Below are 288,358 nucleotides of genomic sequence, written 5' to 3' on the forward strand. Positions count from 1 at the left end.
ATCACCTCCCAGTGACATGTAAAATGCCTCCATGATTTACCATGAGTGCTGGCCTCTGTGGCAACTCAAAATTTCCGTATTATGAAAACAAGCTTTACAAGCACTTTGACAGTGGATGGTCAAATGCGAACCTGTGCCTTTCGTGACATTACGCGCATGCAACGGGATTCTTATGTTTACGCACCGACCAGTTTGCCCAATGTAAAACTTGTTGCAAAAACATGAAATCTTTTATGTATACCACATCAGTTCGACAACCTGCTTACCTGTTGCTGTGTTTCTTTACACAGTGTTGCCGTTGTCATAATTTTCTTCGCCTAATTTCTTATGTACAGCAGAAAATACCTGCCGGAACTTGTGGCCAACATTGAATACAACCTCAACTTGGTACCTACTACCCCCATTTTTAATGCATTGTGACAGATTATGCACATAAGTAAGCACAGTTAGATTCCTTCGAGTTGAAGTCTGATCTCCTTGTTACCTTCTGCCCAGCTTTTACCTTCTTTGCCCCTTTGTCACGGGACCTCATCAGAAGGCACTAAGGATAGCCTGCTTCTTTAGCTCTTTAATTTTGTTTTGCGTAGCTTTGTTGCATTTTATATTGACAGGTTTTGAAAAATGAACACTGAGTGCATGCAGAACTTGTGTCACTTTTTCAACGTTCGATTGATCTGATGAAAATGCAAGTAATAGCTTATTTGCTTCAGGGGAACACTTCCCACCGAAAAATCATTTCTCATCAAAAAAAAATATTTGTAAGTCTAGAATTTGTCTTTTCACTGATTGTACTGACTTGGTACATAAAAGTAAGGCTACCGAATATTCTAAAAGTGTTTAGGGAATGTAGTAGGGGCTCGATTCCACGTGCCCATCGCCGGCTGAAAATAATTTGCAATTTCTAGATTTAGGATTGCTTTTATTGCTTCTTCTTTCGGTTTGATTTACATTTGAAAGTTATTATTCTCGCGCCAAATTTGGGTCACGTAGCAGCTTTGTTTGCTTTAACTGGCAAAATTAAGAAGCTCAGTTTGCTATATCAACTTACCCTTATTTTTTTCACATCATGTAACTTTGTAGTTTGTCGCAGCACTTTCACCACTTTGAAATGACGTTTGCTGTTGCATTAAGGAAGATAGCTTATATGCCTCTTGAGAAGGCTCTCATGGCAAAAAACGGATGCTTAGAAAAAAAAGCACAAAAATCTCAAAGCACCCACCACCTGCACCATCGCTCCGGGAACGCGATTTTTTCAGCCACCTAGTTTTTTCGGTGTTCACACGACTCTGACTTCATTATTGCTAAAGTGTTGTCAATAAAAATAAATCATTAGACAATTTCTTTAGTAGTCGTTACAAAAAAGTGGAAACATTGACTGGTATTCAGGCTGTTTAGAATTAGAGTGGTTGGCACACTTCTTGCAGTGCCCCACTTCATGAAATTCTTCCAGGAAGTAGTCTCGGATGCATGCTTGAAGAGCACAACAACGTTGCCTTCGTGTGACCTGCGTAACATACAACTTGTGTAGGTACTCTTAAAAAACAATCATCTAATTCCTTCAACTGACTATAACAATTATGTATTAGTGTCGAAATGACACTGAGAGTCGGTGCACGCTTGCCAAGTTTGCCCTATACTGACTGCTCAGGGACAATTTACATTGCACTTTTGGTTATCGCCTAGGATGGTGCGCACGAAATAAATATTCACAGAACAAGTTACATAACATGTTCAGCTTAGTTGTTGGGAACACGCATGGTCTGTGCTGTCTCTTTTTAATAAGAGGAAGCAACGTTTTACATCCACTTGCGGAAAACATTTTCCCCGGAATAAGACGTTAATGAAAATTTTTGCTATTTAGCGTACCAAGACTCTCATATGATTGAGATCAACGCCCCATAGTGGAAGACTCAGAAAATTTGGACAACTCGAGATTCTCGACGACACAGGCCACAATGTTGTCTGACTGCATCAAAATTACAACCGGTATTCATTTCCGCTACCTTCGTATCAGCAATTGGGCATCGTAACACCCCACCTCACATGTAGTGACGCAGTTCCGGCAAAGCGTAGAGGGAAGGACACAGACTCGCTTCAGTGAATCCTCTTGGTGAAGTGGCGGCAACCTTTTTCGCGTAGCCCCGTAGTCAGCCAAAGGTTTAGAAATGCTTTTAGTGATGTTTAGTTATTATTTCTGATTACTTCTCACCTATGTTTGGTAATGATATCATTAACACTTTGTGTTTAAGTGGGGCATTGGTAGCCTTGCTATAACCTGTATAGAGCGCTTTACTGCAATCATGATTACTCAACATGAGATGCATAAACGGACGATAAGCCATTTCTCTCAAGCATTCCGTTCTAACAAAAAAAAAGTGAGTTTGGCTCCGAGTCCTCTTGGGCGGATGTATAACAAGCGACATGAGTTTTAGTTTTTTTTGCGTTTTCGCTATCGGGCTAAATGCACCGCTGCAGCTAACGAGAAGCTCAAAACACCACGAATTTCCACGGGACAGTAATACAGGTATTCTTAATTGCAGATCTGGGCATTTATAAGCACCGTTGCATATGGAAGAAATAGGAAGAGCTGAAAGGAGCAGCTCATGTTTCGAAAGGTCTCGAGTGAAAGGCCTCTCGCAAGAGTGTCTTCATGAACAGCCGCCCTTATTAAGGCGTCAACGCAAGCTGTCTTTGCCTGAAACCTATTTTCTACTTTCCTGTCCACTATACCGCTTTCACAATCTTATGCCTCCACGACACGCCATGTTTTTTTTCTTTCTTGGAGGTGTTACAAAGATGCGCCACACAGCACTAACCAAGCGTACGCGATAGTGTCCGTACACGAAAAACACTAGGCAGTCTTCCAACGGTTTTATGATCGGTACGTGTGTCACCTAGCATATTGTGTTTTTTTTGCTTTCTATTTTGTATTTTGTTGCTTGTAGAGAGCTTGCAACTCAGCCGTTGGGTGTTGTTAATTCTGCAGTGTTCTGTTAACATACTTAATCTTTGTTTATGTGAGTGCTTAGTTTGTCGCTTTAGCTTCTTTGATAAGTTTCCAGCAGAATGACGGGGATTGCATTGGACGAAATAGATCAATGCTGATAGCACCTCTGACAAGCTCAAAAGTTTTGTTCGAAGGACAAAGTATGAGAGAAACAGAGTCGTAAATACGATTGCTCGGGACAAAAGAAATGAAGTTGGCGTGATTTTTGTTTTTAGATGAAACCATGATTTCCTCGCGTGAGGCGTAAACAGTAGAAGAGCGGTAAATAAGAAGTGTGAATAAAGTTTCTTGAGATGGTGGTCCGCGTTTGCATACCAAGACAAAAGCATTGGGGCAACTTCTGGAGGCAATCACGTGCGGCCAAGTCACGTGATCTAAAAAAAGCTGGAACGTACGAAGTCACTGGTGTAGAAGCACATCACTGTAGATTTGGTTACTGTGGACCGGGTTACTGTTTGGGAAAATACCGAGAGTCATGATTCGGCGCGGCCTGTTGTTGCTTGATGTTCATGAAACGTGCCAAACTGACACTGGCGAAATGACACCTTTGCAATGTGACTAAAAATCACTTGTTTTCATTGAAATTGCGGGTGTGGGGTGACGTAAAAAGCAAAGTTTCTGGGCAGTTTTTGTCACACTCCTGCTTATGATGGTGACTGACAGTGGGGTGTTGTAAAACTTAAACTACGAAAACGCGAGCCGTCGAATGTTGTCTACGAGTCATTTATGCATAAGCTACCAAATGACTATGAAAGATGGCGAGAGTTCATGTACTGGCAAAGATCTCACTTATGACTTTTGTTTCCTTTTATTTGTTTGTATGTTTGTTTGTTGTAAGAGCGACAACGCTTATGTCGTCATGATGTCCAATCGTTGTCATCGAGACGCGCCGTCATTCCTAGTGAAAACATTGGTGAGAAACATCTTTGAGCGATGCGGTCTACAAAGTGTACAGAGCATATGAATTAAAAAGAGACCATAAATAAACATTCTGAAAATCATTCTTTATATTGTTTATGATTTCGTCAATAAAGCTTTCCTTCGTCTTAGCATTCATTCTGTAGTGATAAATGTAGTTTCTTCCAGTCACCGCTGTGAGCAAAACGAATGCAACAGAATGGGATAAGAAATTCTAGAACACCAAGAAAAAAATTGCCAGCGTTGGAGCCGTTATAAAATACGCCTACAGCAGTGCTCAGCTTTGCTTTGAGAAGGTGGTACATTGCAGTAACTTTGCTCTGATTTCTAGCTTATGAGATCGAACCAAAAAGAGTTAACGCGATCAGTTGAAAATCTTACCCATTTAAAGGAATGCAATGTAGTTACGCTGCGGCTATGTCATCTGGCACACTATCTAGGTAAGAGACAGTTGCTTCCTTGGCGTACAATTTTCTTCTAGCGCTTGGGAGGCAAAGCATCGAATCCAAGAAAAAACAAAAAAGTTAGCAATGCTGCTATAGTAAAGGCTTTTTTTTTTTTGTCATATACGAGGCGGAAACGAGCTCCCACTTGTGGTCTACAATATATGTGCTGTATTGTTGTACAACTGTCGTCGCGGACTTCATATTTCGCACGACTGTCTTCACATTCTTGTGGAGAAGCGTTTTTTCTTCAAAGAAATTACTCTTTTGTTTTCTCTTCCACTGTCGTAACTGTTCCAAATGTAAAAAACTTCAGAGGCCCCGCTTGTTTTCACTCATGCATGCATGCATCAATGAACAACAAGCTGCGCCAACAACAACTGAACAACAAGCTGGTCACGTTCCCCGTAAAGCGCTCAATAACAGCCTCAACAAGGCAAGACGTGCTCAAAGTCTTGGTAAAGTGAATAATCTAGCATGTATAATAAGCACATTTAACAGTATATTAAGAAAAATAACCAAGAAGTAAGCGCAATTAAACCTAAAAATGCTAAAAATGTTTTCAACGCCTGGCATTGACTGCGGCGCGGCGCGAGAGACGGTGCAACCACGTATGCCTAGCGAGCTAATGCACTTGCCCTGCGACCACTGCGACTCTTCGGCGCGGTATGATGTGACAAGGCTGGGCATGGCGAGGCATCGCTACGTCTGATGGGGTCAGCAACTTTATATAAAGATGGGGCAAAGAGACTGGCAGAACATGCTGCAGACAAGGCACATCTGAACGGTCGTACCAAGTAGGAAGTTAATAAAGCGCATAAAAGGTAGCTCACCGAGGACTGCGAATCATGCTAACAAGATTCTGCTCGTGCCGTTAAAGTCTTGCATGCGTACCGTATCAAACAGGGGCATCGATAACGTTAAACGAAGTTGCGGGAACTCAACGATTGGTAAGCGCTGCGTGCCCGAGCTACGCACTTTTTTGGGTTTCAGAACAGTGTATCTGCCATATGTTTTTTATGTGTTTTTGGACAGTTTTATGGAATAAATGTGATACGTTCACTACCATTTGTGTGCCAAATGGTGCAAAGATCTCCTATGGCAAGCTTTCCTTCTACCCTGCCTTACCGTTAACACCCAAGATGATACGAACGCCTCACGTCAGTCAAATATTTTAGTTTCTTGTCGGGATTCACCAAGACTTCGGGGACGTATTTCCGTGAAGGAAATGACGTCGAAAAATACACACGATCACAAGAAAAAGAAAGAAAGTTTTATCAAGTAGAAGTCGAACACCCTACCTCTCGGTCCGCGACAGCAGATGCCGGGCGTGCTATCAACTGCACCATATTCACATTTTTCTTTAATCTTTTTGTGAATTTAAAACACGCTTTTTATATCTTCTACAGTCCTCTCACAGTACATTTACTATAGCGTAGTATTGCCTGATGACCATGACATATACGCGTTGTGTGGGATATGGTGTGGAGCAGCCTTAGAAGTACTCGAATGTGTCTATGTAGTATAAAGAGGCTTTATATACAGGTAAGAGGCTAGTTTTCACTGCTAATACCTGGAGGACCCTGTTTCTTTTCTCATGCTTGTTCTTACTTCATCCTCTTCTTCTGGTGGTCTGCCAGCACTCGCGACAGAATTAACGTTCCCGGCCGCGTGATGAAGTCAATCACGGAGTTCCAGTGCCTATAACTTTCGTATGGACCTTGCCACGATGAGACCACCTTGCTGTTTTACCTTGCGAGAGCAAACATGTCCATCCAGACTTTTAAAAACCTGAAAGGTTCTTGCAAGTTTCCAATGTTGCCTACGCGAACTCGTGGAATAGAATAACAACGTCGCCTTGTCTTAAGTTCGTGGCTCGTTGATTACGTGCGAAATGTGTAGATTGGAGTTGCAGTTGATATTCTTTCCGCCATCGTTTCCAAAATTCTCGGATAGAAGTTTTCTGTGGGCATCGTGGTGAATTGTATCCAATCGTCTCGAGCTGGCGTCACCTTCAACCATATCATGCGGCATCAGAGCTGGTCGATGTCCAAGCAGTAGGTCGGCTGGAGTGAACGTGCACGGTTCCATTGTGTCTGTCCTGACCAATGTTAACGACCTAGAGTTGATTACTGCTTCAACCTCTGTCAGCACTGTCGTTAGTTCTTCGTAGTTGAGACAGGCTTTGCCGAGAATCTTACGCTGCGACATTTTCACCAATCTGATCAGCTGCTCCCACCATCCTCCCCACCATTGCGCATTGGGCACGATAAACTTCCAGAGAATGCCGTTGGCGGTGAGATGGTTCGCGACGTTCTCTTCACTGAACATGTTGAATAGGCGTTTTAAATTCGCTGATGTCCTTTTAAAAGTCCTCGCGTCATCCGAATAGATGACGTGGGGCACTCCATTTTGGCTGACAATCAGACAAAAGCACAAGACGAATGGTTGAGCTGTCATGCTGGAGATGAGCTCAAGGTGAATTGCTCACGAAACAGCACTGGTGGAAAAAAGCCGCGTAACACTTAGCGCCGCCTTCTTGCGTGCATGCTATGAGTGGGCCGGTGAAATGTAAACCAACAACCTCGAAAGTGTTTGTTGGCTCTATCTGGTCATTCGGCAAAAGTGCTGTCGGCGCACTTCCTCGTCTAGCGGCGTATGGTTTGGACACGTTGCAGTTACGTATAACTTTTTTTCACCAAACTACAGGCGCGACAAATCCAGTACCACGTTCGCAGCTGAGTAAGCGTCTCTCGTACACCTCCATGTAGGACTTGCTGATGTGCGCTGATGACAACCATGGTGGAGTAATGATACTCGCATATGGTGTCACTCGTACTCGCATATGGTGTCATCGTACCTCTCTAATAATCCCTTCAGCCTTTCTAAACGCATGAGTACCTTACGAAGCCTTGTCACAGCAACTTGCTTGTTGTCCAAAAGCTCAAATCCACCTTTCCAAGATAATGGAACTTCATAACGTCCATCGCAGCATGTGATGTTGCTTTCAAAATGTTGCATCACCTTGTTGGCTTCATTAGGTTGGTCAACTGTTTCAGATATGCCAATGTGCTCCAGTTCCCAGAACGTCCGTAGAAACTCGTCCAACTCCACTACATGAGTTTTCAAGACGCAGATCATCATTGTCGCTGTGGCACATTGTGATGTTAAAAGGGTGGTGGGTTCTTGAAAAGTCCGGCCAAGCTTGGAGTTCATGGCAATTAGGAATCATTGTCCTCGCACTGTAGGATCTCACTGGTCAGGACTCTTCACATTTGATCTGAGCCTATCAGCCCACTGACTCCACTTTGCGTGATCACTGATGCGTGTGCCAGTTCATCGGCTACGTCGCTTCTCAATTTCTTGAAAGGAGCGATGAATGACACTTCCGTTATTCTTTCCTCGATGTCTTGGCATATGTCCTGAATTTCAAAGTCACTAAGCACAACCTCTATGTCAGAAAACTGACTTCGTAAACGGAGCTCCACTGCTCGGTGGTTTTCAGCAGCTTGGATTGAGGCACTGGCAAAGGTGTTGAGAGCTATGCTTGAGAATCCAACGAACTTTAGGCTCAAATGACGTGGTAACTACTCGGTGACAACTCCTCGGTGACAACTCCTCGGTGACAAAGGTACGTTGACTACCACCGTCGAATACACCGAGCACGTAGCGGTGGTTGTGGTAGCTAACCGCCCAGGCTCTGAATGTTTGGGGGAAGACGCAAGCATTGGATGCATCGCTGTTTTGTTGTCTTCTCCATAGTGATGAACGAACGGTCGCACTTGTACGGTCCGTCCACGGAGCTTGGTGCGAGTCTGGAGAAGCCCTCTCTAGGTCACAACACTGGATGCATGGGGGCCTTTGCACTTCGAGCACGAGATTCTCTGCTTAAAGTACGTGTCTTGTGGCCTTTTGTGGTACATCGGAAGCACCGCTTATCACCAGACAGCACTTCCTTCTTCTGCGTCAGGGACATGTTGAGCCCCGCTGTCCCATTCAATCTCTTTGTATTCGCTTTATTCCAAGCTTTCAAGCTTGATAGAAAGGAAAGTCAGGAGACCGTCAAGTCCCGAATGATTAGAAGCGTGGTCTGTAGGACAAGAACGATGCTCTAAGTACGATGTCACAGAGCATAGACAAAAATGAAGCCCGCTGTACACCCAGTGACTCCAGCCCTCGGATGTTGACGAGCACTTGGTCATAGAGTTGTCGGATGGCTCTTCTGTCACCGGATGCACGAACAGGAGTCCTATGACGTAAGCTTGCGATATATTCTTGTTCGTGGCGCGTCTTGTCAGCGAAGCGCTTCTGTAGCATGTCTTTAGCGTCTTTTAACATGCTTCTGTCGTCGAAAGACCGGCCACCGCTTAAGCAGCGTCTCCTTTCAGAAGCTGCTGCAAATAATAGAGCTTTTTCGTCGTTTTCAGGGTGGCCTTGTTATGGACAAGCTGGGTAAACTGCTCGTTGAACTCCATCTATTTACACACATCCCCAGAGAAGGGCGCAATCGTGAGTTTCGGTAACTTGGCTCCCATCCTGTCAGATAGTGTGGCGATCGTATGGGTAGCAGTCACTGATCAGTTTTCTGCTTGTGTATTCGAAATGCATTTCTGCTTGCTTAGAAGTTCAGACAGGATATGCGCCACGTTGTCCTTCCATTCTAGAATTTTATCGTTCTCGGGCTTCGAAGTCTTCGTCTTGAATGAGACTTTTCAATTCAGAGTTGATCTTCTTCAGCTCATCGTTGTTAGTTTTCAGCCTCTCGTAAATGAAACCGAGCTGCTCGTGCGTCGCAGAGTAATTGCGAAGTAGGACACTTCTGCCATTGATTATTAGGCTGTTGGGGGCTCGTCACAATGTTCGCTTCGTCTTCATCTTCGCCATGTATTCCAGGCCACTCGTAGCAGTCGGGCGGTCAATCCCAGGTCTATTGGCACCAAAATGTGGGGTATATGGCGTGGAGCAGCCTTAGAAGTGCTCGAATGCGTCGATATCGTAAAAAGAGGCTTTATTTACAGGGAAGATGACAGTTTTCCCTGCTAACACTTTGAAAACCCCGTTTCATTTTTCTTTCTTGTTCTTACTTCATCCTCTTCCTCTAGTGGTCCGCCAGCGCTTGCGACAGAATTAACACGGCGGGTTCCTTCATTACTCTTTTTCTACGCATGCGTCCTATTCAGCAAACACTTTGAATCCACATGCCTGAAGCTGCACCCAAGACAACCACTACACTATTTTCCCTCTGCTTTCATGTCGCCGAAAAAAAAGCGAAATCATCCACTGCATCCCAGTACAATTCTCTAGATAAATATAACACGCAGGACTAGTCGGGCGATAGCGTGACCTCTTATTTATGAACAACCATCGCAGGCAGTCTTTGCGTGCCAGACATTACGAACACAAACACGAGAAAATTCGGGGAGTGCACTTGGCGATTCCCACGCGGGTAATGAATGTGTGATGTCTTACACAGCTAAGCTCTCCACTCATCATCCGTATGCTTATATCTTTTGTGGACTTTGTTTTGCCTGATCCCGTGTATATTAAAGCTAAGGAGAGCTGATATATGTAACCGAAAAAAATCTATCACGTCAGGGAAATGTCTTGGGGAAGCCACGGAAGTTGTGTATTAAGGACGGCGAAAGTAAAAGATAAGTGCAAAAAAAGTGAACAATGCCATAGATTAGGACGATGATTGATAGCTTCGGAAGAAATTTGACAAATTAACGATCACCGCAATACCGAGCTGCTTTGTTTCCGAAATTAACCGTACCACTCTAAAGTTTAGATAACACAGAGGTAAAATTTACATTTCTTCTAATAAAAGCAGGACGTCCAAATACGGAATCAAGAAGAAAGTCATCATCACAAACACCTACTAACAACTAATGTAAGCACAACGGCGGAAAATGAAGAAGGCATTAAAACTAGTCTGCGCATACATGTGCAAAATGCCATATCAATCTTAAATGCGTGGGCTCTGTGTGAAGATCACTGTTAAGGCACTTCTTTTCATCTTGATGCATGTTCATTAAATGACGGTTGATGCATGCGCTACCACAAATATTGGCGTTTCTTTATTGATATTCTGGAACAAACTGCGCATTCAGTCAACATTTGTGTAGCCTTAGATTCTCTACAATGTAAGAAACTTATATTAGAAAGTCAGCCTCCAGTGTTTCTCCTTGATTCACGATGATTTGATGAACTGCACTTTACGAGTGTTTACCTAGTGCGCACTGGTTAATTCAATACGTGTTGCTTTCAAAATGTGATCATGGGCGTTAGTCATCAGGGCAGTGATCGGGCACTATGCATACATAAGTGTCAACATGAGTGCCGCCAAGTCGAATGGTGGTATAGCCGTCAAGCTGCAATAGACCTTCTACTAACTCTCATAATCGTACACAATAAGCACTACTTCTTTGAAAACAAGTTCCACTTCTGTGTTAAACTACTTCAGATGGCTGGTAAGCCAGCTGTATGTTTTCTTGTAAGCCAATAACGCCTTCATACCAGGATTTTTACCGATGAAACAACGTTTATATCATTGATGTTTACCGTCATATGAAGCCCGAAGAAAGAAGTTTTTTGTCGAGACAAGAAATTCGAGAAAAGAAATTGCTTTTCTTGAACAGGAACAAACAACTTCTTCACTGAAATAGAAAGAATAAAGCGCCACTTGCTTGATTTATGACGACCTAAGAAATAATACAGAAGAAGAAAACCCTAAAGCCAACAAAAATGCTACCTAAAGAAACAAAGCTTTCAAGCTGTCAGGTTCTTTGTGGTAATTACCTTTCGGAATTATTGTCGTTTATTTCGTTTTTCTATACGTTATTCTTTAAGAGTCATGGACTTCACTGCATCTGGTTAATCACGACCGGGAATTTTTCGTGCGAATACAGTTGTGCCACTAGGGACATACTACTTTATGGCTGAAAGTTGATTTAGCCGGATAGCCTATATATGTTTTCCACTTGCTTTTGTCACTGCTGCCTAAACAGTATCGGAAGAAATAAGAAGTTATAACCATTTCAATAAGAAACTTGCGCAGCACACCGCTCTCGATTACGAGTCGATTGACTGTTGAATGGCTGGCTCAGGAAACATGAAGCTTGAGTGTGGTAATTAAAAGGTGCGTGCTGACGGTTCACTGGAAAATGACTAACTGCAGGTCAATGTACGCCTTGTCCAAAATTTCAGTTGCCGCAAGACTTCCATTTGGAAGTAACTATAAGAAATGTGTTCGTACAGACTACTGGTGGGAATGTATAAACTAGTAAACACCACTACAGAGGCGACAGAGAACACCATTTGTGCAAGGCACCTCTGCCCTTCGTCTCAATTAGCGCAGTTTCTTTTCTTGGTTCAACAGTTCTTGTTTATTGGCACTAGCTTCACGTTGACCGTTTTGCTGGAAAAAGAATGTCCACCTTTCTTTATAGGTGATTTTTTGCCCGCCAAGGTGCATTATATGTTTTAGATAAGTCATCTAAATTATCATAAAAATTTCGATATGACTTATAAGTGTGGCAGATTGCGCTAGTTGGCTTGACATGACAATAGTTATAGCGCGAGAACAAAAAGACGGCACACACATGTGTCCTTCTTGTCTATGTGTCGTTATTTTGTTCTCGCGCTATAACTATCGTTAGATATGATGTTTCACGTCTAAAAGCAAGGATAACAGTAACACGTATGGTCTTCTGAAAAACCAAAAGTGAATATCCGTCATCTGAAGTTGTTAACATCAGCAAAATGCAATACTGACTCTGGCTTCGAACTGCAGCCTCATAGCAATATGCGGTGGCTATGACTGCTAATTGAACCCAAGTCCTCCACCCTAGCCGTTCGGCACCTTGATCGTCAAGCTACAATAGTGAATCAAAAATTACGCAGACTAGATATTTTCCAGACTAGTATAATTCTGTCACTTCTGACATGCAGGTGATTTCATTGTTAGTTCCGCAATGACACTTTAGGCTTGTTTATATTGCCACGTTTCATTTCCCAAGTTTTCATTATCATCCCAAAACACCACACGGTTCTCAGCGCAAACCGCGCCTGCAGTTTTCGAGAAGGTTCCGGACTGTAGTAGATCATTTCGATAAGATCACGCCCACTGTGCGAACGGTACTGATCGTTCTGGAACCTACGCCACCGCCAGCGATAACGCTAGAACATTCGACGGCAAGAGTATAAATGCCGACGCGCTTCACCGCTTGTCAGTTGCTGAACGAAGGCCGACGCTCCGTTCGCCGCTATCAGTCCGAGACTGCTATCTGTGCAAGACTGCTGCTGTAATCGGGCTCTCCGTTTACTGGGCACAGGTTCGCCCAAATAAACAGTTAAATACCAACACGAAGTCTCCTGTCTTCGGCTACGTCACGACCCCGTGACAATATAGTGTATTTTAGTAACTGTGAAGCATATTTCCCAGTAACATCGGAAGGGCGTTTGCCGTCTTCTAGTTTGTGTTCTCTGGGCTGCATGGTTCGGGTAAGGTTTTTCAATGTCCTGTTTTTAATTACAAAGAAAGTTACAAAGGTGTCCTTTTAGCGGTTGCTTCATTAAATGTACTTGTTCTGTTACTGTGTGAATTCATTTTAAGAATGCGTACATTGTCTTAAGGATAAAACTGGCGAGACGTATGCTTTGTTTACCGGCGATAAAAGAAGCTTCTATTCTTCGTAATATCTCTATTCGCTCCTTCTTATGGTGCTCACGTCCTTGCGCGTCTGCAGAACCTAGTTCCGAGATGCTATCAAATAATTGCTGAGAGAGTTCAAGAAGGAGAAGCCACAGCCACTGACTCAATCCTTTACACAGATTATTCATCGGTTTGATGTCTTGATTAAGAATAAAATATAGGCGGATTACATCGTAATTATTTTACAACAGAAGTAAAGGGTAGTATAAGACAAATTAATTGGAGATATTCTTTATGAATCACATTAGTATACGGTACATTTTTACCATGGTAAAAACAGAGAGCAATATTCACTAATGAGAAATGTGAACTTGTTCTAAACAGAAACTCAAGAATAAACAAACTAAGCTGCATGTTTGCACGAAGGAACAAGTATTATTTTCTTCGATGGTCATGCTTGTCCTTGCTGGTGATAAATCTAATACTGTTATTTATAAAGTAATAGTTTAGCTTTTTCCCCCCGATAGGCTTCACCTAAAGGTTTATAGTATTAGCTAATCAAACAACCGAGCTAGTGCGAATTATTTTATTCGGGGACTCACAGATATGCAAAAAACAAGTCAACAAAAAAGGCCAAGAAGACCTTTATTACGCAAGTCAACCACCTGACCAACGTTCCCGGTCAACATGCTCAAGGTTTGTTTTGTAAAGTTACGAGCGGCGAACAATGTAAATGAATTTTTGGTTCATTCGGTTGCGGAGTCATTCAAAATGCATGGTTCACCAAAAACGAAGGAGCACAAAGCTGCTTAATGTGCATGTAACGCCACTGCTTTCAAACATTTATAAAATTTTGGATAATGCATGTAAAAAATAAATGCGTGTACTGTGTGCCTGGCGATGAAGCTCATGATCTTGCGCTCGATACTTTCAGAAAAACCACAGGAAGTAATAAACCAACTGCCATTACTGCAAAGATGATCATAATGAACTCATTTCATTAACTCACTCACTAGGCCTTGTTGATCAATTATCTCGACGCAAGCTGTTCAATCATTATAGACTTTTAAATAAAGAGTACTGATAATAGTTATACGTGCAAAAGAAGAGATGAGAATAGAAATATTGAAAAAGCAGTTGCCTCGAGTACCTTGACGTCTGTTCGCTTTTTCACGCCGTCCTTTTTTTCTTCCAGAACCTAAACTGTTATTTAAACGCGCTAACTCGCATTTCGTTCACTTGTTATGTGGTACGACTGCTAAATACCTAAGATTTTCATTAGAGAGTAGCAAACTTTTAACTTAGCATTTCACTTCAATACATCAATACGCTGGTTCTTGTTTACTTTTTAATATCAAAGTGTTTCGAAATTAACTTACTCAATTGCGAATGACCTCACAATTACCGTATCAGTCGGCCAAATCAGTCTATGTTTTTTTCCTTACAAACCTGAATTAGTGTTTTCTTATTCCTTCATCCATGTATTTAACATAGGAGTGCTCGCTTTGGACACGAGCGCAGCGTGCTTTCCCAGATGAAGCCAACTGGCAGCTCATTTGTCGGCGGTGACGCTAATTCTAGCTTGTTTAGCCATTTCACTGCAAGTGGTCCTGAGAGTGTGTTCCAACAACAGCTACTCACAGGATTGAATATGATGCGAGTGCTGCTCCACTTTTAACGAAGTTGTGCAGCCTCTGAGCATTTTCCTTTAACCATGAAGCACTATAGCCGAAATCACTCGAATTATACATATGAATAGCACACGATATGTGGTTTACATACCCAGTGCATTTATACTCTTGTTTGTGAACAAAATACAATGCTAAAAAATTATTGGGTGTGTATGGCAGTGAAAGGCGCTATAGTGTTCTCTGTTCGTGGATCGCCAAACATTGGTGTCCTACATATAGGAAGGTTCCAAAGCCACATTTCTAAAGTGTCTTTTTTATTTATTTAAAAGCTTTATTCTGTTTTTGAGGTCGTAGAGGGAATTATTTGGGGGAAATAAAATTAGTTTTGTTATTTTCCCAAGTATGGGCATATATGGGTTAAGCTCTCGCATATGCTCTCATTGTCACAACTACCTGAGGAATTCGTTTTGAGAAAAATGACTACCAAGCCCAGCATAAAAGTGATTATGCAGAGAAATTTCTTATTTATCTAGAGAGGCAGCCAGAATAGAAACTACTTAAATAGATAGTCTGATAGCATACACTAGGGGTAGGAAGGAAAAGGCCAAAAAAGAAGCAAAGAGAGAAAAGCGAGCGCCAATATGTTCTTAGTTTGCTCTTTTTCTCTAAATCTATTGCAGGCAGGAGCACGCATACAATATCACAATTATTGCGCTGGTTTTGACACAGATTGCTGCCACCTCTAAGAAACAGTTTCACTTCCTAGAGATAACAACACATTGAAAAAAAAATGATAAACCACTGACGTTTAACTTGCCTGTATCGCTAGAGCCAGATACGCTGACCAACATGTTCGAACCCAACTTTCAAATGAACTGTAATGATTTGCGGAAACTATTATCAGGCATCCCTCACGAAAGTTGGTGTCTATTTGGCATCAATGTACATCAATGATTCATCAATTACGTTTTACTATTCTGTCTTTTCCATTCACCAAAAAAATGTAGCCTATATTCAGCATGAGTTGAGCCACTTGAGCACAATTGCATTTTCAAAAGGAGTAAACTTTTGGGGATGCTAAACGTATTTCCGCTGATCTAATCTGTCGGAAATTGTCATTCAGGCCTCTGGATTATTTCTCAAGCGTAAGTTGTAGTGAGCACACAAATACAGCCGATATTGGCATCGAACTTTTTCATCCCTGTTCTTGTAAACAATGCGTAATATAACTGGGTCCAAGTGGTTGACATTCCACAGTCTACAGAATTAAAACAAGCAAAAAACTATACAGATGTCAGATTCAAAACCCTGCCCAACCGTCATGTTGCAGGAGAAGTCAGGGGAGCAGAAGATGTGTTATTGTGTGACACGTAAGCTGAGATGTATATAAAACGTAGGTCATTTAGAGCTGGGTCCTTTAAAGTTGGGTCAATTACCGCCCTGCACCCACAATTTCTCATTGTAATATTTAGCACCAACTTCTGCTTGATCAGCCGTGACATCAACATTTTGTGAAGTGGCGTAGGCAAGCATGTCTTGCAGACAATGAGTACTTCTGTACTGCACACATTGTTGAATCATGACGCTGTGGGTACTTCTTCTCTGTATTTGCTCCCATATGGTGTGGTCTGTGGCTAATATACTCGGCTGCTGACCTGCAGGTCGCGGTATTGAATCCCGGCTGTGGCGGCTGCATTTTTCTATGGAGGCGAAAAAGCTGTAAGCCCGTGTGCTGAAATCAGGGTGCACGTTAAAGAACACCATATGGTCGAAATTTCCGGAGCCCTCAACTACGCGTCTCTCAAAATCATGTGGTGGTTTTGGGACGTTAAACCTCATACATCATACACAATCAAATTAGCTGTATTTGCAGTCAACCGCCTGAAAAATTTTGCAGTTATGGCACTTCCCATTCGGGGTAGGGATGTCATCCTTCACCGTATCCTAAAAAATCAGTGAAATAAACGCAGAACGTTATAAAAAAGTAGCGGCTAATACCACATCCTGTATCTTTTTGCAGTAAAGACAACATGGTTGTTTTGCACGTCCTCAAAAAAAAAAAAAGAGTTCGCGCTGCTATTCTCACGAACGTAAATGAAAGCACAACCCACGGTAACCAAGTCATGCAATGTTGAAAACATGTAAAGAGCTTGCACACTTCCTGAAAGGAGAGGGATGGGCGAAATAAGAACTCGGAAAGAAAAGCGGCACTTTAAAGAGGTAAACATCGCCTAATTTATGCTCGCACCAAACACGGTGGAGAAGCTACCGATGGAAGGCGCGACAACAGCAGGCGCCGCGAGCGAGCATGCTGTTTACCGACGTGAGTGGCACAGAGTGACAAATTTTTCAGCATGCAACCCACACTGTAGCTTTTATTTTCATCGATTCATGGCTTCGCAGTTTGCTATACTTTATATGAGTGAGAAAAAAAAACTAAACTTTCAAGAAAGGAAGTTATGACAGAAACCTACAACTAGAAATTCACATAAGCACAACGCAAAACAACGGTGGATAGACCTTCGTGCTTCTGCGTTATTTCGCATGAGATTTGGATGCACCAGTGTCACTAGCGGCTTATAGAAATTGGAGCAATAATAATATTGATAATGTTAATAATCAATCACACTTTTATTAAAAGTGCCCTGGAACATTCATAAGGTGCAGGCCCAAACAAAAATAAAATAATCAAGTAAACTATACAATACAGACACTCCTCAGAAAAACCAAATAAAAACAGTGAGAACACACACACAAAAAAAGCACAAAATGGGCAGAATAAAAAAAACTTGACCAGAACCTTTCAATGGGAGAGAAAAACAAACAGTAGCGCACATTGGTATGTAGAAACGCTCCTGAAACACGGTAAAAGTAATAATCTACATGAAATACCACACACTGCAGAGCTGAGATAAAAACAATGAAAGTGGACATTAAAAAAGCATCAAGATCACGAAAGTTAGAAGTAGGCAGGTAAGAATCGACATGAAATTGTCGATTATTCTGGTTAACTTACACGGAATCCGAAAATATACACAATGGAGAAATAGAGGGCAGTATAACATGCCGGAAGCGAGTGTACAAACAAATAATAGGTGAGCACCATTTCATCAGCAGTGAAGTGATAGCAATAATAATAATCTAGCAGTGTTGGGACTAGATCCACAGTCATTTCTAGTCAACTCATGATCGGTAATTTTTATAATTTTTTCTTCACTCGTTCGATGGCGTCACTGCCAAATTTAGCAATGTCATTGCCGTTCCAGATCACAGATGCATATTCAAATTGAGAAGACTTATTCCGACTTGCAATTTGTGGAAAAGTGTACGAGAACTGAATTCTCGAGAGATTCTACAAAGGCAGCTGAAAGAACAAACGCCACGCGTGGTAGCACGTTTAGTGCGAGCAGAAACATTAAACAAGCTATCAAAAACAACACCGAGATCACGGAATTCATAAACCTTACGCAAGGACATGGTGTTGACAAAGTATGGAAATGACTCGATCAATGTTTCTCGAGATATACTCATGATTTTTGTCCTTTAGGTGTTCAGGCAAAGGGTATTGACGTCATTCGGAGAAAGAACAGATATCTGGCTGCAGAAAGCGACGGTCGTTAACTGAATGAGTATTTTCAAATAAAATAAAAAAATAATGACGTAGTGCAAAAGAAACACGGTTAACGTAAATTGAGCATAAGAATGGGCCTGGTACCGACCCTTGAGGGACTCTCTAGTCAGTTTTCACAAAAACGACGTATCGATATTTACGGCAACATATCATTATCTATTAAGCACGTAGCTGTGCAGGAGATTCACAAAATAAGAGTCAGCATCAAAGTGTGCAAGTTTAACTCAAAACAGTGAGTGGCTGTCTACGTCAAAAACCTCGCTCAGGTCACAGTAAACTACGTCAACCCGTCCTGTTTGAGAAATAGGTGAAGGGATTTTCATCATGTACCTAACAAAATCTGTGGTAGTTTAGCAGTCAGGGAGAGGACCGTGTTGATGGGGAATCAATGAATTACTCTCGCTAATATACAATATGCTGTGAAACGCTAGATCGAAGTTTTTTTAAGTGGTACAAATTATAGATATTGGGAGATAGTAGAAAACAACAATAGTTTTGCAGCTCAACCTAATTACTGAAATACCTCGTGCAGTTTTTCACATGCTGGGAAATGAGAAAGCTTTCAGACAATTGGCAAGGTTCGTAGCAAGTAATATACTATCATAAGCTTTAATTATGGCTGAAGGGATGTAATCTGAGCCACATGATAAGGAGGGTTTTAACACCTAATGCATGAGTAGATGAGCTATTCATCCAGCGGTAGACCCTTAAATGTACTAACTGCCAAGGTCTCATGCACTATCTGAGTCCTAGTGTCTGAGGCCCAATAAAGGGATTACAAATTCGTGATGAAACAGTCAGCGACGACCTGCACTTCGACACCGTACTAGTGTGGTTGCCTTCCCTTATAATAATAATAATAATAATAATAATAATAATAATAATAATAATAATAATAATAATAATAATAATAATAATAATAATAATAATAATAATAATAATAATAATAAATTATTTTAAGAATAATATCTATATTCAATTTCTGATAGCAGTAATAGTGAGATATATGCATTAAAGATTCACGCTCTGATACCTCTTGTTCTACATGAAAAATTCCACCCACCACTTAATCTAAGATTATCTTTACGTGCTGAAACTATGAGTTACAGGAGTCATTTTAACCAATATCCAAGGTTTATTTTGAAGAGAGGGGACTACACGGGCGTTTATAAATACCGGTCAGCAGTTTAGAGGTCCCAGATAGAGAGAGAGAGATAAAGATAAAAGGAAAGGCAGAGAGGTTAACCAGACGCACATCCGGTTTGCTACCCTGCACTGGGGAAGGGATAAAGGGGAGAAAAGAGGTTGCACAAAGATGAGAAGGTACACACGATCACGAGCACACTCGGTGAGCACACACAGTTCACAGGCAGTCGCTCAGGTTTGTTGACTTAAGGTAAAGAAGCAGTGCTTTAGTTGCTTTCTGCGCAACTGAGGCAGATGTCCAAGGTCCTAGTATCTTCCGCACACAAAATGGTCCGGGGTCAAGTCGATTCAAAACCATCCGTAGCTGGCATCGCTGTGTGTCGTAGCAAGCGCAGCTGCAGAGGACGTGTTCGATGGTTTCTTCATCTCCGCAGTAGTCGCATGTAGGAGTGTCTGCCATACCAATGCGAAAGGAGTACACCTTTGTGAATGCAACACCCAACCAAAGGCGGCATAACAGTGTCGCATCGGAGCGGGAAAGTTGTGATGGTAGCTTTAGCTTTAGCGAAGGATCCAGTTCATAAAATTGACACATTTGGAAGCTGGTAGACGACCAGAACGTGCGTGTGAGATCTCGAGCCAGCAGGTAAAGTTGTCTTGCTGCATCATTCCTTGATAGAGGAATCGGGACTACACGGGTTTCTTCATGGGCTGAGCGGGCTGCATCATCGGCTAGTTCATTTCCGGTAATACCGATATGTCCAGGCAGCCATTGATATATAATATCATGCCCTCGTGCTAGAGCTTCATGATGGCAATGTCTTATTTCTTGTACCAGTTGGTCATGGCTCCTCCTACGCATGGCAGACTGCAAACTCTGAAGCGCTGCCTTCGAATCACAGAATATGACCCATTTTCCTGGACGTTCTTGAACGAGATATTGTAAAGCAGCCCTTATAGCAGCAAGCTCTGATGCCGTAGATGTAGTCATATGTGACAACTTAAATTTGATTGTCATTTCTGCAGCCGGAATTACAGCGGCACTTGATGAGCTGCTGGATGAGACGGACCCATCAGTGTATATCTGCGTTCGGTCTAAGTACAACTCATGAAATAATAGCAGTGTTGCTTGCTTCAATGCTACTCTGGAGTGACTGCTTTTCTTTTTGATTCCCGGAATTTCTAGACGTACTTGCGGCTGGTCGAGGCACCACAAAGGGCATGCCGTTCTCGCAGCTGGCGTATATCCTGATGGAATGCTGTTTAGGTGCTTGGCTATGACGTCTGAAAACGTAGCACGTGGTCTTCCGGAAGGTAGAAGGGCCAAGTGGTGGTCGGGGACACGGCTAGCATGTCGAATGTGCGCTCTGAGGCAATCCACAGCTATATATGTCCTGACCGGATGGTCTTTGGCAAGCATGATTGTGGCATAAGTAGAAGCGCATCGGGGCAGTCCTAGGCAGATACGCAGTGCCTGACCCTGCAAACTCTCCAATGAATGAGTATTCGATTTGCAAGTGTTGGTCAGTACCGGCAAGCTGTAGCGCAATAGACCCAGAAATAGGGCCCTGTACAGCTGTAGCATGGAGGCCACAGAAGTTCCCCATGCTTTACCGCACAAGAATTTCATGATATGCACAATAGATAGCAGTCTCTTCTTCAAGTACGCACAATGTGGGCTCCACGAAAGACTTCTGTCGATTATTATGCCCAGGAAACGATGCGTCCGTGCATATTTGACACTCTGCCCATTGATGTAAACAGGATATGGCGTCTTGGTTTGCGTGTAAACGCCATCAACGCGCACTTCACAGTTGATATAGTTAGGCCTTGTTTCTGAAGGTAGGCTGTTGTGAGGGTTGCTGCCCGCTGTATTCGTGCACGCACCTGAGGGCGAGTAACTGCAGCACTCCAGAGGCAAATATCATCGGCGTATATGGATAGGCACACCGACTTTGGCAGAACCTTCACCAGACCAATTAGGGCCACATTGAACAATGTGGGGCTTAAAACACCTCCCTGAGGTACTCCGCAGTAGGTGTAATGTTGGGCAGTTGTACCCTCATATGTTTGTACAAAGAAACCTCTGCCAGTTATATAATCTTTTATCCATTGAAACATTCGTCCACCAACGCCCATCGCTGCGAGAGAAGTGAGGATGGCATCGTGAGCTACATTATCATATGCACCCTTCACGTCAAGAAAGAGTGCCACTGATATGCGCTTGCGACTTTTTTCTTGTTGAACAAATGTCGACAAATCAAGGACACAGTCAATGGAGGAGCGGCCCCGACGAAAGCCTGCCATGCAAGAAGGGTATTTGGTGTATCGTTCCAAGTACCACTCGAGACGAAATAGAACCACCCTTTCCATCACTTTTCCGAGGCAGCTTGCGAGGGCAATAGGGCGATACGCTGTCAAGTCCAATGGTGATTTTCCCGATTTCAAAAGTGGTATTAATCGACTAATTTTCCATTCTCGGGGAACACTGCCGCTGAGCCAGGAGTTGTTGAAGCATGTTAAAAGTTCTTTTCTAGCTTTTTGTCCAAGGTGTCCCAACGCACTATAAGTAATACCATCAGGACCTGGCGATGACATGCGCTTAGAAGCGACTAACGCACCTTCCAGTTCTTCCATGGTGAACGGAATGTCCATTTCTGGTAATCGCGTCTCAGGAACGATCACGGCGTCGATGCTCTCGTTCACAATATTCCCGGCAACTCTCGTGCAAAATTCTTCAGCCACCTCGAGTTCTGTTTTTCCCTGATGGAGTGCCAAAGCTTTAAAAGGGTGCCGTTGTTGTGGAGAGGAGCGAAGACCACGAACTGTTCTCCAGATATATGACAGCGGTTTATGAGGGTCTAGAGATTCGCAGAATGCTTTCCAGCGTTCGCTCTCCAGTTTGTAAATGCGTCGTTGAATCTTTTTCTGGAGCCGCCTTGCTTCCCTCAGATCGTAAATTGATCTTGTGCGTCTGTATCGTCGTTCTGCACGCCTTCGTATAGCTCGTAATTTTTCCAGTTCGATGTCAAACTGTGTAACTTTAGACGAAAATGGTAATTTACATTTCGACGCTTGCATAGCTTCCACTATGGTATTTTCCAGGCTGCAGGCGAGGCCGTCTTGGCAAGCGTTCTCAACACGCGATGCAAACATCGACCAGTCAGTGCCAATTGCAACACCGGAAGAGAAATTTTTTACGATACCATCGATCGTCACGTAGGTGGGTATGTGATCACTCCCATGAGTCTCAATATCGCAAAACCACTTAACTTTGTGAGAGAAGCACCGTGACACCAATGTCAGGTCAAGGCAACTGCCATACGTGAGACCCCGCAGATATGTGGGGGTACCATCGTTCATGATGGAAAGGTCGTAATCGGAAGCGAAGGTAACAATGTTCCGGCCCCTGGCATTCATCCTAGTGCTCCCCCAAAGCATGTGATGGGCGTTGAAGTCACCGGTTATGATCCAAGGCCCATCGGTTCTCATTAGGATGTCTTTTAATCTGTCGCAGTCAAATCGCGATGACGGAGATATATATCCACCAATAAGCGTGAACGAAACTGCATTCTTCTTCACACGAAGACACACGTACTGATTGTCGTCATTCGAACTTATTGGGTGCGAAAGATAAGTCAAGTCTGTGCGAATGTAAACAATTACTTTGCTACGTTCTTCGCAAGCGGCTGAACAAAAAGCTTCATAACCGGACAATCTATAAGGCGTTGACACGTTTGGTTCACATATGACAAGTATAGGGAATTAATTGGCCCGAACAAATTGGCGCAAGTCCGAGATACGGGACTTCATGCCTCTGGCATTCCACTGAAAAATCGACGCACTTTTAACTTCAGTGCGGAAGTGGAGATTTTGTTGAGCCATTGTGCTTATACGAAGTTAGCAAGAACTGGATTCAGTGCATCCAGTATTTGCAGTGCACTCTTAGCAGACGGAGATTGTATGCTGCTCAGTAGCGTGCGAATCGTGGCAATTAATGATTGCACGATTGCAGCCACTTGCCTGTCTTGGTTGGAAAGATCTCGAACCGGGACGATTGCAGTCACTTGCCTGTCTTGGTTGGAAAGATCTCGAACCGGGAGCGTGGACTGGCCGTCATGAAGCTCCTTCGGTTCGCTTGATGCTGCTTCCCTTGGAAGTGCAGGCCACTCTGTCGCAGTCAGGGTATGCTCACTGGCTTTGTCCTTTACAGCCTTTCCCGCGGCATGTGGTCTGGGAGGCAAAGGAGGTGGTACTGATGAGGGATCACGCAATCGTGTCGAGGAGGTAGCGGGCGTCCTCGAAGACCGACGTCGACGTGAACGACGCCTTCTCACTTTAGCTGCGGCTTCTCGGTGAGATGAGTGATCGCGCACCATCTCCTTCAAGATGGCAATTTCCTTCTGAATCCGCGGGCAGTCCTTCGATGTGGCTTCATGGGATCCATTGCAATTAGAGCATTTCTTGACAGTTGCGACGCACTTATCCGCTTCATGGTGCTCGGCGCAGCGGTGGCATACCACCGAATTCTCGCAGACGCTGCTCACATGTCCAAGTTTCATGCATTTACGGCACTGGAGAGGCTTTGGAATGAAAGGCCGCACAACATGTCTGAAGTACCCCACCTTCACATGAGAGGGGAGTGATGTGCTCTTAAACGCAATCTTCACACAGCGAGACTTGCCTAGCCGGGTGACATCAACAATTGGAGTATCAGTTGTTGACTTGACAAGAAGCTGTAAGTCCTTATTGGAAATAGCGACATCAATGTCGTAGATCACGCCGGTTACTACATCACATCCCAAGGGAACATGAGAGCGCACTTGGTTGCCGTCCAAGTCAGTTACACTGCGCAGAACGCCCAACGCACTTGCGTGCAAAACGTCCACAGCCAGTATATTCTTTCTGGCGTTCACTCTTATGTCCGTGATCTCATTTGGCACGAGCGTTTCCAGAGACCTCGACACAGACTGTCTGTTAAGGCGTTTCATGCTGACGGTAGGAAGTGCAGGCAGAAACAGGATGGTATAAGCGTTCGATTTTGGCGCTTCACTTACAGTTTGAATAGTTGAGGATGAGGATGTCCTCATGTTCCTTCTCTTCGCCTTGCGGCTCAGCACAGGTTGGAAACCGTCATCTGAGAAGTCCTCACTGCTGAGATAGTAAGCATAAGTATCTTCACTGTCGCTGTCGCTGGCTTGTCCCATCCGCTTCCTGGAGGCGGTCGCCGCTGACGCCGCTGGTGCCGGCAGGCGCCCGGGGTGGTCTACTTCCATCCCCTCCAAGGGAGCAGCGGAAACTGATCAACAGACTTAAATTACAACTGAAATACGCCGGAGTTAGCAGAAGCAGCTCCTATTCAAAACACACTTCTTAGAGGTCCCAGGTTACTGAGAAACTAAATGTGATGAACAAGTTGAGAAGTTTAGGAATCTTGTAGTAAGCATCGTGCGTAAGTTAATACCGCAATATACACCTAAACATAATAAATATCCCCACCTGTTTTACCATAAACTTGTAAGTGCACTGAAACATGAAGATCGCGCACACAGGACGGCTAAGTGTTCTTCATTCCGCAAGTGGGAGGAATAGTTCAACTTTTTCTGAGTTCTCTATAATTACCTATATGAACGGGACCACCATTCATGTATTGCATTATTAGAAAAAAATCTTCCCCACAGGCCAGCAGAATTTCGGCAGTATGTACGTGAATGTTTTAGCAAAAATGGGAAGTCTTTCAGGCTACTGGACGCGGACGGTGTCTAAGTGCGTGCCGACGCTGACTGTTTTGCTACGAAACTTTTATCCGTTGTTCAGGCCTCAGATTCTGGGACTCAGAAAAGACAACAGCACAAAGCAGTTAAGTTTATTGGTGGGTTTTAACGTCCCAAAACCACCATATGACTATGAGAAACGCCGTAGTGGAGGGCTCCAGAAATTTTGACCGCCTGGGGTTCTTTAACGTGCAACCCAATTTCAGCACACAGGCCTACAACATTTCCGACTGCGTCAAAGCAGTTAAGTCATCTAGTAGCCTATCGCTGAAAGAAAAGATCATCTCGTCATTCATTAGGTGTTTAAAACCATCCTTATCGTGTCCCAGATTGCATCTCTTCTGGCATATTTAAATCTTATGGTAATATATTTGCCCCAGTATTGACAATATTTAGCAACTGTCTGAGAAAAAACTTCGCGTTTTTCAGTATTTAGGTCGGACTGCAATACCTATCATTCTAGTTATCGCCCGAATTCTCTACTGCATGCCACATTGAAGATCTTTGAACAGGCTCTTCAAAACGTAATGTATGTTAGCATGAATAATCAATCAACACGGGTTTCTCCGTGATCGTTCAACTACCACACGCCTTTCTATAGTTTTATGACGCAAGTATCTTCACCTATTTCTCGGAGATAAGAGATTGATGTGGCCTACGTAGCCAACTTTGATGTTGATTTGTCTATTGTGAATCTCATGCGCAGCTATCTGTTTACTATATTATGTTATAAGGCAGTAAATGGCCAAACGTATTCGTTGTACAAAATGACTAGAGGAGTCCCTGAAATGTCAGTATTAGGCACACTCTTACTTTAACTTACGTTAGTGATGTTTTTTTTTGCTATACGTTATTTTTCTTCTCTCTTGTATGTTCACAAAATCATGTTATTTAAGGTAATACATTCAGTCAAAAATGTCGCTTTCCGTGGTCAGATTTGTGTTTTTTGTCTGAATGGTGTGACGAAAATAAACTTTCGCTTAATACCTCACAGACCAAGTTTATGAGCGTATTTCGCAAAACATTCACTGTGTTAATTTCATACTCTGTCAATACAGCCTCATAGTTTAAGGATTTACGAGTTAAGTGATCTTGGTATTCTTTTTGATAGTATGCCAATTATTCCTATCATGCTAAAGTACTGCTACACGAGGTCTTTCTTCTCTTGGTTGTGTTCGCCGACTCTTTCTAGAATTCAGTCCTCTAAAATCCTTACGAAAACTCTACACTGCTATATGTCTTCCTCACCTGGAGTATACATCTGCAATCTAGAATGGCTTCACTAAATCTGACAGTGACGCCATTGAGCGAAGGAAGGAAGGAATAAACTTTATTTTGTATCCGGCGTGTTAGTGGGCTGGGCTCCCACCTAGGTGTCGGCTAGAAGGTCTTGCCTCCTAGCGGCTTCCTCGGCCCGCTGGATTGCCCATAGCAGATCGTCCAGGGCTGAACTGAGAAGCACGGCCAGCCAACTCGCGCGTAGGGTGTCGGTGGAGACCGCGTTCTCATTACTGTGTTTTAATACCTGGCATTCCCATAGTATATGTTCTAAGGAAGCTCGTGCCTTACAATCTTTGCATTGAGCGGTCACGTAGGTCTCTGGATACATAGCATGTAGTAAGTAGCGCTGGATTCCTATATGATCTGGTTTGTAATTGTCGCACTTTGGACAGACTGTGCCTTGTTGATTTTATGATGAGGAAGGGGGTAAACACGCCTCTGTTTTTATAATGTTTCGTAATTTCATTGAACGTCGTCATTCGGTCCTCCAACTGCCACACATTCGGAAATTCTGATGAGGGATCAACATTAGTCGTAGCCCGGAATGTGGGTCCTCGAGCTACGTTGTGTGCCACCTCGTTAGGGTTGATATGTCCCGTGGTGTCGGCTATGTGAGCTGGGAACCAGAGAATGCAAACGCATCTGTCGTCTTGCTTGATATTGCCTCTCCTAAGAATACGAAGTGCTTCAGGGGAGATTCTGCCATTTACAAAGTTGCGTACAGCTGCTTGTGAATCGCTGATTATATACAATGCGTCAGTTTGTGATATGACCAAAGCTATAGATATCTCTTCCTCAGTTTCAACGCGTCTCGTGTGTATTGTCAGACTGGTGCTGCATTGTTTCTTGTGGTTCACTACAGCCGCGATGAAGCAGCTTTTGTATTTGTAACGAGCGGCGTCTACGAATACCGCTTCTTTGTTGTTTCCGTAGCTCTTTGTTGTAGTCTTGGCTCTGCTCAGCCTTCTACCTACGTTGTGCACGGGATGCATGTTTTTAGGTAACGGAAGCACCATGAGCTTAGCCCATACGTCACGAAGAATGTCGCATTAGGTGCCAAATTGTGTGTGGTAAGTGATGCCTAATTTTTCCAGGATGCATCTACCAGTCTTGCTTTTAGAGAGGCGCTCTTACTGTGCAATACGTTGCGCCTCTATCAGTTCTTCAAGTGTATTATGTAAACCTAGCTCTAACAGCCTCTCTGTACATGCGCTTTGCATGAGCCCCAGCACTTGTTTGTAGATTCTTCTTATGAGGCTGCTTAATTTCATTTTCTGCTGCAAACTATCTATGGCATGCAGAAACATGCGTAATGTGGCTGATGACAAACGCGTGGATTAGCCTTATGACATTTGCCTGTTTCATGCCGCTATGATTATTCGTAATTCTTTTGATTAAGCGCATCGCTTGATAAACCTTCGCTTCGATATTGCGTAACGTTTTCCCCTTGGTGTCTTTGGCTTCTATTATTAACCCCAGTACGCTTATCTTGTCGACAATGGGTATGATGTGTCCATCTCGTGTTTTAAGTTGTATGTCTGTGTGGGTATGTGCGTTGTGGTACTTGGGAGGTCGGCCTTTTAATGTTGGTCTATATAGTAGCAGCTCAGATTTTTCGGCTGAGCACCTGAGACCAGTTCCTTCAAGGTATTGCTCTACGGTGTCGATCGCGTCTTGTAAACGTTGTTCAATTGACGCATCGCTGCCGTTGCTTACCCACAGAGTAATATCATCTGCACATATTGTATGGTGCAAATCTTTTATTTATTTCTCATCTACTTGGAAGGCCAGTTAGGACTAAGTGAAATAACATAGGTGATATCACTGATCCTTGGGGTGTACCTGCACTATTCATAGATATGTCCTCGAATGTGAGGCCTCCTACGACGATTTTGGCCTGTCTATCCGTTAAGAAGTTTAGAATGTAATTATACGTCCACTCACCTAAACCAAAATTACTGACATGATTCAGTATGGCTTGGTGGGTGACATTATCAAATGCCTTTTTTAGATCAAGCCCGAGGATGGCCCGAGCTGATCTGCTAGGGTCTGTCATAATATTGGCGTGCGGGGTTAAAATATACAAAAAAACAAAACAGTGCACCGTGCGGTGGCGACTTGTGTGTCGATCCTTTTGAATGTGTGCGCCGTGCGGGGGCGAATCGCGTATGTGCCGTGCGGTGGCGAAGAGGACGGCGATCGTGTGCGCGGCGTGCCTCGAGACAGCTTGACCAGTGCGCGGGCCGTGCGCGAGGGTCGGAATTCCAAGGCTGGGCTATCCTTCGCTGGATGTCCGGTCCATGGGAGAACCCGAACCCTACCTCCTGCTGCCTCAACTTAGAGTGCTCCCGCCTGTTCCGCTACGAGGAGATCGGGCCAGGGAACGTGCACGAGGCCGGGCCAAGGCCTTGACGCTGTGTGCAGACCGGCACACTCAGGGTTCGACCCACGAGCTTGCACAGGCCGAGGGCGTCCACCATGGAGCGGGTCCCTTGGGCGCAGCGTCCCGGCATCAACTGCCGCGGAGTGGACCCCCGGGACTTCACGCGGCCAGAACAAGAACCGAGCTACGGCATCGGACAGGCGGTCTACGCACGACGTCTTCGACTCGGCGACCTCATTGGCTCCGACAAAAAACTGTACGCTACTGCTTGACTATTTTGCGTAGCACCCCTTATGTCAAATGTAACTTTTACTATTCGTTGAGTCCTGTCGTGTGTGTAAATATGTCCTAGGTGTGTTTGCCCACTTGCGTGCTGCATCATTCTTTCTGGAGCGAATCCTGAACCCAAACATAACATCACAAACTGGCGAGCCTGCCAGGATTCGCTCAGTAACAGTGAAAGAAAGCAGTTTCGCTCGTGTAACAGCACACGTTCGACTGCAAAATGGACTTAAAAAAGCTCACCGCTGTAGGGATTCAACTCGGGCTGACAGGCGCAGAACTGAGCAGGCGGATCGAGGCTCAGCAGGCAAAACAAAGGAATGATAGAGCTGCGGAACGAGAGACACTGAAAGAGGCTGCGCAGATAGCGCGCTTAGCTGAAGAGAGGCAGCGTGAGATCCTCCAACTAAAGCTACAGCTTCAGGAAGGAGCTCGGAATGTACCGGCTGCAGCTAATGACGTTCTGCCTCTACCCAGCACTTCATCACCACTTAACCCACAGAAGCTACTTCCTCTCTTTGACAAAAAACGCGATGACTTGCACGCGAACTTGCAGAGATTTGAGAGAGTAGCAACCGGTCAGGATTGGCCGCAAGATAAATGGGCCCTGGCTGTGAGCATGTGCCATACGGGTGACGCCTTCACTGCGACCAGTAGGATGACTGCTACCGATTCATTGGACTACCGGATGGTGAAGAAAGCCTTGCTGCAGAGGTTCCAATTTACGGCGCAGGGTTACCAAGACAAGTTTCGAAAGGCAGGAGCGGAGGACGGCGAAACTAGAACGCAGTTAGCCGTGAGAATTGCGAGCTGTTTCGATCACTGGATCGACATGGCCAACGTGTCGAAAACGTACGAAGGGCTACGTGATCATATAATCTCCGAGCAATTCCTACGCTGTTGCCAACCGAAACTACTTATCTTCTTAAAGAAGCGAGAGGGAAATCGCTTGACGAGCTTGCTAAGCTAACTGATCGCTTCCTCGAAGCACAGAATTTACCAAACATTGGAAAAGATCCCGATACCTGGCAGGGTTTCAGTGAGAAACTTAATGAAGCACCCCGGAAACCGCAAGTGAAGTGCATGCTCTGCAATCGATTCGGTCATTCAGCTCTCGACTGTCGCAGCCAACCTAAACAAATGATAAAGTGCAACTTGTGCGGCAAACCGGGACACACAGCTGAAAATTGCAGAGGTCACCGCCCAGATAACAAACCGACTTCGTCCTGTGCATTCACAGAAGCACAACCGACTGGACCTCGTCAGGGCAAAACATCAAAGTGCCCACGAAAGCAAGCTAGCCGTTCAAGAAACGACGACGAGAGCAGGAAAGCCGCTGTACATTTCCTAAGCGACGGGATGCCAGTAGTTAAAGGGCGATTGCTAGGACGAAAGGTTCGCGTACTTCGGGACACAGGCTGCAATACAGCAATTGTCAGGCGAGAGTTGATTCCTGAAGAGTGCTTGACGGGCAAAACAAGCAATGTCGTTTTGCTTGATGGCTCAAGTAGTCGCCTCCCCGAAGCCATCGTACAAGTGAAAACGCCTTACTTTTCAGGCAGTATAAAAGTGGCTTGTATGAACCACTCCTGTACGATGTGGTTTTAGGAAACCTTCCAGGCGTCAAAGGACCATACGATCCTGATTCGGACTGGGAGCGAGCAGATGCAGTTGAAGAAGAGTGGAAAGAAACGAACGTGACAAGGAACCCTCCACAGGCTTCAAGCGTGGCTAAATCCAAAGCTCCGCAACAAAAACAAAGCAAGATGCGTCCCTTGTACGTCCCGGAAGTTGTGTCGAATGACATTACAAAAGCGCAACTCATTGAATGACAACAGAATGACCCGAAGGTAAAATCGCTTTTTAATAAAGTGAACGAAGAATTTAAATCTGGAAAAGGCCACAGCTATGATTTCGTTGAAGAAAATGGATTACTCTATCGTCGTTATCGCCTTGCGACAGGTAGAACATTTAAGCAGGTGTTAGTTCCAAAGGCGTTTCGACGAAATATTTTAGAAGTTGCCCATGAAAACATCATGGCTGGGCATCAGGGAATCAAAAGAACAACCGATCGTATTTTGCAAGAATTCTACTGGCCTGATTTACACGGAGACGTAAAACGCTTCGTGAGGTCATGTGACATATGCCAACAAACAAAACCTAAAGGAAAAATAGGAGTCGCTCCATTGGGCAACATGCCTCTGATCCGCACACCTTTCGAAAGAGTCGCAGTGGATCTGATCGGCCCCTTTTCACCAATGTCAGACCGAGGAAACCGATACGTTCTGACCTTAGTTGATTTCGCAACTAGGTATCCGGATGCTGTAGCACTTCCTGCAATTGATGTCGTTCATGTTGCCGAAGCGCTTATAGAAATGTTTTCTCGCATTGGTTTGCCCAAAGAAATAGTTACCGATCAGGCAGCAAGCTTTACCTCCGACTTAATGAAAGAGGTTAGTCAGCTCCTCTACGTGAAGCTTCTCAAGACGACGCCATACCATGCCATGGCGAATGACCTAGTCGAGAAATTCAATGGCACCCTGAAGATGATGTTAAGGAGAACATGCCAAGAGAGACCACGAACATGGGACAGGTACCTCGCCCCACTGCATTTTCGTACCGAGAAGTACCACAGGCAAGCCTCAGGTTCTCTCCCTTTCAGCTTATCTATGGTTGTCATGTCCGAGGACCGCTGACAGTATTAAGAGAGCTGTGGACGAATGAGGAACTCAACGGAGAAACACGGACAACATACACGTATGTCTTTGACTTACGGAATCGGCTGGAGGAGACGTGCAAGAGTGCGCACGAACAATTGGAGAAAGCTCGCGTCAAGCAAAGAACATACTACGACAAGGAGAGTCGTCCTAGGAAATTGTGTTCAGGCGACAAAGTTCTCATATTGTTGCTTACTGACTTCAATAAACTTCTAATGCAGTGGAAAGGACCATTCACAGTAATTGAGCGAAGAAATGACGTGGATTACGTCATTGACGTCTTCGGGAAAAACAAGATATTTCATATAAATATGCTCAAGAGGTACAAAGAACGGGAGCCTAGCGATCCCCAACAGGTGTCAGTTGTCACAGAGGTTAACGAAGACACCACCGAAGGACAAGATGAAGTGAACCCTATGCCAGTACTGAAGCTGCATCGCACGCAATTTTGCACCGATGTCAACTTATCCACAGACCTCACAAGGAAGGGACAAAGTCACAATGTGTCGTGGGGTCCAGCTCAAGAAGCAGCATTCACAACACTAAAGGAGAAGCTCGGGGAGGCGCCAATACTCCTCGCTTTCGACCTTTCGAAGGAGTTTGTACTTCGCACAGATGCCTCGAATACGAGCCTGGGTGCGGTATTGCTTCAGATGGGAAACAATCACGTGCTACACCCTGTCGCTTACGCTAGTCGTAACTTATTGCCCAGAGAGACCCGCTATTCTACAATCGAGCGGGAATGCCTCGCACTTGTATGGGCCATACAGAAGTTTCATATTTACCTGTATAGAAAGCCGTTCATTGTGCAGTCCGCCCACCAGCCCTTACAGTATTTGAATTCTGCCAAACACCTGAACAATAAAGTGTTAAGATGGCGACTCCTTTTGCAAGAATATTTCTTTTATGTTCAATACATAAAAGGCTGTGACAACGTAGGAGCGGACTACATGAGTTGCGCTTAATATGTAGCAAGAAACTGAACCGCACAAACTGAAAAGCGTGCTGTGCATTAACTCTTTCTTCCCGCGCGTCTCTCTTTAGAATAGTTGTAAAAAACTTTCTTAAAAAAGGCGGTATTGTCATAATATTGGCGCGCGGGGTTAAAATATACAAAAAACAAAACAGTGCACCGTGCGGTGGCGACTTGTGTGTCGATCCTTTTGAATGTGTGCGCCGCGCGGGGGCGAATCGCGTATGTGCCGTGCGGTGGCGAAGAGGACGGCGATCGTGTGCGCGGCGTGCCTCGAGACAGCTTGACCAGTGTGCGGGCCGTGCGCGAGGGTCGGAATTCCAAGGCTGGGCTATCCTTCGCTGGGCCTCCGGTCCATGGGAGAACCTGAACCCTACCTCCTGCTGCCTCGACTTAGAGCGCTCCCACCTGTGCCGCTACGAGGAGATCGGGCCAGGGAACGTGCACAAGGCCGGGCCAAGGCCTTGACGTTGTGTGCAAACGGGCACACTCAGGGTTCAGCCCACGAGCACGCACAGGCCGAGGGCGTCCACCGTGGAGCGGGTCACTTGGGCGCAGCGTCCCGGCATCAACTGGCGCGGAGTGAACCCCCGGGACTTCAGGCGGCCAGACCAAGAACCGAGCTACGGCATCGGACAGACGGTCTACGCACGACGTCTTCGACTCGGCGACCTCATCGGCTCCGACAAAAAACTGTACGCTACTGCTTGACTATTTCGCGTAGCACCCCTTATGTCAAATCTAACTTTTACTATTCGTTGAGTCCTGTCGTGTGTGTAAATATGTCCTACGTGTGTTTGTCCACTTGCGTGCTGCATCATTCTTTCTGGAGCGAATCCTGAACCCAAACATAACATCACAGGGTCATCTATGATCTCGTGTTTTTCTGTAGCATCGCGTCTTGCGTACAGAGATTTTTCCGAAAGCCTATCATTGTACAGTGGAGTACGTTGTTGTCCTCTAGGTAGTTTGTCAATCGGGTCAGTTAGGCGTGTTCCATTACTTTACCCAGGCAGGAAGTTAGTGAAATAGGCCTTAGGTTTTCAAGCTGTAAGCGTTTGCTCGGCTTGGGTATAAGCACGACGTGCACCCTTTTCCACTGCTGCGGTATGTGGGCTTGTGTCCAGCATTCATGAATAAAGTCTGTTAATTTGCCAATGGACGTATCGTCTAGGTTTCGCAGTGTTTTGTTCGTATTGGTGTCAGGGCCCGGTGCCGACGTAGTATTTAGTTTGTGTAGAACAGCTCGTATCTCGGCTTCATTGAATTCTTCATCAAGGTCAGGATTCGGTGCTCCTACGTAATCGGCGTGAGTGCATGGTGGTGCCTGGGATATGTGTTTAAGTGCGACCTTTTTGAGAAAGTTTTTTTTCTGTGCCTTTATAGCATGCAGAATTTTGTTCATATTTTGTTTGTGTACCGTTTTTGTGTCTTCTGGGTTTAGGAGGTGTCGAAGTAAATTCCACGTTTTGCCTAGGCTCAGTTGGTTGTTTAAGATGGTACAAGTTTATTCCCATTGTTGGCAATGAATCTGTTGCGCGTATTGTTCGATTTCCTTGTTAAGTGTGGTTATCTTTTTTTCTTAGTGTTCTGTTAAGTTTCTGCGTTTTCCAGTGTTTTTGTAGCCTTTGTTTGGCTTCCCACATATGTGATAGCCTACTGTCCAGAATTTCAAGCTTAGCTTCCGGTGGGCCCCGCCGTGGTGGTCTAGTGGCTAAGGTACTCAGCTGCTGACCCGCAGGTAGCGGGTTCAAATCCCGGCTGCGGCGGCTGCATTTCCGATGGAGGCGGAAATGTTGTAGGCCCGTGTGCTCAGATTTGGGTGCACGTTAAAGAACCCCAGGTGCTCGAAATTTCCGAAGCCCTCCACTACGGCGTCTCTCATAATCAAATGGTGGTTTTGGGACGTTAAACCCCTCATATCTATCAATTAGCTTCCGGTGGCACTATTTTTGTTGCCTCCGAAATATCCTTCTTCAGATTAGCTGTCCATTGGTCAATGTTTGTAATGCTTTCTGTGATGCCCTCTCGCATATTTCTGAGTTCAACTAGTCTAAGCTGTTTGCTGATGGGTTTGGTGGGCCCCCCAATAAGCTGGATTTTAATGATAGAATGATCGCTTCCAAAGTCTTGCTGTGTATTCAGCTATCGCGCAGATTGCGTGTTCTTTATGAAAGTAAGGTCGAGCGTGGTATCACCACAGACACTATTCCCTTGCCTGCCCCGCCGCGGTGGTCTAGTGGCTAAGGTACTCGGCTGCTGACCCGCAGGGTGCGGGTTCGAATCCCGGCTGCGGCGGCTGCATTTCCGATGGAGGCGGAAATGTTGTAGGCCCGTGTGCTGAGATTTGGGTGCACGTTAAAGAACCCCAGGTGGTCAAAATTTCCGGAGCCCTCCACTACGGCGTCTCTCATAATCATATCGTGGTTTTGGGACGTTAAACCCCACAAGTCAATCAATCAACTATTCCCTTGCCTAGTGGGTACTGTGGGGTCAGTGATAAGTGTTAGCCCTTCCTGCTGCGAGTCCAGCCAGAGATTCCTGCCCTTGGAGTGCACGTGTTTATAACTCCGTGAACAATGAGGGGCATTAAAGTCCCCTACGATTATTACAACTCGGTCACCCGCTATGGTAAGCGTGCGCTTAAAGAGAGTTAAAAATCTGTTCCCTGTGAATTCCGGGCTACTGCACACGTTTAAGATGAACACACTGTCCCCTGTTTTTCTTGTGGGTATGATTTCAATTATTATATTTTCTATATCGGTAACCTGTGTGCTGTGTTGCACTGCCGCGTGATCCCTCCGCACTAAGCATGTAAGGGCTCTAGTCTCCCCTCTCGGTACTGCCAATAGAGTGGTAGCCAGACAACTTAGCGAGACCATGCGTCTCCTGTACGATGATGATATCTGGTTTTTCTTTATTTTTAAGATAGTGGTTTAGAATGGCTTTCTTGTTTCTGTAACTTCTACAACTCCATTGCCATAATACGTATTTATTGCGTCTGTCCATGGCGGCAATTATTGCTGAGGAGGCGCCGGGTTCATAATAGCCAGCTTTAGTAGCGGAGGTTTGATGATTGGTTTAAGGGCGCTACTCCACTGGCTTGTAGGCCTGTAGCAGAGGGGCATTTTTCAAGTTCTGTTATCTTAGTAGATAAGCTATCTAGTTGCTGCTGGTGCATCTGCTGTTGTTCTATAACTGTGTTAATTTGCTGCATAATAGCCGTTCCCCACTCTTTAATTTGCGCTCCCATGGTTTCCATAATGTCGTTTATTGCCTCAATTTGAACTTTCACAGCTTCTTCAACTTTGCTTATTCGTAAATCTACGCGTTCTTCAGATTCCTCTTGACATTGGTGCAACATATTAGCAGTCTTGGTTTTCTTGTGCTTGCTAGTACCATCATCGTTGCTCTCTAAAGCGTTACGTTTTGGGAGAGGGGAATCATTGCCCTCCTCCATATTGGTTACAGTATCCTGTGTTGTAATTATCGCGTCATTGCTTTTACCGTGCCTGTTCTGTAGTTATGAATTTCTTCCTTTAATTTTTTATTCTCCTCCCTCATGGCGGCAATTATTTGATTGTTTTGCAGAATCATTTCTTTCAGTTGTGCTAACTCTTCCTCGAGTTTGGCGACTTTCTGGTCAGAAGCAGCCTCCGCCTACGCGCGCGTCCCATTGATCCTGTCTGCCCAGCTCACCTTGCCCAGCTCACCATCGGCGCCGGTGTTTCGGGGTTCCTTGGCCCTTGACTGGGAGCGTGACTTTGACCTCGAGCGGTTCCTGGACCTGGAGTGGTTCCTGGACCTTGAGCGGCTTTTCCTCTCTTGCGGCAAACTGGGGGAAGACTCCGATATGTTGTCCCTTGCTGCGTTGGCGTGAGATGGCCTGTCTTGTGCGGCGAGGGACGCGCTCTTTTGTTCTTGTCTGGCTCTTTCCCAGCGGCGTTTCCGCACTAGGAATGTTGTCTTATACCTTGCTTTGCAGGTTCGGTCTGCTGTGGTGTGGTCTTCGTCCCACAGCTGGCACCTGGCCTTGCATTCGTGGCTTTCGGGAGGATTTGGCATCCTGCAGCCTCGGCAGATCTTATCTTTAGTGTTGGGGCAAACATCCACCCAATGCCTGAAGCGTCCACAGTGGTAGCACACGTGCAGTTGTTTTCTGTACAGCGAACATCGTAGCAATGCCCCGCCGTATTTCACGTAGCTTGGCACACGTTAGCCATCGAATAGTGCAATAACAGAGCTGGTATTCCCCTTCCGCTTGGGCACGAGCGCAGTTGAGTTCCTGGGGCTTACGACGTTTTCAGTTATATCTCGGGCAGTGTTTTCTAGTGGTATTCTACGGATAACTCCATTGAAGGTGTTTTCTCGGGTTGCTTCATGAGCGCTGACTTCAAAAGCTTGCGTGCCTATTTTGATACAGGCAATTCGCTGGTATAGTTGGCATGTTCTTTAACAGGAGTGCTGACCACAACGATGTTTTGTTGGTAGTTGAGGCAGATTGTGTCTTGCTCTCGGACTTCCCTTGGTATATTGGCCGATTCGTAGACGCTGTTGGCAATGCGGGTGGCACCGTCGTCACTGACGCGAAGTCCCCCACGAGGTCGAACAATTATCTTGTAGTCTTCCTTTGGAAGGGGCGGCATTCTGCTACCTCTGGTGATTTGGCGAAGCCGTAGTTCTCTCAGTTTCTTGTCATTCTGCCCTGTCGAATGCTGCTCGCTTGGTTGGCCTAACATTTGCTCTGTAATTTTTCGCTGTCCAACCGGTCACCGTCCGGTATTATTCTCAAATTATTCTTCGGAAATGCTTTTTTCCTCCACGGTCACTTCTATCTGGTCAAAAACTCGGAACGCCAAGCGGGCAGGGCTGCTGCTGAAAAACATTTATTTGCAGATGGTATTTACAGGGAGGGTGGGAACGGTCCTTAAAGGGCCGCCCCGTACAAACACTAGGTGAGCTCCCTCTTACGGGAGCCCATTGGCGTTGGCCGCGGCCCGGGCACGCTCGACCAGGGCCTGTTGGGCCGTCAGGTCAGAGCAGCCGAGCATGGCTGCCTCCCAGTCCTCCCGCGAAGGAATGGGTAGTGGGGTAAGGTTTGGGGTTTTTGGCATGCCCACACCATGTGGAAAATGTCAGAGGAATTTTCCTCACAATGCGGGCACTTCCCCGTACAAGCGGGGTCAAAGTGTTTCATGATTGCCGGGCACAATAGAGTTTTAGTATAAAGGCGAAGGAGGATTCACTCCTCCGCCTTCGTGAGGTCCTTACAGGGTTTCGGATAGACGTTATGGCCGGATTGGTAAAATTGTGTAACCTCCTTAAAGGTGTAGGCGGGATCGGGTTCGAGTTCCGGATCGGTAGGGGACGAGGATGGTGCCCGGAGAGTGAGCGCGCGGCCGGCGGCATCGGCCGTCTCATTACCATCGAGGCCCGTGTGAGCCGGAGCCCATATGATCGTTCGGTGCGCGGGGGCACCTAGGTAGCTGCTGTTCTGCAAAATTTTGTAAGCACGGTACGGGATGTATCTCTGTTCAATATTGCGACAGGCACCCCTTGAGTCGGTGATGATGACCCTCGAGTCCTGATCTGCGGCGGCTAGTGCGATGGCGATCTCCTCCGCGTGCGTAATGTTATGTGCACGGAATGTGAGTCCGTTTACAATGGTGTTTTGGTGGACGACCGCAGCCGTGTACCAACCACCGTGGTGCGGGCCGGAGGCGTCCACGTAGAATACTCCGAATTTGTGGCCGTAGTGTCGAGCCAAGGCTTCCGCCCGCGCGAGGCGTCGGCCACTGTAGTCATCTCGGGTCATGTTAGCCGGAAGAGGGCGCACGTGCAAGGAGTATCGCCAAGCTTCTGGAATCCGTACGCGCTCTTCCGTGTGTATTGAATTATTGATGTGTAGCCGGGCAAGGAGGCGGCGACCCGACGGTGTTTTAGAGAGTCTAGTATATTGGTTTGTCAAGTGCGCCTCTCTCAGCTCCTTGAAGGTGTTCACCATTCCCAAGCCCAAAAGGCGCTGGTTAGAGGTGCTGACAGGAAGGTCAAGGGCGCGCTTGTAGATTTTGCGGAGAATAACTTCGAGTGCATTCTCGTCGGATTTGCGTAGGTGGAGGTATGGAGCTGAGTACAGGACTCGGCTGGTTACGAATGCATGTGCCAGCCGCAAGGCATCTTTGCATCGTAACCCCCCGCGCTTGTTGGAAACCCGGCGGACCATCCGGCCCACCTGGTTCCCCACCTTACGCAATTTGGCCAATGTTGTGTCTGCTCTGCGATTTTTGTGTATAAAAAGCCCCAGTACTCTAATCTCATCGCGTTCGGGTATTGGTCCGCTGTGAAGGAAGAGGTCGATTTTTGTGGTAAACTTTGGTGAGGGGCGTATGTGCACGAATTCCAATTTGGACGGGGAGCACTGAAGGCCGCAGCGACGGGCATAGTCATCCACGATGTCCGCCGCTTGCTGCAGGTTTGCCTCCATGTCTCCTGTCGAGCCGTGTGACGCCCATATGGTGATGTCGTCGGCGTACAGCGCATGCTGTATGCCTTCGACTTTCGCCAGCTGAGCGGGGAGTCTCATCATTGCCACATTGAATAGGAGGGGCGAGAGGACCGCTTCCTGCGGAGTCCATCTGTGGATTTATCGTTACGAATCGACGCCACAAGTCATCGCGACCATCCTGACGAAAAATCAGATGGGAGGACTTGTATTTGACCATTTTATGCCCGTTTTTGTGTTCGCTGCACAAAAGAAGAGAGTGCAGGTGGCTCTTCTGCCGGCGCAGCGAACACAAAAACGGGCATAAAATGGTCAAATACAAGTCCTCCCATCTGATTTTTCGTCAGGATGGTCGCGATCACTTGTGGCGTCGATTCGTAATGAAAAATCCACTGGATATGATGATTTCTGCCGAGAACCATCCAGAAAACACGGAGCCAACGCGATGAGCGACTGCTCCTGCCGGGCGCCTCCCTCTCTCCTCCCATTGAGCGAGTCTGGAAAATTTTCATGAGCGTTTACCAACATTGCTTTGCTAGAAATTACTCTGCATCTTCTTCTAACACTGCCAAAATATTATAATTGCCTTCACTCTACTGCCAACTAAATAACAGAATAGCGCTGACCTCTTATTTTTTTGCAAACTAGTTTACAGTATGCTGTCGTTGCTTTTGCTTCTAAGTTGCGTAAATTTTCGGATTTGGTGGAAAATAACGACAAAGAACTGACCAGTTTATGTACCTGCCAACTTCTTTTCACAACTACAACTCATAGAATACAAAGTCTATATAGTGTAGACCTTTCATTGTGTTTTCCACCGTGCATTTTCATTGTATTTATTTCAGCTTTGTACTCTTTTCACATAGTTTTTCATGATGTACTCATTCTTCTCTTTTCCGTTTACAGGAAGCCTTCCCCATGATTGTGTATTTTTTCCTTCGTTTTTCACTCGCATTCGATGATTCATCTTCCCAATTTCCGCTGATTGAATTTTGTCTGTGCGTTCTGCTTCTTTATGTATGAATTCTTTTTCTGAAAACTGTCTGTATTGTGTTGTTTTTTGTTATCGTTTTATTTTTGTGCCCACATGCAAAAAGTATTTATGGTTGCCCCGGCACTGAATAAATGAATGATTGATTGATAACTAATTGGGTTTTAATGGGCGGAGACATCGCACTGCGCACAAGCCTGTAAACTTTAACCTTCATTCAAATGTTAGCACCGAAATATGAACTTGAGCAAACATGACGAAATGTTAACGCCGAAAAAAAAACATAAAACAAGCACGAAGTTTTTTATCTCCTTAGCGGTATTCAGCATCCTGTCAGATTGCTACGACGCCATGCATGCATGTCTGAGCAGACGAGTATTTTTAGGCGGCTTCTAGCATAAATTTAGTTTGACATTTGTGATTACTTTTTGTAAACACGTAAAAAAGAGTACCTTTGTTGCTGATATAACTTCTGTGACGTCCTCACAAGGCCGAATTCGAGATGAAGTAAGTGGCTCAAGTTTTCCCATTGTTATCAAATAGGTATTTGGAGCTGGTTCAGTCAAACTTGCTTTGTAATAAAAGCCCGCTATTAGTTGTCACACATGTCCCGTTTATTAGGGAGGCGATCGCCGGGCTAATTCCAAGAGCCGAAGTATCGGCCCCCCGAACCGCACCACGAAAGCGTGGACAATTTAGAAGTGGTCCTTATTGGTGCGCCAGCGGACGCCGGCTGTGGCCCAAAGAACAAGACAGAGCCGAGAGTTGATAAACAAACAAATTATATTCTCAATAATGGCAGCTCGAAAATAATACACAAAAATGCACACTCCACAATAGTTACATACAATACGTCACCAATCAGACAACGTACTACACAGTACAATCAGCCACACTCAAAACAACTGACACAGACAACAATACGCACTACAATGCAGTCGCATGCATTGAACAACCAAGACACTTAGGGACTAAAGAGATAGAAAATCTATTCAGTCCAAAGTCCTTGGAACAAAAGTCTGAATGATACTCTTCCGAGAATCACTCACTCAAAGTCCAGCGTTGTTGTCGTTCCGTAGTTCTCGAAGTTTCTCTTCCAGGAAACCTCGCGTCCTCAAATGGCCACTCTCCAAGCTTCAAACTTCTTCACCGGAAATCCGTCTGCTTCACACACGCTGCTGTTGCCCGCGTCTTCGCTCGATAGCGGTAAACCCACGCTCTTGCCTGTAGCTCGAGCCGTCCCTACGGACCATAAACTTCGCCGACTACAGGGCGGACTCTCTACGCACTCTGGCGCTCACTTCCGTCTCCTCCTGTTCTGTCACTGCGGGCAGAACCTTCGCCGACTACACGGCGGAATTCCTACGCGCTCCGGCGCTAACGTTCCGTCTTCTCCTGTTTTCTCGTCTCGGCCGCTAGATTAAATACCTTCCGCGCCACCTTCCAGAAATTTCTCGTCATTTCGTCGGCGCGATACGCAGCGAAGGCTGGGGAGAGGCACGAGACGGTTCGACTGCCCTCTCCGTAGGATGATTCACTCGGTCTGACCCCGCCTCCTTCGTTCTAGAAAAATCGCGGTCTTGCTGGGCCGCCGATGTGGGGTGAGGAGGATCGTCTGCGAAGCCGTGCTTCTGCGGGGAGAGCGCGCGCCCGGGAGCCCTGGATGTTGGCTTTTTTTTTCTTTTTACCTCGCGGCGTTTCTGCCGCCCGTTGTCGCAAGGATTTGGCGGCGCGCTCTTGTTTAGCGCTCGTTCTGTGACATTAGTACTTAATTTATTTATTTATTTATTTATTTTCAATACTGCCAGTCTCATTCCGAGACCATAGCAGGTGGGCGTACAGATTGTACATGCAGGTGGTACATTAACAGCAATACTTTCAATACGACAAACATAGCCTAAGCAGTGCCAAAATGTGTTATTTGCTCTTTCTGTAAAGATCAGTGTAACACACAGGCGAAGGAGGGTTGCGAGAAAAAAAATAGCAGATCCACGTACAGTGGGAATCGAGGATATTCGAAGCGCAAATAAGAAATGTTGATATGTCACTTTAAAATCAGCACAATGTTACGACATGGAGGTAAATAATGCCGTACATGACTTCCGTGTCATGATTATCATGTTTGGATGTGTCATTTATCATAGTCATCTATTCACGTCACGCGATACCCAATTTAGTGTACGAGAAGCTAGAAAAACTGCCGCGAGCACGCCGTGAGCGTGGTATGTTGTCATGTTCGCACATGACACGCGTGTCAACATTATCATGTTTGCGCCAGTCATATATTTCTTCAATTATAGACTTCACATAACACCAAGTTTGATATATGTGGAGCTAGCAAAACGGTCGCGAGCGCATCGTGAAGGGTCCAATATACTCTATTGTAGCGTTGACGCACGCGCACGCTGGGCGCAGCGACGCTACGTTAGCAAAACGCGAGCGCATATAGTGAGACGCCAGGCGTGACCAGCGTCCGTCAGCATGGTACAACGACAACCGGTGCGAAATATGTCATGCTGCATAGATAGATAGATAGATAGATAGATAGATAGATAGATAGATAGATAGATAGATAGATAGATAGATAGATAGATAGATAGATAGATAGATATATAGATAGATAGATAGATAGATAGATAGATAGATAGATAGATAGATAGAGACGCTCAAAGTCGCCGAAGTTCGCTACAAAATTATTCGCATTAAATAAATTGGTCCTGTATCGCCATGTTTGACTTAAAATGTCGTCTAAAGACGATTGTCTTCTGTCTAGAGAGAGTGAATAATACACTTACTGTTTTGTGCGAAAATGTCAGCGAATGGCGTTCTGAAGGCGCTGCGTAAAACATGATTGCCATCTGGTAGTTATCTCCGAAGACGAAAGGATGGCTTTCGTTATAGCGACCGCGCAGTGTGCCCGTATGCTCTTGCTGGCCATATCTTGTATATTTCAAGGTAAGTGGAGGCCCCGTGTCGTCTTAGAAATATGTAGGAAACGGCGTTTAGTGCATGGCGTCACATTTCTTATTTTACATAATTTTCTCACTCATGTATTTTCGGGTATAAAGGAACACATCACAGAATATAAAAGTGTGTATCATGTACCTCATATATGCGCAATATATATTTATTTTTAATTGATAATTGCGCAAATCTGAACACAGAAGCCAGAACAATAATGGTAGTGCTTCAGATGTGGTCGTACTTGAGCAGATTCGCGTGAGAAATGGACAAACAGAAAGACAGACAAACAGGCAGATGGACCAAAATTTTCGCATTGAATTATCCCAAGAAAGACTATCGTCTTTAAAATTGCGGAAACACGAATACGTCTTCCTGGCAAAAAACATCAGCTTATAAAGAGGACGTGACAAAAATAGCATCTGTTGTTGCGACTGAATAATACGATTGCTAGGAGCGAGGTAAATTGTCGCAGAGAGCTCAAAGAGAGCGTCTTTCGGATGCTAGCAGAAGTTGTTTCAACCGTGAGGGAATTCACTAGTGCATGGTCAGCTTTTACAAAACTGCACAATTTCTGGGGCGGAGAGGCTTGAAACATTATATGTTGTCTCACGTTTACTGGTTCTTAAACTGACAAAAAAGAAACACATTTGCGTCAAAATACATTGTTTAAAGTGAAAAGATGACAGAGCCCTTCTCTGAATGCTGGATGAGGCGAGGTGTGTATGTGTGATGTCAGGCTGCTTTCTAGAAATTTAATTTAAACAGCTGTGTTGTTTTAGCTTTAGATTATGAGCATGCAGTACAATTAATCGAATTTTTAGGTTTCTATTTCGTGCCTTTTGTCACAAGAACGATTAAAAAACGTGCAACGGTACCATAAGCATGCGGAGACGCTTAAAAGTGCACAAATTATTGAGGTTTACGGCTGAGTTGACAGTATACACACGCGCAACAAAATGTCTGAATCGGCAGTCACTATTTTTTTATAGTCCATCTCTATACCGAGTTCTGTCAAACCTAATAGGAAATAAACAACCATTTCACAGAATAATGAAGCAGACAAGGACGCAGTATTTACCAAACGTTTTCTTCGCCGGTTCGCACCTATATCTGTGAGACAAAAACACAAACACCACGTCAAATGTTTACATTTTGTTATATATGTTTATATTTATACGTGTATAGAACTGTCGCCCCGACACAGCTGAATTGGCACCGAAATGAAGAAGACGACAACATGGTTGTTGTGGGTTGGACTCTCGAGCTTCTCCCGTTGGCCTGCTTGACTGTGCGCTCTCTAAGCCGTTAGCAAGACCAACTCTCGGTGAATAAATCTTCCCCGTAACATCTTTTGGTGGAGGTGCGGGGTCTTCACACAACCCGGCTCTGGAACTCCGCAGTGGACGCCAGCTTTGTCCAGCCGCGATGCCTGAAACCGGCACTCAGGCCTCGCCATCCGCGCCGGCTCCATCACCTGTGATTCCCCCCCCCCCCCCATCTTCTCGACCCTGGCACGTTTTCTGGGACGGACAGCACGGACGTCGAAGAATGACTCGCATTATTCGAGCGCGTCAGCAAGCACTACAGGTGGGACGAAACGCTTATGCTGGCAAATATTCTATTCTACCTACGGGGTACGGCACGCGCCTGGTATGAGACGCATGAAGAAGAACTAACCAGCTGGGACGCATGCAAGCAAAAGCTTCGCCATTTGTTCGGTGTGTCAGTTGCTCGTCAGACTGGGCAACAGTCTCGCTTATTCAAGCCGTTGTACTTCAGGAGTTTGCTAACTTGGGCGTCCAGGTTCCCCCGCCCGCCAGACTTATGCCGCAGCCCATGAGCACTCCCGTCCACAACGCTGACCACCACTCTGCTCCACTTGTCGCTGCAGCAGCTGCGAGTCCTCGGTTTCCACCACGCTACCGAAATCCATCTGAGTGGCGCACGCACGATGATCGAGCCATCTGCTTTTCTTGCTCTCGAGTTGGGCACATCTCCCGCCATTGCCGCAGCAGGTGGTATTTCCGGCCAAGCTTTCCTAATGTCGACCGCCGTCAGGACCGTGGACACTATTCGCAACCCGGTTGTCCGGATGACCATATTCAGGACCCTTCAGCTCGCCATTCATCTCTACGCTCCGAACCGTCCTACGCTGACGTCGTCGCCCAAAGAAACTTGTCTAGCCACTCGCCGTCACCTCAGGGTCGGCCGTCACGCTCCCCTCAACGCCGCCGTTCTCCGTCACCGGCTTATTCCGGTCATTCCCCGGGAAACTGACGAGTGCAGCTCCTGGAGGTGGCGCTGCGTTGACGACTTGGAACGAAAACCCTCAACTGGCAAAAAATTCAAGACGCAATTTACTTCGGGTGTTCGTTGATGGCCATGCCGTTACTGCTCTAATTGACACTGGTGCCCAATTATCTGTTATGAGTTTTACACTTCGATCTAGCCTGAAAAAGGTTCTCACACCGGCTATGTTCCCTACTGTTTGAGTTGCCAACGGAAATCGAACATCGGTGCTTGGTATGTGCACTGCCCGCGTTACTGTCGCTGGCCACCACACTTTTGTTCTCTTCGCATTCCTCGATGCTTGCCCACACAAAGTCATCCTTGGAATTGACTTCTTAACCGCTCACTCCGCCCTCATTGATTGTGCTACCAGTATCTTACGGCTCGAATTGCCTTTGTGCACCGATTTCACTCCTCCAAGTCGCACTCGGCTACGATCCGTGGAGTCTCTCCGGCTACCACCCCAGGCTGCTATGCACATTCCTCTGTCGCCCTTCCCGTCCGTTCCTGATGGAGAGTATTTGGTGGCTCCCCTCATTGATTTGACCCTTACGCACCACATCGCAATACCACATATTATAGTGGTTGTTGCTAACAACATGGTGTTACTTCCAGTTGTGAACTTCTCTACGTCGACCCAAGTTCTTCCCCAAGGCATCAATTTAGCCGATCTTTCCACGCTTGAAGAATGTTCGATTTGTTTTTTATCCCTGACACTAAGACCATAAAGAAACCTGTCATCACGTCGCAATATAAGGCGTTCCTCGACAAATTGATATCCAGCGACTTCTTACCTGCCCAAGTTGCAGTGCTCCGGGGTGTTCTATTTTCTTACCTGGATATCTTTGACGTCGACGACCGTCCCCTGGCCGCACAAGTGCCGTAACCCACCGCATTGACACAGGCCACGCCAGTCCACTCCACAAACGCCCTTATCGCGTGTCACATGCTGAGCGCCAAGTTATACAGACGGAGGTCGAGAAAAATGCTGAGTAAAGACGTCATTGAGCCTTGATTGAGTCCTTGGGCATCCCCTGTGGTCTTAGTTAAAAAGAAGGACAACACCTGGCGCTTTTGCGTCGACTATCGCCACCTGAATCGGATCACCAAGAAGGACGTTTATCCTTTACCGCGAATCGATGATGCGCTCGACTGCCTCCATGGCGCCAACTATTTCTCGTCCCTCGATCTTCGATGCGGATACTGGCAAATTTTGGTCGACGACCGCGACCGCGAGAAGACAGCATTCATCACACCCGACGGCCTTTACCAATTCAAAGTCATGCCTTTTGGGTTGTACAATGCCACGGCTACTTTTGAGCGTATGATGGACTCTATTCTTCGCGGTTTCAAATGGTCCACCTGCCTTTGTTATCTGGATGATGTAATAGTTTTCTCGCCCTCCTTCGAAAGCCACATTTCTCGTCTCTCGGCAATTCTTGACGTTTTTCTTTGGGCTGGTCTCCAACTGAATTCGTCGAAATGCTCATTTGGACGTCGGCAGATTAAACTACTCGGCCACCTTGTTGACGCCACTGGTGTTCAACCCGACCCTGACAAAGTCCGTGCAGTCCGAGAATTCCCTGTTCCGCGTTCCACACAAGAAGTTCGCAGTTTTATTGGGCTCTGCTCACACTTCCGCCGCTTTGTCTTCAACTTCGCGGATATTGCTAGGCCCCTCACGGATCTCCTCAAAAAGAATGTGGCCTTTTCTTGGGGAAGGGACCAAGAACATTCCTTCGCGCCGCTAATTACCGCCCTTACATCACCACCTGTGTTGGCCCATTTTGATCCAGCGGCTCGAACAGAGCTTCGCACCGATGCAAGCGGCCATGGCATTGGTGCTGTACTCGCTCAGATACGGAATGGCACCAACCGTGTGATAGCCTACGCTAGCCGCCTTTTGTCGCAAGCGGAACAAATTATTCCATCACTGAGCGGGATTGCTTAGCCCTCGTTTGGGTTATCGCGAAATTCCGTCCGTACTTATACGGACGTCCGTTCGCAGTCATCACGGACCATCATGCGGTTTGCTGGCTGTCGACGCTTAAGGACCCTACAGGAAGACTCCGCCGATGGGCACTTAGATTACAGGAGTACACGTTCTCGGTTGTTTACAAATCTCGAAAGCTGCACAGCGATGCTGACTGCTTACCCCGGCACCCCGTTGATCCACCTTGCTCCACTGATTTGGAATCCGATGCCTGCGTTTTAGCCATCACTGACTTTCTGAACGTGGCCGACGAACAGCGCCGAGATCCATCGCTGCCCACCATCATTGACCACCTTCAATCGCGTTATCCTGACCCTTCTCTTAGCAGATACCTACTTCAAACAACGTTTTGTACCGCCGCAACTTACACCCCGAGAGAGAGAGATAGTCTTTATTAATTTCCGGCAGATTGCTGGGATGGGCTCCCACCTAGGGGCCAACGGAGAGACCGTGTCTCCCGGCAGCTTCCTTGGCCTGCTGGATCGCCCAAAGTTGTTTGTCCAGGCCCGAACTGAGCAGCGCAGTCCGCCAACGCGCCCGAAGGTCTTCATTGGAGGCCGCGACCCCAGAATTTCTGACTAATGCTGGACATTCCCATAGAATATGGTCGAGAGTGGCTCTGGTGGTACAGTACTGGCATAGATTAGAACTATAGACGTCAGGATATATGTGGTGCATGATGACAGGGTTCGTGTATGTGCGTGTTTGTAGCTGTCGCCACTGAACGGACTGGGCCCGATTTAGCTTGGAGTGAGGCGGAAGGTACTCCCGCCTCTGCAGTCGATAGTGTTGAATTATGTCATTGAATTTAGTGAGCCGATCATCCCATTCCCACACCGGCGCAGAAAGGTCCGTTTGGGTGGCCGCTTCGTCTGACGTGACTCGGAACGTAAGACCTGGAGCCACGTTGAGCGCCACTTCATTCGGACTGGCCTCCACATTACCTAGTGGTGTGTGGGCAGGGAACCACAAGATGTGTACGTAATTGTCCGCCTCGTGAATTTTGCCTGTATTAGGAATCCGCAATGCCTCGCGGGAGATTCTGCCGCTGGCGTAGTTTCGAACGGCTGTCTGCGAGTCGCTGATTACGCATGAGGCGTTAGTGTGGGCTATGGCCATCGCGATAGCCACTTCCTCTGCCGTTTCTACGTTCCGTGTGATGATCGACGCGCTGCTTTTGCATTGTTGTGTGTGGTCTACGACAGCAGCCACGAAGCGGTGACGTTCCTGGTAGCGTGCCGCGTCGACAAAGACTGCCTCATGGTTGCGCCCAAACATCTTTGACATGGTCCTGGCTCTACTGACACGTCTGCCCTTGTTGTGTTCAGGGTGCATGTTTCTTGGTATGGGTGTTACTGTTAGATTTGCACGGATAGTGCGTGGTATGTCGTGTTTGTCTCCGTGTTGAGTGTGGTAAGTAATACCGAGATTACATAGAATCTGGCGGTCTGGCTTAGTCTTGGCTAAATGCTCGAATTGGGAGATTTGTTGCGCCTCAATAAGTTCCTCAAGGGTATTGTGTAAACCAAGTTGAAGGAGTAGTTCGGTGCTGTTGTTTTGAAGCAAACCTAGCGCTTGTTTGTAATTTTTCCTAATTAGGCTGTTGAGTTTTGACTTCTCCGCGGTGAATCATCGGTGGTACGCCGCCGTATAGGTGATGTGAGTTAGAACAAACGCTTGGATCAAACGGATGATGCTGGCCTCTTTCATGCCTTTGTGTTTATTGGTAATTCGCCTAATGAGGCGCATCGTGTTAGGCACTCTGGCTTCAATGTTGCGAACTGTCTCTCCGTTGGTACCCTTACTTTCTATGATCAAACCTAGCACTCTGATTTTGTCCACGGTTGGTATGGCGTGACCATCGCTTGTAGTGAGTTTTATATCAGCGTGTGCCTGCGCTTGGGGATGTTGTTTGAGTGGCCGACCGCTAAGTGTAGGGCAATATAGCAATAGCTCAGATTTCTCCGCCGAGCAGGAGAGTCCAGTTCCTTGTAAATACCGTTCGACTGTGTCAATCCCCTCCTGTAATCTCTGTTCAATGGAACCGTCACTGCCGTCGCACACCCAGAGGGTGATGTCGTCGGCGTATATGGTGTGATAAAGTCCTTGGATTGTTTGAAGTTTTGAAGGAAGACCAATGAGGGTGAGGTTAAACAACATGGGAGATATCACGGAACCCTGCGGGGTGCCCGCACTTCCTATGGTTATTTCGGACGACCTGAGTGCTCCCACAGTGATCGTGGCCGTTCTGCCCGTAGGAAATGCCCTAATATATTTGTACGTGCGAAGCCCCAAGTTTAGGGTATTGACCTGATTTAGAATGGTGCTATGCGTGACAGAGTCAAAAGCCTTCTTCAGATCAAGACCAAGTATGCCCTTAGTGGAGCGTCCCGTACTGTCTATGATGTGATGCTTAAGCTGCAACATGCCATCCTGCATTGAAAGATGCCTGCGGAAGCCAATCATGGTGTGTGGGAAAAAATCATTGTCTTCGAGGTAATTTGTCAGTCTAGCCAGGAAAGCGTGTTCCATCAATTTGCCTATGCAAGATGTTAAGGAGATGGGCCTAAGATTGTCAGTATTCAGAGGTTTGCCTGGTTTCGGAAACAGAATCACCTTGGCCGTTTTTCAATGCGGGGGCAAGATTCCGGTGTTGCAGCAGTTATTAATATAGTCTGTGATATGCGTGATCAACTCATCGTCCAAATTGCGTATCATCTTATTCGTGATGTTATCCGGACCTGGTGCAGATTTGGTGTTAAGTTCTTGTAGAGCGGCACGGATATCCACTTCGGTGAATTCTTCGTCTAGAGTAGTGTTGATCTGGCCCGTATAATCTGGATGCTGCTGAGTAGGAGCCTGAGAGATATATTTGAGCTCTACCTCCCTAAGAAACTCCTCGTCGGTGCCCTTGTAAGCATGTACTAGTTTGTTGATGGTTTGTCGTTGGGCGGTTTTTCTGTCTTCTGGGTCGAGCAGGAACCGTAAAAAATGCCAAGTTTTACTAAGACTTAGCTGCCTGTCCATCGCATCGCAGGTTTTATTCCAGTTTTGCCGGCTTAGCTGTGTTGCATACATCTCTATCTCCGTGTTGAGGAGTGCTATGCGTTTCCTGAGGTTTCTGTTGTGTTTCTGTGTCTTCCACCTCTTTTGGAGCGATTGCTTTGCCTCCCACATGTGAAGGAGCCGGCTGGCTATCGATCTCTTAGAGGTGTGCCTCGGGAGAAACGATTCGGATGGCATTATTAATATCCTGTTTAAGCGTGTGTATCCAGTCCTCTATGTCACTGATGGGTTAGACCTCGTTCTCACGTGATTTGCGGAACTGGGTCCAGTCTACCAGCTTTAGCTCTTTTCCCGTTGGTTTACGTGCGCCACCTTGAACATGTACCTCGATGATGTAGTGGTCGCTACCCAGTTCCTCTAGGGTATTTTTCCAGGTGGCTGCTGATGTGTTTCTCGTGAACGTCAGGTCAGGCGTTGTGTCTTTACTGAAGCTAGTGCCCGCACGTGTGGGTGTGCTAGGGTTGGAGATGAGAGTTAATCCCTCTTGCTGCGAGTCAAACCAGAGGGCCCTACCTTTAGGAAACTTATAAGAGTATCCCCAATCAGTGTGTGGTGCGTTGAAGTCCCCCGCTATTAAGATGGGATTTTGGCCAGTGATGTTGAGGGCGCGTTTAAAGAGTGTGAGAAATGTGTGCTTCTTTTGTTTAGGGTTGCTGTATATGTTTAGTATAAAAGACTTTCCTGTGTCTTGCGTTGCGGAACGAGTTCAATAAATATATTGTCTATATTGGTAATTTTCGTGTCGTGTTGCGTGAACGTAAGGTTTTTTCTAACTAGAGTGGTAAGGACAGTCGTCTCCCCGTTGGCATGTCCGATCGTGTGGTAGCCTGCCAATTTAGCGAGACAATGTGTCTCCTGCAATAAAATGATATCGGGCTTAACTTTCCCCTTAAGGTATTAGTGAAGATTTGCTTGCTTATTCGCGTAGCTTCTACAATTCCATTGCCAAATTGTGTAGGCGTGATTTCTAGCAATGATGAGATGCAGGGGGTAGGAATGTCGCCAGCTGTATCACACTGAATGCCGGCGAGGAATTTTGCTTTACATTCGCTGTGGGGTCCAGTCCGCTAGGTGGCAGAGGGGTGGTTCTAGCCTCCACAGCGATGAGTCACTGTTGTAGGTGTTCGTTTAGTTGCTGGGTAATTTTAGCTATAGTCTCTACGCGGTCAGTAAGGGCTGAGATCAGTCGGGATGCGTTGCTCATCCACTCATTTAATTCTATGACTGAAGGCTGAACTTCCTTCAAGACTTTATTCTCGGGCGTCTCGCGTGCGGGTTTGTATTCATTGGCCTGGATTTCGGCTCTGTGCTTGGGAGGTGGTGGTGTTGTACCTTCCTCCATTTTTTCACTGGGTGTAACAGCTGAGAGCTGTGGTACTACTGGTGGAGCATATTTTGTTTTTTTATAGTGGTGTAACTCCTCCTTGAGGGTCCTGTTTTCCTCTCCTAAAGCTGTCATTTTCAGGTTACATTGTGGTAACATCTGCTTTAGTTGTGCTATTTCAGCCTCTAATTTATCAAGTTTGCCTTGAGAAGCGGCATCCTCAGACCCCGAGCGCGCCCCCTTGACTACGTCTACCCAGCCCACCTTGAAGGTTGCGCCGGGTCCAGGTGTACGGCTCCAAGATGTTGACTGCGACCGGGAACGGCGCCGGGAGCGGGGCCGGGAGCGGGGCCGAGAGTGGGGCCGGGGACGAGACCGCGACCGAGACCGCGACTGAGATCTCGACCAGGCTTTCTTTCCGAGCTTACGGGCAGGGGTAGTGTCCCGCTGCTCGAGGCTGTTGTCGACAGGCGTTGGCTTTGTCAGGTAGTCTTCATATTGTTGTTTTTGTCGCTCCCATCGCCAGCGTTTCACCAGGTACGGCGTCTTGTAACGTGCCCTGCACGCCTTCTCGGCCGTCTGGTGGTTGCCGCCGCATAGTTGACAAGTGGGCTGGCATTGGTAATCTTGCGGGGGGTTGGTCGTACCACAGCCACGGCAGACGTGGTCTTTCGGGTTTGGGCATACATCTGCGCGGTGCCCCAGGCGACCGCATTGGTAACACGTCTCTATCTGTTTGCGGTAAAGGGAGCCCTTCAACATTGCCCCACCGTATCGAACGTATGTTGGCACGCGAAGACCAGCGAACAGTACGATCACCGTCGTTGTGTTGCTGAGGCGTTTTGCAGCGATGGCTGTAGGGTTCTTTGTTGTAATCACATTAGCTGTAATATCTCGGGCAGTATCTTCCAACGGGATATCACGTGTCACGCCTTTTGACGTATCGTCTGGTGCTGCTTCATATGCGCTGGTATCGTACGTCTTGTTGCTGACCACAATTCGAGAAATTTTCTGGTATCTATCAGCATGCGCCTCGATGGGTGTGCTCACAACGATGATATTTTGCTGGAAATTTGGGCATATTGTGTCCTCATCTTGGGCGTCTCTCGGAATTTCAGCGGCATGGTAAATGCTAGTCGCCAGTCGGGCGGCTCCATGATCGGTAAGTTGAAGGCCGCCTTTAGGTCAGATGAGCTTGTAGTCACCTCGGGGCAGTGGAGGCATCCGGCTTAATCTTGTTCTTTGACTCAGGCATTGCTCACGCCGTTTCCTGCTGTTACTCCCTCGTTGAGAATCCGCACCGGGTTCTGGTGATTGCCCGTGAGTCGACTTCTTTGATCCTACGGTGCTCCATCCTGTACTTTCTTTGAATTCCTCACGAGAAATGGGTTCTCCCTCCACAGCGACCTCCACTTCTCAAAAAGTCGGACGCGTCAAACGCGCGAACCGGCGTTTCTTGGTGCCCGCAGAGCTAGGCCGGCCTAGGCAGCAGCGTCTCTGGCAGCTGCGCTGCCGGTGGCTTGGCAGGCGTTAGGCCTATCTCTCTCGCCAGCGTGGTTGACAAAAATTCGTCGGTAAAGGTGTCAAAATTCAAGTCCCCACCTGCAACTTGATGCCGGGCGATTCCCGATGACAAGCTGAATACGCGGGTACCAAAGTCTTGCGGGCTTCTAGGTGACCTCCACTGCAAAACATTCGTTGAAACCGGAGTCGACACGAAGTGCGTCCACTCGCTCCGACCCTTACACCCCGACGGCGCAAAACTTTTACTTGTCGTACCGCATCACCTGCGAAAGGATAGACTGCGACAATTCCACGACGCTCCAACTTCTGGACGTCTAGGAGTCTCCAGACCTTACGACCAGATTCGACGACGAGTATTCTGGGAGGGCCTCTACCGCTCTGTTCGCCGTTACGTCGCATCATGCGACCTCTTCCAGCGCCGAAAGAAGCCTACAACTCCCCCTGCCGGCCTTCTTCAACCTATTGAAGTTCCAGCCGAGCCATTTTATCAAGTGGGGTTGGACTTGCTAGGTCCCCTTTATACTTCTACAACTGGAAATAAATGGATTGCAGTGGCCACAGACTATGCCACTCGGTATGCAATCACTCGAGCGCTACCAACCAGCTGCGCAACCGACGTTGCCGACTTCCTGCTGTACGACATTATTCTCCAGCATGGCGCTCTGTCTCACCTGCTCACAGACCGTGGTCGCTACTTTCGATCTCGTGTGGTTGATGATCTACTCCGATCTTGTGCTACCCGTCACAACTTCACCACATCTTACCACCCTCAGACTAACGGCCTTACGGAGCGCCTAAACCGCACATTGACAGACATGCTTGCCATGTACGTATCTACCGACCACACTGATTGGGACATAGCTCTTCCGTTTGTAACCTTCGCCTATAACTCGTCGCCTCATGAAACAGCGGGCTACTCCCCTTTTTATCTACTCTTCGGACGTCATCCCTTACTGCCCTTCGACACACTGCTTTCATCAGACCACCCATCCTCCACTTCGTACACTCAGGATGCGATCACCCGTGCTCTCATGGCACGCGCGATAGCGCGCGCTCGGTTATCGTCATCGCAGACAGCACAGAAGTCCCTTTATGACCGTCGGCATAGAGAGGCCGTTTTTTCTGCGGGATCGCTTGTTCTCCTGTGGCTCCCATCTTGACGTGTTGGCCTCTGCGAGAAACAACTATCGCGATACGCTGGGCCCTACCGAGTCATTCGTCAGGTCACACCTGTGACCTACGAGATTGCCGCTACCACAAACTCATCAGCTGCTTCACCCAGAACAAAAGTAGTCCACGTTTCTCGTCTCAAGCCCTACAAGATGGACTCGCTCATTTAAGAGGCACCGAGACAGTGCCTTACGGGCCGGGGTGATGATACTTGTACAGAACTGTCGCCCCGACACAGCTGAATTGGCACCCAAATGAAGAAGACGACAACGTGGTTGTTGTGGGTTGGACTCTCGAGCTTCTCCCGTTGGCCTGCTTGACTGTGAGCTTTCTAATCTGTTAGCAAGACCAGCTCTCAGTGAATAAATCTTCCCCTAACAATATGTTATGCTTGATCAAATTTGTTGCTATGTGCATCATTTTGAGGGTGCGTGCCCCGCATGTTCTTCCGCGACTGCAAACACTGAGCAAACAAACTCAGATGGTGGATGTCCAAAGCATCTGTTTACCGACCACTACAGGAAAGCCCTAATTAGTTCAGGTACACAGCCTACAGCGTGGCTTCGCGGGATCGCCTTTGAAGTTGTGCACTGGGCTTCAAATTACTTTGGCGTAGAGAGTTGGACATCGTGTAATTAACTTTTTGCAACAGCTCATTTTATCTGAGCAGGAAGAACTGCCACACTATTTGTATTGTCGCATTGGCTTCAAACTTCTAGTTTTGAGGAAATGAAGAAATGATTTCAGGTTGTAATTATTTCCTTAAGGGGAATTTTATGCACACAGTGGCTTCGGTATCAGTTGGATTCATAATCAATAAGTGAATAAAAGTCTTCCTCTAGGTCAATTTTTATATTTTCGTTTTTGACGAAAGTAAGGGCCGCCTCAAAGAAACTAATCATTACCATCGTATACAAAGACACTACTTCAAACCGAGCTAAGGCCTTTCCTAGCTGCTGCCAGAAAACCAAAGAACGGCTGCGCTTAAATTTCTGGCTCCTTTGTGTGTGTGTGTGTGTGTGTGTGTGTGTGTGTGAGTGAGAGAGAGAGAGAGAGAGAGAGAGAGATCCGTATTGATGTACTCTCCAGCAGTAGCCCGTACCTGCCTTCCGGTTTCTTTCCGGCACGGACCAGAAACGCAGTTTTGATAGTGAGCTGCTGCCCACAATTACCCTCTAAATGTATTACTTAGCTTCCATTGATAAGTTTCACTGTCATGCTCCCTGGCAGTATGTGCTTTTCGTTTCAGCCTCTGAAGAAGACCTTTGTTTCACTTCCTTGATAAGGTAGCTGCTAAACATTTCCCACATTTTAGCGGCTCTCTTGTACAGCCATTCGGCCCGTGTGGGAAGTCATGGCTCTGGACAAAAAAAAACTGAATACAGTATTTGTCACACACAGTTAAGCAAGATTTTTTTTATCGTCACCTTAGCTATTTTTGTAGGTCGAAGCACAAATGATAATAGGCTACTATGGTGTACCGCTCTCAACACATGCCACAGTGATAGCTGTTCAGTAGTACTTTTATAGAAGGTGGAGACTGATATTTCGGCGTATTCGTGGGGATTCATTATGAACACTTACAATAATAGGATAGTGGCCAGTTGACTACTCACGTAGATCTCTTTTCATGAATAATTTTGACAACGTGTTCGCTATTTCGGATAATTCTGTGTTACTAGAACAATAATTGTTTGCTTTCAGATTATGACACACCAACAAATAGGTGTCAGATTCTTTCTTCACAATAATACGATCAGTTCTTCTCAAATATTCGACGAAGCAGCAAAAAAACATGGAATTTGAAGAATGCGTAGTAAAGTAGTGATGTTCTACAGAAACGAATCTTGCGCGAAAATTAATATGCTTGGCTTTATGTATTGGGGTAACGCTGTGAACAAAATTTCACTTTCATGCATTGTTAAGATTTTTCACAATAGATCGGAGAAAATATTGAGCGATTCCCCTGAAGACATTTTTTGTTGCTTTTCTGTTAACAGTACTTTAGTCTTATTGCTGCAGAGAACACTTCCTTTTCCTTAAATGGTATCTTAAATTTAACATTACGTACTACGTTCTTTTTAATTGTAGTTACATCCAATGAAAAACCTAAGAACGTCACTGACCCTAGTGGTACACAGGCGATAATAAGGTTGGTAATTAGAGCTACTTAGAATTATTCAAAACATGACTACTATGCGAATCGACGAGAAATAGGCCATCAATAACTCGTAATTTCGTCACTGGCGCAAACACTTAGACGCTGTTTGTCTGCCGTGGCTTTGTATTGGTACGGCACCATTTGTGTAGTAGTGTTAATTCGTAACCCTGCCATTGGTGTGCCGCTTGAATAGCAGTTACGTTGTGTTGGAATGAAATATATATAGGGACTTTCATGCACTGTGATGTTTACTTTTAAACATTAGTTCCTACTATTCAGTTGGTTCTCACAAGCTCAGATAGCATAGTTGATGCAGAGTAGTAGGTTAGAGCGCACTAGCTTTGGCCATACTTCCTGCTTTCTAGTGAATTATATTTCTTTAATTATTTGTTTCCAATAACTATGGCACCTGCGTGGGGCATTTGCGTAGGGGAGGGGAGATAACCTGTAAATACATATCCAAAAACTGATACAAAAAAGTAATATACTTCTAAACAATAAACACAGAAAGAAAAAGCAGAATGATGACAAGCCATTATTACATAATAAAGCTACATATTGAAGCATGCAATGGTGACACGTAATTAGCGGAATATACACAGCAAAACATCTTTAATTATTTTAAACACACGCACAAGTATATGTTTAAATATATATATATAAATATATAAATATATATATATATATATAGAGCAATCGCGAAAAGAACACAAAAAATTAAAAAAACTGAAACAAGTTAAAGCGTAGACACCGACAGAAGGAAAAAACCAAAATGTAATCAGTCTACGAAAAAAATGTGACCTTGAAGCACGACGCTGAATATTTCCCTGGAGAGGGCTAATATTCTCACTCTCTCTCACTCTCTCAATGTCAAAATAATTGATTTCTTCCTCTAATTATATTGCAGTCAATGGCATCAGAGTTCACTGCGTTCATTGTTCAAAGTGAACGTTGCGTACAAGCGGCCACATTACTTTCTTCTCCACCTCTGACTGCTCTTCTACACAACCCTGTTTTATGATCAGGGTCCTCAGCTCTTTGCACTTTGAAATTACCGTTGAACGCTGGTGCTTGAGCTGAAAGCAAATGTTCTCGGCATTCATCGGCCTCATCGCCTGTTCACTTCGGTGGTAAGCAACGGCGTAGTCATGATTGATATCTGGGGCTTAACGTCCCAAAACCACCATATGATGTTGTGAGATACTGTAGAGAAGGGCTACAACGATTTTGACCACCCGCGGTTCTTTAGCATGCACCCAAATCTGAGCACGCGGGACAACAGCATTCTCGCCTCCATCGAAAATGCAGCCGCCACACCCGCGATTCGATCGCGTGACCTGAGTGTCCGCAGGCAAACACCTGAGCCACTAGACCACCGCGGAGGGGCAACGACGGATTCACAAGAACTCTGCGCTCTAGAGGCGGAGGAAAAAGAGCACCTTACATTATATTAGGTGCGCAAGGTAAAATGAAATAAACAAGAAGCTCATAAACTAGCTTTCATAAAGAAAGATAAAGACTTCATCTCCAGGTTCACGCGGGACACCAGTGTAGCGGTAACGTGTCGCATGATGCGCCTCGCGGGCATGCAGCAGCCTCGCACCACTTAGTGCGGCGTATTTATACCTCAGGCATGGCCACAGTGGCAATAGAAAGCGCCCGCTTAAGCAGCGAACATGCATTACAGAGCAGTGTCCCAGGGCATCGACGAACCCTTTATGAAGATACTGGACGAAATATTTAGTGGATTCACAGCTACCAAAGTTTTTCATATAAATAGTGACAGAATCTCAATAAAGAAGATTGTAAGACGACACAATCTCTCAAATACTATTAACCGCGTGTTTACCGGAGGTTTTCAGGACCCTAGATTGGGAAAAGTTAGAGATAAGAGTTATGCGAGAGTATCTTATTAACCTTCAGTTTGCTCATTACATTATCTTGATCAGTAACTCAGGGGACGAATTACAGCTTATGAATACTGTACTGCACACGGAAAGCAGCAAAGTAAGTCTGAATTTTATTATGCGCAAAACTAAAGCAATGTACAACCGTCCCAGCGAAAACAGCACCTTGTGTTACGTGAGGAGATGATGGAATTTTTAGAGGAATTTGTCTACTTAAGACAGGTAGTAACAGCGAAGCCGAACCATGAAAGTTGTGGTGAGAGGTAGGGAGACATGCGGGATCTCGCAACTATATTCTTCAGGATCAAAGCGGAGCAGCGACGGCTGCCTGCGTTGTAGCCGCTAGGTGGGATGACTCAATCCGAGCATGAGCCGCGCGAGAGCTGCAGCGCGGTGACTAATCAGTGATGATGATGATGATAATAGTAATGATGAAGTTGATGATGATGATGAAGGCACTACAGGGCTCCCCCAGCAGAGCTTAGCGCGATTTGAAAGGTATACACAAAAGAAAGAGAAGGAAATATGGTACATACAAGAACGACAATCCGTAAGGTGTCCATTTGGGAAGTCCGGGTTATCAACGTGTATGGACCGTTGGGAACCAGTGGTTCTCTGCCGGGTGGCTCTGGGAGAAGTAGAGCAGACGACGACCTTTGTGAAAGTATGCTGTGGTCGTACCCACGCGGATACCAGGATGATTTGTTGTTGCCTGCCAGGAGCACTCCGGGTTGCGGGAGTGAGCATTCTTGGTAGATGTACCTGCCGTTGGGGGCGAAGGTGGATGCTCAAAAACTGCTGCGAGCCCTGTGCGTGAAACCATAAAAGTGGCTGCCGTGAATTCTTGAGGACCAACCATCAAAGATGGTTCGTGTCCAAAGATAGACCTACTTGACCGCTTACATGGGTATTGGTTCAGTAATGTTCAAGACGACGGGTAGAGGTTAATGACGCCCGGTGGCGTGTATAAAGGCGAGTCTGCGTTCCAAATAGATTCTGCTGGTCCACAGCTTCCGTCAAAAACACTGTAGGAGGTGTGTCAAGAGACCAGGCAGGTGTGGACTCTGGAGAAGGCTCAGTGAATGCCCCTTGACTTTAGACAGCACCTGCGGTAGTCGGCGCTCGAGGGCTCGTGCGCATGTCGACGTAGCCGATGGCTCTCTCTGGTACAGGTTTCGAATGTGTGGACGCATTGCGCTTGTGAACTCAAAATTGCCAAACATTGTGAGTGGCACTTTGAGGTGCCGTTAAGGGTGAACAAACAGACAAATTTACAGACAGACAGACCAAATTTTTTTGCGTTGAAGGTCCCCGAGAAAGACTATAATCATTAACAATTGTGAGCGCAAACTCCCTGCAGTGTGTATAACTCCACTGCAAGACAGAGGTGTTCACGCAAACTTGTCTCCCTTAAAAAAACTTGGCATATCCGAGGAGTGCATTATCAGAAGTAGGGTGACACATCCGACAGTTCATCCGTGCTTCCTTCTGTCCATTCGTTCTTGCTTCCGTCTGTCCGCGCATCCATCCATTCGCACGTCAGTCCGTCTGTTCATGCGTCCGTCCATCCATGTGCACTTCCGTCCGTTCGTGCGTCTGTCCACACGTCCATGCGCCCATCCGTGCATCCATTCGTGCGTCCATTCATCCACCCGTCCATGCATCCGTCTGTGGGTCTGTCCATCCACTGTGCTTCCTTCCGTGCCTTTGTCTCTCCATCCATCCATCCGTCCGTGTGTCTGTCTCTCCATCCGTCCATTCATCCGTTCGTTCATATAATGAACACTCTAAATGCCGCCATCTCGCATCTTTTCATTATATATTCGTCATATAGAAGCGCTGCCATCCAGCAGACTTTCCAAGAACTAAACGAAAGATGTCCCGGCCGCCTGAACCGGGCGCGCGCGGCGGTGTTTCTTCAGCCGTTCCATTCGACGTGTTTCCCGTTGAAGAAATGTAATTGTAGAAGGCGCTCTTCTCCTACTTCCCTGCAGACGACGCCAGGGGTGCCGCGCTTTAGACCTGCTTGGAGAAATGCACATTGGAAGTCGTTCACGTGGTGACTTGAATAAAAGAACGCTAGTATGTATTCTTATACAGACTTGACACATTGAGCGTTGTTCTCTGTAGCATATGCTATGATCAATACAGAGCCAAGCAGCGTGATGCGACAGTGTGTGGCGTCGCTTGTTCGCAAATTTCACCGCAATGACACATCTATTAAACTGAATGACTACGTGATCGGCCACGCTTTTTACTCTTTGTTTCAGTGATCGTTTCTCTCACTGCCACCTTAATCGGGGCATGTCAATTTAGGTGGCATTGTTCTGCAAGTAATGCATTTTGTCGTCGTCAACCCTGCATATATAGCTATGTTACGCAGTGCAGGCTCCAGCTTTGTCGTCACAGCATCACATTGCTGGAAAACTAAAGCGTAGTGCTTGTAATGCTACAGTCGTTTTCCCTTGCACGATGATCGGCGAAATTTTGTTGAGGGCACGACATTTTGACTTTCGAAGTTACCACAGTATGACAGTGTTGCGAATGTGAGAGGAGGAATAAATGAGGAAGGACAGGGAGGTTAGCCAGTTCTCAGACCAGCTGGCTACCCTGTAAATGTGACTTTCTCATCTAAGCACAGGCCGCATGTAGGCGACTATGAAGGTGAATTTTATGAGCGATGCCAGTAGCCTGCGAATTACAGGGTGCCAGGGATCGGTTACCCTATAACCAAAGTGCTTTCTTTCGCTTAGGTGAATCTAGTCATTTTAAAGCGCGCCAGCGTTAAAGACCTTGTTTCGCAGAAATTTTGTCGTCAGCGTCAGTGTATGAGCGGGAAAGCTGCGTTGGCCGTGAACGAAAACTCGGGCTAGATGCAATGAAGATGCTGTTTGCACTTCGCCCTTCCTTACTGTTGAGTGTAGTTCTCCGCCGAGAAGTAAGGGCTTCGTGCTAGCAATTGGGGAGGCGTTTGTGTGTGCGTTCTTCCATGCCTGAGTGCGTATGTGTATGTGCGTGTGCGCGTGCTCTTGTGTGGGTTCTAGTGCGCACGCACTGGGTGTGCGTGTGTGTTCTTCCGTGCGTGAGCTTGTGCGAATATGTGTGTATGTGAGAGGGCGCGCTCACCTGCCTCTATGGGCGCACTTGTGTGTGTGTGTGGGCGGTCCAGTGTGCGCGTGTGTGTGCATTTTTTTTGCGCGTGAATGCATGCGGATGTGTGCGTGCGCGCTCCCCGGTGTTTGTGTGCGCGAATGTGCGCGCTCACTCGTCAGTCTGTGTGCGAGCGCTTGTATGTGGGTGAGTGCATGCGCTCGTGCGTGTGTGTTGTTTTGTGTGTACGAATGTGTGTCTTTGTGCTCTGTTTCGTCAGTGTGTGCGATTGTGTGTGTATGTGAGTGTGCTCGCGCCTGTCTGTGTGCGCGTGTTAGTTCGCGCGTGTTTTTTGTGCGTGTTCTTGTGCGCTGGGCTTGACGGTCCCAACGTGGAATTAGCCGGGTGGCGTGGGGTCTCCCCTGCGTCTTCTCAGGACAAAAATAAAGTTTTAATCAATCAATCACGGCATTTTTCAACGCATGAAAAAAACCGCCTTCGACGTGTACCTCAAACGCTAAGCATTGTCTGTGTCTGTATGCAACTTAACGATGCTTGCGCTCAGCTTTCCCTTTTCACAGAGTTCGCGTGCCATACCGGACTGCTTCACGTAGGAGCACATTTGCAGGAAGCTCCACTTCCGTACCTTTCTTTTCATGCCGAAAAATGTCTGCGAGTAAAGCAGGTAAGCTTGCACATTGAAGGCCTCAGTACCTCAAGGTATCTCTGTCAATATCCACGATGCAGCTCAGCTATTCTTCAGATCGTTTACCTCTTCTGGAAGCAGTCGACAATTTTTTTAATAAATCAGTCAGGTGAGATCACTCTCCTAAGTCCTTTCTGTCATGTGCTGCAGAGGAGGACACCAGAATGTTTTCGAAAACTGGCTCACGGATGTGATGGCTTTCGTCACAATGATCACGACCGCCGCTGGGGCACGCGGCTGAAGAATATAGCGCCAACCACAATAAATTCTTCCGTTTCTTTTATTTGAGGCGGTTGAGGGGCGAGGACAAATAAGGTGTGCAGCTAACCAGCGGCCTGCGGTTTCAATAAAGCGACATCTTCCAACACCGCAAATCATCCCGCATAGGAACTAAATGAAAGGAGGGGTAGTAGGCGCGCGCCGCCATGCGGCGTACGGAGCGGCCACGCCCCCTTTTGCAATTATACGCCTCCTCCGTTGGAATGAGACGGCCAGAGGAACACCGCCGCGCACTGCGGATCAAGGCGGCCGTGGAGGTGGCATAGCCGGACTAGAGGACAGGCGCAAGCGAACTCGCTTACGGCCTGCGCTTCGTGTTCATTTCCCACCTTACACCGCCGCTAGTTCATGGCACTACAGCCCAACCCTCGCTAAATCTTGCTAAAACCAGAAGGTTGCGCCTAATCAGTTTAACGTGGCAACCTTTTCTAGTCAGATGGTGCTCAAAGGGAGGCCTTCTTTCAATAGTTTTTAGTAAGCATCAAATTCAATGCAAATTTTATTGGATATTACGACACGGATACTCATTTAGATAGATTATTTCATCAGATATAACTATCTTTTTATTTATAAGTGTAAAGTTCATGGTTTCCTCCTCAGCTCAAAAGAGGGCGCGCGTGCCGTTCTTGTAGTGCAGCCGTAGAGGTGGCTACCTACTACTACTACAACTACTACTACTACTACTACTACTACTACTACTACTACTACTACTACTACTACTACTACTACTACTACTACTACTACTGCATACATTGGGGATACACGACCCATGGTTTAAAGCGCTTCGACCCTAAATCATCACAGCATATCCACGGAGTGCATGATGATGAATGGGGCGCAGCAGCCGTCAGTCCGCCCATTCGTTCTACCTTCCGTCCGTCCGTGTGTTCGTCGGCGCGTGCATCTGTCTGTCTATCCGTCCATCCGTTCGTGAGTGCGTCCGTTCGTCCATGCGTCCGTCCCTGCGCTCGTATTTCTTTCCATGCGTACATCCATCCTTGCGTCAAGCCACCCATCCGTCCATGCATCTGTCTGTCTATCCGTCCGTCCATCTGTCGGTCTGTCCATCGGCCCGTCAATCTAATAAACACTCCAAGTACCACCTTCTCACATCTTTTCATCGGATATTCATCATGTAGAAGTACCACCATCCAGCGGACATTCCAAGGACTAAATGAGAGGTGGCACGGCTGGACTAGAGAAGCGGCATGCGCGTATCCTCTTACGACCTGCGCTTCGTGTCTAGTTCCCACCTTTCACCACCCCTAGTTAATGGTGTTGGGGCCCAAACTCGCTAAACCTTGCTAAAACCAAGAAGGTTGCCCCCAGCAACTTTAACGTGACAACCATTTCTGGTCAGATAGTGCTCCAATTGGGCCCCTTCTGGTACTGGTTTTTAGAGGCAAAGTTCATCTAGCCTTTAAAACAATGTATGAATGTATGAATGTAGCAATGTATGAAGTAGTAGTAGACGTCGTCGTAGTAGTAGTAAGTAGCCACCTCCATGGCTGGACTAGGAAAGCAGCACGTGCACATTCTTTTCAAATGAGGAAGAAACCTGCGCACGTTAATTATAACTAAAGAGAAAGTTGTTTCTGATAAACTATCTAACAGAGACGAGTATCAGTGATTTAATTTCTATTAAAAGTTGTCTTGATATGATGCTAACTGCTGTTTGCTGTCTGTCTGTCTGTCTCTTTTTCTCTGTATTTTTTCCACTCTGTTTGTTTGCCACTCTGTCTGTTTTTTTGAGCATGAGCTACCGTTTCACATCATTCATGCCCCACCCACGATCTGAGACGTACGGCGACAATCCAGGAGAATGAGAGAGGCAGTCGTCCCCACGCACCCAGGCACAGCCCACGCAGCAGCCAATCTGAGAGTAGCAGTACAGCGCCATCTTGAATATATTCACTCAGCTGCATGCAGTTTGTACGAACTTCTATGAGGCGGCACAATCTATTGCTTTCTACGAAAAATACTGCCCATTACGCCTGATGTGGGACAAGTTTAGGCTAAGAGGTGCTTGGATCCTACTACAATGGAATGAAATAACACACACTCCAAGTAATATCGTAGTCGTTGGGCGAGGCTTGTTGACGACAATAACTTCACAATAAGGTATAGGGTGAGTTTAGAGAACAAAGTTGAGTGTTTCAAATAGCTATACAACAGCTAAGCTTGTACAGACAAACATATATACTCCTTCTTAAAATTTCAAAAGTTTCGGACAACAGTAGCGGACGCAGGTGCGCTATCGCAAGATTTGAAGAAAAAAAGAGAGTAATTGAGCAGGCAACATAAATAAGCATTTCATTAAATTACACAATAATGACAGACGCATCATGATCGCTATTGTATTGACATTAATCAACACAGAAGTTCAGTGCTGTCGTCTATTCGCGTGATTGTCACTGGGCTCTACCAATAAGCTTATGTGGGTTCTGACAGATGAAACTAGCACTGCGGTAAATATCAAGTAACAAAAAAGGAATAAGCTTGATGTTGGGCGCAAAAGGTTAACTAGAATCGGCAACAGAAGTTAATGAAGGGTCTTTTTGGAAAGAAGTCCCGAGAGCTGGCAAGGCTCTTTGCTATAATATTTGATTGCCGCACAGAATTAGGTGGTTCGATTTCTGTGGGGAACCTAACACTTATTTTAACGTGGAAGTGGTTTTTGCGAGAGACCACCAAGACTTTACTGGCGCATTCTCGTCACAAATATGATGTTCTTAAACTTTACATAAACAGCATGTCAAAAACAAATCAGAAAAAAATTTCACATCTTCGCAAACTCAGAAACCGGACCCATTACCTCTCAACCCATGGCAACAGAAAGCACGTGAGTAGCACATTTTCAAAGTGCTATTCGAAAGCGCTTGATTTAGCTTTCACCGATACGCACTTTACCTGCACTCTTGGTTTCTCGGTGTGGTGCCACCGCTTAAGAGTGGAGAAGTACGGCATTATGACACTTACACCGACAAAGAATGCTGCGGTAGTCCCAGCCCTTTAGTGCCTCAATGCCAGAATTAAAAAATATACATATTGGATGATATGGGATACATATAGGATAATTACGTTTGAAGTGACATTTTTAAATTTAGTTCAAATAAGTCTTATTTATGGGAAAACTTATGTTTCTGCTTCTTTTATGCTTCATTTGTGTTGAGTACTAATTTGTTCTAAGGTGGTTTCTGGCAACACTGCTTCACTCATTCTCTTACCATTGTATGACAGAGAAAGCTGCAGTGCACAAAAAAAAAAGACCAGAAAGAAGAAACCACACTAAACGCTGAAATGTGAGACACACTATTCTTAATTCCAGGCACGTGCGCAAACGATTCCTGCAAACTCGTGGTCGCCACTCTTGTTGTCCCATCGGGAGAGTCCCTGCCGTTTTCCGTACCAGGAACAAGTAAGCAAATGTTCTTTTTTTTTCAATTACTACCCTGTTTACGTGTTTCATCAGTCACGCTTCAAAAGCGCCAGACATGAGCAAGCTTGTCATGCGTTACGAATACCACTTAGATGTTTGCAGTAGATTTATTTATGTTGATATCTATGGAATCTCCTGATTCGTAGAACAGGTGGGACAAACTGCTTTCCTTGCGTACGTGGGCGGGAGCCATCATATACAGGGTGTGAAAATTATCTTACAGCGCGATTTTAAAAAACAACACCAGAGAAATGATTTTACGCGAAGCAGACTTGGTGCATATTGGGAAAAAACTCTGCAAGCCTTCACTAGTAAGCAATTTCATGTATACAATAGCAACTGTTATGTTTTTACCAGCCGCCATATTCAGGACCGCTCTTTAATTTCACTTGCATCAAGGCAACGTGCTGAATGCATAGCTGGGGCCGTTTTTTTTGAAACGCGTCTGTGCGGCCTTGAAGAGATTGTATCCCCGCTCCAAGTCAAGGTCACAAAAACATAAAGATATCTCATGCGTCAAGCACTATGATAATGCAAAAATTATTCAATTCATAGTCATAAACGTCATTATCAGCCTGACAACGCCCGTTGCAGAGCAATGGCCTATCCCATGATCCGCCAATCAACCCGCTCTCTTGCTTTATGCTGCCATGCTATACCTGCGAGCCTCTTATTCTCATCGGCCCACCTAACTTCAAGTCTCCCGTTCGAGCGATTGCCTTCTTTCGAAATCCAGTCAGTTACCCTCGATGACCAGCGATTATCCTGCCTACGTGTTACGCGCCTGGCTCTTGTCCTTGTTTTCTTCTTGATCTCAACTATGCTATCCATACTTCGGTTTGTCCCCGACCCACTGTGCTCTCTTCGCGTTGAAGTTAAGCCATCGTCCTCAATTTAGGCTAAACCCTCTTTCTAAGCCTCCAGGTATTGGTTCTGTATGTAAGCACAGGCAATATGCAGCTGTTATATACTCTCTTTTTGAAGTTTAATGGCAGATTATCATTCACCATTTGAGTATGCTTGCCGAATGTGATTCACCGTCTCCCCATTTTTCTAATTATTTAGCTCTCATAGTTTGGCTCCACGGTTACTACCTGTCCTAAGTTGACATACTTGTTTAAAACTTCTATTGTATCTCCATCTAGCGCAAAGCCTATATTCTGCCGAGGCTGTTCCTCATTAATTTAGTTTTTATGCATATTGTCACGAGAGGAAATGACAGACAGGAACTAGAAGTGGACGACTGTTTACTCAGCCACACCAGCCATTCACTTCTTTGCTCTCCCCTTCTGCCACCAACACAGTGTGCCATCACCCTCTCCACAAAGAAAAAAAAGAAGCATCGCATGAATGCCGTGGCTCCGAAAAACAAGAAAAGGTAGTCAAAATTGTCTGAGTCCATTGAAAAGAAAAAGAACGAGGTGAAAAAAGAAGCGAGAGAGAAATGTACAGAAGCGCGAAGAAGCCGAAGAAGGAGGATCCGTCAAGAGGTTTGCTCTCGGGGTGTTGCCAAGAATTAGGTAGCTGTTGTTGGTTAATTGATATATTATCGTTTCTTATACTGCAAGAGTTGTTTGATAAGTGTTTTTTGTGTTCAGACCAGACAAGATGCCCTTCTCTTCGCCAGTGCCAGGGACTACTCTTTGGTCTGCTTCTACGGATCCAAAGAAGGTGCCAGTGGATCTTTTCTTGATCAATGGAATATCATCTATTGCAGTGGTTCTAGTCCCGACCAATGACGGCATCATTCGAATGAAAAACGCGAAAATCATTCAGGCGGAATTACGGTCAGTGACGGCACATTTTCAGTCCGTAACGGAGGTCCGCCAGTTTGGCAGAGGAGGCATACTGTGCTTTTCGCCAGACCAGTTCTGTGTCTTAGATCTACTGAAGTGCTCGATGTTTGCATCCCAGCCGGTCAGCGCGTTCATACCTTCTCATTTAGCATGTACCCGAAGCCCAGTGCGCGGCGTCGACGCCAACATGCCACCCTCCGAAGTACTAGAGCTGTTTTCGCCAGCAGGTGCTATTTCAGTCTGTAGGTGTGGACGGGTGCATGTGGTTGATAAGAACAAAATACCAACTGAGTTTGTAATTGGGATCGTTGCGGAATCAGTCCAACCATCAGAATTTAAGGCTTGGCCTTTAATTTACAGAGTAGAACCGCTCTCTCCTCGTCCGCTCCAATGCTAAAGTGTTGGCGTTATGGTCACACACTGAAAGGTTGTAGGTCAGCGGTAAGGTGTAAAATATGCGGGGAAGGTCACAATTCTAGAGACTGTCAGAGTAATAAAGAAAAGTGTTGCCTATATAACGAAGCTCATGCTGCCGATAGCTCTAGTTGTTCGGCAAAGGTACGTGAACTGCAAATTCTAGAGATAGTAGAACGAAGACGGTGTTCACGGAAGGAAGGAGCACTTGAAATACAAGCACAAACACAAGGCTACGCCGGTGTTAGAGCTCGTAATAGGCTAACATTGGAAGCTCTCTCTGCCCCTATTGCGGAAGCAATTGAGCAGGCAGTGGAGAAGGCAATGGAGTACATCGCTGGGAATCTCTTTATCGAACCAGATAGCTGAAATGTTGGGTACAGCGGAAAACAATCTCATTGCACCACCTCACATTAGTGACTCTTTGGAGCTTGCAAAAGAGTATGGCTCTGATACGGCACAGCAGGCTACGGAAGCCCTTTACATTCGTGACTCCTCCGAGATTTCAAAGGAGTATGGCTCCGATACGCCACAGCAACCTACGGAAGCTGCAGATTCAGTAGAGGAAGTAGCGTGTCTCAATGCAAGCTTACCAGGAAAGTGGAGGACTCAGATGAAATGGAAACGGATCCCCGATTGCTAAAGCGCTCGAGATCCCCTTTGTACAAAAAAGGCATCGCACCTGTCAATTCAAAAACGAAAAAATTCCTGAAGAACACCCTGTCTAAAACTGATTTTCTTGAAGGAAATATTCCAAGCAAGGCCGTCGCTGAGGCTAATTTAGAGCAAGAATGGGGTCACTTAAAATTCTTCATTGGTATTGCCGAATCTATTCACTCTGCAGTAACTGATATAATATGTATAGCATCGAAATTTTCTCCAGATATTTTTACACTACAAGAAACTTGGCTTTCAATGCATCAATCTTTTAAATAATTAGATTCACATCTTTCCGTCTAGACCGTCAATCGAAAGGTGGAGGTTTGGCATTTTTAATAATATTAGAATAAGTTTCAAGGCAAAAATTGCATAGAAGCTCATGTCACTTGACAGTGAAATTCTCGCCTTCGAAACAACCTTACCAGGCTGCATGCTTTCTTTTTTTGGTGGTAAATGCATACTTTTCAAAAGGTGCAGTAGATACTCGATGTTTAGGCGCTGCAGTGACATCTCGTTATTAAAATAAAATTCTGAACGCCGATTTCAAATCTAATTATACGTGCTGGTGTTTCCGATCTGATCGATGCGGTAAGAGATTATGGGAGTGGATCGCGGATAGCAGCTTGTGTTGCCTGAATTCAAGAACACCTACTTACATAAGATATAGGTCTCGTTCAGCCTTAGATTTGAGTTTTGTGAGTTCACCACTTACTAGTTTGTCGTGGAGTGCATGAGATTCTGCAACTAACAGCGATCAATTGACTGTATTATTCGAGATTGCTTGCCAAGTTATAATGTCAGGCTCTAAGTTTGGAGTATTTATTAATTACACCAAATTTAAGAAAGATTTCAAATCTGCTTTGACAACTCGTTCTGAAGAGCAAGAAGATATGAAAGCCATGAGACCTAGTGCACTGATCAAAAGAACATATAAAAAGGCGGAATGTGTTGTGGAAGACACAAAGAGCACAACCCAATAGTCAGCGGTGTTGCTCAGACTGTGCCCGGGATTTCCGACGAAGAAAGGCAGCTTGGAAAAAAACTTATGTATAAGCAGTGCCCCCAAAACTGGTCTAATTACAAGTATAACGCTGCAGGTTTTAAACGCACAGTCTCTTTAGCTAAGGAACAATATTATAGAAAACATTATGATCAATTTTCAAAACCTAGTAGCAAAAAGGTGCTGTTCAGGTTCATGATATCACGTAAAATGTTGCCATCTCCAAACAATATAGGATTTGAGATTATGTCCTCGAAAGAAACAAAGAAATCGTTAAAACTCATAGCTAAAGGCCTGAAGCGTAGATTTACATCAACTAAGCTATATGATCAACAAAAACCAGCGTTAACGATGGAAGTTACTGAAGTTACAGAGAAAGAGTTAGCGCAAGTGACACAAGATTTGCCCTCGGCAGCTCCTGATCCGGATGAAATCACAGCTGCTATGATAAAAATATTATTTCATATTATCACCATATGACCTGCTCAACACTGTAATTTATTTTTTTAAAATATGCCTGGATTCCGTATGAGTGGAAATTAGCTAAAATATAGCCGATACAAAAAAAATTGGCAGATTCCACGTACAGTGGGAATCGTTGATATGCGAAGCACGAATACGGAAGGTTGATACGGCACTTTAAAATCAGCACAATGTTACGAGGTGGAGCTAAATGATGCCGAACCTGACCTACATGCCATGATTATCATGTTTAGATGTGTTGTTTACCTTCGTCATCTATTATTGTCATGACATGACACCAAATGTAGTAGCCGCGGGCACGCTATGAGCATGGTTTTTTGTCATTTTCTCAAATGACACGCTTGTCAGCATTATCATGTTTGCACCGGTCATATAATTTCGTCATCCGTTGACGCCAGGTAACACCAAATTTAGTATACGTGAAGTTAGCAAAACGGCCACGAGTGCGTCATGAATGGCCCAAAATACTCTAATAGAGAGTTGACGCGCGCACACGCTGGGCACAGCGACGCTACATTAGCAAAACGCGAGCACTCTATATTTTTGCGCGAAGCGCGACCAGCATCCGTTGGCGTGGCTCCACGGCAATGGGCGCGCAATGCAACATGCTGAATTTCGTGCCGATGCGTCACCCAGACAACTCTGCATCTCCCTCTTTTCGTGCAGGAGGGACGCCGGACGCGCTGAAACGAGCATGCGTCCAAGCAATGCAGCGCGGCGCACGCCTGTGAGTATATGGCAAAATCGGCGCCTGGCGTGGCAATGCCGGCGTGACGCGACGAAATGAACGCCGGCGAGCATGCACACCACGTCACGCCGGAATGTTTTCGCGTCTTGACTGTGGTATGTAGTAATGTTCTCACATGGCACGCATCTCATGATAATCATGTTTGCGCCAGTCACATACCTTTGCATCTGTTGACGTCACTTAGTAAGAAACTTGGAATATGTGAAGCTAGCAAAATGGCCGTGAGCGCATCATGAGTGTGGCATGTTGTCATGTTGTTACATGACACGCATGCCATGACTATCAAGTCTTCATGTCTCATTTACCTATGTCGACTGTTCGCGTCGCGTAATGCTGAGTTTGGTTCATGTGAAGCTAGCGAAACGGCTGCGAGGGCATCCTGAGCATGACATGTAGTCATGTTCCTACATGACACGCATCTCATGTTTATCATGTTTGCACCAGTATCATACCTTCGTGATCCATTCACGTCCCGTAATACCAAATTCGGTATAAGTGACGCTAGCGAAACAGCCGCCAGGGCATCATGAGCGTGGCAACTAGTCATGTTATATGACACGTGTCTGATGATTATCATGTTTGAGGAAGTCACATATCATCGTCATCCATTCACGTCTCTTAATACAAAATTTGGTATATGTGACGCTAGTGAAATGGCCGCGATCGCAACATGGAGCGTGGCATGTAGTCATGATGTTACATGACAAGCATGTCTTGATTTTCATGTTAGCGCAGGTCGCTTGTGTTCGGCATGGAATCATGTCATACAATACCATTTTTACAACATGCCACGCGAACAAAACCACTGCAAGAGCTGCAGGACCATGAAATGTAAATTATGACAATCGTGACATACATATCATGATTTTCATGTTATGACAAGTCAAATATGTTTTTCATACAGTCATGTTATGCGATAGCAAGTTTGGTATCGATACCATTTTCGAAACGGCCAGGAGAGGTAGATGTCGTAGGAGGCTAGATAGATAAATAGATAGATAGATAGATAGATAGATAGATAGATAGATAGATAGATAGATAGATAGATAGATAGATAGATAGATAGATAGATAGGTTTATTTCTAGTTCTATAGAGCGGTGAAAGAAAGGTGAAAAAATTCATATGATTAACCGAAGTAACAGATGACAAATCGTGATATATAAAAACACTCGTAGAAAACCTGTGCTGTTGAAGACTTTGAGTGCATTTGATTCAATTTCTCGCTGTTTCACCCATAGCTGATTGACAATTTTATTGAACAGCAAAAGGACGTTCCTGCTCTATTCGCGAGAGAAAATAAAGATGCAGAATTTAAGCGTGAATTACATGGATGAATATATGAAACTAAATTAACATTGGCTCACTTAAACCTTCCTCGAATGCTTCTTTAAATTCTAATTAGATAGAAGTAAATATGCCTGCTCTACGTATCTGTCAAATTCAAATATCATGGCTTCAAATCACACATTATTGCACTTAGAAAAGAAAATAAGTTAATGTGCTATTTTGTGTGTTTCATTTTATTTTGTTTAGAAAGTCATTGATTACTTAGTTGTTCTGTAGTCAATATTGCTCTGTTCTGTCATAAAAATTGAGATCATATGCCCAATTGTGGGTGGAAATTGCTAATGAATACATTTCTTTCGCAAAAAGCAATGTAATACTCCTGACGTGTAATACTTTGACACAGGCAAAAATCATTTTACTGTACAGAACAGCTAAAAATGAGCCAGAACGGATGGCTTTTTTGCGTTTATTTGTGTTGTCCTGATCTCCTGTCCATGCTAAACATATCAGCCTACCCATTATCATCGCAAGCTTCTCATGTACCTGAAGAAATGTCGTTTCCGTCATTGTTGATGAAGCTCGGCGAAAAACTCATGAGAGCAAACATGAAATATGAGAAGATATAAAAAAACACCTCGAACCGACCCTAAATAACTAAAAATATAGAAAGACTCAAGGACGATAAATAAAAAGATCACTCTACTATACACCAACCTTGAATTTTCGTTTCACTGCATTTTCTTTTTCACATGTGGAATGCAGCACTCCAAGATAAGCAGTATGCAAGCGCGTAGTAAAAAGTGTGAAGTATTGCCATGGTGTGGACGTGCTGCTCAATAAATATTCTTCATCCGCGCTACGGCAGAGCAATGAAATGATCTATTCTACATTGATTGTCAATAAACAAACGGGTTCTCTTTGCATATGTGGGGTTTCGTGATGATACCCCATCTGCTAGTGCAAAAGAGCGATAACCTGACACAGACATCGTACATTAGACTCTTCTAAAAGCTTGCATGTTATCTAGGTAACCTATGCAAGCAGAACTCTGGTTATGTTGACGAACGTTGTGCATTACAACTATTTTTGTTCGATTCTCCTTGTTTAGAAAAAATGTTTGTGTGTTTAGAAAAAATTTATTTACAGCATGTACAGAACACAAAGGCTTCATACTAAAATTTTTAACGATTTCGAGTACTTCGTACTCAACTATGGGAGAGCACTAAGCCGTCCCGCTAAACGTCCAAAAAATTATTTCAACAAAGAGGAGCATGTGTCTTTACTTTCTCTCGGTATATAAATATTTTTTCTATAGACTAGTAAATTGTGTGGTTTAACATATCGTAAGAACAGCAGCATTTGCTCGCGCCACGCTGCGTTTTTGGTGAAGCGCGCGCAAAATAATATAGCACCACATAGTTCACTTCAAATTTTATATTTCATACCACCTCAACACGGTCAAACACACAAAAAAAGCTCGCATCAACTCGCTCATCTGCGTGACTTGACTTCATTAGCGCGATCTTAGTTAGCGTTCTGAATTACGTGCTGTGTTAAACAAAGCCCGCACACGCTTTCTTGCCACATACGTAAGTACGAAAACAGTGAGCGTGATCACTAAAAAGTTAAATAGAGTAGATGGGCGTACGAAAAAAGGGGACACGTTTTGTGCTGCAAAAGTTAGAGTAAGTGAACATTTACTTCGTGAAGGATTTTGAAGTATATTCATCAAGCTGCAGAAACAGCTACCACTTGTTTTTATCTGTTGTATAAATACTCTACCAAGTTCCTTATAATGAAAGCTATGAAGTTATCATTACGACCACTCACGCACAACGCACCCACACCTGTAGTCGCACATAGAACGAATGAAACGTCGAGAAATGTGTTCATCCTTGGATTGGAATACAGCATTTCGCAGGCGCCGACGGCAAAAATACTCCAGTAGTGCCCATACAGCTTGTATTAATATGATGAAAGAGCGTAAAATGATTTCGGTTAGAAAATTGATCTTAGCATAAATTCCTGTTTAAATAGAAGTGATGTCCGCCTATTTATCTATGTGAAATAGCAAAGCAGGACGTCTGTTTATAATAAGTGTTGTGGCGTTGGGTTAATAATTTAGCTCAGCCTGTGCAAACGTAAAAATATCAAAATATTCACCATAAGCTACAAAAAAATCTAAGAGACAGCGTTATTATTATAGTTTTTATGGTAATTCGTTTTATAGGTTCAAAGTTCTAGAATGGCTACTCAATGTTTTATGTTGTTTGGCCCATCAACTTTTGTTTCAGCTTTTGTGTCTTCAAATGCAAAACAATGTGTCACACTTGGCTTAATACCGTTTTTTTTTCAATACGTTGATTTAAACATTGCGGAAGACAAGACAAAGAACAGTTGATCATCTCCCTTCCTGCAAACATGTTTTTTTCTTTGTGCTTTGTAGCAGCGCCTACTAGAAGGATCGTTGTTATTAGTGTTCCGACATTCGTTCAGCGAGCCTCCTCTAGCTGATGGAGATTTGAACAACATGTAGCATTTACTATGCTTTGTGGAAACTTTGCATGAATTCTTACAAATAATTCTTTGCAAGTGGAAGACATATTCATTGTATACAACAATGACACCCCACAGTTAAACAGTCTGCCTAAAAAACCATGCCGCGCTACAGTCTGCACCAATTAAAGGCATCTATGGAATGAATGTTTTTAGCTATACCAATAATTCATGTCATGGCACCTCATTGAAACGTATGATACTTACTATATAGGTAAAGGAACGTCAGACTTTTATCGCGAGGGTGAAGGAATGAATGTAATAGCAACCAATTCAAACCTCCCTAGAAACTTGAAGCTGTCCGAAGTTCTCTGGGCATTGCTCAAATACAAGGTACAGAGAGAAAGAAGACGATGAGTGCAAACTTGGAACTTTAAACACACAGGAGAAGGCGCGGACAGAACACACAGCCATACATATGACAAGGAACAAGTATTTTCTCTGTTGCTGCTTCTTCCTGTTTCACCAGCTCGCCGTAATACCTTCCACAAGCGGTTTACAATGTTGTGGAAGCTATGGGCACTCTCAGCCAATTATGAGAGCGCACACTACATGAATGTGTTTCATAGCGAATGTAACTTTCGTGATTCGGACAAGTGACCACTTCTGGGCGAAGAATTGTGTGGTACACTACTTATCTTTTTCATTCTACAGCAGGTTGAACTTCGTCTCTTCTTGATCAGTCTTGCTTATTTTTGGACGGGCTGACATCCGTTCCAATACAACTAACTATGCTTTGTCTATGTATCTTCAAAGTCACCAGTTCCTATGAGTTCTCACATAGGAGCCTGTTTTAGATGTTTATGTCATTGGTATAAAATTATTTACTTCACTTATTTGATAAAATATTTTAAGCAAGTCATTACATTATAAATTTGAATGGTTATTTGTCGAATAATTTGGATTTTGTCAAGTTTTCATGTTTCTATTCTCACTGCTATAGTACTCTGGCTGCAATGGTACAGTGCTGGATGCATCCCGCAGTGATTGCCATTATCCCAATAAAGGGGTTCAATTGTCACGCGCGTTCTATATTTTCACTTTTGTTTCATTTGGTTTTCACTCACAAAGCATGTGCCGGCAATGCTCAGCACGAACCGCACATCATTGTTCGAGAAAGTTCGTGATCATTGTAGACCATTTTGTTAAGCTTGCGCGTTAGACACGAACACTCGAGCTTAATATATAGAGCTCTCGCGATGACCAGCAGCAAGGAGAAGTTTATTGACTTCCAACCAAGGATAAAGTACATGACAAGAACATCGAGCTTCACGACTACAAAGGGTGCATGTACAATCAGGAAAGCACCACTACCGAGGTACAATGTATGTGGGGGAACGTACCCCTCTATTTACTGTACAGCGCGTGGTGCTCCAGCAGGCTTAATCATGCACGGTGGTAGGTCTTCTCAACACGCGGTTGGAACAAGTAGCGACTTAGCGCTGTTCAACTCTAGGTATTATTTCTTTTTGTCGCCTGAAACAATGCTGCTTTCATACACGGTAAGTGCATGCCCGGAAGTATAAAAGAGGCCTTGAGGCTGGGGGGGGGGGCAGGGGGGGTACAAGGGAGTGAGGGGGGGTCTTGTCTCCCCCCAAATAAGGCATCAGCAACAATCTGCACGTAAAAAACTGACTGAAGGCGCCAATCAATGAAGAAGGCGCTATAGTAAAATTAACTCAAGTGTCGACCAGCACACTTTGCCCGAATCGATTACAAATAACAACGACAATGGGGTAATGAAAAAAAGGTGATACAAATATATATATATATATATATATATATATATATATATATATATATATATATATATATATATATATATATATATATATATATATATATATATATATATATATATATATATATATATATATATATATCCAAGCCCCCTTCTGCATGTGCTAGACAGCGGGAGGGGGGTCACCAGGTAGTGATTGGGGCGGCTAGCTTGCCATTCCTCAGAAAAAAGAATTTGGTATGCCAGCGACGAAGGAAGTTTTCCTCGCCGCTGGCCTCGAGTTCGCCGGATAGGTGGGCCCATAGCAACCGCCGCATATGCGAGACTACCGGAAACGCGCTCCGGACAGGCTTTCTACGCGCCTCCGCTAGCGATCTCCTTTGCCAAATAGCTAGCATCGTGAAGATCAGCACAAGTTGGCCGAAGGCACCTTTGTTGCGCTTGTGGTAAGGAGGTGGGCGGATACCAAAGGAGCGGGCTACCATCCGCCAAACGGGTTTCACCGCCACGCATTGGAACAACGCGTGATCCTGCGATTCAACTGCGTGACAGTTTGGAAAACGTGCATCCGGGACTATTCCAAATTTATGCAGGCGTTGTCTGGTGGGGAGGACGGCCCAGGCCTTTTTCAGGAGGAAATCCTGTGCATCACGGGGGGTGCCGCAACGGAGCGAGAGAAATTCGCGCTTCGCGCGCTCGGCTCGTTTTTGTTCAGTGTTGCTCAGCTGCTTCCGCGTGATGGCTTCAATGATGCGCGCTGACTGGTCCTCATCCACATCGCCTTCGGGCGCTTCTTGCCTCAACATGCGCCAGGTAGCCGACGCCGTTTTATAGAAGGGCGCGGGTGCCTCAGCAAAGGGCCCGGTGTGGCGGCCTGCATCCAGCCAGTCGTGCTTCACTCCACTCCAGTAGAGGAGTAGGTTGCGCCCTAGGTAATCGCTCGCGCGCGCGAGCATGCGGGTGGTTTTCAGGACCAGGACTCGGCTCGTGGTCAACACATGTGGTAGGCCGAGACCCCCTTCTGACACTGCCAGTTGTAGCGAGTTTTGCTTCAATGGTGGCGGTTTCCCATCCCAGAGGTATGTGTTAATGAGTTTGGTCAACTGGCTTGCTGTTCTTGTGGGCATCACCGCTACTCGGAGCAAGAGGAAGAAAGTTTAAGCGGAAGGACAGGGAGGTTAGCCAGTTCTTAGACCGGCTGGCTACCCTGTGCTGGGGAAAGGGGTGAGCGGAATGATAGATGTTAAAAAAATGTTGCGAAGAGAGGGAGAAATTACAAGAAAAATTGCGACAGAGGAAAGACAACATCAAAGAGTATAAGACACTAAAGTCTGTCTTTGAGGCCAGTTGTCCGCAAAAAGCGCAGCAAAGCTTTCAAAGCCTTCTGGGCTGAGGATGGGCTTGGCCAATGACCCAGAATCCTTTGTTCCGACAAAGGCCGATTGTCTAGTTTATCCAGAGCTGCAATGAGTTCTTGTCTTTGCACGTTGAAATAGGTGCACTCACACAGAAAGTGCGCGATGGTTTCTTCGCAACTGCCGTAAGTGCATGTAGGAGAGCTGGCCATCCCGATGAGATAAGAGTATGCGTTCGTGAAGGCCACTCCAAGCCACAGGCGGCATAGAAGAGTCTCCTCAGCTCGAGATATCCTAGGGGGAAGACGAAGCTGCAGATCGGGATCCAAGTTATGCAGGCGCGCGTTTGTGAAGTCTGTCGAGTTCCACTGTACCAGTGTGAGGTCACGTGCAAGCGAACGAAGTTTTGTAGCTGCGTCGGTTCTTGAGAACGGGATGGCTGTGTATTGGGTACGATCGTGTGCAGATCTAGCGGCCTCATCTGCGCGGTCATTGCCATATATACCGCAATGACCTGGTATCCACTGATACACTATGCTGTGCTGTTTTTCGGTTGCTTGGTGATGAAAAAGCCTTATTTCAGCTACTAACTGTTCATTAGGTCCATGGCAAAAGGGTGATATAAGACATTGAAGAGATGCCTTCGAGTCCAAGAAGATCGACCAAGTTCCCGAAGGTTCTTTCACTATGAACTCCAGAGCTGCACGAATGGCTGCAAGTTCTGCAGCTGTCGACGACGTCAAATGCGATGTCATGAATTTAGTTGTGATGTTCCTCGCGGGAATAACCACCGCCCCTGCAGAGCTTATTAAAGACACCGAGCCATCCGTGTAAATGTGAAGGCGTCCGTTGTGCTTCTCTTGCGGGAAAAGTACTGTGGCCTGTTTCAGGGCTAGATGCGACGACTTTTTCTTATTTTGGATGCCAGGAATTGTAAGAAGGGCTTTGAGTGGGTGTAGGCACCATAATGGTATCGGCGGCTGTGCTGCATGCCTGAAGTGCAATGGAAGCACTGCGCAATGCTGAGCTACAGTTGCACTGAACGCTGAGTGGGGCCTGGAAGTTCGAAGTGAGGCTAGGTGATGAGATGGAAGCCGAGCGAAATGTCTTATGTGCATTCTCAAAGCGTCTACGCGGATGTATGCGTTGACTGGATAATCACGCGCAATGATGACTGTCGCTGCTGTAGACGCGCATCTCGGGAGACCAAGGCATATCCTCAGGGCTTGGGCTTGGATCGACTGGAGGACGCGCAAGTTTGTTCTTCGGATCCCGCAAAGCACGGGTAAGCTTTATCGCATATAACCGAGGAACAAAACAGTGTAGAGTTGGAGCATTGCTTGTACCGATGCACCCAATGTTTTTTCAGCAAGAAACCTCAGTACGTGGGTGATCATAATGAGTTTAGTTTTCATGTGGGCGATGTGAGGGCTCCAGGAGAGGTCGCGATCAACTATGACTCCGAGGAATCGGTGGGTCTTCACGTAGTTGATCGTGTGTCCGTTGATTTTAATAACATATGGGCTAATGGCCTTATGTGTGAATGCTATAAGCGAGCATTTCTCTGATGACAATTCTAGTCCCCGTTCTTCCAGGTACTTTGTCGCTATTTTTGCCGCTCTCTGAAGCCGGGCACGCAAATGAAGGCGTGTTACGCCTGACGCCCAATTGCAGATGTCATCTGCATATATTGATAGATGGACAGATTCTGGAAGTGCATCAGCCAGGCCGAGTAGCGCTAGATTGAAAAATGTGGGGCTAAGATTGCCCCCTTGAGGCACACCTCGACGGTTGCAATGGTGCGTTGTTGTGCCATTCTCCATCTGTACAAAGAAAGTTCTGCCATTCAGATAGCTGTGGATCCATTGGTAAACCTGACCCCATAATCCAACATTTTCCATGACATCCAGAATGGCTTCATGTGATACGTTATCGTATGCACCTTTCACGTCCAAGAACAACGCCGCAGATAAACGTTTCAGTCTTTTTTGATGCTGAACAGATGATTCCAGGTCTATAACGTTATCAATTGCGGACCTCCCACGCCGAAAGCCCGTCATAGCATGAGGGTATACCTCGTGGCGCTCCAGGTACCACTTTAGACGAGTCAAAATCATCCTCTCCATCACTTTCCCGAAACAGCTGGTAAGCGCGATGGGGCGATAAGAGGTCAAGTGCACAGGAGATTTACCTGGTTTAAGCACAGGGACAAGAAGGCTGGATTTCCATGAATGAGGGATAAATCCGCTGCTCCAAGAGTCGTTGTACACGGATAGAAGGGCCCGTCGAGCTGCTTCTCCGAGGTTGCAAAGAGCCATGTACGTGATCCCATCCGGACCAGGCGATGAATATCGTTTGCATGCCGTCAAGGCCGCTTGTAGTTCCTCTAGAGAGAAAAAGGTGTCCATTCTTGAATCTCTGAAAACTGGAGCGTTTTCTAGGTGGCGCGTGGTGCACGTGGACGCATGACCGGCAACTTTCATGCAGAAATCTTCTGCTACTTCAATTTCGGTGCGTTCTTGGTGGAGAGAAAGACACTTGAAGGGGCGCTGTTGATGTGGCGATGTTCGTAGGCCACGGACAATCCTCCATGTCTGCGTCAAAGGCTTGTGTGGATCCAAAGATTCGCACAGATGTTTCCAGCGAAAGGATTGAAGTGAAATGATTCGCCGCTGAATTTTTTTCTGTAGGCGCCTTGCCTCCCTCAAGTCGTGAATGGACTTAGTGCGCCTATATCTTCTTTCTGCGCGACGACGGATCGCTCTGAGCCGTTCCAATTCCGCTTGATATTGACAATAATCTGAAGTATGTTGAATATGATAGGTCGTTTCTTGAGTAGCACCTCTAATCATATCCTCGAGGGTGTCAAGAGGGACGTTTTATTTTCTTGACACCTTTTTTCCGTCAGTGACCTGAACTTTGTCCAGTCGATGCGGGTCGAAGTGTCGTAGTTAGGCGATTTTTCCAGGCCCTTGATCTTCAAATAAGTTGGTATGTGGTCGTTTCCATGAGTTTCATAGTCTGCGAACCACTTGACCTTTCCATTTAGGGTTCGTGACACAAATGTCAAGTCAAGGCAGCTGCTGTATGTCGTTCCCTGTAGAAACGTTGGGCTTCCGTCGTTTACACAAAGCAGCTGCTGCTCCAGAGCAAAGGAGAATACTTGCCTTCCGCGACTGTCTGTCTTCTGACTTCCCCATAGTGGGTGGTGAGCGTTGAAATCTCCGGTGATGATCCGTGGTTCAGGTGTGGCTGTTGACAGTGCACGTAGCCTTTCAGGTTCAAAACGGTTCGAAGGTGTTATATGTGCGCCTACGAGCGTGAAATTGAGGTCTCTACGTTTAAATGTCAAGCAGACATACTGGTTGTCATCGTGAGGTGCTACATGGTGCTCGATATAGGTAAGGTCACATCTGATATATACAATGACTTTACTCTGTTCGCTGCAGGTAGCGGACTTGAAGGCTTCGTACCTGGATAGTCGTATTGCATTGTGTAGCCTTGGCTCACAGATAACAATAATTGGAAACTGGTTTTTGAACACGAATTGTCGTATATCAGAAATACGGGGCTTGAGGCCTCGGGCATTCCACTGAAATATCGAAGCTCCTTTGACCTCTTTACGAAAGGCTCGCAGAGGCGGAGCCATGGTGCCTTTCCAGACTTGATAGCACCGGCTTCAGCGCTTTCACTAACTGAAGTGCACTCTTTGCAGCCGGACTGTCAATGCTAGTGAGGAGCATACGAATGGTATTCAGAAGGGCCTTTACCATGACTACGATTTCTTTGTCGCGACTATCACCGCATTCTCGCTCCGAAGTGATTTTAGACGAGCGATGCGGTGGCTCAGACGGTGGGTCTATCGTTGGCAGCGCTGGCCATGCTTCAGGCGAGCCGGTGATGCTCTTGTCTTGCTTGGAGGATTTGTTGTCGGCGTGTCTGGACGCTTGAGGTGGTATGCCGGAGGTCGTTTGGTGAGGTTCAATCCTTGCTTCAGCACTGGGTCTCCTCAGGGGCATCCGGCGACGAGACCGCCGGCGTCGTACTTGGGCAGCGGCCTTCTGTGAGTTGAGCCATTCGGACCTTTTGCCTCAACACTTGCATTTTCTTTTTCACGATTGGGCAATCTTTCGACGATGCTTCGTGAGGGCCATGACAGTTTCGACATTTTCGAAGTTCTGCCTGGCAAGCGTCTGCGCTATGTGATTCTGAGCATAGCGAGCACACAGCCAGGTTTGTACAAACAGCACTGACATGTCCCAATCAATAACATTTCCTGCATTGAAGGGGCTTCGGTACGAAGGGTTGCACTGTGTGTAGAAAATGGCCGACCTTGACTTCCGATGGAAGGCTGTCACCCTTGAACACGAGCTTCACGCAGCGTGATTTGCCAAGGCGACGAGCTTGCAGTATAGTAGGTTCTGCAGACACCGGTTTGATGAGAGCAGCAAAGTCACTTTCGCTGATGGAAATGTCGACGTCGTAAATGACGCCTGCCGTAGAGTCGCGGCCATCAAGTATATATGAGCGAACATTGATGATCTTGACGTTGCTCAGCACTTCCACTGTGCTTCATTGAGTGACGTCTACGGCGAGGATATTCTTACGGCCATTGATCCGCACGTCCGCGATCTCTCCCTGGGCGAGTTCTTCAAGAAACCTAGACGTGACTTGACGATTGAGCCGGTTGAGACTTATGAGCCGCATCGACCGGCACAAACAGAATTGTGTATATCGTGGGCTCTCGCGTCGTCGTCACATTCTTACTTGTTGTTGGAGACGGCATCACTAGTCTTCTTTTTCGCTGCCGCCTTGTCACAGGCACGAAGTCCCCTTCATTGGAACTCTCGTCGCTGGCCGTAGAGTAAACCGCTACTCGGCTCGCATGCGAGGCTAGGGCGCAAATGCTTGTTTTAACGGCTACGGCTTTTTCGTATAGCGTCAGGCCTTGTAGGCTAGCGCTCTCTGACACTTGTGCAGCCCTGTCCACGACTCGGGACCACGTTGAGGCCGTAACTCCCTCGCTGAAAAAGTATATACCGAGGACTGAGAGCAAGAATTCAAATGAAGATACGTTTAACCACGTGTCAGTTGATCGACTGTCAAACCTCTCTTCGCCACTAACCACCAATATTGCTCAAGTTTTAGCGCTCATACTTGTGCGATTGACAATTAAAAAGCAATTATTGCGCATATTTGAGGCACCATAACAACACGTCGATGTTTCGTATGTGTGTCTTATAGTAGAGGAGGCACACACAAGTAATTCTAAGTACTGTAGCGTTTATCTCGCTGCGCTGACAGCGCAACGTAATTGTCAAAAAGCAAGTGCTTCAAACGCTTTGCTAAGACGATACGATGGTAAAACCTGCCCATTGTTTTGAGTTCTACACCTCATCACCTCTGAGACGTCATGCATGTCATGCTGCGCTCGCGGCCGTTTCGCTAGCGCCCCATATACCAAATTTGGTGTTACGGTACGTGAATGGATGACGAAGGTATGGGACTGCTGCAAATATGATAATCATAAAATGCGTGTCACGTATGAGCATGACTACATGCCACGCTCATGATGCACTGGCGGCCGTTTCGCCGGCTTCACTTACACAAAATTTGGTATTACGAGACGTGCATCGGTGACGAAGGTATGATACTGGTGCAAACATAATAAACATGAGATTTGTGTCATGTAAAACATGACTACATGCTACGCTCATGATGCGCTCGCGGCCGTTTCGCAAGCTTCTCATATACCAAACTCGGTATTACGCGACGCAAACGGACGCCATAGGTAAATGACACATCCAAACATGATAATCACGACATGCTTGTCATGTAGGAACATGACGACATGCCACATTCATGATACGCTCGCGGCTGTTTTGCTAGCTTCACATATGCCAAATTTGGTATTACGTGAAGCGAATGAATGATGAAGGTGTGTGACTGGTGTAAACATGATAATCACGAGATGCGTGTCATGTGAGAACACGTATACATGCCACAGTCAAGGCGCAAATACATTTCGACGTGACCCGGTGCGCGTGCTCGCCGGCGTTCATTCCGTCGCGTAGCGCCAGCGTTGCCATGCCAGGCACCGCTCCTGCCATATACTCACAGGAGCGCACTACGCTGTGTTGTTTTTACACATGCGCGGTTTAGCGCGTCCGGCGTCCCTCCATAACAAAAAGAGGGAGACGCAGTGTTGTCGAAGCAAAGCATCGGCGCGAATTTCGCGCCGGTTGCCGTCGGGCCGCGCCGGTCGTGCCTGGCGTCAGACTAAAGAGTGCTCACGTTTTGCTAACGTAGCGTCGCTGCGCCCACTGTGCGCGCGAGTCAACGCTACATTGGAGTATATTGGTCTCTTCATAATGCACTCGCGGCCGTTTCGCTAGCTCCACATTTACGAAATTCGGTGTTCCGGGACTTCAATGAATGACCAAATATATGATGGGCACAAATTTGATAATCCTGACACCACGCGTGCCATGTGAGAACATGGCAACATACAACGCTCATAGCGTGTCTGTGGCCGTTTCACTAGCTCCATATATACCAAATTTGGTATCACGTGACGTGAATAGATGACAAAAGTAAACGACACATCCAAACATAATCATGACAATGACGTCGTTTACGGCATGATTTTAAAGTGACATATCAACATTTGTTATTCGTGCTTCGCATATCATGAATTCCCACTGTACGTGTGATCTGCAAATTTTATTTAGACACGTAGGGGGGGCATAGCAAGCTCGAAAAGATTTCACGCGCACAACTGTCCGTGGTTTAAAGCATGCTACTCATTACACAGCATGCAGTCGTATGCGAAAGCTTCAATGACGCAGCTACTCAACGAAAATTACGGCCAGAGGACCCACATTTACACTGATGGATCGGTCTCGGCTGACAGCTCCACAGGTGCTGTTGTCATCCCGGCGTACCAGGTCACTATAAAGCTCAAACTGTCGCATAGGACTACATCCACAGCAGCGGAGCTTGCCGCCATACGTGTTGCTATACTTTATATCGCGGAAGCCCGACCTCAAAAATGGGCTGTGTTTTGCGACTCCAAGGCATCCCTTCAGAGCTTGCAATCAGCTTTACGACAAAGGGTGCACCAACAACTAGTGAATGAAATAAGAGAAGTGCTTCACGAAGTTTTATCGAAAGGACATGACGTGGTGTTCCGGTGGTTACCGTGACATTGTGGTATTGTCGGTAACGACCTTGCTAATAATTCTGCCCAATCCGCCCACGCCGACGCCCAGACAACCCCGATTCTATTGTTGAGAACCAACGCTGCAAGGGGCCTTCACTCGTTCGCTAACACCATGTCGGAAACTTGGCTGAGTGACCCCAGTGTCAGGAACCGCCGCCTACACAAATTGGATCCATCGAGAAAGCTTCAAGTTCTATCGGACCTCTCCCGCCAGGATGCAACTTTACTGTGCCGCCTGTGGTTAGGAGTAGCTTTTACAAAGGCGTTTTCCTTTCGCATAGGAATGGCGGATAGCTCCCGATGTGAATCGTGTGACACTGACGAGACAATAGAACATCTACTGTGGTCATGTGAACGTTTTTCGAGCGAACGCAACTTGCTACGCGAAACGTTAGAGACACTAGACAGTAGACCTTTCTCCGAAGAGAAGATCCTTGGTTCATGGCTGTACGCGTCGCAGGCCAGCAAAGCGACGCGAGCACTGCTAAGTTTTCTAAAGACGACCTGACTACGCAACCACTTATAAGCGTGCATTGGACAAGGTGACATCTACACACACGTTGCCCTTCACTTCTCTCTCTCTCTCTTCTCCTTTAATCACCTCAAGTGCAGGGTAGCAAACCGGACTTGCGTCTGGTTGACCTTCCTGCTTTCATTTCTTTTCTTCCTCCTCCTCCTCCTCACTGACGCAAGTCATATCGAACTGAGTACGCACTAGGTACATGACATCACAATTGCGTTCAACTCTTAAAGTAAAGGTCAAGGATCGCACAATATTTTTTGACCGTTTGGTAAGTAAATACACCATTACACGTTGGGACTCACAGCACACATGACGTGAAGCACTTCTTGGAGAAGTCATGCAGACTCTATGGAGAAATTGGGAGACTCATGGGTCAGTGGGACGCATTGCAGACACACCACCAACTCGGGTGATGCTATGTTCTATAATGTCTGCGCATCACCACGTCACAACAAGCTTTCGCAAAGGTAGGTCCATGCGGGCTATCCTCGTTAATTTTACGAATGGTTGAAACAGTTTCAACGATTTAAAACTTCGATCCTAACCATATTGTCAAGTCTTATGCTTATAGAGCAAGCAATGGTTCTGGATTCCTAAAATTATTCAGAGATTATTAGGTGTGCTCACATGGCCCTAATTTGAGGAGTCAGGTATAGCCTTGTGGGCATAGCCAACAGCATGTGAAATGGAGTAAAGCAGTGTCAACTATGAAAAACCTACTAACCTCTAAGTCTACAGTTCTAGCTGACAGCTCCGTTTCAGATTTGCAACTGATGAAAGATACGTTATATATATTGTCACACGTAAATGCGTATGAGCCATCAACTGTAGCGTGAAATCACTTGGAAGAGGAAAAAGAAGAGAACATTGCTTCTTGATCGGAGTGCGGCCAAGACGTCGACCCATGGCTGTCTCTGTAATTTCACTCGCGGAACTGGTGGAGGGGTTGGGTACATGCGCTTCGGCTCCACATTCATTTTCAACCGACGCACCGAGCTACTTGGAGACAGCTACAGCTTCCACTGCAAGAAGCAGTTGCCGCCTGCGAGGACTGTCTCCCGAATACAGTCCTCTCTCTCAAGACGAGATGGCAACCTCGACTAACAACCCAGCGAGTCATACCAACGACGCCTATTCTTTTCTCCCGCATGTTTTTCCTGCACTGCCAACACCGCGCTCATTTCATGGAGATATTTACGACGATGTTGATGACTGGCTAGACCACTTCGATAGAGTTGCCAACATCAAGAAACTGAATGAAGCTCGCAACCTGTGAAGTGTTTACTATGCGTTGAAAGACTTTGCTAAAACGTGGTATCAGAATCACAAGGGTTACTTAGCGACGGGGCAAGAATTCAGCCGACAGTTTCGCGATGCGTACCACAGCGCCGAATGAAGGAGAGAGCGAAGCAGGCCATATCGTGTCAAAACCAACAACCTAACGAGAAATTTTCGATGCTTTTCGAGGACATGCTTCAACTCTTCAAGCGTGCCGACCCTGCAATGTCAAAGGAAAAGAAGGTGCGGCCTTTATAGCGTGGTGTAAAAGAGCAGCTCTTCGCTGGACTCGTGCGCAACCCACCGATGACTGGAGCTAAGTTAATAAATGAGGCAACCACAATGAAGCGTACTCTCCAGTATTGATCGTCACAGTAGGAACGCCACGACGTCACCACTGCTGCATGCTCTGTCGGTGCTGAGAGCGAGAAGCATGCCTTCGCAGAGTTCATAAGAAGCGTCATGCGGGACGAGCTGTGCCAACTCGAAGCAGCGGGATCCCTATCATCCGTAAATTCTCTCGCACACTTCATCCTAAATGAGATAAGAAAAGTGGGCCGAGTGCACCCACTTATCATTCATCTCTTACCGAGTGCACCCACTTATCATCCATGGTGGGCTCGGCGGCTGTGCCACGAGACAGTCGCCTAAACTGCTACTTTTCAACATGCAGGTCTTTGCCGTTGCAGTGATCTTCGCAGCTCTGCCCGCTACCACGGCCATCTCGCACGCACCTCCTGCTTGTGTGCAACCATTCTTTGGCCGCATCTCGAGCGCTCTTCCAGATGACAAGCTAACCACCCCTGCACTTCTGCCAGCGCCACCTGACACGTATTTAGCAACCGTTGCCACCTGGGAGAAGCCTACGTCAGCAACATCAATCGCCACGTCGACTATAAGAGAACAACACCCTGGCGCGCCCACCTGTGGGCTCAGCGGCTGTGCCACGAGACAGTCGCCTAAACTGCTACTTTTCAACATGCAGGTTAGTCAGCCTTTAAGTCCTTACTCTATGAAATCGAGCGACTTGTTCTTGGTGCTGCTGCCGAGCCCCCAGTGTCTATTATCGATTATTGAGTGGTGTATTGATGTCTCGCGTACCGTTCTCTTACTGTCGGGCAACATTGAAACTAAGCCCGGCCCGGAATCTAACGTTATATTAGCTGAATTGAAAAAACTCTCAGCAGGGCAATCGCAGCTAATCGCCGAACTGAAGGGTCTAAAAAGTGAACTTGCCGAAACTAACGGTACTATAGCAGAACTTAGCAGAAGAATGAACACCGTTGAGAGCCAGTGTCAACACATTGAACCACTGCAACAACAGGTCGCAACCATCACATTTGCGGCCACCGAGACAACCCATGTAATCTCAGACATAGAATCGCGGATCGATGACGCAAAAAATTGAGCCCGCTGCAACAACCTAATCTTCTTCGGTATTCCCGACCAGGAGCCTCAGAATCTGCCCCACAGATAGAAGAAAAGCTTATTCGCATTTGCTCAGATCACCTAGGCTTATTCGTAGTTCCCGAGGATATTGAGCGTGCGCATCAACTTGGCCGCCACTCTACTAACCTTAACCGCCCCATAATTCCGAATTTTGCCAGCTACAAACCCGAAAAAAAATGCTGTCTAACGGACGCAAGCTAAAAGGCAGTAACTACAGAATTGGTCAGGACTACTCCCGCGCCGTACAAAATGCCAGAAAACACCTTCTTGCCTTTGCAAAGGAAAAAGCTGTCGCCTTTTCTCTACGTTATAAAACCTTTTTTATAGCATCCACGAAGTACGAGTACGACGACGCTGAGAAGCGTGGTAAAGAAATAGGATAGCAATTGCTACATCACCACCAGCCATCTCAGCGCCCGAAAGCAATGCGCTCAAACACTACTATTTCAGCAATTTTTACTAATATATAAAGTTTTCTTCCTTAACGCGACATCGTATCTAATATTGTTCTCTCATCTGGATGTAATTTGTTAATACTTACTGAAACATGGCTTACTGCTGATGTATCTGACACTGAGGTCATGGATGACCTACCCGGTTTTCAGCTTTTCCGCAAAGATCGCCAGAACTCAAAAGGCGGTGGTGTGCTCATTCCCGTCAGTATTACCTTGCCTTGCACCATTGTTCATACGCCCAGTGACCTTGAAATATAATGGCTACTCTTTCGCTCCCCTCCTCATACCATTTTACTTGGTGTATGCTATCGCCCGCCGTGAACAGATACAGGCTTTACTGAGAAGCTTAGCTGCGTCCTGGACAGACTCACGACAAAATGTACTAACGCTCAGGTATTGTTATTCGGGGATTTTAACTTCCCTCTCATAAACTGGGCTGGAAATCCACCTTCGTCAACGAGCAAAAATGATAACGAGTTCTTCGATGTTTGCTTTAACTTCAATTTAAGTCAGGTTGTGTTGCAACCAACACGCGTCACGCAGGATTCGGTCAGCGTTTTAGATCTGATACTAACCAATAGCCTAAATAGCCTCTCTTCGATGTCTTACCTCCGGGAAATTAGCGATCATAAAATAATCCACGCAGCCATAGCTTTACCTTGCCAAAACAATAATCGTGGAATAAAACAATACGCTTATATGTTAAAGGTAACTACGATGCCATAAACTACGAGCTTATCGCTTGTTACCCGACTTTTTGCACCGATTCTCATTGCCACACAGTACAAGAAAACTGGTTGATCTTCCAACAAAAGTTTACTGAACTCGGTAATAACCATATCCCAGTTATATCGGTACAAGCCAACCAAAACAAACCTCGGTTTACCAGGAAATTGAAATCTCTAGAAAATAAGAGAAAACGCCTTTTCCGCTTTGCAAGGAAAAAAATTGTGCTGTGGCCTGGGAAAAATATTACATAGCTGAGAAAGTTTACTTATCAGCTATGCGTCGAGACAAGCACTTTTTCTTTTATGATACTTAACCTTGTGTACTGTAAAGCAATCCTAAAGAATTCTGGCAAATTCTGAATTCTATTCCCCCTTCTGCTGTTATCATTACCGACCATAATGACATTGCGATTCTTGAACAAGAATGTGCTGAGGTATTTAATCTTGCTTTTTCATCTGTATTCACCACTGAACCTGATGCTCCTCTACCTGTACCCCCACTCCCTGTTCAGCATGTTATCTCAGCAATCGATTTCAGCGAGGAAGGAATCATAGCCATAAATGAAAAGCTTAAACTTTCATCGGCATCTGGGGCAGATGATATCAATCCGAAAGTGTTAAAAAACACCAAGAACATCTGCGCAGCCTATCTGAAATTAATCTTCACGCAGTCTCTTTCTTCCGGTAGCATCTTTCTCGCCTGGAAAGAAGCGCAGATCGTTCCAATTTACGAATCGGGCATCAAAACATCTCCTCTTAACTACCGACCAATCAGTGTACCCTGCAAAATAATGGAGCACGTCATTACACACATATCATGCAGTTTCTTGACACCAACAACTTTTTTCACACATCTCAACATGGATTCCGCAAGGGCCTCTCATGTGAAACGCAACTTGCCATGACCCGCAGGTCGCGGGTTCAAATCCCGGCTTCGGCGGCTGAATTTCCGATGGAGGCGGAATTGTTGTAGGCCCGTGTGCTCAGATTTGGGTCACGTTAAAGAACCCCAGGTGGTCAAAATTTCCGGAGCCCTCCACTACGGCGTCTCTCATAATCAAATGGTGGTTTTGGGACGTTAAACCCCACAAATCAATCAATCAATCAGCAACTTGCCATGTTCATCCATGACTTGCATACCAACCTCGATACTAACAAACAGGTCGATGCCATTTTTCTTGATTATGCAAAAGCATTTGATAAGTTACCCCACCAACGGCAATTACTTAAACTCTCCCAGTTGAACTTGCATCCCAACATTTTTCATTGGATTAATGAATTTCTTACTAGCCGATCGCAGTCAGTACATGTCAATAATTCCATTTCCGGCCCCCTCTCTGTAACATCTGGCGTCCCGCAAGGTAGCGTCTTGGGTCCACTGCTATTTCTTATTCAAATTAATGACTTCCGTCTGCATGTTGCCTCTCAAATCCGAATGTTCGCTGACGATTGTGTCATCTACCGTCCAATCACTAACAATGCCGCTCACTCTCTTTTACAATACAATCTTCACAGTGTTCAAGATTGGTGCAACGAATGGTTGATGACCCTGAACCCCAACAAATGCAAGGTAATAAGTTTTACTCGCCGCCTACAACCATTATGCACACCCTACACTATTGCTATCACTTCATTAGAAAGAGTAGGTACATTTAAGTACCTTGGTATCACCCTTTCACATAATTTAAATTGGTCACCTCACAAGGCACGCGTTACGGCCTCGTCCAACCAAACCCTTGGATTCCTAAAACGCTATCTCCGCCATGCACCACATCATGTAAAACTTCTAGCATATAAGTCACTCGTGCTCCCAAAGCTGGAATACGCTTCCCCCATTTGGTCACCTCATCAAACATACCTTATCAATGCCCTAGAAACCATTCAAAACCGCGCAGTAAGGTTCATTCAATCATCTTATTCTTATTATACCAGCGTATCACAACTAAAAATTTAGTCTGGCTTGAACACGCTATCGTCCCGGCACCGCATCGATTCAATAATCCTTTTTCACAAGTTCTTCTACAGCTCACTTCATCATGCCCCATATATTCTGGCCCCGCCACCGCACACATCTCTGCGCACAGGGCACCATTTACAAGTTACTCGTCCGTGCAGCCACACTACGACTTTTTCTGAATCTTTTATTTTGTCGATCATCAGCTGACTGGAACGGCCTGCCCCGCGATATCGTCGAATTTATCTGCTTATCGTCATTTTCCGAAAAAATAAAACTTGGTATGTCTAAATAAGTGTATTGTAGCCACTATACTGTACGTGCATTGTAGTCACTATTTTGTAAATGTATGTAACCACTGTTTTGTATGTAGCCCGTATTATGTTAACGCCACCCCTTATGTATTACCTCCCTGCGAGATCTTTAAGGAAAATAAAGTGAAGTGAAGTGAAATCTGGATCGCGGCAGAATGCCACAAACGCCAGCGTATGGCGTAAGTCGGATAACGATCCACTCTGCTACCACTGTGGCGAAGCGGGTCACGTCTACCGCAATCGCCAGTACCGCCAACTTGGTCTCCGTGGCTTCCACCCTGATGCTCGTTACCCGCGTGCCTTACGGGCCAGCAAGCTCCTCGCTTTAGTCAACGCCACCAATCACGATCAACATCACCTCACTGCTCCACGTCACCTAGCCTTCCCTCGTCATCTTATGCTCCTTTCAAAGGCCAGTCACCGAGTCCCCACAGGGGAAACTAGAAACCGTGGCTCCTGGGGGTGAAGCTGCGTCCCAATGAACTGTCGAAGAGTCTTCATCGGCGAAAAGACCCGATGAAGGCCATTCTGATTTTTCAGTCGTTTCCAAAAGTCAAATGACTGTTTCCACCGTCAACACCAGCACCGATTATTCGGTTATGAGCAGCCCCCTGGCATCCAGACTGTGGAAAGCAACTACCCCTTGGCGAGGACCCCCGTTGCGCATGGCGGGAGGCCACCTCGTCACGCCGGCTCGAATGTGCTCAGCCCGTGTTCGAGTCCGTGCTTTGACGTTCACAGGGTATTTCCTCGTATCGCTCGTGTGCTCCCGTCCACTCATTGTCGAACTAGACTTTCTTCGCGAATACGGCGCAATTATTGACCTACGGGACTTGCAGGTGCCGTTCGAAGACCTGTTTCATACTGAACCTGGGAACACCCACTGATCTAAGAGTCCTTACGTGTATCCTCCAAATCTTTTACTCTGCCTCCCCGCAGTAGCCTCTTTATAAGCGGTGAATGTGACCAAGACGTCCCCGATGCTGTAATTGCGGAAGGAAATTAGTCCGTACTTTTTGCACAACAAATCTGCGTCGCCCAATGTATTGTTCAGGCCTATTAGGAATTTCACCGAGGAGTATCGCCATTTTACCAAACACACTGCGACCGCCTACCTTGAGGATATTGCCGACGTCCCTGGTCCGCCAACAACATCTGCCCTTTCGTCGTGCGACCATTTCGCCATGACATTCGCAAGCACTCTCGGCGTAAACCAGGGTCTACCGCTCACCCAATGGGAACGTCGTTTGAAGATACTCGACTCATTTCGGGACTGCTTGGCTACGACTTAGAAAGTGAACCAAACACCGCTTGCCAAGCATCGTATCATCATTACCGAGAGACCTATTCGAACCCGCCTACAGAGTCTCGCAAAAAGAACAAGACGCTGTACGCCAACAGGTCCAGCAGATGATCAAGGGCGATGTCATCCAGCCATCAACCAGTCCCTGGGCATCCCCTGTTGTGTTAGTAAAGAAAAAAAGATTTTGCGTCGACTACCGAAAGTTCAATAAGATCACGAAGACGTGTATCCTTAAGCACAAATAGATGACTCACCGGACCGCATTCGGAACACTCGTTACTTATCTTCCATGGATCAACGCAGTGGCTATTGGCAAATTGCTTTTGATGAGCGTGACCGCGAAAAGACTGCCTTCATTACTCCTGACAGACTCTACGAGTTCAAGGTCCTTCTCTTCGTCCTATGCTCAGCGGCAGCTACTTTTAAAAGAATGATGGACATGGTTCTTTCCGGGATAAAATGGCAATCGTGTCTTGTCTATCTCGACGATGTGTTCGTCTTCTCGGACAAGTTAGAGCACCGCATCCAGCACTTACAGACAGTTCTTCAGGCGATTCGAACAGCTGGACTTTCTTTCAAACCTGAGAAATGCCACTTTGCTTTCGAGGAACAGAAGTTTCTTGGTCACGTTATCCGCCATGCCGGTATACGCCCAGACTCTGAAAAGACGAGTGCTATTGCCGCATTTCCTGTCCCAACGAACAAGTGTGATCTCCGCCGATTTCTGGGACTATGTGCACATTACAGACGCTTTGTCAAAGGCTATTTTAAAATCACTGAACCTCTAAATGAACTCACAAAAGACGGCATACCAATTGCTTGTAGCCAGGATCAGCGGCATGCCTTTGGCACGCTACGAAACCATCTCCAAGCCCCACCTGTACTCGGTCACTTTGACGACAACGCTGCTACAGGGCTGCACACGGATGCCAGTAACATCGGACTTGGAACTGTATTGGTTGAATGGCGAAATGGCATAGATCGCGTGATTGCCTATGCAAGTCAAACGTTATCATCCGTGAAGAAAAACTACTCTGCAACATAAAACGAATGTTTAGCCGTTGTTGGGGCTATAACAAAGTTTCGCAAAAAGAACAAGACGCTATACGCCAACAGGTCCAGCAGATGATCAAGGGCGATGTCATCCAGCCATCAACCAGTCCCTCGGCATCCCCTGTTGTGTTAGTAAAGAAAAAAAGATTTTGCGTCGACTACCGAAAGTTCAATAAGATCACGAAGACGTGTATCCTTAAGCACAAATAGATGACTCACCGGACCGCATTCGGAACACTCGTTACTTATCTTCCATGGATCAACGCAGTGGCTATTGGCAAATTGCTTTTGATGAGCGTGACCGCGAAAAGACTGCCTTCATTACTCCTGACAGACTCTACGAGTTCAAGGTCCTTCTCTTCGTCCTATGCTTGGCGGCAGCTACTTTTAAAAGAATGATGGACATGGTTCTTTCCGGGATAAAATGGCAATCGTGTCTTGTCTATCTCGACGATGTGTTCGTCTTCTCGGACAAGTTAGAGCACCGCATCCAGCACTTACAGACAGTTCTTCAGGCGATTCGAACAGCTGGACTTTCTTTCAAACCTGAGAAATGCCACTTTGCTTTCGAGGAACAGAAGTTTCTTGGTCACGTTATCCGCCATGCCGGTATACGCCCAGACTCTGAAAAGACGAGTGCTATTGCCGCATTTCCTGTCCCAACGAACAAGTGTGATCTCCGCCGATTTCTGGGACTATGTGCACATTACAGACGCTTTGTCAAAGGCTATTTTAAAATCACTGAACCTCTAAATGAACTCACAAAAGACGGCATACCAATTGCTTGTAGCCAGGATCAGCGGCATGCCTTTGGCACGCTACGAAACCATCTCCAAGCCCCACCTGTACTCGGTCACTTTGACGACAACGCTGCTACAGAGCTGCACACGGATGCCAGTAACATCGGACTTGGAACTGTATTGGTTGAATAGCGAAATGGCATAGATCGCGTGATTGCCTATGCAAGTCAAACATTATCATCCGTGAAGAAAAACTACTCTGCAACATAAAACGAATGTTTAGCCGTTGTTGGGGCTATAACAAAGTTTCGGCCTCGTTCGTACGATCGCCCCTTCAGGGTAGTTAGCGACCACCATTCTTTACGCTGGCTCACAAACCTCATAGATCCTCCCGGTCGTATAGCTCGGTGGAGCCTTCGGCTGCAAGAATTTGACGTTACAATCATTCACAAGTCAGGACACAAACACACCGATGCTGACTGTCTTTCACGTGCGCCAATCGGAAGTACGAACGCGGACGTTGAAGAGGATGATACATTCATTTCCTTTGTATAAGCTACCGAATTGGCTCAAGAACAACGTAACGACATGGAGCTAAGCCCACTGATTGGCTACCTTGAAGGCTGAAAAAGCAGTCTTCCTCGAAACTCCACACGCTCACTGGCCTCGTTCTGCATCAGGCATGGAGTCCTGTATAAGAAGAATTTCGACCATACCCAGTCTACTTGATTCTTGGTTACGTCGACCTTCCTTCGGGACGATATTTTACATGCTTGTCCCGACAAACCATCATCCGCACAGCTTGGCTACACGTGCACCTTGGAAAGAATTCGCCACTCCTACTACTGGCCACGCCTCGAGAAGACAGTCAAGCAGTTCGTCCTCACATGCCGCGACTTTCAACGCCATAAGTCTCCACCTGTCCGACCAGCAGCTATCCGCACACCGAAAACACCATTCCATCAAATTGGCGTTCACTTGCAGATGATTGCAGTGTTGCAGATGTTTATATAACCAGTTGTTTGTACTTGCGCAACGATGCCAACTACAACATGCGTATTAGTAACTCCAGAAGCTTATATTAGGCGCTGATCCTCGCGAGCATGCTGGCCCTAGACACTGCTACATAAATCAACTTCAGCGCATGGCACTTAGCCATAATTGATATTAACCCGACGAGACGCCTGTATCAAAGCAGTAGATATCTAATCTGTATCAAAATGGGTAGGCAGCACTGCAACCTGTATTGCCGCTTCAAGATGATTAGCATCTATTTGAAAATTAGTTCCGAGACCTGACCTGGCGTAGCTCTCTGGTAAAATGCTTCATTGCCACGCAGAATGCTTGGTTTCCATTCCAGCTGGACCGTGACATTTATTCTTTGCAATCGTCAGGTCAACGCTACGGATATCGGGCGTTTCTTAATGTTCGCGCGTTAATATTACCAATGTGTGTTCTCATCGTTCATGGCAAGATACCAAGTGTCAATCACGTGCGGCACATACCCGCATACAAGCGGCACATACCCACCCGCGGGTATCTGCCACTGCCTGACGGGAAGTGGTTGACGACGTACGCGACGGGATTGTGACATTATTTATGCCTTTACTAGTGCGTCATATTCATCAAACCGACTCACCCTGCCATGCTAATTTTCGTTCAAGCCAAGTTAAGAGGTTCACCACGAGAGCACCCAAACGTAAGCGGCTAGCTAAACAGATGATACATACGTTCTAAGTCACCAAAGTTTGCTAAGAAATGCTTCGCATTTAAAATAAGATAAAGTAGTATTTTGTGAGCTTCATTTTAATTGTAGTTAGGAAGTCATTGAATACATGGTTGTTTTGTAGTCAATCACACTCTGTTATGTCATAAAAAATGAGATCATATGACCCATATCGGTGTGGAAATAGCTGAATATTGCATTTCTTTCGCAAAAAAGCAATGTAATACTCTTGACATGTAATACTTCTGACACTGGGCAAAAATCAATTTGCTATACAGAACAGCAGAAAGATCATCCTGAACCGATCACTTTTCTTGCGTTTATTTGTGTTATCCTTATCTCCTATTGGTCGTAAACATATCAGCTTACCGGTTCTCATCGCAAGATTATCAGGTACCTGAAAAAAATATCGTTTCCATCATTGTTGATGAAGCTTGGTGAAAAAAATTGCCCGCAGCTTCCCTCGGGGGAACACTGAGGAGGATGCGGAGCATATAATTGGTTAACGGGGTGTTAAAGTGCGACTTACTTGGGTCGATGGCTAAATTGGTTAACGTGGTTGTGAAATGGGGTGTTAAATTGCGACTTACTTGGGTCGATGGCTAAATTGGTTAACGTGGTTGTAGGAGGGGGTGTTAAATGAGTGAACACGTACACACGTATGCGAAAGGGCGGCGCTGGTCGAAGGGACGTCGATCATTGTGTTTGTGGATTCGTTGGAATTCATTTCACCGCGACCTTGGACGTCGACGCGCCGTACAAACCAACCGACGAGCGGCAACTGAGCGAGCGAGCGCCGACCTTGAGTATATATACAGCGCGACGGCGCATGCACTGTCAGCTGTTGAATGTTCTCGAAGCGCGACGCCACATGCGCGTCCACTGGAGAATCAGGAGAATTGTAGATGTCGAACGCGGTGTGTAGAGGAGGAAGGGTGCACAGATGGTGGAGGAGTGAAGCGCGCGCGGTGTGTAGAGGAGGAAGGGATGCACAGATGGTGGAAGAGTGGGCGACGGCGCGACGGCACATGCGCGCGCGTCAGCTGTCGAATGTTCGAGAAGCGGTGCGGACGGCGCGGACGGCGCACTACAAGGCGCGAGTATAAGATGCTCCGCATCTAAAATTCATGAGAACATACACGAAATATCAGAAGATATGAAAAAAACACGACCCTGACATAGACGTCCACTGGTCTAAACCGTTGGACATAAAGCTAAGACAACCGCTAAGTTGTGTCTCTTCTTTTCCCAAATACGTTTTGCCTAATAAAAAACTTCTCTCTCTTTTTCTCCTCTCCTCTCCTCTCTCTCTCTCCCTATATATATATATATATATATATATATATATATATATATATATATATATATATATATATATATATATATATATATATTTATATACGTTCGCAGAAATGTTTTGAGGCAGTTTATATCCACACAGGCTGTCAGCAAAGCTCAGTGCATACCATGCCTTAATATTCGATATGCTTAATGATCGTAGATGATCGTTCTCGTGTGACCACCTGTAATAGAGTTGTGGAAGCAAATTTCGAACAGAGAAGTTGTTTTGATACGTGATCCTAGTAGCGTGTAATAAACGTACCATTGTTCACTTCTACTGGCTATGGACGTCCACTTAGTAACAGCTCCACCTTTTGTTTGCGGGTTGTCCACACGTCCTTGGCTCGAACATCGGCCAAGTTGGGAAAGATGCGCATGTAAGCGACTTTCATCGGGTACCTCAAGTCAGTTAATTGATATTAGAACATTGTAGCCAGTTTATTTGGTTGATTTCTGATTTGAAGACCTTCGTACCTAATTTAGCTTCAGTATCACATCATAAAATAGAGGCGCACCAAGTTGGGCTCGCACGAATAAATGCCACCCTCTCACAGTAGACACTAAGGTTATTGTGATCCTTGGGGTCTACCCAAAATAAAGCACATAAAGAAACAAATATTGCACATCATTGCCTTTCGCTATTTACTATAGCTTTCAAAGTGTCCAGAATCACAACATATATTTTGGCAACATGAAGTTCTGAGCAATAAATAAAGCTTCTGGGTCTAATTCAAGGTCACCGTCTATATCCGCAAAGTGTTTCAGTAAAGAACGTATCTTTAAAATCAGTTTAGCGAAATCAAGCCACATCATTAGAAATATCACTGTTCTATGTTCTCTTGGTGCACAAGTTGACAGCTGTATGAATTGAACGTTGAAAAGCAATGGGTGTTCTTTCTTAAGCTGCAGTAATTGGGCTGTCAAGGTTGTCTCCATATTCTGTTTTGTTTAAACGTTTATTACATCACGTAATGCTACATTGCTGCATTGTCTTGAAGTTTTGCACATATGTCATAGGGTAAAATGCAATATCTGTGGCAACAGTTATTCTAATAGGTGTGAGAGCTTTTTTCCCAGAAAACCTTTGTTGAATTAACCACGTGAGAGCTGGCGTGGGACGATAACTTCTTCTCCTTGAAGATGCTGGATGACAGGAAGTAGCTCAGTGTCCTCACGTTGAAGCTCAGCCATCCGTACCACATCGACGATGCCAAGAAACGGTAAATCCTGTTCACTGTCAGATGACGTCGGGGAAATAGGAGCACGAGACAGGCAGTCAGCATCTCTATGCTTATGTCCTGATCGCAAGACCACCGTTATGTCGTACTCTTGAAGGCGGAGGCTCCAGCGGGCGGGGCGGCCCGATGGATTCCGTAGATTGGCGAGCCAACGCGAATGGTGGACACTGACCGCTCGAAATGGCCAGTCGTATAGGTAGGGTCGAAACTTGCTAATGGCCCGAACGACTGCTAGGCCCTCTTTTTTGGTGGTAGAGTAATTAGTCTCTGCTTTTGTAACACTGCGGCTCGCGTAAGCGATCAGACGCTCCGCGCCGTTCTGCCATTGAACTAGAATGGCTCCGATCCCTACGTTGCTGGCGTCTGTGTGGATCTCGGTGTCGGCAGTGTCGTCGAAATGTGCCAACACTGGAGCTGTTTGCAGTCGATTGCGTAGCTCTACGAAGGCTTGTTGTTGTTCTTCCGTCCATAGGAAAGGCGCATCTGGCCGTGTCAGTCTTGTAAGAGGTTCCGCCTTTTTCGAAAATCCTTTGACAAAACGGCGGTAGTACGCACAGAGTCCGAGGAATCGCTGAACAGCCCTCTTGTGTCCAGGACGAGATAAATCGGCTACGGCAGCCAAGGTCTCCGGATCTGGTCGAACACCTCCCGGGCTCACCACGTGGCCAAAGAACTTGTGTTCCTGATAGCTGAAGTAGCACTTTTCGGGCATGATAGTAAGGTTTGCTCTCCTGTTTGCAGTTTTTAGCCTTGAAAGATGCTCGTTAAAGGTGCTTGAAAACACAACGACATCATCCAGGTATACAAGACACGTCTGCCACTTTAGTCCAGCTAGTACAGTGTCCACCATGCGTTGAAATGTGGCGGGAGCGAAACAAAGACCGAAAGGCAGCACTTTAAATTCGTAGAGCCCGTCAGGAGTCGCGAACGCGGTTTTCTCACGGTCGCTCTCGTCAACTTCAATTTGTCAGTACCCTGACTTGAGATCTAATGATGTAGAGAACTGGGCGTGGCGTAGATGGTCTAAGGCGTCATAAATCCATGACAGGGGGTAAACGTGGCGTTTTGTGGCTTTGTTAAGCCGTCGATAGTCGAGGCAGAAGCGTAGTGTATTGTCTTTTTTCTTTACTAAGACAACAGGTGACGCCCACGGACTTGTCAAGGGTTGAATGACGTCATCATTCAGCATTTCTCGAACTTGACGCTTAATCCCCTCTCTTTCCTTCGGGGACACACGGTATGAATGTTGGCGAAGAAGCTGCGCCGACTCCTCGGTAACAGTGCGGTGTTTTGTAACGGTAATACGCTGAACTTTCAAAGCTGTAGATAAGCACTCCGAGAATTCCTTCACAAGGTTTAGCAGCCGCTCTTTTCGTGAATATGGCAAGTCTGGATTAACGTGAATGCGGCTTCCCAGGTCAGCATAAGATTTTCATGCGGTGAAGTCGTATTCAATGTGCCGATATCGAAAAAGTCGGCGATTTCACTGAGGAAAGCGACAGTAGTGCCTCTAGGGACGTGCTGTAACTCATTGCTGAAGTTGGTCAGCAGAACTCTAGAGCGTTTATTCTCTAACCGAACAAGGCATCGTGCTATGCAAGTGTTTTGTTTGAGCAGCAGCGAGATATTTGCCTCTGAAATACCTTCATAGTCGTTGACTTCATCAGAAACGTCGCAGGTTACCAAGGTCAATATGCTACTCTTCGGCGGTAACGTCACGTCATCGTGAACAATTCTCAAAGCATTGACGTAACTGCCGTGATGGTTGTGCGCTAAAGCGTGTGCCGTAAGAAACGTCACCTGCGACTCTTGCAAATCAATCACGGCTCCATTATCACGCAGAAAGTCCAGTCCGAGAATTAGGTCCCTCGAGCAACTCAGCAGTAGTACAAAATCTCCCAGATACGTAAATACGTGAATACTGACTCGCGCTGTGCACCGTCCCACCGGAGTCAGAAGATGGCCTCCTGCCGTACGTATCTGTGACCCAGCCCAGTGGGTAGACACCTTCTTCAGCCTGCAGGCAAAACCCATGCTCATAACAGAAGTGTCTGCTCCAGTGTAAATTAGCGCCTTCACTTCTTCGTCGTCCGCAGTCACCACAAAGTTTGATGTCACGACTCTTCGTACCACATTTGACTGCGTCTGTACATCTTTTTGCTGCCGTCGCTGTCGTCGTAGTGGACGATCTTCCCAAGAGTCAGCGTCAGCGGCCTCACCTCCAGAGGTCACTGAACTCAGTTTTCCCGACTTGTAGGACTGGGTGAACGGCGGTTCGGAGCACCGCGTGAATAGGCTGGGCTCGGTGACCTGTAGCAAGCAGGCGACGATGAGTGAGGCTCTTGCGACTGATATTCGATACTGCGACAATTCGAGATGAAACTCTATATTTCCAGTGGTCGCTCGCCAGGTCGTCGACGAGAGGCATTAGGCGAGAATCCACGGAGACCCACACGACGGTACAGACATGTTCGGTAGACGTGTCGGCTTCTACGCAGTGGAAACAAAGGGGCCTGTGGTCGGGTGTACGCCAGATGTCATCTCTTTCTCGGTCTTGCTTCGGCGATCAACGGCGAGCTGCGAGGACGGAAGCCTACCTCCATTTGCTGAGCGTGTCGCTCATTGGGGTAAAATACGCTGGTTGAACTGCACGATGGAGGACGTCGCACTGCTTCCGCGTAGCTCATCTCGACGCATTGCCTCTGTTGTGGCGCCTCGGATGGTTGGGGAGCGTGAACGGCTTGCCGTAGTTCGGTGCGTACCATCTCCGCAATGGAGAGCTGCTCTACAGGTGAAGCAGTCACCTGCATCTTTTGTAGCTCTTCCTTAATGAGAACTGTAATAAGCTCTCGCAACGCACTGATGTCATTACCGAGAGTGACAGAAGTGACCTCACTTGAATGTATACCACGGTTATACTGCCTGGCACGCTGCTAAAGGGCCCTAGCCGTGGCAGTGGCTTCCTCATGAAACTCCGCAAGTGTCCCAGGCGGGTTTCGAATAAGGCCGCAAAAATCTCTTCTTTAACGCCACGCATTATGTGGCGAACTTTCTTGGATTTGGACATAGAGGGCTCCGCACGCCAGCAAAGCCGATCCATGTTTTCTATGCAAGTTTTCACCCGTTCGTTAGGGCCTTGAACCCTTGCTTCTGTAGCACGCTCCGCTGTCTCTTTCCTGTCCTCTCGGGCAAACACATTGAGGAACTGCCGGTGAAACACATCCCATGACGTAAGCGCTGCTTCATGGTTCTCAAGCCACGTTTTCATGGTTCTCAAGCCACTACACAGATGCTGCGTAGTGGTATTACGCATGTCGCGTAGTACACACAAGCCAAACGACCCACAATTCACTACCACAACAACTAAAAAGACGCCGCCAAAAATCGCGTAGATGACATGACCTAATCCAACGTTTCGAACTAGAGTGGTGCTCTGCAGGCATCGCTCATGCGCTTCTTCATACTGAGTGTTTTTCTGCAATGTAGAATAGCCAGTGTGCAATGCAGCCAAGCACCAAGCCACCAGGACAGATCGCTTTCAGAGCCGTGGAGTTACTCTCACGGAGGCTCTCCCCCTTTATTTTTAACCCGTGTAAATTACCGAAGTTCTTTCGAGTTTTTGTAAATATATTACCGCGTTGTTTTCAGGCTACTGTGGAAAGTTTTCATTGCAAGATTCGCGGTTTTGACCTATAGGCACTGCAAAAGTAGCCAGAAATATGAAATATTAACCCCTCGAAACCCGTTTTCATAATTCACTTACGCTGAAAAGTTATGCTTTGTGTTACTGTCACGAGAGTGGATCAGAAATTCATCGCTTCCCTTTCCTTTCGTCATTTATTGAGGCAAAACATTTGACTTGGATCTATCGAACCTCATCCGCGAGAAAACCATTCTTTTCCTCTAGAATCTTTTACCGAATGCTCTGGAGGAATAAGCATGAAACACTTTACATAAATCTCGTGATCAACTCATTACTAGTCTTATAAAAATAAATACAAGAAAAATTGAAGGTTCCCCCACGAATGCTGAGAAGGGGTGCTTGCGGTAGGTCAGATATTGATGCGAAATCAAGTCACAGACATATTCTTACCTTTTTTTTACGAGAGGCAGGATTGAGTGATGAATGGTGAGCCGAAATACACAGAAATAGCTGCTCGAGTGAAGCGTTAGCCGGCCAGGTCTGCCAGGCTAACCCCACCTGTGGCAACCACACCCTCAACCCCACCACCTGTTTGATTTCCTTAGGTGGGTTGTTTAAAGACAATAGTAATTTTGGGGACCTTCGACGACAATTTTTGGTCTGGCTGTCTGTCTGTCTGTCTGTATACATTTGCCCGTTTGTCGGTGGTAACGATACCCGAAACCATAGAGTTTCCTAAAATTAACTAGAGAGAACTCTGACGCGGCGATCGTTCAGCGACCATAGGAGTGATGGGTAGTACACACATTTGCTAGTCTTCGTACTTGCGGACGGCGAATCGTACTTGCGGCTTCGTTTATTGCTGCGCTTCAGTTTTGTTTTGAAAGAAAAATTTAACCCTTTTGAACTTTGTGACCGAATTTGGAAAGATAAGTGTAAAAGAATAGGGTGATGAAGCACAACCGGTGAACATTTGCTGACTTTTGTTTCGTGAGAAAACAGCTTCAAGCCACACGAACACACACTGAGCCAAAAGCAGGCCAGAAGTGCGAAGTTTAGACAAATGTGTGTACTACCCATCATTCCCATGCTCACTGAAGCGTCATGCGTTGCAGCTCCCATAGACACTAGCGCCAGAGTTCCCTGTAGTGTATATTAGGAAACTCTATGCCCGGAACAGCACCAACCGATACCTCGAACGGCCAACCCCATCCGCAGCGCTCACTAATGTTGCTCAATTTCGAGCGTTCATACTTGTGCGATTGTCAATTGAAAAGCAATTATCCTGCTTAAATGAAGCACCATAACAACACGACGATGTTTTGGATGTGTCCTTTTATACTAGAGAAGGCACACACAAAGAATTCTAAGGACCATAGCGTTTATTACGCGGCACTGACAATGAAAGCGATGCTCAAAAAGGCAAGTGTTTCCAACACTTTGCTAAGAAGACACGAAGGTGGCCCGTCGCTTTGAGTTCTACACCTCATCACCTTCGCGACAGGCGAGCATTTTTCTTCACGGGCGCTCACGGCTTCCTTCGTTTTCGGTGATAACTGCCAGATGGCGCTCGTGTCTAACGTGCCTCAATGCGCTCGTTCACCTTCGCCGCACGGATCGAGACTCTCTAATGCAGCGCTTCCGCAATAGAATTCACCGATTTAGTCGCGCAGAACATCAAATAAACGTTTTGTTCACTCTCCACACACGCAAGAATATCGTCTTTCGACGACATTAGCAGTGAAACATGCTGATGCGGGGCAATTTTTTTTCAGCAGTACAATCTGTGACAGAGGGAAGAATTCTTTATTTGACGAAAGAATTCTATTGCAAGCTTATGAAGCAATATCAATCTAAACAGCCCAGACATTTTTTTTTTTGTAAAAGTGGGACTGCCATGCATACGTTTGCTCGTTTTTTATTGTTCTAGTGTCCGCCACGGTGTGTCAGTTGATAGGGCGCTCAGCTGCTCACCGGAAGGGTGAGGGTTCAATTCTGGCCACGGGCATTTCGGTGTAGGCAAAATGATATAAAGACCCGTATTGTGCACGATGTCAGTGAGAGTGAAACCCCTTGTCTTATAAATTTCCCGAGCTTGTCACTATGGCGTGCCACGTATATATATAAAGTGGTTTAGAGAAATAAAACCGCATATATCACTATTATTTCTTTTACAGATTTTTCGTGTTTTTGTGATCTATAAACATTGTTTTTTGCAGAATAGCGATATTTTCACCCTTTCACTAGTGCATAATAGGTTCCTGTAGTGCACTTGAACAATACATGTGAAGTAGTCAGTCTCAGGAAAGAACATTGTTGCAGAATAGAGAGAGACGAAGAAATCATTGGGAGAAAAAGGCTGGGAGGTTGACAACAGAAGCGTCTGGTTTGCTACGCTGCAATAAGCATTAAAAATCAAAAGAAAAACAAAAAGAAAGAAAGAAAGAAAGAAAGAAAGAAAGGATGACAGAATTGAAGAGAACAATGCACGCTACCTGATTTTGTATGCAGAGACGTGCCACACTCGCTAGACAAGAGTGCCGTCTTTTTTCCATCTGATAACACCTCGTGCATACGTCAGGAACCGTCGAATGCCGTTGCGCGACGCGACAAGTGAGTTGTGACAAGCAAACCTTCCTCGAAGACATGTCCGCAACGGTTGGCTTGGCTTGATATTTCTGATGAACGTACAACTCCTGCAGTGAATGGATTTTTAATATGGAGAAACGTTTTTTTTTGCAAATGAAGCTTCACAAAAAAAGTATTTCAGTAGATATAGATGCAGAAGATGAATATATAGAAAGCCAGCAGCCGAATGGTGAGGAATCGACACTACGAAAAAAAACATAGACAAAAAAGTAGAAGCTACAAAACGAATGGGAATTAGAGAAAAGTGCAGACGCGTTCGAGCATCCACGACTTGTAGAGAGGTGGAGAGGTGATATTAGTTGAGAGGTCTACGCCGACGCGTGGCATGAAGTGACAGCGAGTCGGCCGGCTCCGCCATCACCCTTCCACGCGGCTCGAGCAATTCTTCACATGACGTGACACCCACGCCACTCTCAACTAGGGACGCTGAGGATGACATCTTTCGCTGCCTGCAACTGACATGGCTCCACCACTTCTTCTTTCGCCGGCTCATCTCGACCCGATGCGGAAGAGGCACGTCAACAAGCGAGACACGCGGTGACGCCCCACAAACATATAACGAAAGAAGGAATGGCGACTTAAGCAGCAGTCACTTGTGAGACGTCCACGTAATGCCACGCGGCGTGTGAGCTGTTGAAAATAAAAACTCTGCAGCACACTTCCCCTTCACCCTCCTTTAATACCTGGTTCGTTACCCACCCTTGCCCGCTTACACACTAGAATCAGTCAATTATCGTTTTACACTCTTGTGTATCTTTCGTTTATTGGGAAGGGTTCATTACTTCATCATCATCAATGTCTCTGCAAGCCCCAACACTTACACCGCATGATGCAAGTACTGCAGGACATAAAGGCATGTTATGTTTAGGCTTCCGCCTTCAAATCTTTTCATTTGTGGCTCCTGCTGTATTGTTAGGGGGTGGTTGATTGATCGTGTGCCAGTATTACAGTTCAAAAAATTAACCAATCAATGCAAAAGGGCAAGAAGAAGCCACTAAGGTGAGATGAATTGCAAATAGAAGTGCCTACATTACCATGCATTCTTGATTACGCATCGCGCTTTGTAGTGTATGCGCCAATTGTTAACTGTGTAGAAAACGTTTCACGCATGAATGGCTGACATATTCATTGGAACGCTAATTGCTTGTATGAATTATGGGGAGTGTGGTTTCTATGTATGAATCAGGAAAATTTATGCTCCTTACGTCTTCAGGAAGAATAAATGCTCTTAGGGGCCTAGTGAAGATAAAGAAGAATTCAGAACAGCAGCGAGACGCGTAAATGACTGCGTAAATTTCTCGTTTATTAGCGCCTAGCAGACAACTGACATTGCTAAATGCAATATAAATGCCGAATGTAAAATAATGGCTTTTCTCCGTCAACAATAACTAGACTTACACTGCCGAGACTTTCATATTGCTCTTGTCAACATATGTGTAGATATTGCTATTATTTATGAATGCGAAGCATTTCTCAGTGAAGTTTTACGACTTTCAGCATGCCTATCTATCTATCTATCTATCTATCTATCTATCTATCTATCTATCTATCTATCTATCTATCTATCTATCTATCTATCTATCTAGCCGCCTACGACTTTTAGCTCTCCTGGTCATTTTGATAATTGTATCGATACCAAATTTGGTATGGCATCAATTATTGTATGACGAGCATAAGGGACTAGTCATAACATGAAAAATCATGAAATATATGTCATGAATGTCATTATTTACATTTCATGGTATTGCTGAGCTTGCGCTGGTTGCGTTAACATAACAAAATGCAAAACAGGTATGGAATCACACGGCTGCATGGGGAACATGAGTGACAGACCTTAACGTGAAAGCTGACCGTCGAGTGATCCCGGAGGTGATCCGCTCACTTATAAGGATTCACTTCGTAGAGATGCCTGCATTTTTATAAAAACAAAATAAAGAAGGACTCCTCAATAATCGTACTTATGTTGCCGATAATTGGCAGCCATAGGTCAACGAACCACTTCCGATCCTCACAGGAAACAAAATCGTTGTCACGTCTGTTGAAATTATGAAACAACCCGAATATTGCAAAATGGAATGCTGGCACAATCAGTTAATACGCCAAGGAACGCTACAGCCGTGGTGGCAAACGAAGCTTTTCGGCACGCGAGCACCAGTTCTTTTAAAAGCGAACCATTTCTTAGCGAACTTCGGTGACAATTAGCGTATCTATCTATCTATCTATCTATCTATCTATCTATCTATCTATCTATCTATCTATCTATCTATCTATCTATCTATCTATCTATCTATCTATCTATCTATCTATCTATCTATCTATCTATCCATCTATATATCTATCTATCTAACTATCTATCTATCTATAGATCTATCTATCTATCTATCTAAATATCTATCTATCTATCTATCTATCTCTTTATCTATCTATCTATCTATCTATCTACCACCTACGGCTTATAGCTCTCCTGGCCGTTTCGATAATGCTATCGATAACAAACTTAGCATGGCTTAACAATACTAAATGAACAACATATTTGACAAGTCATAACATAAAAATCATGACATATATGTCATGAATGTCATAATTTACATTTAATGGTCTTGCAGCTCATACGGTGCTTTCGTTCACATGGCATGTTGCGAAACTGGAATAGTATGGCATGATTGCATGGCGAACACAAGCGACATACCCTAACATGAAAATCAAGATATGCATGTCATGTAACAACGTCACTACATGCCACGCTCATCATGCGCTCGCGGCAGTTTTCCTAGCGTCACATATACCAAATTTAGAATTACAGTACGTGAATGGATGACGAGCGTATGATACTGGTGCAAACATCATAAACGTGAGATGTGTGTCATGTAAGAATAAGAATACATGCTACGCTTATGAAACGCTTGCGGCTGTTTCGCTAGCTTCACATGTACCAAACTCAGTATTACGCGATGCGAACGGACGACATAGGTAAATGGTGCATCTAAACATGATAATTACGACAAGCGTGTCATGTAACAACATGACTACATGCCACACTGATGATGCACTCGCGGCCGTTTTGCTTGCTTCACATATACCTAATTTGGTATTACGTGACACCAATGGACGACGAAGGTATACGTGACTGGTGAACATGAAAATCAAGAGATGCGTGTCATTTCAGAACATGACTACATGCCACAGTCAAGTCGCCAATACTTTTCGACATGACACGATGCGCGTGCTCGCCGGCATTGGTTTCGTCGCGTCACGCCGGCGTTGCCATGCCAGGCGCCAGTTCTGCCATATACTCGCAGCGGCGCGCCGCGCTGCGTTGCTTTGACACTTGTGCGTTTCAGTACGTCCGGCGTCCTTGCGCCACGAATAGAGAAGACGCAGTATTGTCTGGGTAACGCATCGGCGTGAAACCGCATCGATTGGCTTCGGGCCGCTACGACGGACGCTGGTCACGCGTGGCGTCAGACTATAGAATGCTCGCGTTTTACTAACGTAGGGTCGTTGTGCCCAGCGTGTGCGCACGTCAACGCTACATTGGAGTATACTGGGCCCTTCATGATGTGCTCCCGGCTGTTTTCTTTGCTCTAAATATACCAAATTTTGTGTTACATGACATCAATGGATGACGAAATATATGACTGTTGCAAACACGATAATCCTGACCACGCGTGTCACGTAAGAACATGACAACATACGACTCTCATAGCGCGCTCGTGGCCGTTTCGCTAGCTCTACATGCACTAAATTTGGTATCACGTAGCATGAATAGATGACGCAGGTAAACAACACATCCCAACAAGATAATTATGGCATGGAAGTCATCATTTACCTTGACCTCGAAACGTTGTGCTGATTTTAAAGTGACATATCAATATTTCTCATTCGTGCTTCGCATATCATCTATTCCCACTGTACGAGGGATCTGCTAATTTTCGCATTGTTGCTTGGAAACATGGGGTTAGGTTTTCTAAAAATTGGTATTGAAGTTCTTGACCTCATGCATTTGGTATACCATTTGGAGTGATTACCCTACACAAAAAAATGGTGCTTACAAAATTAGAGCGCTTGCCGCAAACTTTTGAATCGATTTTGTAATAACAGGCTTTTTTAACTCTCCCTTTCTCTTTCAACCCACTATTCCCTAACCCCAGTGTAGGGTAGCATACCGGATACTAGCATCTGGTTAACCTCCCTGCCTTCCTTTTTTCTCGTCTCTCTCTCTCTCTCTTGTAATAACAGGTTGTAGTAAACACTGCAACATGCTTTTATAAAAAAGTATTACAAGTGTCAAGGGAGCGATCAAATAATGGTTGATATCGGGGATCGTGTACTTGCTCATGCGATCCATGAAGTACAGAAGCTCAGACATAACACAAAACAATGCTTCACCTAAAATGAGTAGGACTTATTCACATTATCACTTTTGTTCTGAATCATGCATCTGTTCATTCCTTAAATCAGCTGGTTGTATTATCCAGAGCGAAGGAGTACTACACTATGAACAGAAAAGTGTGTGCTCTCGCATTATTATTGATGATACAAATTTTCAGCAGCATTCAGCATTTGTGACACCCTAATTTCAATAAAGGTCAGCCTACTGCTTTGCGTGGTTTTAATTACGCATTTATGGTAAGTGGCGAAACGGAATCACCGATAATTTATTACTTCGAGTGCGGCGCGTAGTCTCCACGTGCCACCTTCACCAGAAAGCTAGAAAACGCTGTTGCGAAGTGTTCGTTTGGTGACATGCATGCCTAGTAATAAAGGCTTTCTTCACGTTCAATGTTATGTTATTGTGCGCCTCTTTGTTGTAAAGCTGCATAGGTCACTTTACTGTATGAATAATGTTGAGCGAAACTAACAATACTTTGAAATAAAGGCCCACATCATCAGGAAAAGTATTAATTTTAAATAAAGAAATTCAACTTCATTACACTTTTCATCCCAAGAGTAGATGACTGTGGAAGTACTTGAAGCACTCTCCTAAATATTTGCGTGCATAAAAATTTATATATTTAATATACATCTTTTCAATTAAAATAACTTTGACTGCTTATCTTTCATTGCTTTGCGTTATCTCTTTAAAATAATCTAAGATAATCTTTTTAGGTGAATAAAATAATATGTACAATTCATTTGCTGTACAACAGTTCTAGAAAAAAGGAAACAACACAATCGGTGGCACGTAACATACACAACTTGAATATTAATGGGACGCAACAAAGTCTGAAAAATGTAAAGGATATTGTCTTCATAAGAGGTTCCACAGACATGCATAGTTATTAATAAAAAAGCTATAACAGTACCTACGAGTTAAAACAATTCAGTCCTCATTCACCGAGTGTCCTTTTTTGTCTTTAGTATATACCTTTCTTCTGTCTTTTGCAACAAATAAGGTTCACGTAAAACTAGTGAACATTGTTTGGGCACGGCCGCATTTCTCTTTCGAAGCTATTCATAGCACACGTGAATGACGCACATAAAATGTCGCTAAGCAATACTTCGCCACTCTGTATTACAAAAGCGCCCAATGCACGGTTTTCCGACAGCCTGAGGCAAGCTATTTTTCTCACCAGCTAAACGATTGTCGCAAGCCCAGGGGCTTTCCATACATTGTACCCGCAGGACGCATTCAAGAGAACGTTGTGGTTGTATTGCGACAACATGGCTTGCTGTGCTACGAAGGTATTGCCTTCTCTACTTCCGCTTTCCCGTACAGCCGCATTAGAGCGCTAGGGAACTTGAGGTTTACGTCTTCCTTGGTTCCGTATAGCCTAGCTCAACTGCAGTCCTTGGTGGGACGTGTCTTGTGAAAACAGATAACAAAGTCAAGTGCAGCAGGGAAAATATACGGGAACACATATACTTATGAATATTATAATTTATTGTTACTAGCAAAGTGAGCAGCGCAACTGAATTAACGATGACAATATTGTTACAAATATTGCCTCAAAAACATTGACATACTCTTTTTGGTGAGAGAGCGGCGTCGTGCTGAAAGGATTGCTCATGGAAAGTTTTCGAATGTCGACACTTATCTTAGAGTGTTATGTTCGTATGCTTGCTCACTGACTATATTGACGTCAAACAAAACGACGCCACAAAAAATGAACATGAAGTGTCTAGCAAAATTATTTTTAACAGGAAGCTTGTGGAAAATATACCACGAAAAATCTCTTATTTCTATTGTACAAAACGTACTCCAATAATCAAGGAATGCACGAAGATACAATAAAGCGGAAAAAGTTTGGAAGACAGGAAATCTCAGTATCAAATAGCTGTGGATAGATGCACATAAGAGGCAGAAATTGTGTAAGATTAATAATGCTCACGTATATGAATCACCACCTTACATGCGGCATCAAAACTAAAAGAAAAAATGAATTCATGAGGTTGCTACGTTTATTTTTAGCAATTATGACGCTTCTAAATACGAACTGTGAGAACACCTTCGTTTAGGGTGAAAATCAACTGTTTTTGAATCACTGGCTATTCGCTGTTGCAGCTTTTTAATATATGTTACAAATAAAGCAGTAAATGGGAACGCTGCAGTGATACGTATACAACTATGTGGATAGCAGGCGTCACGAAACAAGCAGACAGCCCCGTTGGGACACTCGAAATCAGCCGCAGTAATAGTCTTCGCATGAGCTACCGATCAGCAGGCCAGCTCGCGAGAAAGAAAGCCAAGGAGAGGCCAGTGCCCTCTTATATTCACAGACTCCGGGTTCTCTCTCTTTCATCCTCGTTCACTCTGTCATTTACGACGTCGCAAGCCAACAACGCTGACGCCGCTCAAGCAGAAGGTGCCGCCTAGGAGCTGGGCGATAAAACATTGTGACACTACTTAAGTAAACTGCAGAGATTATTAAACTGCACATTTCACGAAGAAAGTATCAAACTTTACTTTTTTTAAAATTGGGGTAACCCGCAATGAAAACGTTTTTGTTCGCGAAGAAATTCTGTGTAATATGTACGGCTTCCGACATACTCAACCTTTCAGCGTTTAACCTCATCACGCTGGAAAGCTGATCTAGATGATGTCAAGTTCATTTGTGTTGATCTGTGAAAACTTATCCATTTATATTCTAAATGTATTTTTGCGGTGTCTTTTCATAACACAGTTATTTCAAGTATTTACTTTCAAGGTTTATTTCATGCTTCTCTCGCTGAATGACCAGGTTATATGTTGTGCAGCAGCGAAACTTCCACAGAAGGCAATGTTTCGTGCAATTGGGGGCAGAATGCTCTGTCGCCATCTAAATACTGCGGACACAACTGACTGCAACAACTAAATAAATATATGAGAACTACAGTGTGGAATAACAACAGGAACCGCTAGCCCTGTCTCGCATTTTCACAACATGACATGAAAGTCATTTTAATTGCTTACATTACAAATGCTGTTTATTTATTTATTTATTCATATCCTCCAAAGGCCCATTTGGGCAATACATAGGGGGGGGGTAGTTACAATACAGCAGGTTTATGTGCAAAACAGAAATATTTACACTGAACACATAAAAATAAAAAGGTAAACGCAGAAACAAAGTTCGCACCAAAGGAGACATAGTAAGGCAATGCAGAATTCAGTAAGGCATGAAACGAGGTGTGTGATAACTGATGTTATATTGGTACTAGACTAAACAAAACGAAGCCACAAAATGTTACAGTTCTACATTCCACATCCCCATTAATTTGCTAACAACATGCCGTGATCACGCAGAATTACAACATCACTTGGTAGTTTATTCCAATAATAAATCGCAAGAAACAATGGTGAGTCACGAAGGAAGTTAGTACGGGCAAACATGGGTTGTATTTTGTAAGCATGATCCACACGGAGAAAATGCAATGAGCTGGTTTAGTCTGTGAATGTGAAAAGGACAACTCACTGAAATAAAGACTGAGGTAATGAGACAGCAGTGCGATAAGCCTACGTATTTCTAGAGTAGGTAATTTAAATGACGTTTTAATAGCGGTTATGCCATATAGCCGATAATATTTTCCGGTGATAAAGCGGGGTGCTTTGTTTTGAATTGCCTCAAGTTTATGAATAAGGTATTGCTGGTTAAGATTCCAAATAAGGCGGCGTATTCCATTTCCGAGCGAACTAAGGTTGTGTATGCGAGAAGTTTGGTGGACGGGTTAGCAGAGTGCAAATTTTGTTTAATGAACTCTAGAGCTCTTAAAGCCTTATTGGCTATTGCCTCAACATGAGCATTCCATGAGAGGTTGTGTGCAAGATGAAATCCTAACTATTATATTGTGGTCACTTTTTTGACTAGCCTATTGTTTCTCATGAAAGAATGCAGCTCAGGTTTTGTAGTTCTTGTTTATTGAACTTACTCCAATCTTGAAAAATTAATTTCCATTTGCCATTGGAAGCACCAGCGGGCGATTTGGTTAATGTCAGACTGCAGTGCACTCATATCGATATGACTAGTATTTGTCTGTAAACTACACAATCGTCTGCAAAAAGTCAGATTGTAGATATATATATATAGGTTTAACAATGTTCGAAGAATGTACCAGTTCAGCTGATTGCGAGCAAACAGCGGGTGGCCGATCGAGAGGCCACGGATATGGGCGTGTCTTGTGAAGAAATCGTGCGTGCGTTTCCCCAATTCGCTTTGCGCTGTACGCAGCACCGACAAGTGAGGCAACCCATGTTCCATGATCACCGACGAGTAACTGAGGCGGCGAGAGGCTTGCGGTATTCGCGGCCGAGTACTCGCCATAAACGCTGGCTGTTCACGTTGCATAAGTAAATATGTACAGTCTATTTCATCATCTTTATTACCATTGTCACTGGCTGCGAATCCCCGATGTAAACTACTGCTTCTTTGGTATGGGTGTTAATGTGTGTACCTATTGAGCGCGCATACAGGCCGCTGTCACGCGCTCCACATCATATGGTGGTTTTGGGACGTTGAACCCCACATATCAGTCTATCAAACCTACCTATCGTGTTCAGGAAGCCGTCATGAGAAACAATGCAGACCGTGACATCCCTGCGAGCCGAGGGCGCAGGATGTCACGGTTTCTTGAAATCCCCCAGATTTCAAGAAATAGTATGCCCTACTCTCTACTCATTTCGGCAGTGTTAGTCCCCTTAGCTGACGGTCGTGACGTCAACACGTCATCAGCTTGTCGTTACAAACCTGTTTAACCACTCACACGTTAGTGCGCTTGACGCTCTTCCTTCTAGAACGGTGAAGTTGAGTCGTTGTCAAGCAAGAGAGGAGCCGACAAACGAAGGAGAAATCGAAACGATAGAGAGCTTTCTTTGTATCATCAAAGGCGCGTAACTCCGCTATTACTGCACCGTTTCAAAAAATTCGGACTATTAGCTGTTCGTACTACCCAAAACAGGGGCAACCCTTCTAGTAAATATTCGTCTATTATAGGCATCAGGGCCAGTTTATGGTGTGTTTTTTTAATAATTCTTCCTGTGCTCTTTAATTTAGGGGTTGGTTCATTGTGACAGCTTATAAAGCCTTAGCAGCCGTGTACATTTCATATGTTACTTTTGTTCCTTGTATTGTGTAATACGGTAACAGTAAACACTGTACTATATTACTGAGCAGGATTATCGCTCTGGGCACGCTTTCGACAAAACCATAGCCTCAGCGTCCTCTAGCAACAGTACCAAGCAACACAACTACACGAAGTTGAAAAGCAACTGCGCACTTGTAGCCAGCAAACGCGTTCAGTGTCTTCGGATTATCGAACCGAATAGCGGTCGCACGTTGATGAGCGTAGACGAGACCAACAGACACCGGCTCCTCTTTCATTCAGTACTCGCTTGCATGTCTCGCTCAGACACCTTCGCTGTGATCGCTCTGTTTCCGAGCGCTGTTCTGTGTTACGTACGTGAATCCAACGCCCGCTTCATACTCGTTACACAGCGGCTGTCGAGTCTGCCCTACCATCTTTTGCGCAAGCTGTAACACGCTTGTGATTCTTGCACAATTTATTCTTCCTTCATGCAAGTAATCCACCACGCCACCCAGGAGCCCTTACTTTCACTATACAGCCGGTAATTGATTTTTTTGTGGTTCACTGGAAAAGTCGTGTCTCTTATTTGTCCCATAGATTGCGTGTAATTGAATTATATTTGTGCTGGTGGTCGCTCCTGTTCAGGGGATCTGGGTTACAAGGCGATACGCAGAGAAGAGCGAATGGTCCCTAAAAAGGCTGTTCCCTGTTCATCATCTAACTTTGTTGATCTAACGCCATGCTAATAAAGAAGTGTGCTTTGAAGGGCCACTCACCAGGCCCCATACCGAGTTTTAGTTAGACAGTGGAAGTTGTTGGGTGTCCGATGAGGAACATTTTGCCACAAAAATTTTTGGGATCGGTTCATCACGAGCGGATAAAACAGGTTTTTTGAAGCGGTGGGGAACGAGGATGAGAGGAGGCGAGTTCGAAACCCTTGCCGCTTTCGGGCGTAGCCTTCGTAAGGCAAATCTCTTCTCCACCATCTCCAGCATCCGACCACGAGGTGACGTGCGCATGGCGTGCCCAAACAAGTTCAATGCGAGCAGCGTTGCTTTGTTGACCAGCATTATTTTTTGGTCTTGTGCATGTTTCTGCGGGATAGTTTGAAACGCTGGCTTAGACGCGGTAGAGTAGATGAGCGCAATGAGTGTGCGAACGCGTAGGAGCGTTCCACGGCGATCATCTGCTCAATGCGCTGACCGCGGACCACGAACGCATGCGAAACGCTAGCACATTAGTCCAGCATCTCGAAGCATTTCACGGGGAAAAATGAAAGAAAAACGCGCACAATTCTTTTTTGCATCTCATTATTTATTTCAAGTTTTATTAATCTCTTGAAGCAACAAATACATAAACTATGCATGTTGTGTTAAATAATTTTTACCATGTCACGTGGTATACTGTTGATGATGTCGAAGCATTATTTGTCGTCTACGTAGAGGACCAACGTCATTGCATTGTCGTGTACGTAGGGCCCTTCATACGCCCACGTCATGTCCTCATTCCCTGGGCGCAAGCCGGCAGAGGGCAGGGGGAGCAGCGTTCATCTTGAAATTTGACCCCTTTCCGCGGCGCGTAGCGTTGCAAATTTTGGCAGATGTGATCATGAACGCCTCGTCAACGCATTGCGCTTGTCATCTCAAAATTGTCAAACCTGGTGAGTGGCCCTTTAAGAATGCGGTGTCGCAGTATAATACGTGGCGTGTTTATGTAGTGTTTTCAATAATGAAACTATTCCAATTGTTGCGGTAAAAATAAAATGATCAATTTGATGAATAATAGGTAAAATAACGGGGGATCTTCGACTTTCTCAGTATTTATTTGAGCACAAAACATCGTGTTCGTCGTACTTTGAGACACTCAGCACGTTATGTTAATTATATTATTGCCACCCGCACGCAGTGGGTTGACAGCAGGAGGGGCTCTCAAAATGGAGGAAAAAAGAAGATCGCGTGCTTCTTCTCTGCTCGAGAGCCAGCCACGACTGACGCATCGTCCTAGTGCTAGCTACCTAGTGGTTCAATAAATCCCCCAGTACTTGTGACTCATCGTGACAAACTGGTGGAAGTGTTGGGTAGTCTCACGGATGCTGCAGACCCCTCCAGGAAGCCGCGATACGAGTCCAGTGCCAGTCAATACTCCCATGCATCGGACCAGCCGCCGAATCAGGGGTTGGTTCCGGAAGCCGACGATACTGCTCCCACCACGTCGACAAACATGACCAGTTCTTTGGTGCAAACCTCGGTAACCGGCACGGGAAGCACGACGTCGAACCGCTACACGTTGGAAAGCCCACGCGCACCGGCGACGTTCCATGGATCGGAGCACAAGGACGTTGAAGACTGGTTGGCGGATTTTGAGCGCGTAGCCACCTTGAATCAGTGGGACGGCGCGGCGAAACTGGGTCGTGTCTACTTTTATCTCGAAGACGGGGCACGTACGTGGTATCAAAACCGAGAGGAACAGCTGACGACGTGGCCCGAATTCTCTCATAGACTTCTGCAGACCTATGCCAGTGCTGATCGCCAAGAACGAGCTGAACGAGCTATTCTGGCCCACGTCCAGCTGCCAAACGAAACTGTGACCGCGTTCGTCGAAGACATGACGCGCCTCTTCCAACGGGTAGATTCAAGAATGACGGAGGACAAGAAGTTGCGTCACTTGATGCGCGGTGTCAAGGACCAGCTTTTTGCCGGCCTCGTGCGAAGCCCTCCGAAGACGGTCGCGGAGTTCTTGTCCGAGGCTGTGACAATGGAAAAATGCTGCAGCAGCGATCCAACCAATACGACAGACAAGTCAGTGGCATGTCTACTGCCGACATTTTCACCGCCACTAGAACCAACAACGACTGTCTACGTGAACTCATCCGTGATATAGTACGTGAAGAGTTACAAAAGGCTGGTGTAACACCTCATCCTACAGTTAACTCTATTGCAACTGTGATCAAGGATGAGCTGCACCAGGCCCTCCGGGACACCTTGCCTCCTGATACAGCTGTGCCAGCTACTGCTGAATACCGCCGTGAGACAACCTACGCGGAAGCCTTGAAACGCCCTGCTGCATCGCCGCCATTATTCGTCCAACCTGTCCCTGCTGTTTCACTACATCGCCGGCCTCTGTGCTTTCACTGTGGAGAAGCTGATCACTTGTACCGCCAGTGCCCATATCGCCGTCTTGTGCTTCGCGGCTTCTCTGCGTACTCACCGCAACCCCGTTACGGCCAGAGACCGCGCGACATCGAAAACTACTTCTCCCAGCAGCATGCACCACCATCTGCCGGGTGCCAGTCGCGCTCGCCATCACTGAGGCGATTTTCATCAACGCCCCAGCGGTATTCTACCACACGGTCTCCCAGCCCCCGCCGGGAAAACTAGCCCAAGCGACCTTTGGGGGCAGGGTCGCTGAACGTCAAAGCGCTGAAGACCTCCTATTGACGCGGAACTGTACAGAAACCGGTCTGACCTCACATACTGCTGCAAAGGATGGCCGACTTTCACTCGACATAGCAGTGACAATTGATCGTTGTGCAGTTAATGCGTTAGTGGACACCGGCGCAGACTATTCCATACTGAGCGGGAAACTGACAACGCAGCTGAAGAAAGTCATCACGCCGTGGCATAACTCGACGATTCGGACAGCTGGTGGTCACGTCGTTACTCCACTGGGTGCCTGCACAACTAGATTACAGATTCAAGGGTGTACATTCGTAGCAAGCTGCCTTGTTTTACGCGAATGTTCCCGTGACGTCATTCTGGGAGTTGACTTTCTACGGGAAAATAGAGCTATCATTGAACCGCAAGAGCGCCGCGTCACGTTCTCAGCCCAGCGAACAATCAACGTGCAGGATGGTGGAAGGCGTGTCGACGTACTCCATATTTCTGAACAGAGCGTGACGCTTCCACCACGAGCAAGTGTTCTAGTCAACGTAACGTGCTGTGGTTTGGGCGATGGCGATGTGGTGGCTGAGACAAATTTAGAACACCTCCTGCAGAAAGGCATTTGTGTAACTAGAAGTGTAATACACCTTCGTGATGGCCGATCTGAATTGCTCGTAACCAACTTTAGCAACGAGCATCGACATCTTTTCCGTGGCACTTCGATAGGGTTTGCCCACGAAGTAGCAAACATCACCAACTGTCTCACGTCGGAACTAGTGAATACCGCCGACACGTCAATGAGTAATATTGACATCAATCCTGATCTGTCCACCGTTAACCAGACTGCGCTGCGAGCGCTCTTGTTCGAGTTCAGGTCTTGCTTCGCAAGTTGCTCAAAGATCCGCCAGACGTCCATCACTCCACACAGTATGATCACGTGCGAGGACGCACGTCCGATACACCAGAACCCCTACCGGGTGTCGGCCAAAGAACGTGAAGCGATACGTACGCAAGCAACCGAGATGCTTGACGATGGCGTTATTGAACCATCTAACAGCCCGTGGTCATCTCCAGTCGTACTTGTCAAAAAGAAGGACGGGTCACTACGCTTCTGCGTCGACTACCGATAGCTTAACAACGTGACGAAAAAGGTTGTGTATCCGCTGCTGCGTATCGACGATTCGCTGGATAGACTTCGTCGTGCCCATTATTTCACTTCTCTCGATCTCAAAAGCGGGCATTGGCAAATCGAGGTAGATCAGCGAGACCATGACAAAACAGCCTTCGTTACTCCAGACGGCCTATACCAATTTCGAGTGCTCCCTTTTGGCTTGTGTTCAGCACCGGCAACTTTCCAGCGAATGATGGACACTGTCCTCACAGGGCTCAAGTGGCAGACTTGTCTTGTCTACCTTGATGACGTGGTGGTCTTCTCTACCACGTTCGAGCAGCACCTTCACCGCCTGCGCAGCGTGCTGGAGCCTATTCGATCGGCGGACCTCACACTAAAGCCACAGAAGTGCCACTTCGGCTATAAAAAAAAAGTAAAATTTATTGGACATGTAGTTAGCGCCGAAGGAATCCGGCCCGATCCGGACAAGCTTGCCGCTGTTGCCGAATTACCAGCTCCTGTCGATAAGAAAGCCGTCCGGCGCTTCCTTGGTTTGTGCGCCTACTATCGCCGATTCATTCATGGCTTTTCACAGATAGAGGAACCTTTGACTCGTCTCACAAGGGACGACACGCCGTTTGTCTGGGAAAACGAGCAACAAGCAGCTTTTGATGAGCTGCGGCAGCGCATGCAATCATCGCCCGTTCTCGCTCATTTCGACGATGATGCTGACACGAAGGTGCATACCGACGCTAGTAACATTGGCCTCAGTGCAGTGCTCGTTCAGCGTCAAGAGGACATCGAAAAAGTGATGCCAGCCGCTCTCTACGCCAGCCGCTCTCTATCCCGTGCCGAGGCGAATTATTCCACTACGGAGAAAGAGTGCCTCGCAGTCGTGTGGGCAATCACCAAGTTCCACCCGTACGTTTATGGTCATCCCTTCAAGATAGTGACGGACCATCACGCGTTCTGTTGGTTGGCAAGCCTGCGCGACCCTTCAGGTCGGCTAGCACGGTGGAGCTTGCGGCTGCAGGAATTTGATGTCATTATCGTCCATAAGTCCGGCCGTAAGCATGAAGACGCTGACACATTGTCACGCGCACCCCTTCATGTCGTCAGTCAGGAAGCAGAGGAAGACGAAGGCTTTCTGGGCGCCGTTAGTGCATCGGACTTGAGCAAACGACAGCGAGATGATGCAGATATTCGTCCAATCATTGATCATTTAGAGGGCCAGGGCGCAATCATACCACGTCTTTTGTCCCGCTCGTTGACGTTGATCTGCCTGCGAGACGGTGTGCTCTACAAGAAGAACGCTCGTTCGAACAATCGTGCTTACCTCCTGGTGGTTCCTCGAGACATGCGAGACGACGTCCTCTTCGCTTGCCATGACGAACCCACATCCGGTCATCTGGGCTACTCAAGGACACTTGCCAGAGTGAGCGAAAGGTACTATTGGCCAGGACTTTCAGCAAGCGTCAAGAAGTACGTCAAGAGCTGTCGGGCATGTCAGCGCCGATAGCAACCATCTGTTAAGCCAGCTGCTTTGCTTCAGCCCATCGAAGCACCCTGCTCGCCGTTCGACCAAGTCGGCATGGACATTCTCGGGCAATTTCCTATGTCTGCGGACAGAAACAAATGGGTGATCGTCGCGACCGACTATTTGACACGCTACACTGAAACGCAGGCGATCCTACTAGCCACGGCTTCTGAGGTAGCACAATTTTTCATGCGCCACATCGTGTTACGACACGGTGCTCCTTCCAGTATAATAACGGATAGACGGACGGCATTCACGGCGCAGCTTACGGACGAAGTTTTCAAACTGAGCAACACCAGACACCGAAGGACAACTGCGTACCACCCGCAAATTAACGGACGTACCGAACGACTGAATAAGACCCTCGCAGACATGATCTCAATGTACATCGACGTACAGCACAAAACATGGGACCGGATCTTACCTTACGTGACCTTCGCGTATAATACCGCCGTGCAAGAGACCACGCGATTCACGCCATTTCGGCTTCTCTACGGTCGCGAAGTGCAGACCATGCTAGACTCAATGCTACCGTGTCAGGACGAAGACGAGTTGGCAAAAGACGCCGAAGAATTCGCAGAGTGTGCTGAGGAAGCCCGGCAGCTCGCGCGACTGCACATCGGCCAGCAACAGCAGGCAGACGCACGACGCTATAATACCCGCCACAGAGAAGTGTTTTACAGCCCCGGAGATCAAGTTTGGGTGTGGACGCCCGTCCGCCGCCGTGGCCTTAGTGAAAAGTTACTGAGCCGGTACTTCGGCCCATATAAAGTGTTACGCCGCGTCAGTGACGTGAACTACGAAGTGGATCCGGACTCAACACCTCATGCACGGAGCAAGACACGGCTGAGGCCGGACGTCGTTCATGTGTTGTGCATGAAACCATTTATTGCGCGTTGTTCGTAACTTTTCCTTTACAGTACAGCGTTCTTTGTGTTTTTGTTTATTTTTGTGAACTTGCTTTCTCGTTCATTGATGTTTCCTATATTGGCACGCTCTTCAATTTCTACTTTCACTTTATCTGAATTTCCAATTTTTTTTACGTGCCTATGTAGTAGCATCGCGGTGCTCCTATGTACTTTTCTTTTCTCTTTTTGGTACTTTTTTTCGGAAGGGGGATAATGCCACCAGCACGTAGTGCGTTGACAGCAAGGGCGGCTCTCAATCTGGAGAAAAAAAGAAGATCGCGTGCTTCTCTTCTGGTCGAGAGCCAGCCACGACTGACGCATCGTCCTAGTGCTAGCTACCTGGTGGTTTAATAAATCCCCAAGTACTTGTGACTCATCGTGACAATATTCAGTATGTTTTGGTGATATACAATGCACTAGAAAAATTGTGACTATTTCTGCGCCAATGATGAAAGCATGACAACAATAATAAAAAAACAAAAACACCCTCCTATGGGATCATAACGTTACATTTTCAATCCAGTGTAAGAAACACTGCGGTTTTGGAATTAGGCGTCAAAACATTTTCTGATAAAGAAACACACTAAATAATACTTACGTATTGATTTCGCGCTTCAGATATGCGTGACATTTGTTTTTTTATCAACAGTGCCCACAAGTATGAGCGCAGGAATCACATCAAGATAGCTGGGTGTTGAGCAAGGCTTAAACTATACCCGCATGGCTAAATCGTGCGACAGGTAGGCATTAGCGCGTCTCTCTTGTACTTTGGATTTCTGCTCTCCCATGGCAGAGTATAAAGTACTCTGAGTAGCTACGCTTTTTATAAACACCGATTGTGGGGTGGAAGCCATATTAACTACGAGCTAAGTAAGCTAAGCTAAGGGAGCTAAGCTTCAGGGCTCCTTGGGCTGGCGGGTGCACATCATAAAATGCCAGCCACTGAAGAATGTGTTAGCCTTCAATGGCGTCATTCCTGAGGGGGTAGGTTGTGAAGACGTTGTTGATGCGACGTACCTATGTGTAGGAATCGAAAAAGCATACCGTGTTCAACACTTCGAAGGTCGTAACTACCAAGTTACCGTTAACAGTGAGGCTGCTCTGGCCAAATTGTGAACGCGTCTCACCCAGACATTCGAGAAAAGCGCGTCACCATTTTGCACGCCCTGGGCCATCAAGTTACGCAAAGCACTGTTCTTTTTATGCAATGCCGCGTTCCTAGTGAGGCCCTCGCCCAGGCGTTGTCTCCCTATCGGGAAGTGGTCCACATTACCAGAGGAATTATGGGGTCATGTCTCCCCGTGACCGCTGGAACGTGGTTCTTCCACATGGAGATTATATCTTCGCCCCTGAGCCAAACTATCTGAAGGTGGCTGGTCACTGAGTGACCTGCCACCTTTAGATCCGCTGCGGATAGAGGTGCTGGCATGCTGCCAACTCCGCCGTGTCTTTTTTTAACTCTATGAGCTCAAAGCGGCACATAGTAAGAAGAAAAGGGGCATGGTGGGAGGCCGAGACAAAATCACTGTAACACTCTTGGTAATCTTCGCTATCCCACGCAGGTGCTCCTCCTTGATTATATTCTTACAAGGAAACGTATATTTGCAGATATTTTGGACGTTTACACGTGACAATAATGCCTGGCACACTGGCGGGCAGGGACCAGTCTCTATTCACTTCGTAGACTTTTCTTCCAGGCAGAGATCCTCTACTGCTTTATGCCCCAATCCCACTACTGCCTTGTGGCAATATCAACACTGTCTCGAAAGGTCACCACATCCCGAAAGACTGGCAGACCACGTTGTTTACTTTTATGCAAAAGTCGAGTAAACATATTGTTACGAGGCAGTGCGCAATACCCCACTGTCGCAGACGGTTCAACAAAAAAGTAGTGGACTAGCCGAGCGAGATACTGGCAGCCTTTAGTTGACACAGCTATTTGTGAATTTTGTAAATATACTCGCTTCTGCTTTTCGTCTTATCTGGATCCCCGTGACGAATTGGTGGGCGTGCTGGGTCAGTGAAGCGCGTTGACCAAGTAAGCGGGTTTCAAATTACCCATCGGTGTTCTCGTCGTTACTTGGTAGATATGAAGAGTCAATCACCTGCGGCAGGTCTTTGCATACCAGTGGCACATACCCGCGAACGGGTTTGTGCCACTGTCTGGGGGATATTGTTTGACGACGTGCTTGACGGGATTGTGACCTTATTCATGTCATGATCAGCGAGTCATATTCGTCAAACCATCTTATTCTACCGTACTAGTTTGGGTCACCAAAGTTTAGGGATGAGAGCACCTGATATAAGCGGTGAGATAGATAGATAGATAGATAGATAGATAGATAGATAGATAGATAGATACATAGATAGATAGATAGATAGATAGATAGATAGATAGATAGATAGATAGATAGATAGATAGATAGATAGATAGATAGCGTCTCGGTGTTGAGAAACCGACGATTTTCTATATTGAAAAATATTTTCTTCTAAAATCCGCATTCTTGACGGACTGCAATTATTTCTATCGAGAATATGCTTACCGTAGAGTGAATATGCATTACTCACGTGTCAAGATTTAGTGTGAATTTACAAGGCGGAAAATCCAAAAAAACACACTTCGAAAAACTTTCTGAATGAACGTATAAGAGTAAACTTGGAATAATATTTTCAAACTTCAATCACCCTATAAAATTGAAGTTGCTTAACAAGTAAAACAAATATGCTTTTGAGACAAATAACAATAATCTCCGAATACACTTTCAAACAAATAACGTTCACACGATAGTCTGCAAAAGTAAGAAGGCTCCCACGTGCACAAAAAGTAACTTTATCCAAAATATCCTGGGACAAACTACTTTCTGTGCAATAAATCTGCACGATTTCTCCAGAATACACTTCAGGTGCTTGACAAAATGGCTGGAACGTTTCGCGTGAAATCACTGAGCCCTGACTGACTGTTCCGACATGAGTCTGTCGTCAAGACGTGCCAACACAGCACCGCAACAGCACACCGTAACGCAGCAGTCAGAACAGCACAAAGAAAGTCGCTGTTTTTTCGCAGCCACAATGCTTGCAATCAGCCCTGTGTTTCATGATGACGTGAACGGCACATTTGAAGTTAAAAAGCGCCGCTGCTGGAATCAAGAAAAACAGGAGGTTTCCACTCATAAGGTTCATTGATTGCAAAAGTTGAAGTGAAAATCTCCACTGATGTCCATGAATAATTACATTTTCTGCGCTACAATACGCATTATAGCTCAAAGCCATAATGAATTTACGTTGTCTCCACACGCCTCGTTCCTTCTAACCATCCTGTTTGTTTTCAGGTTGACACAATCAGATGTCCCATTTTATCGCCAAAACTTCATGGCCGGTGACCTCTTCTGATGTTTTGCGTAGTAGCACATAGCCTTCAAGAGATCTTCAAGACTGTTTCAGTGTGCAATACCGTTTCAGTGTGCGACGCAGACATACATTTTGTTTTCTGCTTCTTTTCTGTGGGGTTGTTTAAGGTTAAAGCCTTAGAATCAGGAGTGAGGATGACAGGAAAGAAAGGCTAAGAGCTCATTCAGATGCGTGTCCTAGAGTTATTGTATATGCTACCTTTAGGTAGCAGAGTTGCGCATAGGTCTGCCATCTTGCCCACTGCGACATCCGAATCATGCAGAAACGCCAACCCTTTCGAATGTAGGAGCCGATGCAGCCCAGCTACACCTCAGCAACTCAGTGCGTTTTCTCGCTCGCTGATAATGCGTTGCTTGTGCAATTACTTTCGCTTCGAAGGGAAAAAGAAAAACTCGAATAAATAGTGCTCAAAATAGGAAGTATTTTCGTTGTAAATTGCAAAAAGGAATGCTTTGACTTACTTTGTCGGGAATCGTGTACACAATACGCGACAACGTAAGTTCCGCAAATCGCTCGTTTCGCGTAGTTTTTCGCCGCTTTAAACTATTAAACAGAGGGCTCGATAAAACAATCGCTAGACCTATCTATCTGTGTTTCACAAGTAACGTAAGCAAACGAGAATTTTCACAATATCTATACGTAGCTCTTGGATTCGGTCATCGTGGCAACTACGCAGTACTGAATCACGGCGTTGCGCCGTATAGACACCACTGGCACTGATGTTTCATAAAAACGGGCAACACAAGACACAATCACAACACCTACGAAAAAAAGTGGCCCAAATCTGCATTTTAAACTGCAAATGTCGCCGAAAGACGATAGTCTTGCGTGTGGAGAGAGTGAACAAAACGTTTATTTGATGTTCTGCACACGAAAATTGGTGAACGGTATTGTGGAGGTGCTTCGTTTGATTACCTCGAGCGTGTATCGGAGCAGAACCAGCACATCAAAGCACGTTAGACACGAGTGCCATTTGGCGGTTATCTTCGAAAACGAAGGCGTGCGCGCCCGCGGAGAAAGATGCGTGGCAGTCTCGGAGGTGATAAGGTGTAGAACGCAAAGCGAGGGGCAGGTGCCACCACTGCTTCGTCGTAGCAAAGCGTTGGAAACACCTTTTTGAGCATCGCGTTGCACGGTCAGCGCAGCGCGAAAAACGCTGAAGTCCTTACAGTTACTAGTGTGTGCCTCTTCTAGTATAAAGTCAACAATACAAAACATCGGCGTGTTGTTATGGTGCCTCAGATATGCGCAATAGTTGATTTTTATTTGACAATCGCACAACTATGAACGCAAAATTTTGAGCAATATTGGTGGGCGCTGCGGATGGGGTTGGCCGTTTGGCGCCGTTTGATGTATCGTTAAGGGCGGACAAACAGACAAATGTAGGGACAGTAAGAGAGACAGACAGACAGACAGACAGACAGACCAAAAATTTACTGTCGAAGGTACCCAAGAAAGACTTTAAAAGCACTTCCGCACTCAGCGGGATAGCCTCGCCGGACCACAGAAGCCGGACCGCTTGGACAGTGGTGGCGGTGGTGCCAGTGGCGCGGTGGTAGCCAGCACCCGCGCGGCTGTAAAGTTGATTTTCCCGAAAATAGCCGTTTTTCATTCACGTGAGCACGCTTGGCAAATGGGAGCATGACAAGCGAGTTCATCAGCGTCCCAACTCTGCTACCTAAAGGTAGCATATAGAGTAACTCTAGCGTGTCCAGCTCTTTAACGCCCCCTGAGGTTTCAAATTTTAAAGACATAAAAAAAAGGCAAAGAAGGCGCTAATGTAAGGATTAGGTATCATTTGAAAGGCCTTCAATTTCATATCCTGAATACTTGGCCAATCCCCCTGAGTGGGCAAGATCTATAGTGGAGACATCATCATCATCATCATCATCATCATCATTATCATGCCACTAGGCGTTGACCTTGCAAAGCGATTCCTTGACTCCAAGCCTTGACCAAGTCATACCGTGTTATGCAAAATATAGTTGAAGTGACGTTTCTTATGGGTGATGCACGAGCGCGAGCTGCGCGTTCACTTCATCTTTGAGGTTCCCCTGACAAGGCAAAACGAAGTGGCATTCACGTGACAAGTCCTATTGAGTGCTTTGGTGAAACTATAAATAAAGCGGCAGAGTGGATCGACGCTTCTACAAGCACAAAATGAGGCAGGAAAAGCCAAAAGAGTTCTTATATTCGACACGCACTTTCTTCTTTCCAGAAAGGGGAGGGGGGGCTGATAGGCATCTATCAAGGAAGACATGATTTTATAGAATTTGTATCACATAGAAATTGGCATAATAAAAATTGAAAAATAGCGAAACGAAGAAACGAAAAGAGAAAAAGGCACTAAGACTTTTTAAATTTGCTCGTAGGATTGGAGTTGACTACTCCGAATGTACTTCCTTTGGACACTTTGTCCCTAGTGTTCCCTGACGGGAAAGTTACCGATGCCTTGCAAGAGTTTATTAAAAGTTCAAAAATATGCAGACTGTATGACCTAATATTACTCCTAAGTTACATATTTTTTTCCAAATAGCTTTACTCTATAACTTACTTCTTGTTTTTGGTGAAACCATCTGCTTCATTTTCTATATCCATTATTCTAATTGCCCTTTCCTATTTTAGTTTTGCCGTTTTTCAATAGTATGAAAACCGTGAGCTAACAAATATATTATTTCGTCGGAAATAACCGGTTCTTAGCCAATCTTCCAGCGTGCGTGTGTGCCACAGTTTCAAGGCACTTCCTTGCTTCCTTCCTTAAAATTTCCTGTACTTCATTTCTAAGAAGAAAGTTTTTATCCAAATGATCGGCATTCGCTAAATTATGTTCCTCTATGGTGCTGTAGCTACATTGTTTTAGTATGAGAGACACGAGCCTCCTGAGTGGAAGCCGCGTTTCATATTAATAGACTAAAACGATTCCTACGGACATACAGAAAAAAGCGTTTGTTAATATAAAACCTCTGTTCAGATGCTCCTCTGTGCGGTGGGAGCCTGCTTAAACAGCCTCATCAGACCCTGCTGGCTTTATAATACATGCACGGTTCCTCGCAACTCTTACAAGATATTTTCCTACTTCGTGTATTCCTGTTAATTGGTACCATAAGCTCTTCGTCGAATACTCAGTCATGTATTCTCGGCTGTTCTGTGTCTTGAAATTGTTTCACTCGTTTACAAATGCTATATGATGAATTCTAATTATAATCCACACCTAGTGTGCGAGCGTTCTTGGAGACGTCTAAATAATGCTCTTTTTTTTGCGCTCGTTAAATTCAGACACGCTAAGATATATGCGCTCTCCTTCGCTTGGTACTGATGCAACGTATCTACACATTTGGTCTGTATATCCTCCACCTTTCTCTCTTTTGTGGATACCTCCTACAGAAAATTTCGATAGGTGTATTCTCAGTCAAGGGTGCGCGCTCTCTGTTTCATGCTAGTATTACACTAGGTCTCTATAACGTGCGTTTGAAGGATATATTTTCTATTGTTAGAAGCAGTTTTAAAGATAGCTAACTGCTGCTGCTATTTTACGTTGTGCTCTATCACATGTGGGATAAATGGCTGTACTTGCAAAAGTTCAGACCCGATCGCTGCTGAACCAACAGCCTTGTTTCAGCTTTGTCACATGTACACTGATTTTAGGAAGCTAGAGTTCACTGGCTCCCTAAATATTTTAAAAGTCTTCACATTAACATTACAATTACCTATAATAATAGCCCACAAATTTTCCCGTCTGTTAGTTTTTATCAATACTGTGCGTCACGAAAAAAACGAGCCCACAATATTTACTCGTTTCTTCAAACTTGAATGAAGCCTTTATACAGTTTTGTATATAGTACACTTGATTCTGCCAATGTTTTTTTTTTTCTCAAGGTCTTCAACCTGTTTGGACTGAGGTATTTGTCACCATTCCAACATGCGGATTTTTCATTTTTTTGTTACCTGCGAAAAAAAAAGCCTTTATTTTGGTGCTTGCCTACTAAGCAATGTTTTTTAAGCGTGGCATTTCACTTCAACAAGCATAAAAGCAACATCGTTGCGCTTTGTCCGTGAAGGACAAAGCGCAACGTGTTGACAACGTGCGCTTAAGTGTGTCTTGCTCTTCTTTTTCGCTATTCGCTTTATTTAACAGGGTCGTGAGTGAAGGTTCACTCAGCAAGGCATTTTCTCAGTGAAATTGATGGCCAGATCATCCTTCATGGCAGAGTTTAACTGAAAAGTCAATGTCTTGGTATACTTTTGCTGCCACTCGTTTGTAGTTTTCCGGCTCTTTCAGTGACACATTTCTTATGCATAAAAGTCTCATTCGACAAAGCTTGATACAATAATAATTTCACCGTGGTTTAGAGAAAAGAAACAGACGTTAAATGAACAACAGTCAGGAACTATTTGTGGTACACTCAGGCTTTTTGTTTGCCGATGGGAGCACTGCTGTGCAGCACACATTGATGCTGGAGAGCATGAGCGTGCATGTTTAGCGATAACAATTGAGCATAATTTTGAGGAGGTAGCATATTGACCTTGAATATTAATGATTACTTAAGTCCGTGTCGGAGGCATATTAAGAAATTGGATGAAACGAAGCAGTAAAGAAATAAGGCGAACATCAATACTACAAGCAACTGTTTTTTCGGCAAGCAGGCTTCAGCTTATACGTTATTTCTTCACGCGAGCGCATACAGCTATAAAGTATAAAATGGCTACCAGAGGTCGTTGCTCGGAAATTCATATTTGTGCTCAAGAAGGCAATATACGAGTCACTTATGCAGAGCTCGTCGCGTTTCTTTTTGTTAAAGAAAGCTTCTAGGGCCAGTCTTGATAAGTCTTTGCCGGTCCTTCTAGACCAGACAAGTGCTGTTTTCGAACACAGCAGGACTGTGTCCAAAAACACCACTTGTCTGGTCTATTCCTCACCCATCTTCTTTAGCGCCATGCTGTAGTTTGAACCGATAATCCAGCCTCGCCACAATATGCCAAGACATGAGCTAACACATGTACACTCTTATCTGCTGTTTTTGTAAAGTCTTCCATAAAGCGATCATCTACGCAATCTTCCGTTTCGCCTAATATTTCTGAGCCAATTATTCAGTTACGACATATGCCCAAATTAATTGCCTTGTTTTGTGTGTATGCATACCTGCAGTAAGGCAGAAAATCAACATAAAATCAAGATCGTTGCGGCCTTGATGGACTGCTTTTGAGCACGCGGCCAACTAAAATAGCTGAAATGCAGAGAGTGCATGCGTTATTAGATTTTTATGCATCAACTGTGAATTATTTCAGTGCAGTTATTGCAAATAAAATGCTGGTTTGTATCATGTTGAGGCTAACATTATCGTACGTGCGGCATATTTTCTAACCATTGTTTGCATTTTGTCACACATCAATATATTATTTTTAGCGTCTCTTCTGTATTCTCTTAATATGCTCTATTGAATATAATGATGAAATGTGGCTGCATTTTATGGCGAATGTGTTTTAGGAAGGGGTCCACGAAGAGTTAATTCACTTAGCTTCGAGACAAAAATGACGCTAAAAAATGCCCACGAACACATGAAGAAGAAAACCCGTGACCTCTGGGTCCACTACAAGAGATACTGGACGATCTATGCACTGCCCCACGGTGATACACTCTGTACGCTTCGCAAAGTCGCCTTCGATATCTTACACGTTCCTCTTACAGTACTGGTCGACGGGTTGATGAGGCCTTTGTGGAGTGGTAAAGCCAAGCAGTGCATTAAGATCAAGGCTTGAATGAGTAGCTGCTGCAGCGCGCAATGTGATGGTAATTTTTTCCCATGTATTGAGATCAATTTTAATTGCTTTTCCCGTTTAATGCAGTAATCAAGCAGTGTTAATATACAATTATTTTTGATACCTAGATTGCAGATGTGTTTGTCTCAATTATCTAGCTAAAAAGAGGTCACCTGTTTGGATCGCCTGCCACGAAATGTCAGGGCGATTCCTTTCAATTAGTACGTGGACGGTGTTTTGCGAGGTACCTTTAGTCGACGCCGGTGATCGTTCTCACTCTGTTTGTTATAGTACCCCTAACAACATAACAACGTAACACATTCACCACCACGGTTAATGCTTTACGTTAGAAACACTTCTATAGAAAAGGTCGCTAATTTTGATGTCTGTTAAGGTTGTCTTTGTCCACGTAATTTTTTCAGGAAAAAATGGAGTGGAATCTGTTTCAAATGGGAAAAAATTGGCTCTTTGAACGTAATATATCACATTATGGTTGCTTAGTAATATTTTCATGAAAAGACTTCCGCATACAACACAAATTTTGACTTGGTCAAGAAGGTCGTGAATAACCGGTATTCGCTTTCTTTCGCGCCAAAAACCGTCAATTTTAAAGTATAGTACAGCTTTATAAAAAAGCCCTGTATTTGATCGCTGCCTCTACTTTCGTCACAAAGCGTGATGCAGACTAGAATGGTTTTTCAATGTATCTTGACTTGTTCTATGTTAAAGGACACCTTTACTTTTGCATTAGGCCACATACTATTTCAATATTCTCTACGGAATGAAGAGAACCATAATCCTGTTTTCCCCGACGTGGTGGTCTAGTGGCTAAGGTACTCTCCTGCCGACTCGCTGGTCGCTGGATCAAATCCCGGCTGCGGCAGCTGCAATTCCGATAGAGGCAGAAATGCTGTAGGGCCATGTGCTCAGAATTGGGTGCACGTTAAAGAACCCCAGGTGGTCAAAATTTCCGGAACCCTGCATTACATCGTCTTTCATAATCTTATGGTGGTTTTGGAACATTAAACCCAACATATTATAACCCTGGTTTTTCAAATGAAATATTTTTGGGCAATATTTTCTGGCACGTACTTTGTTTTTTTATTGGAAACATGTATAACATCTTTCTTTTGTATTGAAAGACTGTTACTTTTTAAAACAGATATTTGGCTCTCAGCGAAACCTCTTCCTTAAAAGGAGCGCTAAAATAGTAAATTATCACGTGTTTTGAGGAAACCACATACCTTCAAACAGGCCGAGGTAGCGAGACTAGGTTAGTAAACGCAACGTGTATGCATGCATGAATCGTTCAAATTGTAACTTCGGCACGAATAAAACACACAACTCATAGCTTTTTGAAAAAGTAATATGTTTGTTTTTGTAATCAAAATATTTCATGTAGTCAGCGCTTCAGAGAAATGTCTTGAGAATTCAAAACAAGTGCGCAACCAATGAAACCTCAAGAAAAGCACTTGCCCTTCTCCTTACATAAGAACTCACTCCAGAGGCTCTTTAGCCCATTTTCTAGAAGCACTCGGCAAATGTTCCCAAGGTATATGCATGACATAAAAAAATAGGGGAGACTCTCTCATTCTTGGAGTTTAATACTGCTAATAAATACAAAAAGTGATAATAAATGACATCATCATTCACTTTGGGGATGTGCTGAGTGTGCGAAACTCCGGCAGATTATTCGGGACAATGCTCCCTTAAACATGGAAATGAACAAGACGCGTGTGCAGTACGTAGAATGCCGTTTTATTGGTCATATAAGGTATGAAGGTGCGGAGTTCGTTTTCCTTTTATTGAGACTTCTTTATGATTAGTGAAATGCGAGCCGTGATTTACTTGGTAACACCATATTGATAGAAACTGACAATGATGCAAAGAAAATTATAGGGGATGGTATTACAAGTAATTGTATTGCAAATTTCAGAAAATAAAGTGGAAGGAAAAAAATCTTACGCCATCGGGGACAAGTTCCCACAGGTGCATTTTTTTTCTGGACCACTTTTTTTTCCCTACCATAACAGTAAAATTTCTTATACTAACATCAACTGTAATTTCTTTGGAATTACTCTGTGATGGCAATTTTTTCCCACAGGTGCAATTTTTTTCGGTCCACTTTTTTTCTCTACCATAACAGTAAAATTTCTTATCCTGACATCACCTGTGATTTCTTTGAAATTACTCTGTGATGGTAATTTTTTTCCATGTAATGAGGTCAATTCTAATTGCTTTTACCGTAACAGTAAAATAACAGTAAAATTTCTTATACTAACATCACCTGTAATTTCTTTGGAATTACTCTGTGTTAGTTTTTATATTATTGTGCGTAGTAAAGAAAACTAACCCTTAAATATACATTTTTTTCTTGGTGCTAACGCCAGTCATTTACGTTCTTCATTCAGTCACGTAGTCCAACGACAATTTACAAGTGTCTCGAGCTGGCTAAGCGGCCATGAGATTGCCATGAGCATGGCAGGTAAATTATGTGGTACATGACATTTATGTTATAACTTTCATGTTATGACTTGTCGGTTGAGTTTGCCATACATTTTGGCGTGGTAATGGCGAATTCGGTATATATGTAGGGTCGGTAAATTGGCCGCGAGCACACCGTTTGCGTGAACAGTAAGTCATACCGTACATGACCTGCATTACACGGTAATGTCTTATGTGGGCACCTATCATATTTATTCGTACCACAGAAACAAAACACAAGTGGTCTTATAATATTGCTGTACAATTTGATAAATATAACATCCGTGTGAGCGCCCCGTGGTCATTTGTTGTAGAAAATGTCTTTCACGGTAACCTCGTCATAATCTGCACGTTCTGACTTCTCATATATGTTCTTCATAATGTCAGACTTGATATATGTCCACAAAGGTCATGTGATCCCCTACCAATTTCGATATACCTCCCGGTAACAAAATCACCAGGGAGCACGAAGTTCAAGTGGTTACATAGATAGATAAATAGATAGATAGATAGATAGATAGATAGACATAGAGAGATATAGATAGATAGATAGATACATTGATAGATAGATAGATAGATAGATAGATAAATAGATAGATAGATAGATAGATAGATAGATAGATAGATAGATAGATAGATAGATAGATAGATAGATAGATAGATAGATAGATAGACAGACAGACAGACAGACAGTTAGACAGATAGATAGATAGATAGATAGATAGATAGATAGATAGATAGATAGATAGATAGATAGATAGATAGATAGATAGATAGATAGATAGATAGATAGATAGATAGATAGATAGATAGATAGATAGATAGATAGATAGATAGTGATATGAAACTCGTTACGGAAGTTTTCGCATTTAATAGATTCCGGAATGTAAACTTCGATTCTCCTATATCCAAAAAAAAAATAAAAGGGAGGGGTAGAAGGAAGTTTGCGATAAAAGATTCGTAAATGGGAATGAGTGCTGAAGCCGACGTATTTGCGTCTTATATTCGCGTCTGAGAAGGCTCTGTCTAAATATGTTCGTCGGCACCGATTAAGAAATCTCCGGTATCATTACTATGCAGGCACCTTAGGACGCCTACACAGTTACACATATTGGTCCATGTGTCTTAGTTTGCGCTTCATGTATCCACTAAGCAAAACAAGTAGACGATGCTAATTATTCGAAAGCACTAATGGTTTTACATATGCTGACTGAACAACGCATGCAACTGGCATTTAGAAAGCGATGTTTACAAAAGGAAAAGGGGGATAAAACGATGTTTTACTGATGATAGCGATCTTGATTTTTCATATAGGTGTGGCTATGAAACAATTACCTATTATATGCGTGCGTGCTTAGGCAGCCGCAACTTAAGCTTTATGTTCTGTCACAGTCAAAGAAGTAATGTTATGGCAGCTGGCGAAAGGCCAGGTTTTCCGGCTCTCTCCTCGTAAAGATGTCTCTCGCCGATGAGTCTATAAGGTAACGCTGGAGGGGCCTTGGCGGTTCCTGCTAAATTTACAGACGGCCATTACTTCGTCTCCGTGTCACGGTGTGCGCTGCGGCACCGTCTCGCAGACATATTGCTGCACAGGCCCGGTCCTTATCACCACCGCCTCATTGGCACGTCGGCGCGCACATTCGAGCCTTCATGTTATGCAATCACATTCTTTGTTCCGTGCTCGCGCAACTCTTCCTCTGTATCTCAATACTTCCCCACGCCCATTTTTCTTTTCATAGTTTAGGTGCTGGTGAACGAGCAAAGCTCCTCCTGACCTGGCATGTTGTCTCACCTAGCCATTGTGCACTTGGTGTGTTTTATTTTGCCTGTTATTAACGAGTATAAGCCTTTCTTTATGAGGCACGTAATCAGGGGATGCATATTGATGGTCCAATAAAGAGAAAGGGTCGGTAAGACGAGCACAATTTCGCGAAACGCCGTTCTGTTGGTTCATCGCCTCCTGTTTTGTTTATGTAGGTCGTCCTTTTTTATTAGATGATATGCTTTGAACCCCTCTAGCGCATTTTAGTTTTTATTTTCTAATTTTTGTTCAATACTTCTAACCCTATAGACGAAGCTTGTTCACACCTTCGTATATTCGTTTTTTTTTATTTCATTATGAAAATTGAAACCACAATAATTTGGAATTCTTTGATAACTGTTTTAATGTAAAAAAGCATCATCTATTTCATTTTTTAGAACCTCGAGAGTGATATTTTTGTGCGGCACTGAGGAACTTTTTACTTCAATACACAGTGATGTGAATGGATAATGAGTGCATGAGCGAACTGCTCGAGTGCCACGCCCACTGCGGAGAAATCTGCTTTATACTTCAAAGAAGTGAAAGAGGTGAAAATACACCATGGAAGTACAATAAGCACCACACGAAGATCAGTATCAAGTCAGTGGTATTATATAGCAGACGCATGCCTAAAGCATGAAGTATACAGCATTTTAAACAGCCACGGAATTTTCATTGAGCATGTATTTCTATTATTGGGAGCTCTCATAATCCGTCATGGTCGAAAGCATTACATGCTTTGAACTGTACCACTCCCCAAATAAGTATCTAATTGCGACCAAAACACTTTTCGCATCTGTACGATCGATACTTTTGTGGATGCGGACGCACTTTCGGGAACAAAAAAGCATGAGCCATTTAAATTCGTTTTCAAGCGTTTAATGTCTGCACTCAGTCTGCTTTTGAATAAGGAGCATGGAAGTTTCTGAGATTTATTCCCGCCGAGTGTCTACAACATCGTGCCGTCAAACTTGAGGGCAGGTATTAATAAACATCGTCAGCCTTTACATTCCAACGTGGCTCTCAGCCGGTGCGAGCTTTCTTTGTCGGCCTCAAGTGCTAGCACCCGAGTGGGTGCAGGCGGGTGGTTATTTATTAGGCTTGCCGGCATTCTCGGCAAGTTATGCCAGGACCTGCTATGACCAATATAATTACGCTAAGCTGTGGTAAGATCCGAGGTAACTAGGCCACATTCTAATAAGACCATAATAATCAAGTCATGTAAAGCTATAATTGTGCGAACTAAAGCATACAAAATCACATGGTAACTAAATGATACTAATTAAGGCCACATCAATTACGAGCACGCTAAGTAAAACCATGCTGACTAGGCCCTACTAATATGGTGACAATTAGTACGACGTCGAAAAGAATTACGTTAGATAGTTGTATATGATTGCTTTGTAATTTAACCCAAAATAATTGATGCCATTTTATTTCAAACCTCATTCAGTAAAACAAAATTGTTAGGTGTTATGTTCATTAGGTCATAGGCCACTAGTACAATTGAAATAAGACATGTCTGATATCTTCACTTCCCAGCAGACCAAGCAGATTCAGATTCAGAGTCCTTATTTCAGCATTTATATTTAAAGAAATGCTAGGACAGGATCAGAAAGCCGCTATTAAAGTGGCTTGACGAAGGCCCCTGCCCCTACAGAATTTGGCTGGAGACAACACACGTACACAAAAAATGCAATGCATTGATGTAGAGATTACATTTCACGAAACAAATATGAATAGATGATTGTATTGAAATGCTGGAAGAAGCTAGGTTATCACAAGCTCCTCTATGGCAGTGCAAGATGATCAACTATTTTATATGAAAACAAGCAGCTGCTTAGTACCCTCCCCCCCCCCCCCCGTCAAACGCTTGAGAACCCCACCGCCGCGGGGATGTAGTGGCTGAGGTACTCGGCTGCTGACCCGCAGTTCGTGGGATCGAATCTCGGCTGCGGCGGCTGCATACATTTTGGATGGAGGCGAAAATGTTGTAGGCCCGTGGGCTCAGATTTGGGTGCACGTTAAAGAACCCCAGGGAGTCGCAATTGCCGAAGCCCTTCATTACGGCGTCTTTCACAGTCATATGGTGGTTTTGGGACGTTAAACCTTACCTATGAATCAATCAAATGCTTGAGAGGTACACAGGCACCATGACAGTCACGAGTTAAACTAGGGCCCTCCCAGAATCAACGAGTTTACATCTGGATTCACACGTCAACCAGTTTATTGACAGATGAGCGCGGCGAAGATTAAGTCCTCCCACCACTTTTGATCTAGCCGACGAGCAGTACTCACGCCGCAACGCCAGTGAGCGACACGATTCATCTTTCAGCTTTATCGCGCAGACTATGAAAACACGCACGCAGACTTAAAATTTACATCAACACGTGGTTACTAAGCAACGCATTCAATTTCACCGCGCTCACGACATTTCCACTCATAGCTGCGTTGCCACCAATATGTGAGTGCCCCTGGGGATAACCTGTCATTGTATTTATCTGTAATCACGGCTGTCGAGTTGGCCGCCACGAGGAGTTCAAGCGCTCGTCATCTTGGAGGCCATGCCGTATTATTTTTTAGAAGCGAAACTAGCAGTACGACAGTGCTGCATGTGCACCCTTGCTTCTTTCGAGAGCGGAAATTTCTATACTGCAGTTGGAACGAAAGACCTTGCTCGAACGAGGACAAACGCCCACGAACACGCCTGTGTGAAGTGCGTGTTGAGTTGGCAGAAGAACTGCAACAATCAGGGTGACATCTGTGCGTTGTTAAAAATGTTGACGTGGGTGGTGGCGCTTACGTACACGCACGCGGTGTTACTTTGATAACCACCGAAAATTACCCAACATGCATTTCTGTCGCCACGGGTGTCCTTGTAGAAATTTTCGACAGCGCTGCTATCACGTGCTCCAGAACTTTCTTGATGCCATGGCCACCGTAGAGTGAGCTCGTAGCTCACTTGTCTGCTCTGGAAGCTAGGACGATCCTGCATAGCACCGAAGATGACATACTACGTGACGCCAAACGGACAGAAAACAGTGTTCTACCTTCGCGTTATTGTCTAGTTTTACACCTCTGCGTTTAATGCATATATACACCCCAAAAAGTGGATTGGAAGATAGCCGCCGTGGTAGATCACTTGGTAGAGCATCTGACGTGGTATTCGGAGGTTGCGGGTTCGGTCCATGCTCACGGTAAGTTATGCTTTCGTTTGCTTTTGAAATTCGAAGCATTTCTTAGCGAACCTCGGTGACTTTGCCCGTATCTATCTATCTAGCCACGTATGACATTTAGCTCTCCCGACCGTTTCGATAATGGTATTGATACCAAACTTTGTATGGCATGACACGACTGTATGAAAAACATATTTGACTAGTCATAACATGAGAATCATGACTTGTATGTCACGAATGTCATGATTTACATTTCGTGGTCCTGCAGCTCTTGCGGCAGTTTCGTTCACATGGCATGTTGCAAAACTGGTGCGGAATGACATGATTCCATGGCGAACACAAGCGACAGACCCTAACATGAGACTCAAGACCTGCGTGCCATGTAACAGCATGACTACATGCCACGCTCATGATGCGCTCGAGGCCGTTTCGGTAGCGTCACGCATACCAAATTTAGTATTACGGTACTTCAATGGATGGCCAAGGTATGTGACTGGTGCAAATATGATAATAATAAGATGCGTATCATACATGAACAACATGACTACACGCCACGTTCATGATGCGCTGCCAGCTGTTTTGCTGGCTTCACTTATACCAAATTTGGTGTTATGAGACTTCAATGGATGACGAAGGTATAATACTGGTGAAACATGATAAACATGACATGTGTGTCATGTAACAACAAGACTACATGTCATGCTCATGGTGCACTCGATGCCATTTCGCTAGCTCCACATGTACAAAACTCAGTATTACTCGACGCGAATGGACGACATAGGCAACTGACACATCCAGACATGGTAATCAAGACATGCTTGTCATGAAACAACATGAGTACATGCCACACTCATGATGCGCTCGCGGCTGTCTCGCTAGCTTCACATGTGCCAAATTCGGTATTATGTGACACTAATGAAAGACAAAGGTATGTGCCTGGTGCAAACGTGATAGTCATGAGATGCGTGTTATGTGAGAACATGACTACGTCCCACAGTTAATGTGCCAATACATTTAGACGTGCCGCCGTGCGCGTACTCGCCGGCGTTCATTTCGTCAGGTGACACCGGCGTTTCCCCACCAGGCGCCGGCCTTCCCATATACTCGCAGGTGTGCGCCACGCTGCGTTGCCTTAAAGCATGCGCGTGTCAGCGTGCCCGCCATCCCTTCGTCACGAAAAGAGGGAGACGCAGTGTTGTCTGGGTAACGCATCGGCGCGAAATGCAGCATATCGCATTTTGCAACGGTTGCCGTCAGGCCGCGCCAACGAACACTGGTCGTGACTGACGTCAGACAATAAAGTGCTCGCGCTTTGCTAACGTAGTGTCACTGTGCCCAGCATGCGTGCGCGTCAGCACTACATTGGAGTATATTGGGCCCTTTATGATGCACTCGCGGTCGTTTCGCTTGCTCCACATATACCAAACGTGATGTTACGTGACATCAATGCATGACGAAATATGTGAATGGTGCAAATATGATAATCCTTGCGCGCATGTCATGTAAGAACATGACACATACCACGCTCATAGCGTGCTCGTGGCCATTTCGCTAGCTCCACATATACTAAATTTTGTATCACGTGACTTGAATAGATGACGAAGGTAAACAACACATCGAAACATGATAATCGACAACAAGCAACCTTTAGAGCTCGAAACGATATTTAAGTATCTTGACCTCACTTATTACAATGGTACGTACATAATTGGTGGTGATATGTTAGCATCGTGAATGCTCACACAGAAATGAATAGAAAAAGAACTGCTGAAATGCTTTATCTCTACTGCAGCTTCTCCAAAGATGCCCATCTCTGCTCCCATTAGGTCCTATGGGTAAGATTCGGACCCTCATCATTGTTATAACCGTGGGTAGCGATACTACGTATAATAACACGTATATCTAAATTGTAAATGGTTATCTTACAAATGTGGCTCATTGCCACTGAGGAATTCATCTCGCCGACGTTAGTGAAGCGACCGGAAACAGTAGGCAGGCGATCGGAAGCCGGTAAGTTAATGGCACCTTAAACTAAGCGTTTTGTCAGCCCCTTCCTTGCTGGAAACCTAGCCGTCTTTGTGCATGAAAGGTGTATTATCGGGGCCCAATCGATGCACTCAAAAGACTCCGCCTCGATCCGTATTAGCCGTGTCGGTTATTTCAAAGGGTATTCTGGCAGTCCGACGAGTGACTCACCCTTTCAGAATAATAGATCTGACTAGCTAATAAGCACAACCGGTTCATTCGTTCGGATATCTTCAAAGGCCGGCAACTCACAGGAGCGTTCGGCGATACAGTTTTGGCTTGAGAAGTTAGGAGGGCTCTTGGAACCTGGCTGTATGTTTCCCATCCGAGTTATTGCGAAACTGAAATGAAGGCGTCGAGGGTACACGAGGGCAAACTGATCTGAACCGACTGGAAATTCGATTCACTCATGAAGCAGAACTTTAGAAACGCAGCAAGCAAAGGCGGTGAGTCGAACTTGGATAAAATTATGAGTCAGACCTATTAAATGCGTCCTATTGCGACAATAGTTTTTGTACCAATGCGAACCCTATATTTAGTGTTATTCAAGAGAAAATTACACACAAAAGGAATGATTGTGCCTCCAAGAAAGTTATCAGACACTTTTCGCGTAATAATTACGACGTTTGTCAAAGATATAAGTGTTGCCTCAAGAAGCGCTTGAAGTTTGCCTACGTATTGGTGAACAAGGTGCAGAAAACTTTTTAGAGAGAGTATTCAAAGTATTGTTTAAATTGATCAGAACTGGATATTCTTGTGGTTCCTTCATAACAGAAAGCAGGGCGGGAAAACAGCGCAGATTACGCATGTCACGATTCGAGTCAAACACCTAGTGTAGTAACATATGCAAATGACTAACTCAATTAAAAGTAGGCATTTGGGAAAATTTCATAATGACTTGAGATTTAGTACAGATGCGTTTTTTCATGTTTAGTCTATTCAATAAAACAGAACGAAGAATCTTAGGAGGTGATTCTTCAGTAATTACTGAAACCTGAATCATCATAAAAACGATCTAACATAATGAAGATCCAGAAAGGCACATATAGGGGTTGTTTTGCTCGCAGAAAAATTAGCATGATGTTCCTGTGTTCATAAAAAAAAACATTCCATTTTCACACGGCTTCCTAGCGACTACACTTCAATGCTTACACATTACCTCCAGCTACAACACTCTCTTCCTCGAAAAAAGCAAACTCATTTGACAAGAACAAACATACGTATCTAGTTCCAGCTTCTTCAAACCTTCAAACTGGCCAAATATGAAAAGTTTGTGATGAATGTACCACTATAGGAGTGTCACTAAAAAAACACTTAGTGAACATAAAGCACTGGAGCCTTACGCCGCCTTATTTAAGTAGCTACACTTTAGTCTTTGTCTAGGCAAAAAAATATTACCAGCCCATTAACCACACAGAATAATATGTTCAGTACTACCAAAAACAGAATCGTGAAACGAAATAAGAAATTCGTGAATTGCCATTCGAGCAAAAATACCTTCAAAAGTTGTGCACCGTAAATGTTTATGCTGAATAATGCTTACTCTGCTAATTGCGCCCGTCAATGCGCTCTTTTATAAAAACCGTGGGTATAATTATGTTTGGTCCGTACAAGTAGTTTTGCAGAAACTCTCATTCTAATTTATTAGGCGCTTTGAATCTCTGCGTTTTTGATGCATCAGAATACTCGCACGGCTTCGAATATATAGGCCCCGTGCAAACCATTCTCGCAATTGTCTGGTCGATTATTCACACTCTTGCTGCATGGAAACAAATGCCACTGCATGTATTTGTTGGCAGTTTGAACTATCTTTGGATGCAAACTGCAAATGCAGTTTAGCAGTGCCCACCTCACCACAATTTTTCAATTTGCAAATCAGCGGAAAATTATGTACACTTGATTTCGAATGACACCCGAACAAAAGATTTTGATATATATTTTATTTCAACCTTCCGAATGTTTTGGTTACGCAAAAGATGGTGATTTTTCTCACTTTGATGAATCCCAACACTGATATCCATGTCAACGCCGACACCAGAATACCTGCGAAATGAGTTTTTGGTGCAACTGTCTTTCTGCCAGAGGACAGAAATGAAATAGCCGAAAGACCTCCTCCTCTTCGTTCACTCACTTTCACATTGTTCATTGATCATTCTTTCAACTTCCTCAATAGTCTAATAATTGAGCAAACAACATAAACAAGCCCCTTATCAGTGCGACGCCGAATTCTTGAAGCACGCTCCTCTAATAGCCTAGCATTAGATTTCTGAAATGAGAGGATACAGCAAAATACACTCACTCCAGTGACCATTGTCTCTTCTTTGCGCTTCTCCTCGTGTCGCCGAACCACTGAGAGGGAGCTACAGGCAGCGCAGATGTAATTACAATACGCGCAATTTGCGGGACAGAAGTGCGCGACGCCACCAATCCAATGAACCACAAGAAAATCAATTAGCGAGCGTATCAGCAGAGTTAGCGCTGTTGGGGGATGGTGTGGTGTGTGTTGTAGGAAAGAAGAGAATGTACAGGAACTGCACGAACTGGCAACGCGATAGGGGGAAGTGCAGACTCAACAGTCGCTGCTCAGAGAGTAAGAGCGAAAATAAACACGCTTCCACGTAACACAAAACAGCACTTCAAAGCGGAAGAATAAGACAGAGAATGACTCAGTAACAAATGAGAAGACGGGTTGTAAATGAAAGCGGCACCTGTGGTTTTCATCTAAACTCATTATCGAGCAATTCTATAAGATTCGATCATCCGATGACGTCGAGTTCACTCGCTAGCAATGGGCAAATATTTTCTGACATTGTGCTGTTGTGTGGCTTAGTGCTCCAGGTACAACACGCTGTATCTGTGGCTTTCTGGAGAGTGAGATGAGAGCGAGGATCTTGCTCTCTACCGAAGAACTCAGCTTACTGTTTGCAAAATACACAGCGCATGTGAGAGCAGGCACGCATGGAATGCAGATGGCGGCTGGGTCTGTGGAAGTTGTTTCGTCAGGAAAATCAATCAGATAGCCAAAATTGCAGAAATTAGCGAAACTAAAAGTTACAAGTTTCCTTATACACTCGCATAGCATGATGCAAAGGCGAAATTCAGTCGGCATTGCTATTTTACTGTGCGCCTAGTATCACATTAATCCAGCTTTTTATACTTATTTGCTCCTAGAAGCGCGTCAGTGACAAAGGAATGTGCAGGTCGCGCTGTGATATGGAAATGAAATATTTAGGCTTTTCCGACACCGTGTCTTTACAGGTCAAGGTATTTCGCACGACAACACTGACAGCAAGACCATGCAAAGCGTTTTACGACGCTGTCAACAACGTATTCCAGCTCCTTTCGAATCGAAGGTTCATCTTGCGTGACCCAAAGTGAGTCCTAGAAACTCTACAGCCCTCTCAGTACATTAATTCATTCACAAAACTTCTTTGTGTCCTGAAGCCCGGTCTTTTCAGACCGAGGCAGGCCGCGTACACCTCGGTACCGTCAAGTCGAGCCTTGTGGCGTCATAATGGACCTTCTGGTCTACCCATAGTTGGTGTTGATAAGATGGCTTCGAACCATCGTCTGCCAGTAAAACCATTGTTCTTCGGGGTTCGCGAGAGTCGTGGCACAGCCCACCAGCACGTGGCTGATCCCAATGATGCCATCGCACGCGTCACGCTTGTCTTGAATTTCACTGCCAGGGAGAATTTTATGTAGAAAATACAGAGTTGGGTAAGTTCCGGTTTGCAGTAAACGTAGCGCGACTGCCTGAGCCCTGTTCAATTTTGCGTGTAGCAGTGGGAATCGCCTACGTCCCAAGTAGTATTATTTTGTCATGTCGTTGTAAGTGATTAAATTTTCCTAATAGCCCCCGGAATGGTAGTGGGCATCGGATTGGGTCTGACCGGCCCGGCTAGCGAGCCCTGTGTAACAATCATATATCATTCTCGAACAAATGAGAAATGTTTCTCGTAAACTGTGACACTTTGCCAACCTTCATCCTGACATTGTTCTTCTTGAAGGCACCTCATCTGTTTCATGTTTGAGTATTATGTTTTTTTTTAACTGGAGAGCTGTTTCAAATCGGGTACACTGTGTCAGTTGCGCAAATGTATCAACATCATGAACACAGTAACTCAGCCGGGACATGCTCTTTTCATCTTCATGTTCATCTTCTGCTTTGCTAGCAAAACATGTCAGCCGATAAACTAGATATGAGAGAAAGCGAGTACAGAGGGACACAATGAGATAGAGGTAATTATAAAATAAATGAAGAGAGCAAGAAAGAGAAAGAAAAAGCGAAGTACAGAAATAAAAAGCGTAAATAAAGAAAAACATCACACATGGAGCGGTACAGAACCCAATAAAAAAACTGAAATAACCTGAAACAATAAAGAGTTAGCAACAGAAAAACAGGAACAGAGACAAGAAGAAACAACCTTCAAATTAGAGATAAATGAGGAAACTGTCTAGCTCCACTGTTCTGTCAGGCTTAGTACACTAGTGCGAAGCTGCCTTACGTTATTGCTGGTGCTGTGACGAACAATAGCCTTTCTTATTCGACAAGGTACCAGTAAGAACACGGCTACACCAGACGTGTTTTCTGACGTATTGTGTTTGAACAAGCTGAGAGTTCTTAATTTTTCAGACTTCACTTTGTGTTTTCCTCACTTACACCGAGTAATTTATGTATTACGCCAACAACAACTAATAAAAACCTGTAGCAATCTCTAGTGCAAAGCTCCAGTATCTCTTTTTTTCTAAAATATTAGAGATTTTTTTCAACACTCCATGTACAAAAAGAAGAGAATATGCAATGATATATAATGTCACGAGAAAATTTAGTGAATCAAAAATTTACTGAAGATATTCTTTCTTTTTTTTTCAGAGTACAAGAGTAGTTTTTCAATACTTCGAAACTATATTGAGTAAGGTCAGCAGTGAAAAGTTTTGTAAACGAGAACTGCTCGGCAATATAAAGGACTTACTCGACATGTCGATAACATCGAAAGTCATTATTGCAGTTCCGAAGCCCTCTCTACCTGTCCTAAGGCAATCTCCTTTTTAAGCGTAATATTTAGAAGTTCCTCAACTTGGGGGCTTTCATATTGAGCTCGTGTTATTTTTGCTAAGCATTAGTCTTGCAGTAAACTTAGTTATTAGACTTCAGAACAAACGGACAGATCAAAAATACAATAGCATGTTAAAACTGTGCGCAGAGAGAACCTTTGTGTTATAATGCATGTGCTCCACCACACGAATGTTTTGTGGCAGCTTTTTTAAAGCCTTCTTTACGGAAATGTACACAATGCTCGAAGTAATTTACTTTGCAGCGAACGCGTTTGCTGACTCATCTGAAATAACAAAAGGTAGACGGCTGCTTAATGCAGATAAGGAAACGCATATGCTGAGTGTTTCTGGAATTCTGCGTTATTAATGAAAATGCACGTGCACATACCGTATATATGTACATATTACATGCGTTACATGTGGCAAGCGAATGGTATGTAAAAGCATATATTCGTGCCAGGTGTCAAGCACTGAGTATTCTCGCACGAATTTACGTTTTAAAGGCTCATACATTACAAAGCGTTGAACCATATTTCATCATCACCCTCACCAGTACGCATGTTAGAAATGTTAGCTTACAAATACGTAGTGAGTCCTACGCTAAATCACAAAGGCAGCTATCATGGCGTAGTCAGCGCTGCGCAACTGTAGTTGCAGTAGGCCTTCAAGGTCATTCGAAGATAGGCATTCGAGTGTTTTAAGTACAGCAGTTTATTTTTTCTGGCATGATTGAAGTACACGGTGAGAATCTAAGAAAGGCTGGCCTTTGAAAAGGTGATGAGCACGGGTTCCGGTTAAGCTCGAGCCTCTTCATTCGAAGACGAAGAGCAACTGCCTTCTAACGGTTTTTTACCTTAATTTCTACATTCCTTTTTTGGTTAGGCTTTGCTATGGCATAAGCACTGGCATATCATCTTTAGTTCAGAGAAGAAGTTTAATATGTTCTTCTAAAGAACATATTTACTTACTGAACATTGAGAAACGCCAGCGGCTTACAAACTTCACCCGCTAGGCTGAACCAATACTGCTTCGCGTCGAGCAGAGTTGCTGCAGGAAAACAGCACTTGCTCATGTTTTTTCTAGTTTTATCTCCTGAATAAATATACAGGGCAAGAACAAAAGAAAAAGTAAACAGCAAAATATTCGTCAGAAGTAAGGTATTTCAATGAAACTTTTTGACACAGATGATGACCTGCAAACAAAAAACAGTACCTCATCAAGTCATTTATTGCGTTTAGACTTCTTAACCACTGTTACCTGCTAAACTTCCATACTCACATAATGCCAGAAAAAAAAGAAGTGAGGAGATTGTCAAGAGGATTTTATATCCTACGAAATCATCAACAAGTACCTTACGTTGTGTTGATGGCCTTTGTGTGTTTTTTTTTACTTCTCGCTGCAGGAGCAGATAAATTTCAGGTGAATCTGGAGGCAGTTTAATTTGGTCTCACAGGTAACGAAGCCCAAGTTCAGAAAAATAAAGCGATATATACACAAAAAAAGGAAACCTAATCAACAAGCGCTGCAAGTGGAGCGCATTCGCGAAAGTGGAGCACAATTGATATCGAACAGTAGAGCCATATTTGCTACAAAGGAGGACCTTAGCAACCCAAAATTAAAAGGAACAGGAATTTATTCGCAATTAGTTGACCCACGTCGTCCTGGCCTGACGACTGGTCCTTTTGTGCTTTTGAGCAGTGATCAGAGACTATAAAACACCGCTAATGTTTAGAAAACCGCGAGTTCAAAAGACACTTAAGGGCGGCGATTTCCTTCACTGTCAGTGAAATTTCTGTCTCAGGATACCGTGTACAAAAAAAATCGGCAGATCAGACATACCTGGGAATCGACGTTATGCGAAGCGCACAGAGGGAATTGATTGATATGTGGGGTTTAACGTCCCAAAACCACAATATGATTATGAGAGACGCCGTAGTGGAGGGCTCCGGAAATTTAGACCACCAGGGGTTCATTAACGTGCACCCAAATCTGAGCACACGGGCCTACAACATTTCCGCCTCCATCGGAAATGCAGCCGCCGCAGCCGGGATTCGAACCCGCGCCCTGCGGGTCAGCAGCCGAGTACCTTAGCCACTAGACCACCGCGGCGGGGCACACAGAGGGAAGGCGACCGTATTGCGATTTTTTTATTGAGTGACGCGTCATAAAATGACCCTAATATATGTACAAATGTTGCATGCACAGACATATATGTTAAGAGTTGCAGATATTTATATGATCAGTTGTTTGAACTTGCGCAACGTCGCCAACTAGGACATGCGTATTAGCAACACCAGAAGCTGATATGTAGCGCTGATGCTCGCGAAGATGCTGGCCCTAGACATTGCTACATAAATTAACTTAAGCGCATGGCAACTAATCGCAATTGACTTTAACCCGACGTCACAGCTGTATCAAAAAAGTACATATGTAATGTTTATAAAATTAGGCAGGCAGCACTGACACCACTATTGACGTTTCACGAAAGTTAACGTCTATTTAAAAAGAAGTTCCGAGACATGGCATAGCCCTGTGGTAAGATGATTCACTGCCAAGAAGAATGCTTGGGTTCGATTCCAGCTAGAACCATGGCATTTATTCTTTGCATTCGGCGGGCTGACGCTACCGATGTAAGGTATTTCTTAACGCTCGCGCGTTAAAATTGCCCATGCGTGTTCTTGTCGTTCTTGGGTAGATACTAAGTGCCAATCATCTGCACCCTTGGGTATGTGCCAGTGTCTGACCGGAAATGTTTGACGGCGTACGCGACAGGATTGTGTCGTTACTCATGCCGTGACTAGCGCGTCATGTTGGTCAAACCATCCTACCCTCCCATGCTAATTTTGGTTCACGCCAAGTTAAGAGGTGCCCACGACAGCACCCAAACCTGAGCGGCTAGATAGATAGATAGATAGATAGATAGATAGATAGATAGATAGATAGATAGATAGATGCACTCAAAGTCGTCGAAGTTCGCTCACAAATGCTTCGCATTTAAAAAAGGAAAAAAATGGCCCCGTATCTGCATGTTAATCCGCAAATTCGTCGAAAGACGATAGTCTAGCGTGTAAAGAGAGTGAACAAAACATTTATTTGATGTTGCTTGCAAAGAAATCGGTGATTGGTATTCTGGAGGCGCTGCGTTAGAGTGCCTCGAGCATGCAGCGGAGGCGAACGAGCGCATCAAGTCACCTCACACGTGAGACATGAGTGCCATCTGGCAGCTTTCTTGAAAAACGAAGCGCGTGGCTCTGAGATTGGTGTGCGCGCCCGTCTCAGAAGTGATAAGTTGTAGAACGCAAGGCGACGGGTAGGTGCCGCCACCGTGTCGTCTTAGCAAAACGTTCGAAACAGCGTTATCGTACAAGCGTTGCATGGTCAGCAGAGAGTGATAAGCGCCACGGTCCCTAAAATGACCTATGTATGCCTTTTCTAGTAAAAGACGCAGATTCAAAATATATACGTGTTGTTATGGGGCCCCAGACAGGTGCAATAATTGTTTTTAATTTAAAATTGCACAAGTATGAACGCTCTGCCTTGAGCAAAATTGGTGAGCGCTGCGGATGGGATAGGTCGTTTGAAGTACCCGATGCCGTTAAGAGTGAAAAAGCATACAAATGTACAGGCAGGCAGACAGGCCAAAATTTTTGCGTTGAAGGTTCCTAGAAAGACTATATCGCCTTTAATAAACTACAAGCGTGTCTTATTATAGAGATCGGACGTGAACTTCATCTGCCGTGTTAAAAAACAGCTTCATCGAACTCGTCTTGAATCTGTTACATCCATTGTAATACTTTATTTCTTTTATTTAACCTATTTGCGGTGTATTGTTGCATGGTGGCGTTCATGTCATGAAACAGCAGTACCTACTGTATGGCCTCTTTACTCCCAACAGCTCATTGCAAGCACCGATCGTCGTTAACCTTCCCAAGTTTGTACTTTCTTTTTAGCTCTAACTATCCGCTTCTCCTTCATATTCAAGGTAGCAGAACTTAAAGCACTTTTTTTGTGTTGAACAAGAGCCGAAGCAGCTTTTGTACAATTCCAAAAAGCAGTAACAAACCTAGCAGTGAAATATGTTGACCCGACAAACACTTCTAGGCATCCCGCCTCACGGTATTTAGACCCCATTTCCCATGTGCGCTCCCTTCTATCCTACTTTCTTTTTAAGAATTGCCATGTAACGCCGACGCACGCAGCGTCCCCAAACAAGTTTCTTGATTTAAAAATAACAGGATGTCCATGAAGTGAATGATGACAAGTTGGTGAAGCTCCGTGGAGTCAATAACCCCCGTGCATCACCCACTCGATCATGGAAAGACGTGACAAGGCGTTTGTCCAGTATATACGAAGCTATTTACGAATCGCAATGCGGATATGGTTTTGACATGTGGGTGGCGTTTTCCTTTCAATATGACCCCCTTTTCATCAGTGAAATGCAAACCTAAGCTTTTTTGTATAGGATGCAACCAGAAATTTTAGAAGACGATGTTCCTGTGCCACTGCAGCTTCTTGAGTCCTCAGCTATGGCATGGCTTGCCGGCGCAGCTGTTTGGCTATAGCTTCGCAAGCCCGCTTGTCTGGATCCACTTGTCTGCACTGCCGAGCTGCAGCCGCTCTGCGAGCCCGAAACTCTGGACTGCATTGCCGCGCAGCCACGCTGTCCGCCATCATGCCTTCTTTCATAACGAAGTTCACTCCATGACCGTGAGAGTGAGAGAGAGAGAGCTGGTAGCGAGCGCGTTAATTAGCTCTTGGGGAGCCGCCGCGGAAGAAACAGCGTGCCACGACCGCACCGGCGATCATCGTTCTCCTCTTCCACATACGATCGGCGTGCTTGCGGCCAGTGCTCCCAGTACGTGCAAGCCAGGACAAGAGACATGGGAGGGACAAGGCTTGACTCTTAGGGAATTCGCCCCTAAAGCACTGACAGCTCGCACTGCACAACTGTTTGCAGGCGAAACTGTGTATATAGGCACTGGATCTTGACCCCCAAGGTAGTGCCAGTGTGGAATGTTTCCTATGCATTGTTGAACATCAACAATTCTAGGGTTCGAATTAGCTAAAACCTGACTGTGGGTCTCTGTGCCCAATCGCAGTCCTCTTTCACTCAGTATTCATTGGCAATGATTGGCATGTTCCAGTTGAAAATATCGGTACGTGAGTGCTTTGTGCCTCCCCAGTTTTCTCTCCTCTGTAACGCTGCGGTGAGTGCCAGCGTCAACGCCACCGCCAGTGTAAGCGTTAGCACCAGTTCCTTCGCATCTACCCTTTTAATGGGAGATAGTGTAATTTCTTTCTGGAGAATATATTTTTGACGTTTGTGCCGAAATTCATGACTATGCCTATGCCTATACATACTTTCAAGATTGGTCTCTATATGAATCCTACTTTACCTCAAACATTGCTTTCTACTGCAATTTGAGACAACCATGTAACTGGTGAAAGTAACTTACGCAACTCTATGGAGTGCACCCTACACTTCGTATCAGAAATTTCTTTCAGCCCTCTAAAGGAACAAGGCTCGGTAGCCAATAGAGAGACCTATTAGCCTCTGCACATGTATTCATACGCGTAGCATCATCTTCTCGCCATCTCCTCGGCGTCTTTTCGCACGTGTAGAGAAAAAAAGTTGCTTTCGTGCAGCGGCAGGGCAATGGGGAATGATTGCGAAACTGTAGAGTGTGATCAGGTGAGGAAACAGTGTACTGTAGGTAAACAAAATCTGATGTTCACGTCGTTTCTGCTTCCTTGGTCATTTACTTATAAAGGGTGCTGCACATGGTCACTTATAAAATTTTCGTTAGACTCTAGAAGTGGGTGCGTGCCCAATGACACTGACCATGCTGGACAATAAAAAGACATCGTGTTCTGAAAACTCCACGTGGAAAAAAAACTGCATCGCTATGTTAGACCATTGGCGCTGTGTACCAATAAAAGCTAAAACATTTCTGTTTGCTTTCGTTTCGCAGACACATGTTCCGCACGTTTTCATTAGAAATTTTATTTTTTTTCTAAATTTATGGCACAACTTTGAGGGCATAAAACTGTGTTTACATTCCTATTTTCGGCACCTAAAACAAAAGTTTTTAATACTTATATATGCGGCCTGTGATCATCCCTCATCACTCTCAGCGCGATAAGAGGAATATGAAAACACAAGGAGAGTGCACGACACTAGCATTGACACTTTAGGTTTGAATGACTGGAGTAGATCATTCGCATGAATGCAGTTCCCTTGGCTCTGTGAGCTTGCGGCATATAGGCGTTTCATTATTGTCGCTATGTGTAAAGTACCGAAATATTCGGGCTGTTCTGTACAAGAAAAATTCTAGACATATGAACGTGCCCAAGCATTGAGGGTGTTGAGTGCATAGTGTCAAATACAATAAACTAGCTCACCCACCAATATAGCCAGTAGAAAGAATGCAAGCATTGCGCCAATTAGAAATCTTGTTCATTATGAAATATTTTCGTCAAAGGGTTTGTGACAGCGTGCAGGCTTTGTCAAGACCGTTAACTCATAATTTTGAACGCTTTTTTTATATGTGCGTACGCTTGCGCGTGCGTCTTTGTGGCGGATAGGGGAGAGGGTTCGTAAGTCGGAGGTAGTCACGGCAAGCTGAAACACAACCGCTGTCATTATTCCTGGTCGATATGTAACCCACTGAGACGACGTATACAATTGCGCCGCTCTAATGGAGAAACCTAGTAAGTTACGGCTGTCTGCGTCGCACGATCAGGTTTAGATGGCAGTAGGTAGCATATACAACATTTGTGAGCCTGTTTGAAGCCGTACATTAAGAAGTGTGCACCCGCAAAAATGCCAATGCTGAACTTTTGTGAAATGAACTTGCAGTGCGACTGCACTCTGAACCTTTAACTAGCTGAGTGCTTGCGGTTATTGCCTTGTCGTGGAAGGAAGTACGGCGAGAAAACACAAACTGCGCAGGAGGGACTCCGAAATCGCAGAACCCGACTATCAACTGAGTGTTTGTACTTAGCTGATGGAGAAAAAATTGTTAATTGTATTAGACACAAAATCAGGTTTATATGTTTGATGGGCTACCTTAAAAAGCGTTTAAAACGCACCATTCTATTTTTGTAGAAGGTAATCAGGGCCTGAATGCCGTGTGTCTTTTTGCTTGTCGTCTTATATCAAGAGGTCAAGCCCAAATTGCACTTCATTATTACTGTGTCCTTAACACATTAGAGATAATAAGAATAATGCCTATAGTATGGCGCGCGAAACCCACGATACCACTTCGAAGCTCGTGGTATAGTGACGTTGCATTGCTGAGTAGCTCAGGGGACGAATTGCAACTGATGATTACGGTGCTAGAAAAGGGGAGCAGAAAAGTAGGTCTTAAATTTATTCTCCAGAAAACGAAAGTAATGTACAACAACCTCGGAAGATGAAGAGAACAGCGCTTCGAGATAGGCATTAGTACACTTGAAGTAGTAAAACGTTATGCCTATTTAGGACACGTAATAACCGCGGAGCCGATTCACGAGACAGAAAAACTAGAAGAATAAGAATGGGGCACTTTTGACAAGCACTCTCAAATCATGGCAGGTAGATTGCCACTTTCCTTCAAGAAAAAGGTATATAACAGCTGCATCTTGCCGGTACTTAGCTACGGAGCAGAAACCTGGATACTTACAAAGAGGGTTCAGCTTAAATTGAGGACGACGCAGCGAGAAATGAAAAGGAAAATTGTAGCTGTAACCTTGAGGGACAAGAAGAGAGAAGGGTGGATTAGGGAACAAACCGGGGTTAAGGATATCATAGTTGAAATCAAGAAGAGAAAATTGACATGGGCCTGGCTTGTAGCACGTAGACAAAATAACCACTGGTCATTAAGCGTAACTAACTAGGTTCCTAGAAAAAGCAAGCGGGCTAGGGGCAGACAGTAGGTTAGGTGGGCAGATGAGATTAAGAAGTTTGCGGGTATGAATTGGCAGCAGCAAGCACAGGACCGAGTGGACTGGTGGAACATGGGAGAGGCCTATGTCCTGCAGTGGACGTAGTCTGGCTGACGATGATGATGGTGGTGGTGGTGGTGGTGGTGGTGGTGTTGGTGGTAATGGTGGTGCCATCACGGTGCGCTGACCACGCACCGCTTATCACGGTGCGCTGACCACGCACCGCTTGCACAAAAAGACGAATGTTTTGAACGCTTTGCTAAAACAAGGTGGTGGTGGCACCTACCCGCCGCCTTGCGTTCTACACCTTATCACCTTTGAGATGGGCGCGCACACCCGTCTCAATGCCACGCGCTTTGTTTTGTAAAAAAAAATTCCAGATGGCGCTTATGTCTCACGTGTGACGCGACTTGATGCGCTCGTTCGCCTGCGATGCACGCTCGAGGCACTCTAAGGCAGTGCCTCCAGAATGCCATTCACCGGTTTTCTTGCGCAGAACATCAAATAGATGTCTTGTTCACTCTCTTCACACGCAAGGCTATCGTCTTTCGACCGACGTTTGCACATCACATGCAGATACGGGGCCAATTATTTTGCTTGAACATATTATTCTACTGTACAGGGCCCCGCGGCAACTGCTGACAGACTGAGACCTTGCCTCTTTTGCTGAAGTGACTGACAATACTCGGCATTACTGGTCCACCGAGCATAAGCGGACAAACACGTTTCACCCCCTTGCAAGCGGGCTTACAGAGCGTTTATCTGGTCACTGATGGTTTTTCAGAATACGCGTTGGCCAACCATCGTGACTGTGAGTTGGCACTGTTATAACGTGTCGTTCGCGTACGACTTGCCCTAACACGACAGTGTTGAATACTAACTATTTCTTCTTTTGTTTCTATGCGAACCAGTTGGTCACTGTCACAGGCCCTGTTAAATGGGGGGTTGATCGCCGGGCTAATTCCAAGGGCTGAAGAATCGGCCCCCCCGTACTGCACCACAAAAGCGCGGACAATTTAGAAGTGGTCCTATTTGGTGCGCCAGCGGACGCCAGCTGTGGTCCAAAGAACAAGTCAGAGCCGTGACTTGATAAACAAAACAAAATTATATACTCAATAATGGCAGATCAAACGATACAAAAATATGCACACTCGACTATAGTTGAATACGATATGTCACCAATCAACGTACTGCACAGTACAATACACCACACTCGAAACAACAGACGCAACAAAAGGCGCTACAATGCACTCACATGCATTGAACAACCAAGACCCTTAAAGACTAAAGAGTTCGAAAACTTATTCAGTCCAAAGCACTTAGAACAAAAGTCTGAGTGATACTCTTCCGAGAATCGCGCACTCAAAGTTCAGCGCGGTTGTCGTTCCACTGCCCCCGAAGTTTCTCTTCCAAGAAACCTCACGTCTTCAATTGGCCGCTCTCGAAGCACCAAACTTTGCCGGTAACACGTCGCTTCCCACGCGTTGCGATTGCAGGACGCGTCTTCGCTCTCTGGCGGTAGCCACACTCTTCTGCTTGTAGCACGAGTCTTGACACCTCAGGTGGAAATCCTCTTAATCTCCTTTTTGTCACTGAGGACAAAAGGCTTCGACGACACAGCGGAAAGACGCTACGCACACTGGCGCGAAATTCCTTCTTCTCCTGATCTCCCTTCTCCTCTGCTCGCTTAAATACCTTCCGCGCTAGATTCTAGAAAATTCTAATCGTTTCTCCGGCGCGATGCACAGCCATAGCTGGGGAAAGAGCGAGACGTTTCGAGAACCGTCCGTGACACTTGATGCGACTCTGCATCACACCACCCCTTTCCTTCGAGAACCTTCCAAGGCTTGCTCGGTGGTCGATTTGAGGAGGTTGGTCGGCGAAACTCAACGCCGACTAAATTTCAAGGCCGAAAGGCTGCCGCATTGACGTCAGAGGGTGGGGGCCCAGTTACGCCGCGAACGTGGCGGAGAGCCTGTGTTTCGTTCACGTTTTAGGAGAACCAACGCTCCCGCTCTCGCAGCTGCTGCGGCTAGATTGGGCCGAATAAAAGATGTGGAACAAAAGTCTTACTGAGCATGCTCAGTTGGGTAACTGGGCCCCCAACCTCTGGCGTCACTGCGGCAGCCTTTCGGCCTTGAAATTTAGTTGGCGTTGCGAAACTACGCTTCCCAGGGGGGAGAGACGGCGCACTCGGGAAGTGTTTAGATGCTTGTTTTTACCTTTATCGTTGACCTTGAGGTGCCTCACGGGCGCTTGGTCAGAAAAATTAGGCGGTGCGCTCTTTTTTCGAGCACTCATTTGTGACGAACACGTTGCTTCCAGCTACACCAGAGTCGACCACCGAATATTTTTCCTATGCTATTTATTGCCCGAAGACGAAGAAAGTGCTTAACACCACAAACGACAGGAGGAGATATAAGAGACGAGAACAGAGCGCTAAACTAAAAACCAAAGTTTATCGTAAACCAACTGCAATATATAGGAAAACGAAATCTGCGCATAACAACGCAACATCCACAATATCGCACATACATGCGCCAAGCGGCCTACCTTATCAAAAGCCAGTTACATCAGAGGGCTCCAGACAAATAATTTCAGGGCCGTGAAGAAAACTCCAGGGTACGCAAACACGGAAAGCACCAAGTTCTTTTATATGGAAGGCTTCGCTAATATCATGCTCACGCTGATTTTTATATCGCCCCATGATGACACACTTGTCAAGAATTGGCTGACAACAATGGTCCACCATGTAACCATGGGAACGGAGCCTTTTAGAGAGTAAGCGTGCTCCCTCAACCGATCAATCATGCATCGGCCTGTTTGGCCAATGTAACAGAGCCCACAAGTAAACAATACCTTGTTTACAATCGCTAAAACACATTCTACATAGCGCTTAGCATGTTTCTCAGTGCATGCTTCTTTCTTAGGTCCTTTGCTGTTGACCCTGTGACATAGCCCAGCGAGCTTCTCGCGTGCGCAAAACACAACTCTTACACCTATTTTGCCAGCGACCATCTTCAACCTATGGGAGACCTCGTCTGCGTAGGGAATAACAGCCGTGCTAGAATAAGGCATGTTGAGTTGGCTGTTGCTTTGTCCCTTAGCAGGCACTCTTAGTGACGTAAGGAGCATTTGGCCAATGTAAGTTAGTTGAGATTAGGAAAACCTAAAGTGAACTTGGTGCAAAAGACTGCATTCTATCTTGTGGTGACAAGAGCGAGTTAAAGCTGCCTTTTGGAAGAAAAAAGCGATGCTTTGCTTGACTAGCTTAGAGTGGGCGGACGTAAAAGGAAGACGGATTTTCTTTGAGCAAGGCTCGTATCAACAACAGACATGGTCCACCAAAAAAAAGCATTTCTAAGTCTAGAAATTGTAGCTTGTCATTAGAAATAATCTCAGACTTTAATTGTAGTTGCTTCATTTTTTTCTATCACCTCCGGTCGTTTGAGTTGTTAAACCCTTTCTTCGTCTACCGGGTAGTACGAACCAGCCCAATCAAGCACTTTATTAAAGCTATTGCCCGCGCTTACCGTGCAGGCTCGCCAGCATGCTAGCAACAGATTGGCGGCTTCTCAGCAAACAAAGAAGCACTATTATGACGAGCAACATTGCAACGAATGATTTGCAGTGGGTTCCTTTTTTTCCTGGTTTCCGGCGTGGCGTGCCTGCAGTCTGAGAAACTACTTGCTCGTTTCACGGATCAGTACCGCGTGCTTAAGCGAGAGACAGAGGTTAGGTACGGCATCATCCCTGATAATTCCACGACCTCGTCGGCTCTGCTATGCTGTGAGGCCATTATCGCATCAAGGATAAAATGTTACCACGTTAGTTCTGCCGTATCCCCACAGACTTGCCGCATCGGCTCTTTTGCCAGCAGGATTCGTACTGCTAAGTTTTCACCAACGTTAACAGCGCTTAGGGACATATGCTCCAAAACCCATTGAAAAGGAAGGTGTACGAGTCAACGTTCATTTTTGAGGTGTGTTGTTCCTTGCTATTGACTTGGTATTATTTCTACGTAAAGGAGGTAGAGGAAGAAGAAAGTTTAAGCGGAAAGACAGGGAGGTTAGCCAGTTCTTAGACCGGCTGGCTACCCAGTGCTGGAGAAAAGGGTGTGAGGAATGAAAGATGTTAAAAAGAAATGTTGCAAAGAGACGGAGAAATTACGAAAAAATTGTGACAGAGCAAAGGCAACATCAAAGAGTATAAGACACTAAAGTCTGTCTCTGAGGCCAGTTGTCCGCAAAAAGCGCAGCAAAGTTTTCAAAGCCTTCTGGATTGAGGATGGGCTCGGCCAATGACCCAGAATCTTTTGTTTCGACAAAAACCGATCGTCTAGTCTATCCAGAGCTGCAGTGAGTTCTTGTCTTTGCGCGTTGAAATGGGTGCACACACACAGAAAGTGCGCGATGGTTTCTTCGCAACTGCAGTAAGTGCATGTAGGAGAGCTGGCCATCCCAATGAGATAAGAGTATGCATTCGTGAAGGCCACTTCAAGCCACAGGCGGCATAGAAGAGTCTCCTCAGCTCGAGATATCCTTGAGGAAAGGCGAAGCTGCAGATCGGGATCCAAGTTATGCAGGCGCGCGTTTGTGAAGTCTGTTGAGTTCCACTGTACCAGTGGGAGGTCACGTGCAAGCGAACGAAGTCTTGTAGCTCTGTCGGTTCTTGAGAACGGGATGGCTGTGTATTGGGTACCATCGTGTGCAGATCTAGCGGCCTTATCTGCACGGTCATTGCCATATATACCGCAATGACCTGGTATTCACTGATACACTGTGCTGTGCTGTTTTTCGGTTGCTTGGTGATGAAGAATCTTTATTTCAGCTACTAACTGTTCATTAGGTCCATGGCGAAAGGGTGATATAAGACATTGAAGAGATGCCTTCGAGTCCGAGAAGATCGACCGAATTCCCGAAGGTTCTTTCACTATAAAATCCAGAGCTACACGAATGGCTGCAAGTTTTGCAGCTGTCGACCACGTCAAATGCGATGTCATGAACTTAATTGTGATGTGCTTCACGGGAATAACCACCGCCGCTTCAGAGCTTACTGAAGACACCGAGCCATCCGTGTAATTGGCGTCCGTTGTGCTTCTCTTGCAGGAAAAGTAATGTGGCCTATTTCAGGGCTAGATGCGACAACTTTTTCTTATTTTGGATGCCAGGAATTGTAAGAAGGGCTTTGAGTGGGTGCAGGCACCATAATGGTATCGGCGGCTGTGCTGCATGCGTGAAGTGCAACGGAAGCACTGCGCAATGCTGAGCTACATTTGCGCTGAACGCTGAGTGGGGCCTGGAAGTTCGAAGTGAGGCGAGGTGATGAGATGGAAGCCGAATGAAATGTCTTATGTGCATTCTCAAAGCGTCTACGCGGATGTATGCGTTGACTGGATAATCATGCGCAATGATGACTGTCGCTGCTGTAGACGCGCATCTCGGGAGACCAAGACATATTCTCAGGGCTTGGGCTTGGATCGACTGGAGGACGCGCAAGATGGTACTTCGGATCCCGCAAAGCACAGGTAAGCTGTATCGCATATGACCGAGGAACAGAAAAGTGTAGAGTTGGAGCATTGCACGTACCGATGCACCCCACGTTTTTCCAGCAAGAAACCTCAGTACGTGGGTGATTATGGTGAGTTTAGTTTTCATGTGGGCGATGTGAGGGCTGCAGGAGAGGTCGCGATCAACTATGACTTCGAGGAATCGGTGGGTCTTCACGTAGTTGATCGTGTGTCCGTTGATTTTAATAACACATGGGCTCATAGCCTTAATCGTGAATGCTATAAGCGAGCATTTCTCTGACAGCTCTAGTCCCCGTTCTTCCAATTACTTTGTCGCCATTGTAGCCGCTCTCTGAAGCCGGGCACGCAAATGAAGGCGTGTTACGCCTGACGCCCAGATGCACATGTCATCTGCCTATATTGATAGATGGACAGATTCTGGAAGTTCGTCAACCAGGCCGAGTAGCGCTAGATTGAAAAGTGTGGGGCTAAGAACAACGTTTTCAGGCACACCTCGACGGTTGCAATGGTGCGTTGTTGTGCCATTCTCCGTCTGTACAAAAAACGTTCTGCCTTTCAAATAGCTGTGGATCCATGAGTAAACCCACCCCCCTAATCCAACATTTTTCATGACATCCAGCATGGCTTCATGTGATACGTTATCGTGTGCACCTTTCACGTCCAAGAACAACGCCGCAGATAAACATTTCAGTCTTTTTTGATGCTGAACAGATGATACCAGGTCTATAACGTTATCAATTGCGGACCGCCCACGCCGAAAGCCCGTCATAGCATGTGGCGCTCCAGGTACCACTCCAGGTATACCTCGTGGCGCTCCAGGTACCACTCTAGGCGAGTCAAAATCATTCTCTCCATCACTTTCTCTAAAAAGCTGGTAAGTACGATGGCGCGATAAGAGGTCAAGTGCAGAGGAGATTTACCTGGTTTAAGCACAGGGACGAGGCGGCTGGATTTCCATGAATGAGAGATAAATTTGCTGCTCCACGAGTCGTTGTACACGGATAGAAGGGCCCGTCTAGCTGCTTCTCCGAGGTTCCAAAAAGCCATGTACGTAATCCCATCAAGACCAGGCGATGAAGATCGTTTGCATGCCGTCAAGGCCGCTTGTAGTTTCTCTAGAGAGGAAAAGGTGTCTATTCTTGAATCTCTCGAAACTGGAGCGTTTTCTAGGGGGCGCCTGGTGCACGCGGACGCATGACCGGCAACTTTCATGCAGAAATCTTCTGCTACTTCAGTTTCGGTGTGTCTTTGGTGGAGAGAAAGATACTTTAAGGGGCGATATTGATGAGGCGATGTTCGTAGGCCACGGACAATCCTCCATGTCTGCGTCAAAGGCGTGTGTTGATCCAAAAATTCGCACAGATATTTCCAGCGAAAGGATTAAAGTGATATGATTTGCTGCTGAATTTTTTTCTGTAGGCGCCTTGCCTCCCTCAAGTCGTGGATGGACTTAGTGCGCTTATATCTTCTTTCTGCGCGACGACGGATCGCTCTGAGCCGTTTTCGTTCCGCTTGATGTTGACAATAATCTGAAGTAGGTTGAATATGATAGGTCGCTTTTTGAGTAGCACCTCTAATCATATCCTCGAGTGTGTTGCCCCGCCGCGGTGGTCTAGTGGCTAAGGTACTCGGCTGCTCACCCGCAGGTCGCAGGTTCGAATCCCGGCTGCGGCGGCTGCATTTTCAATGGAGGCGGAAATGGTGTAGGCCCGTGTGCTCAGATTTGGGTGCATGTTAAAGAACCCCAGGTGGTCGAAATTTCCGGAGCCCTCCACTACGGCGTCTCTCATAATCATATGGTGGTTTTGGAACGTTAAACCCCACATATCAACATATCAATCCTCGAGGGTGTTAAGAGGAGGCGTTTTATTTTCTTGACACCTTTTTTCCGTCAGTGACCTGAACTTTGTCCAGTCGATGCGAGTCGAAGTGTCGTAGTTTGGCGATTTTTGCATGCCCTTGATCTTCAAATAAGTTGGTATGTGGTCGCTTCCATGAGTTTCATAGTCTGCGAACCACTTGACCTTTCCATTTAGGTTTCTTGACACAAATGTCAAGTCAAGGCAGCTGCTGTATGTCGTTCCCCGTAGAAACGTTGGGCTTCCGTCGTTTACACAAAGCAGCTGCTGCTCCAGAGCAAAGGAAAATACTTGCCTTCCGCGACTGTGTCTTCTGACTTCCCCATAGTAGGTGGTGAGCGTAGAAATCTCCGGGGATGATCCATTGTCCAGGTGTGGCTGTTAACAGTGCACATAGTCCTTCAGGTTCAAAACGGTTTGAAGGTGATAAATATGCGCCTACAAGCGTGAAATTGAGGTCTCTACGTTTAACTGTCAAGCAGACATACTGGTTGTCATCGTGAGGTGCTACACGGTGCTCGATATAGGTAAGCTCGCATCTGATAAATACAATGACTTTACTCTGTTCGTTGCAGGTAGCGGACTTGAAGGCTTCGTACCTGGATAGTCGTATTGCATTGTGTAGCCTTGGCTCGCAGGTAACAATAATCGCAAACTGGTTTTTAAACACAAATTGGCGGATATCAGAATTGCGGGGCTTGAGGCCTCGGGAATTCCACTGAAATATCGAAGCTCCTTTGACCTCTTTACGAAAGGCTTGCTGAGGCGGAGCCATGGTGCCTTTCCAGACTTGATAGCACCGGCTTCAGCGCATCCACTAACTGAAGTGCACTCTTTGCAGCCAGACTGTCAATGCTAGTGAGGAGCATACAAATCCTCCAAGCACCGAAAATCCGACAACAAATCCTCCAAGCAAGACAAGAGCATCACCGGCTCGCCTGAAGCATGGCCAGCGCTGCCAACGATAGACTCACCGTTTGAGCCACCGCATGGCTCGTCTACAATCACTTCGGAACGAGAATGCGGTGATAGTCGCGACAAAGAAATCGTAGCCATGGTAAAGGCCCTTATGAATACTTTCTACGTAGAAATATTGTTATGAGTCAGGAAGCGTTTATAGTCAGCAATACCATTTTTTCGGAATGTTCAATGCCCGCACTTATCAATTGCAATGCGCCATTATACGGTAATGTTTTGTCTATAAACAAGTAATGATGTACGATGTGTTCGATTTAGTTGGAGTTTGTGGAACTATCTCATATAAAAAACCAAAGAATAAATAGTATTCGCCTGATTTTATTTTCTTTTCGCAATGCTAGCTATGTGAGTGACAAAAATTGCAAACATGCCAAATGTTTAGACACCCGGTTTAAAACTTACTAGATGTACGCTTGATTTCCGTCAAAATACCATAAAATATAACAAAAAACATGACATTATACATCACATATTTTCATTTCGATCCCAAGGTGCATACTGAGTAGCATGCCAGTGGTTGTTATATACGAGCAGGCAAAAATGTAGGCCTTTCCAATGAAGAGTATCTCTGCCACCAATATCGATCAAGTGCCAATGCCACCACTACAACCACATTATTTTATGACATGTTTTGATAAATACCGCAAGTTAATATCATGAAAACCTACCAACAATGAATATTGTTCGTTCTTCAGAAAAACTATACTGGCAAATTATTTTAGACAAAAACGCTGGCGAAATCATGGCGCAAGCGACTGCTATTTCAAGCTGCGCATGTATTGTTTTAAAGCCCTTCAGAAATTTCGCCAAACGCTTATGAGTTTACTATTAGTACAGCCTTACCATAACAAGCAATTACTTCTTGAATTGCCTCAAAAAGTTTTCTTTTCATCACACTTTACAAATCAACTTACTTGATCGCTGTTCAAAATGGCGGTATTGATTTAGCCAAGCAGTCGTGTGCACGCCCAGTGCCCTGAAATTGCACTGCCATTTGATTACCCTGGAAGTAGCGTTGCTCTCGAATCGGCTTCCGTAATTAGCGAATGTACGGCCGCAACATTTCAAATTCGATTCGCAGACGCCGACACAACGACGAGAGTTGCTGACTCCCACTGATTTCCTGACTCGCTCAATGCGTGTGCCATGAACGCCACTAACCAGTTTTAACAGAAGACACCCGCACTGTTGAAGAAAGTGCCCTCGCAGTAATTAAGAGCGTGCGACTATAGCTTGACAATATATAATAATAAAATGGTGTTTTTGAATAAAGCTTGTTAGGCATTATCAAGTGGTGTAGTGATGTGTTTGCACTGAAGTCAGAGAAATAGTAAATGAACTGCCAATTTCAAATTTTTCTTGGAACTATTACCCTCAATGATAATCTTTTTCCTTCAAAACAATCTCCATGGCTTACCATGTGCAAACCTCGCAGCTTTTAATTTCTTTCACTGCTGGAGCAGTGAAAGAAAAAAAAGTGTTCTGCAATTTATTTTTCAGGCAACACACTGCGATCTTGGAGCACCTGTGCTTGAAAACAAAGAAACGCAGCACTGGGAAAGTGACCATTGTGGCTTCTGTATAAAAATATTTCGATTACTTTAAAACCAGCACAGTGTTGTGCGTATTCCCGTTCGTAAAGAAGCGCATTTTGATTGCTGCTTGAATAACCTTCTCAAGTAAATAACAAAGATAGAAATAACTGAGACTTCTCTGCTCTATCAAAGGATCACAGGAAAGATCTAGCATGAAAGTTTGGTACTTATCGGATAGAAATTTTACCAACACTGCAATTACGACAACTTAAGCAATTGAGGGGCTAATCTACGCGGGTGAAGACTGTGGGCTCTGACATTGAACCGCCGTTCTTGCAAAAGCGTGGTTCAGGTACACAGCGTTACAACCAAAAGTACAGCCCAGCATATTATTCCAACCACAGAAACTACGGAACGCGTAGAAATGGAGACTATCCTTTCTGCGGTTATTCTGGTAATGTCGTCACCGTCATTGAAAAGTATACAAAAAAGTACATTTACCTAAAAGAAACCACCGAAAAATATGCCATCATGCCAAAGCACCAGTTCACGGCCCTCATTGATTCCAATTCTCATGTTGAGAACAAGGTCACTACTGTGACATGACGTGCACAAAACACTTCAGTCTACCAAGCGAATTATAAAAAGGTATGAGTTGTTCCGGATAACTTCGCAAGGTAAATTCAAAGACGTGTATTGTCTGTGTGCCTGTTTACCAAATATTTTTAGTCTCCAATTTCCCTTGTGCGACCGGTCACGTCGCATTTCTGCACTGAAGACAGTTTCGGAGAAAACAGTGCCCTGGGGAACAACCGCGGTGTGTGTCCACAAACAACCCATAAAACATAAAGCACCAGGACGATTAGCCTAATGTGAGAGTTACTTTACGTTGACAGGTCATTATGTGCTAAGCGGAAGTTGACCTGCATTCGTCGTTAGCAAGCACCGTTTGCGCAGTGTAATCGCGATGCCTTTTATACTGCGTCATTTCGTAAATATCTAAACAATGTGAGTTAAAGCTATGCACAACACATGCAGCTGCCTATGAAACGTAAGGACTTGAATAAACTCGGGATGTGACATGGTTCTTATTTTATTTTTTTTCCAGCCAACACTAAAGCACCGCATGAAGCTGAAAGGATGTGCGAAACGTGCCTCGCATGTAACGAGTAAGTTTTCTGTACGTGACCTGCCTCCACGGAAGGCTGAAAAGAAAGTTTCAGCCAAAGGCGACACCTGAATATGTCCTAAATTGTTTGGTGGGGTAAAATGCAGATCATAATTCACCATCTGGAAAAGGTTTTACAACTTTATTATGGCGTTCAGTCGAATTTCTTTCTACCAAATTTTCGCCAGCGAGGACTAAACGGACATCATGTTAAACATAAAGTGTTCCATATGTACTTCTTTATCATGTCTCCACGAGCCATTTGATGAGGAAGTACATACGGAACACTTTATGTCTAAGCACCCATAGAACAGTAAAGAAACATGTCTGGAAAATAATCGCTTGTGCTTCAGTTTGTAAGGCATAATGCATGACGAGCAAATACCTCGCCATAACTTCAAACTTCAACCTTCATATCCTGATGTACAGCAAGCGTAGCTTACAATTACACTTTGTGGATTGAAGGACGCCTCTCAGGCACTCAGACCGCGTATTTCCGAGGTAAATAGAAATTTTCGGAAATCCTAATTTCCGTACGTGGTCTATATATAATGAAATCATGACTTTGTACTTGAGTGCCTACAAACGTCAATATTATAGTGCAAGATTCTATACAGTGTTAAAATGCTGTGAAGGTAACTGGCGTAACATCCATTTGTAATAATACGAGTGCGTAAAGTTCTTAGTTCTTTACTTCAGTAAGGTGAGTCATACACAGTTTTAGGGGTGACGCTCCATATGGCGTCACCCAATTGTCCCGTCATCGTAACCACCACTTGTATGTGGGTATGTGCCACAAGGAATATCCGACAGAGTTTGTATATGCCACAGAGGATAGACTTTTAGGGGCGAAGTTCCTTAAGCCATGGGTCTGCGATGTATGTAGTAGGTAGCCACCTCTCATTTAGTTCTTCGAATGTCGGCTAGAGGGCGGTACTAGTATATAATCAATATAGGATGAAAAGATGTGAGATGGTGGAACTTTGTTCTCTAGACAGACGGACGTACAGACAGACGAACACATCGACCCACGGTTGGACAGATGCACGAACGAACGCGAATGCCGCAATTTTTATTGCGATAGCAATTATATGGACAATCTAAGCGGGATTTAGCCTTCTGAGTTGACGTCGCCGTCACTCCCCGTATATATATACGTATCTATATATATGAAGACGCAAGAAAGAAAAAAAGCCAGAAAAACACTCCCGCGCACGGAACTGAACGTGGCACCTCTGCTTCGTGAAAACGGAGCGTTAATCACTCACCCACCCCGGAGCACGCTCTTCACCGTTCAAACGACCAGGTATTTATATCTCCCTCTTAACGCTGCTCACAGTCTTCTCGAGGGAAATTGTGTTTTCAGCATTACCAGCAAGATGTCGCAATGAGCACGCGTCACCACATCACGTGGTGGCGCCCGCTCTAAGCTCCTACGCGTACTTTTCCAAGCTTAGAGAAGAGGAGCGACGCCCTCTCGCGCGTCCTTATCTCACGGTGGCGAGGACGGGAAAATTGTAGGTCTTGGCTGCCCTCGGGCTTTACCTGGAACGATTCTGCTGTAGTTACCGGCGCACAAAGGTTACTGCAATCATTGCAGTCTCCGTTTGCGAAAAGCGCGCGCTTTTCAGACTCAGCGAAGCAACAAATTGGACACTCATTAGCGTGTTTTCGCACCTGTGAGTACGTTTCATGCGTCATTTGTGCGTCAGACAGACAGACAGAAAACATTTATTGGCAAGTGTGTTTGGACCCACCTGGGTCCCTGACCACCGCGTGGTCCCGTAGCATGTCTACATGGCCATGCCCCTCGCTGCGATGACGTTGGCGGCCCTAGTCACCGCAGCAAGCTGCAATGCCCGATCCCCTGACGAGAGCAAGACGCTCCCAGTCCTCCCAGCTTGAGATGTCGTGCGGTCCTGCAGGGGTAAATTAGCAGGGCAGCCGAATAGGATGTGGCAAAGGGTGCCTTGAGGACCGCAACACAGGGATACTTCCGGGAAAGTGCCACAGTAGGGGGGATAAAAGAGAGCGAGGATGAAAGAGAGCTCAGGGGATGAAAAAGAGTGAGTCTGGAAACAACTCCATTGAATTTGTAGGAAGTGTATCAGACAGGGATTCGGAGGAGCGTAGATCTGACGATGGCGGGGCGCGTTTTGACCTGCTTTCCATTCTGCGCATGACCTTTCAATTTGTTGCTATCGCGTTCATTGCTTCGCCTTTACGTCAAAGCTGTGACTTTTGTTTAGAAAAAGTTTATTTACAGCATGTACAGAACACAAAGGCTTCATACCATTCAAGTAACAGGGCACATACACTTCGGCACATCTTTATTTCACGACTAACATCACTACGTTACAGTGAAGACATTTGCTCTAATATACATGATTATGTTGGCATACATGTACACAAAAATTCAATGTGATATCACGATACAAGGGTATAACGATACAATAAATCCAAATGAAACACAGTTTATAACAAATGAAATCATTAACAACTCAACGGGCGCTGCTTAACACCAAGTCAGTCGAAAAATGAGTTGTATCCTTTCGTGTTCCACCTTGACGAAAGGGCACGACCAATGCCGCAGAAACTCTTGCTCCCCGAGGAAGAAAAGCCCTTCGGAGAGGAACGCGAAGATCTCTCGTCTCATTCTCCCCAGTATCGGCCACAAGGCACGCCGGCGGCAATTGGCAGCTACGGCCTCACATCGGTTTCATCAAAGGCTGAACAGCCCCGCCACGATTAAGAGAGCGGAGAAGCGGCTACGCGGAAATCAGCCGTTGGACACGAAAGTTCGCACAACCTGTCCCCGAAAACCAGCATTAACCGCACGCCTACCAAGTTGGGAAACCACACATTCAAACGTCGCATGTCGATTGGTCTCTACCATGACGCAGTTAGGGCAAGTGGAAGTGCGAACTACCTGCCATCGCTGCAACTTATCTCGCGTGGAGAGCAAGCCCCAGCCCAACCTCCAGACAAAGTCTCTGAGATGCCCTGGCAACGCTGCGGCAGTTATTGGTTTCCAAGCGCGGTTCAATACAGATTGACGATGCTGGGGCACCAAGGGCCGTAAAGGGCGGCCATTGTGTCCACCACTTTAGAATCGGCCACCTCTATCTCTGCGCACGTAGCTTCCAAACGTCGGTGAAATGCCAGAAGAGCTCGATACAAAGATGGTAATTCAGTTGATTGGGGACCTTTGTGACGACTGAAAAATAGCGCTAAAAAACGAGGACACAAGAAGAGGACACACAGCACAGTGCTGTGTGTCCTCTTCTTGTGTCCTCGTTTTTTAGCGCTATTTTTCAGTCGTCACAATGCACCAACAAGCCCAAATTTCGACAGTGTTGGGGACCTTTGTTTATTTGGCTATCCGGCAAGAAGACACGTAGTGATGGCCCCAGATGGTAGCAAGCCAGTGTCTGAGCGGGCATCTCATCACTGCTTAGTATTCGCAATAGAGTGCGGAGGCACAATGTAGAAGCCGCGTCGGAAACGTCAGGGAATGCAAAACTGCCTTGATCTCGCAGTTGAGCTAACGCTGGACGCGATAACAATTCCGTGCCACCAGACCAAAAAAATGACCTGATGCAGCTTTGCAATTTCCTGCAGACGTGGAGCGGTGGTTTAACAGAATGGCAAAGGTACCAAAATTTTCCTAGGTACACCGTTTGAGTTAAGTATCGGCGTTCCAAGAGATGGACTTCGAAGTGCTTGGCTGCTTTGATATCATTTAGAAGAGTTTGTACAACGGATGACCAGATGCTATCCTGTATACCATATACAGTGAAAGTAACTCCGAGTATTGAAATCCCAGGAGACCACTGTAAAGGCGACGTGATGTTGATACGACCACTGCGGTTGCCAATGAAAAAATACTGGCTTTTAGAAAAGTTTAACTTTGCACCGGAGATAATACCGAAATCATGGAATGTATCAAGAGCATGCTGCAGCGACTGTTCATTATGTACATATAGAGTGATATCATCTGCATATGCAGCGACCTTTACTTGAGTGTTACCGGGTAGAGGTAAGCCACGAATCTGCGGGTGATGTTCCACGGCTCTTAAGACCGTACCTTTGCCATTCTGTTAAACCACCGCTCCACGTCTGCAGGAAAGTGCAAAGCTGCATCAGTTCATTTTTTTGGTCTGGTGGCACAGAATTGTTATCGCGTCCAGCGTTAGCTCAACCGCGAGATCAAGGCGGTTTTGCATTCCCCGACGTTTCCGTCGCGGCTTCTACATTGTGCCTCCGCACTCTATTGCGAATACTAAGCAATGATGACATACCCGCTCAGACATTGGCTCGCTACCATCTGGGGCCATCACTACGTGTCTTCTTGGCGGATAGCCAAACAAACAAAGGTCCCCAATCAACTGAATTACCACCTTTGTATCGAGCCCTTCTGGCATTTCACCGACGTTTGGAAGCTACGTGCCCAGAGATAGAGGTGGCCGATTCTAAAGTGGTGGACACAATGGCCGCCCTTCTACGGCCCCTGGTGCCCCAGCATCGTCAATCTGTATTGAACCGCGCTTGGAAACCAATAACTGCCGCAGTGTTGCCAGGGCATCTCAGAGACTTTGTCTGGAAGCTGGGCTGGGGCTTGCTCCCCACGCGAGATCGGTTGCAGCGATGGCAGGTGGTTCGCACTTCCACTTGCCCCAACTGCGTCATGGTAGAGACCAATCGACATGCGACGTTTGAATGTGTGGTTTCCCGCCTTTTTTGGCGTGCGGTTAATGCTGGTTTTCGGGGACAGGGTGTGCGAACATTCGTGTCCAACGGCCGATTTCCGCGTAGCCGCTTCTCCGCTCTCTTAATAGTTGCGGGGCTTTTCAGCCTTTGGAGAAACCGATGTGAGGCCGTAGCTGCCAATTGCCGCCTGCGTGCTTTGTGGCCGATACTGGGGAGAATGAGACGAGAGATCCTCGCGTTCCTCTCCGAAGAGCTTTTCTTCCTCGGGGAGCAAGAGTTTCTGCGGCATTGGTCGTGCCCTTTCGTCAAGGTGGAACACGAAAGGATACAGCTAATTTTTCGACCAACTTGGTGCTAAGCAGCGCCCGTTGAGTTGTTATATATGATTTCATTTGTTACAAATTGTGTTTTATTTGGATCTATTGTATCGTTATACCCTTGTATCGTGATATCACATTGAATTTTTGTGTACATGTATGCCAACATAATCATGTATATTAGAGCAAATGTCTTCACTGTGACGTAGTGATGTTAGTCGTGAAATATAGATGTGCAGAAGTGTATGTGCCCTGTTGCTGGAATGGTATGAAGCCTTTGTGTTCTGTACATGCTGTAAATAAACTTTTTCTAAACATTGACGCAAACTTTGACGTAGTCATCCCCTTAGACGTAGTCGTCCTCGAGGGGACAAGTCCCGAAGACGTCGTTGACGCGACGTCTTCAATAGTAGGAATCAAAGAAGTATACTACTTTCAGCACTTTGGAGGCCAGAACAACCAAGTTTCCGTCAACAGTGAGGCCGCACTGGCCCAAATCGTAGACGCGTCGCACCTTATCATCCGAGGAGAGCGCGTCGCCATCGTACCCCTGGGACCCCAAGTGACCCAAGTGACCGTCCTGTTCCTGCCGTGCCGCGTGCCCAGCGAAGTCCTCGCACAAGCACTCTCTCCCTACGGGAAGGTGCTGCACATCACCAGAGGACTCATGGGATCGCGCCCAACCGTGACCACTGGGACGCGATACGTCCGCATGGAAAGGAAGGCTTCGTCACCGGTGCCCAACTACCTCAAGGTCGCGGGCCATCGAGTAACCTGTGACTATAAAGGCATCCAGCGAGTGTGCCGTCGATGTGGAGACAGTGGGCACTTCCGCATGAACTGCACAGCTCCGTTTTGTGGAAGGTGCGGCGTTTATGGCCACGACGGGAAAGGCTGCTCGCTGCCGTGTCGCCGTTGTGGGGACCCGCATGCCACCGTGGCCTGCACCATCAGGCCATCGTATTCCGAGGCGGCATCCAAGGATTTCCCTCCACTTCAACCAGGAACGCCATCTAAGAACAAGTGCGACGATTTGTCAACGCGAGCCGCGGTAACCGACCACGACCAAGGTGTGCCAATCGCAACGCTGCACCAGACGCCCACTGCGTCCCCAACGATTCCAGGCCTGGTACTCCCTCCAGCTACTGAAAACTTAAGTTCCCCGCGTCCCGTGGCCATTTCTGAGGAATCGCAGGCCAAGCCCTCGTCTGACGAAGCGCCTCGTGAGGACGGCGTCTCGGATGGGAATATTGCATCTGAGGCTCCTCGCGTTGCTGCTCTGTCGACAACAAGTTCAGATGTCATCGAGGAGTCTACATCTCAAGACGACGACACCTGCATTAACGAGGACTCCAACAGCACCGCGAGTGAGGCGCCCCTACAAATTGAGGAAGACACCAGCCCCAGTGACTTAAGCCAGGACAGTGGAGACGTCTTTGTACCATCCTCGCTCAAAAACCCGGACACGAAACGCCACCGGATAACTACTCGTGATTTGGAAGCCCCCCCCTCCCCCCCCCCCAGAGACAGAAGTCCCCTGCGGACTTCGACGCGATCTCGGAGGCTCCGAGCCTCCGGTATATCGCCTGGCCGGAAAAAATGACTCAGCCACTTGCGGGGCATTGGCTCCCGCACCTGATAAAGGTACCCTTGCATTTGCGTGATTCTATACTATGTTTTCATTTTCCCCATGGCTCTTACTCTAAAAGATATTACTTTTAACGTTCAAGGTTTCCGAAATCCACAAAAACAGGCTGAGGTATTGGCTTTTGCAGGTTCAGTGCACTGTGATTTGCTGTTCCTGCAAGAAACAAATTTTTTCAAGCTTTCTGATGTACTCGCTTTCAAGCGCGCGTTCAATTTTGATTGTTTCTTTCCGTACGTCAGCACGCATTCGACTGGCGTCGGAGTCGTTATTTTGAACCGAGGTCTTTTACGTGACCATCATGTTTCCTTCGATGCCTTCGGACGTGTGCTGGCGTTCGACTGCACCTTTTTTTTGTTAAGATTAATATTTTTTGCCATGTATGCCCCAGCGGCACGCGAGAACTCAAACGCGTTCTTCCAATCTCTTGATACGTTTCTTTTAAATTCCCGACATGTGGTACTTTTAGGGGAATTCAATTGTGTCTTAGACTCACACGCAGACCTTCGAGGTCCGGGTCGCGGCCGGTCAAACTGGAATGCCAGAGAACTCGAACGTCTAGTGCAGCAATTGGCATTGAGTGACTTTCATCAAAGTGTGCATGGCAGTAATTATGCCTATACTTGGCGTCGAGCAGCGTCGAGCAGCCGAATTGATCGCGTGTATGCATCCCCCAGTCTCATAACCTACGTTCACGACACCGGGGTAATGTCATTGCCATCGACACCAGTATACATTAGCGACCATCAGCCGGTTACGTTCTCTCTTCGCCTGCCAGCGGGGACGCCAACGGTTCACAGAGCATGGCGTCTCGATTGCCGCGTCCTCCAGGACTCTCAGGCTACAGAGAAATTATCCCGAGCGTTACGCGCATCGCTCATTGGGGCCGATGTAGCTGATTGGGATCGCCTCAAAGAACAGTGGTGGCATCATTGCAATGCGTCGGGCAGAGGACTTTGCACCCGTATGTCGAAAGATGCGTCAAAGTTAATCCAGAAGACATGAATTGCCAATCGAGATCCCAGTCCTTCCACTGTAATGTTGGCATGGCAAGAGGAGCTCGTTGAAAGGTACCAGCGTATCATGCGCGCTTCTTCATTCTCGGCTGCAGCTTGGCGCTGTAGACGTGCACCCTGTGCGCACCCTGAGGTGCTAAGGTATGCACGCAGAGCTCTGCTTTGTCCACCAGGCTCGCTTGCCCACTCGCTGAACTCTATCACCCCAGCTGCTGCGGGTACGCGCGACTTTCAGGAATTCACTCAACACTTTGAGTCAATAGCTAAATCTGGTGCTAATATCTGTTACCCAGGATCCATTTCTTCTCATCCTCTGCTAACAGATTTACCTCATGATTCCAACATGTCAAATGACGTCCTCCTATCACCGCCATCCGATGACGAAATCGAAGGCGCATTAGACGCAATGAAAAAGGAATCGGCCCCAGGGCCTGACGGACTCCCTGCAGAGTTTTATGTGCAGTTCTGGCCTATCATGGGTCCAACTATGTCACGCGTCATTCGCAAGTGTTTCCAAGATATTACACTTCCAACTTCTTTTCACAAAGGCCGTATAACACTAGTTCCCAAGAAAGACCCAATGTCCACGCGACCAGAAGATTGGCGCCCTATTACCCTGCTCAATGTAGATTACAAGCTCATGGCTAACATTTTGGTGCGCCGAATCAGTCCATTTCTTGCAACATTAATCGCTCCCCACCAGGTCTGTTCTTTTCCGGGCCGAGAAATACACATTCATACGTGGTTAACGCGTGACATCATTCAATACACCATTAGCCGATGTGCGCAAGGACTGTTGGTTTCATTTGATCAAGAGAAAGCTTTTGATTTCATAGAACATGGCTACATACTAAATGTTTTACATGCATACGGATTCCTGGATAAGTTCATTGACCTTATCAACGCGATGTACACTAATTTAGAAAGTACCCTTCACTTAGAATCCCGTGAGAGTCACGCATTTACAGTCACGCGTGGGGTCCGTCAAGGGTGTCCCCTCTCCCCAGTGTTATTTATCCTTGCATTAAAGCCCTTCTTAAGGGCCGTTGAACATCACCCGCAGATTCGTGGCTTACCTCTGCCCGGTAACACTCAAGTAAAGGTCGCTGCATATGCAGATGATATCACTCTATATGTATGTAATGAACAGTCGCTGCAGCATGCTCTTGATACATTCCATGATTTCGGTATTATCTCCGGTGCAAAGTTCAACTTTTCTAAAAGCCAGTATTTTTTCATTGGCAACCCCAGTGGTCGTATCAACATCACGTCGCCTTTACAAAGGTATCCTGAGATTTCAATACTCGGAGTTACTTTCACTCTATTTGGTATACAGTATAGCATCTGGTCATCTGTTGTACAAACTCTTCTAAATGATATCAAAGCAGCCAAGCACTTCGAATTCCCCCTCTTGGAACGCTGATACTTAACTCAAACGGTGTACCTTGGAAAATTTTGGTACCTTTGCCATTCTGTTAAACCACCGCTCCACGTCTTCAGGAAAGTGCAAAGCTGCATCAGTTAATTTTTTTGGGTCTGGTGGCACAGAATCGTTATCGCGTCCAGCGTTAGCTCAACCGCGAGATCAAGGCGGTTTTGCATTCCCCGACGTTTCCGTCGCGGCTTCTACATTGTGTCTTCGCACTCTATTGCGAATACTAAGCAATGATGACATGCCCGCTCAGACACTGGCTCGCTACCATCTGGGGCCATCACTACGTGTCTTCTTGCTGGATAGCGAAATAAACAAAGGTCCTCAATCAACTGAATTACCATCTTTATATCTAGCCCTTCTGGCATTTCACCGACGTTTGGAAGCTACGTGCCCAGAGAAAGAGGCGGCCGATTCTAAAGTGGTGGACACAATGGCCGCCCTTCTACGGCTCTTGGTGCCCCAGCATCGTCAATCTGTATTGAACCGCGCTTGGAAGCCAATGGCTGCCGCAGTGTTGCCAGGGCATCTCAGAGACTTTGTCTGGAGGTTGGGCTGGGGCTTGCTTCCTACGCGAGATCGGTTGCAGCGATGGCAGGTAGTTCGCACTTCCACTTGCCCTAACTGCGTCAAGGTAGAGATCAATCGACATGCGACGTTTGATTGTGTGGTTTCCCGCCTTTTTCGGCGTGCGTTAATGCTGGTTTTTGGGGACAGGGTGTGCGAACTTTCGTGTCCAACGGCCGATTTCCGCGTAGCCGCTTCTCCGCTCTGTTAATAGTTGCGGGGCTGTTCAGCCTTTGGAGAAACCGATGTAAGGCAGTAGCTGCCAATTGCCGCCGGCGTGCTTTGTGGCCAATACTGGAGAGAATAAGACGAGAGATCCTCGCGTTCCTCTCCGAGGAGGTTTTCTTCCTCGGGGAGCAAGAGTTTCTGCGGCATTGGTCGTGCCCTTTTGTCAAGGTGGAACACGAAAGGATACAACTCATTTTTCAACCGACTTGGTGCTAAGCAGCGCCCGTTGAGTTGTTTTATATGATTTCATTTGTTACATATTTGTTTCATTGCATCTATTGTATCGTTATACCATTGTATCATAATATCGCATTGAGTTCTTGTGTACATATATGCCAACCTTGTCATGTATAATAGAGCAAATGTCTTCACTGTAACGTAGCGATGTTAGTTGTAAAATATAGATGTGCCGAGGTGTATACGCCCTGTTACTGGAATGGTATGAAGCCTTTGTGTTCTGTACATGCTGTAAATAAATTTTTTCTATACATGACGCTATCGAAAACTAACTTTCAAAGTAGTACCGCATTGTGGCCCACGGGATGGCTTTAAGCTCTCCCATAGTAGAGTACCGTGTAGTCTAAATCGGGACCCACTTTTTTCTAACACATGACCATTTACTATGTTACTCTATGGTATGACATGCTCATGCATGATCAGTAGGGATGGCCGTCTGCCTTCCGTTAGTAGAGTGCGAAGTACTCTAAATTGCGAAATACGTTTTTTAAACACTTTTGTTCTGATTAGTTTTTAGGGGCGGTACATTGCTCTCCCATAGTCAAGTACAAAGTACTCGAAAATGTTAAATGCATTTTGTAAATACACATTTACCTGCATTGAACACTTTAGACTGGGAGAGCTTTCTGCTCTCCCGTTATAGAGTACCAAGTACTTTAAATTGATGAACACCTTTTCTAAACAGAGTAGGGTTTGTGGTGAGTCGTGCATGACCAGCAGAGGTTATTGTTCTCCCGTAGTACAGTGCGTACAGCGTTCTAAAGCGTTCACCACTTATACTAAACACATCGCCCTTTCCTGTCTTTTGAAAAGATATCACTAACCGTCATTCCGCTTCATAATGGGCAGCCACACTTCCAATGCAGTGCGAATAACCTTTTGTATACAGAACCTAATGTAGTGTATTTTTCCAAATAGTACGCGCATTCAATGAGTACACCACGAACCAGCGAAATTTTACAGTTAAGTAGTCCAGCACGCCTAATCTAATACACGTTCTCCTCAAACAAAACACAAATACTTTTACCAAAATGCACTCTTTCAATGGCTGACTTGTTACAGTATAATTTACTCAGAGCGTTCACACTGCAGTCTTATGGTCCTAACAAAAAAGCGTTTGTTTTCACAACGATTACTGGAAGAGAATCGTCAGCACTTCACAGTGATAGTATCAGTATTGTTGCATTGGCATCATTTATTGCATCAGCAGCATCACATGCGGGGTAAAGTAGTGTGGTGTAATATGCGCATATGATGAAATATTGTGAACTACTCATTTTGACAATGTCATTTATGTACAACCTGCAAAAAAAGGCGATTAATTTCTGCCATGCGGAAAATCGGCAGGCACTGCCTTGAAATCTCGGAATCCATGATTAACTTATACCGGTTGGCGATATCAAAGCACTAGAAGCACCCTACAAAAACCATACTGGCTTAACCTTTTAAGCAAAACAGAATCTTGTCGAATACCCCGCAACGGTACTCTAGTGGCTTATGTACTCGGCTGCTCAATCGCAGGTCGCGCAATGAACTCTCGGCGGCGGTTGGTGAATTTCTGATGGAGGCAAAATTTCTGCAGGCTCGTGTGCTGAAATTTTCGTGCACAATGTTGAAGAAACCAAGGAGGTCGAAATTTTTTAAGCCCTACACTATGGTATCTCTCATAATCATATGGTAGTTTTGGGACGTTAAACTCCACACAAAAATCAATCAGAGATTCGTGTCCGCTCAATAAATGTCACTTCTGTAGCATTCATCATGGCGGTTTGACTTGCAGCCCGAAAATTCCAAGTTTCATTTTTTAGTAGCCCAAATATAGTCACACTGCCAACTAGCCTGAGGCAACGCCAAACTTTTTGGCGATTTTTTTATACTTTTTGGTGACTACTTATTACTCTTTCATGGTAGAGAGCATAAAAACATATCAAGAATGTTTCTGAGCAAACAAGAACAGGTGATTATCAACGTACCGGTTTTAAAAGGCGACACACTATCATATAGTACTCGAGTACTCCCATTGTTACTAATTTGGTTGACCTTGTGGGTAAGCCATGGTACGGTTCAGTAAAAAGCAGTACGTATTGAGATCTTAGCGTCGAACCTTTCTTCTGGCTTTGTGTAGCACACCTGCGCTCGCTAACACCGACGCAAACACGCCGCAAGTGGGCACCTAAATCAAGGAATATGTAGGCTCACCTTCAGAGTTATCTTTTCGCGGGCATATAAATGAGAAGCGGCGTGAGACAAATATCTTCTTGTCTTCATTACCATCATCCTGAATGCTTGTTTATCCTTCTACATATTCCCGTCGTAATTTGCCATTGAAGTGATTCGACATTGAACTGCTTCTACAATACAAGGGTCTCCGATTAGACACCAAGAGGAGGAGGAGGATTGAAAGAGGGACAGGGAGGTTAGCCAGTTCTCAGACCGGCTGGCTACCTTGTACTGGTGAAGGGGGTAAGGGGAATAAAAGATGAGAGGAAAGAGACGTTGGAAAAAAAAGGCGCGAAGGTCATCAGACGATCCACGACGCTGCTTACAGTCTGTCTCTAAGATCACTTGACCGCAGAAAGTGCAACAACGCTCTCAATGTCTTGCGTGCAGAGGATGGTCTCGGCCAGTGTCCTAATACCCTTTCTTCCGACAATTTGGCGATTGTCTAGTCTATCTAAAACTTTAGATTGTTCTTCTCTTGGCGCACTGAAGCGAGGACACTCGCATAGAAGATGGGAGAAAGTCTCTGCGCAGTCACAGTTGTCACAAGTCGGGCTACTGGCCATTCCGACTCGAAAGGAATAACCATTCGTAAAGGCCACCCCAATCCACAGACCGCACAAAAGTGTCTCCTCAGCTTTGGTTATTCCTGATGGAAGATGGAGCTGTAGGTGTGGGTCTAAATTATGAAGGTGGACGTTGGTGAATGCCGGTGAATCCCACTGAGCGAGTGTCAGTTCTCGTGCAAGTGATCGAAGCCTTGCAGCGGAGTCCGTTCTGGATAATGGTATAGCTGCGAAAGGAGCATCATCATGAGCAGATCGGGCTGCTTGATCTGCACGGTCGTTTCTATTAATGCTGCAGTGGCCTGGTATCCATTGATACGCTATGTAATGTTGTTTCTCTGTAGCCAGTGATGAAGCAGTCATATTTCAGCAATTAGCTGTTCGTTTGGCCCATGACGATATGGCAAGGCAATGCCTTGGAGGGCTGCTTTGGAGTCGGAAAAGATTGACCATGTCTGCTGCGGTTCTTCAACTAGGAACTCGAAAGCGGCACGAATGGCAGCGAGTTCTGCCGCCGTGGATGAGGTCAGATGCGAGGTCCTGAACTTTATCGTGATTGATTTTTCCGGAATTACCACTGCGCCTGTTGAACTTGTTGAAGTGACCGACCCATCCGTATGAATGTGAATGCGTCCACTGTGTTTCTCTGCAGATACAGTAATGTTGTTTGTTTTAGGGCCAAATTTGACAATTTTTTTCTTTTGCATTCCGGGGATGGTTATCAGGGCTTCTAGTGGAAGTAGACACCACAATGGTAACGACGGTTTTGCTGCATGCGTGAGGTTCGTGGGAATCACCGTGCGATGTGGGGCAATAATAAAGCAGAACGCAAAGCGTGGCCTGGAAGTTGAAAGGGAGGCGAGCTGATGCGATTAAATCCGGGTGGCATGTCTTATGTGCGTTCTTAAAGCATTGACACGAATGTAGGTTGTGATATAGTGTTCGTGAGCGATTGCGACAGTCGCTGCTGAGGATGCGCATCTCGGAAGCCCGAGGCATATTCTCAGTGCTTGGTCTTGTAATGACTGGAGGACGAGTACGTTTGTTATGCGGGCCTTGCCAAGCACAGGTAGGCTGTAGTGCATGAAGCCAAAAAAAAGTGCAGCAAAGAGTTGAAGCATGGCTCGTACCGATGCACCCCATGATTTTCCCGCAAGAAACCTTAGGACGTGGGTGATCATGGTCAGTTTCTTCTTCATGTCAGCGATATGAGGGCTCCAAGACAAGTCACGATCTATTATAACTCCCGAGAAACAGTGGGTCTTCTGATAGTTGATCGTGTGTCCATTAATTCTGCTGCTTCATTGTCTTGCGTGCAAACGCAACCAGTGAGCATTTCTCAGATGACAGTTCCAGTACTCATCCTTGAAGGTAGTTGGACGTCAGTGTAGCCGCTGTCTGAAGCATGGCTCGTACATGTAGACGCGTGACCCCTGATGACTAGATGCAGATGTCGTCCGCGTATATCGAAAGATGTACGGAGTGTGGCAGGACGTCAACGAAGCCGATGAGCGCAAGGTTGAAAAGTATGGGGCTTAGGACCCCACCTTGAGACACGCCGCGATAAGTATGATGGTGCCCTGTTGCACTATCTTCTGTCTGAACGAAGAAGGTTCTGTCTTTCCAATAGCTGTAGATCTATTGGTAAACGCGGCCTCCCAATTCAATGATGCCCAAGGCGTTCAGGATGGTTTCATGTAGTACATTGTCATATGCAGTCTTAATATCCAAGTAAAGTGCCACTGATAGTCTCTTTAGGCTTTTCTGCTGTTTTACAGACGTGACAAGATCAATATTGTCTATGGAAGACCGTCCACGTCGAAAGCCGGTCAAAGCATCGGGGTATATATTGTTATGTTCCAGGTACCACTCCAGGCGAGTCAGCACCCTTCTCTCCATCACCTTTCCAAAACTGCTGGCAAGCGCGATGGGGCGATAGGAGGCATGTCCAGAAGCGATCTGCCTGGTTTGAACAGGGGCACAAGGCGGCTGCACTTCTACGAAGGAGGGACCAAACCGTTGCTCCACGAGTCATTGCATACAGCTGGACTCCATCGGGTCAAGGAGAAGACGAGCTCTTGCATGCTGTCGATGCTACCTGAAGCTCCTCTAGAAAAAACGTATTGTCCATCTGAGTGTCTCTGGACGCCGGCGCGTTTCGTAGGTTACTCATGTTGATCCTGGACCCCCTGTTTGCAACCCTGGCACAGAAGTCTTCTGCTAAATCGATTTCACGTCAGCTTTGGTGGAGAGCAAGGCATTGAAACGGGCGGTGCTGTTGTGGCAATGTTCGTAGGCCGCGGATTATTCTCCATATTTGCGAAAGAGGTTTGTGGGGAGCAAGTGACTCGCATGGTGACTTACATCGTAGCGACTGTAGTGCATTGATTCGACGTTGAATCTTTTTTTGTAGACGTCTCACTTCCCTCAAGTCGTTGATGGATTTCGTGTGCCTATAACGTCGTTCGGTGCAACGACGGATTGCTCAAAGTCGCTTCAACTCATATTGGACACCAACTCGCTATTACAATGCTAGATCCCGGCTATAGCTTAATTTGTTTTGCTATATATTTATCACTACCACTGTAATTTGGGAAGGTAGCTCAATACGCAACGCGCCACGCTGCCGCGCTCTAAAATCCCAGAACGATTCCCGCATATGACGATCGCATTAGGATGCCGCCAAAATTTTCATGCGTATAGCTAAGTTAAACTTTAACTTGAATAACTTAGCTCCCTTCATCCTAACACACATCGGGGCTAGTCACTTATTTTTGCATATCACTTATTCCAGACGCACAAATTTTTCATTTGGAAGAAAGTTCGGAGGAGTTTGAACAAGCTGAAACACAGTCGCTATGTGTACATATACAGTTATGGAGACCAACCAACGGGTGCTCTTCGATGCAGTACGAGAAAACAAAAGCACTGTAAATAGTAAAAGAAAACAAAATAAGAGAAAAGGAAATACGACATTCTTAGGTTTTCTAATCAAGTTTCTAATGTGACTGCAATCAAACAGCCCTCGTCATTTTATATATTTCAGGGAGCTTCTCAACATAGAAGACGAACAACTATTACAGAAAGTATCTATCGTTGCTTGCAAGAACAGCCAACGCCCTTTAGAACAGCCTTCGACTGTGCAGGAGCACTGCCTCCAATTTCTATTGAATCGCTTATTACGAGAGTGAGGTTCATATGCATCTACAGAGAGAATCCACCAAGGTGAAGCACAATGAGCGGCAACAAAATGCATTGTGCTACAGAGCGCACCACTTCAACTACTTACGGTCTCCCGTTCCCTGAACGCATAAGCAAGAACCCGCATATAAAGCACCTCCCACTGCGTGACTTAACCTCATTAGCACGGCGGCTATTTACAGCTGGAATTCCGCGCTGCGCTTGGCGACGGCCGCGCCCCTCTGCCTGAAGCATACGTAAGCAGAAAGTCACAAAGCACGTTTACTTATATGTGTGAATGGAAGGCTAGTGAAAAGACACAAAATATCGAGAAAACCTTGTCGTACGGAACTTCATTTAGCCCTGCCTTTTTTGCCATTTTTTATATGGCAAGGAGCACTAAATGCAGTCTTCATTCTCATTTTTTACATTTTCCGATACATTAGCGATGCTAACTGGAATTCGGGCAGTGGTGATGCTGCCTCGGCAACCGTGAATAAGAAGTCCCTAAATGTAATGTACACTGTATCGCTTGAAACTAAGCGTCTTATGCTTCACGTTCCCGAAGCTATGAATGAGCAGGAATGCCTTGCTTACAAGCGAAAAAAGCCGCCATTGGACGCAACGGCGAAGAAATGAATGCTTTAGTTACAAACTGCAATGGAACGTGAAGAACGTCAGGCAGCTTGGGACTTCCAGTGAACTGCTCAAGCACAAAGCACGCATGAAAATAACACACAAAAGACGAGCGTTACCTATATACATCCCAAAGCTCACCAATTAAAGCGTGTTAGCGTTTTGAGCATCCTTTTTTCTTGGTATACATGACGCTATAGCGAAACGGCCAAGAGCCAGCAATAACAGTAGCATGTAGTCATGTTTTACATGACAACCAATACATGATTACCATCTTTGGACGTGTAATTTGGCTTCGTTGTCTGGTTTTTTTCACGTAACATCAAATTTGGTGTATGTGAAACTTTCGAAACAGCCGCGAGCCCATCACAAGCGTGGTGTGTTGTCGTGTTCTCACATGACCCACAAGTCGTGATTATCGTGTTTGCATTAGTCATATACCTTCGTCATCCATTGACGTCACATAACACTAAATGTATTAAATGTTAAGCTAGCAAAATGACAGCGAACGCACTATAAGCGTAGCTTGTACTCATGTTTTACATTACACGCATGGCATGATTATCATGTTTGGGCGTGTCATTCACCTTCGTCTACCGTTCGCGGCACATTATACCAAATTTGGTATATGTGAAGATAGCGAAACAGCCACGAGCGCATCATTAGCATGACATATAGTCATGTTCTTACATAACACGCATCTCATGATTATGATGTTCAGTCTCATCGCGGTGGTCTATATAGTGGCTGAAGTACTCGGCTGCTGACCGGCAGGTCGCAGGATCTAATCCCGCCTGGGGTGGCTGCAGTTTTGATGGAGGTGAAATTCTGTACGCCCATGTTCTCCGATTTTGGCGCACGTTAAAGAACCCCAGGTGGTCGAAATTTCAGGAGCGCTCCACTTTGGAAACGCGCATAATCATACGGTGGTTCTGGAACGTTAAACCTTATAAATCAATGAAAATATTCTCAATTTTTAAATTATTATCTTTCTTAAAATAATTATCTTGTTTTATCTTGTTTCTTTGTCCATATATCACCCATATTTTTATTTTGTCGTTGGCGAGCGCTATCTTCCCTAGAAGGATGCCGATGGCAATAGTTTCCGCCCATTATAAAAAAGGTGACGTAAATGATGCCAAAAAAAAACAGACGTATTTGAATATTACTTTCATTATCCAAAGGTCTGAAGAGGCCTATACATGTTTTCTAAGCCTTATCTTATCTGTACAGCCAAATTGGGATTTAGGAAACGCTTGCCCACTGAATTACCTCTACTTTAGCAAAATAAATTCATTTTATCACAATTTGAAAGCTAAAGTCTTGTGCTCAGCCTTTATATTGATTTCACTAAAGCACTTTATTGCATTCATCATTCAATATTACTTAAAAAGCTTGAAACGTACGGCATCTGTGGGCACAGTCTAGACCTTGTGAACTCTTACCTTGATCATAGTTATTAATACGTAGAAATTTAAAATCGCCGCTCGAATCGAAAACTTATCAGGAGGGGCCTACCTCAAGGCAGTATTCGCGGCCCGTTTTCCTTTATCGCTTTCATCAATGACCATTAAATATATACGGTGATGCAAAATACGTTATGTACGCTGACGACACTCGCCTACTCTTATCCTCCACTGAAGCTGGTAGCCTTCGAAACAAAGAAAACGCTGCTCTAAAAGCCTTTAACAATGGTCAGCAGCAAGCTTTCTTTAGGTAATACAAAAAAGACAAACGCCGTGATTTTCAGGCCAGAATCTAAGCAGAACGGAGAGGTGAGTGAGTTGGAACTGATCTATAACACCGTAAATGTAGCGCGAAAAAACACGGACAAGAAAGGGTACACCACAAACGCTTACTCACAACTGAAAGCTTTAATGCTTGAGCCGAAAATATAAAACACTTACACTAGGTGCCCAGCAAAATCCCACGCATGCACATCGCGGGCGAAACAAAAGGCACTATTACAAACCAAGAACAGACCTCCTGCACTCGCCTCCCCACTGGGCTACCCCACTGGTCGTGCTACTCATGAAAAGGGGGTAGACCAGTGGGGAGGGGGGTTACGGTGGTCTTTTCTTGGTTTGTATTAGTGCCTTTTCTTTCATCCACGCTGTGCATGTGTGGGATTTTGTTGGGCACCTAGTGTAAGTTTTACGACGTACAGTAGCGATGTTAAGTTCTGTTACTGTTGGGACGGCTTTCTGCTCTCCCATAGTGGAGTACCAAGTACTCCGAATCAATAAAACACTTTTTCCACACACACACAAGTTTTATATATTTTTGGAACTTTTAGAGAGGAACTACACACAGCGCTGTGTGTGTGTTTCTTCGTTAAAAGTTCTGTCGTTTTTTGCGCCAATAAATCTGCCTGAGTATTCATGAACCAAGTCGACCATGCAGCAGATTTAGCAAACATGATAATCATGATATGCGTGTCATGTAAAAAACATGACTACATGCTGCCTGATACCGTGCTCGTGGTCGATTTGCTAGCTCCTCATATACCAAACTTGGTATTACGTGCGTGAATGGCCGGCGAAAGTAAAGGACACATCAAAACATGATAATCATGACATGCACGCCATGCAAAGTATCACAACATGCTACGCACTAGACTGCTCACGACCGTTTAGCTAGCTCCACTTATACCTAACTTGGTAATACATGGCATGAATAGACGATGAAGGTGAACTACTTCTCAAAACATGACCATCATGATATTGAAGTCATGTAGGTCATAATTTACGTTCGCCTCGATACCTTGTGCTGATTTTAAAGGGACATATCAACCTCCATCATTCGTGCTTCGCATTTGAACGATTCCCATTTACAAGGGATTTGGCAGTTTTTATTTTCATAGATTTCCTTGCCTGCAGCAGAAGTTAACGCCAATGTGCATTTCGAGAACTAAAATTTACCGCGTAGCTTTCTCCTCGGTAGATCGATTGATTGTTTTCTCTTCGCTTATCTGACGGTGGTCTAAATTGAATATTTCCCAAATTTATTTTTTATGTTTTTGTTAATGTGATCACCAGGCCAGAGAATTTATTTTTTTTATTGCCGCTGAGCACGCAACCTTCTCCGGAACGCAGGCTTCTACGCATTTCTTACATTGTTTCAATTTCACGCTTAGCTTCTCCTTCATTCGCCTAAGTGTTTCTTTGCTGGAAAGAAGTTTGCTGCTTCCTGCATATGAGTTTGGGAATCGATTAGAATCTGGGTCAATGACTACACTTTCATTTGTAGAATTGAGCCGCTTTCTTTGGATAAACACAACATAGCCAGCCTAGAATTTCTTTTCTCGTTCAATCGCACTATGAACTTCAAGGTTGGCTTATTTCTGCATGCAACTGTGTAAATCGCAGTACCACTTCAACCGAAAAGGAACAATTTTTTTCTTTATCCAGCAATACAAGTTGCCTGCTTTGGTGCTTTTAAAATAGACATTGTATCACGTACTCGCAACGACGGTGACATTAATTTAAAAAAAGATGTTCACTTCAGATGTGTACAGCATAACGAACAGTGACGCTGGTTAATCCTCGATGCCTAAAACGGCTGTCTTGTCTGTTTCTCGGTGTTTCCATGGTCCACACAGTGTATTGTGGTGCAGACAGCCTGTCAGAGGCAATGAGCGAATGTCTAAACTCCAGCACCAAGAAGTAACGCGCAAATATTGCTGTCGCAATTCCGACAGGAGCATGGACCTTTCTTCGCTCGTACTCGTCTTGTGCCACGTCGGGCAAACTCTTCGTGGTGACTGGGCGGATTGTCTCGGTATGTGGGCGTGGTGCTGGCTACTCATCGGCACATGCTCGGCTAAGTGAAGTCAAGTCGAGGTGGTGAGCGGCTGTGGCTTAGTTTTCGATAAGCAGTGGCGTGGAGGGTTTTTTGCAGACACTAGAGCTCGAGCTTTAGGAGGTTCACCCTTAAACTGAAATCTTAGTTGTTTCTTTTTCAGAAGCAATATTACTACAAATGCAAAATTATTTTTTTTACAATTTAATCAGCATATAATATTACGCTGATGCTAGTCATGCAGCGGAGCTTAGCATCAAAACTATTTGTTATAAATCATTGGGCATTCTCTTATAACATCGTCTTTCACCTTAAAACAAAGAGATCAAGTAAAAAATGCGTTTTCATTACGCTCTTATCGTACGCTCAAAACAAAAAAACGGAAGCTACGCACCAAGGTTACCGCATTGCACGCCTTGGCGAATCTAGCCCCATTCCACTTTATACTGTCAATTGAATATGTTTAGTGAAGCTTTTACGCCCTAACTTGGTTTCTGGAAGTTGTTATATTACATGCATTGATGCCATACATTTTCCGTGACCATCACCATGAAGTCCATAAGTGGCACATTCCAGTGAGTATCATCATTCAAAAAAGTATGTATGCTTCAAGTTTTTATCCAAATTCAATTTCGCTTATAAGTTACTGACCCTGTCCCGTTATTTTTGTGACATTATTTTGTTATGCAATTTAAGGCCCTACAGAAACTTCCAACGAGCACCGTTACCATGATAGAGGTCCATTACTTTTAGATATATATCTACACTTTGTAATTTTTTTATAAACTAACAACGCCTGCCTATTGCAGTCACCTGCCGGCTTACATCTTTTGAAAGCACCTTGCATAAATGTACGACACAGACAGCAGCTCCAGAATGTGTTATTTTACAGTATCCTCCTATATCTGAGCGCATGTGTGCTTCTCCTATTTTATTTATTGATGCAACTAGCTTGTTCTCTTAGCTTTATAGCTCTTCGTTTGCCTAATCCCTTCAACTTTGAAGCCCTGATAAAGTTTACTTCCTTCGTTTTTCTGATGTCTACTACCCTTGGTTATGCATTCTTTTAAGTTGTTGCTTTCTTTAATTACCCGCATTACCACTTTCTAGTTTTGACAGTCGTTGTCAATTTAAGCCTTGCTTCCCTTCGTTGTGTGTAGTTATTGTTCATGCAAGCGGTTATATTGTTTTTTTACAGTATCATGTGATAGCTGTCTGCCTAAATATTAAGAAGCTAGCCTTCTTGTCAAAGGCCGTTATGAATAAAGAAAGTTTTAAACTTAACAATCTCGAACCTACGTGCGCAACATTGATGAAGGACTTCTGGTTTTGGAAAGATGACTTACGCTGTTGCTGTAACATGGCATGGGAAAAAGGCGAAGTTTAGGAAAGCAGGTAAAATGTCTTGTTGCCGTCACTGCTACATCGAATGCAAGTCACTTTGTGCTTTGCCAAACCTCATCTGTTCAGTTTTTGGTATATGAGCCAAGTTGTTACGACAAGCTCCTGCTTTCTTGATGTCGTAAGATGTTACGCACTACTCCGTACCCAAATACTCCTCGTTTCTATCATCCACGGTACTTGCGCACCTAGGCATGGGACTATCGTATTCTGAGCCTAGGGTTTCAAAAAAGAGTTATTCAAAAAAAGTGTCCGAAATTTTGAATAACGAATTTTTCATCGTCAGCAGCCTTGAAAATGACTAGTCATAAATAGACCTAGGGGCGGCGACACTAAGCAGTAAAATAAGACAGCTGTGCATCACATATATTACGAATCGTATGAGTGGACTATCGAAAACGGAAAGCCACCACGACATGCAACAGTAATTAAAGACAGCGCAGTATCTCCACCGGCAACGGTAAGATCTTTATGTAGTTCGGCTTAAAATATTAGTTTGTGGTTGTAGAGTAGTGAGTAAGCAATAGTAACACAATCTAGTCATCTGCGTTTGCGGGCCTGTCGGTATTTTTTCATCCACGCCAGTGTATCGAAAGCTTCTCGCTTACTCGTGACTTGGTTCATGTTTCGTGGACTGGGCTCCGTGCACTGTGCCATAAGAAAGTGCCCCGACATATTCCGACTGACAGGTGCCGGAAAGAGCTCTCTGCGAGACCCTCTGTTGAAGTCATCAGGGTCTCCTTGTGTACATTGCTTTTCAATTCGTACTGATGGTTCACTTAAGCCATATTTGGTGCATACACTGACGACCAATCATCCAGCCGACACCCTTTTTTGTGCTGCTCAGTACATCAGTCTAGGTATTGTTATTTTCAACACCTTTCAATTCCCCATCTTCGTCTTTTTTGTTGTCGTAAGATCCATCGACTCATCATGCTCTTATATTGCTGTGTCTGGGAGTCGTAAAACATTAAATCAAGGTGGAGGAGGATTAAACTTTATTATAAACAACCAGCAGGTTTATGTGGCCGGGCCTAGGCCTCTCACGAGGGGACGTCAAGGGCTTGCCTCGATGCCGCCTCACGGGTGGACTGATCCCAGCTTTCTTTTGTCTATACACTTGAAGCGCTTAAGTAGTTTTACTCAATTTCTTCGAGTCACATTAGGTGACTTTTATTCTGTCTCAATCCAAGTGCATAAAGTATAGAGTTTCATATACTGCCAAAACTGAATGCCACAGTTAACGCTGACAAAGCAAGACAACCTTGTCCCATGTCGGATGTGTTTCGAGAACGCACCACCAGGTGAGAAGTACTGCGGGTGTGTGTGCGCTTGCGAGTGCGGGCGTGCGTGTGTCCATGTATGTGTATGCGCACACGCGTGTGTGTCTGGCTGTGATGTTTTACGGGCCGATGTGCTCTGGAGCTACACAAAGGCAGCTCAACGCTTACACAACGATGACCAGAAGAAGGCATGTTTACTATGTTGCAGCTTCGTAGACTAGTGTCGATGTGAACGTGTTTATTTCTCGGCGTCAAATGCACAGAAGCCTCTTATTCCCATATACCGTCTTTCTTTGCACCTGCACTCAACTTCATACAAAAAAAAAATCTCTCAGGACCGTATTAATGGAGGCCGGAGGTCGAGTGGTTGCAAGGAGGTTTCATTAATCACGAAACCCTACGAAGAAAACTTTTCCTGGGGACTATTGAATGAGCGCTGGGGTAGTTGTCTGCTCTAGGTATATAACAAAAATAGCTTCAAATCTTGCTCACGTCTGGACTAGCCATCCTAATCTCAGGCTTGTTCAGAGAGGAACAGGATTTCTCCAAGAAGACATAATTTATTATACCCTCTCAGGCCTTTGCCGTTAGGATAAGTTTTCGCTTTTGTCTAACGCAAAAAGAAAAGATTGACTGGGAGCAAGCTTACGTACCTGTCAATGATGGATTAGCTGATTCTAGGGGTAACGCCCACCATACGTTTAATTATTTCGTGCTAGTGTAATGAGACTCTGTTCTAATCGAAAGCGTCGTAATGTTTTCTACCAGAAAATAAAAGTAGTTGAAACCTGACATAATTACTGATTTGTCAGAGAGTGATTGAAATAATATTATTAGCATGGGGGTTTTACGTCCCTAAACTACGGTATGATAGTCAGGGGTGCCGTATGTGAAGGACCCCGGAAATTTTCACCATCAAATGTTTTTTTCACGTAGACTGACATCGTAAAGTACACGGGCCACTACCATGTCGTATTCATTGAAAGACGACCGCCACCGTCGGGATTGAACCAGCAACCTTGGGGTCAGCAGCCGAGCACATTAACTAATGACCCACCGAAGAGGAGACGTGGTTACACTGCACACAAAACCTGTGGAAGTATGGGAATATGTGTAAAAAGAGTATTGTGCTTTGAAAAAAATAGAACGCAAAGGAATCACTTGCATGACCCAACTGAATTGTACTGACTTTATGCTTGCATTTTTATTTTGATTGCACTATTCGTCGTTCTTAGATGCAAAACATAGCTGCATTGAAGGACCTACGTTATAGCTGAGCAAGCAGTTTTCCACTGCAGGCTACGACTACTTTTACATGCTACTCCACAATAGAGTATATTCAAACTATCAAACAGGTAATAGAGGAATGCGTGGATTGCAGCCAACCGCTATACATAACCTTCATAGATTACGAGAAGGCATTTGAGTCAGTCAATACATCAGCATTACTGTTGGCACTTCTGAATGAGGGCATCAAAGGGCCCAACATAAATATGCTGGAATAAATTTGTGGTAGACCCACTGCCACCCCAGTTCTCCATAAAGAAAGCGGCAAAAAGGAAGGTGTAAGGCAGGGAGACACGATCTCTCTAAGGCATTTACCGCGGGCTAACAGAACAATTGCAGGAGTGTAGATTGGAAGAGTTAGGCTCAAGAGTTAATGGAGAATATACCTTAGTAACCTGTGATTCGCTCATGACATTTCCTTGATAAGTTACTCAGGGGATGACTTACAGCTCATGATTACTGAACTAGACTCAGAAAGCAAAATAGTAGCTCTGAAATTATTATGCACAAAAATGAAGTATTGGGTAACAGTCCCGGCAGAAAACAGCACCTTCCAATAGATGGCGAGACACTCGAAGTTGTAAAGAAATAAGCATGATGTGGATCCCACACAGCAAGCATTTAGCATTTTCAAATAATGACTGGCAGATCGCCACTAACCCTGAAAAGGAAGCTGCATCTCTCCAGTACTTTACTACGGAGCAGAAACCTGGAGGCTTACAAAGAGCGTTCAGCATAAATTGAAGGTAACTCAACCAGCTATGACAACGAAAATGATAGGTGTAACCTTAATAGACAAGAAGAGAGCAGAGTGGGTCAGAGAAGAAACCGGGGTTAAGGATGTCATAGTTGAAATCAAGAAGAGAAAATGGACATGGGCCGGGAATGCAGCGCGTAGGCAGAATAACCGCTGGTCATCAACAGTAACTGACTTGCTTTCCAGAGAAGGCAAACACATGAAAGGCAGACAGAAAGTTAGCTTAGCCGGTGAGATCCTGAATTTCGGAGGCGTAAAGTGGCAACGGAAAGTACAAAAGCGGATTGATTGGTGGATCAAGGGATTCAGGGTCTTTGCCCTGCAGTGGGCGTAATTAGGCTGAACATGATGAGCAGTTTTCCACTGCAAATCTCAAAGGTGAGGGTTCAATTCTCTGCCATGGCAGCTGCATTTCGATGCCCGCGAACAGAAAACATACCCATGTGCTTAACTTTAGGTTCATATTAGGGAACTCCAGGTGGTCTAAATTGTTCTAAAGCCTCAAACAACGGTGTTCCTTGTTGTGATATTATGGTTTTCGTATGTACAATCCAAGCAATTATTATGTTATTTACATATATTAGTTTTGAGTTCGTCTGATTTATTCCTGAATTGAGTGGTTTTGAATGGAACACATTTCAATTGAGTTCCGCAGAATAAGATCATTTTATGATGTCAAACTTTTACTTGGCGTCCAGTGTGACACAATTGACAGCCACCCTTGGCGTTTGTTTGCTTCCTGTCTATTGAAAGGAATAACAAATGATACGTTTCCGTTAAACATACAATAATACGCAGCTCTTCACTCTATCAAGGTTGAATCTTTGACATGCTTTTAACGGCCTGTCTTGGAACTTCCTACAAGACACACATATTAAGCCGTGAAAGTAACCCATGCTCACGATCATTCATTTGAAAAGCGCGTAGCAATCAGGGTAAGCCGCTCACAAAATATATAACGTCGGGACCTCCGCCTCATTAAAATTGCATCATGCAACGTTCATTATTATAATAAACTTCACCTACCTTCTTTGTCCTCTGTGTCCAGCTTACTAAATGTAGGTGATCAAAAGTATTGTTTATGGTACATTGTCATTATCGTGTTCTCCGGAATATGAGTATATTTGAGTTTGAATATGCTTGCGAACTCTTTTCGCTGATATACTGATAGCTACCTTCTGTGCGCCTTGAATTGCTCAGTAAATAAGCTGCAACAAAGGCTACCAACCGCATCAGTGCTGAAGATATCAAATGTATTCTAAATATAGCAATCGGTTCTTCAGGCTCAAGTTAGGTTGGTATGGTACTATATCATCCCATAATTTTACTTACTGTAAATGTCAGTTGACTGTCAGGATAATAGAATAACTGAGTTTATTGAGAATGCACACGCTGGTTATGTGAGCGGCTGGGATTATTGGACACATTGTTGAGCACAACTGAACCACTCGCTTCTTCGTACCTGGCCTAATGATCCACTTAGGCGGTGCGACCGAGTAGAAAGTGAACCCAGGGATACCTTAGAACACGCAAAAAGCGAGGTCCAAGTGTGACTACCAGACAACTAATTAAAAAATTAAAGTCTTCGCCTGTTTTTTCACTCTGTACAGCCTACATGCTTTTCTCCAGTGCTGATGCCAAGTTGCTTTCTGACACACTGTAACTGTAAGAGTAATTCTCAGTCCAAACGTTTCAGGAAAACCGTTAATCGCACTTTTACGATCTCATGCCTAGGCACTTATTAGGTTTATCCTTTCACCCCTGTGTGCTTAACGAACAATAGATGCAAGGCACAGTATCAGTTGAATGCAAGGCACAGTATCAGATGTCGGTTCGTCAACTACCACACTGTCGTAGAGGTAGAGATTTTGGCCGACGCGCGAGCTGGAGTTCGCACGAAGTCGGGGGAGTAGGGGTCTAGTGTACGGGGTCTGGTGAAGGAGCTCCATGTGGCAGAGGGCATAGAGGTCAGCTTTTACTGAAATATATCATGAGCGAGCATCCACAAATACTTCAACCACACGATAACAGCGCTGAAATCCATGGAACATGCGGATCACTCCCAAGTATTCGCGTTTCGGTGAGCACCTTTGTATCTCAAGAGCACTGCACATTGGGAGAGCTTTGTCCACCAATGCAAGTGTCATTGCCTCGTAAACAGTGCACGCGAATGAAGGAGGGCAGCCGTCACCATAGGCGAGGAGCCGTTACACACAGGTTTGGAGACAATGGGTGACCTGGCGAATGCGCTTGACAGCAGGCAGCCACCGCAGCCGGTTTTCGATCGTGAGCCCGAGGTAGCGCACGCAGCTTGGCCAGGCAGTCGGCGCACCGCGAAGCTGAGGGTACTGGAGGTCGTGCGGCTGAGCAGCCCCGATATATACCACGAGCTCCTCAGTCTTTGTAAGAGAAAGCACCCCACCGATGCCATCCAGGATGGCCGCAACGCACTCGCGAGTTGTCTATATTGTGTTCACTCACAGCACTGCACTTTCGAGTGCACATCCCCAGCGTTTCGAGGGTTCGTTTTCTATACGGCCTCAAGTTGTCAACTTCTTCGCCGCAAGTTCTAGCTGCTGCCCTTAGTAAACAATCATATAGCTACTCTGCTTACGTGCAAGGTTTACATGTCGCTGGGGCGTGGTGTGCTTGCGTCGGCTGCAGAAATTCTCTTCAAAACAAAAAGCCCACCAGAGCCCATTTCGGCGCTGAATACGGAACCGCGCGAAATCTTTCTGGGCAGCGTGCGATATTGTCTTGAATCTGAAGCATTTCTTAGCGAACTTCAGCGACTTTGAGCGTATCTATCTATCTATCTATCTATCTATCTATCTATCTATCTATCTATCTATCTATCTATCGATCTATCTATCTATCTATCGATCTATCTATCTACGACTTTTAGCTCTCCTGAACGTCTCAAAAATGGGACCTGCACCAAAATTAATGGGCTCTGTACCAAAGCCCAACATATCAATCAATCAATCAATCAATTATCCCTCGTATGGTGACCTGTTTTTATAATTTATTTGGAAGCCCCCTACATATGTAATGCCAACAATACACCTTAATGGTCTAATGCATGATCATGATGGGCAGGTCATTGGAAACCGGTAATATACACATAGCAACCTACGGCACACTCTCACGTTTCGCGTTGGTCGTATGCAAAAGATGGGTGATGGGCAATGCCCGCTGGTCAAGGCGAGAGTTCCAATAGTTTACCCGGCAATGCCGGCCCTTCGACTTCTTTTTTCAAGGGATGACGCTGCGGTTCTTGTACTGCATTACTCTGCGTGACAGCGACTGGGAGGCTCGGTCACTCGATGTATCGCAGGATCGCTAAATTGGAGGGACAGAACACCACTAGTGTAGGGGCATTGAGAGCGGGAAAGGAGGCTCCCAAAGTTAATTTTCGCTGCAGAGAGCGGCGCCATGTGAGGAACAAAAACGAGTCAAAACAGCGCTGAACAAACGGCCGCATGGGCAATTTGTTCACCGCTGTGCTAGTGTTTTGCTCGTTAGGCGCCCGGGCCACACGAGTGCACAAGGCTTGGGAACTGCTGCAACGGTAGCGTTGGGCACAGACGCAGAACGTTGCATCGAACAGAAATTGCAACCAAGCTTGTGCACACGCATAGGCTACCTGAAGCCTTCCCACACACAATTCTTTCCCTCCCTTGTTTCGTCAGCCGATGCTGCAATGTGAATAATGCTCGGCGCGATGTAATCAACGGCCGAAGCTTTGGCTCATGCACGTGAAAATGGTATGTGCTGAGTAATCAGTGCAGAAATTAAACTAACAAGAAAGTGTGCACACGAGTCACAAAAACTTCAATGTGGCTGTGGGGTTTGACAATTTTCTCATTTGTAATCTGTTGTTACTTATTGTTTTTCATAAAAAGCCTGTGGCTGCGCCTGCAGGGCCTTTTCGTTCTACTTACTTTGTTAATATGTGAAACCGATTCGTAACCCTTAGCCTCGCGGTATTTGCTTGCAGTTATGCGGAAGTGCCTTTCGACGTATATGGCGGTGTCGAGGTAACCAAGTTGCGTGCATTTTAACCTCGTTCAACATTTCTGAGTAATTTTTGTACAAGTCAAAAACATAGAATACAATATTGACTGAATCATTGTTTCAGAGTTTCTTTCTTTTTTTCCTTCCTTCTTTCTTGCTTTCTTTCTTTCTTCATGTCTGAGTAATATTTGTACAAGTCAAAAACATAATATACAATACAATATTGACTGAATTATTGTTTCAAAGTTTCTTTCTTTAATCCTTTTTTTCTTTCTTCCTCCTTTTTTTTTACCACGATACTGCGGCGCTCTATTACACTAGGTCATGTCGTAGTTATTTGATCATTTTTCTTTATCAGTAAGGATCACAGAAAATAGCACAAGAAAAGCCTCAATATAGTAAACGTAAAAAAAAGATAAAGACAGCGCTGCAGCACAAAGTCAGTTGGATTTTTCATGGAGAGTTACCGGTCCTAATGCCGATGTTTGAGCAAAATTTTATTCGATCAAAATAGCAAGCTCCCTATGAAGAGAGTACTCAAAAAATACAGCAGTGTATTTGCGTATACGGCTGTATTTATGCTGCACCTGAGCTTTGTGATGCACAGTAGCGTAACTGTACTCCAGCATATTTATTATGTAGAACTAGTGGATAGTGATTTTTTATGGCCTGCAAAGTGATAAAAGTGCGTTAGCACAGCCTGCTCTCGCTTTCTGATTGGTGCACCAACCTAACTGGCCAGAAAAACGGTATCCTATGGACTAAGTGCATGTTGATGATGAAGCGAAACTTTGCGACCAATAATAAATGTTTCGAAAATGTTTACAAAATTATTACGATGGTGCCAGGTGGTCACCTTGTGCACCAGCGGACCGTTGTCGCGGCTGTCGCGTCTCGCGTTGGACTCAATACAAACGCTAGTGCTTTGCTTGTATAACGTCGCTGTCGCAGCGTGTCGAAAACACAAAACGAGAGACGCGCGCATCGCGTTTAATTCTCATCGGTCCGGCCTCAATAGACACAGGCGCTCGCTGAACCTATTCGACAGATGGATGGACAGGGTATGGTCTATTATAAATTCAAACTATTGCTTAGCCATCTTCAACGACTGTGACCGTATCTATCTATCTATCTATCTATCTATCTATCTATCTATCTATCTATCTATCTATCTATCTATCTATCTATCTATCTATCTATCTATCTATCTATCTATCTACGACTTTTAGCTCTCCTGAATATCTCGATAATGGGATCTGTACCAATATTAGTTTCACATACCATGACTGTATGACAAGCATAAGAGACTACTCACAACATGTAAATCATTCTATGTATGTCATGATTAGTATGATTTACATGTCATGGTTTTGCGGCTCTTGCGGTGGTTTCATACACATGGCAAATTGCAAAACTGGTATGGTATGACAAGATGGCATGGCAAACTTATGTGACAGGTCCTAATGTGAAAATCATGACACGCATGTGATGCAAGAACATGACTACGTGCCACCCTCATGATGCCCTCTCAGCCATTTTCCTAATTTCACATATTCAAAATTTGGTATTACGAGACGTTAATGAATGACATAGTTATATGACTGGTGCAGACATGGTAACCAAGAAATGCATGTCATGTAAAAACATGACTACATACCACGCTTATGATGTGCTCGTGGTCGTTTCACTAACTTCACATGTACCAATTTGGGTATTACGTGACGTGAACAGACGCTGAAGAGTATGACTGCTATGATGAAGAGTATGAAGAGTATGACAATCATGATATGCATGCCATGTAAGAACATGATTACATGCACACCTTATGATGCGCTTGCGGCTGGTTCTCTAGCTTATCAAATGCCAAATTTCGTGTTACCTCACGTGAATGGATGACGAAGGTGTATGTCTGGTGCAAACATGACAAGAATGATACACATGCTAGTAAGAGCATGATTGCATGCCACGCTCATGATGTGTTTGCGGCCATTTCGCTACCTTCACATTTGCCAAATTTGGTATGACGGAACGTGAATAGATGACGAAAGTAAAAGGCATGTCCAAAATTCCCAAACATAATAATCATGACATGCGTGTCATGTAAAGCATGGCTATATAATTCGCTCATAGTGCACTCGCGGCCGTTTCGCTATTTTCACATATATTGAATTCGGTATTACGTGATGTGAATTGACGACGAAGGTAAAGGACACATCAAAAAAAGATAATTATGGTATGCGTGTCATATAAAACGTGATATGCGTGTCATATATGCGTGTTATATACTTGCGACGTTCCTAGCGTGCTCGCGGCCTTTTCGCTATCTTTACATATACCGAATTTGGTATTACGTGACGTTATTGGAAGACGAACAGAAATATGCGGCGCAAACATTATAATCAAGGCATCGCAGTCATGTACGTCATGATTTAAATGCCTGCCACTGCTGGTTTTAATAGCGAAAACGTTACTGGGGCCGTCTTTACGCTACTATAAACAGCATAATTACACCTTATCTGGATAGGCAAGTGTGCGTAGCATTTATACTTGTGTTTACTGCGTTCTACGTGTGTTCGCATCGTAACGTAGTGCTAATATTAAAGTGACCTTGCTAATTCATTCTCCGCATGTTATTGAATCCAGCTGGACGTGGAATGTACGATTTCTGAAATCATAATGGCGCTATGAAAGCTATATTTATATTATGTGCCACACCTGTGTTCCGGTCCAACAGGAAGCAAAAATAATGACGACGTAATCGGATATCAAGCGATAGTAAAGAGTTTCGCTCTTAAAAATTTTGGGTAGGTGCTTCAAAGTAGCGCACATATTAGTGCTAGTGAATTATTGTTAGCCCACATGTTTGAGCCTATTTCGCAGAGCCAGTAAGAAGCAAACATTGAACAGCAAGAAGAGACGTTGTATAAAAGAATGAAAATAACTCGCATAGAGAACAACGCAGAAAATTTCACAAGCACCAATTTCGTCCTGCTCAGCACAGTGTATTTGGATGCATCACTCATTTTCGTTATGTCAGTAAGAGTCTGCCTTTGCTTATGTGCAGGTGTGAAAACAAAGAAAAGCGAGCTGTGTTAAATTCGTCTATCCAACTATCATAAACTTCATTTGGAATGAACAAAGAAGCAAGTAAAAAACCGAATCGCTGGGCCGGTACACATACAATCACCAGCACAAAAAGAATGTTTTTTTGTGGACGGAATCGATGTTTTTACCAATGAAAGAAACCTTTGTGTTTGAGACAGCATTCACGTTACGCTTGGTACTTAATTAAAAGTGTTTATGCAGTCGTACACGCTAGTCACGGCCCTTCCATTATTTTCTCCGACTTCGCTTGGTCACTCAGCAAAATTTCCATTCCCGATGGAGCAAAGAGTATCGACACACTGTGAAAACAAGTATGCGCAAAATCTGAACCACTTCCACATTCTTCGTAAAGTAGCGATGCAGCAATGCAATGCGTTTATATATTATCACTGCGAGATTTTTTTGTCTCCACAGTATACACAACGCTTAAGAGTAACGTATGCTTTAGAAAGCACAATTTTTGTTGAGAATATTTTATCTAGTTACCTGGTCATCTTTCAGACTGCCTCATCCTTGTTCCCAGTGTAAGGTAGCATAAGATTCGTTCTAGACTGGTCGACATATCTGCCTTTCCTTTCCCTCACGTTCCTCCTTCCTTCCTTCCTGTCTTTGTGATCAGTGGCTTGCTTGTGCCTTTTTCTCTGATAGGTTTATTTCTTTGCGAACATTTTCACGCATGATCTAATTATGGTCCTCGTATACAGCAGAATACGAGAAAAAAATGAATTTTGAGACGTATACGTACATACGTATATACCCGACATTACCAGCATTCGGGGTTAGAGTAAATAGTTGGGCCTGTGAGGCCTTTGGCGAGGGACTAGTAATGAACACTCGTGAGTAAAATAAAGAATGCCCGAGAGCGAAGGCGATATGGGTTAGAGTAGTGAGCATGGTAGGTGGAAGGGTGAGGAAGTACGGAGCGGAGAAGGCAGAAAGTGAAGCGTACCGCAAAAGTTTCGTAGTCGACAGCCGACATGCCGCTCTGTATTACGTGGATGTCTCACGAGTGACTACTGCTTAAGTGTCCTTCTTTCTTTTGTTATGTGTGTGTGGCGCGTCAACAAGTGTCTTGCTTCTTGACGTGCGTCTAGCAAATTGGGTCGAGAAGCGGCGGCGAAGGGGGAAGCGGCGAAGCCATGTCAGTCACAGGCGGCGGGAGATGTTATCGTGAGCGCCCTAGTTGACAGTGACATGGGTGCCGCATCATGCGAGGAATAGCCCAAGTTTCGAGGAAGGGTGATGGCGCAGCCAACGGACTCACTGTCACTTCACGCCTCGCGTTGGCGTCGACCTCTCAACTAAGCCTGCATCTTTGCTTCTCTTGAATTCATAGATGCTCTGGTGCTTTCACATTCTTTTCGCATCACCATTCGTTTTTTTTTCTATGATATTTCTACAGTACGGATGGCTCGCCATTCGTCTTCTGAACTTGTTTCTGATATTCTTTCCATGTACTCATCGTTGTACTTTTTTATGTGGACCTTCATGCGCAAAGTTGGCCAATAACTAAACTCTGTTCGCTGGTTGTGGACATCGATCAGGCACATCAATACAAGGCAACCGTTTCAGATATGTCTTCGACGCACGTTGGTTGTCGACATGTACTTGTCGTGTAGCGAGGCGGATAGCAGTTGCCGCTGATGCATGCATGCGTTTTTATGAGATGCAAAAAAGACAGAATTATCATGAAGTGGTTTGGCACGTGTCTGCATGCCAAATGAGATAGTGTGCCTCAGTAGCTTTCTTTCTAGCCGCTGAGAGCATCACGTTTTGAATATTTTGGTGCACAACAGAAAGTTGTTTTGCGCACGTGATGGGGTGAAATTTTTATTCTTTGTGAGGAAAGAGTGTTTGTTAGTTGACTTTCGTTGAACTACAAGGTCCCGTTTTTCTTTTTTTTTTCCATTGAACTGCGCATCAGTTCCCTTGCTTTTTTCAACTTTTAAACACAGGTATAATGTTAGCTAAGGTTGCACAATGCCCAGTACAGTCACATTTACCAGGCTTACTGGGATAGATATTTGCTTTGGTGCCTCGCCAAAATATTTGACAACTGTTTTATGAATATGCCACACGGAGCATATATTATGCATGAAATATATAAGTTATGCTTTGTTTCTACATACAAGACTCAGGAATTTGCATTATCTGTGTTTGTATAGCTTCAGTGATATTCAAATATGTAGAATTTTTCGAAAACCACACTAATACTTTGGTTTGACTTGTTGTGTGCCTCTTTCCTAATTTAATAACACTCCCTTCGGTTCAATAGCGCTTTAGGAGAGTACTTTCAGAGCTTGAGTAAACGCTTGGGATAACACAATCATGGTTGTTTTAGCGGAACGATCGTACCATGAAAAGGTTGCATGTGTTAGAACAAGTAACCTAATTCACTTAGCATTGCATACCTTTCCAAAGATTACGTTCCTAAACAAAGCACATAAATTATACAAAAAAATGGTAAGCCTTGGTGTCCGTACCAATACAAAAAATTTGAAATGTAAAAGTCATAAACATATAGCATTGAGGTCAAAGTCGCACAATAGTGTGAAAATATGCACTATTGTGAAGGTTATCGTACTTAGTCTAAGAGGCCAATTAGAAAGCTGTTTCTTTGTGTAAAAATAACAAATAATTTTTCGAAAACGCTGCTCAAATAAAACAATTGAAAGACATACTGCCAAGAAATGTCGTGTTTATTTCTGAGAGACTAAACTTGAAGCGCACAATTTCCATGGATGCTCATAGCTTGGGTGCATAGCTATGACTTCTGTTGTCGATGCAACTAACGCTGGCACCTTCGCATTTTGAGCTAAGAGGCTTACGGTAAGCCACATGGAAAGACCTTACGACCTAGACATCTTGGCAACTATGTTGGAGCGTATAACAAGGATTAAAGGATCACAGGCCAACCACTAAAACCACACACGGGCCCCTACGTAATTAGTGTGTCTCCATGTTGCAAGCTTAATCCACCATCTTCCGTCATACGAACACCCTTTTCCTGTAAAAAATGTATAGGTAATTTTAGTGAATAGAATATGTGCCCGTGGGAAAAGCTTAGTGCCCGAAATAGCTGGGCTTGATTCAGCTTGTTGGCAGAGAGAACCATGTCACTGGAATGCATTAGGTGGCACTCAAACAATTGTTGATAAATTGCGGCGTGATGAAAAAGTAATTACTAGTTCTTCAGTTTGTTTAGCTTGTCTGTTCAGAGGAGCGATGACAACCTGGATGAGTCTCGCGCTTTTTCCTTTGCAAATTCTGAAGTAGATGTTGTTAACTATGTTGGAGTATAATAGAAATATAAAAAAATTTGAACTGCAATGCCAGTAAGCGTATCGTGTTTCCACTCACACGATAGAGAATATAAGATAAAAGTGCTCAACGAAATGAAACATGCTGCCAGTATTGCATGAGCTGAAGGCTGCCAGTTGCATGAGCTGAAGCTGTTAGGCAAACCACATGACCACTCCCAATCGGCTTCATGCATTTAAATACGAATCTCTACAAAACCTAACACTCTATAGCGTGCACACGAACTGTGGTTTCTGAAGGTAAATAATAGAAAAAAAAACGTTCAATTCTAGCTCTTTAAAATCTTTATTTGGTTCACTTTGTGCAAATAAGTTTGATTTCTTGGTCATGGACTTCATGAGAAGCTTACAGTAATGTTTAAAAATATTTACGAGTCAAAATGTCGCCATCCCTCAAGTCAGTGGTTAGCTGCAAAAAAAAAACTGAGCACCCAGAGAAATTGTGCTGCATGCTGTTTTATTGTCTATTCAACAGTGGTTGTCGGTAGTTGAAAGAAAGGACCTGACGTGCCAATTAGCATAACTGTCTCCTAGTGCGTCACTGCATTTTGCCCTTAATAACACATTTTGCAAAAAATAACGAAAAGACAGCTTTAGATGGCTAAGTGTGAAATCAGATTAAGCAAAACAAGTCGTAGGGGCAACATTGACGGAACATTCCTGCAAGCTAGGAGACGACTTTCGTAGCTTTTGAACGTTCGAGTCATAAAGCTGTCAAGTCGCGCAACAAGTTGAGATGTCGCAGGTATATTTGTACAGTTCGGCCTTCATAGTGCTTAATATGTTTTATAGATAATACCCTAGGTTCACTGTTGATATCAATAAAAACTATCCGCACAATCATTCAGAATGTAGACGCTAATGCCTCAGTGGCTCCAAAAGTTCTATTTCTTGCTTAGAACACCATGTTGGCAAAATCAATGCTGCCATTCAGGACACTTAGGAAACTAAGTCGACTTGCGAAACCCGGTGATGTGTCAAGTTCCCTACTTGATGGGCGGCATTTTTGGTGGTCGTCAATAAGCATCGCAATAACTTTGGTGTCTCCTGTTACAGGGCGGAATTGATTTACGCCAGACTTCCATTGTTAACCAAGATTGCTCAAGTTCTTCTGTACAACTCACTCTGTTACGAAGACCCCCAACTCACAAATCATAACCCCCAACTCACGTAATCAGACAAATAGACATGTTACGCCATTGATTCGCTTACGAAGAGGAGCCGACTGAAGTCTTTAACGCGCGCCCGTTTCCCAACTTGGTCGATGTCCATGTCAAGGACGTCTGCATGTTCTACGAAGAAAAGGCTGAGCTGTTACTAAGCACAAATGCACAACTATCAGATGTCAACTGTAGCAATGTACGCGCTACTGGAGTTGCATACGTAGCACATCTCTCACTTAAAATATAAACTGGCCAGAATGACGACTACGCTTACAAAATACTGGCAAGAAAACGAAGATAAGCGAATATGACGCAAAAGGTTAGGTAAGCACGATTTATTTTAAAAATGGTGAATGCATAGGGGGTTTCCATTTTTTGCGTCAAGTGATGCACGTCCAACCGTTCTTATGAGCAAAATTTCCTAGGAAAAAATATAATGGCCGCTTGGAACCGCTGTTGTTTCTAATATTTTCACGAATAGTTCGTAGTAATTTGATAGCCTTAAGCTCACTTCAAAGAAATTTTGTGTATGCATCACTTCTGGTGAGCGAAAAGCCATCATGGTGCGTGAGATATTGTAGTAAAGCAAATAAAAAATATTTTGTTCAAGTGAAAATCAAACCAAAGATACTGTGTGTAAGCATGCGTTCTACAATCCAGCCACAATGAAGCTCAAAATTGGTTTAGGAAAGAATCGCGCAGATTCCTGTACCAGAGGAACCAACGTTATGCAAACCGTGCAGCGGGAAGGTGACTGCTGTTTATTTATTTTTTTTGTTAAGCGCAACGTTACAAAATCCCACCAAACATATGGATACATATGGGGAACGCACCAATATGCAAGCCGTGCAGTCACACATGTTTTATAAACCAGTTGTTTACCGTTGCAGAACCCAACCCCAACAGTTACAGTTAAAATCCAACAGCAACACGGGCATTAGAAGCACTAGAAGCGCTAGGATGATAAGTAGCGCAAGCACTCGCGAGGATGCTAGCCCTGCATTGTGCAACGTAGACCAACTGCAGAGGATAACGCTTAACAACAATTTACGCTGACCCGGCGTAAGGCCTGTATCATTAGAGCACATATGCAATACCTTTATTATTATATGGACAGATCTGCAAACAGAAATCACGTTTAACTAGTATTGCGCCCACACAGGGTCTTTTCCCAAAGGAGTTCCTATACATGCGTGGCTCTGTGGTAGGCTACTTGATTGCCACGCAGAATGCTTGAGTGCGATTCTCGTAAGAACCTAACGCATATTCTTTGTGGACTTTGTTGCGTGAACGCTGGCGTTGTAAGTTTTTCATAGCACTCTAACATTTACACTACAAATGTTTGTTGTCAACGTTCCTCGGACCACCTGTGGCGGAGACGCGCATACCTCGCCCCGTGGTATACACATATGTGCCACATGGTTCTGGAGCAAAGTGTTTGACGTTGTGCGTGACGGAATTTCATGTGTCAAATAAAAGTTGATACCCTCACATAGCTCATGTTATCATCAGACAGTAATAATTCGAAAAACTTCTTACCATTCCACACTAATTTGGTCCACCCAAAGTTGACCAGGTGTTTACAAGAACACCCAGACATCGGCAGATAGATAGATAGATAGATAGATAGATAGATAGATAGATAGATAGATAGATAGATAGATTGATTGATTGATTGATTGATTGATTGATTGATTGAAAACGTATTGAGGTTAACTAGGCGCACGATCGGTTGGCTGCCATACGCTGGGCAAATTGAAAAACGCCAGACCTGCGCGGAAGGTGCTGCACAGTCACAGTGAAAGATAGAAGAGCTGCCTTTCAGAGCCTTTTCTAAACACTCATTGGGTAACTGCTGCAGGCACATTTAATGAGTACTCACTCAGGCAATAATAATAATCATTTGTGGGTAGTATGCTGGCATTAACTATGCTATCCTTCGTCATTTTTGTGAGAAGCGTGGTATCCGCTAAACACTTGCAAGGAATTTTGTTCCGATTCTTCATTTACTGGCTGACGACGATGAGGAATTATGCCTGAAGTGGGTATGCGCCACAGTTATTATAGGTGATAAATAACAAGCTTTTGTAATGGGTTGGAGCATTTGACGACCCACTCGTTACGCTATTCTCATTTTGTGACACTTGGTTGTTTTTTTACTGTTCTAAAACGCTTTATTACTCATAGTAACGCAATTTGTTTCCAGACATCAAGCCTGCCTAAGGCATGTTTGAGCACCGGCGTCACTCAGTGCTATATTATTGGTACGCAGTGGAGCCGGGTTCAGGCTCCACTGCTGGAACGCAGGGGAGCCGGGTTCAAGCTCCACTGTGCCCTTAGTACTGGCTTTTTTAAAGACGATAGTCTTTCTTGGGGACTTTCGACGCAAAAATTTTGGTCTGTCTGTCTGTACATTTTTTCTGTTTGTCCACTCTTAACGGCAACGGGTGCTTGAAACGGCCGACCCCATCCTCGCATAAAAAGGAAGCGCAAAATCTCGGGAAAAAAGAAGGATAGTCCCGAGCTTTTGCACTGCTTTTTTTATGTGAGCACTATGAACCAACTAGCACAAACCAAAGTACTTCTCGACCCCATCAGCAGCCCCCACCAATGTTGCTCAAGATTGAGCGTTCATGCTTGTGCAATTGTTAACTAAAAATCAATTATTGCGCATGTCTGGAGCACCATAACAACACGTATATATTCTGCATGTGCGTATTTTCCTAGAAAAGGCATACACCAGTAATTTTAAGGACCGTAGCGCTTATTACGCTGCGCTGATCACGCAACGCTTGCACGGAACGGGGAGTGCTTCCAACGCTTTGCTAAGACGAGACGGTGGTGGCACCTACCCATTGCTTTGCGTTATACACCTTATCACCTCTGAGATAGGCGCGCACACCCACCTCAGAGCCACGCGCTTTGTTTTCCAAGAAAACTGCCAGTTGGCGCTCATGTCTCACGTGTGATGTGACTTGATGCGATCGTTCGCCTCCACTGCACTCTCGAGGCACTCTAACGCAGCGCCTCCGGAATGTCTTTCGCACCACTCACCGATTTTCTTGCGCAGAACATCAAATAAATGCCTTGTTCACTCTCTCCACACGCAAGAGTATCGTCTCCCGACGAAATTTGCAGAAACATGTAGATACGGGGCCAGTTTTTTTTCATAAACTCGTGCGAAAGTAGTTACGGACACCGGTGGCGGCAGCGGACAACTACGGTGGCGCGCGTGACCCGAGTTTGGATCTCATAACAGCTTTCGCTGTAAAAGGGGAGTGCACATATATGTGAAACATGGAGAGAAGAGAACGGGGATAGGAAGGGAAGGAAAGAGGGAAAGGGTCAGTAAATGTGCTGGCGCGTATTTACCGGTGAAACTATAAAAAATTCAGAGGCAAAGAGTTGCCCAATGCGTCTCACTTTTGTTGCTGTCATATGTGGCTCTCCTACTAACGCAGTGCAATTTGAAACCTTAAAATAATGTTAATGCATTTATTTCATATACAATCACTGTTATATGCGGCTCACTCTATTCGCCTTGTATGCGTCCTCCTGTTTCGTAGGCCTTCACGTTGTTAGAAATTGTAGCTGGTGTGTATATTTAGGGGTTTTCTTGGTGAGGCTGAGTATAATACTATAACTGATATTGCGCAGAATTTCTTTGCATACTGCAAAGACTTTTGGAGTCAATTGTGATGTAACATCAGGTTTGCACCTTGGACCACTTACCAAAGAACTTAGTCAATCTACGAATGCACACACACAAACATATATTCATTAGAATGATGATCCAATAATGAATAATGTGAGGGAAGCTCTGATATATGCAGCCCTAACTGCACTAATTGTGAATTGAATTCAGAAGGGTGTCGCCGTGTTTGACGCCGTTGAAGGAGGTCGATGCCCGCCACTCGAAGACGATGTTCTGTATGGCTGGTTGACGTCCCTAACATGTGCCAGCCCTCACCAAGGCACAGATCTCTGCTGCAGCAGCCCGGTAGCTCAGTCTCCACGTTCCTCTCGGCCGCATCCGGGTCGTCTCAGCGACTCTGAATGACCTCAGCAACAGTGATCCACCATCCCCGGAACACGCTCAATCACCGTGCACGACAGCGAAGACGACGGCACCTCGCCAGATCCCTGGGCCAGCTGCCCAGCCGGTAGCAGGCCTCGCTTGTCGCGGTTGCCCTGCAGCAGTCAGGAACGCCAGCCAGAACCACTGCGCCTCGCCTGGTCCCTGGGTCAATCCCCAGCCGACGGACAGGAATAGTCGCGCCTGGAGGACGTCGCCTAATTCCCTGGACCGAACGTCCAGCCGAGAACCACCTGCCCCTGATCACTGCGCTGTCTAGACCACCGACATGCGCACCCACACGGTGACCACTTATTTCTTTTTTTGAAGCATCTATCTATCTATCTATCTATCTATCTATCTATCTATCTATCTATCTATCTATCTAGCCGCTTACGTATCGGTGCTCTTGTGACTACTTTATTAACATTAACAGAAATTAGTATAGGATACTAAGATGGTTTCACGGATATGATGTGCTAGTCAAGACTTGAATATTGTCACAACCTGACGCGTACGTCGTCAAACACTTCTCGTTAAACTGTGGCACATACCAACGGGCGAGTATGTGCCACTAGCATGCTGGTGTGCGCCACAGGTGTATTTACCCAGAAACGGCCAGAACACAGAAAGGTAATTTTAACGCGTAAGCGTTCGAAAAAAATGGCAGATACCACGTACAGTGGGAATCGACGATATGCGAAGCACGAATGAGAAAGGTTGATATGTCACTTTAAAATCAGCACAATATTACGAGGTGGAGGTATTTGATGCCGTACATGACTTCCATGTCATTATTATCATGTTTCGGTGTGTCGTTTACCTTCGTCATCTATTCACGTCACATGATACCAAGTTTAGTATATGTGGAGTGAGCGAAACGACTATGAGAATCTATGAACATGGTATATTGTCATGTTCTTACATGACACGCGTCTCAAGATTATCATGCTTGCACCAGTCGTAGACTTTCATCATCCATTGACGTCACGGAACACCACATTTGGTATATGTGAAGCTAGCCAAACGACCGCGAGTACATCATGAAGGGCCTAATATATTGCAATGTAGCGTTGACGTGCGCGAACGCTGGGAACAGTGACGCAACGTTTGCAGAACGCGAGCACTCATAGTCTGATGCCAGGAGCAACCAGCGTCCGTCAGCTCAGCTCGACGGCATCCGGCGCGAAATGCGGCATCCTCGATTTCGCGCCAATGCGTTACTCAGACAACACTACGTCTCCCTCTTTTCGTGACGGAGGGACGCCGGATGCGCTGAAACACGCGTACGTCAAAGCAACGCCGCGCGGCGCGCGCCAGCGAGCATATGGCAGGACCACCACCTGGCGTGGCAACGCTAGCGTGACGCGACGAAATGAACGCCGGCGAGCACGCGCACTGCATTACGTCAAAATGTAATGGTGCTTTGACTCTGGCATGTAGTCATGTACTCACATGACACGCGTTTCTTGATTATCACGTTTGCACCAGTCACATACCTTCGTCATCCATGGTCGTCACGTATAACCAAATTTTGCATATGATTGATTGATTGATATGTGGGGTTTAACGTCCCAAAACCACCATATAATTTTGAGTCGCCGTAGTGGAGCGCTCCGGAAATTTCGACCACCTGGGGTTCTTTAACGTGCACCCAAATCTGAACACACGGGCCTACAACATTTCCGCCTCCATCGGAAATGCAGCCGCTGCAGCCGGTATTTGATTCTGCGACCTGCGGGTCAGCAGCCGAGTACCTTAGCCACTTGACCACCGTGGTGGGGCCATTTTGCACATGTAAAGCTAGCGCGACGGCCACGAGCACATCATCAGTGTGGCATGTAGTCATGTTCTTACATGACATGCATGTCGTGATTATTATGTTTGGATGTATCATTTACCTATGTCATCCATTCGCGTCGCGTAATACCGAGTTTGGTACTTGTGGAGATAGCTAAACGGCCGCGGGCGCACAATGAGCGTAACATGTAGTCATGTTGTTACATGACACGCATCTCATGTTTATGATGTTTGCACCAGTATCATACCTTCGTAATTCATTTGCGTCTCGTAATACCGAATTTCGTATAAGTGAAGCTAGCGAAACGGCCGCCAGCACATCATGAGTGTGGCATGTAGTCATGTTGTTACATGACACGCATCTCATGATTATCATGTTTGCACTAGTCAAATACCTGCGTAATCCATTCATGTACAATAATACCAAATTTGCTACATGAGATAGATGCTGGCGAAACGGCTGCGAGCGCATCGTGAGCGTGGCATGTGGGCATGTTGTTACATAACACGCATGTCATGGCTCTCATGCTAGGGTCTGTCACTTGTGTTCCCCATGCACTTATGTCATACCATACCAGTTTTGCAACATATCATGTGAATGAAAGCGCCGCAAGAGCAGCAAGACCATGAAATGTAAATCATGACATTTATGATAAACATGTGATGATTTTTATCACATGTATATCAAGTAACCGACTAGTCAGTTATGACTAGTCAGTTATGCTCTTCCTACAGTCATGTTTTATCATACCAAGTTTGGTATCGATACCATCATTGAAACAGCCAGGAGACCTAAAAGTCGTAGGCGGCAAGATAGATAGATAGATAGATAGATAGATAGATAGATAGATAGATAGATAGATAGATAGATAGATAGATAGATAGATAGATAGATAGATAGATAGATAGAGCATAGATCAGCCTAAAGCAACTTACACTGCTGCACATTTATACTATGTATGACGGTGTGGCGCACGTATATACTGATGGATCTACCACGTTGCGTACCTCCGCCGCAGCCTTTGTCCTCCCGCAGATGAAAATAGCTCGACGTTTCAAGATAGATCACAAGACCACAACAACAGCCGCGGAACTTGTTGCTATTCGCGAGGCAATACGTTTCGTGTCGACCAAACCCGCTCGTAAATGGAGCTCTTCAAACCATCGACTCTTGAAAAAATGGAGCTCTTCAAACCGTGGAGCTCTTCAAACCAAAGCTGCTCTTCAAACCATCGATGGCTTCATGAGACAAAGTCTATATCATACTTTATCTATTGAAATTGCAGAGTTTCTTGGCATTGCTACAAAAAGTGGACATCATGTGAAATTTCAATGGATACCTGCTCATTGTGGCATAATGGACAATGAAGAGGCGGACGCTGAAGCCAAGAGAGCTTTAAATAGTGCCCCGGAAGTGTGCATCGCATTTTCTCGACAAGATACTAACATCCTACTTCGACGCGTAATGCGCAACTCTATCTTAGAGCATTGGCAGAAACCAGAACACCAGTACAAGCGGCTGCACAAATGGGACCCGGAAATGAAGTTCCGTATGCCTCACAGGTTAAAGCGAAGCATCTCATGCATTATCCACCGCATTCGCCTCGGTGTGGCTTACACGAGACGTTACACCCACTTGATTGGCTGTAATGACACAGGTACCAATTGTGGTCACTGTCGTTTGTCAGAAACGCTCGAACATATATTTTGCGACTGTCCAGCACATGCAAGCGAACGTCAGCAACTGATATCTTCGATTGGCCGATATATTAGTCTACCATTAACCGATGAGGTTGTGTTAGGTCCTTGGCCTGACGATAGCAGCACACATGTGGTTATACGTGTCATCATCGCTCTCTTAGAAGCCACTGGACTGGACGCACGTCTGTAGAGTTACCCAGCCTAATAAGGACATATCATCTCTCTACCTTACCATCGTCATTCAACACTCTTTCCCTCCCCAGTCACCCTTCTCCAGTGTAGAGTAGCAGGCCAGAGCAAACTATAGCTCAGGGGGCGACCCCTCTACCTTTCTGTAAATAAGTTATCTCTCTCTCTCTAGATAGATAGATAGATAGATAGATAGATAGATAGATAGATAGATAGATAGATGGATAGATAGATAGATAGATAGATAGATAAATAGATAGATAGATAGATAGATAGATAGATAGATAGATAGATAGATAGATAGATAGATAGATAGATAGATAGATAGATAGATAGATAGATAGATAGATAGATAGATAGATAGATAGATAGATACGCTCAAAGTCACCGAAGTTCGCTAAGAAATGCTTCGCATTTAAAAGCTGAAATAGAAAGCCTTGATCCAGAAAATGCATACAATAAATATTATGGTCTCAGAAGGGTATGAACTCAAGCATTCTGCGTGGCAATCGAGTATTCTACCTCACAGCCACGCCACGTCTCGCAACTACTTTTCGAATAGGCCATATGTTTTGGGAAATGTCAATTGTGGGGTCAGTGCTCGGAGGGAGGGGGCGGGGTATCCAATTTTAAAAACATGATGTATGCACTCATGCCATGCAGCCGTCACGTCAGGCTAACGTCAATTGCATGTGCCCCGCCGCGGTGGTCTAGTGACCAAGGTACTCGGCTGCTGACCCGCAGGTCGCGGCATCGAAGCCTGGGTGCGGCAGCTGCATTTCCTATGGAGGCGAAAATATTGTAGACCCCTGTGCTCAGATTTGGGCGCATGTTGAAGAATCCCAGGTGGTGTAGATTTCTGGAGCCCTCTACTACGGCGTCTCTCATAACCATATGGTGGTTTTGGGACGTTAAACCCCACATATCAATCAAATCAATGCATGTAGGTGACATTTACTGAAGTTGATTTATGTAGCAGTGTCCACCATCATCGCGAGCATTAGCGCTGTATATCAGCTTATTGCATCTTTCGTTACTAATACTCATGTTCCTGTTAGCATCGTTGCGCAAGTGCAAAGAACAGGTTATGTAACTATCTGCAACTTTTCAACATATGTCTGTGCGTACAACTCGTGTACAAATTTTGAGCTGAACTTCATGACGTGTCGCTCAATATCAATTACACCACGGTCACCTTCCCTCCTCATGCTTCGCATAACGTTGATTCTCGAGGTACGTGGGATATGCGGAATTATTTTTCCTCTCACCGCGGTCTCTGAAAAAAAATTGGCAGATCTCACGTACTTGGGAATCAACTTTATGCGAAGCACTCGGAGGGAAGGTGACCGTGCTGCATTTTTTGTATTGAGCGACACGTCATAAGATGACGCTAAATATATGTTGCACGCAGAGACTTGTGGTGAAGATAACAAGTTTGTTGAAGAGTTGCGGATGTTTGTGTAACTAGTTTTCCACTTGCACAACTATGTCAGCTGGAAATGTGCTTTAGCAACACCAGAAGCTGATATGAAGCGCTGATGCTCGTGAAGATGCTGACCCTTGACAATGCTATACATAAATCGATTTCAGTGTATGGCACCTCAACACAATTGACGTTAACCTGACGTGACAGCTGTATGAAAGGAGTACATATGTAATGTTTATAAAATTGGGTAGGCAGCACTGCAACCACTATTGACGTTTCACGAAGATGAGCGTTTGTTCGAAAAGTAGTTCCGAGACCTGGCGTAGCTCTGTGGTAGAATGCTTGATTGCCACGCAGAATGCTTGGGTTCGATTCCTGCTGGGACCCCGTAATTTATTATTTGCATTCGTCGGGTGGCCAACGCTGCCTATGCTAGGTTTTTCTTAACATTGACATTTATTTAATGCCTTCGTTGGGTCGACGCTACCGATGTCGGGTAATGCTTAACGCTCACGCGTTAAAATTGCCCGTGTGTGGTCTCGTCATTCCTGGGTACATACTAAGTGTCAATCACCTGTGGCACATACCCGCTTACCAGCGGCACATGCCCGCCGGTGAGTATGTGTCAATGTCTCGCGGGAAGTGTTTGACGACGTACGCGACGGGTTTGGGGAATTATTCATGTCTTGACCAGTGCATCATGTTCGTCAAACCATCTTACCCTCCCATGCTAATTTTGGTTTGCGCCAAGTTAAGGGGATGACCACGATAGCACCCAAACGTAAGCGGCTAGATAGATAGGTAGATAGATACGCTCAAATTCACCAAAGTTCGCTAAGAAATGCTTCGCATTAAAAAAAATGCCAGGCCGGCGCTTGGCGCAGCACAGTCACAGCGATAGCTAGAAGAGCGGCCTTTCACAGACCTTTCAAAACACTCATCGGGTAACTACTGCAAGCACACTTTTTTGGTACCCACTAGAGCATTAATAATAAAATGTTGGGTAGTAGGCCAGCATTCACTATGCTATTTATCGTCATTCTTCTGAGAAGCGTGGTATCCGCTGTTGCGAAAGCGCACCTCCGACGATGTTACGAAGGGTGCCTCGAAATCCCAACGCTGCCACCACTGTTGCGAAAGCGCACCTCCGACGATGTTACGAAGGGCGCCTCGAAATCTCACCGCTGCAACCACTGTTTCGAAAGACGGCGACGCCAACACGGTCCCGAAGGCGCCACTGCTTCCAACTCCGCCGGGAAGGTCACCAGCCGTTTGGTAGCGTATGTTTCTCAGCTCGCGACTGCTTCTGCGCAGAGCTGATAAGACGAGCGGACGAGACGACGGTGAGTTAAACAAGGTTTATGTACAGCATATATACAGAGGCGTTACAATTTCGGTACTGGGGCCGACAGACTCGAAGAGCCGAGCTCTCCTCTCTAACACATAGGTCTGCTCTCAAACGGGCCCGCTCTGACACACATGTCAGCTTTCACCTAGGATCGCCGATCGCGACGCGCCGCAGGGCTTCTTTTATTTGCACCGGGTCCAACCAAAATGTCCAATAAGAAGCGCCGCTGGTCGTCAGGGCAGACTCCTCCAATGGGGTCGCCGCGCACTGCGTCAGACCCCCAGACATGAAGACGCCAGTTGTTTACTCGACGGGTCGCTTGCCGAGGCTGACTCACTGCACGTGCACGCCAGAGAGGCGCCGTTGAGTTGTTGATCGCGTCAGGCGGACTGGCCTTGACACAGATTGCCTTTTTCAGAGGCACGGCCGTTTGCTGTGGACTCGCAGGCATAACAGCACCCCCGCCTCCAGACAATGCGCCGAAAAGACGAGCTGCTTCCACGGGGCTCGGATGACAGGCGCGCTCGTTCGCCAGGTCCCTCCAGGTTCGCCTCCAGGGCCATGGGAAGAATGCAGCGCCAGACTCTGTTCCGGGAACACATCCCATTCTTGACGACAGATCCCAGCGCCACTGGCTTGTCGCCACAACTTGCTGGCCAACTTCGCTCGTCTCTTCTGACCATCTTCGGTTTCAGCACTTGTCGATGGTTCTGCAACTTGCTAAGAACGGTTCGGCAACAGACAACACACGACGCAAGCAAGTGCCCTCGGTCACCCAACAGAACACCAGACAAAGTATAGTGCAACATATACCTATCTACGTGTCTATCGGAATTTTGTTCCCTCTACATCAAGAGGCACATGTGGGACACAAGACTCTTAAAGTAAGAACTTGAATTTTTCACACTTACAACAACGCAACGAATTAGAATACCACATAAAGTTGGCCCCTTGAGATCACTCTGAATGAGAGCGCTCAGCCCAGGTCGTGATGAGGTCAAAATTTTTCCCCGGATCGCCAGTGAGAAACCTAAAGGTTGAGAAGGTACTAGCTAGAACGCACTGCTCAATGCACCTGCATTAGCGTTTAGCTTTCCCCCCTTTTTTTGATAGTGAACGTCAAAGTTGCGCTGTGGAGCAACATGCTCCACCTCAGTAACCGGCCACTTTTAGGCGACGATACCTATGCGGCACCAAGAGCGGCTCACACTTGCGACGTTGCACAGGGGAACAACGATACGGCTTGCTACGGATTGACTCCTCACCGCTTAGCTCGATATCGTGTTCGATCACCCTCGTGTTTCCGGGGCGGTCCGAAAACACGTCTCCAAACTCGGAAACAATCCTCCTCGGGTCCTCCTTCCGGGCTTCACTTAACCTAGGCTCTAGGTTTATCTGCTCCCAGATTACTTTCGATCCCCCTTCGATTACCTCACTAGTACTCAAAACTTCCGCTCCCTCTTCCTCTGAAGCACTTAAAAGTAAATTTACGACTGCTTTCAAGTTACTGTGATAAATTTTGTTCCACAACCTTCCTAACTTCACTTCATAATTCATATCGGGAAGCTTCGATATCACTTTGGCGGGCCCTTCTCAATGAATCTCAAGCTTGTTCCTTTTGGACGGCTGCAGCAGCATTACCTGATTATCAACTTCAAAAGCGCGCTTCTTCACCGATTTCTCGTAGTGCTCCTTCGACAGCACTTGTGCCTCGTTTTTGTGGCTTTCCACTAGCGCTTCAATCGAGAGATCCTCACGCTGCTCTCGAATGAGCGTCTCTCGATCAACTCTCGGCAGCTCGCTCCAACTTTCCGCTACAGGCGAAAGCGTCGCAACCCTCTCGCTCTGACTCAATGGCGCCATGTCGTCTCCCCATACGCATACCTCGCCGGCCGCTTCCGCGACGGGCCGCTCGCGTGACCGCTCACATGACTCATGCGGAAAATTTACTTTCTGGGGTTCCGTCGACCCGCTGACAAGGTCACTTGAGAGTTCACTGCATTGAACCAGATCAAGCTGCCGCGATAGCTTCCGCGCTTGCGATCACGTGAGGGCCATGCACGCTAAGTTGGGGAAGAACGATTTGCCCCGCTCTTTGAGAAGCTGCTCTGAGTTGTTGGAGAAAAGATAAGGAAAACGATCATTTAGCGCGGCAGACACAGCCGCTTCGGTGCGAAGCTTACCGAACGGGCCCTCAATGACAACCGTGGCGATTGGTAAGTGAACAATCTGCTCCTCGGCGACTTGCCTGATCCACGCGCATTCTCCTGTAAAGTCATCGGGAGACACCAATGAAGGATGGACAACGTCCATGGTTGCCGCTGAGTCTCTAAGTGCTCGGCACGTTTTCTCATTCACCCTAATTTCTTGGAGATACGGCTCCAACAACCGCATGTTTTTTTCTGATTCTCGGATTGTTGCGAAGGCAAACTTTTCCTGACAGTTTCTCGCGATGTGTCCTTCCTTTTTGCAGTTGTAGCAGATTAGCGGCTTCCGTTTGTTTTCCGATTCAAATGCCTGTGTGGTAGAAACCTCACTCGATTTCTCCGCTTCTGTTTGCCCTTCCCCTACACTGTCCTTCGTAAGACACGGGTCCTTCTTGAAATTACGGTGCGGAGCGGGTCTCCGTTGATCAGGTTTCTTTGAAAAGCCCTCTTTTTTCTCATCCTTTTCAACGCGCACTGCCCTGCTGTGCAACTTTCGGCGAGTATAATACTCCTCAGCTAACTCTGCTGCCTTGTTTAGCTGTACTTCACCAAGTCTGTCCTGTAGCCAAAGCCTGACATTATTCTCGATGCAGCGGTAGAATTGCTCCAATGCAACGCATTCCACCACTCTATCGCGGTCGTCATAAACACCTTCGCCCTTGAGCCATTCAATTAAATCGGCCTTAAGACGAAACGCGAAGTCAACGTGTGACTCATTCCCCTTTTCAGCATACCGGAACCTTTGCCTGAAAGCCTCGGGTGACAACTTATAACGTCTCAAGAGGACTTCCTTAACCTCGTCATAGCTCTCAAACGCTTCCCTCGACAAGCAAGTTATCGCGTCGGACACTTCGCCGGGAAGAAGAGCTAACAGGTTCTGCGCCCAAAGAGACCGCTCCAAAGCGTTTCGCTCACAGACGTGTTCAAACTTGACGAGATACTTCGCCATGTCTTCGCCTACTACGAACGGTGGCAGTTGGTCCCGAATTCTAAAACCGCTGACCTGAATCGTCGGAGAAGCTACGCTAGGCGCCTGCGAACACTGTAGGATTGCCAATTCTAGTCGTTTCATCTCGAGGCGCTCCTGTCTCTCGGCCTCCTCGCGCTCGCGACGTTCGCGCCTTTCAACTTCTTCACGTTCGCGAGCTTCGCGTCTTTCAGCTTCTTCACGAGCTTCTCGCCTTTCAGCCTCCTCGCGGCGTGCTTTGATATCCACCCAGTCCTCATCGACTTCCTCCGCCGACACTCCCTCATCCTTTATGATCTCAAGGATCGCTTGCTTTCGTTTCGCATGGCCCAAAGTAATGCCGAGTTCCTCACAAATTTCGATGAGTTCCTTCACTTTAAGGTTCTCCATCGTTCACACTAGCCTCTTGCTGTTTGCCCCTGTTAACAATTTATTTGCCGTACCCACTATAAGTCAACTAGCAAGACGCGCAAGCAATTTTTCACACTCCCGTGTTTACCCCCTCCGCATTAACTTTGGTTTCAAGGCACTTCGGCTTTGCTTGAAACGATCAAAGCTCACTTCAATGCTTCACACAGCCCTTCTCTAAACTACTATAACCTGAGCTAGAGTAGTCTGGTGAACTGAGGGGAAAACATCAGGCACTCACCGCATCCATGTCGCTGACGCCGGCCGATCCCACCGCTGCCACCACTGTTGCGAAAGCGCACCTCCGACGATGTTACGAAGGGTGCCTCGAAATCCCAACGCTGCCACCACTGTTGCGAAAGCGCACCTCCGACGATGTTACGAAGGGCGCCTCGAAATCTCACCGCTGCAACCACTGTTTCGAAAGACGGCGACGCCAACACGGTCCCGAAGGCGCCACTGCTTCCAACTCCGCCGGGAAGGTCACCAGCCGTTTGGTAGCGTATGTTTCTCAGCTCGCGACTGCTTCTGCGCAGAGCTGATAAGACGAGCGGACGAGACGACGGTGAGTTAAACAAGGTTTATGTACAGCATATATACAGAGGCGTTACAATTTCGGCACTGGGGCCGACAGACTCGAAGAGCCGAGCTCTCCTCTCTAACACATAGGTCTGCTCTCAAACGGGCCCACTCTGACACACATGTCAGCTTTCACCTAGGATCGCCGATCGCGACGCGCCGCAGGGCTTCTTTTATTTGCACCGGGTCCAACCAAAATGTCCAACAAGAAGCGCCGCTGGTCGTCAGGGCAGACTCCTCCAATGGGGTCGCCGCGCAATGCGTCAGACCCCCAGACATGAAGACGCCAGTTGTTTACTCGACGGGTCGCTTGCCGAGGCTGACTCACTGCACGTGCATGCCAGAGAGGCGCCGTTGAGTTGTTGATCGCGTCAGGCGGACTGGCCTTGACACAGATTGCCTTTTTCAGAGGCACGGCCATTTGCTGTGGACTCGCAGGCATAACACCGCTAAACACTTGCAAGAAAATTTGTGCCGATCGTCCATGCAGTGGCTGACGACGATGAGGAATTATGGCTGAAGTGGGTATGTGCCACAGTTAATATGGAAACAAGAACAAGCTTACTTGATGGGTTGGAGCATTGAACGGTCCTTTCGTTACGCCGTTCGCATTGTGCGACGACTGGTTATTTCTTCGCTGTTGTAAAACACTATATAAGTTGTATAACGCGATTGCTTTCCCGACGTCAAGCCTGCCTAAGTTAAGTTTGACATCAATTCACAAGCCCCGGTGTAGCTCAGTGGTAGAATACTGGGCTGGCACCCAGCGGACCCAAGTTTGAGCCTCACTGTGCCATTGGTGCTAGGTCAAGCCTTTTTAAGAAGAGTTTGACAAGTTATAAGCACCGGCGTAACTCAGTGGTAGAATATTGTCCTGGCACTCAGCGGATCCGGGTTCAAGCCCAATTGCGTCATTGATGCAAAGTTTCTTTTTCTAATTTCGCGCGATGTGGTTACGGACACCGGCAGCGGCGGCAGCGGCGGACAACAAATGCGCTTGACCCGAAAATTGATCCCATAACAACTTCCGCTGTAAAATTGCACATATATCTAGCGATACTGAGAAAACACCACCAACTATATTTCATATTACCCTGAAATAGGACTTCTTCATAGGAACATGTTGTACACATTATCTGTATGATGAAACCCATGCTCGTGTAGGATTTTTCGCTCCTTTGCTTAAATGCGAAATCATCTAGTAATAATGATAGGTACTTGCCTGCAGTACGATTACGAAGTGTATTGGGTTCGTTCGGTACCATCCGTAACACTCATCTGCTCAATTTACACCTTGATATAACCCAATTTTTATAAATTCTTGTTGATTATATATTGACCCAAAATTTCATACTCAGATTCGCATGACATTCGGTGTACAACATTTTCAATTTGCTTGTACATTCGACGAGTATATATGCACTTCCATGAGAGAGCTTTGCTAGCTAACTGCTATATAAAATGTATAAGGGGTAATGTATAAGGGGTACAGTGGCTGATATCGTGAGCCAGCGCGCACAGCCGGGTTGGAGCCACAGCTCTATAAAAGCAGAATGAATGATATAATCTGTTACATTAATGATTCATAACGTATGAAGAAATACCATGAGACCCCCTCCGTAACGACCTTCTCTATGGTGCCTGCCTGATGAGTGGCGTATTAATGATTCATATCGAAGGTTTGGAAGCGGAGGCAGCAGCGAGGTACTTTGTAAGCAGCTGCGAGGTACTTAATGACTGTGGGCAAAACATTGCACATTGCGTGCTCCTGCTTGTTTCTTTAATAATGCTTCGCGTCCGCTCATCAACTACTGGGAAGCAAGACTCGAACACGGCTTGGTGAGCATCATGACCAGCAGGCGTGATACTTCAGAGGCTCTATCTTTACGAATCATTCTATTTCCGAGGGTTTGTCTTCCGCTCAATGAAGTTTCCTCTTGCGTAATCGTCATCAAGCTTCCTTAACATAAGCCGGCTTGGCTCAATGGTAGAATACCAGGCTGGCAAACAGCGGACCCGGGATCAAATTCTATTGTGTCATTAAAATTTTATACTGCTAAGTTTTTTTGCATATTTCTTGTGATATTGGTGATGGACACCAGTGGCGGTGGCGGAGAACTACGGCGCCGCGCGTGACCTGTGTTCTGATCTCATAACAGCTTTCGCTGTAAAACTTCCCTATTTGTGTTTCTTTGTGACAGGTACATGAAACGAGACAAGCGCACTCCATTCATATGACATCAGTCAATGTCTTCGGCGTTAAGTAATAAGTTCGACTAGCTGCGAAGGCACTTAACGTGATTTTGGTGAAGGCGCTAGAATATCTGTGTTGTAGGACTTGATGTATCTGTATGCGGGTCTAAGTGCTTTTTTTATGCCGCTGTGCTGCAAGAGGGAAAATTACCGCTCACATTTGAACTTATACAAGTTGGTTGGATATTCAGCCTGATACGTTTTTTTTTCACTCGGTAAAAAGAATGCTTATGATTTTCTCTGTGTGGGTCTGAAAAACCATCCATGAAAATAGCCGCATCTGAAGCGCCGAGCGGTTACCTCTGAACTAACAAATCTTACCCAAGGTACCTGTCTTCGAACAGAGATGATTGACCTAAACAGGTTTGAAGCCTATGCACTCACTTTCTGCCATGAAAAAGCATTAATGCTTTTGCAAGCTAGAACTATTTTTCTGAGTGAAGCATCAATGTGCAGAATCGATAAATACTTATCACTTCAATTTAAAAATTGTGGTGCGCGAAATATATTATAACACTAATTTGTAGACTCTTACATCAATATGGTATTAGTGCCACAACCTGGCAGGCAGGTTATGAATGAATATTTGCTGGATGAATACTTTTTTCAAAAACTACCAGAAACATACTTCCTTCTCTTACTTGCAACCCATTGTTCAGTTACAATCTCTTTCAAAAATTTACAGCTGTGAAGCGTTCCTCCAAGATCTAGAATAATAAGTATGAGTATACTGCCCATACAGAAAAAAAATTAGCCTAGCTCACAATCGAAGCGCAAAGCTAAAAAGACAGTGGAGCTCACACGTTCCTATTTTCTCCTGGCTTTCGACGTTTTGCTTAGATGTGGAAAACTTTCCCTTTTTTTTCTTCATTTCTTTCGTCTCTTAGTTTGACTGTACGCACTTTTATGTGTTTTTTTCCTCTTCTTTATTTCTCTAGATAGTTCTTTTTGTTTCATGCTTTTTCTATTATCCTACCACTTTTCATGCTTTATTTCTAAATTTTTCTGATCTACTATGATCTACTCTCCCTCTCTCCTCCTTTTTACCCTACTCCTCAGCATCACATGTCTCCTCATGCTTCCTTCTCTTTCACTCCCCATCGCGACTATATACTATACAGTGCTATACTACGCTCTGGATAGCCGAGTGCTCAGGACGCTTGCCTTGGTATCTAAAGTACGTAGTTCACATCTGAAGTCGTTCAGCATTTTTCTCAGCAAAAATTTCTTGTTTAACTTCTACTTTATGTCTTTTATTCAGGGGTGTACCACGGCTCTCTTGATGTATTTACGTCATGGATATGACGTTTTAAAGGGTATACTGACCGATAGCAAAAAAACAACATTTAAAAAATTCGGCAGATCTCACGTACCTGGGAACCACGTTATGTGAAGCATGCGGAAGAAAGGTGACCGTGTTGCAATTTTTTATTGAGCGACACGTCATGAAATTACGCTAAATTATTGTACAAATGTCACACACAAGGACATATCTTGAAGTGTTGCAGATGTTTATATAACCACTTGTTTGCAATTGCGCAACGAGGCCTACTGGAACATGCGTATTAGAAACACGAGAAGCTGAGATGAAGCGCTGATGCTCGTGAACATGCTTGCCCTGGACACTGCTACATAAATCAACTTCAGCGCATGACAACTAACCACATGTGACGTTAACCCGACGTGACGGCTGTATCAAACTAGTACATAAGTAATGTTTATAAGATTGGGTAGGGAGCACTGAAACCACTATCAATATTTCACAAAGATTAGCATCTATTTGAAAAGTATTTCCGGGACCTGGCCTAGCTCTGTGGTAAAATGTCTCATTGGCATCCAGAATGCTTGGGTTCAATTCCAGCTGGGTCTCGTCGGGTAGACGCAATACCAACGTCGGGTATTTCTTGACACTTGTGCGTTAAAATTGCCCTTGTGCGTTCTCGTCGTTCCTGAGGAGATACCAAATGTCAATCACCTGTGGCACATACCCACATACCAGTGGCACATAACCACCCGTGGGTATGTGCTACTGTCTGGCGGGACGTGTTTGACGACGAACGCGATGGGATTGTGACACTATTCACGTCTTGACAAGCGCGTCGCATTCTTCAAACCATCTTACCCTCTCATGCTAATTTTGGTTCACGCCAAGTAAAGGGGGTGACCACGAGAGCACCCAAACGTAAGCGGCTAGGTAGATAGATAGATACGCTCAAAGTCGCCGAAGTTCGCTAAGAAATGCTTCGCATTTAAAAGTAACCTAGCCCAGTGTCAAAGATACGACTTTTTGTTCTGCAGCACGCGGCGCGAAAAACATTAAGCCACAAAGCGTAGGTTTTCGAGAATGCTAACGCAAATCCATTTATATACACTATATACTATGGGCTGCCCTCTAAGCTCAGCAACCTCGGCGCGTGTTCATCCTCAGTAACGAGATCTCGCGAAGGGCGTGCTCTGAATGTCGTCACCCCGCACATTCTAATGAGCGCTCGCCTCCACGGGGCGTTGCTCGTTCGCGCGCTCTTATCTCCTGGTTCGGCCACTTGGTACTTCTTCCAGACAGGCTCATTCCCCTCTCGGAGATTTTTAAGTCGCATTTCACAAGAAATTGATTCAAGTTGTGCGGACTGCAACGAAACTTACTGTTCTTCAGCGCACATGCTTTGGCAATGCCCAGCGTTACCAAATGGCCCTCTTTCCAGTGCTCGGAAGAAGCTCTCCGAATCTCATGGCTCTACACGCCACTTCAGACTATTCAGAGGGCCCAAGAAAGGACGGAACATCACCGTGTTTCAGCCCCCACTTGGACACGGCCAGCGGTTTGCGCGTGTCGCCATAAGGTTTTACGCGAAGGCTCCTCAGGGTCTAATAAAGTTGTCTGTCGGTATGTCTGTTGTGCTTCTACCGCAAGTTCTGTTCGGAGTAACAGCGGAGACGGAGAACACCAAGGTCACTTCACTCGCTACCGTGTGGGTGCGTTCACGAAGAAACCACGCCGCTCAGTCACGAAAAAGTAAGAATTAAGATAGTTCGCACTCGCACTGTGTGTGTTTGTGCGTTCGTTTCGTGCGCCTTTATTTTCGTTTGAGCAGTGCGCTTTAAGTACCGAGCTGTTACAGGCGTTAGTCCGCGCTTGTGCATGCTCATTTCCGGCGCATTGTCTGCTTGAGGCACACGCTGAGAGTTTCCAGCAGCCTGCCGTTCTTCCTAAGCCTTACAATTGGTTGCCGTAGCATTCATTTCTTCGCCCTTGTGGCAAAACTTTACCTCATATGCGCTCAACTTTCTTTGTGAAGACACGTCTCACTTTCGTGTTATACCGATTCCTAGACAGAGAGATCAGTCACGTTTTTTTTCTCTCTCTCTCTGTACTCGTTTTGTCATCCATAAGGTAATTACAGGTCATGCAGAAGAATTTGGTGGTTGTGTTGTGACAGTGAAGCTAAACAGGGAGATGGTGACGTTAACAATGCAGATAGCACGCCAGTTAATGATGTTGTACAGTTCTGTTTTGGTCAGGTAAATTACAGTAAGGTTCGATAGATTCGCTAATAACAAAAAGGGCGGAATGATTTGACCGCATGCACTCGGAAGAGTCCCAGCATCATATAAATGTTTTATGTTGCAACCGGGGTTCGCAAACATGGCGAATACATCTCTGTGTGATAAGGAACTTCGCATCGTAGGTGTATCACGGTGTCATCCATTGGTGGATTCGGAGTGGTGAATGAACGCCTCGCCAGATAACTCCACTCTAGCGGAGAGCTACAGAAGAGAACCTACCAATAGACTACACGCTCTTCCTTCGGAGTGATTAGCAGGGTCAAAACGAAAAGCGATGTGCAAGTCTCTCTTTTTGCATGAGTGACCACTCTGGGCACAATAAAGCAATGCTTGCAGAACGCCGACTCCCACGCGAGGCACAACCGACCCGACCGGTGTCCATTCGTTTGCTGGCACGGGGCACTTGCGACTTCCGGTAGAATTTGCCGTTTTTCATGGAGAAGAAAAACTTGCTACGTGAGGTGGATGTCGTGACGAAGCTGCGCTGTGTTTGACAATGGAACATACAAGGAGCACTATCAAGCTGGCAATGGATCAGACATGCTCCGCATAGAGGAAAAAAAAGTGCGACCAGAAGTGCACCGAATCTGCCCGTGGATCACATCATGAAAGAAAGGTATGGGTTATTTCAGTGGATGACCATAGCGCACAGTATATTTCGATGGTTGGCAGAGTAGTTGAATCCTTTTCAGGTGGCCGAGAAAAAAGAAAAGTTGGATCGTTTTCAGTCACCGACTCCCGACAAATCTTGTAAAACTTGTAAAAGAAAGAACGGCGACATCACCTTCATGAATATCACATTTTCTGCATCCAGGGGTAGCTTCTGAGATCTTATTAACCTCTAACGACAGATAAGGCCACAGGGGGACGACTAATTATATGTAATATTGCTTAGTATGACCAGTATTGCACCCCAATCCAAACGAATGCAAAATGTGCAATATACCCTCTCGGCAGCACTGTAACCGAAGCCGTGTGGTCAGCTCCCTGTGTAATGACCCGAAGGACCCCCTTCCTATCACGTGGCCGCTACCATGCACCACTGTCACCAATGTCTACAAGCAATGAAGGATGCACCAAAAATAGGTGATTGTTTCGAAGTTCATTTGATTCTCTGCAAGCAGCAATTTTCAAATTGTCGCACGTGCGAGCAGCTATAGGAGTTGCAGAATATGTAGATAACACCCACGGAATTTTCACTTGGTAATTGCAACTCGTACTGCAACTACCACGTGGTGTGTCTAGGTACATTCTGCCTTCGCGCAATAGGAATCTTAAGCCGATGCATATTTATGGTAGAAAATGCCCAGTGAGTGAGTATGAACTTTATTAAGGTCCTGAGAGGAAAGAAAGCGGTGCCGAAAGCCCCGCCATCAATCCGGCGGCTCCACCCAGGTCGGGACCGGTAGACAGAGTCTCTCGGCGACGGCCCGGGCCCTCTGGACAGCCTTGAGCTGGGCGATGAGCTCTGTGCTTCGAAGGGCGGAGTCCCAGGAGGACTGGTCAGAAAATTCTGTACCCACGTTGGCAGGGCACAACCAGAGCATGTGGTCGAAATTGTTATACTCGTTTCCACAGTGTGGACATGCAGTGGAAAAGTCCGGATTAATCCTGCTTAGTGTCGTTGGTGTGATGTATGTACGTGTCTGCAATTGTCTGTAAGTGATTGCTTGTGCTCTGTTCAGATCTCTGTGAGGAGGAGGAAAAGTTCGACGTTCTAATCTATGATGTGAGGTGAGTTCGTGATATGATACAAGTGGGTCTTTGTAATCGAGGTTCCTGCAGGCTGCATTTAAGCGAGGGGGCGAACCACTGACGCGGAAAGTGAGCTCTCGCGCCAGTGTGTGTGCCCGCTCGTTTGGGTTGCCAGCAAAGCCGGAAATGTTTCCCATGTGGGCTGGGAACCATGCGATGTGTGTAGACCGAAAGTTTTCCTCCTTCGTCTCGTGGTTGAAAAGCCTGTTAACGACCGCAGCTGCCTTCGAAGAGACTAGGGCCGCCGAAAAAGTTCTTATAGCTGTTCTAGAGTCCGAGTAAATGACAGAGGCTTCAGTGCAGCTTCGAAGGGCTAGCGCAATGGCCATTTCCTCTGCTTCGTGGGTGAAGTTGGTAACTACCGTGGCTGCGTTGACGAGCGAGCCGTGGGCGTCCACCACAGAGACTGCATAGGCACCTCGATTCCAATATTTTGCGGCATCAACGAAGAGGACCTGCGTATCGTTGCACATGATCTTGGCGAGTATTGCCTTGGCTCTCGCTTTTCTTCGTCCTTCATTGTGGGTTGGGTGTATGTTTCTGGGAATCGGGTCAACTGTTATCGCTTTCATGGCTTGTGTGCAAAGTTGGGACTTTTCTGGCGGCATGAAGAAAGGCTGAAGACCGGCTTCAAACAATATCTCGTTGCCCGCCTTTGAGAGTGAGAGCCGACTAATCTGTGCATGCCGCTGTGCCTCAAAGAGTTCGGTAGCTGTATTATGCAGGCCCAATTGTAAGAGTCGTTCCGTACTAGTGTTGCGAGGGAGGCTCAGGACCCTTTTCAATCCTGTTCGAATTAATGTATCAATTTTGTTGAGCTCTGTCTTCTTCCAGTTGAGGAAGGGGGCGGCGTAAGTCACGTGGCTGATGAGAAAGGCGTGAAATGCTTTCATGAGGTTGTCCTCTTTCAGACCAGCCCTTCTACTGTTGACCCTTGATAATACCCTGGTGAAGTTGAAGACACTTTTCTCTATACGTTTGAGGGCCTCCGCGTTGTCACCGCTGTAAGCACCAACTACCATGCCCAGGACCTTGATTGTGTTACATATTGGGATACTACCTCCGTCCTTGGTGTGTAGGTGAACGGGGAGGGAGCTAAGGAGCTGTCCCTTTCTGGGGCCGTGTTTGCACAGAAGGAGCTCTGATTTGCTCGTAGATAGCTTCAGCCCCGTATTTTGTAGGAAAGCTTGTGTGGTGTCTAGGGCATGTTGTAGGTTCTGCTCCAGGGAGCCTAGTGGGCCACTTGTGGACCAGATGGTAATGTCATCTGCGTAAATCACGTGTCCTACCCCATGAACTTTCGAGAGTCGGTTCGCCAGATCGTGCATTGCGATGTTGAAAAGAAGTGGCGAAAGCACTGACCCTTGGGGGGTGCCGACGTTTCCCAGCTTGTGCTTACGGCTTCTGATTTGTCCGATGTTTATGGTAGCCGTACGGTCCGCCAAAAACGATCTGACATAGTTGTGAAATTTTTCTCCGAGATGTAAACTGGAGATTTCGTTGAGGATATGTTCGTGCCTGACCGTATCGAAGGCCTTCGTTATGTCGAGCGCCAGGATGCCCTTTACGTCCCGTGATTTATTGTCTATCACAGCACTCCTGATAAGGAGCATGGCATCTTGTGTTGATAGTGATTTTCGGAATCCTATGAGATTGTGGCGAAAAAGGCTGTTTGCTTCGATGTGCTCTGCAATTCTATTGTGAATGACATGTTCGGCGACCTTTCCGAGGCACGAAGTAAGGGATATTGGTCTCAAGTTCTCGGCATGGAGCGGTTTTCCGGGTTTGGGGATGAGAATTATATTGGCAGTTCGCCATTCATCCGGTACGCGGCCCGCCGTCCATACCTCGTTTATTTTCTTTGTAATGATTTGTATGGCTTGGTTATCTAAGTTTCTGAGAAGTTTGTTAGTTAATCCGTCTGGACCAGGGGCCGAGCGGCCGTTAAGGCCATGAAGGGCGTGCACAATCTCTGAGACCTCGAATGGACGATCCAGTGAGCGTTGAGGTGTCCCCTTGTACTCGCATGCCGGGTCGTCCCAGGGGACTGATTTGCTTTCTGTCGGCAGGTATATGTCTGCCAGGGTGTTAGCAAAGTCCTGAGGACTAGTGCCTTCAATCGTGTGCAGGTGGACGAGTCTGTCGAGCATTATTCGAGCATTGCTCTTGGTCGGTTTGTTGCTGTCGGCGAATAGGTTTTTGAGGAGGCTCCACTTGCTTCCCCGTCTCATTTTACCATCCGCCTCATTACAAACCTCATCCCATTGTTGCGCACTCAGCTCTCTGGAATGTTCTTCGATTTTTTTGTTTATTTCCCTTAGTTTAGATCGCAGCCTCCTGTTTAGCTTCTGCTTTTCCCATCGTCGTCTTAGCGCATTCTTCGCCTCCAGGAGGTGTGCGAGTCTGGAGTCCATGACTGGAACCTCCAGGTCCAAGGTTATTTCTTTAGTGGCTTTTGCCACCGTACTTTTCAGATTTTCCAGAAGCTCTTCAAAGGTTTCCCCTTGGCTGTCCTCGCTACCCCTTATTCTTCGGAAAAGGTCCCAGTCGACGTATCTGTACGTCTTAGGTGGAGCGGGTGTGATACGGACGTTGATTTCTAAGATGAAATGGTCGCTGCCAAGGTCCTCTTGCAGATTGTCCCATGACCCTTCCGCGTTTCCGAGGAACGTCAGGTCGGGGGTGGTGTCTCGCTGAACAGAATTGCCTCTGCGTGTCGGAAACCTTGAGTCCGTGATTAACTTCAAGTTGAGGTTGTTTGCACACTCCGCAAGGTTAAGACCTTTCCTGTCATTGGTACTGTAGCCCCAAACGTTGTTGTGCGCATTGAAGTCGCCGGCAACGATCAACGGCCGGTCCTTGGCTTGCGACACCGCCGATGACAGGAGTTTGGTAAAGTTCCTGAGTCGGTCGGTCGGAGAACTGTATACGTTCAGTATGTAAAGGTGAGCTTTAAGAGTTCGACTCGGAATGATTTCTGTTATCATGGATTCCAGGCCTTTCTTGTATGTCGGGGTGTCCCTTTCCATAAAGCTGATGTCCTTACGGATGAGGGTGGCAATGCCCCTGGCTTGTTTGAAGTCGGGGTCCAGGGTTGGCCTGGAAACCCTGTACCCCGAAAAGGACATGTTTTGAATGTACTTTTCCGCCCCGCACTCCTGTAAAATGATGACATGTGGTTTTTCTTTACATGATCGTACTAATTGCGTTAGGTTAGCTTTCTTTTTGTTGAATGAATTACAGTTCCATTGCCAGATCTTGAAAAATTGTGGTGTGCTATCCATGGTGCTGACTTGGCATGACCCCCTGTGTGTTCGCTTCACCTATTGGACCTGGTGGCTGAGGGGATGTCGGCAGCGCAGGTTGGGGTCCCTGGGAAGACATGGACCCCGGGTCCGGCGTGGGAATTCTTCTCGTGGCTCTGGGTTGAGCAATTGGTCTTTCCAGACGATCGAGTCTACCGCAAATTTGTATGAGTGCCTCTTTAATGTCGGCAATTGCTGATTGGAATTTACTGAACTTACTCTTCGTCTTGCGGTGCTTTTTGGCTTTGTTGTCACTAGCTAAGGCGTTAGAAGGAGCTTCGCTGACGTCGGACATAAAGTCGTCTACGTCTGATGTGTCGTCATCTGTCTCGGTGTTTACGGCTCTGCGTTTATTTGGGCTACATGATGCGACCACAGATCCTGATGATTGAGGGATGGGTGGCGGTGTGTCTTTTAGGATACGTCCTTCTAGCCTGGCGAGAGTTGCCTTCAGTTCAGCTAGTTCCTGTTTGAGTGCTTTGTTTTCCCGTTCTAATGTGTGTATTCGTGGATCTGCCACATGCTCGGGCTGTACCTTACCTTGCTTTGAAGTTGTCGGTGTTGTCGGTGCAGAGCCGCTGTCGCGAACCATGTCGGCCCAGGTCATTTTCTTGCCAGGACATCTCGACCAGGATCGGCCCCTGGAGCAAGAGCGCCCGCTGGATTGAGAGTGCGCTGTGGAACGGGAGCGCCGTCTGGAACGGGTGCGCCGTCTGGAACGGGAGCGTCCTCTGGAACGGGAGCGTCCTCTGGAACGGGAACGCCCTCTGGAGCTGGAGCGCCGCTTGGGAGTGGAACCATCTGCCATCTCCGGTTGCATGTCCGCGAGGTCGTTAACCTCGTCAGCGTTGGCTTCTTTCTCGGAGCGGTGGCGTCTTTGTCTTCGGCGTCGTCGCACGACATATGGGATGTGGTATCTTTTGCTGCAGCAACGGTCACCTGTTGGGTGATCACCTTCACAGAGCTTGCATTTCGGAGTGCAACGGTGGGCTTCTGCAGCATCGTTTGAGAGTGCGTCTCCGCAGTTGTGGCATTTACTTTTCTCTGCCTTGCTCTGGTGGCATACGTCGGCCCGGTGCCCGACTCGGCCGCAGGCGTGACAAACATCGACTTGGCGTTTGTAAAGGGAACACGGCACTAAGGCCGTTCCGCACATGACGTTTTTGGGAACTCGAAGCCCATCAAAGAGTATCACAACAACGTGCGTGTTTTTGATTCTCTTGACTTCAATGGCGGTCGGGTTTCGTTGGTTGACAATCATGCCTCTGAGGGTGTGCTCTTCTATCGAGGGGTCAACATTCCTGATGACGCCTTTACAAGTGTTTTCCGGGGCGGCTAAGTAGGCAGAAACATCAAATGCGCCGACTTTCGTGTGAAGTTTCTGAATTCCAGCGTATGCGACTGCGTTGGATCTGACCGGAGTCGAAATAACAAGAATATTCTGTACCTTGTTGGGGCAGACTGTATCTTCCGATGCTTCTTGGTCAGTGAGCCCAGCTGCCATAGTCAGAGCTCTCGACAGCAGTACCATGTCCGTCTTCGAAACGTCAAGCCCTCCGCGGGGCCGTACAATGACCTTTATCTGGTCTCTCGGCAGCCGAGGGAGTCGCGAAGCGGCTACAACCTTCTGCACTGTTGAGAGGGAGCGAGCGTTGAAACCATGCTTCTTTGCTGTGTTTGCCGTAGACTTTGCAGCGGTAGCAGACGCTGCGTTCCTTGCCGGTTCTCGTTTCCGCCGGGCGCCAAGGGCGGTGGTCCACCCCGCTCCGTCGAAATCTTCCGGAGTGATATCCATGCCTTCAACTGTCACCATCTCGGGCATCCTCGCTGCCTAGTCAGGTGCGGCAGGGGCCTGACGAGGCCCGGCGCTGCCTCGAAGTGAACCCTAGCTCCGTGCTCGTAGCCGAGTGGTTAGTCCTAGAGACGCGTTCCTCGCTTCGCACACTTGAAGTTCAAAAACTCGCCGAAAAGTTCACTCACCCCAAAGAGAACGATGTCGTGAGATAGCTTGCACAAAACTGGTTTAGGAAAGTCCAATGGATCGGTGGAGAACACAAGAAAGATGTCCGAAAACATTTAAAGAAGCGGGAGCAGACGCGGCCACGTCTGCACTCCCGGACGCCACCTAACGGACCAGAAAATGCCCACACACTACCCCATAGTGACTACGAAAGCAATGCACCAGGAAAGCCGTCCACTAGAAAAGCAATATACGACCGGCGAAGGCCATCAAGTCCTTATAAAAAAGTGGTGTTAGTTGCTAACGCAGAAAACTTTGGCTTTATATGAACTCGTCCGCTTCATTATTATACCTTACGTGGTATAACATGATAAGGATGATAGCCACAGAGCAAAATTAAACAATGCAATGAAAAAGTAAAAATACAAAGAAATAAAAAAACATTGCAATCGACTGTTTGCTTGCATGAGTTCACTTTACAATAAAACGCTCGCACGTATAAAGTTACGTTCATACTATAGGCTCACAGTGTACTAGACAACACCACACTGCATGGTCTTTGGAAGTTCTTTACAAGTACATCTTTTTATAAATAACTCCACACGGTTACTCCTGGCAATTGCTTATCTAATTGCAATCTGCATGAGTAATCTGTAAATGGCGTATAGAAAACTAATTTATGCTGAGATTAATCCTGAAAGCAGTGCTATACGTAGCTGGAAGCGAGAAATGTGGCGTGAAATAGCAACTTAGAGAGAGATATAAAGCTCTATGTGAAAGACTGTGCTTGTTCTCACGCATACGGATGCGCAATCCCCAAGTAGTACGATGTGAGTCTTCCTTTCGCGTCAGTTAGCAGAGCATCGGCACGGAAAGAATCAGCGCAGGCGGTCGCACGCTGTGCATGAGTGCGCCCACGAAAGTGTCACTCATCGTGCGAGAGAGTTCTTCGGACGCGTCCGGTACGCTTGGCTTGGTATTTCGTTTTCCGAGAGGAATGGACACTGCCACTGACATTTTTTTCGCAATAATAAACGTATGGACTTGCGAGAATACTGAGCATTCAAAAAGAGAGAGAGAGAGCTGAAGCAGTGCGTAATAAATGCACACAAGGGAAGGCAATCTAAACGCAGTGACTGAAGATTTCTGGCAGAACTCGTGGACACTGATGACAGAGCAAGGCAAGAAAGTGAGCCATAGTGCTTCAGAATGATATATATGAACCATCAGCAGAAACAAGATATTCAGTGGTGGTGTGTGGAAGAGAGATGAAAAGAAAACAGGCATGATATCACCTGTTGTTGCAATGGGGTGTTGATAACGCAAATTAAACCAAATTAACGTAGTTGCGCGAAAAAATTGGTGTTTTTAATGGTTGTCATACTTGTTTGATGTACGCTCTAAAAAATTAAAAGCCTCCCCTTGATTTTCGGTGCGGGCGCTCTGAAGTTGTAAAAATTGCTGTCGTGACGACTTGTTTGAAGGCGGCGCTCAAGAAGTCTTGCCGGCACAGGATGGGGAAAAGCCTTGGGAAGCTAACAGAGGCTCGAGCGTCTGTGTCTCCTGAGGACCAGTTGTCTAGGCCGGCCGAAAGAGTTCTGTAGGATGTTAGAGCACAGGCAAGAGGCTCCGTGCATAGTAGGCGCTCGAAGAAACTGCCGGTTGCCAGCATCCCATACCTGCATGTTGTCTCATCCCGTTTAAAGAAAATTGGAAGGTACTGTCGCAATGTTTTTTTTGTGTGTGTTTGACCGGCAAGTGTTTAGGTAGCGTTCGTGCGGCTGTTGCGAGGAGGATCAAGGGTGAGTGGCACGGCAAGGGTACTTGCCAGGGGAAGCACTGGGCCAAAAGGTCGACTGCGCCGTCGCTGTGGTGTATGGCACTCTGCTGACGTGTGGAAAGTATTATTTCGTACAGACGACACGTTGTTTTATTTATTTATTGATTTATTTCTTTACCTATTTATTTAGTTATTCAAAATACCTTACATTGTGTAAGGGGAGCATAAAAGGAATACATACGCGAATTCGTACGATTTCCAATAATATAATTATGATCACAAGTCCTCTATACAGAAACAACCATGATCTAACATATCGTCGCATGGTAGAAAGTGCGGCTGCACGCTCTTGTTTGGTAATAAGGTCGCTAAAACTAGATTCAGGAATAAGGTAGCATGGGAAATTGAAAAGGCGTATCTCATCAACAAAGCTGATCATTCACGTGTCGCGCAACCCTCGATTATGTTGCTAGCCGTGGATGTAGCCTTTCTAGAAGCACAACATTAATACAATCTGTCTGCTCATCTTATCATTTTCTTTCACCGCACGTGTTCTCGTAACCGCATATATATGTCTGTTTTCTCCAATAAATTTTTAGTTGTTAGTGTGGGCTGTATCTAGGTGTGTTCCTTTTGTACTTCATTTTTTTTCGCGCAACTCGTTTAAAACGAATTACGAACTAGCCCAGCAGAGGTGCTTCCCGAGGCCACATAGTTGTTCTCCGGTTATGTTTTGCAGAGAGTCATCACCCAACAATGATTCCTTGTACGACTAGTATGATATCTGCCAGCAGCAGTTGGAGCAATCAGCGGTTGCATTTCGTTCTACTGAGCAACCAAAAAAAACTTGCGAATTCCAACCTTCGTCATTTAGGTCACAAATAACAATACAATTGATAGCGTGAAAGCGCAGAGACGCGCATTTGGAAGTGCGCATTAGAACATAAAACTCATGGTGGTAATTAATTTATAATAGATGTTAAAGTCATATACGGCAGTATATAGTGTGGCGAATTCGTTTTTGGTCGGCATAATATTGTGATGCCTCGATTGGCAATGTAGACTTCCCAGCTTGGACATGGCTTTTACAGTCTGTAATATATGCGGAGCACATTTATCAAACGAACACAGAAAGTAAATGGACATATAAAATAAGTGTGAGTTAGCGAAAGCAAGAAAAGTATAAATAAATACAAAGAGCGAAGAAGTCAACGAAATAGGCTGAGAAATATATGAAGTGAGAATGAAAGAAATAGGTCAAAACAGATACAAAACAGAAAAAGTTCACCAAGTTGGTAATCTGGCACATTGGTAGTCCGTTTTCATAAACGCTGAAGGCGTACTGGACACGATCCCACAACAAAGATGCGTGTGTGTTGCAACGTTGTGTTATCGCCTTGAGTGCGCGTTTAGCGTTCATAAAAAATTAAAAAAAAACAGACAGTACGAGAAAGATATTGAAGATGAAAGTCAGAGAAAAGTAAAAACAACAAATGCCGGCCTGCTCCACCCCTGCTTTAGGCTTGGCACGATTAGTTCGAAGGAGCCTCCAAGCTTTACAGAAAAATATGTAGTGAGATCTCATTGAGAACCAGTTTCGGGGCGGTAGTTGTCCACCACAATTGTCACCGGCAGTGTACGTAACCACTGTCATTCGAAATAACAAAAAACTAATTTAAAAAAACAACCAGCATTGAACAAAAGGGGTTCCAACCATGGTCCTCACTGTAGCAGTCTAGTATTTTGCCTCGCACTCATGCTATTTTTTTTATTTCATACCGTGACTCAACATGTAACAAACATGGGCAAAGGCTGTCGCTCAAAACTTCGCAAAAAGACTCTGTGCAGGCGTAATATGAAGTGGGAACGACGTTATCATCTGTAGTAGAGGGCTGTATAACAGTAACAACCAGATATCTTAAAATATGAAATATGAGTATACGATATCCTAAATATCAAATATGAGATCCTCAATTTTTAAAATATCCTAAATTGGCACGTCTGACGCCTATATAAAATATACACGTCAGGCGTGCGAATTGTCGAATGATTTCAACATATTACAAAGGGCTCAGCCATAATTCATCCCAGCCACCGTATCAAAAAAGATAATGTATTGCTTTGTAAGCCCGCAGGAGGTGCCTCGCTTCCCCGCAGAATCACGAATCATGACGCAGTGCGCATAGGTCGGCAAAACATTTAAAGCTCACCCTGACTCACTCAAGAAACATACCTCGTTCTCGGGGCTGAAACTCATGGATGTACTGCTGAACCGTACTCGTTCGCATTAAGGCTTACTTATATTTTACTGAGTTGAACTCACTCGGACGCAAAATCACCAAACCATTACTTACTTGGCCTCGCTCAGACTGCAACTCTTTGTTTTTTCTGACCGTGAGTGATTCGACTAATGAGCCTTTTGTTAGTGTAGTGTTATCTGTTTCATCCAAGACATCAATGCCTTTTTAGCAACAATATCTCGCATAATCAGTGCTCTATTTGGCGCTTTCAATCTCGCATCTATAAATACAATTTTCCAGAGAGAGAGAGATAAAGATGCAAGGAAATGCAGGGAGGTTAACCAGACGCACATCCGGTTTGCTACCCTGCACTGGGGAAGGGATGAAGGGGAGAAAAAAGGTTGCAGAGAGATGAGAAGGTACACAGAATCACGAGCACACTCGGGGAGCACACACAGTCCACAGGCGGTCGATCTGGTTTGTTGACTTTAGGTAAAGAAGCAAGGCTTTAGTCGCTTTCTGCGCAACTGAGGCAGATGCCCATGGTCCTAGTATCTTCTGCACACAAAATGGTCCGGGGTCAAGTTGATTCAAAACCATCCGGAGCTGGCATCGCTGTGTGTCGTAGCAAGCGTAACTGCACAGGACGTGTTCGATGGTCTCTTCAGCTCCGCAGTAGTCGCATGTAAGAGTGTCTGCCATACCAATGCGAAAAGAGTGCACCTTTGTGAATGCAACACCCAACGAAAGGCGGCATAACAGTATCGCATCGGAGCGGGAAAGTTGAGATGGCAGCTTTATCTTGAGTGAAGGATCCAGTTCATAAAATTGACACCTTTGAAAGCTGGTAGACGACCAGAACGTGCGTGTAAGATCTCGAGCCAGCAGGTAAAGTTGTCTTGTTGCATCATTCCTTGATAGAGGAATCGGGACTACACGGGTTCCTTCATGGGCTGAGCGGGCTGCATCATCGGCTAATTGATTTCCGGTAATACCGATATGTCCAGGCAGCCATTGATATATAATATCATGCCCTCGTGCTAGAGCTTCATGATGGCAATGTCTTATTTCTTGTACCAATTGTTCATGACTCCTCCTACGCATGGCAGACTGCAAACTCTGAAGCGCTCCCTTCAAATCACACAATATGACCTATTTTCCTGGACGTTCTTGAACGAGATATTGTAAAGCAGCCTTTAGAGCAGCAAGCTCTGATGCCGTAGATGTAGTCATATGCGACATCTTAAATTTGATTGTCATTGCTGCAGCCGGAATTTCAGCGGCACCTGATGAGGTGCTGGACGAGATGGACCCATCAGTGTATATCTGCGTTTGGTACAAGTACAACTCATGTAATAATACCAGTGTTGCTTGCTTCAATGCTACTCTGGAGTGATTGCTTTTCTTTTTGATACCCGGAATTTCTAGACTTACTTGCGGCTGGTCGAGGCACCACAAAGGACATACCATTCTTGTAGCTGGCATATATCCTGATGGAATTCTGTTTAGGTGCTTGGCTATGACGTCTGAAAAGGTAGCACGTGGTCTTTCGGAGGATAGAAGGGCCAAGTGGTGGTCGGGGACACGGCTAGCATGTCGAATGTGCGCTCTGAGGCAATCCACAACTCTATATGTCCTGACCGGATGGACTTTGGCAAGCATGATTGTGGCATAAGTAGAAGTGCATCGGAGCAGTCCTAGGCAGATACGCAGTGCCTGGCCCTGCAAACTCTCTAATGAATGAGTATTGGATTTGCAAGTGTTAGTCAGTACCGGCAAACTGTAGCGCAATAGACCAAGAAATAGGGCGTTGTACAGCTGTAGCATGGAGGCCACAGAAGTTCCCCATGCTTTCCCGCACATGAATTTCATTATATGCGCAATAGATAGCAGTCTATTCTTCAAGTACGCAGAATGCGGGCTCCACGAAAGATTTCTGTTGATTATTATGCCCAGGAAACGACGCGTTCGTGCATATTTGACACTCTGCCATTTATGTAAACAGGGTATAGCGTCATTGGTTTGCGTGTAAACGCCATCAACGCGCACTTCACAGTTGATATAGTTAGGCCTTGTTTCTCAAGGTAGGCTGTTGGGAGGGTTTCTGCCCGCTGTACAATTTTCCAGTGGTTGCAATAAACTGAGGACGTTTTTATTGAAAGTGTTGACTCACACGAGATGTTTTAAACAAGACCTTCTTTTACGAAGGGTAAAGCTACCTCACCCCTCCTGTAACTTACGCACCTCTTAAATCGCCATTGAACTGGTGAATGGGCCTGTTGATGCGTGAGTAGATAAAATTTGCCTAAACTTGACCCGTCATAAGGCTGATAGAAAGTAACACTGAAGCTAAGTAGATAGAATGAGAGGTTGGCAAAACATTGTGGTGCTTAATCAGACTCACTCAAGAAATAAACCTCGTCCCTGAGGCTCACTCGAATTCATAAGAAGTGTTTCTCAACTGAATGAACTCGTACTCAGACTCACTAAAATGTTTTTGAGTCGGTCTCTCTCAGATTCAAACTCACTAATACAGTACTCATCTGAACTGACTCACTATGACTGACAGCTCTATCCAATTTGGAGTAAGTCTGAGTGAGTCGACCTACGAGTTTGTTTGCCAACCTATGCTATTAGGTACTTCCCAACTTGACAAAACTGCGATATGTGTCAGATTGTGTACCTTGCAAGCGTACATGTGTTAGCAGCGCAAGGGCAGTTGAAGCTGGTCCTATAAATGCCTCTCTCGCACCTTTCACTGCGGCAGTGCTGCGCTTTCCAAGCACGCCTGGCGTCTTTGTCAAGTGTGGTACACTTAGGCGGACCTGCTGCCGTATTTTAGTCGTATGATGTCCTTCTCGCTTGGCACTACGCAGGTAAAGCCGCGTATATTATATAGCCAGCTCTACAATATTGAGCGTGCGCAATCGCGTAAAGGGGGGGGGGGGTCTTCTTGAACTTTTGTACTTCAAGCACCTTGATGATGATATAGCAGCGGTTATTCCTATTTATTTTTGCGAGCACATTGATGCCGGGTATTAAAGCGCGCAAAACCACATAAAGCATAGCCAAACGTAGCATAATGAGCACGCAATCGCACCAAAGTGAAGTATCCTTTCCGTTGTTTTTTGAGGTCCTCATGATGATATTAAGTGCGGGCATTACAAGACTAATGAGAGATGATAGCACAAAGCAACTACAGAAATCGAAAGGGTAAGCAAGCAAGGAATAGAAAAAAGGAGATAGAAAAATACGAAGAAACATCTAACTAAATAATAAACTGAAAAAAAAATGTCAGGAAAATAAAACAACAAAAAGTAGAAAAATATAATTAGTAAACCAAAAGGAAACAAACAAGGCTGTCCCGCTTAACACATCTTCCACTTTCGCACCAGCAGGGTCAATCTGTCTTTACTCTTTTTTGTCATAAGAATGAACAATTCGACGGAGTAGAAATTCTGCTCATAGGACGCTGTACGCTGATCTCACAAGTTCTTCTGCCCTTACTGTATGTTTACCATGAGAGACGAAGAATTGTAAAGAGTGCAGGCCTCTGTGGATGTGCTGCATCCTCGAAATTTTCTTAGGATACTGCACAATGCTCAATGGAATTTTTAAGGAGTTTTCATACTGCTCAACAGCAAATTGTCTGCTATAGTACAGTCACAATGGGCGCTCAGCTCAAGAATCAAGGTGGCTGATCGTCCATAAAGCCTTGCTTAGGAAATGAAACAATGCACCGCAGGAACCCAGTACGTGTATGTCACCTCACGGTACTTGACCGCGACACCTGAGTGCATGAAGCGGGACAGCACTGGCCTTCACTCGACGTTGTTTAACGCCACACAGAAGCTTATTTGTACAGTTGGCGTTCCGTTGTGGCTCGGTAAGAAGAAAAAAGTATTGTAGCGCTTGTTATGGCATCTCTTCTTGAAACTGGCCGCATAATAACTTTTCGTATCTTCAGTTTAAGTCTGTTGATTGGAAGTTTTCTGCCTATAAAGACACCGATGACATATAGAACGTGACCAGCTATTGGGTTATTTACACAATTATAAGTGTTACATGAACAAAGCGCAGCAAAAAAGCGCACTGTCTTCCGAGTGCTCCTTAAACTTTCTAAACATCATTCCAGAGAAAACTGTAAACAACCTTCTCTAGCGCAAGCCCATACTTCAGAGTGAAGTCGTAACACGCTAGGTCTATCTATCTCAGGATGTCGCAAAGAAAACACACGTAAAAAAGACACCCGTTGCTACCTCCTCATTCAGAGAAAGACATGGCTGCATAGGAAGAACGATATTGCACATACGAATAATACCTACTCGTGGTATTGTCAGTCGTCTGTGGCGATGATGCTTATACGTTTCTTTGATGTACGATGGAGCCTACACTACTGCGGTACGCAAACAAAAGAAAGAACGGAAAGGAATAGAGGAATCCGGAATGAAAAGGAAAAGATAGTATACAAGCAGGTGCAGCTGACGTCAATCCCCTGTAAATAGCACCGCAATAAAAGAGAATAGTGGTATACATCGGGAGAACAGCGGTAATAGCAAAAAAAAAAGAGAAAACCTTTATGCTGAAAGGCGTTTCGGAAAGCTGTCTGACGAAGCAGCGAAGCAATTCTGCTCTGAAAAAAAAAAGAAACAAATATAAGAAATGCCTATTCTAGCACATTAAACCAATATTTGAAGCGACCTACAAACAAGCCGGCTCGTAATAGCCAAGGCAGATCAAAAGGCTCTCTTCAAAAAAAAAAAGCTCGACGCTATGTGTAGCTAAAGTTCTTGGTACTGAGACGCTGGAAAATAATTTGCAACACAAGAGGCAGAATAGCAGGGAGTCGACTTCCTTTTCTCACGGCGGTTGAGTTTCTTGGTTTTTGGATGTGAGAACCCTGTTGTCAAGCTCGGATCAAGCTCTTTTTCCATGTTTTTGAGACATCTATGGCATTTGTTTCGCGGAGTAATAACCGCCTTTTTATACGTACTCTTAAAAAGACCAAGTTTTGCTGGTTTTCAGTACGTTTTTACAAGTTCCGCCTTCCCAATATATGTTGTCGATAGCTGTCAACTACACAATAGGTAGTTCGCTTTCACTATTCATTCGTTCTCTGATACCTTTGATGCACTACATTCGAGAGCAGAAGTTCGGGTTGTTTAGTTTCCAAGCACATTTCACACTCTGTCCCATCTTCATCTGTTTCATGCCAAGTAATAAGCCGTCACACATTGCCTAAACGTTCTGTTTAATTTTAATGCATTTCGTAGTCTTTATTTTCTGCTCCAGTGCAACCGAAACACAATATCTGTCATCGTGGCGTCCCTTCATCCAAAGTTTCTTTCAGTTTTACTGCGTCCTAAAAGAATGTAAAGGAAAATGTTCAATGACGTACCACAGTTGATCGGCATATTATTTCCTTGTAAATTTGTGTACAGTATACACAATGATCACATGATTTTCTTTAGTTGCACCGAAAACCTTCATATTAGGAACAACATAAAAAAACTAGTACTTGAAGAAGCATAGAGATTTTTAAATAACATTTATTGTCACGTTGACCATTGGTTAGCGACCCTCAAAACAACAGATAAAAAAGGAGTCTCTGCCCAAGCTTTTCCTAGAAATGGTTAACCAGCGAAAGTAGAAACGTGCAGCCCCTTTGTTGAATATTGGATTCAACGAGATGCTCCACTAAAGGCTTTCACAATTATTGGTGACATGATCAGATTCTTCTGATCATGGTCATGGAGGAGCGAAGTGAGTAGTTAAAAGCGTTTCACAATGCGTTAATCCCAGTGGTTCTTCTCAAACCACACGCAGTCACACGTCGCTGCCGGAGCCAAAGTGCCCTGGAGAAAGTCCCACCCAAAGCGGGTGTACACTCAGGCGAACACGCTTCCACAATAGTCAAAAGCGCAATGTCGTGCTCACAACCTGACTTGTTGCAAGTGTTTAAAATCACGAGTTATTCGATAGCGTTGTTTGCAGGATCCACCAGCTACCGGTGCTTTACTGCCGAATTATCGGTACGCAGTTCCTGCCGGCACACGGGCTCCCGTTGTTGTGTTCGTGTCCGTACTGCATCATTGGTTCGGCAAATGCGAGCTGTCCCGCGTTTTAATTGCGAAGCATTTTTAGCGAACTTCGGCGACTTTGAGCGTATCTATCTATCTATCTATCTATCTATCTATCTATCTATCTATCTATCTATCTATCTATCTATCTATCTACCCGCCTATGTCTTTTAGCTCTCTAAGCCATTTCCATAATAGTATCGATGCGAAAATTCGTATGGAATACCATGGCTCTAAGGCGAGTATAAGTGACTAGTCATCATAAGTGACTAGTAAACGCACACGCTGCGAATTTTAGGGGTGATACAGGGAAGTTTATCGCAAACTGGTAACAACAATTTAGGTGAGTACAACCATCTGGTGTAACAAAATCACTTCAGTGGCGTGTACAAACAAGAGAACATAGACAGGATATAACACACAGCACTTACAATATTCTCACAGATCACGAATCACTCAAAAAAGAGAGAAAAAAGAAACTCAGAAAAGCAGTAAATTGGAACAGATTCACATATTACGTGCGACGAGAAGCAAATTTCTCCCCCGAGTTAAAATGGCAGTAAAGAAATTTCAATATTCCCGTTCCGAACTCCAAAAAAAAAACACGTGTATGCCACCTTCTGATAAATGCTTCTTCACCATGAGTTTCCATCTGTTCGGTAAGGTACCGAACCATCATCATTCTAATCTTCTGTAACGATGGGTATGCAGCTCGTTGGGGTCGTCGCCGTGCTTCGGCCATACAGCGGTGACGCCACAAGACGAACATTGTGACGTACAGTACGAGTTGTTCAAATAAGCCCCTTCTGCGCAGTCGATGACACTCCGAATTGATGAAGCACGACGTGCCACACGCCTTTGGCCGCTACGCATTCAAACATCGTGTGGTGGATTGTTTCTCTTTCCCCGCAGTTGGGGCAGTGGTCATTGGGAACGACGCCCCACTTTAACAGTCTCTGACGAGTGGGCGACGCGTCCCATCACCGCAGCCAATCAAATTCTCCAACTTTTTCCGGTACGTAGTTGTTCCGCCATTTCTTTCACTTGCTGGGCCTTCATCTCTGTTTTTCCTCGTCAGTAATGGAGCGACTGATTAACATTTCGCTATTGCGTGCGAGTACAAGCTTTGCAAAGTATTCTTCGGTGGCGTCGCCGTCAACGGAAGGCTTGAGGCCCTCTGCTGCCTTATAAAAGGCATTTGAGTGTTCTGCTTGAGGTCCCCACTACCTTTCCGACGTGAATGCGGCTCCGATAGTTCCGGTTCAATATAGCAATAAGCTACGGCCAGGATAGTCATTGTCCTGAAACAATTTGTGAACTGTTTTAGTTGCAAGTGCCTTTGTGAATGTCGCAACATCTGGCAGACTGAGTCCTCCACAGCTTTTTGGGAGCTTCAGGAACTTTTGTTGAACTTTTGGTGTCTTTCTGTCCCATAGGAAGGCTCCAACCAATGACGCAAGGTGGCTCGCAACATGTTTGGGTATGAGTGCAATGTGCCCCATCTAAAAAGCATATGCGTATGCTTTGGTTTTCACCACCGTCACTTTGGCGTCAAGTGACAAATCGAAGGCAGTGGCATACGCGAAGACCTGCGTGACTCGATGTACGGCGTCCTCCCCATTTCTTTTGGCCACCTTTCCATCTTGAAAGTATACCCCGAGGACTTTTACGGCATCCACGTATTGAATACCGCCCGGCAAAGAGCCGTGGAAGCCACCAAAACGAAAATCTTTGCTTTTCTCCGCATTCAGGAAAGCACCCGATAAACTGGCATATTCTTCGAACAGCTCCACGAAAGCGCGGTAACTGTCTTGGTTTCGCACGAACACAGAGATGTTATCCGCATAAGCGGTGATGCTAACTGATTCCAGACCTGTCATTGGAAAGCCCTGATTATTAGGGCACTTTGCCACTTTCCTAAGGAGAGGATCTATGGAAAGAACAAAGAGCACTGGTGCGATTGGGCATCCCTGGCGAACACCTCTTTTTACTGGAAAGCTTGATGTCTCCACGCCGTTGATGAGAAGTCGGCTGGTCATGTTGGTGTATAGAAGCTTTATACAGAGAACGTACTGCTCAGGCAAATCAAACATTCTAAGTACGCAGTATAGGTAGTCATGTTCCACCCTGTCAAAGGCCTTAGCTTGATCCAATGACACGAAAGCACCGGTAACGTTTTTGGCGTTGGCATAGTAGAACCAATCTCTTATCAAAGTAAGAGTTTGAAAAATTGACTTACCCGGCACTGCACACGTTTGCGTGGGTGACACTATATCGGGCAGAAAAGGTTTTAGCCTCAAGCCAAGGATCATAGCTACAAGTTTGTAGTCCGTGTTAAGGAGGGTAATCGGCCTCCCTGACCGTGGATCGTCAGGATCCATGCCCTCCTTTGGCAGCAAGACTACACGGCCCTCACTGAAAGACCTCGGCTTTTGCCCATCAACAATGAACCCGTTAACCATGTCAGAAAGTGCGTCGCCTAGGACGTCGAAGAAAGTTATATCAAACCCCGTCAGTATTCCGTCTCGACCTGCAGCCGTGGTAGTGTTCATTTTCCTCAAGGCTTGCAAAACTTCATTTTTCGTCGCCTCAGCGCAGAGCATATCAGACGCCTCAGGACACAGCGTAGGCAAGCCTTCGCAAAATTCTGCGATTATTTGACGCTGGTTGCTGTCTTTGGAGCGATGATCTGCAGAACAGAGCCTTTCAAGATGTGCCCGGAAGACCTCCTTGATTGATTTGATATCTGTGACGATGCACCCACACTCTGTCCGTGCTGCACCGATAATACTGGGCTGGTGTTTCCTTACCCCTACTCGCTGTGCGTACGCCAAGTTACCTAGTTCATCTGTAGGCAGGTGCAGTTTCTCTGCGCGTATAAGAGCCCCGGACCTTGCCCTCAACAAGAGGTCGTATTTAGCCTTTTTGGCCCTAATGTACACTTGAATTGCGCCGGTCAGATTACCTGTGTGCTCAACGATTTGAATACGTCTCAATGTTTCAATATATTGAGATGTTAGACGTACATGGCGCATTTTCCCGGCCATCTGCGCAATCACACGCCATTTTGCCTTCAAGGGATCCCATGCTGTCGGCGTAATTTCCAGCGTGTCTTCCAAAGACGCATAGATATTCATGCACATTTCAGATACCGAAACTTCACCATTAAAATTGATAAATCCATTCGCCACAACTTGGAGCAATGCCTTCCCAGCTGGGCCTTCAAGGTGAACAGCACTGGCATGTGGTCGCTGAGCTTGCGTTGCCCAGGCGCTAAAGAAATGACATCGCATGTCTCTAAATTTTCAACGAGCTTGTTAAATATATAGACTCTGTCAATTCTGCTCTGAGATGTACTTTGAACGCGCGTGGCTCCAAAGGTGTTCCCGTGAAGCGTTGTCCATGCATCGACCAGCTTCAACGCTCTTTCATATTTTCTGCAACTCTTTCGAATGGTATGTGCTTTGTCCTTGACTAGGGCCTCGGACATCTCGAATTGAATCAAAAACACAGTTGAAATCACCTGACAACACGCACGGTGCTGAGTTTAGCAGGAATGACCAGGCACTTCTAAAAATGTCATTGGCAAGAGACCTATCCACGGGCGCTTAAAAGTTGGTGAATCGGATTTTCTGGTCGTTTATCCACATGTCCACCGCATTAACACGGATTTCTGCATCGAAGAGGCAATGCGCACCCCACCTGAACCTCGGATTGAGAAACACAACACCGGTGCCACGCGACTGCGTCTGCGTTAAGGAGAAGAAGGCTTCAACCGCAACTCTAGTACGGAAGGTCATGATATCGTGCCGCGTTTGAAAGTTGGTCTCTTGCAGAAAAGGCACGTCGACCCCGAGCGAGCGCACAAGGTTCATTATCTCCTGTTGTTTTACAAGATCTTTGAAACCACAAACATTGAAAGTCATGAAAGATAGCCTATTAATTTAAAATAAATTTTAGGGGAAATGAAATAATCGTTTTTTTCCTCTTTTTTAACAGCGATGCGTAAGGGGACGGCAAGGCCTCTCCTGTCTCAAGCGGCAGTGGATGAAGTAAACGTGATTACACTCGAAGGACTGGCGCTGAGATTTACTCGCGTACACAGGTGGTGGTGGTGGTAAAAAACATTTATTTCAGAAAAAGTCTACTAGAGAGTGCGGACGTGGCCCTTCGGCGTGCTAGAGTGGCAAGACCCTATTCCGGGACGCCAGTGGAGTTGGAAGCTGCCCGTGCGCGCTCCACCAAGGAGCGTTGTGCAGCCAAGGTAGAGCAGCCGAGCAGGTGCTCCTCCCAAGCCTCTCTAGTTGGGATAGGAAAAGGGGATGAGAAAGGGACGGGATTAACTGGGCACGATGCTACGACATGATATGTGTCGGCGAGGACATGACAGGTCGAGCAGGTGCCATTGATATCCGGCAAAAAGTGCCTGGCGACCGCCGGACTGATAAAGGTGTTCGTCTGCAGGCGGCGTAGCAGTCGTTCGTCCGCTTTCTCCAAACCGCGTGCGGGGTCCGGGTAGAGGCGGCGCGAAGCCCAGTAATAAGCCAAAATTTCGCGAAAGCGCGTCAGGTTGGTATTACCAGATTCCATCTCGGGACATGGAGGGGCAACGGCCCGGACAGGAGAAGCGCGTGCAGCGGCATTTGCCGCCTCGTTGCCGGGTAGGCCCGAGTGGCCTGGGGTCCAGACTATACGAATGGGATGAGGGTTAAAGCGCCAAGAGGCTGCCTGTAGTAGGCTAGCCGCCAGCGGGGCAATGGAACCCTGAAGGTACTGAGAACAAGCCGAGCGCGAGTCCGTCAGGATGGTGCGTGAGGCAGGGTGAGAGGCGGCCAAAGCTATGGCAACCTCTTCAGCGTGCGTTACTGTGTCTGCTCGAAAGGAGAGGCCATCTACGTGTTTGCCCTCTGTAATCACGGCAGCCGTGAAGTGACCCGAGGGGGAGGGACCCGAGACGTCCACGTAGAAAACACCAGGACGATCGGAGTGTCGCGTATGAAGACCGCGGCGCGTGCTGGTCTACGGCCAGGATGGAGTTTGGGGTTCATATTACGGGGTAGAGGTTCCACCCATAGCTTTTGACGCCAGAGCTCTGGTACCGGCTGCAGAGGGTCTTGGTCAGATATCGGGTTAAGGCCAAGTCTGTGTAGAAGACGGCGCCCTGAAGGCGTCTGTGACAGTCGATTGATTTGGTTAACGCGATGAGCTTCACGCATCTCTGCAAAAGTGTTGTGTACCCCCAGAGCAGCGAATCGGCTGTTGGAAGTTGCAATAGATAGGTCCAGAGCGCGTTTGTACACTGAACGAAGAAGGACGTCCAGCTGGTGCTCGTGTCGACGACGCAGGCGAAGGTAAGGCAAGGCGTAGAGGACGCGACTGGTCACAAACGCGTGGGCCAATCGGAGGGATTGAGACCCGCGGAGGCCGCCGCGCTTGGTAGAAACTCGCCGTATCATGCAGTTCACCTGTTCGCTGGTGCGTCTGAGGCCTGCTATTGTGCCCTTTGGATCCAAGAACGATGTGAGGTGAAGGCCAAGAACCCGAATATTTTGCACTGACGGGACGGGCCCGGACGGAAGAAAAATTTGAGGCGGTGGTAGCGGAGAGACTGAAAGAAGAGCCGATTTAGCTGGAGAGCACTCCAGGCCCCATGAACCTGCGTAGGTGTCCACCAGAAGGGCAGCCTTTTGCAGGCGTTCTTGGATTTGCGCTAAGGAGCCGGTGTTGGTCCAGATTGTGATATCGTCCGCATATAGTGCGTGTTGTATTCCCTCGACTTCGCTTAGAAGAGAGGGAAGGTTCATCATCGCCAGGTTAAAAAGCAGAGGAGACAGGACTGCCCCTTGAGGTGTACCCCGCGTGCCTAATAAGTACGGGCCGTGTTCGGTAGAATTAAGGCGAATGAAGGCGGTGCGATGTGATAGAAAGGCGCGAATGTAGTTGAAAGTCTTCTGCCCGCAGTTTGTGGTAGACAGGTTAGTGAGTATAGTGCTGTGTTTGACGTTGTCGAACACCCCGCGGAGATCGAGAGCGAGCACGGCTTTATCGTTATGGCGCATAGTAGTCGGCTCTATAATATCGTGTTGAAGCTGGAGCAGGACGTCCTGTGCCGACAGATGCGGGCGAAAGCCAAACATCGTGTCGGCAAAGGTCCTCCTGGCCTCCAAGTAGGCGGAAAGGCGTTCGCGAACCATGGTTTCCATGAGTTTGCCTGCGCAAGACGTAAGTGAGATGGGTCTCAGTGCCTCAATACTAACGGACTTTGCCGATTTGGGAATGAATGTCATGACCGATGTGGTCCGTTCCGTTGGAAGCGGAGAGCCGTCCCATATCGAATTTCTAAGGTGGAGTAGCGAGAGGTGTGCTTGGTCGGGAAGATTTGCCAGGAGCGATACTGTGATTCCGTCGCGTCCAGGGGCCGTGCCCCGTCGCATTTTCGTGAGTGCAAATCGTAAATCAGAAAGCGTGTATGGGGCGTCGAGGTCGGTGTTAAAGGCGCCGGAATACGTATATGCTGGGCCTGCGGGATCAATTGTGCGGCAGATGTAGCGGTCACAAAGTTCTCGCACGAGTTCATCCGTAGTGCCCTGAAAGGCATGCAGAACACGGTGGAGCTGGCGTTGCGTTTCTACCCTGGTGGTGGAGGGATCGAGAAGGCTTCTAAAGAGTCGCCACGCACTCTTAGAGTTCATCTGGTTTGCAGCCTTCGGACAGGTGTCTGCCCAGTTAGCATCGGAAAGTTGTGCGGAGTATGCGGCCGCCTCTGCAGTAAGCGCCTCAATGCGAGCGCGAAGTTTCCGATTAAGTTTGTTGCGTTTCCAGCGCCTTATGAGCCCGCGGCGAGCGTGCCAAAGATGTAGGAGGTGTGGATCGATTGCAGGAGTCAAATTAGAGGTTGCAAAGGTGCGAGTGTTCGCTTGTTTCATATAGAGAGCGTATGATGCTCACGCTGCATATTCGGTCGAGGAGAGGCCGGCGGGGAATGGTTGCATTCTGAACTGAGTCTAATCCGTGAGACGGGCTTGGCCCCAGTGTTGGCGCATTTTCTGCCGCGGTGTGAACGAAATGCGGAGTAAAAAGTGATGGGTGCCTAGGGTTTCGCCTGAATTTTTTCATGTAGCGTCGCGGATGTGACGGGTGAGGGAGAGGTCGGGGCATGTGTCTCGCGTGACCGAGTTACCGGAACGTGTGGGTTGTGCCGGATTGGTAAGAAGCGTCAGGCTCAGCGATGAAATGAGCTCCTTGAGCTCTCTGCCCCGGGCCTTCTCGTAGTGGTAACCCCAGTGAGGGCTGGGGGCATTAAAGTCCGCGACAATCACCAGTGGTTGTCGGGGCGCTATACCTAGCGCCCGATGGAAGAGATGCGCAAACGAAGCCCTCGCAAGACGAGGGGGACAGTACACGTTTAAGATATGTATTGATGGTTGGCCCCTCCGTTGAGACAGCACTGATATCATGCAGTAGTCGTAAGGAAGATCCAGATCGAGGTCAACCTGTATCGCCGTGTAAGCTCTATGCACGAGGAGGCATGTGGTGGTGCCGCCTACATAGGAGCAGTATCCAGAAAGGGATGGAGCAGGGCCAGATTCTTGGAGCGCCAAGACGGCCGGCTGAGAGCCAAGTAAGCTGAGGAAAAGAGAAAGATGTGAACGCTTTCGCCTGTTCCCGAAGCCTCCAGGGTTCCACTGTATGATCTCGAATTTAGACGCAATGTTTGAACGGGACATACGATTGGTAGCCATCGTGACTGTCTTAGGTTTTATATTTGGTCCTCCATGTCCCGCTCGGAATCCTCAGAGGCAGGGAGGGGCACGGAGGCTGGATTGTCCGACGGCGGGGTGGTGGTAGCCACCTTACGACGACGCCGTGGAGCTGTACCCTCACTGCTCACCGAGCAAGAGCGGGAACGTGATGCCTTGGGTTGACTGGATGATTGTCCAGGCTTGAATAGCCTCGGTAACCTCTACTACTATGCGTTGGACCGAGAAGCTGGTGAGGAGGTGATTAATCGAAGCTTCGACGCGCGTGAGGCGTTTTTCTACGCGCAGGGGGCGCTCTTTGCTAGGGAGAGTTTGGTTAGCGGGCAAGAGAACCTGAGGTGCCCCAGGAGCCTCAAGAGCTTCTGGAGTAGATGTGGCACCGGTTCCGAGTGCTGGAGTACACATGGCTGCTTGAACCGGCGGTTTAATGGGAGTGGACTTAGCGCGAGGACTAAGCTTGGACGCAGCTGACGTAGCCGCCTTTACAGAGAAGGCAATACCGGATGGCCTTGCAGTACACTGTTGTTGGTGTTGAAGTCGCTTATTTAAGAGTTCGAGTTGTTTAGTTAAAAAATAATTGTGCTTTTGAAGTGCCGCAACTTGCTGGCGAAGGGCCGGAAGTTCGGGAGAAGGAGGATCGACAGAAGGGGGTGAGAGAGGCTTAGAAGCAGCTTTCCCTGCCCAACTGCTCACCTGAGGTACTGCCGCTGGTGCTTCGAGCGGTGGGAATGCTTGAGTGTCGGCGTGGAGTGGTGAAGCCGAATGATGCAGGTTGGTGCTGCTGTCTGGCTGTGACGAATATGAGGTGGTCCCTCGAGGAGATGTTGAGGGCTGCTTGTGTTTCCGATATTTTCGATATTTTGCCGTGCAGCCACTGTTCCCAGTCTCATGGGCGCCGTGGCAGAGGAGGCACTTGGGGTGGCAGTCATGGGAATTGAGACCTGCAGGTGCGGGGGTTCCACATTTGGCACACTGCGTTGGAGCGGGGTGAGGACATTGAGGTGGTCGATGGCCAATGGTACCGCACTTGGTGCAAACAGGGACCGTTTTCTTGTAGGCGCGGATATACGTCGCCACGCAGTGGTAGAAGAGGAAGCGGGGTAACTTCGTGCCCTCGAAAGTCACCCCGCCGCCGCGGAATCTCCGAGTTTGCGTACCGCAAGGATAGTACCTCGAGGCCAATACAGTTCAGACTTTATCTTCTCCGGGCTTTCAGCAGGGTTTACGTTGATGACGCCCTTGCATGTATCCCCTGGTGCCTTGGCGTGGCCTTGCACTGGCAGCTGCTGATCCCCCACTTGCAGCTGGAAGTCCCCGAGGAGTCGCTGTGCCATAGGCAAAATGGTGGTGCTAGAGACCAAGATGTTCTGTTCCCAGATTGGCCACACTTGAATTTGCGTGGTAGTCCGGTCGCCGAGGTAGCTGCGGATGGCGTCGCCCGCGCGATCGGCCGGGACAAATGTGCGTAGCTCGCAGGGAACGCGAGGTTTAACTACCACGATGTAGTCGTCGCGAGAGAGGCGAGGAGTCTGACGCGGACGCCACTTGCGTTGCTTCGCTGGCTGCGAGGACGGAGCAGAGGTAGGCACACCACCGGAGGGATGGCGCGCCGGCGTTTCTTGCAAGGCTGGGGAATGGTGGCCAGCTGTGGCGTCTCGTTGTTGTTGAGACGCAGACTTTGATTTGGCTTGCTTGCGTTGCCGCAGTCTCACCATGTCGTCGAGGTATTCGTCTTCTGATGGCATAGTGTTTACGGAGGATGAAAGCTCCATGGACAGTACTTGGCTTGAGGTAGGATCAAAGCCCGTAACCACGTTGGCGGCCGCCATCACCGGGCTGAGAGCCCTTAGCGAGGCGGCGTTGTAGCCGGGAGTGAAGAATGTCCCTCAAGTTGTCAAAACTGGACCCACCTGGACGAAGGTGTTGTCTAGGCGAAGCGGAGAACTTGGCGGTGACGATAAATCCAAGTTTCAGGGGTACCAAGGTGGATGTCCGCAGAAATAGCAGAAAATCTATGGAGGCGATGTGAAGTGCGTCCGTCACCATCGAGCGCTCGCAGCGCCCCCCGCGTACACAGATAGAACGGACCCAGTAAGCAACACCAATAATAACAGAAATAGTACACGCAGCATGCAACGTAACTCACAAGACGCAATTATTATAACAGGGCATAGCCACCACAGCATAGAGCTCACAAATTGGCACATGAAGGTTCCATCGTGAATGACAGTAACATATGGAATACTAAACAGTTTGCATGCTTCAGAGACAACAAATGCATAGTAGTTGTACGGCTGGGAAGCAAGCATTGCAACGGTACAGGCAACAGGAAGCGGAAAGATTGGATGTGGGCAGCACAAATTAAAAAAAAACATTGAGTCCTCACCCGCATCAGGAGATGGATCTCGGTTTGGCGAATTCACACGGGGATTTTCGGATGTTCTGGAGGTGGTGACATCACTTCCACTGCTTGAACTACCAGGCTTGGTTCGGTGCTGAGAGTTTGTGGCTCTAGACAACTTGTCGGGAGAACACGTATTTTCAGTAGACAAAGATACCGATCGCAAGGCTTGCGAAAATTTGTCACTCCTTAATTTTCGTGATTGTGACCGCCTCCTACGATGTATGGATGTCTTGTCGGACACTTCTTCTTGGGCCTGTACAGTGTGTGTGCGAGGCGTGTTAGGTTTCCTTGAAGACGTGGTCTTTACTTCTTTCGTGGGCGTCGTCTTCACGCTACCTTCCAGGCCCACAGGTGGCCTTTCATGGACTTCGTCAGTTGCACTTGTTGCCTCAGAAGGTCGGAGCGATTTTTCCGGTTGGCCAGCGCTCCGAGATGCTTGGGACGCTTCCTCAAGCGGTGATGCGTTCGAGGATTGTTCGTTTTCTGTGGCCTTGAGTTGCTCTGATGAAGACGTAGCGGACGCTCTCGGCGTCTCCACAGCGTTGCTGGGAGCCTGTGACGACGTTGTGGGAGATGACAACGCTGCGGTGTCCCCAATCAGCGCAGAAATGCCGTTGTCACTCGTTGTGCATAGCGACGCGGCATCATCGCCGCTGGCGTCTTCTGTCTTGGAGTCATAAACTTCTGTGTTGGCTGTACTTTCCTCATACCAATAATCTGGAATCTTCTGTGGCCGAGGCTTGGTTTTGCGTTGCAAAACCTGCATGTGCCTGGTGGTTCTAATTTGGGTTATTCTCTTCGAAGCACTCTCTCGAAGTTCTGGGAATTCTTTCAGTGACTGTGAGGTGCTCTGCGCTGAGTCTGCGTATGACTTGGGATGGAAGCAATCTTTCGTCGCGTGGTCCCCGTTACAGCGCTTACACTTGGACACACAATCCTCAGATGTATGGCCCAAAGTGCCACATTGTTGAAAAAAGGGTGTTGTGCAAGTAGCCGCAGCATGACCTTCTCTGTTGCAGCGTGCGCATACTCTGCGCATACCACGATACTCGAGCATCACGCGGTGACCTTGAATTGATAGGAAATTAGGGGCGGACTTGGCCATCTCGATTCGGACGATGCGGGCGCCAGTGTACATTGATTGATGCCTTTGCAAGGTAACAAATGTGATACCCTTCACTTTTCCGCATGGCTAAAGAGCTGCAATAACTGCGTCATCTGACACGTACGCCGGGAGGCGCAACACACTGACTAGTACGCTTGGTGCCCCGACTGCTTCAACTTGTACCTTGTGATCTTGTAACTTGAATCCCTGGTTTACCATCAACTTGGTTGCTTGTGCAGCCGACCGAGCCGCTACTAGGAATTTTGAAGCTCCGAGGTGTTGTAGGAACAGCACCCTTTCACATCCCATGACGTCTTCAAGGCCATCGATGATCTCGTCGACGGACGCCGTCTCCTCCGGGACGGTGAAGTTGAAGCAGTGCTCCTTGAGGGGGAGGGCCGTAGGCCTTGACGCCATCCTCGCTGGTCCCGGCAGGGTCCGACGACGATTGCATCAGGCCTAAAAAAACACTGGCTGGCAAAGTCGCGAGTGGACACCCGGCAGCAACGCCACCGGAACGCTGACCGCGTTGAAGACTGGAACGCCGAAGCTCCTTATAGCGGCACACGTTCGTCCCTCGTAGTCGTAGTAGTAGTGTGTAAACAGCCTTACCTTTTGACCTGCAAGGTGGTGCTGGTGGGAGATTTCTGCTGTGCTTTGTTGAACAATAAAAAGTTCGCGGCGTGCGCGTTAACTACAAGCCAACTGCTCCTGTCTCCCGTTCCCCATTAGCAGCCATTGGCATGTACATTGAGCACTATCTGACAAGAAAGGGTTGCTACGTTATACTCGCTGGGCGTAACCTCCTTAGTTTTATACAGGTTTAGCGAGCGTTGGGCGACAGTGCCATGAATACAGTGAACTAGTATATACCATGAACTCGAGGTGGTTAAAGGTTGGAAGTAGACCCGAAGCGCAAGCCGTAAAAAAGTGTGCATGTGCCGCCTCTCGTTTAGTCCTTGGAATGTCCGCTGGATGGCGGTGCTTCTATATGGAGAATATATGATGAAAAGATGCGCGATGGTGGTACTTGCAGTGTTGAATAGATGGACGAACGGACACACAGACAGACGCATGGATGGACGCATGAACGGACGCAGGGGCGCATGCATGGACGAACGCAGGGGCGGACGCACGAACAGACACGCACGGACGGGCGGATGGACGCATGGACGGTCACACAGACGGACGCATGGACGGACGGAAGCGAGAACGAATGGACGAAGGATAGGTTGGCCCCACTCGCCATCATTCACTCCTTGGATATGCTGCCATTTTTTCGTGATGGAGGGACGACGGAGGCGCCGAAACGCGCATGCGTCAATGCAACGCAGCGCGGTGCGGACCTGCGAGTATATGTCAGAACCGACGCCTGGCGTGGAAATGCCGGCGTGATGCGACGAAATGAACGCCGGCGAGCACGCGCACCACTTCACGCCGAAATGTATTGGCGCCTTGACTTTGGCATGTAGTCATGTTCTCACAAGACCCGCATTTTATTACTATCTTGTTTGCACCAGTCACATACCTTCGGCATCTGTTCACGTCCCGTAATACCAAATTTGGTATAAGGGAAGCCATTGAAACGGCCGCGAGCGCATTATAAGCGCAGCATGTAGTGATGTCGTTACTTGACACGCATCTCATGATTATCATGTTTGGACCAGTCACATATCTTCGTCATTCATTCACGTACAGTAATACCAAATTTGGCATTAGTGACGCTAGCAAAACTGCAGTGAGCGCATCTTGAGCGGGGCATGTAGTCATCTTGCTATATGACACGCGTGTCATGATTTTTATGTTAGGGTATGTCGCTTGTGTTCGCCATGCAGTCATGCTATACCATACCAGTTTTGCGACATTTCATGTCAACAAAACCACCGCAAGTGCTGCAGGACCACAAAATGTAAATCATGACATTTATAGCATACATGACATTATTTTCATGTTATAAATAGCCAAATATGATCTTCATACAGCCATGTTATGCCATACCAAGTTTGGTATTGATACCATTACCGAAACGGTCAGGAGAGCTAAACGTCGTGGGCGGCGAGCTAGCTAGCTAGCTAGCTAGCTAGATAGATAGATAGATAGATAGATAGATAGATAGATAGATAGATAGATAGATAGATAGATAGATAGATAGATAGATAGATAGATAGATAGATAGATAGATAGATAGATAGATAGATAGATAGATTCAAAGTTGTCGAAGATCGCTAAGAAATGATTCGCGTTTAAAAAGGAAACAGCTTCTGTCTTAGAGTAATCTTAGGCAATACGCGCGCAGATATTTATTTCCTTGTTTATTCGTGAACGTATATTCACCCTATTTAACATCGTGGAGTTGTTTGCTTGGTGCGCGTAACTTCGGAGAAGATTATGCACGGTGGCCTTCTATTTGAAGCCTGCCCTGATGCATACGGCTCGTTCAGGTTACACAGCTCTCTAGCCCTCCATGGTGGATCAGGGGTTTAGGTGGTAGGCTGCCAACGCGAAGGTCTCAGGATCGATCCAAATCATGGAAGTCGCGTTTTGAGGGGCGCCAACTAGCAGAGGTCCTGCACAATTTCAGTGCAGGTCGAAAAACGTGAGATGATCGAAATTTTCGCAGCCCTTTACGTTGGCGTCGCTCGCGATCATATAATGGTCTCTGTGAAGTTGCCATAATTACTATGAAGAGACCACTTCAACTTTTAGGTTGGGCAGCTGACGACTGATCCAAATGACTTGAGCAGTTTGCCTGTTGTCTTTTCTCATTTATGCGCCTTGATCCTCTCATTCGACTGGGCACTTTTTCGGAAGCAGTTCCGCTCTTCATGTGCATAAGTTGTGCTTGCTTTACGTCGTAATCAATTCTGTATCTGTCTTGTCTCTTTCAATATCAAAATTCTTCCTTTATAAATCCCGTCAAGGTGGCTGTTTTTGCCGCGTATGTTTATTGTGTGTGTGTGTGTCCGCGCATGCCCGCATGTGTTGTTGCAAAAAAGTATGTATACTAAATTACTATCTAGAATTTCCACCTCTGTTTAACGAAGAATCCTATTTCAATTCTAGTTTACTTCTTTAAGCCGTAGGAGAGATGTATGGGCAGGAAATCCACCATGGTAAGGACAGACTTACATGACAAGCAATGAGTAGTACATCCAGTTTGTGGGAAATAACATATGCTCTATTTCGTGCCAGATATTTTGTGCTCTGTTCAGGACGTTAAAAGTATGATGTCTACGGGCGCATAGCTTTCGTTTTTCTTTTATTTTCATGATGAACCACTAGTAAAGTATCAATAACTTTTTTGTATAAAAGTGTTTTTAAAAAGAATGTGTACAGACCTTGGCGCGTCGTATTTTGATTTTCAGCAGTGTTGCCCAATGTACTGTTTGTTGTCGTTATTCTTCCTATATAACTATACTGCTCCGTTTTCTCGCTCAAATTTCATCTTTATTGCCGGCGGTAAAAAGCGCAAAGGGAACACGACAAAGATATAAATCCGAAAAACCCTGCGCAATCATTTCTCATTTTACACACGTACGTATTGCTTTTCTCTCGGTGAATACATTTTAAAAAGTAGTACTTAGGGATGCTCTACTACGTATCACACTGACTATTTCTACCCTATGTGAAAGGGGATGCTAGCTAGAATTCAAAAAGAAGGATTCATTATGCATTCACTCATCCAAGACTTACGTGTTTACATACGCTTGTATTCAATCATGCGCATTTCGCCGTAACAAAGGCTTCGCCGATGAAAAACTGAACATTTGCACAACAAATGCTTTATTCCGTGCCCCTTGTTTAGACAGGGGACATGTGCTTGCACTATTACTCATGCCTTGCCGTCCCGATTAAATGCGCGTGTTCAGAGAAGACTTATTGATTCATTGATCAATACAGAGCTCTCTTAGATTGCTGGGTTTTTTACCAATACTGCAAGCTGGGCGCCCTGCGAACATTCATTCGAGTAGAATCTGACTGCCTGAGGTCTCATGGGCTTTTTGTGTATATTCATTTTCTTTCACAGGCGCATATAAAAGCAGTGGCGCTGGTATTGTACATGTCCAAACGATGTGACTTAGACGCTAACCCGGCCATGATTAGTTTCGCCTCATTACAGTCGTTCCAAGGATTTTCATTCAGGGCCTGTCATTCTTGGTTTTGTCAATAACTCCTACTTGGTTCACTAGGAAAGAAAAAAATGAGTACGCTAGTTTGTATATGTGTGCATATGTGGCTTTTGACGTGGTGTATTACTAGACATTGCAGCCTTTGCAAAATTCAATATATACGGAAGGAACTGTATTTTTTATTTGCACCAGATGCGCATTGTACCTTGAAAAGTTAATCCTGATTGGTAATATTTTGGTTGCAAGACTATTACTTCTAGGCAGAGCTCAGTCAGGTAATATGACATAGCGAAAGGTCTACTATATATACTTCCGTTTATTTCTCCTCCTCCTATGATGTACCGCTTTTTTTCGAGTAACGAGCTATTTGGCGTCAAATACGGTAAATAGCCCTTTCGCTTTTGCGTGTATGTTTAAGTTTATTCAATGCTCTGTTCTACCTTGCTCTAAGTTCGGTTATCTGTGATGAAGATTTCCATTACAGCAACTTAAAGTAACTAATAGCAACTTTCCAAAGAATAGATCACTAAGGGCTACATATCCGCCGCTCCTATAAATAAAACCTCTAAAAACCTTCCGATAAAGATATTAGTTGAGGAGGGGGCTGAACCTGCCCCCTCTCACCCCTCTCAAAGGCCTGTAATGGCTTTTTTACAGAAAACATCAAAGAAAAGTAACTGTTTTGCTATGGAAAACCATGGCCTAAAGCAACTTGGCTGTCCCCAAAGAAAATATTCTCACTTCCAGTCTGCTCACAACCAATCATAACAAGACCTCCAGCTGTAAACGTACTGTTCACACGTATTGCTATGTTTTTTACCCCTCTCTCGTGTCTCTGCTGTCTCTTGTTTCGGCGTTTCCGTTTATTTCACTTCATTATGATTCAACTAAGTTATTAATGATAAAGTCGGCTAGGATACACATTGTACCCTTATTCCTTTATAATATTTCTTTTTTTACCTCTATGGCAAATCAGCATCAGCCACGGTGATATTTTCTTTCTTATGCAAGCATAAATACATCCCTATGTAGTCAAGATGTAAGCATGTGGCAGTTCTTAGTTGATGTTCATTGCTGTATGGACGCTTTACAGATGACACTGAAAAAGGCGTGACAAAAAGAATTGGCACAATAACTGCATGTTTTTCTGCAAATGTAGTCGAAAGACAATAGTCTTGCGTGTAGAAAAAGTGAACAAAACGTGAATTGTATTCTGGAACCACTGCGTTAGAGAGTACAGATATGTGCAGCGAAGGCGAACGAGCGCATCGAGGCACGTTAGACACGAGTGCTACCTGGCAGTTATCTTCGAAAACGAAGGGAGGCATGCGCGGCCATGGAGAGAAATGTGCGCCTGCCTCGGAGGCGATAAGGTGTAGAACGTAAAGCGACGGGCCACCACCGTGTCGTCTTAGCAAAGCGTTGAAAACACTTGCCTTTTTAAGCATTACGTTGCACTCTCAGCACAGCGTGATAAACGCTGCGGTCCTTGGAATTTCTTAAGTGTGCCTTCTCTAGAATAAAGACACACACACCAAATGTCGACGTGTTGTTATGACACCTCAGGTATGCGCAATTATGTCTTTAATTCACAGTCGCACAAGTATAAACGCTGAAACTTGAACAATTTTGCTAAGTTCTGCGGATGGGGTTGGCCGTTTGAGGTATTTTTGGTGCCGTTTGGGATATAGTTACAGTGGATAAACAGACTGATGTACAGACAAACAGACAGATCAAGATTTCGGCGTCGAAGGTCCCCAAGAGAAACTATCGTCTTTAAAAATGACAGCATATTCACGGGGCGAATGATGAAGAGTGGGGGGAAGCTGGGTTCGCACACTGCTTCGGCCTCCGGTTGTCGTACTGCAGGGTGCTCGCGGCACGCTTCTGCCTCGCCCACCCGCACGTCGGGGTTCCCTTTTCGACCGCAAGCCGCCACCGCCCTGCGCGCACGTCGCTCAGCAGTCTCCTTCATCCTCTTCCGCCACCGAGCCTCTGAATGCGCGCGTGCGCCAAAACGGTGCTTTTATTGTATTATAGAGCGTTCCATGGCGTACGGCGCCGTCGAAAAACACGCGAGCGTACTTGCGCGATCATCTCTCTCTCCTTCCGTACATGTGACTTCAATCCTTATTTTCTACATGTAATGCGCTCTAGTGTCATATAATTTGCATTTTCTAGCGTATATTACAACTCTTACCTTCTATGGCCAGTTCAAGAACTAAGGAGGGGTGGTTACCCACAACTGGTTGCACAAGCCACGCTATAAGAAGCTTCGCCCCTAAAGCACACGTTCTGCTAACGTGTAGCTTTGATCGCGCTTTGTTCCTTCAGGAATATACAATCACAGCATTTAGGAAGCGCCACCATGACCCATACACTGTTGATGGTAACGCGCTATCGCGCGTTACCATCAACAATTTGTCAGCAATTTACCATCAGCAATTTACCATCAACAATTTATCAAGAATCGTAGACTGCGTCCGCACTACATTCCGGGAGCCTTTTTTTTCATTCCGTTGCGCGAGCTATTACGGCACGATTTAAACCCCCTCCCACGAAACACCGAGTACGTGTGTTGTGGCAGTGTAATCTTCAAAAAGCTAACCACCACCATAATCACCCTATTCCTTTTACCTGGCTTGCTATCATGTCCAACACATCACGCAAGCATAAGCCATTACTCTGTTTATATGCAGAAGCCATAACAATAAGTAAACCCCGGCAATTTTGACCAAAACCATGTTTTTATTCTCTAAAAAAACTCATGAGGAGTGTCGCAATTTGTGTGGCTGAGGACCTCTATTAATTTGTGTCCTCCAGCTGGTGCTTTCAATGTACGGTGATTCTCTAGAGCTGAGGTCGGCAACCAGCGGCTCGTGTATACCGCATGCAGCGCACGCTGCAGTGTTATTCGGCTCTGCGCGCAACATCACCGGCCCTCTCCACCCATTGTCACTCTCTATATGAAGGCCAACGTTGCGTTTTCGACCTGAAACAGGGTTTCGCTATCATACCCAAGTTTGCAAATTATAAACTTCTACATGCTTGCGAAAAGAGACGTAAGTTATACTCCCGTTCGCTACCTTCTTCTATAAAGCGCGAAATGCTTCCTCTGTTCACGCACAGATTCCACCCCCCTCCCTTAATTGGTCATATGGCCCTATACGCCGTATTGGTTTCATGCATATTGGTCTTATGCCTCAAAGCGGCTCGATACCCGCACAAGAACATTCACTTTGTAGATGTAACATACTCAGTGCTCTCTTGTTTGCTTGTGAAGCAATAGGCCCACCTAAAGGGGTACTAAGTAGGAACAGTGCCTTAATTTAAATTGTCAAGCTGCACTCTGGCAACATTGATGTCGTATGTTTCACTATCATAAGTTCTTGATTCGCGCAACAATTCAAGGTTGAAGTTTCATTTTTAAAATTTACGTTAAAATTCCCGTGCGTAGTCTACACAAGTCCAAAATATACTTTAACACTTTTCGTGGGATCGGCTTCTATAAAACTTTATTAAAGTTCGCTTACGAAGACTAATCCCCGTATTCACAAACGCTCCTCGACGAGACTTCCACCTTTCACTTGACAGAGTGGGGTACTGCGCCGCCGCTTGGCTGAAAATGGCGCTGCGCTACTCAAGATTCACACCAGATAATCGCTAATGTACAGTGACTTGCCGTGACGAGAGACGGCGCTCCCATCGGCTTTCTCAAGTGAAGGTGGAGCGTTGAGTGAAGAGACATTCTAGAAAACGGGGGTAAGGCACCCACTGATGAAAATGTACTATTTCATCAATTGAACACTACGTAGGACCCTGTACATGCACTAGAAATTCGTTACGTCTTGGTGTTTGGTGTGGGAAGCTCAAGGGGCGTTAACATTCGCATTCTCCTTTCGCACTTCTTTTTTTTTTTTAGTAAGCGTCATGTCATGGTGATAGTAGTGTTTTCGGAATTGCGAAATTGCACTTGAAGAATACACGAAAAGTTGTTTTTCGTGTCCTTTGTATGTTCCCGCAAGCGTTGCTGTAGCTTCGTATTGATCGAAATCTTGTCATGCGTACGTTTTCGGATCAATAAAAATCGACGTCAGCTGTGTCACCAGCACATGTAACAACACATGTAACATAGCTGTCTTTCCTGTTGTTCAATCTGCCAGGCTTGCGTACCGAGTCCTGGTGGTTCCTACAGCTTTTCGTTGCAGACATGCTTTTTTTTTCTTTTAGATGCGGATCATGTTATACTAGGGGCTAGTGATGCGCCGTCGCCGTCCCAAGCCTCCCCTCCTCCTCCGCCAGCTATTTGTGCATCCCTTCCTCCTCTCAACACAGCGCGCGCCGCGCGACCTTTAGTTTTACGTGCTCCAGCTGTATGCTTACTCGCGCATGCGCAGGCCGAGGCTGGCGCTCGCTATAAATAACCGAGTGTCGGGGCACGCCGCCCTTCGTCGGTTTGTTTGTGCGGTCGCTTCACGCCTGATGTCGCTGGTGAAAATGTATGTAACGAATCCGCAAACACACTTACCCTGCGTGATAGTTGGCGAATTCAACGTCGACGTCATCAAGGACGATTGGGTGGTCGACTACATGGAGTCGCGGCACTCGCTGAAACAAGCAACGCACGACGGCAAACATCATCCGACCACGGTTCGCAGGACGTGCATCGACCACGTCTTTGCAAATTTCGACCTTCAACTGCTGCAACCAGACCCACTGACTCTTCACTTTACGGACCATAAAACCATTTTGCTTAAAATACCCAAATCGTCTCATCAATAAACATCACCTTTGGCAGCGTACGTGCGTGCGTGTTTACTGGTGTTCACTCGTGTTCACTCATGACACACAGGCATGTCGCAAACTACAAACCACATTTATCGCCGTTCAACATATATGTTCCGCATGCTAACCAGTGTTCCCACTCGAAAAACTGCGGTCATTTTGTTTGTTCCAAGTTTGTTGTCTGCACATGCACGTGTGATAAGCACGCCAGCCGCACTTCGCTTTGGCAAGTCAACTTCAACAGAGAGCCGTATGTACAACTCTGCTTCAACATATAACATTGTCGTAGTTTTTATGAAAAACGAAGCTCCTTTAGTCAGTACGTCTTGTTCACTGTTTGCACTGCGTTTTACAGAACGAGTAGGACTGCTTCGGAAATGGAAATGGTAAATCGTGTGCAAAGGCAATACAAATGCTATTTCCACTGGAGTTCAAATAATAATTCATAAACTAAACATGCTAGAGCAGGGATTTCTATTTACGCATGGCTTCTCATGTTATCTCATTTTATAGGGAGTATGGAGAAATATCCGTGAGCTTTGTACGCGACGCGAAAGACGATTCCAACAGAACGCAGTAGAGTTTGAAAAGCCGCCCTGAAAACTTCGTGCAGCTGAAGGCTTCCAATTCTAGAGATAATCTCCTGAGCTGGCCGTTCATCGAGGATTTATTTAGGGGGGCATTTACGCATGTAGTACGCTTACACCATGCAGATCGGAGTTCCGCGAAATGCATTGTTTCTAAGAAGATCGATGAAATTGCACAAACAGCGAAGGTACGGTTGGGTCGTCGGACAGCTTTAGGTAGTTTATTTAGGCAACTTAAATGAGATACAAAGTGGCACAGTACCTCTAATTACAATGGTGAAGTGACTATAATTAACTAAAAGTGTGCAGCTACATTCATACCTTTGGCTGCCTGATACGTAACATATTTATAATTCATGCAGGATAAATATTCATACCACCAGAACATATATATTGTCTCAAACATAACAGCATTACCCACGCACTCGTTACTCTGATAAAAATAATATTGGCATTAAATGCTCTTTTTTTCGTTGGTGTTGGCGTCATCATGAAGCCTTTCGTGTAGTCTAAGGTACGATAGAATCGCCTGAGGCTTGATGGGTCTTACGAGGGAGGTAAAATAGGTGAGTTCTGGCGTACGATTTGTTAAAATGCTATCTAGTTTTAAGTACGTGTTTATATGCTGCTTTCTTTGGCGTGGTACAACTGATATTTAATAAAGAAATGTGGTAAAACAAAAGTTTAAGCATCATATAAGGTGGAGTATTGTTTTACGCCCTTCGTCTTCCAGTCCTTTAATATCTATTTTTTTCATTATGTGGAAGCTCGTCAGACCTGTTTTATAGTAGCTTCTCATATTCTATTTCTACTAACATAAGAATTTCTCGCCTTGAGCTATTAGCGATCATAGAAAGGATGTTTCTCAAGTTACCTGCAAATCTGAGCAGCACAAAAATAAACAGATTTGTTTACCAGGAAAAGGAGATGAGTAAAATACGAGAAAACAACAGGACAGACATAGGTTCAGGTTTCTTTTTCTGCTGATATTTAGAGTGAAGTCATTTAATGCAATGTATAATACCCTGAAAAAACAAAATACCCTTAAATTTATACGCTACAAACCCAAGGAATGATACCCGTCGAAAAATTCCACCATCGCGTAGCTCGGTGTCATACGTGCATTGCATACATCGACTCGTAGTACGCATTCGCAGCACTGCATGCACCCCTATCAATCTGCCTGCATTGTGTCTGTTTTCTACGTATTTCTTTTCACTGGTTTTATAAAAGTTAGGAGTGCCCTGAAGCAGGTCTGGTATAGTGCGTCGAAATGCCAGCAGCTTGCCCACAGATGATTGACAACATGTGCGAGCCTCTGTTACGTAGGTTTTTTTGACGCGACAGCGTTAAATAGCTCGCTTCCATGAAATTCCGGCATTAGTGTCGGTGCTGTTCGTTCTGAGCGAAAAATGATGTCGTGGCTAATCGAAAAAATATGCAAATAAAATAACAATAAAGATACCGTGTCCGAGTGAGGATGTGAGGATCAAACCATGGCCGCTTGCGTGGAAGCTGATGCGCTACCACACAGCTAGGCGCCTACTTAGAAGTACAGTCAGAAGAACGTTCATGGTTTACAAACACGAACGTTCTGCATACAGACCTAACAACACATGTACCATCGCAGTAATAATGTGTGGCACAAGCGTACGTTGCCAGCGGGCGTCAGAACATGTGGTTATCATAAATACTTCGTGAATTAAAGTCGGCCACCATTCCAAAAGGCACGCACGTTACTGCACCCTAAATGTTACGTAGTAGGTGCATAGCCAGTTTGAAAATGTATTCATGTGCACAATTGCTCACGGTTTAAAGATTGCTACCCATTACACAGATTGCAGGCATAGGCAAAACCTGTACAAACACAATCTGCTTTCAACTTTAATGATTACAATCTTGTAACCCACCATTTAAACTTCTTGATAGACATCGTGCAATAAAACTAAGATTCAAGTATGCACTAGAAACAGAATATTGCTATCACGTTCAATTCTGAAAGGTCTCCCGAATTTAATAGGCGAAGCTTCTGAGGGTATAGGCTAGTCCCTTTAGGGTCTAGGGTGCAGGCTAGTCCGTCTGTCTGTTTATTTAATAATTCCGGACGGACAAACGGGAGGATGAATAGATGGACGGGCTGATGGGCTGAGTGACTGACTCATTTACTGAAAGACGGACCAACAGAGCAAGCTATTTGATCATCATTCACTTCGTGGATATGGCGCACTTTTGTTTGCTCATTTACCTTTTTATTTTTTGTTTGATTCTCATATCTTGAAAAAATGTACATGTCGGTAAAATTTGTTGGGCTTATTTTAGTTTTATTGAATATAAAAAAGGTGTTGATACGTGTGGAGTTAAAGTTGCCGTTGCAGACGGCGTAGTTAAGTGCGACACAATCGGTTCTAAGCCCGAGACACTTCAGCCTCTTCTATATCTAGAAGCGTCCTCACACTGGCATTAACACGTACGTAATAATATTACGTTAAGATCCCGGGTTTGTCGAGGTTACGATAAATTACAAAAAAATACGTGTTTACAAGGTGGCCTATTTGGATAAATGTCTATACGTGAATTAATAGCCTCAAGAACATAGATAGTAGTGCTATTAATACCAAGGCATGCTTATGAGCATCGCTGAAATGAGCTCTAAACATGAATTTATTTCGAGCACTAGGGATTGTAAGATGAAACTATCTATGCACACGGGTGGATTAATGCGTTCGCCAGTATTGATAATTCTCTGTCAGAAAAGCAGTGCGTCTAAAGCATTACTTTTTCGATGAAGCGTAAATACCTCAATCTAATTTCTGACACAAGTGCATTCAAGGACCGATGCGCCTATCACTGACGGCAAAATGACAAGAGTGTCTCATCAAAGGCAACGATTTACTTCTTTGCCTCTCTCAAAACCCGGTTCTTTTTATCTAATCCGAGCTGCTCAAAGGCCTAATTTTCTGCTGTTACAAGTGAGCCCTGCGCAAAGCACGTTTCAGATATGTAACCATGAAGGAAGAAAAAGAGAGGAAGAAGTGTGAAGTCACGTGGGCAGCCATGGCACACCGTGCCGTTTTGAAGCCAGCATTGTCGGCCCAACACCTGACCTGTTCGCAAAATCACACCAGCAATGACAGTCGCCGATACTACAGACTACAGTGCATGACACCTCTTAAACGGAATTCGCTGGTTGGGCGCAGACCGGTCAACTTTAGCAGATGGTTCAAAGACGGACAGCACCAAGTCTACTAAAGCCTACCGCAAGCTGTGACGTTTTGATCACGTGTTGCACTGACAATGTTGGCATCAATCGTGTGACGTAACGCTCCCTCCTTTCTATTTCTGCCTCCATGTATGTAACATTGTGATGTCACAAGAGTGCGAAGCTTAAGAATAGAAATATGGAAGCACTTTCAAGACACGTCACGATAAATTTTGGAAGATAATATGAGTGCTGTGCGCAAGAACTCGCCTATCTTCTAACCACAACTGCCACGGAAACACCCGGCCCGGCAACATAATAGCCCTAGAAGCAATTTAGTACATAACACTCTACGCTCGCAGGAAACTTCCCACCACTTTGTGACAATTTTGTTCTCCTCTCTAGTGCATATACATACCCTGACACCGCAATTTCGCGGTTGCTTTCTTGTACGTTTACCTTCGCACTTTTTGAATAGATATCAGCATTGCCGGTGTTCTGTGAGCCAGCGGGATAATTTTTGCTTCGCGTATGGGTCTTTGTCGCAGTTTTCCTAGGTGAAAGTGGCGCGCACACTTCAACCGTACTAGGTGTAATTCGTTTTGGCAAAATCAAACTTTGTGCTTTCAAGACGAACACGGCTGCATGTTGGTGTAGCTACTCGTAGCATGTTGATAGTGAGCATCTCGCTAAAGATGCGCAAAATTTTCAAAGAAGAACGTCACGAAACGCTACAGCCGCACGTTTACGAAAACGAGGTTGCATTTGTGGAACAAATGTCTGGAATTATAGGCGACGAGTGTCCGCTGCGTAACCCAATACCTGCAGCTGGACTTAAGAGCTAACGTAGTCGAGCTTGCAATCCGTATGTAAATAAGCCCTGTTTCTCAAAGCTGAGTACACGAGTACAAAAAGCACATGTACCTTCATTGCATTATTTAGGAAGTCAGGCCATTACAAGGATTTGTTGTCGCTTTTGTTCAGAACATATATGCGCTCTCTTTCTACAGCCTTTTGAAGGAGGCGTTTCGGAAGAGGAATTTTGTTTGGTAACCCCTCAGCTTCTTTTGCTTGACATTAGCACTATTTATGCATTTCGGCCGTCTAAAAGATATCATACATTCGATGTACATATCTTATTGTGACGTTTTACAGAAGGTATTTTTAGTCAGTGCACTGCTCGTCAAGAGCTAATAAAATTTGGTTATGTGAATACACATGCTGTTGTTTTTTAGGAAACCGCGATGGGCATGTGTTAGTGCATTGCAACGACTGCAGTTTGATGCCCTTGTTTTCTGATTGTGCAGTTACGGTATGTATGAGAACTGTGCTAAGAATGCGCAAGACATTGTCAACGCCAGTTTGAGTGCTAAACAAAATTCTAACTGTGGCAGCGCGCCCTTTTTTACTCTAAGCGCTAAATAAATAACATGCTTGAATGATGCAGGATTACTTGATGAGATGAAGTGGAATGAACGGGACAACAAAAAAAAGACACACAAGACAAAGCACAGGCTTGTGCTTTTCATAGTTTCGGTTACCTTATATTTTTCCTTGGTCGCCGTCCTTTTTGCGTCATGGTTTTAATATATATACGTACCAAACCAATCAACCCAAACGTTTGTTGTTATAAGCTTCTGATAAAGTTGCTGCCACGTTTCACTATTCCAAAAATGCCAGCATGGTTGACAAATATAAAAAGTGTTTGAAAACTTTGCTTACTTATTGCGTTAAAAAAAGTTACCTGCCGCCATATTTTTGAGAAGATATGTTTTTGGGGTGTGTAAACTCTTTTTGTATTTCGCGCGGACGTCACATACGGGACACAATTTATGCGGCTTAACACTCCAAAGTGGCGATATGAATGTCAGGGATGCTTTAGGGGAGGGCTTCGCAAATTTAGACTACCTATAGTGTTCTCTAACGTAAAATTAAATTTATACGAGGCTCGAGCATTTTCGCCTGCATCGAAACTGTGGCCGCCGCAGCCGGGATTGGATGCCACAACCTGCGAGTCAGCAGTTCCAGAAAACGTGGTCTGGGTGTATGCACTCACATCTCAATACCAAAGTAATCTTACACATTAAGAAATGGCTTGTTTTTAAAAGGCATTTGAAGTTGAATAATTTTCAATTGTCTGCCGTATAGGCCTCCCTATACTTTGCCATAAATTCTTTGCATTTTTTTTATTTTTTTGTGCTTTCTATAAATATCGCCGTAATGACTAGGCACTCTCGGGCACACCTATTTTTGAAGCTCTCCATTGACGCGAAGGAGAACTTCAGTTATGTATCTGACGTACGAAAAAGGCGAAAATGGTCATCCATACACAACTTCAGAATAGTTTTTCGCCTAAAAGAAGGAAAACTCGTGCGTCAAAACGTTTTAGATGTTGAATGATGCTGATTTTTACTTTGAGCTCTAGAACGTGCGTACTGATTTTAAATTACAACCAACTGAAGCCTTTTTTCTTCAAGTAAGACTTCGAATTTTCCGTGATAGGAAAATGCAAGCGTGATAGCTCTAAACAGGCCATTTTGAAGAAAATATGGTGTTAAAAAACATCGGTTAATAGGAGCTGCAATTCAATGTACATAAATAATATAACACTATATTCAGATTGTTATCAGACCCAAGTTCTTCAGTGGCAACCATGCCCCGAAGCGGTGGCCTTTAAGAATAAGTGACCCTCGTACAACGTAATGGTAATTAAAAACCTAAACGAAGCCTATCCCGAAGCACATCAGGGTGATATACCACACCCGGCACACCTGTTTTATTCCTCTTTTATGCCTGCTGCTGAACTCAAAATTTTAGCGTGATTGCCGAGTTCTCTTAAAAATCGCTTTGCTTTCTGTGCGTTTAATTTACTCGTTTGCGGAGTCTTATTTTATAACAATAAAAAACATAAGCAGTAACCTGTTAGGATTCGGTGGAATAATTTTGCGTAAAATGTTCAACAAATTATTAGGGCATAGCAGCGAAGAAACTACGGATCACTCATAATGTATATGCAAAATGCAGCTGAGCTTATGTTTTCAGTCTCCTACTTACTCACTGTTTTATCTCCTTTTAATTTCCTATAACTAATCAATGTCTTCTTAGAAATTTGCCTGTAAGAGATCACTTCATTATGACCGATAGGCGTATTGACAGGCATCTGTCATTTGTTCAAGTTCTTCGCTGGAAAGAACTGGGAAATGTCCACAGCTGCTATGTTGCGACTGTACAGGATTCTTTTCCTTGGATTCCTTCGGTACAGCCTACCTGCGTTAACCAAAGCAAGAAAAACAAGCATACGAATGCTTCAAAGTGTCCAGGCTCAAGCACTCCGGATTTGTTTAGGCTTGCCCCAAAGTGCATCAACAGCGGCAACTATCGCCATCACGAGAAACCACCTCATCAAGACCCACATTAATGTTGAAGTGCTGAGGACACATATACGACCCCTTGCTTGAACTCCTCGACATTATCTAGCCTCTCCACCAGTGGACCGACCATGCACATCTTACTGCAAAACAGTGACCGCACATGGCGAGTCGCTCCCAACTTCGTTCTCTCCTGCCGCTAGACCTGTGACTCCGCCATGGTGCCTCGCTCAACCAATGATTAATATTAAGATACCTGGCGTCCAGAAAAAGGCCAATTTGTCATCGCCGGCTCCTAAACAGCTCACACTACTTCTCTTACATGAGAAATACTAGGACTCCCCACATATCTACACTGACAGATCGGTTCAGCCGGACAGCTCTACAGGAGCAGTAGTGATACCAAGGTTGGCCACGACAAATAAATTCAAGACATCTTAAACAACAACATCAACGGCAGCAGAATTGGGAGCATTTCGTGCCGCGTTGAAATTTGTCGTTGTTCAACCCACACGCAAGTGGACTATTTTCTGCGACTCGAAGGCGGCACTGCAGTCTCTACTATCAGCTTTACGCCGTGGACCACACGAGCAGCTGGTACTAGAGATAGCAGAGGTTACACTTCACCTGACTGAGAAAGGGCACCAAATTACATTTAAGTGGTTACCTAGTCACTGCGGAATCATCGGCAAGGAACGGGCCGATCAAGCTGCCCGCTCAGCCCACAGAGAAGATCATAAACTACGACTACCACTTTTTAGGACAGATGCTCCACGAAAACTCCGCAGGCCTGCTCGCCAGCAAACCACATCACAATGGAATCAGCCACACTTCAAGCATGCCCGACTGTACTCACTTGGCCCTATACGCTAAGTCTTCAAGTCCCGTCGAGGCTTTGCCGAGTAGACCAGACCCTGTTATGTAGGCTGTGGTTAGGCGTTGCGTTTACCAACGCCTACGCTTTCCGCATTGGGATGGCCGACACCACAGCCTGTGGCCACTGAGGCGAAGAAGAAACGATCCAACATATTCTTCGTGACTGCCTAGAGTATAGCAAACAACGACTATGACCTCGCAAGGAACTCAGCAAATTAGATAATCAACCTCGGCCGGAGCAAGAAATTCTACAATATCGACAAGATGCAACTTCACAGAAGGCCCTCAAAGCGCTGCTGCACTTTTTGCGATCGACCGGCCTTACTGAACGTTTGTAGCTAGGGCGCCTTTCCTGTGCGTTTTTTTGTTTTCACATGAGTGCGCGTGAATTTTTTTATCTACCCCCTCTTTCTCGCCCCTATTTTCCCGCCCCCAGCACTGGGTAGCAAACCAGATGCCAATATCTGGTTAACCTCCCGGCCTTTCCTTTCTCTCTCTTTCTCTTGCCTAGTAGTTACCGAAAGACTAAAAACGAATGAAACCCTCGGCTTTCACGTTTCGCTGCAGCTAAAATAATCTTTTAAATTCATTTGATGTATCCTACACGCAAACCTTTACAGCGTCACAGCATATTAGAATTCCACAGCAAGCTGTGTTTTTCTTCATTATAAATGCAATGAATATCGAGGTCATCATACCCGCCATCTTGATGTTCTGGTCACTCAAATATTCATTCTATCTCTTGTTCTGTCACTGGTACAGCAGGCTTCGTGATGTGCACGCAAAAGAACACTATGCGAGCAGAGGGCGAGCGTCTATTGACTAGTCAAAGAGATCGCAAATTTGATTCTGCCGCGTGAGTGGTGTAGTTCACGATAATTAGATGAGAGAGCCATGTTTCTGGGCGAACTAAAAGTGGGTGCTGCTACGTCACTCGCGGAGCCGTGACAGCTCTGTGAGTAATCTGGCTTCATACCAGAGCGCTGTCGTAGCCTTGAGGCAATAAAGCCACGCCTCATTCACAAGTTCTCACTGTGGTTTGTGGAGAAGGAAACACACGCTCGCAAATTTTTCAGATTGCCTCTGTGGCTGAGGGAGAACGACCACAGGAAGGCCAACTGATGGCAGAATATCCCACTTGCATAAGATAATTTTGTTTCAGCGTATTCATAAACCACTGCCATTCTATCTTACGTATACTTATTAAAATCACCTGGCTTAACTACCGCGCTGACTCTAACATTTTTCCTGGAGCAACATACGTTCTGAGACTACTAGAGTACACCGGTGTTTTCCTACGGTTTTCCTGTAAAATTGCTTCATCAGGCGGAGGCTCACTAACGAATTGTCGCTGAGAAGTTTACACTCGGTTGCAGTCATGAGCTTGTACATATGGCGTAGCCCCCGAATTCTCGAGTAACCGTATTAGTGGGGCTTCTAGATGTGTGCCACCTGGCAATGCTTGACCACACCTACTCCATCTCCAGGAACCAGAATTACATTTAGCGTCTAATGACTTCTACAGGGGCGGTGGCTATCTTTGTGTCCGCACGCAACTTTTTTTTATACTTGTTGTGTCAGGTAGTAGTAAATAAATAAATACACAAACACACTATATATATATATATATATATATATATATATATATATATATATATATATATATATATATATATATATATATATATATATATATATATAATGATCTAACAGACAATAATGCCTAGGTATGTATAGGGGAAGTTGTTAGACGCGATTGTAATGTACTTGTGAAGAAAGCAATGTGGGTGAAAAGATAACTTGCCGTGAACCTACGACCTTCGAATAACGCGTTCAATGCTCGAACGCGTTATTCGAAGGTCGTAGGTTCGATTCCTGCTCACGGCTGGTTATTTTTTCACCCACTTTTCTTTCTTCTTATTTACATTCCATTGGTTCTAATAACTTCCCCGGTACATTCCTTGGCATGACTGTCTGTTAGATCTCATTCGAAGGTCGTAGGTTCGATTCCTGCTTACAGTTGGTAATTTTTTCATCCACTTTTCTTTCTTCTTATTTACATTCCATTAATGTTAATAACTTCCCCTGTACATTCCTTGGCATTACTGTCTGTTATATCTCATTATTATTGTGTTAAAAACACGGAAAACGAGCCCTTAGGTATACACTTCTTTCCCTTATATATATATATATATATATATATATATATATATATATATATATATATATATATATATATATATATATATATATATATGTATATATATATATGTATATATATATATATATATATATATATATATATTATTCTATGACGAATTGAAACTTCTGCATAGTTATGTCCTTGACTAGAAAACTTAAAGTGCTGCATACGAATGTACACGATCCCTTTTGCTAAGGCTGTGCTCTGTTAGGCGGGTCTTTTGAAGGTTCGTTCGACGTGGTACGTTTAAGAAATATAGTAGGAAGTGCTACTTCTCTTTTCTAAATGATAAAAACATTTTGAATAATTTAAACTAAGAGTAAGTTTTGCACGCAAATGAGGCCTGTAGTTTAACTCTTTTATGTCGGAACGAAATAGTATTGAAATCAAAATGGAGTATTGAACGACATGGTAATTACAATTACTTATTGAAGTATATAAAGTACCACATTACTTGACATTCTTTCTAGAAAGGTAATACGTGGATTGGACAGATACATAGGCTTCGCACCAATATTCGCGCCTATAACAGGATAAGAAAACTTGTGAAAAAAAAACCTTTATGTGGACCAACTTTTACTATGTTGCGATAACATTTGGCTATTTTCTGTGGCAAATCTTTCTCTTACAATCAGCTTCGATGCTTAACATCCGCATGTTCATTTTTCTTATGAATGAGGCATGAATGTTCTTCGGCTGGTAAATATGTTTATATTGACTGATGTGTCAAACAGCCGTCAATTTAGGCAAATGTGTTCATTCTCTCAAATGGATTGATCCCAGCTGCGGCGGCTGCATTTCCTTTGGAGGCGGAATTGTTGTAGGCCCGTGTGCTCAGATTTGGGTGCACGTCAAAGAACCCCAGGTGGTCGAAATTTCCGGAGCCCTCCACTACGGCGTCTCTCATAATCATATGGTGGTTTTTGGACGTAAACCCCACATATCAATCACTCAATCTCAAATTAATTGTCCGCATGTACGTTTATTACACCGCGTTTTGCCGTTTCTTCGTTCGGCGCAGTGTGCCCGGTATGAAACATTTATATTTCTCTGGTGGAGATGAATCCTTGGAAGCATAAGGTTTACGTATACCGAACATGGTCTCACTACACATCTTTCCCTGTCAGTCTATAGCACAGCATCACTACGCTTTGTTATGAAAGAAATGAAGTAATTTGACACCAAACAATTGTGTACTCAGAAAGATGTTTACACTCCCATTCACATGCTGCTAAAACTTTTAACGTACACCTTCGACAAGGACACGCCACATAGAAGTTGCTTTGGTCAGAACATGAAATTGTGTCTGGGCTAGTGAGTTCGTATATCATGGCTCCTGCATGCGGTCGCTAAGAAAGTAGTTCACACTGCGCTTGTGTGAATGTCGAACTTCCATAAATGTCAGCTCAAAAAAATCCACAGCGAACATGTAGGCAGTATTCTAGAGGAGTGACGAGATTGCTCACAGCTGAAAGCTACCTTTGTGTGTTAACAAGGACACACAAGAAACCGGGTAACAACTAAAAGAGAAAGCATCTTATCACGTATTCGTGGCATGAAACACAGTAGGGATGCTTGCGATGGGACGACAAGTGTGGCCACCACAAGTGTGCAGGAATCGTTTACGGACGTGACTGGAAACAAGAAGAGCGTGTTCTCTCACCCATTTCAGCGTTGAGTCGCTTCTTTTCCTTTTTTCGTTTTTTTTGTACACTTCAACTTGCTCTATAGTACAACGGTAAAAAGCAAAATAACGGAGCAGTTCTGCTGGATGGTGCCTAGCAAACAAGCGAATACTTAACACAAGAGAAGCCTAAAAGAAGTGATAAAATAATGAGTTTTTCATTATTCAAACAATTTAAAATACGATTGAAAGATCGAACGGGAGTTGAAAGGGGAGTGCAAAAACCACCCAATTAGTTTGTTCAGAAAAGCTAGGCGCAACTACTACGTAATCACATAGCTATTTTGTATTACAGTCACTATTGAAGCGTCTATTTGACTGAATTGAGTTTGACAGCGCATGATTATTTGATAATTGATATTTAGGATTTAATGTCCTGAAATCACCATATGATTATGAGAGATGCCGTAGTGAAGGACTCCGAAAATTTCGACCACTTGGGGTTCTTTAACATGCACCCATATCTTAACACAAGAGCCTACAGAATTTACGCCTCCGTCGAAAATCCAGTCGTCGCAGCCGGGATTCGATCCCGTGACCTGCGGGTCAGCAGCCGAGTACTTTTGCCACTATACCACCGCAGCGGGTGACAGTGCATGATTACCGTAATTCGTTTATTACTCCAACGTATGCTTGAATTCAACACTCAATCATAGGCATAGACACGGGAGTGGGTTAGTGGGAACAACAGCCCCCCCCCCCTCTAGTCACCTAAAGGGGCACACAAAATGTGCCACGAGCACTGTAGGGTGAGGGGGCGGGGTGACGATGGCTTTTTGTTTTCACTGATAAGAAACCCTGCACATACCTGTGCGCTCAACTGCTTAGTCATCGACAAACAAAGTATTAGTGAACAATAAAAATGCATAGGTGAATGTGGCAATCAAAAGATAACTACATTAGCTGGCAAAATGTGATTACGGCCCCTTAAAAATGATAGAAGACTAGAAAACTGTACAAGCTGCTCGGCGATGAAAAAAACAAATCAAAACCCGTTTACTATATCAAAAACTGGCACTGTGATAGTGAGTCACAGTATTATCAAAATACCTGCAACTACTCGAAAACAAGCTTTCTGGCTTCTGTACTTGCTCTGGAAGAAAGTGAACATCAAGACTGTGATTGGCACTCTATGCTTGGAGTTAATGAACGAGAGCTACAGCAACTTGAAGTTTTTCTGCCGCACATCTAGTGGTAAGGACTATAAATGCTTCCTAGTTTGGTCGGCGTGCTTTTTAACTGATACTTTACATCTCCAACACCGCGCCTTTCTGAATAGTTTCCTTTTGTATCCATTCTAACCTACTTGCTACATGTAATCAAGTAGGATTACATTGACGTTTTTCACTGCAATGTGGTGAGTCATTACTACTGTGAACAACAATTGTACGATAGCGGTATACAGAATAACAGATAATTTGGCACAGTATACCTCATTTCCGTGTAACTTCACCAGTTGCCATGTATCAACGTTAGAACAATCGGCATAAGTGCATAAAAATTGCTGATGTCTGCGGCCAATATTTGTCGACAGAACTTACTTATCTCCATAGCTATGATATATAGGAATCAGCTCACTTTAATTAGGCATTGCTCACTCTTTCGCCAAAATGTCTGCTTGAGAAAGTAAAACAAGAAATTGCGTAGCTTGCACGAGAGGCGCGAAGCTAAAGAGGTATCGGGCTGATCGACCCCTACGTAGTGCTGGCTTTTGCTGAGTTGTAAGACTGCGATGACGTCCTATCAGCATCAAATGAAACGCAAACAGCGGAGCGCGTGGCACAAGCCTTATCAACGGCATATTGTGCGCCGTGCACCTGTGATTGACACAGACAGGCCCGCATATCCAGTGTGGCAGCACTGCACGATCCCCCTATAGTGCAATATTTCTGCTTGTGTTCCAGATATGGCATTTGAATGGAACAAAATAAAAAAATACAGAGGTTAAACTACTGCAGACAAAGGCGAGTAATATAGCACGGTTTGGCATCATGGAGTCTATCATCGTGGAATGCCTGGCAAATTCCATTTAGAGTTGACAAAGATCGGTTCATAATGCTCACAACTTCACGCTGTTTCACTTCGTGCCGGTATAGCCAAACAATTTGCGCTCTCTCTTCCGAAGAAACGCTCGGCATTTCCTGTTGAAGTTGTGTCGTTCTTTTTTCACGATACAAAAGTGAAGCCTTTTCGGGTCGGTTTCTGAAAAAGGCTGCAAGTGAAGCAGCGCTGGCTAACAAGATATGATGATCGTTTCAAATCAACCGCAAACCGATTATATTTTTCTCTTTGTTTTATTGTGCCAAGACACCTATTGCACTGCGACGCTGAAGTAAAAGCAAGAAATTGCGAGAGATGCGACAAAAAGCGCTTGGCATGCCCACGGTGGCCACTATTATCACCATACCAAAACTAGAGCTGAAACGGAAATAATGCCCTCTGGGGGATCGCGTAGTGCTTCCAAACCAAATGTGCACGCCTGTCAATGGCGATGACTGGACGGCTAACACTATACTGTTTCTAATGCTTGAAACACGCGCTCTGCTGCGCAGGTTTCAATTGACGCCGATAGAATTTTCGTTACGAAAATTACTTAAAAAATGCACATGATACCATGGCAAAAAAAGGTCTTTAACGGAAGTCAAACACACACTCTCTTGGTATATGGAGTACTCCTCTAATTCAGAGTGGTCGTAAGAAGCTTGTGATTAGTCAAAATAAACAACTGGCGAGCTTTGGGTAAAGGTAGTTGTGCTTGACGGCAAGCTTCCTGAAACTTCGCGACCAAGAGGGCTGTAGAGGTTTTCTTGGGGTTCATCTTTATAAAGAAAAGAGGGGTTGCCATGCGCCAGTGACAAACATTTGGAGAAAACAAACAAGAAACACATCCTCAGCGTTTTCATAACAAACGTGATACTCTCGGATATAGGCGGAACGAGGAGCATCGCCTCGGTGAGCTTAAGTTGTATATCCTCGAAAGCCTTTGCGGTAGCGTTGGTCTGAGCTAAATAACCCCGTGGGCTCATTTGTACGCCCAACAAGTCACGAAGTGGCTGCAGGATTGTGATGCAACTCGACACGTACCTTCGGCCATAACATACGAGTCATAAAAAAGTCCTCTTATTTATTTACTTATTTTAAAACGCCGACTTCACCCTTCGTGGCTTCGGGAACAACACCACACTACCAAAGTCATAGGAATAATTGACGTAAGTCACCATTCTGTTCGACTGTACAGCAGCTGAAGAGAACAATTTTATGTAAATCAGACGGATCAACAACGCAGGCTCCAAATGAACTCGCCCACACAACTTTCAAATATCTGGGTCGAGTTGCGTAGTCTGAAAAGCATACGAGGGTACCCCAACATGCTAGAAAAAGTGGTGATAGCAGTCTTCTGTATGTCTGATGGCTCAACCAAGATCTGCTGATGCACTTCTGCGAAGTCACTTTTACTGAAAGTTGTGCAGCCATAAAGGACGCCAGTAACATTCTGCATATGTGTGATTACTTCAAACGTTGGCAGATTCGTTGATGTTTCACTTTTTAAAACCTACTTATCGCTAAAGAATTGTATAACTGACCAGAGATTTCATAAAATATAACCACAGAAGACGGCTGCTGTAGCTTGATTCTGGGCATGCTTCAGATCTTCGCGAACTTGAAAACCTCCTAATTTTTCCTCATTGAGATCCAGTGGTCCAGCAGGTACTTCTTTTTTTTCCGATATCACAGCCTGCATGATTTAATCCGGCCTGTCATTTGCGTTGAAGTGCATGCACAGCCTAGAATGATAGTCACGACAATAATCAGCGACCAAGCACCGACACGGCAACACTTACAAGTTTTGCTTGGTCACGTGGTACCGCATCGGCTAGGATCCGAGTCAGCACAACTGTGGCTTTCCTCAACCATGAATCACGTGGCGTGACTTGGAGTGAGAGAGACCCCAAGAAGAATGAGGAGCCATTGCGGATGTATTCTCCAAGCTGGCCGAGGGCCAAGACCATTCTCTAATTTTCGTGGCTGGCACTCAGAGGTAAACGGCTCTATTTGTGCCTCACTCACCTTGTGCTCCAACAAATCAAGGTCATTGCGGCTTCAGCAATGACGCTGTGATACACTCAGAAGCAGAGATTTCGGTCAAAAACAACGATTACTCGATATGTGAGTTTGAAGTCATCCAGAAAAAAATACCTTAGCAAAGGTTTTTGCTATACGAAACGCACATTCACTAAATCACTACGTTTCCAACTCACTCACTCGTTCACTCACTATCTTATTCACTGACTGACTGACTGACCGACTGTCTGGCTGACTGACTGACTGACTGACTGACTGACTGACTGACTGACTGACTGACTGACTGACTGACTGACTGACTGACTGACTGACTGACTGACTGACTGACTGACTGACTGGCTGACTGACTGACTGACTGGCTGGCTGGCTGGCTGGCTGACTGGCTGAATCACTCACTCACTCACTCACTCGCTCATTCACTCATTCATTCACACTTCCGTGAGCAGTACGCGCGGCAATAAAGAGATTGAGCAAGGCCGACATCGTATATGACGCGAAGGCACACTGATTGAAGAAATATATAAGTCGATCTCGTGGACGACACCTTCCCGTACATTGTTGAGCATCTACTGTAAAAGATGAACGGTATAAGTAAATTAGCTGATAGAGTTCATCATCATCATCATCATCATAATCACCATCGTCATCAATATCAGCCTGACTACGTCAACATTAGGACAAAGGCCTCTCCCATGTTCCGCCAGTCAACTTGGTCCTGTGCTTGCTTCTGCCAGTTTATACCCGCGAACTTCTTAATCTCATCTGCCCGCGTAACCTTCTGTCTCCATCTAACCCACTTGCCTTTTCAAGGATTCATTTAGTTGCCCTTAATGGCCAGCGATTATCCTGTCTACGTGCTACATGCCCGGCCCAAGTTCATTTCCTCTTCTTGATTTCAACTATGATATCCTTAACCCTGGTTTGTTCCCTAGCCCACTCTGCTCTCTTCTTGTTTCTTAAGGTTACACCTACCATTTTCTTTGCCATTGCTCAATGTGTAGTCCTCAATTTAAGCTGAACCCTCTTTGTAAGTCTTCAGGTTTCTCCTCCGTAGCTAAGTACCGGCAAGATGCAGCTGTTATAAACCTTTCTCTTGAGGGATAGGGAAAATATACCTGTCATAATTTGAGAGTGCTTGCCAAATGTGCTACACCCCATTTTATACTTCTAGTTACTTCAATCTCGTGGTTCGGCTCCGTGCTTATTACCTGTCCTAAGTAGACATAGGATTTTACAACTTGAAATGCACTATTACTTATCTGGAAGCGCTGCTCTCTTCCGAGGTTGTTGTAGATTACTTACGTTTGCTGCAGTTTAATCTTAAGACCCATTTTTCTGCTCTCCTTGTCTAACGCCATGATCATAGGTTGCAATTCATCCCCTGGGTTACTCAGCAATGCAATGTCACCGGCGAAGCAAAGGTTACTAAGGTACTGTCCATTAAGCTCTTATGCCTAACTGTTCTCATTCTAGGCCTCTGAAGACTTCCTGTAAGCACGCGGTAAATAGCATTGGAGAGATTGTATCTCCCTGCCTTACACTCTTCTTGATTGATATTCTGTTGGTTTCCTTATGAAGCACTATGGTAGCAGTTGATCCCCTGTATATTTCTTTCAGGGTATTTATATATGCTTCGTTGACGCCCTGATTCCGCAGTGTCAGCATGACTGCTGATATTTCTACTGAATCAAATGCCTTTTCGCAATCTATGGAGGCTATGTGTAGTGGTTGGCTATATTCTGAGCATTTCTGCATGATGTGATTGATAGTATGAATGTGGTTGAGTGTTGACCAGCCTATTCGAAATCCTGCTTGTTCCTTTAGTTGATTGAATGTTAATGTTGCCTTACTTCGTTTAGCAATTATCTTTGTAAGTAGCTTGTACACTACGGAGAACAAGCAGATCGGCCTGTTTTCTTCTAGCCGTTGTTATCTCCTTTCTTATGTATTTGGATTATGTTAGCATTCTTGCAAGATTCTGGTACTCTTCCCGTCAGGAGACGCCTCGTAAACAGGGTTGCTATTTTTTAAGTGTGAATACACTTTGATTGATTGACATGTGGGGTTTAACGTCCCAAAACCACCATATGATTATGAGAGACGCCGTAGTGGAGGGCTCCGGAAATTTTGACCACCTGGGGTTGAATACACTTTATAAGCGACCCCAAACCATCCACCGCCGTCGGCGGCGTCCGCAGTCTTCTCTATATCTTTAAATGAAAGAGGACTTGGCGGGCCGCAGCGCGACGCTCTACCGAATAAGCCACGGACGCGACGCTGATATCCCCCTTCGCTCGCTCCTCCGCTCTCCTCGCTCGCTGCAGCTGCGCGCGCACCCCTCTCTCTCACGCGCACGCCTTATCTCTCAGTCCCCGTCGAGAGCGGGTCGTGCGATGGATGTCCCGGAGGCAACGCTACCATCCACAACGAATGCAGTACAACCGAATGCCAGCACTGCACCCGTGATTGGAGGTGAGGGCACCGCGGTGGTTTCGCCGACGTTGGAAGAGAAGGCGGCGCTGCGAAGGGCTCGTGAGACCGAACGTTAGCGGGCGAAGCGTGCAGCGGATGCCGAACTGCGTGCTCGCGAGGCTGAGTGAAAGCGGGCGAAGCGTGCAGCGGATGCCGAACGTCGCGCTCGCGAGGCCGAGGACAAGCGGGCGAAGCGTGCAGAGGATGCCGAACTTCGCGCTCACGAGGCGGAGGACAAGCGGGCGAAGCGTGCAGCGGATGGGGAACTGCGTGGTCGCGAGGCCGAGATGAGACGTCAGCATCGAGCTGCGAACGCGGCCCAAGAAGCGGAGCGACAAAGCAAGCGTCAGGCGGAGAAGGGCGATGAAGGCCGGCGTCAAGACGCCGCTCGCAATCGTCAACGGCGAGTGGACGTTCCCGAAGCCGTTCGAGCCAGTGAACGTGCCGCGCGAGAGAGGGTGCGAGCCCTGGACTTTGCTCGTCCGGGGCTCGCATGCTATGAGGGGGAGTAAAGTTAAAATCCGTTGGCATTCGCCAGTGAGTTAACGTAAACTCCCCCGTGTGATCAAATTGCGATTCCCAAGAACCATTACACCATAAAGGCACCATAGTGTGATTATTAAATATAATAGTTACAATTAATGAATACCCCTCATAGCATCACCGCGTTCATTCGCACTTAACCATGTTCACCCTCGGGGAAATGCTTGGGAGTTTTTCTAACACAATCTGTCCTCCATCTTTCAGCAGATCTGATGTCACCTGATTCTCGCCAGCAGCTTTGCCTCTGTGCATGCTCTCCAAGGCTTTTCTCACTTCTTCTAACATTACTGGTGAGGTGTCATCTAGGGTACTGCTAGCTCTTATATAAAGGTCATGATTTTCCTGGCTAGTGTAGAGATATCTGTAAAACTCCTCCCCTAATTTTACTACCGTATCCATAATGGTAGTTACTTTGCCTTCCTTGTCCCTTGGTGCATGCATCTCATTCTTACCTATTCCAACTTTTACTGTTTTGACGCTTTTTCCGTTCTTCAGAGCCTTTTCAATATTCTCCATGTTATACCTTATGACACGTAATGATTCCGGCCCTCACCCTCTCCAAATTCGCCCTCATTACGGTGCACCTCAATAGGGCTCGATGGTCCCATGACGCTTCGCATCCTCTTCCTAATCATCCCGGCATTTATCCAACAGCTTGCCGCACCCACGCAAAAAAAAAGTAGCCAGGCCTTAGGGGAACACGCACCACTGTCACAGCAAAAGCGGGAAGAGCGACTTTCTGATCCTTATTTCGACACTCTTTGGGTAGCTGCTGCAAGCACACTTGCAGGGTGCCAAGTACGCCATAAATCATTGTGTAGTTGGCAGGCACTCACTTTGCCTTCCTTCGTCATTATTTGGAGAAGCGTGGTACACGCTGTATGCTTATAAGGAACTGAGTGCGAACTTTTTTTATTATTTTCGTGCTGTGGCTAACGACAATGAAGAGTTATGCCGGAAGCTTTTGTAATCCCAACAATCCGCCACACTGGGTATGCGCCACTGTTACTAGGTGATCAAGGTGAAGGGTTGGGGCTTCAGATGACCCACTTTTTGTACAATTCGTATTGTGTGACATTGAAGTGCTCCTTTGCTTTTCTAAAACACTCTATTACTCATACTAACGTAGTTTCTTTTTAGACAGCTCTGTTTGCAAGGGCGACCCAATAACTGGCGCGGCTCAGTGGTGTAAAAGTGGGCTGGCATGTAGGAGATTCCGAGATCAAATCCCACTACGGCCTTTGTGTTTTTATGTACAAAGTTTCTTTTGCTTATTTCATGCGATAGTGATTACGGACCCCAACAGTGGTGGTGGCGGTGGACAACTACGGCGCCGCACGCCACCATTGTTGTGATCTCATAACAACTTTCTCTGTAAAAGAGCTGGTGGCTCTCTTCATGGCACATGTAACAACAAAATATCCGGTAGTCAGTGCAAAAGCATCGATTTCGAGAGTGCGTGAGTTGAAACGACGTGCAATTGATGTTCTTCCTTCACATCACGGGACTCCCAGTAAAGCTGTTGGAATGAAAAAAAATTAGTACCACAGCCCTCTCAAGAGGGCAGCCGGTATTGCCACAAAAAACTTGAAATCAAAGCTTGCTTTATGAATATTTATTGAGCTTTCTGCCGAGGAGAGCTGCTTGTTTCGTCATGCCGATATTCATGTATAAACATGAAACGAAATTTGTTTCAACATATGCAAGGCTGCTTACGTTCACTAGTATATTGCAATATTTTTGTCTATACCTTACGTAAGACAGATTTGAGAGACCAAAGGGTCAGGTGCAAGACAAGGCCCACGCCGGACACGGGCGCAATCATTGAGCCATTGAAGTAGGCTATACCTCAATGGTGCGCGTTATACCTTGAGATCCTCTTTTTCTAAAAAAAGAGTAATACGGCATTTATTTTCCCATTAGATAAAATGACGTAATTTCCACTAACCAGTTCAGAAGCAAAATTTTTCAAATTTATACGAGCTGTGGACATCTACTTTTCTTGCCTAGGTTTAGCCAACCATCAGTAGAAACTTGTACGTTGATTGCTTCTGCTTTTTAAAGGCATAATCTTTTCACACTTGAATTCATTGTGTGCAAGTTGTATTTGTGACATGGTGGAGGGGAATGAATGCACAACAACGGGAACAGCCATGTCATTTGTTTTTCTCATGACGCTATATCTTTCAAGAGCTAGTGCGGCTAAAATCCTGGGGGCAGATTCGGCTTCCTTAGTTGTGTTGAAAAAAAGATCACCGTTTGCAAGTGAAAGGATGGAATAGATGCCTTTAAAATAAATCATGAAATCATCGCCTCCTATGTCATCATTTAGAGTACTCCTGCGTGGCAAGCGGGTATTCTACTACAGACCCCTGCCAGAGCTACAGGCTGTTCGAAAAAATGTTGGCAATACAAATTCTTCGTAAAGCAAGTAGTCATTCCTGAGCATATAATATTGTGTGGCAGAAATTATGATCGCTACAGCCATCTACTCGTGCGTATTTTGCACGAGTATTAAGTTTTACCCCCCCCCCCTTCTGCTTCAAAACACGCCTGTTCTTTTGCGAAGAAGTAATGATTACTTTGTCAATTCCCAAAAAGAAGAGTTATGGCGTAGTTGGTCTTTCGCAGCTGTCATTACACCATAGCTTTCGCAGTAGTCATTATAAGAGACGTTTAAACAAACGATGTTACAAATACTAGCACAAACAAGCTTTTACCTTGGGGCGTGTTGTCGAGAAGCAAAGCCAAGAAAACGACGCAGAAGGCTGCGCCATATGTGGGACAGTACGCGATCGAGTTTTATTCTCAAGCCTTACTGTCATCCATGTTTCCTGACTGACCATTTTCTTTGATGTATAATGAACACCATAGCAATATTCAAACCGTTTTTATGAAAACCTTTCCATAGCTGCGGAAGGATATAGTTTTAGTACATGTTTAAGGGCATATAGCTGGACCCTAAAACATATTCTTCGAATCCCGCTTGGGAGACAGACCAATGAGAAATGACTGTGAGAGCAAGGTTTTGTTAAAGGCAGGGAGGTCGTCCAGAAGAAAACTTCCGGTTCGCTAACCTGCATTGAGGAAGGGGATTGACAGGGTAGGAGTGAAAAATAAAAGAGGAGTGGATAAAAAAATAGAACGCCCACAGATACTCAGGCACGGAAGTGTCATTGTCACTTTGCGAGTCCGTATGATTTTTTAAACCAACAGCGTCTTCATCGCTTTCTGGTTGGAAGATCGAACGTACGGCACACTAAAATTGACTACTCTGAAAGCGGCCGGTCATCTAGCCGTATTAACATTGCCAAAAGTTCTTGTCTTTCGGAGCTTTACTTAGTACAAGCACGAAGGATGATTGTCATGGTTTTCTGGTGGTTGTTTCGGATCAGATTCCCATCCGGTCTATCGCCCGGATGGGAATTCGACTTGAAGTGAGAGTTCTAGGTGGCTAAGGCAGTTATGGAGAAAACCAGTCGTGTTCCACAACAATGGTGTTATACAACGTGCGAGTGGGTGAATCTTTGATGCTGCTTTCTTTCTTGATAAAGGTATGAATTCCTACACATTTCTGTCATGAGCGTTCATGACAGGAGAAAAAATGTCACGCTCGTTGTGTGGGCTGTGGAGCACCTATGGGTAACACATACCTTATAATTATTCGCAGGTCACTGAAAGAAATTCTGGCAGGTCTACTTTTTGCCTTGTTTCCCGCCTTTACACAGGCCATGATTCACCATGTACGTTCAGAGTTGTGTATAAAACTTTTAACAATTCTAGTTACGCTCTTTATCGATACAAACAGTCACGGTGAAGAGAACGCGAAATGAATGTCGGAATGTACGCAGTAGCTACTCCTCTAAATCGATGGCAAAGGTCCGTACGAAAAGCACACACCCCCAGGGAATAATCTTAGGAGTCAAACTAACAAATCTTCTACCGATATTTTTACTTCGACGAGGCCGAGCGAACCAGACCGAGTGCCTTCGCGAGCATATTTTAATGACATATGGAAATAAAAAATTGTTCATAAACAGCAGATCTACATTCAAGCTTATATTGAAAGATTTGCTCAATGCTGTTTGGCGAAGTACGTTCGACTAGAAAAAAATTTTCACTTTACACCATGGGTTTTCTTTTTGTAAGACGGTTACAGCGCTGCCGAAGACATCAGATCAGAGATGAAGGACAGTGAGTTTGCCCTGAATAAATATTCTGGCAGAGGCATCCCATCACGCAAAGTATTCTTGGTGTCTAGTTGATTTGAAGTAACCTTGTTCGTATTCGTCTATGCATGTAATTAGTATGGGCAGCTGTTAACAAGTTTATATAGTCAGAATAGCAAATCAAAAGCTGTGATGCATAGAAAATTAACATGACGTTTCCAGCCATTGTAACGCATATATTGGTTACAGCGGGGCGTTTTTATATTTGCGTGAGTGGCCGCCATCAGAAGAACCAGCCTGTTTCACTGTTCATTCTCCTATCCAAGATGTGCAGGAGACTATAATGTAGGTAACTAGAATAAGGCCCATTCAGATCCCTCAGTCCTATTATAAACGCCCCTCTCATATGCTGGATTTACCTTCAGCGAGATGTCGCTTGAAGCTGATTCGATGCTAATGTAGGACACAAGCAAAGATATATCTTTACCGAGGAAAACACGAGGCTAGCGACTGTTTCAACTGTTCGTATTTGTTACACTGCCAGGAGAGTGGAGTAATGCGATCTGTCGATACGCATCAGGTTACTTAGAATTACTGACGATTACGCCAAGTCTCGGTAATCTACTGCACTGGGATAGGTTCCATGCAGCTTTCATACTGTCACATTCAGTACATCTTCCAAAATGGAATAAACGCTTGTTTTCTTCACTATGTGCAACCTAATGGCACCAACAAGTAGAAATGAAGCAAAGGAAAGTGCAAGTACATTTCTTGAAATCTCAAGCTGAAGTTGGGTAACTGAAATACCCATAAAAAAGTTACTTTGAACAAAAAGACAACTTGTTGAGGGGAAGAGAAGGTGTTATGGGACTAACTTGTCCACCTTGACTTATTTATATCAAGAGCTTAATTACCACATTACGATCAAATTATGCAAATATCAGCGCTATACTTCCCCTGATAATATTATCTGTTGCCTCCTTTGGCTATTAACTGAACTCGGCAGCTGGTGTTTGCCAATGCTTGTTCAGTAATTATGGTACACATCCTATTCATCGGTTCATATAGCGGTTAACTACAAAAAGCCGAAGACGCAGCTACTTTACTAGGCAGGGAAGTCACGTGATTCTAGTACTGTCGCAATATTTTGTGTAAATGGTGGTAAGCTCGGCCTTTAATATTTAAGACCAGCGCACGAATACAAACAGGAAAAGCACGAAATGACAGTACTAATTCTTAATGTTTATTCCTTTACAAAGAGCTTTACTAACAGCTTCATAGGTGGACGGTCATCTCTTTTGTACCCCGTGGTGAACTCTCGGTGATTCTTAAGCATGAAGTGCAGATTTTTCCATTTCTACGCTAAAGGAAAAATCACAAGGAGTGACGAACACAGAAAAGGGAAGCAGAAACGAAGGTACTTGCAACTTTCACGCTTATTCGCTTAGATTTGAGGAGCAGCCAAAAGCTGTTACGACTTACACCTTCGCCGACACTATTGCGTAGTGCACCGAGGTTATGGACTGCCAAGATCAGCAGCCGCTTGACAGGGCGCGTTTCTCTGCTCATGGCTGCTTTTGTGCAGAGCTGATAGACGAGCGGACAAGAAGACGACGGTGAGTTAAAGCAATGCTTATGTAGAGCATAGAAATAGAGGCGTTACATATTCGGCACTGGGGCTGACAGCTTAGGGAATCGAAGAGTCAAGATGTATACTCTCCGACTCATACGTGGCCTGGTTGTCGATGCGCCACTTGGCATTTTTTATAGGCCCTGGGTTTTTTCTTACGTCAATAGGTCCTGGGTTTTTTCTTATGTCCAATCGCAACCGACGCTAGTGGAGTCAGCTTTTTCAAATCGGGACCCACTGCTGGGTGGCATCACGATCTTCCAATCCGGAGCCGCTGCTCTCAGTTGCACACAAAGATACGTGATGTTGCCATGCATTGTGTAAGAGTCGCCACGTTGTACGGCGCCGATTGCTTCATCGGGCTGCTATGAGTCCGTGGACTGAGGGAGCTCGCCGTGCATTGCGTAAGACAGACCGGCGGCGCCACTTGACGTCGTTCAAATCATGGCGTCAGGCGGACTCGCTCACTGGCCTTGACAGAGATTGCCTTTGTTGAGGCAATCACGTTCGGTCTGGACTCTCAGGCGTAACAGCACCCCAGCCGCCAGACAATGCACCGGAAAGACGAGCTGCTTCCACGTGGCTCGGATGTCGAGCGCGCTCGTTCGCCAGGTCCCTCTGGGTTCGCCTTCAGCGCCGTCGGGGAGGATATAGCTCCAGGCTGAGGTCCGTGAACACATCCCATTCTTGAGGATGAATCCCAGCTCCACTGCTCTGTCGCCGAAACTTGTCAACTAGCTTCTCTCGTCTCCTCGGACGATTTTGGTCTCAGCAGTTGTCGATGGTTCTGCAACTTGTCAAGAACGGTTCGACAACAAACAAAAAACAACACCGGCATGTGCCCTCAGTTACCTGACAGAACACCAGACAAGATATAGTACTACATATACCTAGCTACGTGTTTATCGGAATTTAGTTCAGTCTATATCAAACGGCACATGTGGGACACAAGACTCTTGAAACGAGTACTCAATTTTTACGTAAAAAACCGTGATGAAATAGAATATAACATAAAGATAGCCCCTTGAGATCAATTTCAACGAGAGCGTTCAGATAAAGCCGTAATAAGGAGAAAACTTTGCCCCAATTCACCAGCGAAAGACCAAAAGGTGAAGAAGGTACTAACTAAAATGGAAGACTCGCTGCATCTGCATTAGCAATTAGATTTCCTTTTTTGTAGCGAACGTCTACGTTGTGCTGTTGGAGTATCATGCTCCACCTCAGTAACCGGTTACTTTTAGGCGACATGTTATTTAACCAGATTAGAGAACAGTGGTCCGTTTCGACCACAAACCTCGAACCGCAGACGTAACACGCTAGCTTTTGAACGGCCCACACGAGGCAAGCGCATTCCTTTTCAGAGGTACTGCATGTCTCTTCTCTGCAGCTCTGTTTTCAAGACAAATATGAAACCATCCTTTCGATTACAACTCTAGAAGTCCAAATTTCTGCTCCTTTTTCCTCTGAAGCATTCAAAAGCAGATTTATGACCGCTTAACGTCGAACTTATGGTTTCATTAGCTTACTGTGGTACATTTTGTTCGGCTGCATTCCGAATTTCATTTAATAATTGGTATCAGAAAGCTTCAACATTATTTTGATGGGCCCTTTCCAATGAACCACAAACTTGTTCTTTTTGAACGGCCACAGCAGCATTACCTGACTACTCACTTCAATGGTGCATTTCTTCGCCGATTTGTCGTGCCACTCCTTCGACAACACTTGTGCTGCCTTAAGGTGGCTTTCCAAAGTTTATTTCGTTTTTACAAGCCTCTAAAGGAGGTCAAGAACATACGCAACTACATTAGGGTCCTCACCTAATCCCTCCCAGGACTCGCATAGCATACGCAATGGCGTTCTCAAACTCCTGACATTCACAAGCTCTGCAAGGCTAATGCCAGTGCTCTCATGAGGAGATGATCACAAAGCGAACATTTATATAAAAAGCAAGAGGTAAGGCAGCTGGTGAAGACACTACCGTTTTCGCATTGGATTTCAGAAGAAAATCCAGTGCGTGCGAATTTAGAGAAAAGAGCATCCACGACATGAGGGGAATTCAGCCCCTTAAGTGGTGTCGCTTATAGAAATTTTTCCGCTACAGAGAGGGCCATGAGGTTGTACCGACAACCTTGCCTTGACTCTGGCAAATGGCCTACGATATCAATCACTAGGCGCCGAAAAGGTTCTGTGGTAATTGGCACAAGCTTCATGGGTGCCTTCCGCCTGTCCATGGATTTCCCTGCTCTTTGTCAAGTGCAGCATGAACGTACAATGTCTTCGATACCCTTTCAGCGTTTCGTTAATTAAAACCTAAAAGAAACTCTAGTGTTAGTCTTCTTTATGCCGAGATGCCCTGCCCACGCATTTTCATGCACCAGTTCGAATAGTTGGCGAAGATACTTTTGTAGCATCAAGAGCTGCTCATACTTGCGACCTTAAACATTTGTGTAGCACCGATAAAGGAGCCCCGCCTTCTAAAAAAACGTTGTTTTTTCTTTGTTCTCAATTTTACACTTTCCATTAGTGCTTTGTTTGAGGGGACCTCAAACTGCTTTCGAATGAGCGTTTCGCGCTTCACCCTTGACAGCTCACTCCAACATTCCGCTACAGGCGAGAGCTTTGCACCCCTATCACTCTCAAAAAATGCCGCTATGTTGTCTCCCCCACCGAGTGAGCCAGCGCAAGTCACTTCAGCGACGGGCCGCTCGAGTGACTGCTCGAGTGACTCACCCGGATAATTTCCTGCCCGAGGCTCCGTCAACTACCGACCCCTGTTTGGAATCTACTTGCCGTGCCCACTATAAGTCTAATAGCAAGTCGCGCAAGCAAATTTTAACACTGCCGTGTTTACACCTTCCGCATTAACTTTGGTTTCAAAGCACTCCGACTTGGCTTGCAACGATCAAAGCTCTGTCACTAATGCTTCACACAGACTTTCTCTAAACTACTCTAACCTGTGCTAGAGTAGTCTGGTGAACTGAGGGGAAAACATCAGGAACTCCCCGCATCGATGTCGATGACGCCGGCCGATCCCGCAGCTGCCATCCACTGTTGCGACGCTGCCACCACTGTGGCGTAGTGCGCCGAGGTCACAGGCCGTCAAGGTCACCAGCCGTTTGGTAGCGCGTGTTTCTCAGCTCACGGCTGCTTCTGCGCAGATATGATAGACGAGCGGACAAGAAGATAGTGAGTTAAGTCATGTTTATGTACAGCACAAAAATAGAGTTGTTACATGTTCGGCCCTTGGGTCGACAGCTTATGGACGCAAAAAGTCGAGATGTCTTCTCTGACGCATACGTCAGGTGCTTGTCGACACGCAGCTTGGATTTTTTCTTTTATAGGCCCCAGATAATCTCTTACGTCACCAACGTCTAATCGGAACCGCCGCTGGTGGCGTCAGCTTCCTCAAATCAGGACCTGCTGCTGGGTGGTGTTATGATCCTCCAATCCGCAGCCGCTACGCCGAGTTGTACTCAAAGACAAGCGATGTTGCCACACATTGCATAAAACTCGCCAGACTGGATGGCACCGATTACTTCATCTGGCTTGTATCAAGCCCTTGGGCCAAGGGAGCTCGCCATGCGTTGCGTAAGACAGACCAGCGCCAGCGCTTGATGACGTGTTTGAGTTGATGTCATCAGGCGGGCTCAGTCACTGTCCTTGAGAAAGATTTCCTTTGCGGAGGCAATGACGTTCGAGCAGGTTTTTCACGTGTAACAATACTGAAGGTGTCAGTCCATCTAAAGCTTGTTTTTTTCGTTTGCTACTGTAAATTGATGTTCAGTGTAAGAC

This window comes from Rhipicephalus microplus, chromosome 2 (assembly GCF_043290135.1).
Source record: "Rhipicephalus microplus isolate Deutch F79 chromosome 2, USDA_Rmic, whole genome shotgun sequence".
NCBI classification, from domain to species: Eukaryota; Metazoa; Arthropoda; class Arachnida; order Ixodida; family Ixodidae; genus Rhipicephalus; species Rhipicephalus microplus.